The 259,290-nt window shown below is 48.4% G+C and overlaps 1 protein-coding gene across 1 annotated transcript; it reads right to left on the reverse strand.

Moving 5' to 3' along the window:
- Nucleotides 1-19,404: 19,404 nt before the first annotated feature.
- Nucleotides 19,405-223,458, reverse strand: LOC147710167 (E3 ubiquitin-protein ligase TRIM39-like). The gene is made up of 6 exons (XM_086920858.1): nt 222,998-223,458; nt 123,181-123,276; nt 70,961-71,191; nt 70,521-70,543; nt 54,255-54,307; nt 19,405-20,156 (listed from the first exon to the last, which is right to left on the reverse strand). Exons 1-6 carry the CDS (start codon nt 223,409-223,411, stop codon nt 19,645-19,647), a joined length of 1,329 nt encoding a protein of 442 aa, XP_086776984.1. The 5' UTR covers nt 223,412-223,458; the 3' UTR covers nt 19,405-19,644.
- Between the last annotated feature and the right edge of the window lie 35,832 nt (nt 223,459-259,290).

Here is a 259,290-nt window from a genome sequence, read left to right on the forward strand (position 1 = left end):
TCCCCTTTTTCAAGAGTCCTCCACTTCTTGCCCTTATCGTAGTATTGTTTTTGGATTCGTTGCGTTTTTTCCAAGTTCGAGTATGCCAAGTCCCTTAGCTTCCCCAGTCTAGAACGTAACTGTTGGGTGTATTCTAGGAGGTTTCTTTGTTCCGCTGCCTCCTCCCTCTCCCAGGCTTCTCTTGTGATCTCAAGAAGAGATCTTGGTTGCCCGCCGTAGAGGAGCTCAAACGGGGAAAACCCTAAACTGCTCTGTACTTGGGCTCTTACTACATATAGGGCTAGGGGTAACATCCTATCCCAATCTTTATTTTCCGCGCTCAACAGTTTTTTTAGGGTTGTTTTTAACGTCCGGTTGTACCTCTCTACGAGGCCGTCCGTTTGGGGATGGTATGCGGACGTTCGGATGTGGCGGAGGTCCAGCAACTTACATACCTCTACCATCATCCGAGAAACAAAGGGAGTTCCCTGATCCGTTAGGATCTCCCGTGGAAACCCCACCCTTGAAAACAGCTCCACCAGCTTTTCCGCTACATTCTTCGTAGTCGGGGCGCTGAGGGCGAAGGCCTCCGGGAACCTTGTGTTGTAGTCAACCACCACGAGGGCGTATGTATGTCCTCTTGAGGTCCGTGGTAGAGGACCGATGAGATCCATCCCCACCCTATCCCATGGGTTGCCTATGATTGGCAGAGGTTGTAGGGGAACTGCAGGGGGTCGTGTCAGGTTCTTTTTTTGGCACACTTTGCATTGTCGGCAATAAGTCTCTGCCTCCTTGTAAATACCAGGCCAGAAGAATAGCCTCAATATATTTTGAGTCGTTTTCTCGGCCCCACTGTGTCCAGCAGTGAGGTGGGTGTGGGCGTAGAAAAGAATCTGCTCCCTGAACTCTTTAGGTACCACTAGTTGGGATGGATCCCCGGCTTTCCCTTCTCTATACAGTAACTCGTTTACTATACTGAATCTGGGGTATCCCTGGGTAGGTGTGGTTTGCGCGAGGTGAGCCGCTTCCCAAGCATTCATGAGGGACGGGTCATTGGATTGGGCGAATTTAAAACCCCTATCAAACACCCAGGGTTCGACAGACAGGTATGCCCCTGCAGGGAGGTCCTTTAGTTCTCTTTTAAACAAGGACAGAAAATCAGGGTTATCCACTCCTATTATAAGCTCCTCTGGTAAGGACTCCACCACCCCCACTTTCACCAAACATGGCTCTCTACCTATTGGGTGTAAGGTTATGCTGGCTAGGGGGTAGGGTTTCACGTCACCGTGAACGCATCTAATGTGAACGGTGCCATCATGGCCTATCTGGGCTGGGTGCAACAGTCTCTCCTGTATGACCGACTGCCTACACGCAGAATCTAGAAGGGCTTTTACCGGCTTACTATTAACCCGTACCCTTACATAGAATGAAGGGCCCATTTCTGCGGTGTACATCACGGCTTTAGGGATGTAGCCAACCTCCATGGGTTCCTCGGTGGTTCTTCGGTGGGGGCACATTCTGGCTATGTGTCCCCACTCTCCGCATTCAAAGCATTGGGGCCCCTTCATAATGGGGGGTCCTTCCGGTCGGTAGGGTCGGGGTTTGTGTGGTTCGGGGACCGGTTTCTTTTTATCCAGTTTGGGAGGAGTCGGGATGGGCTTGCCATTCTTGTCTGTATCCCAAGGGAAAGTCCTGTGAGCTGCCCTGTTATAATTAGAGGCCATCTCAATGGCTTGTGCTGCCGTTAGTCCGGGATGTTGCCTCAACCATCTCTGAGTACCATAGGGTAAGACCTCCATGAACTGTTCCAAGATGATGCTGGACATGATGTCCTCTTTGTTGCGTATGTCCGGTCTTAGCCATTTCTCGGCAGCCATCTTGACTTTCAGGTACCTGGTTTTGGGGTTCTAACCCGTGATACCCTTCTCCTTTCGGAAACGGAGTCTCTATGCCTCCGCATCCATTCCCAGATGGTCCAGAATCACTGCTTTGATGTCTGAATAGGAGGATGTGCCAGAGTGGTTGGCCACCTGATAGGCAGCCTGGGCTTCTCCTGTCAATAAGGGAGCTAGGAAGAAGGGCCATTTGTCCTCGGGCCATCCACAAGCCCTAGCCGCCCGTTTAAAGTTCAACAGAAATGCGTCGGGATCTTCCCCTATCACATATTTCTGCAGGGCCACTCCCGAGGGGTGTGGTCCGACTAGTCTTGGGGTTGTTGCACTTGGGGCCTGCACGACTTTGTGGAGATTGTCCATCTGCTGAGTCATGGAGGTTCGGAATAGTTCTCTGTCGGCATCCGCAGTGTTGATCTGCTGGCTGATCGCCCATTCTAACTTTTGTTGCCCGTCTATGAGTGTTTGGATCACTTGTTCCATGGTCGTTTCTGAAGGGGTAGATCCCACTTCTGACACCAATGTGGGCGTGGGAGTAGGGACGACCGTGACACCAAGTAGTGGGGTTAAAGACGGTTTTATTTTTATCGCTCTAGCAGGTTTAGACATCAACGTCTTTCTATTTCGAAGGGTCAGTCTCTCTCGGGCGAACACGCTGGGGTCCGTGGCGGTGGTCTTCTCCTTCCTTAGTTGGGGGTAGATAGGACGTTCTTACAGCTGCCTCCGGCTCCGGTGCATGCAAGAGACCAACAGAGAGGAAAGCCGTTAGTGTCCAGTCCTCAATCGGGGTTGCACCAGGGGGGTCCGGGGGGTATGTGAGGGGAACCCAGTGAGTCGTGCCTTCTTATTTATACAGTGCTCGGTGTACAAGGGAGGTGGGGGAAAAAGGAGAGGAACTGGGAAGGAAGTAGGAGAGTGGAGGGGAAGGGAGAACAACACAGGGTAGGAACAAACAGGGGCTTTCTACACTATTCACACGCTATCGCTTCGCCTCCCAAACCAGGCTGCCCAACGCCGCCGTACCTGTGACAGCCACACTCCTCCCTCGGGAGCGTGGCACGGCGGTCCGCAGGGTCGTTGGCTTCCTGGCTTCCCTCCATCCTCCGACTCTCCGTCCCCTCTGGGATGTTCCTCCAGGCTGACTCTCTCCGCGTTCTCTCCGGTTTCGCCTCCGTCCTCCGTTCTGCTTGCTTCCGCCTGTCTCTCCTCCTCCTCCGGGGTGCTCGCACACCCAACGAACATCACTTCCCTGCTTTTCACCAATCCGGTCACTCTGACGTCCTTCGGGGGCGTGTCCTCCTCTTCAGTGGCAAACGCCCAGTTAAAGGAGCCGCTGTTGTTGTCCTCGTCATCCGGTTTGCAGCGTCCTTCCTTCCACCGGTCAGACTGTAAAGAAGGAGTCGGGGTATGGTCAGCAGGGTAAGGGTTCCACCAGTCACGCGAGGTAGGCATCCCCACCTCGTTACACTTATCCATCTACATTAAGCACTCGCTGAACCTCGAATTCATGGAAATAAAAAGCCTATCAAACATGTTCTTGGCGGGCATTTTGAAAGGCCCCCGCTCGACCAATGGGCCATTTTCAATATTGCTAATTAACGTTTACCACAATCTTCACGGCCCGGGGGTTAAGGATAATTTGATCCTGTTAACAAGTCAGCTAGAAGCTCTGCTACTGCAACATCCTTTATTGGACTGTATTATCCTTGGCGACCTCAATATACACAACATAGGGGTCATGACCACACAAAGCCACCACCCTGGGGCCAGCAACGCATGGAACGCTTTAATAAAAACCTACAATCTGGCAACAGCCCACTCTGTCTTTTTAAAGAACAACCCTGGGGCCTTTGTTGCCCCCACTTACAACAATCAAACAACGATTGATTACATCATATTAAGCGAAAAATTACAACTTTCGATGTCAAATTACACAGTGCATCCACGAAATGAAAGCGATCACGCCGCCGTAACACTTACACTGAACCTCACAGTAGAAACTCGTCACAGGATACACTGCATCGGGGCTCCAAATGGTGAAGAACTGTACAAACTACCTAGAAGAATCAAATGGGGGCCGGTACCGATCATTAAGTTCAACAAATGGATAAATACATGGGCAGACTGGCCATCGAGCGCCCATAACACGGGCGCAATAAAAGAATGGGACAGATTCGCCTGGAACTTAGCGTCCTTGCTTCGAGGAGACACAGCAAGCACAAACCGATGGCATCCACCATATACATTTGGATTTATTCCGGCAATCAAAGAAAGCGCCAGACAATTAAATGCTAAACGCAAAGCATATTGGAAAAACAGCACAGCATCGGACAAAACGCTACTAAAAGAAGTAGCAAAAAGCCATTCAAAGAAGTTTGGGCCGCGAAACGTGAATATTCCGAGGGACAATGGCTGAAAATCTTTGACTTGCTGAGACCCTGTAAATCCTAAGAGTTTTGGAGCTATTTCAACACCTTAACCCAAGGAAAAAATCACAGAGAGAACTTCCTCGACGCACATACCTGCGTCGCTCATGTTAAAACCTTATACAAAGATGATCGAAGCAGACCTTACTTAAACAAAGCCCTCATAGGGAGTGAAGAAATAGACCTTACTGCCCACACAACGGCCGCTCCAGAAAAACCTTTAGTCTCTAAGATTCTAAAAAAAATCAGACAAAACTGGGCACCCGGCCCCAACGGCCTTCCTTGCTCCCTGTTTAAGGCGAACATAGAATTCTGGTCTGAGAATCTGACCCAACTGTACACAGAATGTTGGTTCCTGGGGGACGTTCCAGACTCCTGGAGAGGGTCGCTTCTGCACCCAATATACAAGAAAGGGCCGAAATCCGACCCGACCAACTATCACATGATCGCCCTGTTGGATATCGAGGGCAAGGCCTACGCGAGTACCATTCTGGCGGAACTAGCAAGCTTGGCGAGCACAGAAGGACTCCTGCCCCTCTTCCAAACAGGGTTCAGACCCGGGGCATCAACCGTGGATAACATAACAGCCCTCTCATACCTAGTCCATCAAGTACTGTGCGAAAAAGCCTCCCTCTCTTCGCTTGCTTCATTGACTACTCTGCAGCGTTTGACGGGGTAGACCGCGTAATTCTTTGGAAGAAGCTAGCACTTTGGAACATCAACCCGGCCCTGTTGAAAGCAATTCAATCTCTGTACCAAAGAACGCGGGTCAGATTTAAACTTTGAAGTGACTCTGCTTCAGAGAAAATTGAAACGGACCGCGGCCTAAAGCAAGGGTGCATCCTAGCACCGCTGCTGTTTAATCTATACACATATGTACAACAAGGGGTGGTGAGGGACAGAGTCTCTGAATTAAGCAGAAAGCTCTCCCCCAGTCAAGAGATCAGGGCTAGATCCAACACCGTTTTTTAGCTCACTGCACCATCCCAGTTTCAGAACCTGGCTGTATGCAAATTAGTCTGTTCCTGTCCCAGTGCATGATGGGAACAGGGCAAACCAAACTACAAAAGCCAATTATTACACTGGGAAGGAAACAAGCTCCCGGGGACCGGTTTCTGGCATTACAGCCGTCTTCGGCCCGGTTTGCTTGAATCCTGATGGTGCAATGAGCAAGGGTCTCACATCTGAGAATACCCTTCCACGCTTAGGGTGGACAAAAATATTTACAACAAGGGGTGGTGAGGGACAGAGTCTCTGAATTAAGCAGAAAGCTCTCACCCAGTCAAGAGATCAGGGCTAGATCCAACACCGTTTTTTAGCTCACTGCACCATCCCAGTTTCAGAACCTGGCTGTATGCAAATTAGTCTGTTCCTGTCCCAGTGCATGATGGGAACAGGGCAAACCAAACTACAAAAGCCAATTCTTACACTGGGAAGGAAACAAGCTCCCGGGGACCGGTTTCTGGCATTACAGCCGTCTTCGGCCCGGTTTGCTTGAATCCTGATGGTGCAATGAGCAAGGGTCTCACATCTGAGAATACCCTTCCACGCTTAGGGTGGACAAAAATATTTACAACAAGGGGTGGTGAGGGACAGAGTCTCTGAATTAAGCAGAAAGCTCTCACCCAGTCAAGAGATCAGGGCTAGATCCAACACCGTTTTTTAGCTCACTGCACCATCCCAGTTTCAGAACCTGGCTGTATGCAAATTAGTCTGTTCCTGTCCCAGTGCATGATGGGAACAGGGCAAACCAAACTACAAAAGCCAATTCTTACACTGGGAAGGAAACAAGCTCCCGGGGACCGGTTTCTGGCATTACAGCCGTCTTCGGCCCGGTTTGCTTGAATCCTGATGGTGCAATGAGCAAGGGTCTCACATCTGAGAATACCCTTCCACGCTTAGGGTGGACAAAAATATTTACAACAAGGGGTGGTGAGGGACAGAGTCTCTGAATTAAGCAGAAAGCTCTCACCCAGTCAAGAGATCAGGGCTAGATCCAACACCGTTTTTGGCCACTATAGGTGTGGCAGGGTATACTCAGACATGAGTCCCTTTCTCACTGCTCCATCAGGATTCAAGCAAGCCTGGCCGAAGAAGGCTGAAATGCCAGAAACCGGTCCCCGGTAGCTTGTCTCCTTTCTGGTGAAGAATTGGCTTGGTAGTTTAGTCTGCCCTGTTCCCATGATGCACTGGGCCAGGGACAGACTGATTTGCATATAGCCAGGTTCTAAGCTGGGATGGGGCAGTGAGATAAATAACGGTGATGGATCAAGCCCTGATCTTTGGACTGGGTAAGAGTGGTCTGCTTAACTCAGACACTCTGTTCATCACCACCCCCTTTTCTAAATCGTTTTTGGCCACTATAGGTGTGGCAGGGTATACTCAGACATGAATCCCTTTCTCACTGCTCCATCAGGATTCAAGCAAGCCGGGCCGAAGAAGGCTGAAATGCCAGAAACCGGTCTCCGGTAGCTTGTCTCCTTTCTGGTGAAGAATTGGCTTGGTAGTTTAGTCTGCCCTGTTCCCATGATGCACTGGGCCAGGGACAGACTGATTTGCATATAGCCAGGTTCTGAGCTGGGGTGGGGCAGTGAGATAAATAACGGTGATGGATCAAGCCCTGATCTTTGGACTGGGTATAACTACTTGGGCGTCTGGTTTCACGAATCAGGGCGCCCTGGAGTTTATTTAAGGAAAATTCAAAGCAAAGGGAAAGCCATCATCTACGCCCTCTGCAAACTACAAGCCACCTTACACAGCCCCACAAAGATGGCCATCCAAAGAGTTTTAAGGGCAAAACTAATGCCAGCCCGTAACTGTGCCCAACAAGCGTTTCCTGGAAAACTAATTAAGGACCTGGAAAAAATCCATTGTAGGGCATATAAGAGAATATTCCACCTACCCGCGTGCACAAGAAATACTCTTGTGCAACTAGAATTTTCTTTGAATCAACAAAAGCTGGAAGAGATGGCTGCCCTGAGAAAATACTTTTACCTCACCACAGCGGCACAAGAGAAAATAATGAAGGCAGTTCTAAAAAACATCTTTCTGGAACCAGGGAACCCTTGGTCAGCGACCCTTGCCGCGGCCACTGATCTCCTGAATTTAGCCATAGAGAACTGGGACCCTGAGTTAATTAACTACTCTGGCATCAAAAGCACAATCAAAAAACAAGTCCGTATTTGCTCTCGTGCCTCGGACTTGGAATCGCTGGCAAAAAGAGGCCTCCACGAGTCCCAAAGTCTCCCACATACAGTGTATAACTACAAACACCATCTTACGCAGGCTGTGGGCCGCACAGCTTTACATAGGATCTTAGCATACAGATTACATCCCCTGCCACTCAAAGAATTATACACCACCGAGCCGACAGGAACAGCGATCAAGGAATGTCGGCTCTGCTAATACAAACGCGAGTCTTTGGCTCACCTCCTATTTTGCTGCCCGGCCCTGCGCGCAGCTCGCAGCCTCTATCTTAGGCCCATCATTCTACAACTGGGGACGCGCACTGCAAAGGAGGCAGTCCATCTACTCTACACACTGAACACAGTAAAACAGATGGTCAAGTTTGGTAAATTCATCCAACAGACTCGCATGAAGCTGATGGCCACCTTGGGCTAAAAGACCAGAGACTTAGACAACGCACGTTGGGCTGTAAGGCTACGGACATTACTCCTCTCAGCCCCCAAGCATTCTGATCTTAATCATACAGACTTTCTTTTAATATGACGATCTTTTTAACTTTTGTATTTTGTTTTTAATGTAATGGTTTTGAGTAACCAAGCAATAAAATTCATTCATTCGGTAAAGGGCGTTGCTGGACCCTTATGGAAATAGTTCGGTTTGCCCCTCTAAAGATGGGCGCCTCGGCCCAGCTCGCCCATGCCATGCCAAGAGCCAGCCCTGGGTCCAAATGTGAAGAATTGTACAGAAATTATTTCTGTGCCCATCTTTTCACTTTGTGTGCATTACAGGATGATTAGAAATAGCTTTCACTGATTGATGACTTTTACACACGCTTTTCACACTAGGTCCTACCTCTAGGGAATTGTGATGACAGCAGAGTGCTCTGGGAGAGGCAAAAAGCCTGTTTTTGTGCTTGGTTCACCGTTATCACTGAAGAACTACTGAGGGGCACTATTCCTTCCACTTCGAATATTTTCCCCATCAGCCATTAAATGCCAAGAGAACGTGAAGCCTGAATCTTCCTTGAACAAGTTTTGCATCAATCCCTGTCAGCCCAGCCCTCGATAATGATGTATTACTTTTAGAAACATGAAACATGGCAGTAGATAAAGGGCTTCTACTTCCATCATGGCCGCTCATTGTCTCCCTGTGCTTCCCAGAGGACCAGAGATTTACCTTTGCTTTCGTAATACTATTGGTGTCAAATGTATTAATAGAAACCTGTTGTGAAATAATTCAATTTACAGTTTTCTAAAGGATGCTCAAATAGGTATTTGTCGTAAGGTTTTTGGCAAGCGCTGTATTACCGGAAGGCATCATTGTCCTAAGAGGTAAAAAAATGTGTTTCTCTTAAAAAGGTAAAGCAAGGGCTTTTGTGCTTTAGGAAAGTTCAGAAACTTGGTCTCACGCCAGTGGGTGGTTGCCATCACAGAGAAGGCCCAGCCACCTAGCACGGCTAGCCTCACCTTTGAGATTTGAAGGATACAGGGATTTCATGACTTGAGAGCTTGAGGGTGCTGGTACCTGGTTACCCACAATCTGAGGGGAACGTGCAAACATTTAAGGTTTTATGTACCAAGAATAAGGGGTTTGAGAATCACTCATTGCTTAACAGGGAGCTAGTGGAGTGAAGATAAGGCAGGAGTCGCATGGTCCTGTCTGGCCGAACCTAACTCCATTCTGGCCCCAGAGGTTTGGACCAGCTGCACAGAATGAAGGCCACAATCTTTAAGACAGAGATACTGAGCCTCTGCCGGTGGCCCAGCTGCGAAGAGATAAAAGGGTTCATGATCTGAACTTAATGAAAGGAGAAGAGCAAAGAATAAAAACAAGAGCTGGCTATTACTTTCATTTGTGTACTGGCTGTTAAGGCGTTGCCCTTCTCAAGTGCCAATGTTCAGAGGTCTTTTCACAGAAAAAAGTTTACATGGAACGTAAAGAGCGAGCACGCATGACCAAAGACTCACTGAAGAAGTATTGTATGGTGTACTACATTAAGTGTGATTTGTAAAACTGCATTTTGACCTCATATACACAGTACATTCATTGTCTATATACCATGCACTATCCGTGCAGAAAGCCAGGAATAATAAAAACAAAACATTCCATAAACACTGGAAAAACACTGTTTCGGTTATTTTTAATGGTGCGACAATTGGTAACCACCGATAACCACTGTTTTTATGGTATTAAAATCACTGGAAACACTGAAAAAACCCCACCAGAATTTACCAAAAATAGAAACTGAAAACAGGAAAGCCTAGATATATAAGGCAATCTGAAAATGTAATGCAATAGCACTCACCCCCCCTCTGGGAAAAATGGGAGACTGAGCTTCAGAGGCCACTCCATGACCAGGAATGGGAACAGGTTTTAGAGCATCCCAAAAGAGTATCCCGAAATTACAGATTCAAAAATATACAATACTTTATTTTACACCGGGTGTATCTGGTGCCAGAAAATCTCCAGCTATATTTCCCGAACACACTATACTTATGCCAGAGATGCCAAGAACCTAGCGCAACCTTTCTCCACATGTTCTGGAGCTATGTGACACTAATCTTATCGGAACACAATACACACCACACTGCGCTCAGTGACAGGGCTCGTAGATGCTGTAACATGGGAAGCAAGTGCATTAGGCATATTCAATCACCGTAAACTACACAAAGTAGAAACGCGATTTGCGGCTCTGGCTATCCTGCTAGCCCTAACAGAGCGTCGCCATGCACTGGAGTCCTGGAGCGGGACCTTCTCTGGCTGCCTGGAGGGGAGCAGTTATAAAGTGGGGAGCATTGAAGGAAGATGCGTTACGATGTGAGGAAGTCCGAGGCATTCGGAAACGCCACATCTCCATGCAGTGGACGACACTGTACACACCTTCAAGCATACCGCACCACACTCTGAGTCCCCTCAGTTAACACCAAACTCCCTGCAAACCCCTTAGGAGGAATCTCATGCGGGGTGCGAGCAGGATGGCCATCTCATCACGCATAGCACGCAGGGCACGGATACAGGGCATATATGAGCATAAGGTCTAAAACCTTACCAATGCACACAATCTTGAGGCCTGTTTCATAGCAACAATAAACTAAAACTTTCAACAATGCTCGTCTACATCTAGAACCATACATTTCTTCATACACAGTGTATCCCCAGTTTTCTTCCACTCCCCAGTTTTGTTATACTCCCCATTGCAGAATTGAGTCTTACACTCATCAATGTCAAATACTGCTGGTGAAGCGACATCCTTTATCATAGACCAAAACAAGATCAACTTTTTGGACCAATAGGGAAGACTAGAACAATGTCCACAGCTGACATGATGTATCCAAATGCATGTACAAGCTTCTATGTAAATTTCAATTGGTAACAATGTTGTCCTATCACATGTATGCAATAAAAACCAAATATAAAGAATATAATAAAAAAAGAGCGTCAGTTTGTGTCACCTTTCCTGTGACACTTTATGATGGGCCCTCAGCATGGACTGTTGGAGATGGGCGGGAGAGGGACAGTATGAGAGATGGGAGGGAGAGGCAAGTTGTAAGAAAAAGTTGTTATTCCATTCAAAATAGCTGTGGTACAGGGTATATTGAAGTAATTCTAGAAGATTTTTAGCTCTTGCTTAATGTTATGGTTGATTAAAAAGGATTCTATTGCTTTTATACCTCTGTTGTGTGGAATTGATGTGTAAAGGGCACATACACGTCGATGGTACAATGCCGAACTATACATGAAAATACCTCAGGACCAAACAGGAGAGTTTGCTAAATCGTGTCAACAAAGGGATCCATTCATGAACCAACTGGAAAGTATATAGACGCTGTTGCTCTCTTTGTTTTGCGCGCTGTCTCTCTTTGTGTTCCTCTCGCTCTCTCTTTGTGCCGCTCTCTCTTTGTGTCGCTCTTGCTCTGGCACTCTCGCTCTCTCTTTGTGTCACTATCGCTCTCTCTTTGTGTTGATCTTGCTCTCTCTGTGTTGCTCTCGCTCTCTCTCTGTGTATCTCTCCTTGTCGCTCCAGCTCTTTGTGTTGCTTTCGCTCTCTCTTTGTGTTGCTCTCATTCTCTCTTTGTGTTGCTCTCTGTGTTGCTCTCCCTCTGTGTCGCTCTTGTTCTTTGTGTTGCTCTCGCTCTCTCTTTGTGTCGCTCTCGCTCTCTCTTTGTGTCGCTCTCGCTCTGTTGCTCTCGCTCTCTCTGTGTTGCTCTCGCTCTCTTTATTTTGCTCTCGCTCTCTCTTTCTGTTGCTCTCTCTCTCTCTTTGTATTGTTCTCTCTTTGTGTTTCTCCCTCTCTCTCTTTGTGTTGCTCTCGCTCTCTCTTCCTCTCCTCCACATTTCCAAATTTGATAGACAGCCGCGTCTGCACAGTTGGCTCCCCCTCCACCTCCGGGTGAGCGCCTGCACTTCTTTATCCCCATTTAAAGTGCTGAAACCTTTATTTGACAGATATAGGGACCCTCTTTACAATAAAAGTAAACGTGCTTGTGCAGGATGATTCCTAGTGTGTGCACCTGACACATGTCACAAAGATGCATTTTCATACTTCCCCTCAGTGTGAGGCGAGGGTACAAATCCTGTGAGTTTACATTTCCTCCTGAGGGCTGGGACCGTAGACAGGCGGTTGAGGGCCTCTGTCTGGAGGTTTGGCATCAGCTGTGCAGATGTTTAAGGCTGCATTTATTTTACCTTCATCCTGGGAATTTGTACACAGTTTAATGATGTCACTGACATCATGGGATGTGGATAATGGTGGCAAGACACATTTTTGCCCCTCCTCCTTCAGTTGTGACTGATATGTTCATATGACCCATGCCTTAAAAAACAGATAGCCCTACTCCCTCGTATGTACCTCTCACAACGCCTGGACCGTCATCTCTCAACCCTCTTTATGTACTCAGTCTGAAGTCCTAACCTCGTATGTACCTCTCACGACGCCTGGACCGTCGTCTCTCAATCCTCTTTATGTGCTCAGTCTGAAGTCCTAACCTCGTATGTACCTCTCACGACGCCTGGATCGTCATCTCTCAACCCTCTTTATGTCCTCAGTCTGAAGACCTAACCTCATATGTACCTCTCACGACGCCTGGACCGTCATCTCTTACTCCTCTTTATGTCCTCAGTCTGAAGTCCTAACCTCGTATGTACCTCTCACGACGCCTGGACCGTCATCTCTTACTCCTCTTTATGTCCTCAGTCTGAAGTCCTAACCTCGTATGTACCTCTCACGACGCCTGGACCGTCGTCTCTCAATCCTCTTTATGTGCTCAGTCTGAAGTCCAAACCTCGTATGTACCTCTCACGACGCCTGGACCGTCATCTCTCAACCCTCTTTATGTCCTCAGTCTGAAGTCCTAACCTCATATGTACCTCTCACTATGCCTGGACCGTCATCTCCCAATCCTCTTTGTGTGCTCAGTCTGAAGTTCTAACCTCATATGTACCTCTCACTATGCCTGGACCGTCATCTCTCAACCCTCTTTATGTCCTCAGTCTGAAGTCCTAACCTCATATGTACCTCTCACAACACCTGGACCGTCATCTCTCAACCCTCTTTATGTCCTCAGTTTGAAGTCCTAACCTCGTATGTACCTCTCACGACGCCTGGATCGTCCTCTCTCAACCCTCTTTATGTCCTCAGTCTGAAGTCCTAACCTCGTATGTACCTCTCACAACACCCGGACCGTCATCTCTCACCCCTCTTATGTCCTCAGTCTGAAGTCCTAACCTCGTATGTACCTCTCACGACGCCTGGACCATCATCTCTTACTCCTCTTCATGTCCTCAGTCTGAAGTCCTAACCTCGTATGTACCTCTCACGACGCCTGGACCATCATCTCTTACTCCTCTTCATGTCCCCAGTCTGAAGTCCTGACCTCATACGTACCTCTCACGACGCCCGGACCGTCATCTCTCAATCCTCTTTATGTCCTCAGTCTGAAGTCCTAACCTCGTATGTACCTCTCACAACACCCGGACCGTCATCTCTCACCCCTCTTATGTCCTCAGTCTGAAGTCCTAACCTCGTATGTACCTCTCACGACGCCTGGACCATCATCTCTTACTCCTCTTCATGTCCTCAGTCTGAAGTCCTGACCTCTTATGTACCTCTCACGACGCCTGGACCGTTATCTCTTACTCCTCTTCATGTCCTCAGTCTGAAGACCTTGCTGCCTCAGATGCAGCATCAGTCTGTAAACCGCCCACTCCAAAGTCCTTTGCGTTCAATCCCAAGTAAACCAATGATTTTCTCAATATTCCCAAAAGATTGGCGGCAGTCACCTTCTCACTGTGAGTAGGGTAAACAACCTCATCTCCTAAACACACCTGGGAACTGTACAATTTGTCAAGAGTCCACCTGCCTCTGTCGCAAGCCCAGTCTTCAACACACCCCATCTCCTGAGCCCTCTCTGATCTGTTTTGCAACGCCTCAGTCATATTTTCAGAAACTTATCTTCCACCCCCACCTCTTGTCTTTTTACACCTGGGCTGTTCCTTGAGCCCACAATTCAGACACCATAAAAACATCCATAACAGGTAAAGGCTAAAAGATTTCAACTTCAAAATTGTTATAACAGCAAAACCCCAACACCCAGAGTAACCTCGTCAACAAGTGAAATGGAATCGATTCCCATAGAATGGATTTCCTTCCATTCACTTTTGACCAACCCGCTAGTACTCGCCTCACCAGTTCCCCAGCCGCCGGGTCATATCCCTAAAATAACTTCACATATAATGACAAACCTCCCTGGTTCCCAGCAATGTTAAGAGCGGATACGCTCCTGTCAATAAAAAGATAATCAAAAATGCATGATGTCCCCGTTACTCAGTTCCAGACTTTATCACCCCCTTTCTTCCTACCTCAACCATATTTAAACTCCCACCAAGCCTTTCAGTGGGATCATCTAGTAGTTACTGATGCAGAATGTTCAGCAAGTACCAGCGTGCTCATTGCCCCAGTGACCAGATGTCCTGTGACAACTTGGTTGTCATCTCTTCCGTTTCTAGGGCAAACTTCGAAACCTCTTCCACCGCGAACAAGATGAAGTATCAGCAATGTCATTGCTCGTTCCAGGAATATGATTTGCTCTAAAAGCAATATTGAAATACAGACATCGCTACAACCATTCCACAAGAGCTGCGAAACCCTCAAGTCCTTGCCTTCTGTTAAACAACTCAACCCCTGATATGTTATCCACGTTGAACGTTACTCTTCTGTTCATCAGTTTCACACAACACACGACCAAAGCAACCGCCAGTGAAAAAGTCATTGTTCTGCCCCACCATCCACCCCAGAACAAGCCACAACCAAGGGCCTCTTGCTCAGACAAAATCTGCACATGTCAATGTGTCTCGTCCTCTACAGAAAACATACTTACTCTGTTTAAATTCTCAATAACATGCTAGCATACATGCAGATCTGCACGAGGAGCAACTGCCATTCACCCTCTCTGGTGCAGTAAATCCACCCCTGACATGGCAAAGCCCAACCTTGTACAACACATTCTGCCAGCCCGGACCACTCTGCATGCAAAACTGAGAGGCTCCAACAAACATTTAACCTTATGGAGCGCCAACTTCCGCTCTTTGCACACCTCATCTACCAATAAAACAATCTCTTGCACTTTGGCTCCTGGCAATCTCGCCTGCATCTTCTTAGTGACAGTTCTGGAAAAAATCAATATAGTACTCAGTCCCTCTGTCTTTCTGGGGCTAAGGGCACCCCAAAAACCTCTGTCAAGTACTGAAAAATGCCCAATACTTCTTGGTAAATAAATGAACCTCCTTCTCAACAAACAAGAAATCACCCATAAAAATTAGCCGATGACCAGTTCTTGTTGACAAACCACATTATAAGAAGGTGCTGAAAAATTCAAAAAGAGGACAAGAATTTGCACAACCCCTGGACAAAACTCAGTCTACATATATTGTCCCTTCAAATGACATCCCCAGCAAAGAAATCTCCACTATATGAACTGGCATTATGTAAAATGCCGACTTAAGGTAACATTTTACCTGTTTTGCCCAAAACTAATAGTATCAACTGATGCATCACACTGCTCTGTTGCATCTTCCTGAGTCTTGCATTCATTCACTTATGCCCCCTCCGGCCACGATAAATGGTGAATTAAACAATATTCCCATAGGGTTTTCTTTGAAACTACCCCCAAAAGGGCCACCATCAAATCTGCAAATGACCACTCAAACCTGGACCTGCAATCCTTTCTTCCTCCACTTCTTTCCTTGGTTTCTCCTTCATCACTGACTGAAGCTGACCAGCACTGTGGTCGCGGGCCTTGATATCTCAATGTAAAACCACCACTGAAACCCCCTTTGCGTCTGACGGCCACTTCCCTCTCTGGATAACATGCCAGTCAAGCCATCATTTAAGGCTCAGACTGCTGCCCCCGGCCCGGGACCACTCCCACTGTTCCCCCACAGTCAACAGTCCTAAACATTGTGTAAGCCGAAGTCTCCACACACAGCCACAACATTCATACCAAAAGCGGCAAAACTGGTGGAAGCACATTCCACAGTTAAATCCGTAACATGCCACTTTTGGGACCCGGGCTGTGCTCTTCCATAGCTTCCCACCCTCCACAGACGAGACAAGCCAGCAAGGGCTGGTATTGAATCGGCATACCACTTGATGCAAGTGCCGCTGGCACCGGTCGTGGTAAAGACCTGTAACATCCCATCGGCAGCTTTTGTGATGGAGTGATCACGTGTTTAAGGGCAGTACTTCATGTCAGGATTCTAATACACTGGTAGAGCGGCCAGGGCTGGTTTTACAGAGGTCTCTGCAAGGTGGAATTGAGGGGATTGGCAGAGTTTTGTGCAGATCCCTAGTTCATAAGGGCAAGAGTGTTACGGGTCAGTTGTGAAGGAAGTTGAGAGATGTGTGTACCTAATAATTTTAAAATGACAAGATGCTAGGACAGGAATGCCCCCCGATAGTCTCTGATGGTTTTTTGACTCACTGGCAGCCTCTCGGGCATGGACATGACACACAGATCGTTAAGGTCCGAGTGGGGAGGGGAGCACCCAAAGTGCAACCCTCCTGGATAAAACTATCACCATCCTCTCACTCTGCTGCAAGAGACTGGCCCTGGTGGCAGCATCTCTGCTTGTGCCCCTTGTTAAATTTTCATCACTGCAGTAGGGTGGGGGTGGGGTAGAGTTCCTACACCAGCCTCAGCTTTGCTGCTGTGTCCTTGGGGGGTGTGGGGTATGGGGGTGGGGGGTGTGGAAGGGACAGCTACTCTCATCTGGTGCATTTTAACTGGGCTACCATGATCCTCAGGCCGGGGAGCCTTGGCGCTAGATTACACACCTGTTCTTCCATAGGGTCTAGCTGGGCGGGTCAGAAGCATGGTGTCCTCTTAATGCAGATCCCAAGGGCCCGGGTCACTTCAGTCCATCACAGGCGGTGGGAGCCGGATAACCCTCAGACGTGCAGCTCCTTCATCTGAGCAGACATCATCTTGTAGACTGACTGCTGGCAGTCTCTCTCTGTTTCCCACCACCCACCCTCTTTCTCTATCCCATTCTTTCTCCACTCTCTACCTCCTCCTCCTGTCTCTCTTACACTTCTCGATCTCTTGCTTTCTCTCTCCACTTCCTTCCTATCTCCCCCTTTCTTTCTCTCCACATTAGTGTATCTCACTCCCTTCTCTCTCTTTTTCTCCCTCTCCTTTCACTTCTACCACTTTCTCTCTTCTCTCCTATTCCCCTCCAATGTCACCACCCTCTTGCTCCATCTCTACCCATCACTTCTGCCACTCTCTCTCTCTCTCGCCCCTCACCTGGACTGGAGACATGCGTCTGGGCGTCTGGGCACCAACGGGGATAGGTGCTCACGTTAGGGCCGAGGTAGAGTCAGCCTGGCTGCCCCAGGAGCTGTGTGTGAGCGCGTTCACTATTGGAGTGGCGCCCCCTCAGGAGTCCAGTGAGAACACCCTCTAGTGAACTAGAATTAACTAGAATTAGCTAGAAGCGCCCACCACAGACATTGGCACCATTACAGTCCATAACTGGCACAGCCCATTCCAGAAGGAAAGGGGGGGGTTAACTGCAGACCCAGAGAGAGCGGTGAGAGCCTGAGGACCAAGTCCTATTCAACCTTCTGTCATATTGTATAACTGTCCTACTGCATAACTGTCCTCATTCACAACTGTCCTACAGCACCTTCAATGCGCAAGCACAATACTGTTATATGCCTGGATGAGGCCTATGTAGCGAAGCTGCTCGTTTCTTACATTGTCCTTTTTTTCACAAACATTTCTGCCTGACCTTCTGCACATATTTGCGTGCGCGGCAATGTTGCACTAGTTTCTCTGAAACTGCTTTGTTTACACATCTAGCTTCACACAACATTAACACAATGCCTCGACCTTCATGTACAAGGCCCTCCTACGCACTAAGTACAAATGTTGTTCTATCTTCATCCACTGGGGGACAGGACTGTCTACATGAGGGTCCCTATGGACCACCCCCCAACCTCCAGAGTATCACTAGGTGCATCTGTCTGACCCCTCTATTTTTTGTGTACAGTCTGGAGTTGTGTGTTGGTGATTAAAGCACCTTTCATTTTTCGAGTAAAAGCACTGGCTGGACAATCATTTAACTGTATTCTGCTTTAGAGAGTTCTTGGTTTCTAACCTCGCACCTTCTCCTTGAGGAAGACTCAGACAGCTCGACTTCACTACTCTGAGAGTCAAGGGGTGAGGGGTTCACTGGGTGCTCAGTCTTGGACCCCACAGTAAGGTGAAGCCCCCAGACACCAGTGGTAACAGGTTCTCCTTGTTATAGTTTGAGTCCAGTTACCCCAGATTGACACAGAGCTCCTGGAAAAACTTTGACAATTGCGAATATCGAAAATTGATCTGTTTAGCATGTTTTTGTAAATGTTTTGCTGGTAATAATAATTTATCACCAGTAAAAATTATTTTTAATCTGATAATGTTAATATTTGTACTGAAGTAAACCAAAACTACAACCCCAGAATTCATAAGGATCTTAAATGAATGTCTAGGGCTTGGAGGACCATTTCTCAGTGACGTCAGCTGCAGCAATTGGTAACAGCAGGAAGGTTTATATAAATAGAATACCAGCGCTACAAAAAACGATTGCGTTTGAATTAATGGATCTAAAGAATCTGGCCAGAGCCGGCTTTAGAATTAGAGGCCTCAGGTGCGACAATATTTATTTGTGCCCCTCCGCCCATGACACCATTTCCAAATATTCCCTCACCCCCTCCTTACAACAGTGGCACCCATCTCTGTACAGTCCCTCTCTCATACGCATGTCTTTTGTTTTATAGCTCTACTCATGCCAACTCGTAGGTGTCGGAGTACTTTACAACAAACACACATTAACAGAGGCAATGAATCTTATATGTGTAAATCAGTCTATAGGAAATGTTACACAAACCAATGAGGATTAACGTTCTGTGATCTGCATGTACACGTTCTTTGCAGCCGGCATATTAACCCTCTGCGCTACTTAAGGATGAGTTTGAACTGTGACAAGACAAAACTTCGATCTCTCTCCAGCAGAAACATTATTCACCTGTGTCATCTCGACTTTTTTATTGTTGCCTGAAACCTGCTGGACACACAAGAAAGCAGCAGGTGCTTTTAAAACCCAAAGTTATTTTTGCACACATCACCGCTCCCAGATTAGCGCAGGTGCGGCTGCACCGGTCGCACTGTCCTAAAGCCGCCCTGAATCTGAGTTACATACAGGGTTCACGTGACAACTGTCTTGCGTCTGAGATATTTAATAATATCCTTGTTATTGGGCGGGGCAGGAATGGTTTCTAGGGTCATGTTTAAAAACAATCACTTTCAATAAGTACTTCACAGCGCTATAATGTGCATATTAATGTCAAAGCTCTGCATGCCAAAGTAATACACATTTTTGAAGTTTAAAGAGACTTTATCATATGTTACATGATGTCTGGTGCATGATTCACACAGCAAACATTTCCTGCCCTTGTTTTAAAAAATATACAAGGAAAAGAGATTTGTAGCAGTCAGTTTCACATGAGGCTTCTGGGTGTCATGGCAACATGTGGAAGATTCTTTGGAATGTTGGTGTTTGAAGATTCTTTGAACTGTAGATGACAGTTGGGGGGAGGGGGGGGGGGGGTGGGGTCGCTCTCACACCAGCCTCAGCTCCGCTCTGTTCCAGAGATAGAAGTACGGGAAGAGCCTCTGTGTGAAGGGGGCCTGCGGGAAGGAGAAGAGAAGCTCCATGGAGTCAGCATTGTACAGGGACAGCCGCCGCTCCTCGTAGTCCAGATACACCCCCAGCTTCCGGGGCTTCTCATGAGGGGACAGAGGGGCCCAATGGGAGGTGAGAGCCCAGTACTGCCCCCCACACCCCTGCACAGCCCAGACTCCCCCCTCAGCTGACCATGTGATCCCCCCCTTCCTGTTCACAGACTCTGCTGCGACCCCCACATGCCACAGCACCCCCTCCTGCAGCAGCTGCACCTCCCAGTAATGTCTGCCGGAGGTGAACCCCTCACTCCCCAGCACACAGCCCCAGTAGGTGAATCTCTTGGGGGTGTCCGGCAGGGTCTGTGCTGTGCCCGTCCATCTCACTCGTCCCCCCCCCTCAGACAGGAGGAGCTCAGGATGAGCCGTGTCAGGATCCAGAGTCACCATCACTGCAGAGAAGAGATTCAGAATTAGAGATTTAATGACGCAAATAAAGGCTGTAATTACTGCTTCTGTTTTACATATGATTAATTTACACCACATCTGGAAGGAGCACGCAGCGCTAGAGAGAAAAAATGAAACACACGCAAGCAGAGGCTACAACAAAACAAGAAGGGGGGTACCTTTTATAGTTTACTTTTGTGAAACCGAATAAAGTTTATTTGATTGATTGAACAAGAAGGGGATTTCCTTCAATTATAGCAGAGGTTCAAACTAACAGCCAAATAGTACAGAGGGAAATCGAGACAATTTTTTTTTTTTTTTTTAAAGAATCCAGTGACTGCTTTACTTACATATCACAACGAGGCAAGTGGATTACAAGCCTGCTACGTGCATTTTAACCTGGTTTTTCCGAAATAACACCCAAAACTCTAAAAATATCTTTAAAATCTGTTACCTCCGCAGAAATTAAAACTAAAAAATCTGCCTTCCAGTGTGAGTACTTGGCGAAAAGGAGCTTCCGAGCCATGGAGCGAAGCCAAACTCAGGTGTTTAGCTCATTGAAGTCATAATGACTTAGGGATTTTGAAGTCTGAGCTGGATACATTTCCTGAGGAACTGTATCTTAATTCCACTGGGCCACTGGCAGCTAAATGTGTAATAGAGCCAAACACTGTCCTGACAAAGGGCAAGGTTAGGCAAGTAATAGTTGAGGTGCACCAACCATTTAATTCCAACGATAACAGCTTTAAACCTCAACTTTCAGGCTTGGATAGCAAGGATCCTGTCCAGGGAACAAAACAGTAAAATACTAATGGTATTTCTCTAATAGGGCTGTCGAATTCCATTCGAGTTCTGGAGGAAGACTCAATTGGATGAGACCTTTCCACTCACAGGTGGAGCCACAGGCAAAGCCTGTGTTGATACAGAGAGAAGGAATACCTCTGGCTGCCCCCCCCTTATCACTGTCTCCAGACATCTCCCGACAAGCTGAAGTACTGGACCGCCACTTCCCTTGTTGGGGAGGAAACAACAACAATACGTGGGATATTTTGCTTAGTTCATTTCAGACTGTCATCGAAGCCTTACCGTACCAGTCTAGTAAGTCAGACATCTAGATGGACTTATTGAATACAAAAGCTCTCTATATTCCAGAGGGCACAAGTTGACACACAATATGTTCCTGCTTGTGTCTGCAGTCCAGTTTTAGATAAACTGGCATCCAGCAGCGGTGCGTCCATTGGGGCGTAGGGGCGTAGCCCCACCAGCCACCATGGACCCGCATTGCGGCCGCCGGCCGCAATCCTAGTAACTATCTTCTAAATAAAATACAGCCGCCGGCGGGAATTGCGCAGGGGGTGTGGCCTGCTGCAGCTTGAGTGACAGTCCACACTCCGCGGCGCTGGGGAACTTACAGCACGCATGCTTGGGAAGGTTGGTAACTTTCTCAAGCATGCGCACTGTAAGTTCCCCAGCGGGACCCAGGGGTGCTTGTTTACTGCCACAGCCCGGGCTTCCAAAGGGTGACAGGGCGAGCCGGAAATGTGCCCCCCTAGGCAATCCTGGCGCTGCATGCAGCGCCAGGATTGGCTGGTCCAACGCGCAGCATCCATCATTGGATGCCGCGTGTGGTGGGGGTGGGACATCCTGTCAAGTTAGAGGCTCAGAGCTCTGCCTCTCGCGAAAGATCCATGCCAAATCGAATGTATGGCCTGCGACGGACTCACAGTGCTATTATCACAACAGTAAGGGCAATGGCACACGCACACGTCCATCTCTGCACACACAAGGACAGACCCACACATCCACCAACGGACAGACAGCGCCTACCCGACGAAGTAGGCGATGATGAGGAGCTGCACGGCCCGGCTGATGACGCCGATGGTCCAGCTCTTCACCACCACGGACTTGGTGGTCTCGTAGGTGAAGAAATCCGCGATGCAGGTCATGGTGAGGAGGGGTGTCCGGGGGGGCTGGCAGCCTGGGGGTCTCTGTACCTCACCGGGGAGGGGTCCGGGGGAAGGAGGCAGCCTGGGGTCCTTGAACCTCACCGAGTGGGTGTCCCGGGGAACAGGCACACGGGGGTCTGTGTACCTCTCCGATGGGGTGTCCGGGGGGAGAACAGGCACACGGGGGTCTCTGTACCTCTCCGATGAAGTGTCCAGGGGCGCAGGCAGACTGGGATCTTTATACCTCACTGAGATGTGTCGGGAGATAGGAGGCACCTGGGGGTCTTTGTACCTCCCTGGGGTCCACCCGTGGTGAGGAGGAAGCCTGGGGTCTTTGTACCTCACCGAGGCGGGTATCCGGGGGGCGCAGGCAGCCTGGGGTTTCTGTACCTCACTGAGGTCCACCCGTGGTCAGGAGGCAGTCTGAACCTTCTGTTCTTCACCCGGGGGTGTCAGGGAGAGCAGACAACCCGGGGTCTTTCTACCTCTCTCAGATGCGTTCGGGTTGAAAGTGCAGCCTGAGTTTTCTACCTGACGGAGGTGCTGTCAGGGCCAAGGGGTTAAGAGGTTCTGTGGGAGCTATCCGTGGCGAGGCAGGAGGGGTCCGAGGTGAGGAGGCAGGAGGGGTCTGAAGAGAGAGGCAGGAGAGGTCCGGGAGAGGAGGCAGGTGGACCTCTCTACCTCACCGAAGATGAGTCCGGGCTTGTGATGCAAAAGATGTCCCCGGCGAGGAGGGAGGAGGTATCCTGGGAGAGGAGGCAGGTGGTGTCCGGGATGAGGAGGCAGATGGAGCTCTCTACCTCAGAGTGAGTGAGTTGGCAGGAGGTATCCCGGGTGAGGAGGCAGGAGTTATCCCGGGTGAGGAGGCAGGAGGTATCCTGGGAGAGGAGGCAGTACCTCTGTGAGGTGTTCGGGTGGGAGCACTTCTCTCTCACTCACTGTCTTTATTCTGCCCAGGCACTCTGTCTTCCCCTCCGCTCTCGGTACCTCCCCCTGTCTCTTCTTCTGCCCCGTCTCTGTCACTCTCCCCTTCTTGGTCTTTGCCCCGTTATGTCCTCCGCTCTCTCTTCATCTATATTAAAGAATGTCTCTGTGCACGTGCGCCCTGCTCCTCCTTGTGCCTCGCGCTCTCTTTCTCTCCTTGGTGCCAGCTGCCCTCTCTCTCTCTCTGTCTCTCCTCTGCCCTCTCTCTGTCTCTAGTCAGCCCCTCGTCCTTTGCTTCTGGCGGGGTCCGTGCTCAGCCTCCCTCCTCTTCACTCCCTCTCTCCGGGACGCGCTCACTCGGCTCTCCTCCCCTCTTCTCACACTCACCAGGGCTCCCCTGACTCCTCTCCCCCTCCCTTTTTCTCCTCCCTCCCCAGGATGTCCTACCGACCTTGGAGCTGGGGAATCAGGTTTGGGTCTCGGCTTCGGCTCTACAACCTGTGATTCTGGGCAAATTACTTAATCTCCCTGTGTTTATCGAAAATGATGTGTATTGTGGATTATTTCTTTCCTGTCTAGCCGTTCCCAAAGGGTTACGATGCACCCTTTTGAATCCAAAGACAAACCCCTCCTGTGTGGAGTGCCCCAGGGCTCTGCCTTGAGCCCTCTACTGTTTAATGCTTATGTGGCTCCTCTGGCCAAGGTAGTTGAATCCTGGGGCGTAAGGGTGGTCTCCTACGCTGACGATACTCAGCTTATCTTTTCCTTTCGAGACCATTCTGACTCCCTCTTCTCCAACTTTAGAAACTGCCTTGGTAACATATGCTCCTGGATGTCAGCCAATCACCTTGCCCTTAACACCGACAAAACCGAGGTTCTCTTTTTCAGTAAAAAATCCCCCCCCCCTGCAACCCTCTGGTGGCCTACCATTCTGAATCCCCCACCCTCTCCCGTGAAGGCAGCTCGTAACCTGGGCTTCATTTTTGACAACTCTTTGTCCGGAAATGCCCAAGTTAACAAAGTGGTAGGGGCCTGTTTCTCTAAACTTCGCATGATCAGAAAAATCTTCCCCTTCCTCCCTCTATCCTCACGCAAAACCGTAGTCCAGGCCCTTATCATCACCCATCTAGACTATGCTAATAGTCTATATGCAGGTGCCCCGCACTATCTTATTGACCGCCTGCAAATAGTCCAAAATGCGGCAGCCCGGCTCATCGGTAACATCCCTGCCCGTACTTCAGTCAGAGCCTACCGAGAAGAACTTCATTGGCTTCCCATTTCACGACGCATAGACTTTAAAATTCTGATCCTGACATTTCGGGCTATCCATGGTACTGGCCCACTTTATCTGAAAAAGCGTCTCAAGATCTCTGTTTCAGCCAGACATCTCAGATCCAATAACCTTCGTCTTCTGTTGGTTCCTAGATTCAGGCTTTCTCGGACTGGCGGCAGATCTTTCACCGTCACTGCCGCCAAGCTCTGGAATAGCCTCCCCCTTGACCTCAGGTTCTGCGAATCTGAGCCAGCCTTTCGCCGCAAACTCAAGACCTGGCTGTTCACTAGGCGGTAGGACTTGGAACTGTCAACTCCTTACCGTTTCCCATTTTCTCTGTGAGATATGATCTTGGTTACTCCTCATGGGGACAGTTATGTAATCTTAGCGCCGGGACACCTCCATCGGAGGTAGCTGCGCGCTCTATAAGCTCCATAAATAAATAAATAAATAAATAAATTGTGATTGGTGTTCATGTAAAGCGCTGCAATACCTTCTGGTCGAGTTCGCGCTATATAAAAACTGCAACAACAAAAAAAGCGGATGAAGGATGGGGTTACAAGTACAAACCGAGTGGTATGCGCATGGGGGAGTGTGACGCAGTGGTAGACGGTGCACAGGGCATGGGTGCCATAGAGTGCAGGAGGGCAGAGAGTCGATCATAGCTCAGTGAAAGTGGGAAACTTCGCAGAGTGGGCGTTTTGTTTTGTTCTGCTTTAAAATATGCTGTGGAACCTTGCATGGTCATTCTGTGGTTATACTGAATAAGCAGCTACCTATGTTATGCCATCTATTAATGTAATAACTGCACTTTCACAGTTGCTTTATTAACCTTCCTGCTTTCTCAAATTTGCTTGAAAATGCACGATTTTTCTCCTTTGTTTTCGCTACGGTGCTGTATGCAAATCACTTTGCGCCCCACCACTTTGCAATGTCACCCACCGCCCCTGCTGGCATCCCTTCCAAGATTTGTAGACTCTGTTTTGGACGACATTAAGCTGCAGTTAAAGACAACTTCAAAAATCAGTGGACATTACCAGACCAACCAATTCTGACAATTGTGCTTCAAATAATAAAGTTCCTTGCCAAAAAAAACCAACACAATTAGGAAAGGTTACAGTGGAGTCGAGTGAAGTAATTTCGGAACAGCAGCGAGGTAGAGCCGAAAGGTCTTTAACTAGCAGGTGCCACAGAAGAAGTGAAAGCTGTGGTGTCTCTCTGCTTTGTCCACCTCGCAAAACTAGTATAGATCTGGGAGAACCAGTAACCCATATTACCCATACTTTGTTAAGGTGCGACCCACTTGAAGACATCACACAACTGACTAAAAGACAGCGTCAGAGGCTTAGGAAAGCACATTACAAAAAGTCACATTTTGGGAAAGAGTGGATCGCATGCTAGTCAGTCTGGTCAAGTCTACCCAATTTTAAAAACAAGCATTGGAATAGCCAATAGGTCTCGCCTTTGGGACCTTATAAGTGTTTAGCGATCGCTATTGCCATTTCTGTTACCTTATATTTAATTAGTATTATTTTATGTATAATTGAACACCAGTATTAAAAAAGAAATGACATAAAAAATGCTGCAACACATGTCTACCATGAAGACGAACCTTGTGGGATGTTTCCGGGTTATGTGCACTTTTGTCAGTGCTGGGGCACCTTCAAATCAATCAGAGTACTTGTAGAGCGCGCTACTTACCAGTGAGGGTCTCAAGGCGCTGAGGGGGGGGGGGCTCCTCCTGCTCGAAGAGCCAGGTCTTGAGGAGTCTTCTGAAGGCGAGTAGGTCTTGGGTCTGCCGTATGTGGGTAGGGAGGGTGTTCCAGGTCTTGGCGGCGAGCTATGAGAAGAATCTGCCGCCGGAGGTCATTTGTTGGATGCGGGGGATAGCGGGAGGAGCGTGTCTGGCGGAACTAAGCTGGCGGGTGTGGGTGTAGAAGCTGAGTCTGCTGTTAAGGTAGGTTGGTCCGGCGTTGTGGAGTGCTTTGTGAGCGTGAAAGCAAATGGCAGTGATGATATACTCAAGCTTTAAGTCCCTTGCATGTGAATAACAAAGAAGCTCCCATTAGGAGAATATACCATGCGCTATCGAGAAACAGAAAAGGGCCTTGTGTGACATTGTGTCACTGCTGTTATATTATTTATATGAAATACTGATAGAGATATCAAAATAAAAAAGATTGTTGTTTGGGCCTTTAAATTCACGATGGGTAAACCCGCATTACAAGCCGTGCTGTCACCGAATTAGTAAATGTATTTAGGGATCCATCCCAAACTGAATTTGTTTTTGCATCGACCACAAAGGGGTTCATTTTTGCACAAATATTATGAGCATTAATGATCGAATAAAAACAAACCTGCTCTTCGTTATGTAGCTGTATATTCATTCATTCATCTTACAGGGAAAATCAAATACAAGCATTGGAAATGCAATAGGTCTCACATTTGTTTGGGTTAGAGCTAGTGGCATTGTAAATGGCAATGTGCTTTACCTGTGTAATCCGCAAACAGTGTGATCAATGGAACATTGATGACATCCCTTAGGCACTTAATCTGGTGTATTCCTCCAAATTAGTCACAAAATAGTAAATACGTTTCAACCATTATTTATTTTCACTTCAGAAAATGGTATTCATTTCATATCCATTTGCAAAGTTTTTCCAAAAACAATCCAAGTTCAAAGATATATGTTATTGGATCCCGCTCCAATGCATTTCGGGCAACCGCCCTTCATCGGGGAGCATCTAGAATAAAGACGATATCAGGTTGTAACCCTCATACAAAATGAAAGCAATATCAAAGACGAAGAAAAAGGGGAAAGGTAAGAAAAGTTCCTTAACCCGGTTGGGGCACCGAGGTGCTAGGTGGTGAAGTGTGGTATACTCAATAAGACTTAGCAGTAAAAATAATGACTAAACAGTGGTGTGTGGTAATTCAAGATATTACCGGGTTAAAAAAATGGCGTGTAAATAGAAAGTAAAAAAATAACAAGGATAAAAAAACGGATTATAACAAAGTGAGCTCGTATCTAGATAACGTGTAAACTAGACAAGGGGTGACAGCGCGCCAAATGCGGTGCTCAGAGTTAGCCATTACTTACGATATTGGAAGTGTCATAGGATTCCGGACGCCGAAAACGGCAAAGGTTTAACCGGAAGTGTAAATCCGGTCTTCATAAACAGAAGCCGGGGAAAGTATAGGTCATGTGATCAGGAAGTATGAAACTAGAAAGAGGACTAGAGTAAACGTGGAAACGAAAGAAAGGGACTAAAGTAAACGTGAAGAAGAAAAAAGAAGATCAAATCGGAAGGATGATGCATATGTAAAGCAACAATAAAATAACAAAATTGCACGAATTACATAAATTCAAAGTATGCGGTTAAAGATAATTATCCACATAAAGGAGTCAGATCAGAACCATGTGGCACAAAATGTGCTGTCATTCAAAATTACAAAGAGTCTATAAATAACATGAAAACTCAATACGTTCATTTAAGCCATATGGCTTAATTGAATTAAGTTTGTAAATCCAGTGATTCTCTTGTTGTAATAACATCCTGTTATTGTCTCTTCCCTCTGTCTTTTTAATGATTTCCAATGCCATAAACTTGAGTTGGGCTATGTTATGGTTCATTTCCAAAAAATGTGACGCTACTGATGATTTTAAATTCTTGGTTCGGATGTTAGATTTGTGTTCATTAAAACGGGTCTTTAACTTGCGTTCTGTCTTTCCGATGTAAACCTTCCCACATGGACATTTGAGAAGGTAAATAAGATTGTTAGAATCACATGTGGCCGTGACTTTTAGGTTGATGTTATAGCCTTTCATCGGATGCGTCAGTTTATTACCGGGAATTATGTTGTGACAGTTATTGCAGAGTCTGGTTCCTTTTGAAATCAAAAGCTGTTCCGTGGGTTGTTTTAAAATCTCGCCCAAGTTTTTCCCCCTGGTATGGGCAAATATAGGTCTAGCTTTAAACATGTCTTTAAAGTCTGTCTCCAACTCTAACATTGGCCAATGCTTGAGTATAATGTTTTTAGCAGAATCAATATGGAGGGAAAAAGGAATTTGTGATCCAACCAATTTCCTAAGGTTATATATTCTGATCAGGGGGAGGAAGGATCACTGGTCCTGCATAACTTTGGGTATGCCATAACTGTTCCGAGTAGTCCCAATAAAAAACCCTCATGCATGTGCTGGTAAATAATGCGGTGTTAGGCAGTATATCTTGTTTCTCCGCCGTCCCTCGCACGTGTGTGCATAATCATAGGGTTAGTTTTTTTTATGCAACCTCCACCCAGGAGGCATTACCCATTGTTAAAAACAGTAGTGATCAGTGATTGTGACGTGAAATAGTGATAGAATAAAATTGTCTCTCTTAATCAGAAAAATTATTTATTAGTTCTGTTTTGGAGGCAAAGGATTTAAAAATTAAATCGTTGAACGTGAGTATTTATGACTCGTTCACACTCAGTGAGTGATAAAGGTCGACATGTTTCAGCCCTACTTATGCCAGGTGGGTCATATCAGCTTTCTTCAGGACCGTAGTGCAAAACAAAGACCTCTCACGTCTCTATTTGTGAAAAGGAAAATATTAATGGAACATATCGTTATGTTGCTCCATGGGAGGTCAAATAGTACCTGCAAAGAAAAAAGACATACTAGACACAGGGTAAAGGGTAAAGGGAAACATTTAAGACTATCCAACTGGTTAAATTCACCAGGAACACATAAATCGCACTGTGGCGTAGCAACTAAAAAATAGCAATACTTTGCACTGACTACCCCACTCAAAGAATAGGGTCGACTATCTCATTATTGGCATAGGAATTCTAATGGTTCAATTTGTAGTATGGGGCTTATTGGTAGTATTCAATTTCAAACAATGATAGAGGGCAAGATGGGAAAATATTATTAATTTTGGAGCCTCTCTCTGTTGTATATAGGAGGCTGGTGGAATCCAATTGTAAAATAATATTCACTTTATTTTGGGTTTATTCATTATTATAAGATTGTAGATAGCTTTCAATTCAAGACAACGGTCAATCGGCCTATGCATATATCAACCTTTCCAATGAAAAGTGAAAGTGGTGCATTATGACCGGGTGCCGGTTTTCAAGATCACTCGTGTGTTTTATCAAATGACATAACTCCTTATCAAACATAAAGTGTCATTCGGCAGCGTATTCATGCAATAGTAATGTGTTGCACTCCTTGTCTAGTTTTTACCAGCATGCCGCGTTTTTACACTCCCCACACACACAATCATTTAACATACCTCCGTTTGTGGCTATATTAAGCCTCTTCGGGATCAGGGTGGGTCAGGGAGGCACTCGACAATGGTAAACATTTGTTCAGAATGGGGTACTTAGTTTGTTAATACTTTACGGTTCTGCCGCGTACTGGTCCTCGTGGTACCTCTGGCTCTCCATTAGTTGCTTGTGATGACTCTGCCACCTCTGTTCCCGGAAACAGAAAGCGTTTCCGGGCTATCGTTTATCTAGGTAGTGAAAGCAATGGAGGTAGAGAACAGACTATCGGGATTTCTAAATTCTCGAGTGATGTGTTGTAATTTCATCGTTGGAACGCTCATTTGATCAACATTAAGTTAGTGAGCCCCCGATTTTCGAAATTAAAGTCAATTTTTGGCTCGTATTATCGAATGGACGAAGTAAATACTCAGTTCATCCTCAGAGTTTTTTTGCTCAATCATAGACCAAATGTTAAGATATTGATCTGTGTGATGAATTGATATTGATAATCACAAATCAGGCTATTTCACAGTTGTAGTGTTTGGTATTGAGCCCAATGGTGAGAACCCTCTACTCATAGTAGTGTCTTGGAGGGCGATTATCTATATGATTCATCCACTGTAAATGGTACCCCAGGGTATGTTATCGTTCAAACCATTCAAATCAGTGCCAAGTCTGTGAACCCATCGTTGCTCTTTTTCAAAGAGGATTTTTTCAGCATTGTGATCTTTATTACGCAACGTTTCTAAGACAATCCAATGTAGATCTTTTACAGTATGGCCAGCTTCCAAATAGTGGTTTAAAGCGTATATCCTTAATACAAGACGATATATTACAATCTTCCACAAATAGGAACAAAGAACAGAACATAAAACAACTTTTATATTTGTCAAAACGCAAAATAAACCAAAAACTACACGCCAACACCTTGGTGAAATACCACAAAACTCAGCGCATACCCCGTGGCCTGCGAATTGCATTAAAACCTTCATTGTGTAAAAATTTGAAATCATTCCAGGACCGTTGGTACGCCATATTAAACAAGTGCAGTCTCGATTTGATCCTTCTCATCATAGAAGAATTATCAAACATACTGATCGACCTCGAAAAGGAGATATCTGAAACCACAGAAGAACTCAGTAAAATCATGACAGCAGAGGAATTGGATACCTTTATGAATGACATAAAACAACAACTGGAAAAACACACCCAACGATATTAATGACCGAAAATTGAGAACATTTTGTCGTGATACTTTGGACTATAAATTGGGGGAGGTTTCCACCTGAGCGGAGGTGTATGCCCAAAAGAGAAGAAATCGCCCCTATACCCAAAATACCGAACCTCATCCTCGGATAGCGACACCACAAACCACCAAAGAAAACCAGGACCTCCAACACGACCTGTTGCCACAATTGAACAAACACCAAGCACATCTACGAGCTCACTTAATACCGATTTTTTAGAACAGGTCGTAGAATCAGACGATCCAGGAGGAGCAAAACAAAAAACAGGACCACCACAAACAAGGAGTGTAACTCAACCGAAAAAAGACAACAAGAAGAAACCGAATGTCAGTTAGTCATAAACATATCCAAATACACTTTTACAGAACAGGAGATCAAACTACTCCAAAAAGGCACTTCCTTCGTACCAACGACCAGAACAGATTTACTAGAGCTTGCAGTTAGTACATTCAAATTGATTAGAAAGTTGAAACTACGCCATTTCTTTACGAATATAATGCCACCTTCGGGAGAAAAAGAACCAGATCCCTTAATGGGCCTTAAAACGTTCAGCTCTTTTCAAGCCCCTCAGAGTCATAAAACGATTGATCTATTTGAACAATTGGTCAAACAAGATTTGTTATCAATCAATTTCAAGAGAAGCACGTACAAAAACATCACACAAAAAGATTGCGATACATTGAAAAAAATTGCCAATAACCAGGATATAACTTGCACAAAGGCGGATAAGGGCGGCGCTTTAGTCGCTTTGAATTCGACAATGTATCACCTGAAACTTAGCGACCACCTATCAGATGGGACCACATATTTACAACTTCAAAGCAATCCTACCACAGAATACACGAGGATTCTAACAGAAATTGTTGATAAGGCATTAACACTGGGAGTGATTAACCAAAAAACTAAGAACTTTCTGTTCAAATCCAATCCTAGAAGCCCAAACATATATGCCGTACCTAAGATCCATAAAGATCTTATGGACCCACCAATTCGACCTATTGGATCAACCTGTGGTAGTATACATCAACCCATAGGCCAGTTTTTGGACCGCCATCTCCAACCCATTGTTCAATCTTTGACAAGTTATATTCGTGACACCACAGACTTTTTGAGAAAGCTTGAAGACATTCAAATAGATCCAAACGAAGAACTATGGCTATGTACCGCTGATGTTAGCTCTCTATATACTTCTATTCCGCACCAGGAAGGTATAGAATCTATGGAACAAGCTATTCTGAAACTAGAAGTGGATGAACCCATGAAAGTATTTTTGATGGAATTACTTATGTTTACTTACTTATTAGTTAGGTTTACCCTATATCATAGCTATTTCACATACAAAGACAATTGGTTTCTGCAACTAGTGGGGACTAGCATGGAAAACAGCGCTGCCCCAGTATACGCTAATATCTTTATGGGAGAATTTGAACAGGCCAACATCTGGTCGAATCCAATGTGTAAAAATCACCTCAAAATTTATGTTCGCTACATAGACGATCTATTTATACTTTGGAAAGACACACGGGAAAATCTTGAACTAACGTTGACGACCCTAAATTCAGCCAATCAACGAATCCAGTTCACTTGGACAATAGACTCCAAAATCATAACATTCTTGGATGTTCGAATAACTCTACAAAATGACCAAATTTTAACTGACATCTTTCGAAAATCAACTGACCGCAACAATATGTTACATTATACCAGTTTTCACCAGACATCGCTGAAAAACCACCTACCCAAATCCCAATTACTTAGAGTTAAACGCATCACCTCTGATCCTATTTTGGCAAAAACAAGAATGGATGAAATGATAGATCGTTTCAGAGAGAGAGACTATCCAGAGGAACTACTTGAACAAGCGAAAAAATGAGGTGGATAAACTGGATCGACACAATTTGTTACAACAATTTAACAAGAAAAAGGAGAGTGACCGGATGGTCATAGTATCAAAATATTCCAAAGTCAGCACGATGTTTAAAGACATTATACTCAAGCATTGGCCAATGTTAGAGTTGGAGACAGACTTTAAAGACATGTTTAAAGCTAGACCTATATTTGCCCATACCAGGGGGAAAAACTTGGGCGAGATTTTAAAACAACCCACGGAACAGCTTTCCATTTCAAAAGGAACCAGACCCTGCATTAACTGCAATAACTGTCACAACATAATTCCCGGTAATAAACTGACGCATCCGATGAAAGGCTATAACATCAGCCTAAAAGTCACGGCCACATGTGATTCTAACAATCTTATTTACCTTCTCAAATGTCCATGTGGGAAGGTTTACATCGGAAAGACAGAACGCAAGTTAAAGACCCGTCTTAATGAACACAAATCTAACATCTGAACCAAGAATTTAAAATCATAAGTAGCGTCACATTTTTTGGAAATTAACCATAACATAGCCCAACTCAAGTTTATGGCATTGGAAATCATTAAAAAGACAGAGGGAAGAGACAATAACAGGATGTTATTACAACGAGAGAATCACTGGATTTACAAACTTAATTCCATTAAGCCATATGGCTTAAATGAACGTATTGAGTTTTCATGTTATTTATAGACTCTTTGTAATTTTGAATGACAGCACATTTTGTGCCACATGGTTCTGATCTGACTCTTTTATGTGGATAATTATCTTTAACCGCATACTTTGAATTTATGTAATTCATGCAATTTTATGTTATTTTATTGTTGCTTTACATATGCATCATCCTTCCGATTTGATCTTCTTTTTTCTTCTTCACGTTTACTTTAGTCCCTTTCTTTCGTTTCCACGTTTACTCTAGTCCTCTTCTGAAGTGAAAATAAATAATGGTTGAAACGTATTTACTATTTTGTGACTAATTTGGAGGAATACACCAGATTAAGTGCCTAAGGGATGTCATCAATGTTCCATTGATCACACTGTTTGCGGATTGTTAACTAATCGCCCGAGGGTGATGGGCGACACCTAAGAGCACCTATAAAGTTCAAATTTTCTTTTGATACCATATCAACAGCCAGTGCACGGACCCATGTACTTTATCTTTACCTGTGTAAAACACATTTTATGTGTGTGTATGCATGTGTTGTGTAGTGGAATAATGTGGGTTGGATTGTAATTTTTAGCTGCGGAATTGTGTCGAGTGGATTTGTGTAGTGGAATTATGTGGCATGGTGTGCAGTGGAATTATGCAGATAGTAATTATGTGGTATTGAGTGTACTGGAACTATGTGGAGTGAGATTGTGTGTTATGAGTGTAATTATGTGGAATGGTATTTTGTGTTGAATGATGGGATATTTACTTTTATTTTAATATCTTTTCTTTCAAACACAAATACAGTGATGAACAGTAAAAACTGTACCTCAACAGAAAATGTTCCCTTCAGTGTTGTTAAACATGGGGCAGTAGTGTGAAAACACGATCAGTAGCAAGTCTTAGGCTGACTAGAAAATGCCCTGTTTAATCCCTTATTCAAGATCAGTGTTTAAGGCAGCATGGAAAACAATCAAAACAATGTATTGCTGCAGTCAACAATAAAACCTGAGCAAAAAAGTCTGTTTTGTACTCGTCAATAAAAGTCACTCATAACCAATATCTTGACTGATTAAAGATAATGCTTGATGTCTTTGAAACTCCACCAATACACATAATCAGACATTAAAATGAGCGAGAAGGTTGCACTACCACAACATGTAGATGTCACTCAATTAAACAGCAATATTCCCACTGTCAGCAAACATGATTTTAGTGAAATCATCAAAAATGTTGATAGTGATGTTGATGGAGCAAGGATTCGCACGTAACGCGACTTGCTCTCTTTCATGAACCTCGCCTAAATCGTAACCGTACTAACTCCGATTGTTTGTCATTTTATTTGTATTTCCCCAACACACGGGTGTCCCTAGGAGGCTTGCCTATGTGTTTTTCATCGTAATCACGCTTGCACATTAATAAAATGGCCGCTTTGCAGAAATCCAGTCTGCGCATGCGTCGGTCATACCCATGTGATGTGACGCACTCGCAATCTGGAGGGAAAAGTTCGCTCATGCGCATTGGTGTTAAAATGGCCGCTTGTCACTAATCATGCTTCATGCTATCTTAAGCCGCTTTTGTATATGCATCTTTTCTGCACTAACTCTTAAAGCTATAAGTATTATAAAATAAGGGATTAAGAGTAGTTGGTCATGGTGTACAGTGTATTCATTTTATTTTATGTTATTAATTTGTTTTCGCTTACTTTTCATGTACCGCGTAAATGAGGGCCTGGAATTAGGGACCAGAACCATTTTGAAGCTGACGTATCCCTCATCACGTGACCTAAGATCTGGGACGTGCAGCAATGGAACCTGGCCAGTTGGCTATTGAAAAGGGGACTGTCCTTTCCAGACACACCTTCACCCTTGAAGACTTGCTATTTTTACTCTGAATGTGCAACAATGTTGCAAACCTTTTCTTCACTATTGTACTTTCCCACACATATGCCTGGGAACCCAGATGCTAGGGGGAGGGAAAATGTCACGTGAATTACATAAAAGAAATATAGGTGGTACCTATGACCTAACCACCTCCCTTGACCAATCAGAAGATGGGACTTTGTCATTTTGCAACATTTATGGGTGGTCTTGGGGACTTAAAACTGTATAAATAGCCTAGCTTAGCTTAGAGAAATTGTCCGACTTGTCCGAGTAGCAGACCTGTCACTGACCCTACGAACTCTATAGGTGCCTGATACAGAGTGCTGCGGAGCATTCTGCCTGAAATTTTCCACAAACTCCAAGGGGTGGAAATTAGTCCTAAGTGCTAAGCGAAGCACTTTGCTGGGAGATTCGAAAACCCAATCGGGGTTGTTGGCGGATTCCGTGCAGAAGAGGGGGTAACGCTGGCGTTGCATCCAAAGCTGTGAGGGGTTGGTCGTGCCTTGGTGAACCCCGTCCTGACCCAGACCTGAGGGGTATCCTGTCCTGACTGTCCATGAGCTGTACCTGCTCACCTTCTGGTATTTCCTGAATCCTTGAGGGTCCTTGTCCCGTTCTTTCCCAACTGACCCGTGGCCAGGGTTAGTCCTCATTCTCACCTAGGTAAATATTGGCATAGGTGTCTGTCTATACTATACCCTTAACTTTTCCTTTTTCCAATTAAAGCAATCTTGCCGGTGATATTCTCCATATCTCCTTTGAATGTAATTTCATGCAATTGATTATTAGTAAATGTTCCACTTTTACCCTTCCTATAGGACATTGTTAAACCCAACTGTTTATCTAGATTGTTCCACTTATTCCCTTTTTCCCTTAGTATGGTTGCCGTGAAGTTAGTAAAGATAGCATAAGGTTTAGGGATTAGTATAAAGGTATTAGGCCACACATTAGGTCCTCCTCACGTCCTTGCCCTAGTTTAAACCATATTAGCTTAATATGTTTATTATGATTCATGCCCTATAGTGTTCCCTTTTACTCTATGATACTCACACTCATCCATAGTTACATCCTGGTTCTGATTCTAATCATTGATGTATTGCTTTGCATTTGCCTCCTTGTAATGGCATTTTCGTTTTAAACTTTTACTATATAAAATCCTTAAAACTATCAAGGTGTCTGTGGTCATTATACATTAAAGTGATATTAAAAGTATTAAATGTGTAAAGTAGAATTTTCTCCCTTTTAGGAAACCCTTATCACCTGTCCACTGCTAGCTCCTGATCCGTCAGGAGTAATGTGCCTGTGGTAAGTCAGGTACATGAATAGTAAGTGGTGTAAGAGTCACCCACTCGATTACTCATAGTAGCGTGGAGAGGTTTTCACCCGGTTCATGCAAAACACTGTCATCATATGCACGCCAGGGCCCAGTGCGTGGAAATTTGGTAATCTAGTGACCCGGGTGACCCGCGCGCTCTATCAGTAATTTCTGGTAAGCAGAGGATGGTTAGGACTAGTAAGATAGGTAGATAAGATAGTTAGAAAATAAACCGTGAAAAATAAATGTGCTGCTAAAATTTTTAATATTGATTGTGTTACTTAATATTTTATTGCGCAACTGTTTTTTAAAATATTTTAAATGTTTTGAGAAAATTTTATATATATGTATTGCTGCTAAATATTATATGTTTAATTAACCAATTGTGTGTGATTGTTGAGTGTTGTCTGAAATCCCCGGGGAATTGTATAACGGATGGTGAGTAGAATCCATCGCGTTCTGAGGTCATTTGTAGGGAGGAAAGGTTAGTGCATGGTTCGAGTGGAACTGGAAGCGCTAATTAGGTCTTTTTCGGAAAACTGTATGAATGATAGTGACGGGACTGCTGATAGAAACCTTGGTCTGATATCACCTAGTAAGGGTCACACTAAGGGAGTAACAGAGTCATCGGAGCTTGTATGATAGCAAAGGGAAACGCTGACGAACCCCAGGCTTAGTATATATCCCGGAAAGAAGTGGATGAGACTGGGTAATAGCAGGTTTTCTAATGCTTGCGTGAGGGTAGGCAAGAGAAGTCTATCCGAAGTGTATGAAAAGTAGACAGAAGTGGTTTACTTGTAGTAAAAGAAGAACTTTCTATCTCTTTAGAACACTCCTACACAATGGCGAATGTTACACGTTGTTGACTAAAATTAATATTAGCATCTTAGAGAAAATACAAAGTTTCCGTTACCTTGTAAAGGAGGGAGTCAGTCGAAGGGCTGCTCTGACGTCACTCCGTGCCGCGCTGGGATTGGTTAAACCAGCGGGTGTGTAGTGAAGCCGAAATTGTAAGGGAGGGGTGAGTGCCTGAGCGTGAGAACGAATCTCGCGAAAAGGCCGCACACCCATTGGTCAAGAACTTTTGCAACCTCTGCACTGATTGGTTGTTGAGAAATTGGAGTCGCGCTAGCATTGGAAGCACAAACTAAGTAAACATTTTTCGCACCGAGCTTATAGATTGTTACGAGCGGTGTATGTGGTACCCTGATTTTCTGCCTGATCCAAGGAATCTAGGGTGTCATAAAGAGTTGATGAGCAGAGGCAGACCTCACAACATGTACGGAGGAAAGAGAAAAATGTCATTTGTCAACAAAATAAAGAATTTCTTCAAAACTGACAAACCCGTACGAACTAGGGAAGGCGTGATCATTCCTCCGCCAAATACTCCAGCCTCTTTCATGATGTTAGAAAAAGGGTATCATACCTGTGTATGGTTAGAGAACTGGGTAAAGTACACTGCGGAGGATGGAGTTTTAGCCTTTCCCATTGATGGTACTTTTAACGGGAGAGTCCTATTTAACCTGAGGACCCGAATGAATGAATTACATCCCAGACCTAGATTAACTCAGTATGAAGCTTTAGAGGAATGGGAAATAGAGGCTCTAGAGCGAGACAGACCCCGAATGGACAAGGGAGTGACCCGATGGTATCCAAAAATGGTAAAGGAGACCAAGGAGCAGAAATTAAAACAGTGGAGACAAAATATGATGGTAGAAGGGTTATTCCCCATGTTCGGAGCTAATGAAATGATGGGAGGGAAGAAATGTACTGAGAAAACACGACACATGATGCCCCTGGGTGAATCAGAAGATGAATTTTTAGAGGACTTATTTATGAAAGGTCCCCCGCCTTATAATGAAGAAGCCAGATCTCAGAGCTCAACTACTCCATTGAGACCTTCAGGAAGAAGAAGTACTAGTGAAGCCGATTCTACAGGGATAGAACAGAGAAGAGCGGGAGGAGAGGGATTTGGTAGACCCGACCCCGTGGTCCCGAATTACAACCCTTTTGGTGAAGAAAGATCAGTTTTGTCAACTCCATCAGCTCCGAATATATATCCTTCTCTAGTACCCCAAATGATACAGGATCCCCCCATGAATCGAGTATTACACGAGCAGGAAAGAGATGCCCTGAGAGGACAGCGGAATGATCTCATACATGCTATAGCTCAGATTAATCCAAATCCTGAAGCCCTGACGATTCCAGTAACCATTGGTCCAGTTTTTCCTCTATATGGGGACAGAATGAATACTCCAAAAACTCCAGTCATAACCCCGATGATGCCCCCGCCCAGAAGGGAACCACTCATTATTGATGACCAAACAAGTGAATGTGAGTCCATGGTTTCCTTGATGGATCTACCTAATAGGGAACAGGGACCTAGTATGTCTCGAACTGGAACTCAGACTAGGAACAAAGACGTACTAATAGAGTCTTCATCAGGAACTCAAAGTGCGACCGTGGTAACTCCCGAGGAAATAGAAAGATGGACCCGAGAATTAGAAAAGGGAACCCCTCATCCGAAACCATTAGATATTTATAAGCTAAGAATAGAGCTAGAGGAACTGAGCGCAGGGAATGTGAGTTTAGATCGATTGAATGTCCGGGAGGAGGATGAGTTGTTGTTCATGTGCAAACACCTTACTCGGAACGCAAAAATGTACTATGACAAATTAATGGACACAGCAGTATGTATGGGAATAGATATCAGCAGATCTAAGGTACTACAGAAATCCTACAGGGTAGAATTTTCAGACAAAGATCTAGAAAACCTGAATACCGCAGGGAAGAAGACGCAGATTAAGGAACTGATAAACTTAGCACAGAAATGGGGAGATCTAGACAAGTGGAAAGCCAGATGGGCAAAGAAAAAGGAGGATAGCAAGGAGAGACCACGGACTGCTGAGTACGTCCTACAAGAGGTGGACAAACCAGAAAAATTATGTCCCATGAGAGAAGTCCCAGGGGGAAAATATGTCCATGTCCCTTGGTCCAGACAAGATATAGTGTCATTTACCAATGACTTCCCTAAATTGAGGGAGAAACCGGTTGAGTGGTACCGACAGGTTGAACGCTTCATAAAGGTTCAGAAATGTCTCCTGAAAGACCTGGATGGGTTTTTCGACATTGTAGTACCTGTCGACCTATGGACCGAATGTAAAATTGAAATAGATTGGCCCAATGAGGAGTACGAGAGAGACTCTGTAACTGGAGCTCCCTCACCTGATGTAATGAGAAAATATAACCAAGTCATACAATACCTAAAGAAAAAGGTACCTGCAAAAGAAACCGATTGGACCCGTATAGATAGAACTACCCAAGAGCGTGATGAATCAGTCCACTCCTTTTATGAAAGGTTACTACAGGTGTTCAAAACTTACAGTGGAATCGATAATGTGGACATGAAGGATATGACCCATTTCAGTTATCGATTCGTGTTAGGATTGAGACCTGAAATATCCCAGTGGATTAGAGATAACAAAATCAGTTGGCAAGGGAAACCCATTGATGATGTTCTCAAATATGCCAAGTACTGCGAAGATGAGATCGAGAACAAAAAGAAAGCCCTAAAGGAGAAGGTGATGTGGGCTCAGGTGAAATTAGCTGAACAACAAGAAAAACAGTTAAGTAAAATGACTAATAGTAATAATGCTCCAAATCCGAATGCTGGGGGTGGAGGCAGGCCCCGGGTAAAAATGAGTAGGGAAGAGGCTATGGAAAAATTCCCCTGTCACGGATGTGGTCAGATGGGGCATTGGAGAGATAAATGTCCGCACTTGCAGGCTGATAATGCCCCCGTAAATGGTTTAAATCCACAGGTGCAGAAAGAGGGGATCCGAAAGAACCCACAGCAGGTAAATCAGCCTCCGTTGCCTCGTGCTCCTAGACAAAATTATAGGAATCAGGGTCAACAGAATGAAAGGGTCGAAGTGTGGGAAAGAGAGAATGAAAGAAATGCACCCATACCACAGTACCTGTTAAATGATACTTTTCTCTGTGATGATCAATACTGACGGGGCCTGAGAGGGGAGGACAAGGAGTGCGTGCTTGGCGCCTCCTTACCGGTAGACCAGACTGGACCATACATTGAAGGAAAGGTTGAAGGGACAGATGTCACCTTTCTGTTGGACACTGGTGCTACCCGTTCCACTGTGAGAACAGCGGATGTTCCTAACCTACCCCTCTCGGGAGAAGCTATCCAAGTAGTGGGAGTTTCTAATCAAATAATCAGTACTCCGGTAACAGAACCTATGGAAATCTCCATAGGAAATTTCAAGGAAATGCACAGATTTGTGGTCTGTGATTCCAGTCCCGTGAACCTATTAGGACGAGATTTGTTGTGCAAAATGCGTTGCACCATCTTTTGCTCACCAAATGGTGTTGAAATTCAGACCCCAGATGAAGATGGCCTGTATAAATTGATGTTACTGAGGCCCGACACAGAAATTAAGCCCATGTCCATTGAAAGTCTACCTGAAGAACTCCAATCGAGCGTAATACCTGAAGTTTGGGATTTTACTGGAAAAGATGTAGGCTTAATGGCAAATGTAGACCCAGTTAAAATAGCTATAAAAGCAAATGCTGTATACCCAAATACCAAACAGTATAAAATGAGTGCAGAAGTGAAAGAAGGAGTCGCAAAGGAATTAAACAGATTGCTCAAAGCAAACATCATTCAGGAAGTGACGAGCAGTCCCTGTAATTCACCCATACTCGGAATTAAGAAGCCTAGCGGAAAATATAGGGTAGTGCAGGACCTGCGCAAGGTAAACCAAATTGTAGTACCTTGCTGTCCAATAGTGCCTAACCCCGCAGTGATACTGTATCAAATTCCTTGGGATGCGGAATGGTTCACTGTCATTGACCTGTGCCATGCATTCTTTTCCATCCCATTGCATCCAGAAAGCAAATTCCTTTTCAGTTTTGAATTCAACAGCCAGGTCTATGTTTGGAATCGTGTCCCCCAGGGGTACACCGAAAGTCCATCGATTTTCAACCAGATTCTAAAGAAATGCCTTGAATCTCTAGTTCTTCCAAAAGAGTCTGTCCTGGTGCAGTACATAGATGACCTCCTGGTAGCATCTAGAAGTCAAGACGACTGTGTCACTGATACCATTGCCTTGCTGAATCACCTAGGAAAGGGAGGACATAAGGTTTCACCAGACAAGCTACAGTTCTGCAAGAACTCAGTAAAATATCTGGGGCACCAGATAGAGAAAGGGATCCGAAAGGTCACTTCAGAAAGAATCAGGATAATTCGAGAGATGACACTACCAGTAACCCAGAAAGAAGTAAGAATGTTCCTAGGGGTTGTTGGGTACTGCAGACAGTGGATCGTGGGTTTCGCGGCCATAGCTAAACCCTTGATTAACATGACAAAGAAAGGAGCGGAAGACCCAGTTTGTTGGAATGATGAATGCATGTCTGCTTGGGTAAAATTGCGAAATTGTCTGTGCACAGCTCCAGCCTTAGGAATGCCTGACTACACTAAGAACTTTGAACTGTTCTGTGACACGAGAGACAATTGTGCGCTCTCGGTCTTAACCCAGGAACATGGTCTGATTAGACGTCCTGTGGCCTACTTTTCGGCCACACTAGATCCAGTGGCTGCTGGATTACCGGGATGCCTGAAAGCAGTAGCTGCTACCTGTACAAGTCTAGAGCAAAGTGAGAACATTGTGATGGGACATCCTGTCATTGTATTTGTTCCACATTCAGTTGTGATCTTGCTCACCCGAACCAAGACACAGTATCTCACCCCTAGTCGGCTGACTAAGTATGAGAGGATTCTCATTGGTGCAGAAAATGCAGTAATTTCCCGATGTAATATTCTAAACCCTGCAACTCTATTGCCCCTCCCCATTGATGTAGAGGCAGGAGATGAAATTGAGCATAACTGCATAGACTTGACTGAATTTAGCACAAAACCCCGTCCTGATATCAAAGAAGTGGCTTTGGTTGATGAAGACCTCAAAATGTTTGTGGATGGTTCATGCTTGAGACATGAGAATGGAGGTTTGAGTGCTGCCTATGCTGTAGTCACTTTGGAAAAGACCCTGGAAGCTTCCTATCTTTGCGAAGTTAAATCTGCTCAAGTAGCGGAGCTCATCGCTCTAACAAGAGCTTGTAAAATTGGGAAAAACAAAAGAGTAACTGTTTATACTGACAGTCAGTACTGCTATGGGGTTGTTCATGACTTCGGCCAGCTATGGTTGCAAAGAGAATTCATGACTTCCTCAGGTTCTCCCATCCGGAATGGGAAACCAGTACAAAACTTACTGGAAGCCATCCAATTGCCCAAAGAATTGGCTGTGGTCAAGTGTGCGGCTCACCGATCTGGAAATGACGAGGTGACAGCCGGAAACAGATATGCTGACCAAATTGCCCAGTACTGCGCCCGACACAAAATGTCCCTCCTAATTAAATTATGGGGAGGTGAAAGCAGCTGCCAACTGATGTTGTTTGAAAGATTGGGAACATGGGATGAATTAAGAGAACTACAACAGACAACAGACAGGGAAGAAAGGAACAGGTGGAGGCAGGATGAATGTCGACCAAGGGAAAGGGATGGTGTAGTGGTCCATGTAACTGGTATGCCTGTACTCCCCGAACGACTGATTACCGCAATGGCCCGGATAATACATGAACACACACATATTGGGAGGGATGCCATGTGCCGAATGTTTGAAAAGGTGTTCTACAGTCCAAAATTCAGGAGCACAGCAGACAAACTTTGTCAGAGGTGCTTAGTGTGTCAACAATTCAATGCAGGAAAAAAGACAGTAGTGGAGCAAAGTACCATTGGGAGAGCAGAAGGTCCCTTCATTAGGATGCAGGCAGACTTCATAACCATGCCCCTGTGCAAAGGATATAGATATGTCCTGGTCATAGTTTGCTTATTTTCCCGGTGGGTGGAGGCTCTCCCAGCAAAGAAGAATGATGCCCTGACTGTAGCTAAATTATTACTTAGGGAACTGATACCCCGCTTTGGAATTCCTGAGACAATTGAAACAGACCAAGGTGGACATTTTTCAAACGAGGTCCTAAAGGAACTCTGCAAAGCATTTAAAATGGAACAAAGGCTGCACTGTGCCTATCATCCAGAGGCTTCTGGGATAGTCGAGCAAATAAATGGCACTCTCAAGTCCAGGCTGGCGAAATTGTGTGACTCCACAAAAATGAACTGGATAGAAGCTTTGCCCATGGTGCTGATGAGCTTGAGAAGTATTCCAAACAGAAAGACAGGCCTGAGCCCCCATGAAGTTCTGATGGGAAGAGTGATGCGACAGGCATGGGTACCTGGACACAAACTGCTAAGTATTACTGATGATATGGTGCTAGAATACTGCAGGCAGTTGGGTGACCAAGTGCGTTCTATCTCTCACCAGATTGGAGAGACTGCTGTCGAATGGCCTACAACTCCAGCACACAAACTGAGACCAGGTGATTGGGTGGTGTTAAAGAAACATACCCGGAAGAGTTGCCTTGGACCGAAGTGGGGCAAGCCTCGACAAGTGATCCTTGTCACCACAACTGCTGTGAAGTGTGCTGGTGTACCAAAGTGGATCCATGCAAGCCACACGAAGCGGGTAACCGGAGAAAACGCGACTGAAGCTGAAGGTAGCCCAGCTGAGGAGACTCCAGAAGAGGGTCCGGATCTCGCTGATGGCGAACTACCGAGCACAAGTCAAGACGTTGAATGGTTTCCTGCCGACGACCAAGTTCTTGATCCAATAAGAACCAGAAAATACTCTTACCTAGGTAGTGAGTGGGACAGTGCAGGTGAGTCAGAACAAGAAGAAGAAGGTCAGATCATCAAAGCCATCATAAAATCTCATCAGGGAATAGGCCAAGTAGGGACAGAACAAGTCATTGACACTCCTTTCGAGACAGAGGAGACTGGAAAGGGACAGATAGTAGTCAAAGCAGAAGTTCATGCGGAAGAAAATCAAGAGATCGAAGAGCATGAACAGGATCAGTTAGTAATAGATGAACGTGTTCAGGAAGAAGAGCCCAGTGAATCACTCACAAACGAAGATCAAATACAGTCTAAACCTGAGCTAGGTCAGCTTAAGGACCAGGCAGAAGAAATAGATGAAAGACCTGGAACTAGTCAGACAGGAAGGGAAAAAGACACTGCTGAAGCAATAGTGCGACAAAGAAGAAAAAGCAAAAGAGTTCACGAGGAAGAGCAAGTTTCCTCGACTACAAAAAGGATCGAAAAGAAGGATGAACCCCGATATGTAAAAAGACTAAGAATAAGAATAAAAACAGTCGAAGAAAAACTGAAAGACCAAAAAAGGGCTGAAAGTGAAAGAAAAGAATCCCGAGGGAAGTCCATCCGAAAGGGCGACAGAATAAAGAAACAGAACAGACTGTATCGGAGCCCTGAGTGGACCTATCTGGTGTTGGAAGAAATTGATGAGCCCGAAGCCTGTGGCAAAAGTGACGAAGAGTCAATTGCTAATCGGAGCTCTGACGAAGACCCTCCTTGAGGTGAAGCGAAGTATAACCTCTGCTGAAAAAGAAACAAAGAGGGGTTGAAAAAGCCACCTGTAAGATATAATGTCTGATTCAAATGTCACTGGAAGATCCAGATTTAGCTGTTGTAAAACATGCTGTAAGATATGCATCTGTAGTGTAGTACTAGTGGTAATGATATGGATAGGATTAACAGTGTTTATACCTTTTATGATAAGCAAAGACCCTAACATATATCCTACAGACTTGACGACACAAGACGCAGAAGCTGTACATACTGAAGAAACACCACGAAGAGTAGAAAGACGTGACAATGCAATGAGTCTAAGACATACACGACCTGACTTAGAAGCATCAGATGAGGGTGAACTACATTATCACCAAATGAAGAACAGGACACACTTAAATGTTTTCGCTAATCTTTTAGTACACTATGTAGAAGCTATGGAAATAGAAGATTGCTATGTCTGCATGATGCTACCTACTTCAGTAGCTGAAGGCGTGACATACCACCATTTACCCCTGACCTATGGAATTTCCTGTAGTATTCTAGCTAGTTTGTTCTATAGAAGCACTTTACAGTACTATTACTCAAACACTGACGTTATCTTTTCAGAACTTCCTATTAGAGGGAATCTGAACCTTGTACATACACTTGGTGGAGTGACTCGCTACATGGGAGAATACTTCCTGACGATAGGTGACATAGATCTGAATGAAGCTCGTAGAGACAACTTGACTTGTTCTTTACATGCACAAGAGAAAATGTTCTTGAAGATGGCAGAGAAGAGAAGGGAAAAGTTTCAGAAAAAGGCAAATGACGAGAAGGACAGAACCCCTAGATGGGCAGAGAACATGGATAACACCTCACAAAGCGAAGTTACTCCTGCTCTGTTGCTGGATTTTGAACGGAAAGGGAAACTCTGTCTTCATAGAGAAAAGACTAGTTATTATAACAATGTATTCATTGGTTCCATCGAGTGTGAACATAATTACAAGGTAATTGGAGGTTGGGGTTTCAAAAATGGGTCAGAACCTGTGTTTCCAGGAATTTATTATATATGTGGAAACAAGGCTTATTTCAAATTACCGGATCACTGGTATGGAAGCTGCTACTTTGGCATTGTCTTTCCGAAAATATACCATGTGAACAATGCAGCTGGAAGCAATGAAATTACTAATGGCTTAGTGCGTAGCAAACGTGAAAGTGTAGGAGAAATTGTAGGTGATATTTTTAGTGCACTGATACCTGGAATGGGGGTAGTTCTGAATACTCATAGAATCTGCAAATTATCTACAGTAGTGGATCGGTTATCAACTGACACTGCTGCTGGATTTCTGATGATCAATACCGAAATGGTTGCGATCAGATCAATGGTTTTACAGAATCGCCTTGCTCTTGATACCTTATTGGCAAAAGAGGGCGGAGTCTGCAGGATGCTGAGGGCGCAACATTGTTGCACTTACATTCCTGATAAAAGTGTCGAAATTAAGAAATATATAAGAAACATTACTAATTTGGAAAAAGAACTCAAACCATTAGAGGTTGACAGTGCCTGGAAGAGACTGACTGATGGTCTCTCCTCTGTAGGTAGTTGGTTCTCTAATTTAGGTAAAAGTCTTATATGGAAAATACTGATGCCAATAGCTGGAATAGGTTTGATTGTTCTGATCATATTCATCTGTTGCAAATGCCAGAAATGCAGAAAATATATAGTGAATAAAAGAGGAAAGCGAAAGGCTGAAGAATTAGAATTAGAAGAATTAAGAAATCAGATATATAAGAAAATAAAGAACAATCATACACACAGAGAGGCGGAGAGAAAGCTCAACAATAAGTTTATTGAGATTGAGATGGATGAATTGGATGAATGAAGTTGGCATCTGTTTTCATGTGTAGTGATGATAGTAAATATCATCAAAGAGGGGATTGATGGAGCAAGGATTCGCACGTAACGCGACTTGCTCTCTTTCATGAACCTCGCCTAAATCGTAACCGTACTAACTCCGATTGTTTGTCATTTTATTTGTATTTCCCCAACACACGGGTGTCCCTAGGAGGCTTGCCTATGTGTTTTTCATCGTAATCACGCTTGCACATTAATAAAATGGCCGCTTTGCAGAAATCCAGTCTGCGCATGCGTCGGTCATACCCATGTGATGTGACGCACTCGCAATCTGGAGGGAAAAGTTCGCTCATGCGCATTGGTGTTAAAATGGCCGCTTGTCACTAATCATGCTTCATGCTATCTTAAGCCGCTTTTGTATATGCATCTTTTCTGCACTAACTCTTAAAGCTATAAGTATTATAAAATAAGGGATTAAGAGTAGTTGGTCATGGTGTACAGTGTATTCATTTTATTTTATGTTATTAATTTGTTTTCGCTTACTTTTCATGTACCGCGTAAATGAGGGCCTGGAATTAGGGACCAGAACCATTTTGAAGCTGACGTATCCCTCATCACGTGACCTAAGATCTGGGACGTGCAGCAATGGAACCTGGCCAGTTGGCTATTGAAAAGGGGACTGTCCTTTCCAGACACACCTTCGCCCTTGAAGACTTGCTATTTTTACTCTGAATGTGCAACAATGTTGCAAACCTTTTCTTCACTATTGTACTTTCCCACACATATGCCTGGGAACCCAGATGCTAGGGGGAGGGAAAATGTCACGTGAATTACATAAAAGAAATATAGGTGGTACCTATGACCTAACCACCTCCCTTGACCAATCAGAAGATGGGACTTTGTCATTTTGCAACATTTATGGGTGGTCTTGGGGACTTAAAACTGTATAAATAGCCTAGCTTAGCTTAAAAAAATTGTCCGACTTGTCCGAGTAGCAGACCTGTCACTGACCCTACGAACTCTATAGGTGCCTGATACAGAGTGCTGCGGAGCATTCTGCCTGAAATTTTCCACAAACTCCAAGGGGTGGAAATTAGTCCTAAGTGCTAAGCGAAGCACTTTGCTGGGAGATTCGAAAACCCAATCGGGGTTGTTGGCGGATTCCGTGCAGAAGAGGGGGTAACGCTGGCGTTGCATCCAAAGCTGTGAGGGGTTGGTCGTGCCTTGGTGAACCCCGTCCTGACCCAGACCTGAGGGGTATCCTGTCCTGACTGTCCATGAGCTGTACCTGCTCACCTTCTGGTATTTCCTGAATCCTTGAGGGTCCTTGTCCCGTTCTTTCCCAACTGACCCGTGGCCAGGGTTAGTCCTCATTCTCACCTAGGTAAATATTGGCATAGGTGTCTGTCTATACTATACCCTTAACTTTTCCTTTTTCCAATTAAAGCAATCTTGCCGGTGATATTCTCCATATCTCCTTTGAATGTAATTTCATGCAATTGATTATTAGTAAATGTTCCACTTTTACCCTTCCTATAGGACATTGTTAAACCCAACTGTTTATCTAGATTGTTCCACTTATTCCCTTTTTCCCTTAGTATGGTTGCCGTGAAGTTAGTAAAGATAGCATAAGGTTTAGGGATTAGTATAAAGGTATTAGGCCACACATTAGGTCCTCCTCACGTCCTTGCCCTAGTTTAAACCATATTAGCTTAATATGTTTATTATGATTCATGCCCTATAGTGTTCCCTTTTACTCTATGATACTCACACTCATCCATAGTTACATCCTGGTTCTGATTCTAATCATTGATGTATTGCTTTGCATTTGCCTCCTTGTAATGGCATTTTCGTTTTAAACTTTTACTATATAAAATCCTTAAAACTATCAAGGTGTCTGTGGTCATTATACATTAAAGTGATATTAAAAGTATTAAATGTGTAAAGTAGAATTTTCTCCCTTTTAGGAAACCCTTATCACCTGTCCACTGCTAGCTCCTGATCCGTCAGGAGTAATGTGCCTGTGGTAAGTCAGGTACATGAATAGTAAGTGGTGTAAGAGTCACCCACTCGATTACTCATAGTAGCGTGGAGAGGTTTTCACCCGGTTCATGCAAAACACTGTCATCATATGCACGCCAGGGCCCAGTGCGTGGAAATTTGGTAATCTAGTGACCCGGGTGACCCGCGCGCTCTATCAATGTAATATCACCATTAAGATCATCTGTGGCCATGCGCGAGGCCTTGAGCAGTGCTCTGGGCCCAGGGTCACCGCTCAGTAGATCCCTCATTCAAGTGACCGACTCCACGCGTTTTCTTGTGCAAGAGATCCGGGTAACAAGTCTCCTGATGGGTGCTGTACATGATTCGGAAGGAGGCTCACTGATGTGTGGTAGGGATACACTCAAAACGACGACCAGCCCCATGAATCGGCCAAGACAACGACTAGTAGCAGCTGATCAAACCATTTAGAGAACGATTACCAGCTTTTCCTGTGTAAATCTATGTCGCTTACATGGCTAGCCTAAATAGTTCCACATGTATGTGTGAGTAGATCTTAATTAAATGATGGGAGGAGCACACCCATGTTGGGAGGAGTCCTGTATTTATTTAGACCCTACAGTTATCAGCAGGGTTTACTAGTCGTCAGAACTGATATACTTCCTCTCCTTTTCCTACCCGTTTCTACTGCTCTCCGATCTCTCATTCTCCCTCCCTCCAGAAACCAATGGAACGCCAAGTGTATGCATCTTGTGTGAAATCACCTATACTTCCATGGAGCAGGAAGTCTGGAGTACACCTTCGTTTGACTAAGCCACTTCCTGAAGAATGAAGAATTGTGGACATTGGCATTATCAGAGTTGCACACCCACACAAAGAGATGGGTTGCATGTCAATTTCCTGCATTATGTACTGCATGAACAAAGGAACCAAGTTCCTTGAAAGAGTACTCTGTGTTTTTTTTGTCCTTTCACCATTTTCATGTTCTCAATTATCACAGCTGGAGACTGGCACATCACTGTTTCCCTTGACATGATGCTGAATTAGCATGGAGGACCATGAGCCGTGTCACTATTCTCCATGCCTTGGAGTCAGTAGTAGTCATATGCGTCCCCATACGTGATGTCATTAAGGTCAAAGGATGTGTGATGTTACTTCCGGTACACCTGCCATTTTGGTCTGTTGATGTCTATGATTCTGCCCATAGCCGAATCTGTGAACAGCAACAGGTCAGTATGAGCTTGCATAACTTGCAAAAGGTGCCAATGCATGGTAGTCAAATCGTTGCAATCAAAGCTATTGATCAACAGAATGGACTGCAGGGATTCGAACCTTTACCCCTTCTGAACAAGTCTTTCATTATGATCCCTAAACCAACATTCGCAGGCACTCAGGGGTCACTTGTGGGTGGTAAAATGAATCAGTCTATCTTGGCAACTAATAAAGCTGTGGAAAATGCTGCAAAGTGACTTCTGCACTTAAGGGAGTACCACGTCATCTGTCGATTCAGAACAACCATCTTGTCGAGAAGCTCCCGACTTTGATGCTAAAGTGTCCCAGAAACTGAGACAATAAACAAGAAGCTGTGCATCACCTACAGTGACTCTTTGTCTGGTACATGGATGTAATAATGGTTTAATTCCTTGCGCCATGACACAAGCAAAAAGAAAATCACATATATAAACATTGCCTGATGTCCACAGCACTACCGCTGCATATGCCAATCAGTCACAATTAGAGAATCCTAATCAAGTTAATGGACATCTCGTATCTTGGTCGATGCGTCTGCGGGGTATGAGGAACGTGTATATTGTATTCAACTTGAAAATGCCTCCCTGACCAAGCCCACACAGGTGCAGCAATAATGGAGCCAGCAACGGGAGGGGCTGCTTAGCAGATCCACTCTGGCCACAGGAGAGGGCAAGGTACGCTAATGGCAGAAGGGATGAACAACATAAGAGGAGCTACGGGCAGTCTCATGGCGGAGCAAAAAGATCGCAGTAATTAGACGAAGGGACACGTAGCAGAAAAGGAGGGAGGAAAGGTGCAGAAAAAGTGGGCGGGCGCACAGTAGTGGTTGTGAAAAGTGACTCGTAAATAAATTCGAAAATAGTCCCGAACTCAGCCAAAGTAGTACAACGCTATTGTATAATTGGTCAAGGTGCTGTGGGACAGCACCGCTACTCTCCGGATGCTCACACACAACACAAACAAGGGTGCAAATGTTTCACCTGGGAGTGCAGGCGGTGTACTCGGTTGCCCAGCAACACGCCATCAGAGGCTGGAGGTGATCAGGTATGCCGCCTCATGTTTCCAAGCCGCTCTCCGCTTGCTCACGCTGCCTTGTGGCAAATCTATATACACACTTCTCTCTGCTTAGAGAGAGCAACTAACAGAACAAGCCCGGGAGTGGTGCGTGCATGCGTGATCGCGAGGTCTTCACTTTTCAAGCACTGCACTTGTGCTTGTGGCACGCCACTGCTCGACCCTGCAAGGTGGATGACGCCACAGGCACGAGTGCAGCGCTTGAAAAGTGAAGACCGATGGCTAAAGGCCCTCCTAGTGCAGCGCATGCGCGCTGCCTAGGCGAGACCTAAAAAATAACTGCTAACAGAACAGACTCAGTTAACACACTGGGAGAGGAGCTGGACTGAATTCAGACGGCAGATACTCACAGTGAACAAAACGGACCCCAGTTGAATAAATAGTGACATGATAATCAAACCCTTGCTACAATTAGATCCAACCTTATTACTGGAAGTTTCCCCACTACTGGAAAATAAGAGTCTTAAAGCAGCAAAGTTAGAGCAGAAGCAAGAACTAGGAGGAAATAAAAGGCTTACAAGAGGTGAAGCTGATTCTCAAAAATAAACCAAGCTTCAACAGCTGTCCTTCAGGTAGAAAAGGATGAGAAATCTTGGGGCAAATGTTCTGCAACTGGGGTGCATCTCAGAGGTGCTAGAAGGTGATCTGTACTAGTCAGTACACTCTATTAAAAGTCACAGAGTGACAACGCTACTTCAAATACTTCAAAGGTATACAGTAGTAATCAGTACACCGCAATGGATGCTGCAGGGAAGGAGAGCTACTAGAGGTATACAGTACTAGTCAGTACTTCTTTACGTGGTACAGAGTGAGAGAGTTATTGGAAAGTATACAGTACTAGTCAGTACACTGCATTAGATGGTACAGAGCTACAGAGCTACTCCAAGCTATAATGTAATAGCCAGTACAGTGCATTAGATTGTACAGAAAACAGAATTGATCCAAGACATACTGTACTAGTTAGTAATCTATATTAGATGATACAGAGCGAGAGAGCTACGCGAAGGTATACAGTACCAGTCAGTACACTACATTTGATGGCACAGAATGACAGATCTACTCCAAGGTGTACAGTACCAGTCATATACTAACCTGCATTGTAGATGGATGCACTACATCAGTGTAGATATATGCGCTAGGTTAGTGTAGGTGCATGCGCTAGGCCAGCATGGGTGCATGTGCTACGTCACTATAGGTGCATACGTTAGATCAGAGTAGAAGTATGCACTAGGTCAGTGTAGGTGCATGGGGTAGCTCAGGGTAAGTGCACGAACTAGGACAGTGTAGGTACATGTGCTAGGTCAGTGTGGGTGCATGTGCTAGGTCAGTGTAGGTACATGTGCTAGGTCAGTGTAGATGCATGTGCTAGGTCAGTGTGGGTGCATGCGCTAGGTCAGTGTAGAACCATGTGCTAGGTCAGTGTGGGTGCATGCGCTAGGTCAGTGTAGATGCATGTGCTAGGTCAGTGTAGGTACATGTGCTAGGTCAGTGTAGATGCATGTGCTAGGTCAGTGTGGGTGCATGCGCTAGGTCAGTGTAGAACCATGTGCTAGGTCAGTATGGGTGCATGTGCTAGGTCAGTGTTGGCGCATGTGCTAGGTCAGTGTAGGTACATGTGCTAGGTCAGTGTAGATGCATGTGCTAGGTCAGTGTGGGTGCATGCGCTAGGTCAGTGTAGAACCATGTGCTAGGTCAGTATGGGTGCATGCGCTAGGTCAGTGTAGGTGCATGGGGTAGCTCAGGGTAAGTGCACGAACTAGGACAGTGTAGGTACATGTGCTAGGTCAGTGTGGGTGCATGTGCTAGGTCAGTGTAGGTACATGTGCTAGGTCAGTGTAGATGCATGTGCTAGGTCAGTGTGGGTGCATGCGCTAGGTCAGTGTAGAACCATGTGCTAGGTCAGTGTGGGTGCATGCGCTAGGTCAGTGTAGATGCATGTGCTAGGTCAGTGTAGGTACATGTGCTAGGTCAGTGTAGATGCATGTGCTAGGTCAGTGTGGGTGCATGCGCTAGGTCAGTGTAGAACCATGTGCTAGGTCAGTATGGGTGCATGTGCTAGGTCAGTGTTGGCGCATGTGCTAGGTCAGTGTAGGTACATGTGCTAGGTCAGTGTAGATGCATGTGCTAGGTCAGTGTGGGTGCATGCGCTAGGTCAGTGTAGAACCATGTGCTAGGTCAGTATGGGTGCATGCGCTAGGTCAGTGTAGAACCATGTGCTAGGTCAGTGTGGGTGCATGTGCTAGGTCAGTGTAGGTACATGTGCTAGGTCAGTGTAGATGCATGTGCTAGGTCAGTATGGGTGCATGTGCTAGGTCAGTGTAGGTGCATGTGCTAGGTCAGTGTAGGTACATGTGCTAGGTCAGTGTAGATGCATGTGCTAGGTCAGTGTGGGTGCATGTGCTAGGTCAGTGTAGGTGCATGTGCTAGGTCAGTGTGGGTGCATGCGCTGGGTCAGTGTAGGTGCATGTGCTAGGTCAGTGTGGGTGCATGTGCTAGGTCAGTGTAGGTGCATGCCATAGGTCAGTATGTGCTGGGTCTTTGCAGAAGCATGTGTTAGGTCACTGTTGGAGCTAGAACTCTGGAACACAGTTATGCAGTAAATGCCAAATTCTGAGGTGCAATTCCAAGCCATCCATATTATACTATGATCCCACCCCATATCAGATCACACCATACCATCATAACGTTCTATACCATACCGCCATAACATACCATTCCATAAAAATCCAATCCACACCATCCAATCGCATCTAATCCCTTCCTACTCCATACCATACCACCATAACATTCCATGCCATACCGTTCCATAGCACACCACACCAATCCACACCACACAATCTCACCACACCATCCCATCACACCATATTACACCATGATACCAACCCATAGCACACCACACCATCCCATCCAATCATAACGTTCCAAACCATACAATACCATACCATACACAATCTCATCCCTTCCTATCCCATACCATACGAACATAACATAACATTCCATACCATACCACACAAAACCATACCATACCACATCATTTTCATGAACCATAACATACAGAGCTAATCGTCACAATGATATTTACCTTTATAACTCTTCACCACCAACTCTGGGCACTGAATCTTCACATTATTACACCTGTAATAAATAACACACACATCATATTGGTATTAAAGAGCAATGACAGCTACAGGAACAAAGGACGAACATCACATAAGACCTGTATTTGAAATAAGATTCAGTATTAAGAGCAGCGCCTGCGGACTAGAGCTCAGTGTGAGTTACTGTTCATACACAACAGTCAAAGGTCTAACGATATCCAAAAGTACCTTTAACATCATATGACAGGATGTGGGTGTTCTATGGCAGATAGCTCAGTGAGACCAGCGTGCTTCATGTGAGTCCATGGAGTGTTTCAGATTGGGTTGTCTATGAGCGGTGGTCAGTTCAGTGAGAGGGGGGCTGACTAACAGGTTACATCTGCTTCTGGTGGATTCTTGTGTATATAAAGTACACACAGCCGGAGATTGGCCCCAATAATGCACATGGCTGGAGGGGTTACGTGTGCTCTGAAAACACCATATATTCAGATGCCACATTAGTTAGGAATATATAGCCAATCAGGTAATAAACAAGTGGTCCACGACTGCTTTAGAGAAGAGTAATTTATAATTTATCATGTGTGTGTTGCTTAATTAAGTCAAACACTGGTAAGACATACCAACAATGAACACAACAACATACCCTGCTATCTAAGATAGCATTTTTCAAAACGTACAGTCAATGTAAAACACGAAAGTGTCAAAGAATTGTTTAAGTCCAGTATATTTAATTTTATATACTTGAACCAGATCAAAAGTTAATTTAGACAAAAGGAAGGTACAAAGGTTGCTCAAGGGACAGATTAACTTGTGTCACGACCTATTACACCAAGAGCAATGACATTCGGAAAACTGTGAACAAACATTGCCACCTGGTTGCTGACGATCTGGGTATACCAAACCCCACCATGCATGCCTTTAGAAAAGGGAGAGTATCAGGGACTTTTTGGTGAAATCTTTACTTCCACCCAAACCCAACAGTGTCCAGTTACCACTATGGAACATCACCCCCATCAAGGGCCGTTTTAAGTGTCTTCACGTACACAAAGAGGGATCACACCAATCGTAACTCCTCAGGGGTCATATATGCCATCTCATGCCCCTGTAACTTTTTATATATCGGGCAAACAACGCAGAAAGTCAAAACCTGTGTCTTTCAACACTGTAGTAGAATACGATGTGGGGTACAAGGTGCCCCACAAGTAGAACACTGTATCACCTTTGGGCATTTGGCCGAGAGCCTAAAAGGGTGGGTGATGATCGAAAAAAGTCCAAAGGAACCCAAGGGGTGGGAATTTCTCCAACACCCTGAACTATTGTGAGTGTAAATGGATTCACACATTTGACACAGCACTTAGGGGGTTGAACGAATCCGAGGAGATAGCCAGACAGGCGGCAACTTTGAGTATTGGCTAAACACCCCCATCCAGAACCTTGGTCCTTAGACCTGCACATTCTGACACGGCATATATAGCTAATAGGATGTATATAGGAAGGCTATATGGCTACCCAGCACCGACTTTATAGTTTCTAAATGGGCAGAATACATTAGATTCTTTATCACTCTATGTATATACACCGCTTGTAAATATGATTAGTAATATGTATGCACTCCATGTATATACACCGCTTGTGAATATGATTAGTAATATGTACGCCCAGCTTTTCATTTCAGGTACATTTCTGAAACCACTGCCAAAACAACAAGCTTTACTTTGGCATCTTTTAACCCTTATTTAACTTCGTTCCATCTCCTTAACTTGCAGGTCTTGACAGATTAATTCAAATCTCAGATGACCTTGTTCTAATTAATTGACGGTTTTAAATACCGGTGAGGACTTCATAAGGTGGGCCCTCATGGGTGGATTTCAGCTCACTACTAATGGGTGAGTGCAGGATCAGAGTAACCTCATACCTTGCGTCACATTGCAGAATTGTATGCATACTAAGTTTAGTATTGGTTTTTCCACAGAAAGCCCTGACAGAACCATTAACTACTCAACCTCCAGTGGTTTACCTGAGATGCCTGTGCGGCACCAGGATTAGGTCAGTACTATACCGTCACTAAGCTCTCTCCCGGATTGGGTAATAGGCGCCAATTAACCGATAGTTGATCTTTCACCCCTAGGTTGCCCCCTGCCCCCCCCCTTTTGTCCTGAAGAAGACTCTCAGCGGAGGTATAAGTCACCCTCTATGCACAAGCAGAGTCGAAACGTCGACGCACCCCACCCATCAACGGCCTGTATCTCATCCCATCCCCTTTGCTTGATGTTGCATTTATGAATTTGCAAAAAAACAGTAATTCTTTTTATAAATAATTTGTTTGGGACAGGCCTTTCTGTACTGGTCTCTTTACCAGTCCATTGCCTAAGCATTAAAAATGTATAAACTTTGAATATTAGTGACTATTCACTTTTCCCGACCCATCACGAGCACACCCATTCGTCTACTGTCCCTTGAGCAGTCTTTGTACCTTCCTTTTGTCTAAATTACCTTTTGATCTGTTTCAAGTATATGAAATTAAATATACTGGACTTAAACAATTCTTTGGCGCTTTTGTGTTTTACATTGACTGTACGTTTTGAAAAATGCTGTCTTAGATAGCAGGGTATGTTGTTGTGTTCATTGTTGGTATGTCTTACCAGTGTTTGACGTAAGCAACACACACATGATAAATCATAAATGACTCTTCTCTAAAGCAGTCACGGACCACTTGTTCATTACCTCATTGTACCCATAATTTCTGGCAATTATTGGGTTACCCCATTATTTTGTAATGGGCTCATAGCCAATCAGAACACAGCAATCGGGCGATCCCCATGCCAAACATCTAGGCACGTTACCCACTGGCCGCATTGTGTCCATGCAAGGTCGAGGCTTACCTGGATTATCCATTAAAAATAATTTATGACTCCAGAGGCAGCAACTTATATTCCTCACCATACAAGGATCGCTAGAATAATTTTCCTGCCAATAATGAACTTTCTATAAGACTGCTACAGAGTGATTGAAATTTGACCCTGTGCCTGTAACTGTTCTCCCGGCCGCTATGTTTAATCGGACTAACGATTCCTGTTTTGCCAAACGCCTCTTGTCCCTTGTTTTTCAAAGATCTTTAATGTTCAAGCAACACCGTGATAGAGATGATCTCCTTTAAAGGTGGAAAAATCTGCCCCTCGGTATCTATGGGAGGGTGAACATCATTAAGATGCTGGTTCTTCCTAAGGTGATCGTCTTGTTTAACACTAAACCACTTCCTTTCCCCAAAACGCTTTTGCAGAAATTGCAAGGGAGGGACAGAAGCTTTATATGGGCATCCTGGGGAGCCAGGATCTCCTGAAAAAAGCTCTGGATGAGACTGTTATGCTTTCCAGTTCAAGAATTCCCGGCTCTTGGCTGGAGAACTAGATAATTCTTACATGAATCAATTGTATGAAGTTGTGTAGAAGCATTTAGGCCTAAATAAGTTTTTTGTTTAAGTTTGGAGACCCAAAGTTTTTAAACAAGTTACAGGGGAAGGTACTCTTAACAGCACAGAGGGTGTGGGTGTTCTTTAGGAAAATTCTCGGGATAGACTACAAAGCGGAACCGGCACCAATTCAATTTAGGGCTCTCCTGGAACCCCCAAGTAGCTGAAAGATAAACTTAGTTATCTTCCCTAGCATGGCAACTTTTCCACCTGAGGAAACTTCAGGGAGGGTGATGCCCTCATCACATAACAAGAGATATCCGACAAATTGGGGGCTGGGGGGCGCTTTCCAAGTTTAATTACCTGCAGCTAGGTTTTTGTCAGTCATCCAAAAAAGTTGTCGGAGGTGAGCAGTTCGGTGCAGGAGGACTTCCTCAAGCGGGTGAGAGTTAAGCAACAACCTAAGAAAGAGGTTTCCCTGTGGTATTGGATATTTATTTCTACAGCAGATGAAAAAATGGGAGTTCCATCCCTGCACTGGGAAAAGGATCTTCCAGAGCTGGTTACAGAGCAATTATGGTGAGTATCTTTAAATCTGTCATACACTCTGGTCAAACCAGCACCACTTAAAAAGAATTTAATTTGAGTTTAAAAACATTTATTAAGAGCACATATACTTGGCGGTTTCTTGGCGCTGAGGAACGTTAGGGCCTGAGTGAAGGCTGTGGGAAAACTTTAAACTGAGAAGGCTTGCAGAAAAAGATGGGTTTTTAGGGCCTTACGGAAGTCGGGGTAGGACAGAATGGATCTGAGGGTAAGGGGGAGAGAATTCCAAAAAAATAGGACAGAGGACAGCAAATTGAAGAATCATTTGTTGACTCTCCATAGAGCTTATTGGTCACCAGCAAAGTTAGCTAAGAAAGACCATGTTGGAACAATCAAAATCTAAGAAGTGCGGTGACACAGAAGCAGACGATATACAAATGGCATGTTTGTGGATTGACGTTATTGGCCTTCTTCCGGGTGAATGTAACTCAGGTGTTTCAAGAATTTATTGGCTGAAAAACTTAAGGGAAGCCCCTGACTTATCCTATTTGAAATGGACTTGTGCCTTTACTGGGACGAGTTAAACTTGGATATTTATATATACATGTATATTTTTTCTGATATTTTTAGCAAGAAAGGAAATCTGTAAGAAATGGATTACTCCCGACCTGCCAAAGGTATAAGAAAGGCTCAGATCTGGAAGAGATGTCAGTAAACTGGACTTGGACCGCAAGTTGGCCTTGGAAGAGAAAAGATGGTGTCCCTTTGTGATATGGCAAAGTAAATTGTAACATCCTATGATTATACTTCTATCTTGCTGAGAAATGGGCATTTCTCCTTCCTACAAAAGGGCAAAACTATAAGAAATATATAGCATGCATGTACACTGGACGCTCCGGATGGAGGCATCTTGGCTCACAGCTTACTTAGCTGGATGGTGATATGAGGACAAGAATATATAAGCCATTCCTCTACTACCTTGGAAGGATTAGCACACACCCTCTGTTATTGCAAACTCCATCATCGCTGATCTAGAACTTTAGAGCACAAACCCCTCTAAAAATATATCCTCAAGTTTAATAGATGGCTCAGTGAGGTAAGTGCTCACTGCTGGCATCTGTCTGACCTGTAAGACATAACTGTGAAATCCAGCAAGGCAAACTCACCCTTTCATCCTCAGGATGTTACGCTGCACACAGTGGGTAATGGAAATGTTGTTATCAGCAATGATGAATGCTCAAAAGCTGCAGTACTTTGGGAGATCTCTGCCCAGAGATCTCTGCCAACAGTTTTCTGCCCACATACCCTCAATACAGAGGGAGACGGGCACATAATCCCTGAAAGTGTAACCACCATCATCTCTGCTCTAGAACCTTGGTGGGGTTAGCACGCAATACCTACAACTTTAAACCCCTTCATCGCTGCTCTAGAACCTTAGATCAATAAACACACAATCCCGGCCACTGTAGACCCCGTCTTCCCTGTTCTAGATCTTTTAATGGGATTAGTGCCCCATACTACCTCTGGAGAGAGGAGAGTTCATGTCACTATACACTGCAACCTCGAGGCACTGTTTCTTCTTAGGATTCTTCCTTCATCTTTGGCTGAACTTGTCTGTGGCATCCATAGGATCTATCTGTGATTTATCCTATGGGGGATCCATAGAGTCGGAATGGGCATTCATTTTATTATTGATATATAATATTACCATCTTGACTCCTTCTTTGTGTACAGCTGTGTAGAACGAGATGTGTTAAATAAGAACCCACTGTGCTCTGGAAGCCCCCACGTGCACAAGGATGTGCATCCAAAGCCCTTTATTCAATCCCAGTCTGGGGTTATTTACACCTACAATGCACCCATCAGATGACCTTTAATGGGTCAAATGTGGGATGCAATGAATGCTGCAGTCAAAGCCTCCCAGCTCCGACTGATTCTCCCTTAAAAACATATTGGCGTTGGTTTACACCCTTCCAGACACTGAGCAAGGGATATAAGGGGGAAGGGTCTTCCTGATAGGATGGCTGGGGAGAAGCTAGACCACACCCTAATTACACTTCTAAAGATTCACACAAGGAAACTGACATCAGGCCTGGCCTTGCCTTTGTCACCCTGGACAGTTTAGAGAGAAGACCAGGGGACCAGGAAGATCTGACCATAACCAGTTTTGTGGTTGGTTGGGGAATTTCCCCACATAAAGCTGACACCAGTATGAAATTAGGACCTTCAGAACATTCCATCAGAACACTCCTGGACATGTGGAAGATTCAGAAGAAGGACTGCCCTCCTGCTGAAAGGACTGCCCTGCTGCTGGAAGGACCCCCTGCTGCTGGATGGACTGCCCTGCTGCTGGATGGACTGCCCTGCTGCTGGATGGACTGCCCTCCTGCTGAAAGGACTGGCCTGCTGCTGGAAGGACTGCCCTGCTGCTGGAAGGACTGCCCTGCTGCTGCAAGGACTGCCCTGCTGCTGCAAGGACTGCCCTGCTGCTGGAAGGCCTGCCCTGCTGCTGGAAGGACTGCCCTGCTGTTGGAAGGACTGCCCTGCTGTTGCAAGGACTGCCCTGCTGCTGGAAGGACTGCCCTGCTGCTGGAAGGACTGCCCTGCTGCTGCAAGGACTGCCCTGCTGCTGCAAGGACTGCCCTGCTGCTGGAAGGACTGCCCTGCTGTTGGAAGGACTGCCCTGCTGTTGCAAGGACTGCCCCGCTGCTGAAAGGACTGCGCTGCTGCTTGAAGTGCTGCCCTGCTGCTGGAAGGACTGCCCTGCTGCTGGAAGGAATGCCCTGCTGCTGCAAGGACTGCCCTGCTGCTGGAAGGACTGCCCTGCTGCTGAAAGGACTGCCCCGCTGCTGGAAGGACTGCCCTGCTGCTGGAAGGACTGCCCTGCTGTTGGAAGGACTGCCCTGCTGCTGCAAGGACTGCCCTGCTGCTTGAAGTGCTGCCCTGCTGCTGGAAGGACTGCCCTGCTGCTGGAAGGAATGCCCTGCTGCTGCAAGGACTGCCCTGCTGCTGCAAGGACTGCCCTGCTGCTGGAAGGAATGCCCTGCTGCTGCAAGGACTGCCCTGCTGCTGGAAGGACTGCCCTGCTGTTGGAAGGACTGCCCTGCTGTTGGAAGGACTGCCCTGCTGTTGGAAGGACTGCCCTGCTGCTGCAAGGACTGCCCTGCTGCTTGAAGTGCTGCCCTGCTGCTGGAAGGACTGCCCTGCTGCTGGAAGGAATGCCCTGCTGCTGCAAGGACTGCCCTGCTGCTGGAAGGAATGCCCTGCTGCTGCAAGGACTGCCCTGCTGCTGGAAGGACTGCCCTGCTGCTGGAAGGACTGCCCTGCTGCTGCAAGGACTGCCCTGCTGCTGGAAGGACTGCCCTGCTGCTGGAAGGACTGCCATGCTGCTGGAAGGACTGCCCTGCTGCAAGGACTGCCCTGCTGCTGGATGGACTGCCCTGCTGCTGGAAGGACTGGCCTGCTGCTGGAAGGACTGCCCTGCTGCCTGAAGTGCTGCCCTGCTGCTGGAAGGACTGCCCTGCTGCTGGAAGGACTGCCCTGCTGCTGGAAGGACTGCCCCGCTGCGGGAAGGACTGCCCTGCTGCTGGAAGGACTGCCCTGCTGCTGGAAGGACTGCCCCGCTGCGGGAAGGACTGCCCTGCTGCTGGAAGGACTGCCCTGCTGCTGGAAGGACTGCCCTCCTGCTCGAAGGACTGCATTGCTGTCTGAAGAGGAAGGGTTGGACCTGCTTGCCTAGGTCACAGGCTACCCAGAGTGACTCCAAGGGTTAGTCGACTGATCTCCTGTGTGAGAGACATTGACACCACACGCTTCTAGAGACCTCCCTGCAATTGTCCTGCTGACCAGTACCAACTTGACCTGCCTGGACCTGCCCGAGCCTGCTGTTGGCCTGTAGGCATTATAGACTGTGCGCTCTTGTGATACAACGCAGGGATCCGGATATGGATTAGCCTTACAGAGCGTTGACTCTTGTAATATGACGCCCAGCTGATGACATGATGTATCCTTACAAAGTATAGTGTCCTGTAATATGACACCTGGCTCCTGACATGGTGTAACCTTACAGAGCGTAGACTCTTGTAATATGACGCCTCGCTGATGACATGATGTATCCTTACAAAGTATAGTGTCCTGTAATATGACACCTGGCTCCTGACATGGTGTAACCTTACAGAGTGTACACCCCTGTAATACGATGCATAGATGCTTACATGGTAAAAGCGTACACAGTATAGACCCTTGTAATAGGATGCATTGATACTTACCTGGTACAGGCGAACACAGTGTAGACCCTTGTAATAGGATGCCTGGTTTCTGGCAAGTTACAGGCTTACAGATTGTAGACTCCTGTACGACAACGTCTGAACCACAACATGGTATAGGCGTACGCAGTGTAGGCCCCTGTAATACGATGCCGATTCCTGGCATGGCACAGGCAGTAGACTCTTGTAATATGTTGCCTGGCTCCTGACATGGGATAGGGGTACAAAGTGCAGACCAGTAATACAATGCCTGGATCCTGACATTTTTTAGGCTTACAGAGTGTAGACTCATGTGATAAGATGCATGGCTCCTGAGATGGTATAGCGTTACAGTGTGGACTCTTGCAACACGTCACCTGGACCATGACATGGTATAGGTGTACAGAGTGTAGACCCCCTCTAGCACGAGGCCTAGATCCGGACAGGGTACAGGCTTACAGAGTGTAGACTCTTGTAATAAGATGCCTGGCTCCTGAGATGGTATAGCGTTACAATGGAGACTCTTGTAATACGAAGCCTGGCTCCTGACATGGTATAGGTGTACAGAGTGTAGAGTTTTTTTATCACATTTTTATTGAATATAAGACGACAGGAAAATCCAATAAATATCATCAGGCTTTGTAGAGATACATAATAGAGACAGGATCCTCCGCTTCACACAAGTTGGAACTCGACGTTATCATAAGTCTACATCACTACATACATTTGTGACTACATTCCCGCCCATGGCCATTAAAGAGGACCTCATTCCTGAAGCAGAGCAGAATTTCATTCCAGTGACCCCCAACTCTTTTCCCACTTACAGGGTTAACCGCGACCCCCATAGATCACCTTCTCCGCCACCATCGCCAGTCCATATCACGCCTCCAATCCTTGAGCTGTGGTGGGGATTCTGCTCCCACAATCTTGCTATCTTCCTTTTGGGGACCATGAGGTCTAAAGTGACTCATATTTTCTCCATGCGGCCCAAATCAGTGGCCTCCCACACATTCAGGAGGCAGCACTTCGCCGAGGGAGACGAGCCCCCACCTCTGACACTGTTTATACAGGCCACCACTGAGGTCCAATAAGTCTGTATTGCTGGACAGTGCCAGAGTATATGGTAAGAGGTGCCTTCTCCCCCACACCCCCGCACACAAGCTGATTCAGGGCTCCTTCCCATTTTGACAAATGTATTGCAAAAGACATACGCCCTGTGTGGTATATTGAGTTGCACCAGACGAAATCGTGATCTGATCGCCATCTCTTTGGGAGAGGCTAGGGCTACCAGCCAGTCCTCATCTTCCATGTCTCCTCTGTCAATACCCAACGTTGCCGGAGCTGAAGCAATGTGTCGGATGCTCTGTTAATTCGTTTTTTATACGTTAAGGAGATTGCTTTGCATACCATGTAGTCATCTAATATTCTGTTTTCTAACAGGGATGCTTCAGGGAGGACCTCCCCTTTAGGGACCGCTGCCATTAAAGTTTAGGGTAAACAAGAACGGTCCAGAGATCCTGAATCTGGAAATGAATCCCTAGAGTTATTGAGGAATCAAAGCCCTGGACCTTTTCAGACTCAAAAGGACAAGTAGAGAAAGGGTTGTGAGCGTCAGCTGTTCTCTTTCTTTTACAACGTTTTCTATGAAAAAATTATAATTAGTGAAATGGACTCAAATCATGTGACAAAAAAAAAGAACTATTCTCACTCAAACCTACTCGTATTGTGTTGCATCCAAATAAGGAATTAGCCTACTGATGGGTATATATATGTGGCTGCCATAAAGTGTGATGGACAAGAAGGTATCAGAAGGTTTCTGGGTCGACGAGGTAATATTCATGCTGTAAATCAGGAAACGGCAACACTGTTCCACCCCTCCATAGATCTCCCTCCCTGGAGAAACCTATCAGGTCCCATTTATCAAAGCGGGCCTTCGGCCTAATGTGCCCAGTATTCCTGAGTCCCATAGTGGTGTTGTCTGGGTGATCCTACCCTCCCAGTCCAGTGTTTAAGAGTTGTGTGCCACAGTTGGACCGGAAGAGCTGTGGGTCCTGTGAGGATCATATAACATGGGGAGGTGTACAGTGATCGTGTGTATTCAAGTGGCCGTAACACATAACGATTCAGAAAAGGGGGTGGTGATGAACAGAGTGTCTGAATTAAGCAGACCACTCTTACCCAGTCCAAAGATCAGGGCTTGATCCATCACCGTTATTTATCTCACTGCACCATCCCAGCTCAGAACCTGGCTATATGCAAATCAGTCTGTCCCTGGCCCAGTGCATCATGGGAACAGGGCAGACTAAACTACCAAGCCAATTCTTCACCAGAAAGGAGACAAGCTACCGGGGACCGGTTTCTGGCATTTCAGCCGTCTTCGGCCCGGCTTGCTTGAATCCTGATGGAGCAGTGAGAAAGGGACTCATGTCTGAGTATACCCTGCCACACCTATAGTGGCCAAAAACGATTCAGAAAAGGGGGTCCATATGAAACGCCGTATTGGCTGCAGGCCGATGTACCCATTGGTTAACAGTGGTGAGCTGTGCTGCCTGGTAATATCTGTGGATGTCAGGCAACGTAATACCACCGTCATACGAGTCATGTGTCAGTTTTTTGAGGGCTATATGAGGGGCACCCCTTCCCACAACAAGGTCCTTAATTCAGTCTCTATAGTCCGGAAGTAGGTATCGGGGACTGAGAATGGTGCATTTTGCACAAGTAAAGAAACCGCTGCAGTGCCATCATCTTGGACAAAGCAGCTCGTTCAAGAAGGGACAAGGGCAGGGCCCTCCAGTGGCAAACGTCTCTCCTAAGATTCTGTAGGGGATCCTGGAGATTATTGTCATAGAATGAGTCGGGATCGGTGGTGACATAGATACCAAATATCGGAAGCCATCAGAAACTACCCTTGCTACACATCCCCTATCTTGTCACGAAGAGTATCCACAGAGATCAAATAGCGTCCATTTAGACCACTTAATGGTGTATCCCAAGTATCTACCGAGGTTGTGAATATTTCCAGTATACGACTCAGGGAGACGCGGGAGCTGCTATATACAATAATATATTGCCAGCGTACAGAGAAATTATGTATTCCCACTCCTCCATCCAGTGTAGGCCACGTATCAAAGGGTCAGACAATTCACAGGTAGTCAGTGGTTCTAGAGCTAGGGCAAACAAGAGAGGCGAAAGAGGGCAACCCTGTTGTGGTCTCTCACCTCAAGGGGAATTATCTAGAGGTTTTCGCATTAATGACTACCCAGGCCAGGGAATTGATGTATAATAACCGTACCCAGGACAAGAACTTGGGGTCGAAGCTCATCCGTTCCAGCACAGCAAAAAGGTATAGCCATTCCAGTGTCGAATGCCATACGAGCATTAAGGGACAAAATAGTTGCGTCTTCTTGTATAGAAAGGACGAGCCCCAACATTCCGTGGAGACATCGCAGATTGAAGGTCGGGTTTCTACCTGGCGTGAAACAGGACTGGTGTGGATGCACCAATTTGGTAACAATTTGTATTCATCTAAGGGCTAATAGTTTCACCAAAATTTTGATCTCAGCGTTGAGGAGGGAAATGGGTCTGCAGGAGGAGCAGTCCTCAGCTGGCCTACCCTCCTTATGAAGGACCACAATGGAAGCGAGCCTTTGGTCTCTGGAGAGCACCCCCTTTTCCCGACTCTCCAAGTACATTTAAAGTAATTGCGTGCAATAAGAGACATAGTAATCTTGTATAACTATATCGGGAGCACGTTCTGACACATTGCTTTGTCTGATGCGATATTGCGGATCGCTTGGGCAATTGTGTCCTCTGTAGGATCACTTTCCATGAAGGCTCTGTCTTCAGTAGGGAGTGTAGGAAGTCGTAAATACCAGAGAAAGTCGTGGGAATGTCACATATTCGTAGCCCCGACTGGGGAGTATAGGTGCTTGTAGTAATCTGAGAAGGCATTCGCAATATCTTGGGGATCTGTAAGAAACACCCTGGTGCCCTGAGAGATCCCGGTAACCCATCGAATCGCCTTTTCCCAGACGTGGGTCCCTTGCTCACTTTGCCACTGAATTCAAACTAGCCTGACTGATGAAGGGTGTTACCCAGAAACCGGTCCCAGGATGCTTGATTCCGGTTCAGGGAAGACCTGGCTTGGCAATTCGGGCTGGACTTTTCCCATAAGGCACAGAGTCAAGACTGATTTACATATAGCTGGGTCTGAACTGAGGTTGCGAAGCGAGCTAAAAAATTATGATGGATTCAACCCAGATCTGTGACTGAGGGTGAGTGTCTGAAACGTTTTGGCACTCCATGCATCATCTCCTTGTGTTTGCTTTGTTCGCCCTAAGTTGGCAGGGTATGCCCAGACGTGGGTCCCTTGCTTACTTTGCCACTGAATTCAAGCTAGCCTGTCTGATGAAGGTGTTATCCAGAAACCGGTCCCAGGATGCTTGTTTCTGGTTCAGGGAAGACCTGGCTTGGCAATTCGGGCTGGACTGTTCCCAGGAGGCACAGGGTCAAATTCAACACAACCTATTCCCTTCCCTCCCTTCAGCCCCAAATGTTGAAACCCTCCATCCCGTCTCCCTGCACAGCAAACTCAAAACTGCCTGCCACCAAACTCTGCAGAGTGCCCATCACCCCACCCCAACATGAAACAAGTACAGGAACTGTGGACTACCCAACTAACTGCACCCCCGGCCTCTCTCATAACTGGTACCAAAGAGCACAACTAAACCCCACAGTAGTGCAACACTTTTAAATAGAATTTTCGTCTTTCATCCCATTGCATCTATATATTTCAGCCATCTTCATAGCTTCCCTGCCTCCCCACTGGCTTCAAGCTAGCCTGGCTGATGACGGCTGATTAGCCAGAAACCGGTCCCAGGATGCTTGTTTCCGGTCCAGGGAAGACATGGCTTGGCAGTTCAGGCTGGACTGTTCCCATGAGGCACAGGGTCAGACTGATTTGCATATGGCCATGTCGAACTGGGGTGGCGGAGTGAGCTAAACAATGATGATGGATTAAACCCAGATCAGTTGACTGGGGGTGAGTGCTTGCAATGTTCAACACTCCGTCCATCATCCTTTTTGGTTTTCCCTTGTGGACTAAAGCATCCCCATCTTTTTGGAAAGAAGGGTAATTTACATTTTGGAAGCTTTTTTTTTTTATTACATGCAAACCCCAACTGCCTCAGCTCTTGATATCACTGCAACGCAGGTCACCACTCCTGGCTGCTGCAGATGTGTTCTCCCTGCAGTATCGCGGGCAGTGGCCGAGCAAAGCCCAGGCAAAGGGTGGGCCCGTCCATGCCCGTCAGAAACAGGAGGAGGCTGGGTCACTCCTCTTAGGCCCACAGTCTCAGTTACAGTGCTCTGTGGCTTTGTCCCCTGACACCGTGCCAGGTGCTCTCTCCTCAGCCCAACCTGCACCAGACTCCCAGTAGTTACTGTCCAGCTGCACCCCTCTTGACCCTGGCAGCCTGGGCCAACTGCACTTGAACGTCCAGACTAGCTTCTTCCCCTTCCCTTTCTCCCTGCCTGCCCGACCTATCCCTTGCCCGCCGGCTCTGCTGGAAACCTCCCTTCTGCTACCTGAAGCCCTGCCGCCCCCTACACCTTGCCTCACGCGTCGCTCCCCTTCGTGCTTGCTGTCTCCCCCTATGGGCACCATTGGCACCACAGCGCACCCACGTGGCAGACGTGCAGAGTGGGTATGCCGTGCATGGACCTCGCTCTGCACTAGGTCTCCACCCACAACAGACTGCCTGTGCTTCACATCAGACGAACTTAGAGCCCTGGACTCCGGATGGCAGAACAACTGCTGCGCCCAGGCCTCACCCAGGACCACAGATGGCCCTTTCCCCTGCTGGAGCTGCCGATTTACCTGCATCACAAGAGAAACAACCGACACCACGTTCATCAGCCACAACAAGTCACTCACACTCAACAGCAGGGCCGTGGCCAACCCCTTCAGAGACATCGACTGCCTGCTGAACAACGCACGCTCTCTTGGAAAAGACGCCACAGAAATCTGGAAAACCATCACCACCCCAGACACCGTCTTCATCACAGAGACCTGGCTGAACCCCGCATCAGCACCCAGTATTGCCACAGCCATACCAGACGGATGCAAGATCACTCAGCGAGACAGGACCAATAGAAACAGCAGCATCACAGCCATAATCCACGAAGAGACTCTCAAATGTGCAACCACAACAGACAACACCACCCCCTTCATGGAGCACCTCAACTTCCAACTCCAAACGAACAGCAAACCCACGATTGGAAAAACCCTCACCAAAGACCCCCGGGACTCCGCCCTCCCTTCTGCAACCCCTTCTCCAACTTCATTGCTCCTATCAATATTGAGGAGAAACTATCTTCCTAGGAGACCTCAACTTTCACCTTGAAAACATTGATGACACCAACACGGCTGACATCCCAGAAAGTATGGCCAACCTTAAACTTGAGCAATTAGTCACCAACCCCACTCACATCGCAGGAGACACGCTTGACCCTATCTTTACACCCACACTGAACAGCTCACCTGGACCGACCACCACTGCGTCCACTTCATCATCTCAGAGCCCCTCAAAACCCCCACCTCCACTGCCAGCGAAACATGTCGTAGCCGGTCCAAAGCATCAGAACAACGCTGGATCAACACCCTCAACTTTCACCTACCTACCTCCACAAGGACACGGAACAAGCAGTGGACAACTTCACTAAATGGATCACAGCAAGCGCCCTGAGGAATCCTACCAACCCCAACAAACAAACACAACACCCCCAGGAGCTGAACTAGTACACATGTTATGGAGCTGCCCCAGAATAGGAGTGTACTAGAATACGATAACCAGGATATTACACACATGCACAGGTCAAGCACTACCTTTTGTATACCTCCTGTATCAATTCAGGAGGACGCCTGCCACCAAAGTAGTGTCTAGGTTCCTAGACTTGGGGATAATAGTAGCTAAAAGGCACCTAACTAGACGGTGGAAAGTGGTGGACCCACCACATGTACGGGCATGGCGTCACTCATTGTTCGCAGGGGCCAAGTCCGAAAGCATCTACATCAAGCATGAAGAAACGTTAGAACTGCGTTGAGAACCCATAGCAGCATGTTGGGACAACCTCTTAAATGAGCTGCAACAGATAGAGGGCAGTGACCCTAAGGATTCGCCTGGTTGAGACGTGGGCGAATAGATGTAGCGAACCATACACTAACCATACACGCTAACGGGCGTACCATGATATTCCATGGGTGTACGCAGACCACTTAAGAATGTGAATAAGGGTGGACACTACGCAAAGGGGACGTTGAGTAACACAGCAGCAAGGAAACATTACGCAAACATGCCCGAAGATAGAGAGTTTGGAGGGAATTTACTAAAGAATGAGGCCTGAACATGGCTTTAATTACATTTCAACGCTGTTTGGAAGCAGAGAAGGGATGTTTTGAAGACTGGCATCGTAGTTCGGAAACTTTGAATTCGTTTTTCCACAACTCCTAATTGAAGAAACCGAAGGGGAAGTTTCCAGAATGTGCATTAGTTTTCTGTGTGTACAGGGAACTCTTCTGAGGATTTGAGGGAGGTTTTATCACCTTCACTGCTGCAGCAATTCCCCCTCTGTGCTGCAGATCCTTTACTCCCATTGTTCATGACGAGCTGAGCTCGTCATGAGCACACGAGCAGTGTACTGCATGACGAGCCGAGCTCGTCACGAGCATCGAAGGGGTTAAAGATACAAATAGGTTTTGTGAGGACAGCAGCTCATTTCTGTAGCAATTATTTCAAGACTCAAAGGAGTTTTCTGATGACTCGCAGGGATTTAGGAAGATTTAAGAGCATTTCCTGATGATACAAGGGAGTTTTCTGAGGAATCAAAGGTATTTTCTGAGTACTTAAGAGTTTTGTTGAGGAAACAAAGTGATTTTATGAGGATCTGAAAGTTTCCTAGCACTTTGAGTGAACTTAGTAGTGGCATTTACACACTGCAGCAGTAAGACTTGCACCTTACACACGGAGAGGAGAATAATAAACCAGCCTTACCTGCTTAGGGTGCTTCTGACATCCTGCAAAACAGAAAAACAAAGTGAAATCAGTTTCCAGAGAAGATGTTAAAGTTATGATAGTATTTGTAGGAGTGAATCACTCGATCTAGCAGGGAATTGCTTGGTGTGTTGCATTTTTCTTAATAGAAAAAATGCATAAATATTTTGTATATAGATGGGTTATTAACTTGTATATCACACTGTAACCGGTCCCTGTACATTTCTCTGTTTGTATATTGAGTTGGGCTCACAGCATCAAGTGGGACAATGTAAATTATCCATGTCTGTATATCATGTTCGGCTCTCGGAGTGCATGGGGTCACTGTGCATTGACCCAGCCAGGAGATCATACGTGCTCCGCTAATACATTTAATAATGCACACAAAATACAATTATTTCACTTCCTTCTTCTGTTTTATTTCCCAAACAGTATCTCACCTTCAGGAGTTCCCACGACGGCGCCTCAGACTTCTTTTCTATCTCCGTTATTAGGGCCTTGAGAGAGGTGATTTGATTGGACAGATTGGTGATATTTGCATTTTCTATTGTGGTCATTTTCTTCTCCATCTCCTCCAGTCTTCTGTGCAGTGTTTGCTCATTTTCTTTCAGAAGCTGCCGTAGCTTTTCAAACTCAGATTGAATTTTCTTTTTCTCAGTTCTTAGCTTGTTCTGTCAGAAGCAAAGAAAAGTTGTTTAGATATTAAAAAGCTTTCTACAAACCATCCTTAGAGTCGGAGTCCAGGAGGAGGGTGGAGGGGTTGACAGTTCCTTAAAAATCAGACCACTAATGTGCTTTTCCTAATTTCTGAACTGCAATCTCTTACTACCTTCCCTCTACCGTCTTCCATCCTTCTCACACTCCTGCCCTCCCCGTTCCCTCATACACCTCATGAACTGTAGAGAGGTCAGAATTTGTGAAGTTGGAGAGAAGCTCGATCCATGGAGAGAGTGCAAGGAAGGAAACCCACCGAAGGCAGAGACAGTCAAAGACCGAGAGACGGGCTGAGGGGAGACACAGGCTGAAGTCACATGATGATGTACATACAAAACCAATCTACCTGAAACTGAAATAGCACTTTTCAAATTCTTCATAACACTGAAATTACGATACTTCTTCAAAGACGTACCTTTAAACCAAAAAGTTCTTTTTGTGCACCATATTCGCATAAAACCATCGAAACCTTTGTAAGAGCAGTATTTTCAGATATTCAAAAAAAATTCCGTAAACACGAGAAAGGTAACTTATCAAAAGCAGAATTGAGCACCATCACAAATCTGATCAATGACAAAGAACTAACATTCCAAAGAGCCGATAAAGGAGGGGCTCTAATCATAATGGACACCAGTTTTTACAAAACCAGTGTAAACGAACATGTAAAGGACATCAACACCTACATTCCTTTAAACACTGACCCCACCGAAGAGTACCAAAAAATTCTTTCAGCCATCCTTGATCATGCGTTGAATTAACAATGGATTGATAAAAACACAAAAAAAAATTCTTGAAACTAAGTATCCACGTAGACCAAGACTGTACATGTTACCGAAAATCCATAAGAATGATCGAAAACCACCCTTCAGACCCATTGTCTCAGCTTGCGGGTCAATATCAGAAAGTATAGGCAAATACGTAGACTGGCACCTGCAACCTATCGTACAAAAATCACAAACGTACATTAAAGACACAACAGCATTTCTAAATCTGTTAAAAACAATTTCTCTGGAAGAAAATACTGAATATTGGCTATGCACAATTGATGTGGTATCACTCTATACCTCAATTCCTCACAACGAAGGTTTAGAAGCATTAGAATGGAACTTATTAAGAGAAGACAATTGTGAAGCCAACAAAATTTTTCTACTTGAAATGATGCATTTTGCACTATACCACAGCTACTTTGAATGGCAAAATACGTTCTATAACCAGTGCAACGGCCCTTCAATGGGTTTCGGGGGGGCCCCCTCATATGCAAACCTGTTTATGACAAAATTTGAACATGATCACATCCTGAATAACCACAATTGGATTGAAAAGTTGATAACACTCAAAAGGTATATTGATGACCTATTTTTAATCTGGAAAGGAGACAAAGAACAACTACTCACAAACATTGGTACCCTGAACCAACTGAACCCCAGAATCAAATTCACATATACTATCAACAAAAACACCATATCATTTCTTGATGTACAAATCACGATTATTAACCATCGGATTCAAACCCAGGTATATAAGAAAAGCACAGATCGTAATTCCTGTTTACTTTACCAAAGCTTTCATCCTGAAACCTTAAAAAACCACTTACCAACATCCCAATTCATTCGCTTGAAACGAATCACTTCTGATGCTCAGACACTTGAAAATGCACTTATGGAACAACAACAACAATATCTCACAAGAGGTTATCCGAAGGAGATTCTTAATGAATCCATCAAAAAAGTGGCCAAACTACCAAGAGAAAATTTACTGACAACAGTTCAAAAAAACGTTAACCAAAAAACAGTATGTGTGTTAAAATTCTCCACAGATACCAAAAAGATTAAAAAGATCATCAACCGACATTGGTCATTAATAAAATCTGAACCAGATTTACAAAATCTCTACAGCGATCGCATAACCTTTGCTCACAGAAGGTTACAAAACCTAAAGGAAATTTTGAACACCAAAAAACTAATTAATGTACAATACTAAGGAATTGCCAAATGCTTAAATTGCATACACTGCAATAATGTAATAACTGGCAAAACCTTCATGCATCCGACCCAAGGTTACAAAATCAATCTACAGTACACAGGTACCTGTGATTCAAGAAACGTCATCTATGCCATCAAGTGCCCATGTGGCAAAATATATGTTGGGCAGACTGAACGAAAAATAAAAATAAGGATATCAGAACACAAGAGTAATATTCGGACTAAGAATATGAAATCAGCAGTAGCCACTCATTGGCTTGACTGTAACCATCAAATTGCTCAAATGAAATTCACTATACTTGAGATACTCACGCAACGCTGTGATATGGACCCAAGTAAACAACGCCTGCAAGCTGAATTCTTCTGGATTAAAAAACGTAATGCCCTCCAACCAACGGGAATTAATGACAGAATTGAAATGTCTTGTTTTCTATAAAACTGTTGTTGCGTTCTAATCTAGGACCCTGATCAATACTGTGACCTTATGCCCCTATACGGCTATAATCCCCTTATACCCCTATATTGGCATAACCGATCAAATGCAATATTCAGAAACACGTCTCTGGCCACACACGAACAGAGCCACATTTCAGAATCGCTTCCTCTGCCACTTCCTTTGCAGCTAATTAGTGCAATGACATATCAGAAGTTACTATCTAAGATTCCTAGATTAACACTCCGAGTTCTTCAACAAGATAAAAACTCAGCAACCTGGGAAAGCCCCGCTTGCTATGTTTTGATTAGTAATGGAACTCTAATGAGCACTGATAGACGATCACTTCCTAGTGACATCTTTATTGACGTCTTATGTCCAAAAACTTACGTCAAACAAGGCACCTTTCAGGCATAAATATTACCAACGTTGCCTTAAGCAAACGCTGAAATTGCTGTCTCGTTGCTGATGATACCATCGCTGCTATCGCTACTGCTATCGCTGCTAATGAGCGAATGATGGTGTGGTGAACTTAGGCGCTGAACAGCCGTCCCCCTGCAAGAGCCCAGCAGATGCAAGCTGCCCGCGGACGCTGCCCCTCCTCTTCCTCGACGCGCTGAGAGAGACGCTGTCTTTTCTCCTGCAGAGAAATCCAGCTCTGGCGTTTTCAGCCTACCCTTGCGGGTGACTGGGATATCGAGCCCCTGAAGGAGATACCAGACCTCCATCATTCTATTCCAGAGGTATGGTGTTGACTAAACCCTTAAAAAGAATTCTTGAAGCAAACCTTGGCAAAACCAACTTAACTTAAAGCTACTTACTTACTCCCCTCCCAAGTATTAGGCTTAGGTCAGGTACACTGGGGTAGGCGTAGTTAGAAGCACCAGTTGAGTATTTTAGCCAAATGTATATATGAATGTATATATGCTTTATTCATTTTAAACCATTGTATGGCTAAGAAACCATATCAATGCTTTTACAGTATTATTTCGCAATACTCATCTTACTGTACGTACTTCTTATAATAACAAGTCTTGCAATTGTGGCAATTCATTTCTCTTGTACGAGAAGAAAGACTGTTCAATAAATGTTACCCTTTATTGAAAACGCCCGTCTCTCTATTCTCTACATATTGTGAAAGTAATCTGCACAACCACTGACTGAGTAAAATAACTGTCTATTGTTCACACGACTCTAGAGATTGACTCTTATCTGAGGAGCAAAGTTGTCATGTTGCACGGTTGTTGGAAAACTGAATCCCTTCTTGGCTGTGCCAGGGAAGCTGATCACTTCCTATTCAGTCAAGAAAGTTTCCAGTGACCTCTGAGCTAGTTGGTAACAAACCCAATTAAGTTTAGCATAGTCAGTGGAGGCCTGGAAGATCCGCACTTCTACGTCGATACTACTGTTTATGTTATTCCAATGCGCAGGGCCTATTGGGAAAATAGGAACTACACTACATGGCGCCCAACGTGGGGTAAGGCGATAAACTAATGCAAGACGTTAGAGTAACTCAGTCGTGCATATTTCACACAGACCCCTTTCTCCCGTAAATAGTCCAATAGACGTCTGGAGTGGGTGAAAGGTTAAAATCCGCCCGAACTCAGTAGGAAGAGATTCCTATGTAAAGCTCTGGTTTATTCAACGTTGAAGGATACAGTGTTCCATAATATTGTGCACCTAATCTTTGTCTCCTTGGAGACCTGCTCTGCAAAACCTGCATTTATAAAATGTCAGTGTTAAACAACGGAGCTGATGCCGCAGCAGATGCGACTCAGCAGGGTCCTGACGGGACTACTGAACCGGGTGCGATAATCATCCCGGCACATTTAAGGAAATCTATAACGTCAAAACCTATAGAAAATGGACTGACCACACAAGGTGGCACAGTCGTCTTCGTGATAGAGGCACACAAATATCGGCAGACAGAGGTATTCTATTCATGGATAAACTTTCCAGCGGCAAACGCTAGAACAAAAGAGTTTCACTATTACAAAATAGAGAAATCACCAGAAGAGTACGCTCCTTTCGAGGAGACTGAAATCCCATTAAAATACCAAGAACATTTACTTTTGTTTAAAGGCGCCCTTAAACATAATGATCATATTACCAGGCTCGGTCCACTAGGTAGACCAGGAGCAACGTGGCCGGTTCTAGCCAGCTACACACCACATCCGGACATTGCAAAAATGTCAAAAGAAGAGCTGTTAGTACAGCTAAAAACACTTATAAAAATACATAGGCAATTAGTCCAATATGTAATGCGGACTGCAACAGTCCAACCAGCTGTTAATGTACCACAGCTGACCCCTCATCAGGGGAACACAAATAAAATTACACCACAGAACATACAATCATGTCTTGGTAAAACACCCATAAAATGGGAACAAATTCCTTTCTGGTTAGCGCAGAAAATCACTCAAATAGAGGCAGTATTTCCGGATACTACCCCTATCGAGAAACACAGAATCTTGACCATCGGCCTTCCTATGGGAATCGCACCACACGTGGAGGACTGTGACACTTGGGGTACAGTCTTTGCTTCCATTCACACAAAAACACATGGTGTTCCGTCTATGGCGGTAATACCAGATGTACTAAGACAGATTCAAAATGAATACGGTCCAGAACCTGCTTTAACTCTTGGTATGAAATTACTGAAAGACTTCAAGCAGGTCTCAGCTATATTATTAGCCAACATAAAGGGAGAAGCAGCATCTGTGGCGATCCGCCAGAAGTTGAAGGAAACAGATATAACAGATCAACCGATCGAGCTTGCCAGAATCATAGAGAAATGCTATGAAGAATTAGGTAGAGACAGCTTGGGTGGGAAGCCAGTAAAGCCCCAACTGCTCGAAAATCCTGAAAAATTATTTATTAAAAATAATTCAAACACTCCTAAAATGGAAATAAACAATCCACTCCCAAGGAAAAAGTTTTCCAGTCCAGAGGAAGGTCTCCTCGACGGAGGGAAAGAACTCCGACTCGAGAACACCAGTCTCCACAGAGGGAGCCCTCTAAGAAAAGATATAACCTTAGAAATAGGGATAATTTGAAAAAACCTGATAGATATCAAAGTATTGATACACGTCCCTCTCGATCTTTTTCGCAGAAATCAGAAAGAAAAGGACGGTCAGACCCAGGAGAGCACACCAAGTCCAAAGACAAGGAACCTGCTCAGAGTAAAAAATCTCAATTTCCAAAAAAGAAGGTAGCCAGTATTAGAGTAATCGAACATGCCGAGAATGCTGAGGACACAGTTGAAAAACGGGGAGTGGGCACAGACAATGCTAGACAGTGCAGCAGAAATCACTATAGCCCGCAAGATCTTGATGAGTCATCTGGAGACAGTGGACACGAATGAATACATTCAGGTTGAAACTGCCGACACCAGACTTAGCGAGCCCCATAAGATATACGAAATAACATTGCGTATAGAGGGTGATAAGACTAGGAAAATAAGAGGTCTATTTTGGGATAAACTCTCAAAAGGCTATGATATTCTGTTAGCTTAAAAAGATTGGCCCCCAGAGTTTGTCAGGGAGTGCCCTCGTGGCGAAGAAATGATTATGCCTGCCTTCTCGAATCACATTCCGATTCACAAAAAATATACTTATGCAAGGAAATGGGCAGTAGCCCAGGCACCGGCATTATATAAAAATCATGTAGGATGGGATGAGGACTCACCTCCTCACAAAATCCAGTTAAAAAGTGAACCAACTGCCCAAAGGCAGTATCCCATTAAGCAAGAAGCTAAAAAACAAGTTAGGGAGATCTTAGATCAACTTGAATACCAGGGGGTGATTGAAACATGCACCTCTCAAATGAACAATCCTTTGTTTCCTGTCTCCAAGCCAGACAATTCAGATCGTCTAGTTTTGGACTACAGACACCTTAATGCATGTTGCAAAACATTTGCAGTACAAAATTCGCATAGTGCTGCACTAATGAACAACATAGTTAGGAAAAAATATAAAACGACATTAGACATATCTAATGGTTTCTTTTGTCAAAACATTGCACCAGAAAGCAGGTACTTGACCGCTTTCTCCGTAATGGGGTCTCAGAAAAATTTCTGTAGGCTCCCATAGGGGTTCAAGAACAGTCCAGGACTATTCTCAGCTAGAGTAACAGAGTGACTACAAATATATGATGATGAGGCATTATCTTACGTAGATGATATCTATCTCACAGATGACGACTTGGATACTCACTTGAAAAGAGTGAACACCATTATACTTGGGTTCGCAGCAGAGGGTTACAAATTCAACTTTAAAAAGTCTCGAATTGCCCATCTGACAGTATTATTTTTAGGATACGAATTATCAAGTGAAGGAAAAAGCCTAGCGGACAACTTCTTAGAAAAGTGCGCTGTACTCCAAGCTCCAAAAACGATGAAGAATTTACAATCCATACTCGGTTTTCTGAATTTCGGAAAAACTTACATTCTAAATTACGCAGAGAGGGTTAAACCTCTCTACGAACTAATTAAACCTGATTTTAAACAAATCAATTGGACTCAAAAACACACAGAAATTTTGAGATCACTGCAAACAGACATGTTATCAAAAACAAAATTAGATACACGTGACAACACACGCAATCTTGTAATCCGAGTCATCCCAGGAAGATGCGGATTCATGTACCAAACCTCTAATGAGGGAGAAAAGGTACCAATTTCAATTAAATCTCACTTATACACACAAGTAGAAAAGACATTCAGTCCCACAGAAAATACTGTGAAAGCAGTGCAAATTGCATTAGCCAATGAACGAAAACTAGCACACGGCAAAAGGATTACTATCCTCACAGCGGAATCCGCCTTCGAGGCGCTATTCAGCCCAGTAAACCTGCCTACAGTGTCACTGGATCCGAAATGGATACAGTATGTAGATTCTCTTGGAGCGGAAGTTGTGAAATACTATTTCGCCCCGCAATACGAAGAACTGAATGATTTAGAATATGAAGAAGAATATCCTCTGCCAATCGAACTTCTGCCTCTCCCACAATACGCCTGTATAATCTATACAGATAGATTTGTACCGCATTTCAACGTAGAGAGCAAATCCTACGATGCCGTATGTGCGATTGTTAAAGGTCGTTGGCTGTGCGGTAAATTCAGACCGAAAATAACAAAAACTGAATCAGTTAGAAACTGTTCGGCTCAGAGAGCTGAAATCAGATCTTTAAAGATGGCGCTTGAAAATGCAGAACGTGAATTCCCGACACTTATCGTGTGCGATTCTCATTTTTGCGTCAACTCTTACAATAATAAGTTGCAGAACTGGATTGAAAATGATTACAAAGATGACACAGGTGCCACAATAAAGCATAAATTGCTCTGGAACCAGGTAGCTCTTTTACAGAAAGAACTACAAAAGACTCACGTGATACACGCACAGAGTCTTCAACGTGATGGCGTTCACGTTGCAGGGAATTCATTGGCTAATACAGCCACAGCGGAAGCAACTAAACCGGCTTCCGTAGCCACAAAAAAGCGTACAGAAAAATACATAGACAGGGAAACCATGCTGGCAGTAAAAACGACCGTAAAAGGCGACTGTGCAGCACTACCCGTGAACTATCCACTCAATTATGCATACGTAATCGATGCAAACTCCGTTCCTTTTGCTCGAATCCCTGGAGTGGGGGATAGGGTAATTCCAAACAGGGACCGGAGGGGCTTCCTGTTACAGGAAGCACATATGGGGTTGGGTCTGAGACACCAAACAATCAGGGGCTCTCTGAGAGAATTGGAATCAGAGTACTGGTGGCCGGAAATGAGTGAAGGTATTCATGAGTTTGCAAAAAACTGTGAAGACTGCAACAGAGATCGCAGTGAAGAACCGGCCAGTATAGTGTCAGAAGCCCTAATAGAAAGCATTAGGCAATCTATCCGCGCTATCAAAAAAGAGAAACACGTCCCATTGTACATCATTAAGGCTAAACACACTTAAAAAATGTGGCCCCAGCGCTCGGCTGACGCCATAACGGTTATAAAAGATCTGTGAGTCTTTATCTGCACATACGCAATTGCCATGTTCCATTCTGACCAGGGTCCTGCTTTCAGCTCTCGAGCTTATAAGGAGGCCATGGCCAGCATGGGAGTTGGGTTGCGGTATTCTTGTCCGTCACACCCCGAAGGGAATAGTGTGGTAGAAAGAAAAAACCGGGACATAAAGCGATCTATAACAGCGAAGGTATTAGGTTCGGTGCTGGGTGGGTCAAACATCTAATAAGTGTCCAAATCAGTCTTAATAATTTGCCAAGAAATTCTCTAAAAGGTTTCAGCCCATACGAACTATTGTTCGGAACTAGAATGAGAGTTCAGGACTTAGATAGTCAAGTATCAGTGGTACAAGATAAGAAAACAGACTTTGACATCAAAGATCGTTTGGCTGTTTTACAGGACTTGAATGAAACAAGAAAATCCTTAAGCAACACAAAGTTAAAGCAACAGCCAGCTACCACTGACGAGGCACCACAAGCAACAGCCCCAGCAAGGCCTGTCTGGATTCCAAAGATTGGGGATCTAGTCAGAGAAAAAAAAACGGTGAAGAAGGAATTTGGGCCTTCTTACAGAAAAGCAGTACCTGTCTTAGCAATCAACGGAACAAGATCAGTAGTACTACCGCCCCTTGCTGGTAAAAAGGAGAACAGAGTTGTATCAATCGACCTGGTAAAACCACAAGCATGTGGCCTATAATCAACAGTAGGCCCAGTGGACTCCCAAGAAACAACAGAATACCCAAACTTGCAACAATCCAAGAGGTTCAAACTGAAAGACTAATCACATTCGATCAGCCTGCAGTGCACAGAGAAGGACTATGCAATAATGCCATGGAACTCGTGCCTCTTGAGACACAGATTGAAACAGTTCGTCAAGAAACACCAGTCTACAATAATGTGGCATCAGAAAGTGCTACCGAAGGGCAGATTGAAAGAATAATCCCAACAATTGACAGAACTGCCTCTAGTTATTTCATCGACTTCGACAACTTTTCTGAGGATCAAAGAAACCCCGAAGTGATGCCAGAAACAAAAAAGCAACGGAACTCTTTCATCAACTGAGGAAATCTACCTTATTTCCCCTTGGTTAGAGTTCTGGTTCGGTCTAGGTGTATTTTTCCTCCTGCTTTGGCTCATCATGGTACTTTGTTTGGGAAAATTCATTGAGGGAAAATATAGTACAATGGACACAGCAAGTCAGAACATCAACTTAGTCCTCAAACCACACAGATCATCCCACGTGAAGAAAAGAGAACTGTCAACAGTAAATGTCACAGCCATTCCAATACCCGGTGGGGTAGTATGGGAGAAAACTGACTATGAGATCTATGGTCCGGTCGAGATCCTGAAGTATCCTCATCAACTGAAGGTTTCCTTAAGTGACTTTGTAAAACCTAGTACATTCTCTGATGATTGGGACTTTAACAGTATTAATGACATGATGTCTGATTTAGTAATGTCAGCTAGATTCACAGAACATGATTATTTACAAGGTTCGTCTAGTTAGGAACAAATGTTCTGTTTTACACATTATGGCGATCATTATTTGCATAAATCTGCACAGCCTAGAAATGTTTTTAAGTATAATCAATGGGAACATTGTCCTACACCACCTACAGGCAGTTCTAAAACATTCTTTGAGAAATTCAAGTACTTCTCAGGGTTTACCATCAGTGATGCAGAAACGTTTTATTACAAACTGTTAGATGAAACAGGATTGAAAACAATGCTGACAAACACTAAATTGATATATTCAGAAGCATTTTATGAAAAAATTATGACATTTGGTTTTGATTATTGGAAAAATAACATTGAAACAAAAACCATTTGTGGTACGAAAGATTGGCAGGTACAAGGCCTAGAAGCATTATTCAGAACCTGCATGATACCAGAACAAATGATGTTTTTAAATGACACAATTCACCAAACATCCTGTCTTGGCCTAGCTAAGATCAAAGACCTAAACAAACCGTCTATTCCAAAACCAATACCTGAAAATACAACAACAGATATTGAGATAGACGTAACATAAATTTTACATTTTAACAGAACACAACCTGATTGGAAAAAGTGGTTAATCTGTCCTACTGACACAAACAACTGTCAAGATAGATTCCTGAATAAAACACAGGGGTTAAAAATGACCAGACAAGACCCTAGATACTCCCAGAGACAACATCCAGGGATAGTAACAACATACAGTGTAGGGAAACTGCCTCGAATGGCTAGGATCATCCACACTGGCTGAAATTAAGCAACACTTGTCTTTACTTAAAGAGGGTGCTGATTTGCGCGATTTTATTTTGGGACCACGCAAACAGCGTCAAAAGCGTTTCATAGCGGCCAGCATATATGCTGCATACAACGAGGCTTGGAAAGTCACACAAATTGAAACAGCTGAAAAAATACAAGAAATTAATCGTATTAATTTGGAAAAATCACTTTCTGTAGTGGACAATGGGTTAATGACTCTGTCCTCCAGAATATATTCGTTGGACAATATTGTATCCTCTGCCTTTGATATAATAGACAGAGACTTGCTAATGTTACAGCATGGCCAGTCGCAATTACGTTCTATTGTACAATTAGGCTGGACGCTGCAAAATCTTCGTTCAGGCTATGTGCCTTGGCGTTTAATCAACACAACGTCATTGTTTTCCATTTTTAACCTTACTGATAAACAAATCAGCTTGGCACAGAAAGGAGCAGACTATACAATCCTGAGCATCGAAAAACTTGAGAGATTACCATTGACAATGTCAGAAAGTCCTGTCATTGAATGGATAATACACGGAATTATCACAATTCCGATAACAACTTTCCGATTTAAAAAGTGCCTTGAATACATACCTACTGGCCAGTATGAACGATTGGGTAAAGGATATGTTAAGTCAGCATGGAAATTACCATACACACATTCATGCTATAGTGACAGCGACAAAAATGTATTTCTTAGTGGTGAAAACTGTAAACGTTCACTAAGCGGTATACTTTTGTGCCAGGGTATTAATTTACATGGAGCCTGTGAAGGTAATTCTAACAACCTTTCATGCCACCAGCTTGTCACACCTGCAACGCAGATAGAGCCTTTCTTTATGCAACTCGCGAATGGGAGTTACATTCTAAGAACGGATCACAGATGTTGTGGCTTTTGCCAGGGAAAGCGTATCTCGTAAGCGTAACTTCCATGGTCAAATGCTGTATGCAAGCATTGTTCCCGAGCAGCCCTGGAGACATAGAGACTCCCATCTGGCCTCGTCTGCATTTCTCTTCTATACGAATTGATACTTTAAGCAAAATGAAGTCTGTGCTTTTGCAGACAACAGTGCCCATCACGTCATCAAAAGAGACGTATGATCTCCTAGTTGCAAGGACAGCTACGGAGGTTCATGACCTTTTATCAACAAATTGCCCCGTGCATTTCGTAGAAATGTTGAGCCAACTCCTTAACATGTCTAGTGCCACAGGCATCCCAGGCATATTTAAGACGATTTTTACGGGACTGCTAACACCATTTCAAGCAATTCTGGGAATCGTTCCAAATTTTGTCCACTCTGTTTTTGGCGGCATACCCCTATTTATGGGACTTGTAGCAGGGATTTTATTTTTGACCCTCCTGCTCCGATATGGCAAGCCACAGCTCAGACATGACTCCTATGGGAATGGAAGAAACAATCCTAGCAGTGCGCTACCGGGACAGAATAACTAAAGTCCTTGGATTGGCCAGGCTGAGAGATCTGAACATGACCTGGTTCCTTTCATTCAGACCGATATGGCAAAATTGCATCTTACCTGTACTTCGATGTATGCTATGCGGAGATGAGTGCATGTTGGACACCTGTCTTTCACTTCCATCAGCAGTACCAATGGATATCGATACTTTGCTAAGTCCGATAACGGCTCACGCATTGTGTTGTCCCCAGCGGCTACCAATCCTGATGACGGCATTCGTTGAGACTCCTGTACTACAACTAGGTGGTAACAGTGGAGCGAGTGACAAAAGCAACATCGCCCAGGTACGACCTTCTGTGAACATTGCTGATCCAGCCTTTGATGACAGCAATCATTCTCACACCTGCCAAGTTACAGCACTATCGAATTTGGTCGAACTGTCACCTGATTTTGTAGACCAATTCTTTGAGAGCCGGTCTGATATGATGTTCTCACCCGAACAGAAACAATAACTTTAGAGAAGCATTCCGACACACAGCGTTCCCATGAACTCTGAATTCGGCCTTCAGTTTTGAACAACAAAAACGGCTAAAAGCATTGGAACTCTATTTTCCCCGTTCAAGCAATAATTCTTTTGAATTGAACACTTTTTAATATTCACCTTTTTTCTGGCACGAAAAATTCTTTGCTTAAAGTAGAACTATTCATAGAGAACAGAAGCTTCTACTTCTATTTTTAGATACATCTAGAGACATAATAATTTTACACCAGCCTCTAGCACATTTTACTGCAATGCATTTATATGTGATGAAATTATCTCGCCCTTCTTTTCTGTATTCAGAGATATTTCATGTGTAATTGTTTTTGCAAAATCGTTCATTTATTTCATATGCTATAATTTTGAATGATTTCTATGCTTCAAAAACGTACAGTACCTACATTTTCACGTATTACAAATGCACCTATTTCAAATGCATATATGTATTTTGGGGTGGGCAATGTTACACATGCATCTTATTGCTCTAGTTTTAGTAATTTGATGGACATGAATTCGTGGAGTGGGTGTTGCGTTCTAATCTAGGACCCTGATCGATACTGTGACCTTATGCCCCTATACGGCTATAATCCCCTTATACCCCTATATTGGCATAACCGATCAAATGCAATATTCAGAAACTCGTCTCTGGCCTCACACGAACAGAGCCACATTTCAGAATCGCTTCCTCTGCCACTTCCTTTGCAGCTAATTAGTGCAATGACATAGCAGAAGTTACTATCTAAGATTCCTACATTAACACTCCGAGTTCTTCAACAAGATAAAAACTCAGCAACCTGGGAAAGCCCCGCTTGCTATGTTTTGATTAGTAATAGAACTCTAATGAGCACTGATAGACGATCACTTCCTAGTGACATCTTTATTGAAGTCTTATGTCCAAAAACTTACGTCAAACAAGGCACCTTTCAGGTATAAATATTACCAACGTTGCCTTAAGCAAACGCTGAAGTTGCTGTCTCGTTGCTGATGATACCATCTCTGCTATCGCTACTGCTATCGCTGCTAATGAGCGAACGATGGTGTGGTGAACTTAGGAGCTGAACAGCCGTCCCGCTGCAAGAGCCCAGCAGATGCAAGCTGCCCGCGGACGCTGCCCCTCCTCTTCCTCGACGCGCTGAGAGAGACACTGTCTTTTCTCCTGCAGAGAAATCCAGCTCCGGCGTTTCCAGCCTACCCTTGCGGGTGACTGGGATATCGAGCCCCTGAAGGAGATACCAGACCTCCATCATTCTATTCCAGAGGTATGGTGTTGACTAAACCCTTAGAGAGAATTCTTGAAGCAAACCTTGGCAAAACCAACTTAACTTAAAGCTACTTACTTACTCCCCTCCCAAGTATTAGGCTTAGGTCAGGTACACTGGGGTAAGCGTAGTTAGAAGCACCAGTTGAGTATTTTAGCCAAATGTATATATGAATGTATATATGTTTTATTAATTTTAAACCATTGTATGGCTAAGAAACCATATCAATGCTTTTACAGTATTATTTCGCAATACTCATCTTACTGTACGTACTTCTTATAATAACAAGTCTTGCAATTGTGGCAATTCATTTCTCTTGTATGAGAAGAAAGACTGTTCAATAAATGTTACCCTTTATTGAAAATGCCTGTCTCTCTATTCTCTACATATTGTGAAAGTAATCTGCACAACCACTGACTGAGTAAAATAACTGTCTATTGTTCACACAACTCTAGAGATTGACTCTTATCTGAGGAGCAAAGTTGTCATGTTGCACGGTTGTTGGAAAACTGAATCCCTTCTTGGCTGTGCCAGGGAATCTGATCACTTCCTATTCAGTCAAGAAAGTTTCCAGTGACCTCTGAGCTAGCTGGTAACAAAACCAATTAAGTTTAGCATAGTCAGTGGAGGCCTGGAAGATCCGCACTTCTACGTCGATACTACTGTTTATGTTATTCCAATGCGCAGGGCCTATTGAGAAAATAGGAACTACACTACACTGTGATGTATATAACACAACACTAGACTCCTACAGCTGATTCTACCCCCTATGTAAATATTTGTCCCTTTAGAAATTCAATATTAATTTCATGGAGTTGTGATTTTTCACACCTTCACCAGACTCTTAATCTGTTATGATTTATTTAATTTAATTTCAACACTTTCATATCAGATGCATGTTTTAGCATTTATGCACATTGCACACCTTGCATGCAGTCTTTCTTTTGCACTCCTACGTAGCAAGTACACCTTCTATGTCTACCCATGGCTTTGGAACTTCGGACCTATCACTGTTCACCACTTCTTGCACGTGATCGGAACTATTCACCTATCCACATCACGCTTTTGTTCATCACGTGATCGGAACCTCCAGTTCTTCTTGTTCACTATAGTGCCTTTATTGACTTTTTTGTCAATCTGTTTAAACACGTCTTACCCCTTCGACAGCAACACGCTGCAGAATGTTTTCTTTAATTTAACTTTTCCAGTTCGCACGCATTTCACATTCACGTTCGATCACCTGATCATGTGACTCTGTCACATTGCTACAAACACGCACCAGATTGGTAGACCATCCATTCCTTCGCTTCCGCATTCGGATCGCATGCTGCATACCACATTTCTGTTACTAACAGTAAGTCTTCGTTGTGCACGATATTTTTTCTCAGTAATGCTAACACGTTTCGTTAAGTGTTGCGTTAGGTTAATTTTCGAGTCCCGAGAGTTGACTATTTATTTTACATCAGATTCGCTAAAACTATGAACACTGTTTGATTCAATGCTGATACCTACTTTAACATTATAGACAACACAAATGCCATATATTCATCTTGCCATAACGTGATGAATAGTCATATTTGAATGCTTAAGTTTTTCCTTTTGGATGCTAAGGTCTTGTATGTCTCCATTTTCCAACAGGCCCCTGACGAAGGGTTTTTCTGTTTATAACCCGAAATGCATTGGGCTTAATGTAACGGTTTGAAAGATTCATGAACACAATGAATTATTCACTGGAATCAAGTTCATTCCTTAAAGAAACTGTTGATGATTAAATACAACCACTATGAACTAATTGTTTTGTGAAAGCCTTTCTTCATGAATACAGTTTAAATTGCTTTACCCATGGAAAAAAACATCCTGGTTTTAAGTTGAAAGAGCGCGCCCTTTGTGATCAAGCAATCACACTTTCCACACATATCATTAAGGCACTGACAGACATAGTGTTACAAGGACTGCGCCAACACAAAGAACATTAGATATCCTAGAAATATAAGGAGCGCACGGCGATACAATCTTACTCACTGTTTGGAACCCCAGTCTAACCCATCTCCTGGTGCACCCAACAAGTAACAAGATGCAATTCGATGATATAGCTCAAATCACTTCCAAGCAAGCAGAACTATTAGCCTTCACACCGGAGGCAGCAGAAGAAATATATGGACTCATACAAGAGACCAGAGCATTCAGCCAGAATGTTTCAACCACTGCTCAACTAATTCGGCAATTCAAATTTCTTAGTAAAAAGGAAATAAACCAAAGACTCCACGCAACAACACTCATACACTATCATAAAAACAAAAGAATTCCCAGGGGACTTAGAATCGCCTTGAAGCCTATGTTGTGTAAAAATAACAAACAGTTCATTGAAAGATGGTACCAAATTCTGAACAAATGTTCACTAGATTTAATTCTCTTATTCATACAAGAACTCTCAAACGTCCTGAAAGAAATTGAAACTGATTTAAACAATATGAAAAAAGAATTGGAAAAACTACCTGATCTACAAACCATGCTGGAAGACGTGAATAATATACTTGATAAATATGCAAAAGAAGTTAATGATCGGAAAGTACGAAAATATAAAAGAGACACCATAGACTATAAGTATGACGGGGTGTACACGTGGGCTGAAATATATAATCAAAGAAAGTGTCAACAACCTAAATCAAAAACACCTGCCAATTCATCTCAAGAAAGTCTAATTTCAGATTCTGACATAGCGCAATTAAGACAACCAATCAACAAATCTCAACAACCAAGCACATCATCCAATAAACAGTCTTTTTTAGACATAAGCCCAGCATCCAATGCACCACCTACAGGCGCAACAGAAGGGGCAGAAGAAACCCAAGCAGAAATAGCAAAAAGGACAAGGAGCCAGACATCAAAAATAACTTAGTGATCAATATCTCTTCCAAACAATTAACTAAAGCACAACTGACAGTATTAAATAAAGGAACTTCCTTTGTTCCTACATACAAAACCAATCTACCTGAAACTGAAATAGCACTTTTCAAATTCTTCAGAACACTGAAATTACGATACTTCTTTAAAGACGTACCTTCCAATTCCACTGATCAAGGAAGAACCTTTAAACCAAAAAGTTATTTTTGTGCACCATATTCGCATAAAACCATCGAAACCTTTCAAAGAGCCGTATTTTCAGATATTCAAAAACTCAATTTCCGTAAACACGACAAAGGTAACTTATCAAAAGCAGAATGGAGCACCATCACAAATCTGATCAATGACAAAGAACTAACATTCCAAAGAGCCGATAAAGGAGGGGCTCTAATCATAATGGACAGCAGTTTTTACGAAACCAGTGTAAACAAACATGTAAAGGACATCAACACCTACATTCCTTTAAACACTGACCCCACCCAAGAGTACCAAAAAATTCTTTCAGCCATCCTTGATCATGCGTTGAATTTACAATGGATTGATGAAAACACAAAAAATGTTCTTGAAACTAAGTATCCACGTAGACCAAGACTGTACATGTTACCGAAAATCCATAAGAACGATCGAATACCACCCTTCAGACCCATTGTCTCAGCTTGCGGGTCAATATCAGAAAGTATAGGCAAATACGTAGACTGGCACCTGTAACCTATCGTACAAAAATCACAAACGTACATTAAAGACACAACAGCATTTCTAAATCTATTAAAAACAATTTCTCTGGAAGAAAATACTGAATATTGGCTATGCACAATTGATGTGGTATCACTCTATACCTCAATTCCTCACAACGAAGGTTTAGAAGCATTAGAATGGAACTTATTAAGAGAAGACAATTGTGAAGCCAACAAAAATTTTCTACTTGAAATGATGCATTTTGCACTATACCACAGCTACTTTGAATGGCAAAATACTTTCTATAACCAGTGCAACGGCACTTCAATGGGTTTTGGGGGGGCCCCCTCATATGCAAACCTGTTTATGACAAAATTTGAACATGATCACATCCTGAATAACCACAATTGGATTGAAAACTTGATAACACTCAAAAGGTATATTGATGACCTATTTTTAATCTGGAAAGGAGACAAAGAACAACTACTCACAAACATTGGTACCCTGAACCAACTGAACCCCAGAATCAAATTCACATATACTATCAACAAAAACACCATATCATTTCTTGATGTACAAATCACGATTATTAACCATCGGATTCAAACCCAGGTATATAAGAAAAGCACAGATCGTAATTCCTGTTTACTTTACCAAAGCTTTCATCCTGAAACCTTAAAAAAACACTTACCAACATCCCAATTCATTCGCTTGAAACGAATCACTTCTAAAGCTCAGACACTTGAAAATGCACTTATGGAACAACAACAACAATATCTCACAAGAGGTTATCCGAAGGAGATTCTTAATGAATCCATCAAAAAAGTGGCCAAACTACCAAGAGAAAATTTACTGACAACAGTTCAAAAAACTGTTAACCAAAAAACAGTATGTGTGTTAAAATTCTCCACAGATACCAAAAAGATTAAAAAGATCATCAACCGACATTGGTCATTAATAAAATCTGAACCAGATTTACAAAATCTCTACAGCGATCGCATAACCTTTGCTCACAGAAGGTCACAAAACCTAAAGGAAATTTTGAACACTAAAAAACGAATTAATGTACAATACAAAGGAATGGCCAAATGCTTAAATTGCATACACTGCAATAATGTAATAACTGGCAAAACCTTCATGCATCCGACCCAAGGATATAAAATCAATCTACAGTACACAGGTACCTGTGATTCAAAAAACGTCATCTATGCAATCAAGTGCCCATGTGGCAAAATATATGTTGGGCAGACTGAACGAAAAATAAAAATAAGGATACCAGAAAACAAGAGTAATATTCGGACTAAGAATATGAAATCAGCAGTAGCCACTCATTGGCTTTACTGTAACCATCAAATTGCTCAAATGAAATTCACTATACTTGAGATACTCCCGCAACGCTGTGATATGGACCCAACTAAACAACGCCTGCAAGCTGAATTCTTCTGGATTAAAAATATGAATGCCCTCCAACCAACGGGAATTAATGACAGAATTTAAATGTCTTGTTTTTTATAAAACTGTGATGCATATAACACAACACTAGACTTCTACAGCTGATTCTACCCCCTATGTAAATATTTGTCCCTTTAGAAATTCAATATTAATTTCATGGAGTTGTGATTTTTCACACCTTCACCAGACTCTTAATCTGTTATGATTTATTTAATTTAATTTCAACACTTTCATATCAGATGCATGTTTTAGCATTTATGCACATTGCACACCTTGCATGCAGTCTTTCTTTTGCACTCCTACGTTGCAAGTACACCTTCTATGTCTACCCATGTCTTAGGAACTTCGGACCTATCACTGTTCACCACTTCTTGCACGTGATCGGAACTATTCACCTATCCACATCACGCTTTTGTTCATCACGTGATCGGAACCTCCAGTTCTTCTTGTTCACCATAGTGCCTTTATTGACTTTTTTGTCAATCTGTTTAAACACGTCTCACCCCTTCGACAGCAACACGCTGCAGAATGTTTTCTTTAATTTAACTTTTCCAGTTCGCACACATTTCACATTCACGTTAGATCACCTGATCACGTGACTCTGTCACATTGCTACAAACACGCACCAGATTGGTAGACCATCCATTCCTTCGCTTCCGCGTTCGGATCGCATGCTGCATACCACATTTCTGTTACTAACAGTAAGTCTTCGTTGTGCACGATATTTTTTCTCAGTAATGCTAACACGTTTCGTTAAGTGTTGCGTTAGGTTAATTTTTGAGTCCCGAGAGTTGACTATTTATTTTACATCAGATTCGCTAAAACTATGAACACTGTTTGATTCAATGCTGATACCTACTTTAACATTATAGACAACACAAATGCCATATTTGTATCTTGCCATAACGTGATGAATAGTCATATTTGAATGCTTAAGTGTTTCCTTTTGGATGCTAAGGTCTTGTATGTCTCCATTTTCCAACAGGCACCTGACGAAGGGTTTTTCTGTTTATAACCCGAAATGCACTGGGCTTAATGTAACGGTTTGAAAGATTCATGAACACAATGAATTATTCACTGGAATCAAGTTCATTCCTTAAAGAAACTGTTCATGATTAAATACAACCACTATGAACTAATTGTTTTGTGAAAGCCTTTCTTCGTGAACAAAGTTTAAATTACTTTACCCATGGAAAAAACCATCCTGGTTTTAAGTTGAAAGAGCGCGCCCTTTGTGATCAAGCGATCACACTTTCCACACATATCATTAAGGCACTGACAGACACAGTGTTACAAGGACTGCGCCAACACAAAGAACATTAGATATCCTAGAAATATAAGGAGCGCACGGAGATACAATCTTACTCACTGTAAAAGAAGGGGGGCCAGGAAGTTTCCGCCCTTGGGATGGAAGACACAAGATTTGGGGAGTGCAGGCTGCCCCTGTCCTGCCAGCGCAATGGATGTGTTTGCCCAGAAGGAGACACTGAGGGGGTGTCCTACAATGGCGCTCATTCAAAGTGATGGGTAATCACTGGTTTTGGAATGTCACGTTCAAAATCATAAACAAAGTATGTGCATTCTGTCACAAAATTCAGAATTACCAGATAAATCAATTTTTCTGAAGGTAATTCAGCGATTTCTGTAAAAGATGAGTGAGGAGATTGGATAAACATCCTTTCCTATCCTAAGATAAGTGGCTGTGAGTTATCAGGTGAGGTATGTCACACTGTGGCTTAGAGCAGGAGCCTGTGTGTTATCAGGTGAGGTACGAAATGAACAATTGATGGACAAAATGCAGAACAATGTCACACATTCACCCCAGTACAGAAATCTGGGCCTAAATCTATAGTTTTTTTTTTGCTCACCATGCCATTTCAGTTTGGACCCAGCCAAATGCAAATCAGTCTTGACCCTGCGCCCAATGGGAACAGTCCAGCCCGAACTGCTAGTCCAGGTCCTCCCTGGACTGGAAACAAGAATCCTAGGACCGGTTTTGGGCTTTCAGCCCTCATCAGCCAGGACCTGCCTTAGCAGTTCGGGCTGGACTGTTCCCCTAACAAACAGGGTTAAGACTGATTTGCATATGGCTGGGTCCAAACTGGGATGGTGTGGTGAGCGAAAGAATGACATATTAAACCCAGATCCTTCTGATTGGGGGTGAATGTTTGCATTGTCCAGCATTCCGTCCATCAACTGTTTCTTTTGCGTAGGTTGCCCTAAGTGGGAAGGGTATGCCCAGACTTGGGTCCCGTGCTCACTACACCACTGGATTCAAGCTAGCCTGGCAGATGAAGGGTGATGCCCTGAAATTTGTCCCAGGATGTTTGTTTCCGGTAAAGGGATGACCTGGCTTAGCAGTTCGGGCTCGACTGTTCCCATAAGGGACAGGGTCAAGACTGATTTGCATATGGCTGAATCCAAACTCGGGTGGTGTGGTGAGTGAAAGAATGATGGATTAAACCCAGACCCTTGTGAAAGGGGGTGAATGTTTGCATTGTCCAGCATTCTGTCCATCAATTGTTTCTTTTTTTATCAGGTGAGGTACATCACACTGAGGCTTAGAGCAGGAGCCTGTCTGTTATCAGGTGAGGTATGTCACACTGTAGCTTAGAGGAGGAGCCTGTGTGTTATCAGGTGAGGTACGTCACACTGAGGCTTAGAGCAGGAGCCTGTCTGTTATCAGGTGAGGTACGTCACACTGTAGCTTAGAGCAGGGGCCTGTGTGTTATCAGGTGAGGTATGTCACACTGTGGCTTAGATCAGGAGCCTGTGTGTTATCAGGTGAGGTATGTCACACTGTGGCTTAGAGCAGGAGCCTGTGTGTTATTAGGTGAGGTATGTCACACTGTGGCTAAGAGCAGGAGCCTGTCTGTGTGTTATTAGGTGAGGTATGTCACACTGTGGCTTAGAGCAGGAGCCTGTGTGTTATCAGGTGCGGTACGTCACACTGTGGCTTAGAGCAGGAGCCTGTGTGTTATCAGGTGAGGTATGTCACACTGTGGCTTAGAGCAGGAGCCTGTGTGTTATCAGGTGAGGTATGTCACACTGTGGCTTAGAGCAGGAGCTTGTGTGTTATCAGGTGAGTTATGTCACACTGCAGCTTAGAGCAGGAGCCTGTGTGTTATCAGGTGAGGTATGTCACACTGCAGCTTGGAGCAGGAGCCTGTGTGTTATCAGGTGAGGTACGTCACACTGCGGCTTGGAGCAGGAGCCTGTGTGTTATCAGGTGAGGTACGTCACACTGTGGCTTAGAGCAGGAGCCTGTGTGTTATCAGGTGAGGTATGTCACACTGTGGCTTAGAGCAGGAGCCTGTGTGTTATCAGGTGAGGTATGTCACACTGTGGCTTAGAGCAGGAGCCTGTGTGTTATCAGGTGAGGTATGTCACACTGTGGCTTAGAGCAGGAGCCTGTGTGTTATCAGGTGAGGTACGTCACACTGTGGCTTAGAGCAGGAGCCTGTGTGTTATCAGGTCAGGTATGTCACACTGTGGCTTAGAGCAGGAGCCTGTGTGTTATCAGGTGAGGTATGTCACACTGTGGCTTAGAGCAGGAGCCTGTGTGTTATCAGGTGAGGTGTGTCACACTGTGGCTTAGAGCAGGAGCCTGTGTATTATCAGGTGAGGTATGTCGCACTGTGGCTTAGAGCAGGAGCCTGTGTGTTATCAGGTGAGGTATGTCACACTGTCGCTTTGAGCAGGAGCCTGTGTGTTATCAGGCGAGGTATGTCACACTGTCGCTTTGAGCAGGAGCCTGTGTGTTATCAGGTGAGGTATGACACACTGCGGCTTAGAGCAGGAGCTGGTGTGTTATCAGATGAGGTATGTCACACTGTGGCTTAGAGCAGGAGCCTGTGAGTTATCAGGTGAGGTATGTCACACTGTGGCTTAGAGCAGGAGCCTGTGTGTTATCAGGTGAGGTACGTCACACTGCAGCTTGGAGCAGGAGCCTGTGTGTTATCAGGTGAGGTATGTCACACTGAGGCTTAGATCAGGAGCCTGTGTGTTATCAGGTGAGGTATGTCACACTGTGGCTTAGAGCAGGAGCCTGTGTGTTATCAGGTGAGGTACGTCACACTGTGGCTTAGAGCAGGAGCCTGTGTGTTATCAGGTGAGGTATGTCACACTGTGGCTTAGAGCAGGAGCCTGTGTGTTATCAGGTGAGGTATGTCACACTGTGGCTTAGAGCAGGAGCCTGTGTGTTATCAGGTGAGGTATGTCACACTGCAGCTTGGAGCAGGAGCCTGTGTGTTATCAGGTGAGGTACGTCACACTGCAGCTTGGAGCAGGAGCCTGTGTGTTATCAGGTGAGGTATGTCACACTGTGGCTTAGAGCAGGAGCTGGTGTGTTATCAGATGAGGTATGTCACACTGTGGCTTAGAGCAGGAGCCTGTGAGTTATCAGGTGAGGTATGTCACACTGTAGCTTAGAGTAGGAGCCTGTGTGTTATCAGATGAGGTATGTCACACTGTGGCTTAGAGCCGGAGACTGTGAATTATCAGGTGAGGTACGACACAACGTAGCTTAGAGCAGGAGCCTGTGTGTTATCAGGTGAGGTACGACAACGTAGCTTAGAGCAGGAGCTTGTGTGTTATCAGGTGAGGTATGTCACACTGTGGCTTAGAGCACGAGCCTGTGTGTTATCAATGAGGTATGTCACACTGTGGCTTAGAGCAGGAGCCTGTGTGTTATAAGGTAAGGAATATCACACTGTGGCTTAGAGCTAGAGCCTGTGTGTTATCAGGTGAGGTATGTCACACTTTGGCTTAGAGCGGGAGCCTGTGTGTTGTCAGGTGAGGTATGTCACACTGTGGCTTAGAGCCGGAGCCTGCGTGTTATCAGGTGAGGTATGTCACACTGGCTTAGAGCAGGAGCCTGTGTGTTATCAGGTGAGGTATGTCACACTGTGACTTAGGGCAGGAGCCTGTGTGTTATCAGGTGAGGTATGTCACACTGTAGCTTAGAGCAGGAGCCTGTGTGTTATCAGATGAGGTATGTCACACTGCGGCTTAGAGCCGGAGACTGTGAATTATCAGGTAAGGTATGTCACACTGTGGCTTAGAGCCGGAGCCTGTGACTTATCAGATGAGGTATGTCACACTGTGGCTTAGAGCCAGAGCCTGTGAATTATCAGATGAGGTATGTCACACTGTAGCTAGGAGCCTGTGTGTTATCAGGTGAGGTATGTCACTCTGCGGCTTAGAGCCGGAGACTGTGAATTATCAGGTGAGGTACGTCACACTGTGGCTTAGAGCAGGAGCCTGTGTGTTATCAGGTCAGGTATGTCACACTGTGGCTTAGAGCAGGAGCCTGTGTGTTATCAGATGAGGTATGTGTTATGGCTGGATTTTCTGCTTAGATGAGATCAGCCCCTAGGGGCCCCTCCAACCCAGCCAGAACGTAATCACATCCCTCCTCAGGACCAACTATCCAGGCACCTGGGCACCCACCTGAAGATGGGGAACTCGCAATATACAAGCTCATATTATTAAAAACACCACTAAATCTATAGGGATACTAAGAATACTCACTGATTACTAGGGATATCCATACCCTACACCACACTTATATTCACATCAGTTGGTCTCGCGGCCACCCTGACCCAGACCGTTCTACCCTAGGGCAGATATGACACACAATCCGGTGCGTCTACACATGGGCCTGCAGAACCCAATGCTCCCTTTTCCATACTGTTTGCAATCCTGCAAAACTACACGCTAGTTCAACCCCCTAGCGCTCTCACTTATTCAAGCCACAATCCTGTGGGTATCGGCACTGGTAATCCTCCCCAGTGTTCTCACTAACGCCGTATATCAACGACGACCACATTCCTATGAATACCTATATATATATATATATATTGGGAAGTCTCTTCACTAAAGGTCTGCTACTACAATAATATTATGGGATGGTGTACTAACTTAGTCCCTTAGTTGCAAGTCTCCTCTCTCCCTCACTATTACTTACCTGATCAGGGGTAGCATCTGTTCAAACAGTAATACCTACCAGGAAAGATTACCCTCACTGTATGGGGACAAAGATATACACACTATGTGATTGAGTTATTTCTTGATTTAAGCGCTCCTACTCCCTTCTGATCCATCAGTGGCTCAACAGCAACTGGCTAGAAGCCAGGATAACTTTATCATAAAAGAACTCATGCACACTAATTCACTAATTAATGGGGTCATTTATTTTATCAATAATAAAACATACATATACAAAACTATGGGGGGTCTCTATAACTAGCAGTAACTTTAACACACCGCTGAAAGAGAAGGATTAAACATAACAGGAACACTCCGCTGAAAGGGAAAGGATTAGTTAGACATCCTAGGGAATAAGAACAAGATTAAGGTGTTGTAAGTGTAACTAATTCAGACTACCTCACCTATTAGAAGGAAGATTTCTCTCTCTGCCTCTGGTGGGATTAGGGCTCTCTCTCTGCCTCTGGTGGGATTAGGGCTCTCTCTGTCTCTCCCTCCTTCACCACATCACCACGCCTCTGGTTCAGTTGCTCCAGCTGACAGCCTTCTTTGATGCTCTCTGCACTGCTTTCTCTCTCCTCATCTTCAGCAATCGTCTGCCTTCTTTCTCCATTTAAGAACTGCACTCTATTCTGCAGCTCCAGCAGACATCCTCTCTCTCTCTGCAAGCTGTTCTGAGCTCCAAGCTGAACTGAGCTCCCAGCTGTTCTGTGCTCCAAGCTGTTCTGAGCACCACGCTGAACTGCACACCACGCTGGACTGAACTCCAAACTGAACTGACCACTCCTCTCCTGTAGCTCACTAATATGGATTCCTCTCCCCTCATGGAAATTTCCACCGTAGGGCTGTCTCCTACCGAATTCCTGTGCCAGCTCCCAGGCTTCCACGCAACCGCAGTGGCCATCTGCTTGTTACGTCTGGGCCCAAGAGAAAAACACATTTCTCGGATAAGAAGCAGTCCTAACTGGATTTTCCTCTAGCACACAACAGCCTTAACTATAAACTTTGCCTTTGCCCTGAAAAGCCTCTCAGCTTCATCAAGATGGAGTCCCTCTAGCTCTAGGCCTGTAGGCCTGAAAGGGGTGAAATACTCCTTAGCTCTGTCAGAATACCTACATAAACCATACCAATGTGTCTAATATGTCAAAGCCAATAGGCAATAGACAGGTTAAAGTCAAGAATAAAGGCATATTAAGCAGCTATCCTCTTCTAGGTCTGGAAAAAGGGCTTAAAAGGGCCAACACAGGCTAAGAATACCTATACTAGATGTGAGCAAGATTAATGATCTATATCACTGCTAAATAAAGCCAAAAACTCTGCCATAACAGTATGTCACACTGCGGCTTAGAGCAGGAGCCTGTGTGTTATCAGATGAGGTATGTCACACTGCGGCTTAGAGCCGGAGACTGTGAATTATCAGGTGAGGTATGTCACACTGTGGCTTAGAGCCGGAGCCTGTGAATTATCAGGTGAGGTATGTCACACTGCGGCTTAGAGCAGGAGCCTGTGTGTTATCAGATGAGGTATGTCACACTGCGGCTTAGAGCCGGAGACTGTGAATTATCAGGTGAGGTATGTCACACTGTGGCTTAGAGCAGGAGCCTGTGTGTTATCAGATGAGGTATGTCACACTGCGGCTTAGAGCCGGAGACTGTGAATTATCAGGTGAGGTATGTCACACTGTGGCTTAGAGCATGAGCCTGTGTGTTATCAGATGAGGTATGTCACACTGCGGCTTAGAGCCGAAGACTGAGTAAATTACTTTATTGTTTGATTATTTAAAATCTTACAATATACAGTTATAAAAATACTTTTAGTATAAAACCAATAAAACTTTCATCATAAAATTAATTAAAATATATCCTTAGTATACTTCATTTAGGACTTAGTCTACTAATTTTGTTTTTACCATTAATAAAAATTTTACAAAAGGTAGCATTCATGGCTATATCATTTGATTGAAGACAACATTTCAGGGCTTGCCTACATGATCGTATTCCGCGAACAATAAAAGGGACTTTGAGTAGTTTTGTCCTTTCATTTCGTAGTCCCGGACAAATACAGAGCAAGTGGACAATATTCTCCTTTCCGTTGTTACATAGTCTACATATTAAACTCCTTTCAGAGATTTTCCTAGGCGGGAGGTGACAGTTTCCCGGAAGGATTGCAAATCTTGCTTTTAGAAGGATTTGTTTGTTGTTTCCTGACCATGGTATTTCTAAATAGTCTTGAACCTTCTTTGTTTTATATCCATTTATTATTGTCCAGGCATGTTTTCTTTTTGTCAGACTATCTTTATCATTTAAAATTGATAGTTGATTTGACGTTCTATTAATTATTTTCTTAAAGGAAGCGTTAGTTATGGTATTATTCCAAATTGCGGTGAGTGCAAACTCTTCTATAGCCTCTTTAAGAAAAATCCATGGTAGTGCCTTTGTATTATTACTTATCTCCTTCCATAATAACTGAGAGATTAGGTTATCTTGATCATTTTTAATCCGATTCCAGGTTTTAATAAAATGTCCCTTCCTTGCATAATATTGGTTGGTTAAACCAAACTCAGATGAGGTATGTCACACTGCGGCTTAGAGCCGGAGACTGTGAATTATCAGGTGAGGTATGTCACACTGTGGCTTAGAGCCGGAGCCTGTAAATTATCAGGTGAGGTATGTCACACTGCGGCTTAGAGCAGGAGCCTGTGTGTTATCAGATGAGGTATGTCACACTGCGGCTTAGAGCTGGAGACTGTGAATTATCAGGTGAGGTATGTCACACTGTGGCTTAGAGCAGGAGCCTGTGTGTTATCAGGTGAGGTATGTCACACTGCGGCTTAGAGCCGAAGACTGTGAATTATCAGATGAGGTATGTCACACTGCGGCTTAGAGCCGGAGACTGTGAATTATCAGGTGAGGTATGTCACACTGTGGCTTAGAGCATGAGCCTGTGTGATATCAGATGAGGTATGTCACACTGCGGCTTAGAGCCGAAGACTGTGAATTATCAGGTGAGGTATGTCACACTGTGGCTTAGAGCTGGAGCCTGTGAATTATCAGGTGAGGTATGTCACACTGTGGCTTAGAGCAGGAGCCTGTGTGTTATCAGGTGAGGGATGTCACACTGTGGCTTAGAGCAGGAGCCTGTGTGTTATCAGGTGAGGTATGTCACACTGTAGCTTAGAGCAGGAGCCTGTGTGTTATCAGGTGAGGTATGTCACACTGTGGCTTAGAGCAGGAGCCTGTGTGTTATCAGGTGAGGTATGTCACACTGTCGCTTAGAGCAGGAGCCTGTGTGTTATCAGGTGAGGTATGTCACACTGTGGCTTAGAGCCGGAGCCTGTGAATTATCAGGTGAGGTATGTCACACTGTCGCTTAGAGCAGGAGCCTGTCTGTGTGTTATCAGATGAGGCACTTCTCGTCCCAGTGAATAGGAGGGTTTCAGCAGTGGAGAGAGGTGTGTTTCTCTTGCGTCACCAAAAATGACTGGTGTCAATTTTGTGGAGTTGGGTATGTCTCCACTACTGGTAGGGGGTTGTGCTACTGTACGTGTAACTAGTATGCAGGTAGATGGTTGTGCTCCTGTGATGTGACACCAGTCCTGGTAGTGTTGTGCTCTTGTATTGTGTCACCAGTCCTGGCCGAGGGTTGCACTTCTTAGCTCTCTCCTTGGTAGAGGGTTGTGTCCTTGTATCACCAGTGCTAATAAGGAATGTGTTCCTGAGTTCTGCGAAACTGTAATGTTATTGCTCCCTGAAGCCCAGAACAGTACCTGTTTGGTGACCTGCAAAGGCCAAGCATGCCCTCATAACAGAGATGACACTACTTCCCATGTCCTGAGTTAACAACCTAAAGTGGTGGTGGCAGCGTATTACATTTATTGGCTCATTAGTTATGACCAGACCTCTTTCCTGTGTCCGGTGAGAGTGCAGTCTACTGAACTGCTTTGGTATGAGCCCCAGACCCTTGCACTAACCTTCCGTGTGCATGTCCAGTGCATGTAGGTACGGTGGATGTGCAGCACATGGGTGGTAATGAGAATCTCCAGGCCCAACTCATGAGGTCACACACTGTGGCGCACACACTGCAGATTTAACCTAAACCTCATGTCGCTACGTACGCATACACACCTGATCATGATCAGACCTACGCACAAGATAGATAATCATCAAATATGAATGGTAAATTACAGATTGTTGTTTTTGTTAATGTTAACAATGCTCATGGTGATATATTTGCACAATTATTATGATCTTGAGGTCCTGTTGGGACATTGACATCGAACCACAATTCTATAGTATGTATAATGCTGTTATTATATCCTTGTACCCCATCAATGTTCTATATAAACCTGTATGAAAGATATTATGTACACTCACTATTGTCAAGGAACTATGTACAAACCTCTGAAAAATCAATAAATGATATTTTTTTAAAAATGGGCACTAGTTATCCAGGGACATTCCAATCCGCTATGACCTATCCCTGTGAGAGGTCTAATGAAGGCATAAAAAATGACACATCAACTTATTGACGATTAGTAAGACTGTTGCAGGAAATCCTTGCAGTGAGGATTAAGCAGACAGAGAATACCCAAGGTCAGTGGCTGATGCTGGGCTGTGCCCAAGTAATTTCTAGAATTAGAAATGCATATTTCCTGAAGAAGGGAATGTACATGTCCTGAAACGTGTTAGGATTAGAGGGCATTGGGCTTAGATGAACAATTTGTGGGCTAAAACTCATCAATGCTGGAGCTTCCATGCGTGATTTATCACTTAGACTAGCAGCCCGTCCCGACGTTGTCCAGGTATGAATTGCTGCCGGCCAGTAGTATATTGTTTTGTAGGATTTCGTTTTGATAGCATTTCTTATCTGTGACAGGCCTGTGAAACGCTCCGATTCACAGTGCACTGCTGATGCACTTAAGAGTGCGCGTTCAGTAGTGTGTGAATTCGAGTTTCCCTACTTTATTTTTCCTTGCAATATTATAGCCTTATAGCCCGCCATAGAGGGCTATACCGGCTATTAAAGGCCCTCTCCAGCGTTTAAGGCCCCGAGCCGTAGGCGAGGGCCTTTAACAAGGGAGAGGGACTTTAATAGCGGTATAGCCCATCTACGAAGGGCTATAAGGCTATTAGAACATTCTGTCACTAGAGGACAGAATGTTCTAACAAAAAAACCAAAGCCTTTTGGAAGCCTGACGGGATTGGAATCCCCTCAGGCTCCCTGAATCCTTTGTTCACAGTCAGAGCTGTGAACAAAGAAACATTGGAATGATGGAGCTCCAGGCTTATACCAGCCATTATATATTAGAACATTGGAATGTTGGGAGCTCCATTGAAACAATGGAGTGCTCTGGGCTTATAATGGCTAGTATCAGCCTGGAGCTCCAACATTCCAATCTTTCTATGTTCACAGCTCTGGAAGTTCAGGGCTAGGTTTGGGTTTTGGGGTATGGGGGTATTTTAGGGTTCAGGGGTAGGTTTGGGTTTTGGGGTACAGGGGTATTTTTAGGGTTCAGGGCTAGGTTTGGGTTTTGGGGTACATGGGTATTTTTAGAGTTCAGGGGTAGGTTTGGCTTTGAGGTACAGGGGTATTTATAGGGTTCAGGGCTAGGTTTGGGTTTTGGGGAACAGGGGTATTTTTAGGGTTTAGGGATAGGTTTAGGTTTTGGGGTACAGGGTATATTTATAGGGTTAAGATGGGTTAGTGTTTAAGGGTGTTGGGGTATTTTAAGGAGTAAGCGTGGGTTATGATTATGGGGTGCAGGTGTATTTAAAGGGAGCAGGGTGGACACCCGGAGCTGGAATGTACAGAACCTGGGAAGGAAAAACAATGAAATATTGGGCACAACGCTCGCTTTTTTTTCTGTAATCCCGCGCCCCGCACATGTTCACGCCCCCAGCACACACCCACAGCACACGATATGAGACATGGCATGAAGGGCGGAACATACCACATGCCCCCAGCGTTTGTCACGCCCCCAGCACACGCCCACAGCACAACGCAGACACGCCCACAAGGGACTAGTTTGCTGCCACGGTTCTTTTACCTTTTAAATGTATATGGTGGGCGTCTGCATAGCCTATGTCCTTCTGCTGGAACTGCCCTTTCCAACGCTGTATTGGGTGTTGTGATTGGTTCTGTGGTTCCTGAGATTACCCGCCTCAAATGTTTGGGCTCTCTCTTTATTATAAAAGTACTAGCAGCCCGTCCCGACGTAGTCCGGGTATGAATTGCTGCCGGCCAGTAGTATATTGCTTTGTAGGATTTCGTTTTGATAGCATTTCTTATCTGTGACAGGCCTGTGAAACGCTCCGATTCACAGTGCACTGCTGATGCACTTAAGAGTGCGCGTTCAGTAGTGTGTGAACTCTAGTTTCCCTACTTTATTTTTCCTTGCAATATTATATAGCGCGAACTCGACAACATGGCATTAGCATAATTTACATTACAGAAGAACACATTCATTTGTGGTAGGCACGGGGAGACAAAGCGATTTGCCTGGAATCACAGGATGTTGAGCTGATGCCAAGATTCGAACGTAGCTCCCCAGCTCTAAAGTTCGCAATTCTAGAACTTGTGGCGGGAGGTGTGTCTAAAAGTGTATGTCGGTGCTGGCCATCAATGAGAGAGACCTGTGCAGTTTTTTAAATGGGTGGTGAAAAAATATGAATATGTTGCTGGAGATGTGGGCCGCCGTGCCACCAATGTACTTACCGGAGGAGGGTAAACACCCATTATTCTGCAACTTTCTTTCGGCATACCATCACTCCTCATACTTTCATTACGAAAGTACCATGACTCGTAATGCCATTATAACGCATGGCATTACATTTAATATGCTTTTACCACGCATACATTTACAACGAAATTCGTTGTAAATGCATGAATGGTAAATGCATGTTTTTTTTAAATGTTTGGATAACGTAAGTATGGGTATAGAGGGGTATATGTTTTGGGGTACTGGGGTATATGTTTTGGGGTGTTTGGGTATTTTAAGGGTACAGTTTTGGGTTATGGGGTACAGGGGTAGTTTTAGGGTTTAGGGATAGGTATGGATTTTGGGGTACAGGGGTATTTTTAGGGTTCAGGGCTAGGTTTGGGTTTTGGGGTATAGGGGTATTTTTAGGGTTCAGGGGAAGGTTTGGGTTTTGGGGTACTGGGATATTTTAAGGGTTCAGGGATAGGTATGGATTTTGGGGTACAGGGGTATTTTTAGGGTTCAGGGCTAGGTTTGGGATTTGAGGTACAGGGGTATTTTAGGGTTCAGGGGTAGGTTTGGGTTTTGGGGTATAGGGTTATTTTTAGGGTTCATGGCTAGTTTTGCGGTACAGGGGTATTTTTAGAGTTCAGGGGTAGGTTTGGGTTTTGGGGTACAGGGGTATTTTAAGGGTTCAGGGCTAGGTTTGGGTTTTGGGGTACAGGGGTATTTTAGGGCTCAGGGGTAGTTTTGGGGTTTGGGGTACAGTGGTATTTTTAGGGCTCAGGGGTAGGTTTGGGTTTTGGGGTACAGGGGTATTTTTAGGGTTAAGGGGTAGGTTTGGGATTTGAGGTACAGGGGTATTTATTGGGTGCAGGGCTAGGTTTGGGTTTTGGGGTACATGGGTATTTTTAGGGTTTAGGAATAGGTTTGGGTTTTGGGTACAGGGTATATTTATAGGGTTAAGATGGGTTAGTGTTTAAGGGTGTTGGGGTATTTTAAGGAGTAAGGGTGGGTTATGATTATGGGGTGCAGGGGTATTTAAAGGGAGCAGGGTGGGATTAGCACACGATATGAGACATGGCATGAAGGGGGGAAGGTACCACACGACTCCAGCGTTTGTCACGGCCCCAGCACACGCCCACAGCACAACACAGACACGCCCACAAGGGACTACTTTGCTGGCACGGTTCTTTTACCTTTTAAATGTATATGGTGGGTGTCTGCATAGCCTATGTCCTTCTGCTGCAATTGCCCTTTCCAACGCTGTATTGGGTGTTGTGATTGGTGCTGTGGTTCCTGAGATTACCCGCCTCAAAGGTTTGGGCTCTCTCTTTATTATATTAGTATAGATATAGATAGATTAACTCTGTTGGAAGATCTGTGGTTTGATGATGTGGCTGCTTGTTGCCGTTGCCGAGCCTGGCTGTATCATTTGTGGTAAACGTCGAATACTATTTAGAAATAAACTCAATTATGGAAGCCGGAGTCCTTATTACCAGGACAAGATTCAGGGATGTAATAAATTATAAGATTGCCTATTCTACATGGTTCCCCAGTGTGGTGGCACCACTACAGACAACAGGTAATTTTGCCAACTTAGAAGCGCTGTCGTTCACTTACAAAGAAAATATCTTCGAAGAATAAGCAGAGAGGATTCTTCCTGTCTACGCAGGTTTAACAGAACTGAAAAGAAGACACAAAGCGGTAAGATGAGGAGCTCTTCTTTATTCGTCGTGGTGCATAGGTCTCCCGGCAGCAACTGCCGACATGTCAAAGGTATACATTCTAAGCCAGAACATGGAATCCAAAGAGATGTCCCGTGCGGGCTGGCACGCGGGACATTAACTAAAGATAACATCTTTACACAACCCCCTTCCTACATTGCAAACAAAGAGATTCAACATTCCCTAAAGAAAATACAAAATTCCCTAAAACATTCCCTTCCCCCCCACCAATAAAAAAAACAAAACAAAAACAAAACTCCAAAGCGGAATGTACAAATTAGATGACAATTCAAGATACAATAAAATCACGATACGTAGTAATCACAGATTTAATTCTTGACAACCTCCGCTGAAAGTCAGAGCTGCAACCAGTGGAAGCTGTAGAAGTAATTGAATTCCTGATACTAGAGGAATCAAAAGAATCCAAACCAAATTTGTTCCTCACAAACTCAACCTTAGATTTGGGTACAATTGAAATACAAGACTTATTCCAAATGTTACCATTGTCAAGCACTACAACCTGATCTTTCACCTCCCTGACCTGTACAGGAGGGGAGAATTTAGCTTGCCCTTTGCGTATAAGCACAGGTTTTTTAATTCTAACCCAATCACCCTGACATACTGGAGATGTTCTAATGCTTTTCTGTGCATATTTTGCCTGAGCAGCACTCCTAATATCTGCTACCCTCCCAATCTTGGTAACATCAATGTCTTTCTCAACATCCAATCTTTATTGAGCATGGAACCAGATACTCTTCCTCTGAGCAAGGTGAAAGGTGAAATACCCGTGCTGTCATGAGGAGTGACCCCCGTAGCCCACAACATGTCAGAAATCACATGTCTCCAATGAAGGCCATTTATAGCAGCCAGTTGTAATTGATCTTTAATAACACGATTCAGGCGTTCAACCAAACGATTGCTACATGGATGATATAAGGAAGTGAGCACATGTTTAATCCCATGCCTTTTAAAATAACTTTCCATCTCACCAGAAACAAATTGACTACCATTGTCAGATACCAACTCTTCTGGGGAACCCTCCCGCAGGAAGACTTCAGTAAAAAAATTGATAATAGTAGAAGAATTGATACCTTCCACAAACTTAACTTCAGGCCATTTCGACATGTAGTCAATCAAGACTAATGCATATTTAGGGGTATTGCCCAAATCATTAAACGGACCAGCCACATCAAATGCTAACTTGTTCCAAGGTATTTCCTTTACAGAAATGGGATTAATAGCAGAGGGATAAGTAACTTGAGTTTTGTCGCTAAGAACACATGCCCCACAATCCCGAAGACAGTGCTCGATGGCCCGATCAACACCAGGCCACCAAAAATCTTCACGTACTCTGTGTTTCAGGGCTCGAATACCTAAATGCCCCACATGAGCCAAGTCAAGAACAGATTTGCAAAGTGAAGTTGGCACAACTAGAAGACTACCTCTGCATAAAATTCCATCAACCAAGGACAGTTCATCACAAATTCTTCTAAACAGAACTAACTCAGGAGATAACGATTTGTCATTCGGCCATCCCCGAGTCAAAAAATCTATTACTTTACACAAATTCACATCCTCAGAAATAGCACGCTTCCAATCAGTTTTAGATAAGGCAGCACCAGTGTCAGACGGCTGGAATGCCAGAAACCGGTCCTCAGAAGCTTGTTTCCGGTCCAGGGAAGACATGGCTTGGCAGTTTGGGCTGGACTGTTCCCATGAGGCACAGGGTCCGACTGATTTGCATATAGCCATGTCTGAACTGGGGTGGCAGAGTGGGCTAAAGAACGGTGATGGATTAAACCCAGATCTTTTGACTGGGTGGGAGTGTTTGATTGATTCAGATGCTCCGTCTATCACCACCCCCTTTTGTACTGCTTTTGGCAGCCATAAGTGTGGCAGGGTATGCTCAGACGTGAGTCCCTTGCTCACTTTGCCACTGGATCCAAGCAAGCAGGACTGAAGACGGCTGGAATGCCAGAAACCGGTCCTCGGAAGCTTGTTTCCGGTCCAGGGAAGATATGGCTTGGCAGTTCAGGCTGGACTGTTCCCATGAGGCACAGGGTCAGACTGATTTGCATATAGCCATGTCTGAACTGGGTTGGCAGAGTGGGCTAAAGAACGGTGATGGATTAAACCCAGATCTTTTGACTGGGTGGGAGTGTTTGATTGATTCAGATGCTCCGTCCATCAGCACCCCCTTTTGTACTGCTTTTGGCCGCCATAAGTGTGGCAGGGTATGCTCAGACGTGAGTCCCTTGCTCACTTTGCCACTGGATTCAAGCAAGCCGGGCTGAAGACGGCTGGAATGCCAGAAACCGGTCCTCGGAAGCTTGTTTCCGGTCCAGGGAAGACATGGCTTGGCAGTTCGGGCTGGACTGTTCCCATGAGGCACAGGGTCAGACTGATTTGCATATAGCCATGTCTGAACTGGGGTGGCAGAGTGGGCTAAAGAACGGTGATGGATTAAACCCAGATCTTTTGACTGGGTGTGAGTGTTTGATTGATTCAGATGCTCCGTCCATCACCACCCCCTTTTGTACTGCTTTTGGCCGCCATAAGTGTGGCAGGGTATGCTCAAACGTGAGTCCCTTGCTCACTTTGCCACTGGATTCAAGCAAGCCGGGCTGAAGACGGCTGGAATGCCAGAAACCGGTCCTCGGAAGCTTGTTTCCGGTCCAGGGAAGACATGGCTTGGCAGTTCGGGCTGGACTGTTCCCATGAGGCACAGGGTCAGACTGATTTGCATATTGCCATGTCTGAACTGGAGTGGCAGAGTGGGCTAAAGAACGGTGATGGATTAAACCCAGATCTTTTGACTGGGTGTGAGTGTTTGATTGATTCAGATGCTCCGTCCATCACCACCCCCTTTTGTACCGATTTTGGCCGCGATAAGTGTGGCAGGGTATGCTCAGACGTGAGTCCCTTGCTCTCTTTGCCACTGGATTCAAGCAAGCCGGGCTGAAGACGGCTGGAATGCCAGAACCCGGTCCTCGGAAGCTTGTTTCCAGTCCAGGGAAGACATGGCTTGGCAGTTCGGGCTGGACTGTTCCCATGAGGCACAGGGTCAGACTGATTTGCATATAGCCATGTCTGAACTGGGGTGGCAGAGTGGGTTAAAGAACGGTGATGGATTAAACCCAGATCTTTTGACTGGGTGTGAGTGTTTGATAGATTCAGATGCTCCGCCCATCACCACCCCCTTTTGTACTGCTTTTGGCCACCATAAGTGTGGCAGGGTATGCTCAAACGTGAGTCCCTTGCTCACTTTGCCACTGGATTCAAGCAAGCCGGGCTGAAGACGGCTGGAATGCCAGAAACCGGTCCTCGGAAGCGTATTTCTGGTCCAGGGAAGACATGGCTTGGCAGTTCGGGCTGGACTGTTCCCATGTGGCACAGGGTCAGACTGATTTGCATATAGCCATGTCTGAACTGGGGTGGCAGAGTGGGCTAAAGAACGGTGATGGATTAAACCCAGATCTTTTGACTGGGTGTGAGTGTTTGATTGATTCAGATGCTCTGACCATCACCACCCCCTTTTGTACTGCTTTTGGCCGCCATAAGTGTGGCAGGGTATGCTCAGACGTGAGTTCCTTGCTCACTTTGCCACTGGATTCAAGCAAGCCGGGCTGAAGACGGCTGGAATGCCAGAAACCGGTCCTCGGAAGCTTGTTTCCGGTCCAGGGAAGACATGGCTTGGCAGTTCGGGCTGGACTGTTCCCATGAGGCACAGGGTCAGACTGATTTGCATATAGCCATGTCTGAACTGGGGTGGCAGAGTGGGCTAAAGAACGGTGATGGATTAAACCCAGATCTTTTGACTGGGTGTGAGTGTTTGATTGATTCAGATGCTCCGTCCATCACCACCCCCTTTTGTACCGCTTTTGGGCGCGATAAGTGTGGCAGGGTATGCTCAGACGTGAGTCCCTTGCTCTCTTTGCCACTGGATTCAAGCTAGCCGGGCTGAAGACGGCTGGAATGCCAGAAACCGGTCCTCGGAAGCTTGTTTCCAGTCCAGGGAAGACATGGCTTGGCAGTTCGGGCTGGACTGTTCCCATGAGGCACAGGGTCAGACCGATTTGCATATAGCCATGTCTGAACTGGGGTGGCAGAGTGGGTTAAAGAACGGTGATGGATTAAACCCAGATCTTTTGACTGGGTGTGAGTGTTTGATTGATTCAGATGCTCCGTCCATCCCCACCCCCTTTTGTACTGCTTTTGGCCGCCATAAGTGTGGCAGGGTATGCTCAGACGTGAGTACCTTGCTCACTCCACTGGATTCAAGCAAGCCGGGCTGAAGACGGCTGGAATGCCAGAAACCGATCCTTGGAAGCTTGTTTCCGGTCCAGGGAAGACATGGCTTGGCAGTTCGGGCTGGACTGTCCCCATGAGGCACAGGGTCCGACTGATTTGCATATAGCCATGTCTGAACTGGGGTGGATGAGTGGGCTAAAGAACGGTGATGGATTAAACCCAGATCTTTTGACTGGGTGTGAGTGTTTGATTGATTGAGATGCTCCGTCCATCACCACCCCCTTTTGTACTGCTTTTGGCTGCCATAAGTGTGGCAGGGTATGCTCAGAGGTGAGTCCCTTGCTCACTTTGCCACTGGATTCAAGCAAGCCGAGCTGAAGACGGCTGGAATGCCAGAAACCGGTCCTCGGAAGCTTGTTTCTGGTCCAGGGAAGACATGGCTTGGCAGTTCAGGCTGGACTGTTCCCATGAGGCACAGGGTCCGACTGATTTGCATATAGCCATGTCTGAACTGGGGTGGCAGAGTGGGCTAAAGAACGGTGATGAATTAAACCCAGATCTTTTGACTGGGTGTGAGTGTTTGATTGATTCAGATGCTCCGTCCATCACCACCCACTTTTGTACTGCTTTTAGCCGCCATAAGTGTGGCAGGGTATGCTCAGACGTGAGTCCCTTGCTCACTTTGCCACTGGATTCAAGCAAGCCGGGCTGAAGACGGCTGGAATGCCAGAAACCCGTCCTCGGAAGCTTGTTTCCGGTCCAGGGAAGACATGGCTTGGCAGTTCGGGCTGGACTGTTCCCATGAGGCACAGGGTCCGACTGATTTGCATATAGCCATGTCTGAACTGGGGTGGCAGAGTGGGCTAAAGAACGGTGATGGATTAAACCCAGATCTTTTGACTGGGTGTGAGTGTTTGATCGATTCAGATGCTCCGTCCATCACCACCCCCTTTTGTACAGATACAGAACTGACAGCACACACCATCTCAAATTGATCAGGTTCCTCCTCGTGATCGGTGTGAGCAAGAGGTAACCTTGATAAACAGTCAGCTAGATTGTTTTTTATACCAGGTACATATTCCAAGTGACAATTAAATTCAGCAAGTCTGTACTGCCATTTGGCAATGCGGGGTGTAGCCCTACCACCACCCTTGGTTGTGAAAAGGTCCACTATTGGCTTATGGTGAGTTTTAAGAGTTACATGATTGCCCCACAAAAAGTTCCTAAAATGTTGTACACCTCACCATAAAGCCAACGCCTCTTTCTCGATTGTGGAATAAGTACCCTCAGCACCTCCCAGGGTTCTGAAGGCAAAAGCAATTACTTCTTCTCTATTGTCAGCTCTCTTTTGCATAAGGACAGCTCCCAGTCCAACATTACTGGCATCTGTAACCACAATGCACTGATCATTCAAATCAAACAATTTGAGAGGGCGTGCCTGCACAATCACAGTTTTCAACAAGTTAAAATCATTTGCGCACTGTTCAGACCAGTCATACCTAGCATTTTTCTTTAAGAGATTGCGTAAACAAACGGTCTTGTCAGCAAAATTTGGGACAAATTTCGCATAGTATTCAACTAGTCCTAGAAACAAACGTAGTTGATCTTTATTTTGCGGTTCAGGTGCATAACAGATAGCATCTAAAAGTTTCATTTTAGGTGCTACACCTTTGGCTGAAATATGGTGACCTAGATAATCCACACCATCTCTGAAAAACATGCATTTGTCCTTCCGTAAAGTCAACCCATACAACTTTACAATATCTAAAACTTTCCACACTCTTTCGTTGTGTTCTTGCATGGTCTTACAATGTATGAGAATATCATCCTGAAAGAAGACGACCCCTGCAGAGTCCTTGAAGAGATTACCCATAAGGCGTTGAAACACTGCAGAAGCTGACGCCAAACCGAATGGCATCCTGAGATAACGGAACGCCCCTTCGGGAGTCACGAATGAAGTGATATGTCTGGAATCCTTGCTTAATTCAATCTGATGGTAAGCAGAGAATATGTGTGTATCTTATATGTGTGTATCTTATATAGCGCACAGCTACCCCAACACCCCCCCAGCGCTTGCATTGGGAACCCGTCCTGGCTTTTCCCTGTGAGATAGCCCCTACAGGGCATCCCCAAGGTGAAAGCCAGGCATCCCGCCGCGGGGGGCCGTTGTGGAGATTAAGCAAGCTTAATGCCCAGAGTTGCAGAGTGTGAACCCATGATTAGGTCAGGCACCGAAGCGAGAATTATCGAGTCCGTGGACATTTGAGCTCAAGACCCTGCCGCGTCGGGAATTGAACCCTGGTCCCGGGTCTGACCTCTGCTTCAGGGTCTGCCTGCTCTAACCAGTGAGCCACACTTCTCCATATGTCCAGAGTGGTAAAATATTTGGCACCTTCCATGGTAGACAACATCTCATTAATGTTAGGAAGTGGTTGGCGATCTATCCAAATACATGAATTTAAATCCCGTAAATCAACACACATCCTAAGAGATTTATCAGCCTTCCGTACCAAAACAATGGGGTTTAACCACTCTGACCCTTCAATTGGTTCGATGACACCCAAGGAACCTTTCTAATTCACTTTTCAACTCACAACGCATACTCAAAGGTACTTTGCGAACATTGTGTGTAATAGGTTTTACTCCTTCTTTTAAAACTATGCGATGTTGGAAACCCTTAAGCTTACCAAGATTATCGCTAAACACCTCGCACGAACCCACTCATTTTCACTCAATGTGGTCACAACATGCACTGACTCAGGTTGTGCAAGTGAAGCATAATATTGTTTGGCTTCATTCCTCAACAAAACCATGTCGGGATGATTGGGGTCAAGGATGATATTTAGCTCACCTTGTTCATGCCATCCCAACAAATTAGCACCATCTTTGACAACGTAAATTACACATGACGTGCACTCGCCCTTAAATTCTAGTTTGTTTTTAAACTTTCCCAAGACTTCAACCCTTTTCCCACTATATGCAAACATCTTAATTGATGATGACGCCAAAATGATCTCACCAAAACCTTCAAAATCCCTAACATTGATCAAGGTGAATGGGGAACCAGAATCCGCAAGGAATTTGACCGATTTGTCGTTCAAGTTTATAACGCAAGTAGGGGATTTCCTCCTCTGAGATTCATTAAGAGATGCAATCTCTACAATACCTTACGCTTCCATGGGGGAAGCCGATAACATTAATAATTCATAGCAAGTATCATCATCATCACCATCGGTATTCTCACACTCTATATTCTTCACACTTTGTGACGGTGCCCTTTGGGAAAAAGCAATTTTGCACATGCGTGCAAGATGACCCTTCCTTCCACATTTAAAACAAGACTGATTAATAGCAAAGCAAAACTTAAAATTTCCCAGATGCGACCTGCTACCACAGCGATGACATGACAAGGCTTGAGCATCATTCCTGGGTTTGTTAACAAACGCTCCCGGTAAGGTAGTGTTGGTAGTTCTGGATGATACCGGAACAGTAGCTTTATTAGTTTTTGGAGGAACCTTGGACGTTACTAAATAACCTCAGATGACGCAGGTGTAGGAGTGGTAGGTGTACTTAGTTCCTTCATGCAAAACTGGGAATGTTCAACAGATTTGGCAAGAGTCAACGCAGTCTCCAAATCAGGGTCATCTGAGGACAAAAGTTTCTCACGCACTTTCTTGTCACATGTGCGTTTAATTAATTGGTCTCAAATAATTTCATCCCTAAACTCCCTATAGTTGCAATTCACAGCCAAGATCCTTAAGGCAGCAACAAAATAGTCGATCGACTCTCCAGGCATCTGTGCACGTTGCAAAAATTTGTGACGTTCCAGAACAATATTGCGCTTTGGATTGAACCTTTTATTCAACGTTTTTATGAGTGAAGCATATTCGTCAATCACCAATGAGTCACCCTCTTCACGAGAACCATTGGATACTCTTGCTTCCTCTAGGGGTAGAGTCTCTGGAATAGATCTGCCTTCAGCTCCTAGCAACGCTCTCTTTTTTTTAGAGGTGAAGGTATCACCATTAATAGCATCAATGTAGTCTTCAAAAGTTGCTTTCCACTGTTTCTAAATCATAGGAGGCGGACCAGGAGACTGTAAAAAGGGAGGTGGAGTGGCCACTTTCTCCATTTGCGTGGGTGAGTTGCTGCCCCAGCCAACAAAGTGAAGATTAAACAAAAATGCAAGGTTTAATTCACAAGTCTGCTGTAATACAAGAAAATATAGGTTTCAGTTCTGAAAATCGTCACAAAGACCACATAAGGCGTTTAAAATTAGAACAACAACACACACATGAAGAATGCGGCAGAAAACAATGAAGTAATGCGCTTCAGAAGGAGTTTAGAATGGCACCATGGTAACCGTCAGAATGAGAGTTGAAACGCAAGCTGGAAAGCACACTGACGTGACGTTGACACACGCTGATGCAGCGTAGAGCTGGGAAGCAGTGTGAGCTGGCGCGTGCAAGATCGCACGGAAAGACGTGCAGAAACCACCAAACAGCAAAAATCGAACAAAATGAAATAATTCTCAGAGAGGCACTCACGGGGAGCAGATACAGAAAAGCAAACACGAAGACAGGAGGACTTGCGTGTAAAGCAGGCAGTCAGAAAACGCGATCAACCAATATCGCAGTAGCCTCATCGAGTAAGAAGCTTCCAGACGTCCAGCAACACTTGGGACAACCAGCAGCACTAGGTGGGTCCTCGTCGCCAATGAAAAGAAGACACAAAGCAGTAAGATGAGGAGCTCTTCTTTTTTCGTCCTGGTCCATAGGTCTCCCGGCAGCAACTGCCGACATGTCAAAGGTATACATTCTACGCCAGAACATGGAATCCAAAGAGATGTCCCGTGCGGGCTGGCATGCGGGACATTAACTAAAGATAACATCTTTACACAAACCCTAACTCAATAGGAGTCAAATCAAATCAAATAAACTTTATTTGGTTTTTTTTTATATTAAAAATCATAAAAGAAGCATGTTAAAAACTTACAGAAGGTAGTTAAAAAAATACACATAGTAATTACATCTTTACATACCACTTAAATCTTACAGTCTCCTCTTCAGTTAATTCTTTGACTTTTATGACAAGAGTTCTATACGTTATTCAGCCTCATGGTGGGTTTCCCATATTATACTTTTCCTTTTTATCAATATGGACTTCAGCAATCCGGTCGTAATACCCACACAATAAACATTTTCCAGCACTTGTAAATATAGAAAGGCGCGACCTCATTGCCTCCAGCACCCTCTTTGCAACAATGGCAAAATCCATCTACATCTTTCTAATCTATAAAATTTACAAAATAAAATCACATGTATTGTCGACTGGAAAGACATCTCATCGCGAGGACACCGACAAAGGTCTCTAGTCCAAACGTTTAATGTAGGGAAGCTGACTAATCGATGGAAACTATCAAATCTGAGTCTTGTAAGAACATACCCGTCATATCCTCCTATACACCAGTCCAGATATGGTTGAATAGTGGGGGATACAAGAATTAACAGGTGTGGGATAACAGTTATTTTCTTCATTTCTGAAACCGCTCTTAGGGACTCTAAGTGCGACTGACAAAAAACTTTAAAATCCTTCCTAGAAATCGTACTCAATGTTTAGGGGTTACTATAGAAATCAGGTTTACCCACGTCTATTAAAAATCTTCTGATATAATTCAGCCAAGTGATCTTGTTTGCGTGGAATAGACTCATGGCGTCTCCAATAATATCTCTGTTTAACTCTGTACTATTAGACGTCCAAACTCTATGCCATAGTAACAGAGGCTGCATCTTGATCAAATCTGAGATATAAGGAATCCCCAGCTCATTGTGGCAATTATAAATGGAAGAGCTCTGCGGTACTGCTAATATAAACCTTAAAAAAGCATTTTCCTCTTTTTGTATTATGGCTACATCCTGGTATCCCCAGACTCCTGCCCCGTACATAGCTATACTCAAGCATTTAGCTTGGTAAATTTTAAGAAGTATCCCCGGGGGCCTTTTACCCAATTTATTAGAAATATTCATCAATGCCCCGATTTACCTTTTGACGAGAAGAGTTCTGCTCTTAACCGCCGGGTTCCATGAACCAGAATGATCAGGTACGACACCCAAATAGGAGAATGTGTTAGTTGCATCTATCCTATCATTCCCTAGGGGAAGACTTTTACATTTATAATAGGAGTCATCTAGAACTGACCCAGCAGACTTACCAATAGTTTGTCAATTTGAAGGTGGCAACCATTTGAGATTTTTTCTTGCATCATTATTATCTGTACTCCTACCACTAGGTGAAAGATATATGATTTAAAGAAGGTCCTGCAGAAGGTGGTTAACATCAGATATATTCCACCGAAACGCGCGTCGACCTTACTGTATTCACCCAACCCACAACACGGTCATGGAGATTCACACTATCTATATCCCCTTCTGACCAGGATGTGTATGTGCTTTTGGGGTTGTTTGATAGTTTGATTGGCGTAATTGAGTGCAGGTGTGATGGAGTGTGAATGTGATTCTGTTTACGTGATTAGTGTATGATATTATTATAGGGGTCCAGTGAAGAGCACTAGATTGAATCTATACTACTATTATAAAGAGAGAACTGGAAACCTTTGAGGCGGGTAAACTCAAGAACTACAGCACCAATCACAACACCCAATACTCCATTGGAAAGGGTAGTTTAAGCAGATGGACATGGGCTATACATCTGGCCCAAATAGTGTTGCAAGGAGGAAAACCTTCTCGTAAATAGGTGCGCTTTTTAATACATGAACCACAATTGGATTCTTCACTTGTGTAATTACTTTTATTCGCTTTGTAATCCTTAATCATATATTTCCTTTTAATTCCAATTTTCATTGATTATTTCATCTCATAATCATGTCAATTAATCATCATATTTCCATTTTATCATCAGCTTATCCACACCCACGAAATGGAAAACAGGACCATTAGGCTCACCGACCTTTCCACATAAACAAAATATACTGTAATATAACCATGATAATCAAACGAATTAGCACGTAACCGTTAAAAAACGCTACCAGCTTCGTGAGTGACCTGGTTGCTCCTAGTGCTTAACGTACTAATAAAGTGCATAACCTGCTCCACACATTTAACGAATATGTCATATAACTATTCGACAAACATTTCAGGCGCTATGTGCTAAGAGTGATTCAACAGCATTTATCGGTGCACAGCTTAAGGGAAAACCCTTGCGCGCGGCAGTGTATCGGTAACAACACTTACGTCCGGACCAGCAGGTCTCCGTTCATGTCTTTCTAGACGCAGTAGCTAGTTTGTTTTACGCGACGAAATCCAGCTCCTTACCAGAAACGGGCTTTAAATCACGTGATCGGCACAAGTACGAAAACAGTAGCAAACCAATCTCGTGAAAAATTGATGGAAGAGAAAAGTAAAACTTCAGACACAAAAACTGTGTGCATAATGAGATACTCCAGTGATGCTTCCAGAATCAAGGCAATTATCAATAAACATTGGAAACGTATCCAGTTAGAACCTGATCTAGCTGGATTATACCATGAGAGAGTGACATACGCTTTTCAACGTTCAAGAAACATTAAAGAAATATTGAGTACTACCAAAGAAATTGTCATTAAACAGCGAGGGATGTTAAAATGCCATAACTGTATACATTGTGGAAACGTCATAGAGAGTCAAACAGTCACACATCCCACCAAGGGATTTCAAATTGAACTCAAACACACAAGTACCTGCGACACGATGAACTGTATTTATATGATTAAGTGTCCATGTGGCAAGGTCTACGTGGGCCAGACTGAAAGAAAAATGAAGAAACGCATAACGGAACACAAAAGTAACATCCGTTTAAAAAACACTAAATCTACAATTGCGACACATTGGATGGAAAACAACCATCAAATTTCTCAACTAAGATCCTTAGTTCTGGAAAAGCTCACAATACGCCGAGACCAGGATCCCATAAAACAAAGACTGAGGAATTAATTTTTCTGGATTAAGAAATTAAACTCCGCCCACCCGATGGGGCTTAATGATCGCATCGAACACTCATGCTTTTTATAAAAGACTGTACATATCACTGCATGAGTTTAAGGAAAACTGGGTCTCGTGTAAAATGTGGCCATAATGCAGTATTTGGGACTGATTTAAACTGATTGTGCAAATGGTGCTTTTGATTCATTCTGTTGCTACATTATTTTCATACTGTTGATTTTAGCAATAGCGTAACACCGTGATAATGTTACCACGCGTCATTAATATTGCCGCTTTGAAGAGCTTTATTGACAACATAATGTTCGCTTTACAAGGAAGCGTGTCTGTACCCCCGTCACATGACACTGGTGCGCGAAGCTAAATCACGCCGATTGGTACTTGTGCCGATCACGTGATTTAAAGCCCGGTTCTGGTAAGGAGCTGGATTTCGGCACGTAAAACAAACAAGCTACTGCATCTAGAGAGACACGAACGGAGACCTGCTGGTCCGGACGTAAGTGTTGTTACCGATACACTGCCGCGCGTAAGGGTTTTCCCTTAAGCTGTGCACCGATAAATGCTGTTGAATCACTCTTAGCACACAGCGCCTGAAATGTTTGTCGAATAATTATATGACATATTCGTTAAATGTGTGGAGCAGGTTATGCACTTTACTAGTACGTTAAGCACTAGGAGCAACCAGGTCACTCATGAAGCTGGTAGCGTTTATTAACGGTTACGTGCTAATTCGTTTGATTATCATGGTTATATTGCAGTATATTTTATTTATGTGAAAAGGTCGGTGAGCCTAATGGTCCTGTTTTCCATTTCGTGGGTGTGGATAAGCTGATGATAAAATGGAAATATGATGATTAATTGACATGATTATGAGATGAAATAATCAATGAAAATTGGAATTAAAAGGAAATATATGATTATGGATTACAAAGCGAATAAAAGTAATTACACAAGTGAAGAATCCAATTGTGGTTCATGTATTAAAAAGCGCACCTATTTACGAGAAGGTTTTCCTCCTTGCAACACTATTTAAGTTTCATAAAGACACGGAAGGACGCCGTGTGACATAGGTTGCGCCAACACGAAAGTGGGAAATCAAAGATTGAGTGTGTTACTCGTGTGCACGGGGATAACATTGAAATACTATGCATCTGGCCACCATATACATTACAAAGGTCAAAGAACATAGGGTGTAAAGTAGTTCCTTGTGGGTGTTGTCGTGGGTGTGTTAAATTCCAGTGGGTGTGTCGTGGACGTGATCGTGGGGCACGGGGGCGTGGCGTGTGGCGTCTCATCAACCTCAAAGTTAGCCACCTTTACTCCAGTGGGCGTGTCGTGGGCGTGGTTGTGAGGCGTGGCGTCGCTTGACCGCAGCGAGGCGTTCGTTATGGATGTCGGCATATCGTGGCCGTCAATCATATATGGCCGTGTAAATGGGCGCGAACTACAAACAAAATATGCGATACAAAAGGGGATGATGGACGGAGCGTTTGAACAAATCAAACACTCACCCCCAGTCAACTGATCTGGGTTTAATCCATCACCATTCTTTAGTTCACTCAGCCACCCCAGTTCCGACATGGCTATATGCAAATCAGTCTGACCCTGTGCCTCATGGAAACAGTGCAGCCCGAACTGCCAAGCCATGTCTTCCCTGGACCGGAAACAAGCATCCTAGGACCGGTTTCGGATTCATAATCCTCATCAGCCAGGCTGTCTTGAATCCAGAGGCCAAGTGAACAAGGGACTCACGTCTGAGCATACCCTGCCACACTTAGGGCGAACAAAGCATACCCTGCCACACTTAGGGCGAACAAAGCGATACAAAAGGGGATGATGGACGGAGCGTTTGAACAAATTAAAACACTCACCCCCAGTCAACTGATCTGGGTTTAATCCATCACCATTCTTTAGTTCACTCAGCCACCCCAGTTCAGACATGGCTATATGCAAATCAGTCTGACCCTGTGCCTCATGGTAACAGTGCGGCCCGAACTGCCAAGCCATGTCTTCCCTGGACCGGAAACAAGCATCCTGGGACCGGTTTCGGATTCATAATCCTCATCAGCCAGGCTGTCTTGAATCTAGTGGCCAAGTGAACAAGGGACTCGCGGTTGAGCATACCCTGCCACACTTAGGGCGAACAAAGCGATACAAAAGGGGATGATGGACGGAGCGTTTGAACAAATTAAAACACTCACCCCCAGTCAACTGATCTGGGTTTAATCCATCACCATTCTTTAGTTCACTCAGCCACCCCAGTTCAGACATGGCTATATGCAAATCAGTCTGACCCTGTGCCTCATGGGAACATTGCGGCACGAACTGCCAAGCCATGTCTTCCCTGGAGCGGAAACAAGCATCCTGGGACCAGTTTCGGATTCATAATCCTCATCAGCCAGGCTGTCTTGAATCCAGTGGCCAAGTGAACAAGGAACTCACGTCTGAGCATACCCTGCCACACTTAGGGTGAACAAAGCGATACAAAAGGGGATGATGGACGGAGCGTTTGAACAAATCAAACACTCACCCCCAGTCAACTGATCTGGGTTTAATCCATCACCATTCTTTAGTTCACTCAGCCACCCCATATGGCCGTATGCTATAGTAAATGCCCGCAGTGACGCGTTATGGTGTAGTATGCGTATCGTGGGCGTGGTTGTGGGGCGTGGCCTCGCTTGACCGCAGCGAGGCGTTATGGATGTTGGCCGTGTAAATGGGCCCGCAGCTTCATGTGCAGCTATCAAAATATGGCCGTATTCTATAGTAAATGCCCGCAGCGACGCGTTATGGTGTAGTAAATGTAAGCATGGGCGGAAAATCCGTTTCGCTCGCGGATTTTGCGGATTTTCGGTAAATTCGCAATCCGCGAGATTCGCGAATCTCCCGCAAAATCCGCAAATCCACTAGCAGCGGATTTTGCTCGCACTGCTCGCACTGTTCGCGTGAGTTCGCGGCTTCCCAGTACAACTTCGCACCCCGCGAATAAGTGCAAAATTGCAGAAATACGATCTTAGCAAAACTGAAACTACTTACCAGGTTCAAAAGTTCAGGCTCATCATTAGTAGCCATTTCCTGTAGTGCTTCCTGAGGGGCCCCTCCAGAGTTCAGTTGCCAGTTGCAACTATTATGTGACCCTGCTCTGAACCTCAGAATAGTTACACATATGCCACAAAGGTCCTGAATTACAGCTAAGGGAGACAAGCAGGAGCCAGGCTGGAAGTTCAAATCCATTAATCAGCCCCTAATTCATTATTGTCAGTTGGGGCAGGGCAGGTGTTGTAACTAATTTTGCAACAATGAAAGCACTTAGCAAGTGCAAAAGATCACTAATCAGGAAGCACTAAGGAAGCAGGTGCCAGCTAAAAAAATATTCTGTGACACATTAATCAGCCCCAAATTAATTCAGGTCACTTGAGGCAGGGAAGGTGTGCTTGCGTTGCCGCAATAATGTACACTGACTGGACAACCAGAGGGTGCTGTGATGAAACAGAGGGTGGCATGGGTGGGCCAGAGGGTGGCATGAGTAGTCAGAGAGTGGCAGTGGTGACAGAGAGTGGCAGTGATGAAGAAGAGTGTCCCAAACAGGCTGGACACGTAGAAATAACAAGTTCGCGAAACTTGCGACCCAACAGGTAAGTTCGCAATTTGCGAAAGTGTACAAAACCCTCGCAAACTGGCAGAAACCAGCGCAAACACAAAAAAAAATCCGCAAATTCGCGAGAATTCGCGGATTTTGCGGATTGCGAGTTCGCAAATCCGCAAAATTCGCGAACGCGAGATTCGCAAAATTTGCCCATGCTTAAGTAAATGGCCACATCAATGTGGCAGTATCGTGGCCGTGCAAATCCACAATATTAATTTGCATACAAAGGGGTACGGCTACCGACAGCAAGCACGGGCCAACATACCTTTGTCATGATTGGACGCATCAACGTTGTCAGAGGGAAGGAAGTAAACAAAAAATAAACTAGGCGGCTTCCGGGTACATTGACGAGCCGCATTGACGTTACACTTTAACTTGCTTTGGGCACTTACCGAAATACTCTAAACGGCTCCGTCACACGGCTACACAAAGCCAGGCAGACTACGGAGAAAAAAAGGAGACATCGCTAACACTCAAACAAGCACTGCAAACACACATTTAGGCAGGACAAATATTCTGAATCTTCACGCACGCACATTTGCACCGGTACAACATTCCAAATCTGCACGCAAAGACAACGAAGAAAGTAAAGATAACGCACATTCACGCCACACTAATTTGTGAAAGCATCAAGCACACACAAGGAAAGGACTAAATAACGCGCAGGCACTCAAACCACTAAATAAACGACCACGCACACCCAATCAAACAACTACATAGACGGACAACAAGCACAACGAAGAACATAAATAGAACGACAACACACAGGCACTGGAAACACCCCTATGAAACGCAAATTCATTCAAAATAATCATTAACACTCACCAGGACACAAAACAAAAGAGTTCAATATAGAAAAAAAAGGCAGGCACTCAAACCACCACTCAAAAAAAAGTAAGTTGATGACAGCAAATTACTTACAATCAAAACCAACACACAACCAAGGAAATTAAAATAATAAGAACGCGCTGCATCTGAAAACAGCACTCAAAAACGCACATTCATGCCAAGACATCATTAAAAGTAGCACTCTCTAGGTCCGACAATGTACTAAATCAATTTATTCTACGGCCACATTCCAATGAAACTAAAAATGTTGTATACCGTGAAATCTTAAAATAAATTATCCTTTAACATTACAAACATTACACACATACATTTTCTACCCCAGACAACGTCGGGACGGGCTGCTAGTGTGTATATAAAGATATGAAATTGTTGGTCTATGTAGAAAATGTATAAAACAGTAAAACTTGTGACAAAAAAGATATTTATTAATATGTATGTCTCTTTAGATTACATTTTTCCCTGTTTTGATACTATCAATGTAAATGAATACAAATACCAACTAAAATGAATAAATACAATTTTTGAATAAGATGATGATGTATCCATGATGTTTCACAAAATGTAGTTATAACCCATTAAGATTCATACTACAAGGTAAAGAAATAGAGGTCTAGAGGGAGGTATATTATTTATTGTGTTCGACGATGTATATACAATACCGTAGCATTATTACATTGCTAAAACCTTTGTTTAGGAAGGGCCTTAAACTATGCTTGCTCAGTTTGATGGATGGATAGATAACTTCAAATCCATACATACACACATCCACAGAGGTACACACTCATACAGACACACACATTGATTTGAAGACTCACACATAACATAACATGTGTATTTGTAAAGCGCACGTTCACCACTACGGGTATCTTGGCGCTGAATAACAGATGTTTGTTGTTACCCAACTCAATGGTACTCATTTTATCGACCTCAGTTGGATGAAAGGCTGAGTGGACCCGCCGGGATTTGAACCTGTGACCATGAGGTCGAACACAGGCCCCTGGAGTAGACGCATTAGTCCACTGAGCCACCAGACCCGGCCACACACAAACCTTGCACAAACTCACAGATGGATTTCTTCAGTCCATGCTTGCACAGAGTCATAGACACACATCCATACATATATACTCTCACACAGATGCATATACAATCTCACGGAAGTATGACTCCAGACTTATGCATACACGTCATAAACTCACAGATGCACACATGTATTTGCACACTCACAAATAACACCAAACCTTGTGATGTACAAGCCCACAGGCAGGCATTCACTTACGTAGGTACAAACTCACAGCCAATAAATCCAGACTAAAGCATACACAACCCTCAAACACACATGCATAAAGACATGTATTTGTGTACTCTGTGGCTCAAAATTTATATATGAATATGCAGATACACACAAGCAGTAGTCCATGCCCAAAAAACAGACAGATATAGAGACGCGCAGACATGCATGTACTCCCAAAGACTATCCATATATGAAAACATACTTAGACACGTACACCTAAGCGTGAACATGCACACACACACACATATGCACACACACATGCTGGTACATACTCACAGACAGATATTGCCACACCACTGCACACATACTCTAACACACACCATGCACATCTGAGGATGCAAGTTCTACCTTAAGGTCAGAAGAGTAATCCTTGATTTTATGTTTTTTAGGACGCGCCCTGGTCCGATTTCAGCCCCAATATCCAGGTGCAGTAACTCCAGTCAGTATATTTATATGGTGAGGAACATGACCAGTCTGTAGGGTGACTCATCCACCTCTGTGTGTCTTGAACTTTAAGAGGCCACACAAAGACATGGGCACAGACATATACAGAGACACAGCACTCACTGCAGCACTCACCCTCATGGTTTTATATTGTTCCTCCTCCTTGAGTTTAGACTCCAGAAAATATCCCTCCTGTTTCTTCAGGACAAGCAGCCACTCTTGAAGTTTCACCTGTAGGGATGAGAGAGCAATAAATAAGTGTAGATCTGTCGAGTGTGGTCTTAATTACAAAACAAGCATTGGAAATGCAATAGGGCTCGCATTAGGAAAGTTTGAGCTATTGGTCTTATAAATGAATTTTGTTTTATTTATGTGTTATTTTTTAAAATAGCGAAATTAATAGCTTTGTCATTTACAATGCCAATAGTTATAACTTTCGCAAATGTGACAACTATAGCATTTGTAATGCAACATGTTTTGTATTTACGTGACTTAGATGTATTGATATTACAAATAACAATGGTTTTTAATTTTTTTAAATAATTAATACTTAAATAATTTATTTAATTTGTAATGGCAATAGCTTAAACTTTTGTAAATAACTTTTGTGAAGATTATGTTCAGTGTTTTTTATTGTGACGAAAATCCAAGAACAGAAGTGAAATATTAATTTTTTGTGTGATTTGTAATAAACTGTGAAAGCTTGAAAACAGCTTGAAACATTGAAAGAACATATTTGAACCAGTGATGTTGTGGTAGCGCTGAGTGGTGTGTGCATCGGTGGAGCTTAGTGGGTGCATTGGTGGAGCTGTGTGGTGGGTGCATTGGTGGAGCTTAGTTGGAGCATTGGTGGAGCTGTGTGGTGGGTGCATCGGTGGAGCTGTGTGGTGGGTGCCTCGTCGGAGCTGTGTGGTGGGTGCATCAGCGGAGCTGTGTGGTGGGTGCATCTGTGGAGCTGTGTGGTGGGTGCATCTGTGGAGCTGTGTGGTGGGTGCATCTGTGGAGCTGTGTGGTGGGTGCATCGGTGGGCTGTGTGGTGGGTGCATCGGTGGAGCTGTATGGTGGGTGCCTTGGTGGAGCAGTGTGGTGGGTGCATCGGTGGAGCAGTGTGGTGGGTGCATCGGTGGAGCAGTGTGGTGGGTGCATCGGTGGAGCAGTGTGGTGGGTGCATCGGTGGAGCTGTGTCGGTGGAGCTGTGTGGTGGGTGCATCGGTGGAGCTGGGTGGTGGGTGGAGCTGTGTCGTGGGTGCATTGGTGGAGCTTAGTTGGAGCATTGGTGGAGCTGTGTGGTGGGTGCATCCGTGGAGCTGTGTGGTGGGTGCCTCGGCGGAGCTGTGTGGTGGGTGCATCGGTAAAGCTGCGTGGTGGGTGCATCGGTGGAGCTGTGTGGTGGGTGCTTCGGTGGAGCTGTGTGGTGGGTGCATCTGTGGAGCTGTGTGGTGGGTGCCTCTGTGGAGCTGTGTGGTGGGTGCCTCTGTGGAGCTGTGTGGTGGGTGCCTCTGTGGAGCTGTGTGGTGGGTGCCTCTGTGGAGCTGTGTGGTGGGTGCTTCGGTGGAGCTGTGTGGTGGGTGCATCTGTGGAGCTGTGTGGTGGGTGCCTCTGTGGAGCTGTGTGGTGGGTGCATCAGTAAAGCTGCGTGGTGGGTGCATCGGTGGAGCTGTGTGGTGGGTGCTTCGGTGGAGCTGTGTGGTGGGTGCTTCGGTGGAGCTGTGAGGTGGGTGCATATGTGGAGCTGTGTGGTGGGTGCCTCTGTGGAGCTGTGTGGTGGGTGCCTCTGTGGAGCTGTGTGGTGGGTGCCTCTGTGGAGCTGTGTGGTGGCTGTCTCTGTGGAGCTGTGTGGTGGGTGCCTCGGTGGAGCTGTGTGGTGGGTGCCTCGGTGGAGCTGTGTGGTGGTTGCATAGGTGGAGCTGTGTGGTGGGTGCACAGGTGGAGCTGTGTGGTGGGTGCACAGGTGGAGCTGTGTGGTGGGTGCACAGGTGGAGCTGTGTGGTGGGTGCACAGGTGGAGCTGTGTGGTGGGTGCATCTGTGGAGCTCTGTGGTGGAGGCATAGTCGGAGCTCTGTGGTGGGGCATCGGTGGAGCTCTGTGATGGGTGCATCGTTGGAGCTGTGTGGTGGGTGCATCGGTGGAGCTGTGTGGTGGGTGCATCGGTGGAGCTGTGTGGTGGGTGCATCGGTGGAGCTGTGTGGTGGGTGCATCGGTGGAGCTGTGTTGTGGGTGTATAGGTGGAGCTGTGTGGTGGGTGCCTCGGTGAAGCTCTGTGGTGGGTGCATCGTCGAAGCTGTGTGGTGGGTGCATCCGTGGAGCTGTGTGGGTGGAGCAGTGTGATGGGTGCATCGGTGGAGCTGGGTGGTGGGTGCATCGTTGGAGCTGGGTGGTGGGTGCATCGGTGGAGCTGGGTAGGTGGAGCTGTGTGGTGGGTGCATCGGTGTAGCTGGGTGGTGAGTGCATCAGTGGAGCTGGGTGGTGGGTGCATCGGTGGAGCTGTGTGGTGGGTGCATCGGTGGAGCTTAGTGGGTGCATTGGTGGAGCTGTGTGGTGGGTGCATCGGTGGAGCTTAGTTGGTGTATCGGTGGAGCTGTGTGGTGGGTGCATCGGTAGAGCTGTGTGGTGGGTGTATCGGTTGAGCTGTGTGGTGGGTGCCTCGGCGGAGCTGTGTGGTGGGTGCCTCGGCGGAGCTGTGTGGTGGGTGCATCCGTGGAGCTGTGTGGTGGGTGCCTGGGCGGAGCTGTGTGATGGATGCCTCGGCGGAGCGGTGTGGTGGGTGCATCGGTAAAGCTGCGTGGTGGGTGCATCGGTGGAGCTGTGTGGTGGGTGCTTCGGTGGAGCTGTGTTTTGGGTGCATCTGTGGAGCTGTGTGGTGGGTGCCTCTGTGGAGCTGTGTAGTGGGTGCCTCTGTGGAGCTGTGTGGTGGGTGCCTCCGTGGAGCTGTGTGGTGGGTTCATAGGTGAAGCTGTGTGGTGAGTGCACAGGTGGAGCTGTGTGGTGGGTGCCTCGGTGGAGCTGTGTGGTGGGTGCCTCTGTGGAGCTGTGTGGTGGGTGCCTCGGTGGAGCTGTGTGGTGGGTGCCTCGGTGGAGCTGTGTGGTGGGTGCATCGGTGGAGCTGCGTGTTGGGTGCATCGGAGGAGCTGCGTGGTGGGTGCCTTGGTGGAGCTGCGTGGTGGGTGTATCGGTGGAGATGTGTGGTGGGTGCATCAGTGGAGCTGTGTGGTGGGTGCATCGGTGGAGCTGTGTCGGTGGAGCTGTGTGGTGGGTGCATCGGTGGAGCTCTGTGGTGGGTGCATTGGTGGAGCTGTGTGTTGGGTGCATCGGTGGAGCTGTGTGGTGGGTGCCTCAGTGGAGCTGTGTGGTGGGTGCATCTGTGGAGCTGTGTGGTGGGTGCCTCGGTGGAGCTGTGTGGTGGGTGCCTCGGTGGAGCTGTGTGGTGGGTGCATCGGTGGAGCTGCGTGTTGGGTGCATCGGAGGAGCTGCGTGGTGGGTGCCTTGGTGGAGCTGCGTGGTGGGTGTATCGGTGGAGATGTGTGGTGGGTGCATCGGTGGAGCTGTGTGGTGGGTGCATCGGTGGAGCTGTGTGGTGGGTGCATCGGTGGAGCTGTGTCGGTGGAGATGTGTGGTGGGTGCATCAGTGGAGCTGTGTGGTGGGTGCATCGGTGGAGCTGTGTCGGTGAAGTTGTGTGGTGGGTGCATCGGTGGAGCTGGGTGGTGGGTGCATCGGTGGAGCTGGGTGTTGGGTGCATCGGTGGAGCTGTGTAGGTGGAGCTGTGTGGTGGGTGCATCGGTGGAGCTGGGTGGTGGGTGCATCAGTGGAGCTGTGTGGTGGGTGCATCGGTGGAGCTGTGTGGTGGGTGCATCGGTGGAGCTTAGTGGGTGCATTGGTGGAGCTTTGTGGTGGGTGCATCGGTGGAGCTTAGTTGGTGCATCGGTGGAGCTGTGTGGTGGGTGCATCGGTAGAGCTGTGTGGTGGGTGCATAGGTTGAGCTGTGTGGTGGGTGCATAGGTTGAGCTGTGTTGTGGGTGCCTCGGCGGAGCTGTGTGGTGGGTGCCTCGGCAGAGCTGTGTGGTGGGTGCTTCGGTGGAGCTGTGTGGTGGGTGCCTCGGCGGAGCTGTGTGGTGGGTGCCTCGGCGGAGCTGTGTGGTGGGTGCATCAGTAAAGCTGCGTGGTGGGTGCATCGGTGGAGCTGTGTGGTGTGTGCTTCGGTGGAGCTGTGTGGTGGGTGCATCTGTGGAGCTGTGTGGTGGGTGCATCTGTGGAGCTGTGTGGTGGGTGCCTCTGTGGAGCTGTGTGGTGGGTGCCTCTGTGGAGCTGTGTGGTTGGTGCCTCTGTGGAGCTGTGTGGTGGGTGCCTCTGTGGAGCTGTGTGGTGGCTGTCTCTGTGGAGCTGTGTGGTGGGTGCCTCGGTGGAGCTGTGTGGTGGGTGCCTCGGTGGAGCTGTGTGGTGGTTGCATAGGTGGAGCTGTGTGGTGGGTGCACAGGTGGAGCTGTGTGGTGGGTGTCTCGGTGGAGCTGTGTGGTGGGTGCATCTGTGGAGCTCTGGGGTGGAGGCATAGGTGGAGCTCTGTGGTGGGGCATCGGTGGAGCTCTGTGATGGGTGCATCGGTGGAGCTGTGTGGTGGGTGCATCGGTGGAGCTGTGTGGTGGGTGCATCGGTGGAGCTGTGTGGTGGGTGCATCGGTGGAGCTGTGTGGTGGGTGCATCGGTGGAGCTGTGTTGTGGGTGTATAGGTGGAGCTGTGTGGTGGGTGCCTCGGTGAAGCTCTGTGGTGGGTGCATCGTCGAAGCTGTGTGGTGGGTGCATCAGTGGAGCTTAGTGGGTCCAATGGTGGAGCTGTGTGGTGGGTGCATTGGTGAAGCTTAGTTGGAGCATCAGTGGAGCTTTGTGGTGGGTGCATCGGTGAAGCTGTGTGGTGGGTGCATCAGTGGAGCTGTGTGGTGGGTGCATCCGTGGAGCTGTGTGGGTGGAGCAGTGTGGTGGGTGCATCGTTGGAGCTGGGTGGTGGGTGCATCGGTGGAGCTGGGTAGGTGGAGCTGTGTGGTGGGTGCATCGGTGTAGCTGGGTGGTGAGTGCATCAGTGGAGCTGGGTGGTGGGTGCATCGGTGGAGCTGTGTGGTGGGTGCATCGGTGGAGCTTAGTGGGTGCATTGGTGGAGCTGTGTGGTGGGTGCATCGGTAGAGCTGTGTGGTGGGTGTATCGGTTGAGCTGTGTGGTGGGTGCCTCGGCGGAGCTGTGTGGTGGGTGCCTCGGCGGGGCTGTGTGGTGGGTGCATCCGTGGAGCTGTGTGGTGGGTGCCTGGGCGGAGCTGTGTGATGGATGCCTCGGCGGAGCTGTGTGGTGGGTGCATCGGTAAAGCTGCGTGGTGGGTGCATCGGTGGAGCTGTGTGGTGGGTGCTTCGGTGGAGCTTTGTTTTGGGTGCATCTGTGGAGCTGTGTGGTGGGTGCCTCTGTGGAGCTGTGTGGTGGGTGCCTCTGTGGAGCTGTGTGGTGGGTGCCTCCGTGGAGCTGTGTGGTGGGTTCATAGGTGGAGCTGTGTGGTGGGTGCACAGGTGGAGCTGTGTGGTGGGTGCCTCGGTGGAGCTGTGTGGTGGGTGCCTCGGTGGAGCTGTGTGGTGGGTGCCTCGGTGGAGCTGTGTGGTGGGTGCCTCGGTGGAGCTGTGTGGTGGGTGCATCGGTGGAGCTGTGTGGTGGGTGCATCGGTGGAGCTGTGTGGTGGGTGCATCGGTGGAGCTGTGTGGTGGGTGCACTGGTGGAGCTGTGTCGGTGGAGCTGTGTGGTGGCTGCATCGGTGGAGCTCTGTGGGTGCATCGGTGGAGCTCTGTGGTGGGTGCTTCGGTGGAGCTGGGTGGTGGGTGCATTGGTGGAACTGTGTGGTGGGTGCATCAGTGGAGCTGTGTGGTGGGTGCATCGGTGGAGCTGTGTCGGTGCAGCTGTGTGGTGGGTGCATCGGTGGAGCTGGGTGGTGGGTGCATCGGTGGAGCTGGGTGGTGGGTGCATCGGTGGAGCTGTGTAGGTGGAGCTGGGTGGTGGGTGCATCGGTGGAGCTCTGTGGTGGGGGCATAGGTGGAGCTCTGTGGTGGGGGCATCGGTGGAGCTCTGTGGTGGGTGCATCGGTGGAGCTGTGTGGTGGGTGCATCGGTGGAGCTCTGTGGTAGGTGCATCGGTGGAGCTCTGTGGTGGGTGCATCGGTGGAGCTCTGTGGGTGCATCGGTGGAGCTCTGTGGTGGGTGCATCGGTGGAGCTCTGTGGTGGGTGCATCGGTGGAGCTGGGTGGTGGGTGCATCGGTGGAGCTCTGTGGTGGGGGCATAGGTGGAGCTCTGTGTTGGGGGTATCGGTGGAGCTCTGTGGTGGGTGCATCGGTGGAGCTGTGTGGTGGGTGCATCGGTGGAGCTCTGTGGTGGGTGCATCGGTGGAGCTCTGTGGTGGGTGCATCGGTGGAGCTCTGTGGGTGCATCGGTGGAGCTCTGTGGTGGGTGCATCGGTGGAGCTCTGTGGTGGGTGCATCAGTGGAGCTGTGTGGTGGGTGCATCAGTGGAGCTGTGTCGGTGGAGCTATGTGGTGGTTGCATCAGTGGAGCTGGGTGGTTGGTGCATCGGTGGAGCTGTGTGGTGGGTGCATCGTGGAGCTCTGTGGGTGCATCTGTGGAGCTCTGTGGTGGGGGCATAGGTGGAGCTCTGTGGTGGGTGCATTGGTGAAGCTCTGTGGTGGGTGCATTGGTGGAGCTCTGTGGGTGCATCGGTGGAGCTCTGTGGTGGGTGCATCGGTGGAGCTCTGTGGTGGGTGCATCAGTGGAGCTGTGTGGTGGGTGCATCAGTGGAACTGTGTCGGTGGAGCTGTGTGGTGGTTGCATCAGTGGAGCTGGGTGGTGGGTGCATCAGTGGAGCGGTGTCGGTGGAGCTGTGTGGTGGGTGCATCAGTGGAGCTGTGTGGTGGGTGTCTCGGTGGAGCTGTGTGGTGGGTGCATCTGTGGAGCTCTGTGGTGGAGGCATAGGTGGAGCTCTGTGGTGGGGCATCGGTGGAGCTCTGTGATGGGTGCATCATTGGAGCTGTGTGGTGGGTGCATCGGTGGAGCTGTGTGGTGGGTGCATCGGTGGAGCTGTGTGGTGGGTGCATCGGTGGAGCTGTGTGGTGGGTGCATCGGTGGAGCTGTGTTGTGGATGTATAGGTGGAGCTGTGTGGTGGGTGCCTCGGTGAAGCTCTGTGGTGGGTGCATCGTCGAAGCTGTGTGGTGGGTGCATCAGTGGAGCTTAGTGGGTCCAATGGTGTAGCTGTGTGGTGGGTGCATTGGTGAAGCTTAGTTGGAGCATCAGTGGAGCTTTGTGGTGGGTGCATCGGTGAAGCTGTGTGGTGGGTGCATCAGTGGAGCTGTGTGGTGGGTGCATCTGTGAAGCTGTGTGGGTGGAGCAGTGTGGTGGGTGCATCGGTGGAGCTGGGTGGTGGGTGCATCGTTGGAGCTGGGTGGTTGGTGCATCGGTGGAGCTGGGTAGGTGGAGCTGTGTGGTGGGTGCATCGGTGTAGCTGGGTGGTGAGTGCATCAGTGGAGCTGGGTGGTGGGTGCATCGGTGGAGCTGTGTGGTGGGTGCATCGGTGGAGCTTAGTGGGTGCATTGGTGGAGCTGTGTGGTGGGTGCATCGGTGGAGCTTAGTTGGTGTATCGGTGGAGCTGTGTGGTGGGTGCATCGGTAGAGCTGTGTGGTGGGTGTATCGGTTGAGCTGTGTGGTGGGTGCCTCGGCGGAGCTGTGTGGTGGGTGCCTCGGCGGAGCTGTGTGGTGGGTGCATCCGTGGAGCTGTGTGGTGGGTGCCTGGGCGGAGCTGTGTGATGGATGCCTCGGCGGAGCGGTGTGGTGGGTGCATCGGTAAAGCTGCGTGGTGGGTGCATCGGGGAGCTGTGTGGTGGGTGCTTCGGTGGAGCTGTGTTTTGGGTGCATCTGTGGAGCTGTGTGGTGGGTGCCTCTGTGGAGCTGTGTGGTGGGTGCCTCTGTGGAGCTGTGTGGTGGGTGCCTCTGTGGAGCTGTGTGGTGGGTGCCTCCGTGGAGATGTGTGGTGGGTTCATAGGTGGAGCTGTGTGGTGAGTGCAGAGGTGGAGCTGTGTGGTGGGTGCCTCGGTGGAGCTGTGTGGTGGGTGCCTCGGTGGAGCTGTGTGGTGGGTGCCTCGGTGGAGCTGTGTGGTGGGTGCCTCGGTGGAGCTGTGTGGTGGGTGCATCGGTGGAGCTGTGTGGTGGGTGCATCGGTGGAGCTGTGTGGTGGGTGTATCGGTGGAGCTGTGTGGTGGGTGCACTGGTGGAGCTGTGTCGGTGGAGCTGTGTGGTGGCTGCATCGGTGGAGCTCTGTGGGTGCATCGGTGGAGCTCTGTGGTGGGTGCTTCAGTGGAGCTGGGTGGTGGGTGCTTCAGTGGAGCTGGGTGGTGGGTGCATTGGTGGAACTGTGTGGTGGGTGCATCAGTGGAGCTGTGTGGTGGGTGCATCGGTGGAGCTGGGTGGTGGGTGCATCGGTGGAGCTGTGTGGTGGGTGCATCGGTGGAGCTGGGTGGTGGGTGCATCGGTGGAGCTGGGTGGTGGGTGCATCAGTGGAGCTCTGTGGTGGGTGCATCAGTGGAGCTGTGTGGTGGGTGCATCAGTGGAACTGTGTCGGTGGAGCTGTGTGGTGGTTGCATCAGTGGAGCTGGGTGGTGGGTGCATCGGTGGAGCTGTGTCGGTGGAGCTGTGTGGTGGGTGCATCAGTGGAGCTGGGTGGTGTGTGCCTCAGTGGAGCTGGGTGGTGGGTGCATCTGTGGAGCTGTGTGGTGGGTGCATCGGTGGAGCTGTGTGGTGGGTGCATCGGTGGAGCTGTGTGGTGGGGGCATCGGTGGAGCTGTGTGGTGGGTGCATCGGTGGAGCTGTGTAGTGGGTGCATCGGTGGAGCTGTGTGGTGGGTGCCTCGGTGGAGCTGTGTGGTGGGTGCCTCGGTGGAGCTGTGTGGTGGGAGCATCTGTGGAGCTGTGTGGTCGGTGCATCTGTGGAGCTGTGTGGTGGGTGCATCTGTGGAGCTGTGTGGTGGGTGCATCTGTGGAGCTGTGTGGTGGGTGCCTCGGTGGAGCTGTGTGGTGGGTGCCTCGGTGGAGCTGTGTGGTGGGTGCATCGGTGGAGCTGGGTGTTGGGTGCATCGGAGGAGCTGCGTGGTGGGTGCCTTGGTGGAGCTGCGTGGTGGGTGTATCGGTGCAGATGTGTGGTGGGTGCATCAGTGGAGCTGTGTGGTGGGTGCATCGGTGGAGCTGTGTCGGTGGAGCTGTGTGGTGGGTGCATCGGTGGAGCTCTGTGGTGGGTGCATTGGTGGAGCTGTGTGTTGGGTGCATCGGTGGAGCTGTGTGGTGGGTGCATCGGTGGAGCTGTGTGGTGGGTGCCTCAGTGGAGCTGTGTGGTGGGTGCATCTGTGGAGCTGTGTGGTGGGTGCCTCGGTGGAGCTGTGTGGTGGGTGCATCGGTGGAGCTGTGTGGTGGGTGCATCGGTGGAGCTGCGTGTTGGGTGCATCGGAGGAGCTGCGTGGTGGGTGCCTTGGTGGAGCTGCGTGGTGGGTGTATCGGTGGAGATGTGTGGTGGGTGCATCGGTGGAGCTGTGTGGTGGGTGCATCGGTGGAGCTGTGTCGGTGGAGCTGTGTGGTGGGTGCATCAGTGGAGCTGTGTGGTGGGTGCATCGGTGGAGCTGTGTCGGTGGAGTTGTGTGGTGGGTGCATCGGTGGAGCTGGGTGGTGGGTGCATCGGTGGAGCTGGGTGGTGGGTGCTTCGGTGGAGCTGTGTGGTGGGTGCATCTGTGGAGCTGTGTGGTGGGTGCCTCTGTGGAGCTGTGTGGTGGGTGCCTCTGTGGAGCTGTGTGGTTGGTGCCTCTGTGGAGCTGTGTGGTGGGTGCCTCTGTGGAGCTGTGTGGTGGGTGCACTGGTGGAGCTGTGTCGGTGGAGCTGTGTGGTGGCTGCATCGGTGGAGCTCTGTGGGTGCATCGGTGGAGCTCTGTGGTGGGAGCCTCGGTGGAGCTGTGTGGTGGGTGCATAGGTGGAGCTGTGTGGTGGGTGCATAGGTGGAGCTGTGTGGTGGGTGCCTCGGTGGAGCTGTGTGGTGGGTACCTCGGTGGAGCTGTGTGGTGGGTGCCTCGGAGGAGCTGTGTGGTGGGTGCCTCGGTGGAGCTGTGTGGTGGGTGCATCGGTGGAGCTGTGTGGTGGGTGCATCGGTGGAGCTGTGTGGTGGGTGCATCGGTGGAGCTGTGTGGTGGGTGCATCGGTGGAGCTGTGTGGTGGGTGCACTGGTGGAGCTGTGTCGGTGGAGCTGTGTGGTGGCTGCATCGGTGGAGCTCTGTGGGTGCATCGGTGGAGCTCTGTGGTGGGTGCATTGGTGGAGCTGGGTGGTGGGTGCATTGGTGGAGCTGTGTGGTGGGTGCACCAGTGGAGCTGTGTGGTGGGTGCATCGGTGAGCTGGGTGGTGGGTGCATCGGTGGAGCTGGGTGGTGGGTGCATCGGTGGAGCTGTGTAGGTGGAGCTGGGTGGTGGGGTCATCGGTGGAGCTCTGTGGTGGAGGCATAGGTGGAGCTCTGTGGTGGGGGCATCGGTGGAGCTCTGTGGTGGGTGCATCGGTGGAGCTGTGTGGTGGGTGCATCGGTGGAGCTCTGTGGTGGGTGCATCGGTGGAGCTCTGTGGTGGGTGCATCGGTGGAGCTCTGTGGTGGGTGCATCGGTGGAGCTCTGTGGTGGGTGCATCTGTGGAGCTGTGTGGTGGGTGCATCGGTGGGCTGTGTGGAGGGTGCATCGGTGGAGCTGTATGGTGGGTGCCTTGGTGGAGCTGTGTGGTGGGTGCATCTGTGGAGCTGTGTGGTGGGTGCATCGGTGGAGCAGTGTGGTGGGTGCATCGGTGGAGCTGTGTCGGTGGAGCTATGTGGTGGGTGCATCGGTGGAGCTGGGTGGTGGGTGGAGCTGTGTCGGTGGAGCTTTGTGGTGGCTGCATCGGTGGAGCTGTGTGTTGGGTGCATTGGTGGAGCTGTGTGGTGGGTGCATCGGTGGAGCTGTGTGGTGGGTGCCTCGGTGGAGCTCTGTGGTGGGTGCATCGGTGAAGCTGTGTGGTGGGTGCATCGGTGGAGCTTAGTGGGTGCATTGGTGGAGCTGTGCGGTGGGTGCATTGGTGGAGCTTAGTTGGAGCATCGGTGGAGCTGTGTGGTGGGTGCATCGGTGGAGTTGTGTGGTGGGTGCATCAGTGGAGCTGTGTGGTGGGTGCATCGGTGGAGCTGTGTCGGTGGAGTTGTGTGGTGGGAGCATCGGTGGAGTTGTGTGGTGGGTGCATCAGTGGAGCTGTGTGGTGGGTGCATCGGTGGAGCTGTGTCGGTGGAGTTGTGTGGTGGGTGCATCGGTGGAGCTGGGTGGTGGGTGCATCGGTGGAGCTGGGTGGTGGGTGCATCGGTGGAGCTGTGTAGGTGGGTGCATCGGTGGAGCTTAGTGGGTGCATTGGTGGAGCTGTGTGGTGGGTGCATCGGTGGAGCTTAGTGGGTGCATTGGTGGAGCTGTGTGGTGGGTGCATCGGTGGAGCTTAGTTGGTGCATCGGTGGAGCTGTGTGGTGGGTGCATCGGTAGAGCTGTGTGGTGGGTGCATAGGTTGAGCTGTGTGGTGGGTGCATAGGTTGAGCTGTGTTGTGGGTGCCTCGGCAGAGTTGTGTGGTGGGTGCCTCGGCAGAGCTGTGTGGTGGGTGCTTCGGTGGAGCTGTGTGGTGGGTGCCTCGGCGGAGCTGTGTGGTGGGTGCCTCGGCGGAGCTGTGTGGTGGGTGCATCAGTAAAGCTGCATGGTGGGTGCATCGGTGGAGCTGTGTGGTGGGTGCTTCGGTGGAGCTGTGTGGTGGGTGCTTCGGTGGAGCTGTGAGGTGGGTGCATCTGTGGAGCTGTGTGGTGGGTGCCTCTGTGGAGCTGTGTGGTGGGTGCCTCTGTGGAGCTGTGTGGTGGGTGCCTCTGTGGAGCTGTGTGGTGGCTGTCTCTGTGGAGCTGTGTGGTGGGTGCCTCGGTGGAGCTGTGTGGTGGGTGCCTCGGTGGAGCTGTGTGGTGGTTGCATAGGTGGAGCTGTGTGGTGGGTGCACAGGTGGAGCTGTGTGGTGGGTGCACAGGTGGAGCTGTGTGGTGGGTGCACAGGTGGAGCTGTGTGGTGGGTGCATCTGTGGAGCTCTGTGGTGGAGGCATAGTCGGAGCTCTGTGGTGGGGCATCGGTGGAGCTCTGTGATGGGTGCATCGTTGGAGCTGTGTGGTGGGTGCATCGGTGGAGCTGTGTGGTGGGTGCATCGGTGGAGCTGTGTGGTGGGTGCATCGGTGGAGCTGTGTGGTGGGTGCATCGGTGGAGCTGTGTTGTGGGTGTATAGGTGGAGCTGTGTGGTGGGTGCCTCGGTGAAGCTCTGTGGTGGGTGCATCGTCGAAGCTGTGTGGTGGGTGCATCCGTGGAGCTGTGTGGGTGGAGCAGTGTGATGGGTGCATCGGTGGAGCTGGGTGGTGGGTGCATCGTTGGAGCTGGGTGGTGGGTGCATCGGTGGAGCTGGGTAGGTGGAGCTGTGTGGTGGGTGCATCGGTGTAGCTGGGTGGTGAGTGCATCAGTGGAGCTGGGTGGTGGGTGCATCGGTGGAGCTGTGTGGTGGGTGCATCGGTGGAGCTTAGTGGGTGCATTGGTGGAGCTGTGTGGTGGGTGCATCGGTGGAGCTTAGTTGGTGTATCGGTGGAGCTGTGTGGTGGGTGCATCGGTAGAGCTGTGTGGTGGGTGTATCGGTTGAGCTGTGTGGTGGGTGCCTCGGCGGAGCTGTGTGGTGGGTGCCTCGGCGGAGCTGTGTGGTGGGTGCATCCGTGGAGCTGTGTGGTGGGTGCCTGGGCGGAGCTGTGTGATGGATGCCTCGGCGGAGCGGTGTGGTGGGTGCATCGGTAAAGCTGCGTGGTGGGTGCATCGGTGGAGCTGTGTGGTGGGTGCTTCGGTGGAGCTGTGTTTTGGGTGCATCTGTGGAGCTGTGTGGTGGGTGCCTCTGTGGAGCTGTGTAGTGGGTGCCTCTGTGGAGCTGTGTGGTGGGTGCCTCCGTGGAGCTGTGTGGTGGGTTCATAGGTGAAGCTGTGTGGTGAGTGCACAGGTGGAGCTGTGTGGTGGGTGCCTCGGTGGAGCTGTGTGGTGGGTGCCTCTGTGGAGCTGTGTGGTGGGTGCCTCGGTGGAGCTGTGTGGTGGGTGCCTCGGTGGAGCTGCGTGGTGGGTGTATCGGTGGAGATGTGTGGTGGGTGCATCAGTGGAGCTGTGTGGTGGGTGCATCGGTGGAGCTGTGTCGGTGGAGCTGTGTGGTGGGTGCATCGGTGGAGCTCTGTGGTGGGTGCATTGGTGGAGCTGTGTGTTGGGTGCATCGGTGGAGCTGTGTGGTGGGTGCCTCAGTGGAGCTGTGTGGTGGGTGCATCTGTGGAGCTGTGTGGTGGGTGCCTCGGTGGAGCTGTGTGGTGGGTGCCTCGGTGGAGCTGTGTGGTGGGTGCATCGGTGGAGCTGCGTGTTGGGTGCATCGGAGGAGCTGCGTGGTGGGTGCCTTGGTGGAGCTGCGTGGTGGGTGTATCGGTGGAGATGTGTGGTGGGTGCATCGGTGGAGCTGTGTGGTGGGTGCATCGGTGGAGCTGTGTCGGTGGAGATGTGTGGTGGGTGCATCAGTGGAGCTGTGTGGTGGGTGCATCGGTGGAGCTGTGTCGGTGAAGTTGTGTGGTGGGTGCATCGGTGGAGCTGGGTGGTGGGTGCATCGGTGGAGCTGGGTGTTGGGTGCATCGGTGGAGCTGTGTAGGTGGAGCTGTGTGGTGGGTGCATCGGTGGAGCTGGGTGGTGGGTGCATCAGTGGAGCTGTGTGGTGGGTGCCTCTGTGGAGCTGTGTGGTGGGTGCCTCTGTGGAGCTGTGTGGTGGGTGCCTCTGTGGAGCTGTGTGGTGGGTGCCTCTGTGGAGCTGTGTGGTGGCTGTCTCTGTGGAGCTGTGTGGTGGGTGCCTCGGTGGAGCTGTGTGGTGGGTGCCTCGGTGGAGCTGTGTGGTGGTTGCATAGGTGGAGCTGTGTGGTGGGTGCACAGGTGGAGCTGTGTGGTGGGTGCACAGGTGGAGCTGTGTGGTGGGTGCACAGGTGGAGCTGTGTGGTGGGTGCATCTGTGGAGCTCTGTGGTGGAGGCATAGTCGGAGCTCTGTGGTGGGGCATCGGTGGAGCTCTGTGATGGGTGCATCGTTGGAGCTGTGTGGTGGGTGCATCGGTGGAGCTGTGTGGTGGGTGCATCGGTGGAGCTGTGTGGTGGGTGCATCGGTGGAGCTGTGTGGTGGGTGCATCGGTGGAGCTGTGTTGTGGGTGTATAGGTGGAGCTGTGTGGTGGGTGCCTCGGTGAAGCTCTGTGGTGGGTGCATCGTCGAAGCTGTGTGGTGGGTGCATCCGTGGAGCTGTGTGGGTGGAGCAGTGTGATGGGTGCATCGGTGGAGCTGGGTGGTGGGTGCATCGTTGGAGCTGGGTGGTGGGTGCATCGGTGGAGCTGGGTAGGTGGAGCTGTGTGGTGGGTGCATCGGTGTAGCTGGGTGGTGAGTGCATCAGTGGAGCTGGGTGGTGGGTGCATCGGTGGAGCTGTGTGGTGGGTGCATCGGTGGAGCTTAGTGGGTGCATTGGTGGAGCTGTGTGGTGGGTGCATCGGTGGAGCTTAGTTGGTGTATCGGTGGAGCTGTGTGGTGGGTGCATCGGTAGAGCTGTGTGGTGGGTGTATCGGTTGAGCTGTGTGGTGGGTGCCTCGGCGGAGCTGTGTGGTGGGTGCCTCGGCGGAGCTGTGTGGTGGGTGCATCCGTGGAGCTGTGTGGTGGGTGCCTGGGCGGAGCTGTGTGATGGATGCCTCGGCGGAGCGGTGTGGTGGGTGCATCGGTAAAGCTGCGTGGTGGGTGCATCCGTGGAGCTGTGTGGTGGGTGCTTCGGTGGAGCTGTGTTTTGGGTGCATCTGTGGAGCTGTGTGGTGGGTGCCTCTGTGGAGCTGTGTAGTGGGTGCCTCTGTGGAGCTGTGTGGTGGGTGCCTCCGTGGAGCTGTGTGGTGGGTTCATAGGTGAAGCTGTGTGGTGAGTGCACAGGTGGAGCTGTGTGGTGGGTGCCTCGGTGGAGCTGTGTGGTGGGTGCCTCTGTGGAGCTGTGTGGTGGGTGCCTCGGTGGAGCTGTGTGGTGGGTGCCTCGGTGGAGCTGTGTGGTGGGTGCATCGGTGGAGCTGCGTGTTGGGTGCATCGGAGGAGCTGCGTGGTGGGTGCCTTGGTGGAGCTGCGTGGTGGGTGTATCGGTGGAGATGTGTGGTGGGTGCATCAGTGGAGCTGTGTGGTGGGTGCATCAGTGGAGCTGTGTGGTGGGTGCATCGGTGGAGCTGTGTCGGTGGAGCTGTGTGGTGGGTGCATCGGTGGAGCTCTGTGGTGGGTGCATTGGTGGAGCTGTGTGTTGGGTGCATCGGTGGAGCTGTGTGGTGGGTGCCTCAGTGGAGCTGTGTGGTGGGTGCATCTGTGGAGCTGTGTGGTGGGTGCCTCGGTGGAGCTGTGTGGTGGGTGCCTCGGTGGAGCTGTGTGGTGGGTGCATCGGTGGAGCTGCGTGTTGGGTGCATCGGAGGAGCTGCGTGGTGGGTGCCTTGGTGGAGCTGCGTGGTGGGTGTATCGGTGGAGATGTGTGGTGGGTGCATCGGTGGAGCTGTGTGGTGGGTGCATCGGTGGAGCTGTGTGGTGGGTGCATCGGTGGAGCTGTGTCGGTGGAGATGTGTGGTGGGTGCATCAGTGGAGCTGTGTGGTGGGTGCATCGGTGGAGCTGTGTCGGTGAAGTTGTGTGGTGGGTGCATCGGTGGAGCTGGGTGGTGGGTGCATCGGTGGAGCTGGGTGTTGGGTGCATCGGTGGAGCTGTGCAGGTGGAGCTCTGTGGTGGGTGCATCGGTGGAGCTGGGTGGTGGGTGCATCAGTGGAGCTGTGTGGTGGGTGCATCGGTGGAGCTGTGTGGTGGGTGCATCGGTGGAGCTTAGTGGGTGCATTGGTGGAGCTTTGTGGTGGGTGCATCGGTGGAGCTTAGTTGGTGCATCGGTGGAGCTGTGTGGTGGGTGCATCGGTAGAGCTGTGTGGTGGGTGCATAGGTTGAGCTGTGTGGTGGGTGCATAGGTTGAGCTGTGTTGTGGGTGCCTCGGCGGAGCTGTGTGGTGGGTGCCTCGGCAGAGCTGTGTGGTGGGTGCTTCGGTGGAGCTGTGTGGTGGGTGCCTCGGCGGAGCTGTGTGGTGGGTGCCTCGGCGGAGCTGTGTGGTGGGTGCATCAGTAAAGCTGCGTGGTGGGTGCATCGGTGGAGCTGTGTGGTGGGTGCTTCGGTGGAGCTGTGTGGTGGGTGCATCTGTGGAGCTGTGTGGTGGGTGCATCTGTGGAGCTGTGTGGTGGGTGCCTCTGTGGAGCTGTGTGGTGGGTGCCTCTGTGGAGCTGTGTGGTTGGTGCCTCTGTGGAGCTGTGTGGTGGGTGCCTCTGTGGAGCTGTGTGGTGGCTGTCTCTGAGGAGCTGTGTGGTGGGTGCCTCGGTGGAGCTGTGTGGTGGGTGCCTCGGTGGAGCTGTGTGGTGGTTGCATAGGTGGAGCTGTGTGGTGGGTGCACAGGTGGAGCTGTGTGGTGGGTGTCTCGGTGGAGCTGTGTGGTGGGTGCATCTGTGGAGCTCTGGGGTGGAGGCATAGGTGGAGCTCTGTGGTGGGGCATCGGTGGAGCTCTGTGATGGGTGCATCGGTGGAGCTGTGTGGTGGGTGCATCGGTGGAGCTGTGTGGTGGGTGCATCGGTGGAGCTGTGTGGTGGGTGCATTGGTGGAGCTGTGTGGTGGGTGCATCGGTGGAGCTGTGTTGTGGGTGTATAGGTGGAGCTGTGTGGTGGGTGCCTCGGTGAAGCTCTGTGGTGGGTGCATCGTCGAAGCTGTGTGGTGGGTGCATCAGTGGAGCTTAGTGGGTCCAATGGTGGAGCTGTGTGGTGGGTGCATTGGTGAAGCTTAGTTGGAGCATCAGTGGAGCTTTGTGGTGGGTGCATCGGTGAAGCTGTGTGGTGGGTGCATCAGTGGAGCTGTGTGGTGGGTGCATCCGTGGAGCTGTGTGGGTGGAGCAGTGTGGTGGGTGCATCGTTGGAGCTGGGTGGTGGGTGCATCGGTGGAGCTGGGTAGCTGGAGCTGTGTGGTGGGTGCATCGGTGTAGCTGGGTGGTGAGTGCATCAGTGGAGCTGGGTGGTGGGTGCATCGGTGGAGCTGTGTGGTGGGTGCATCGGTGGAGCTTAGTGGGTGCATTGGTGGAGCTGTGTGGTGGGTGCATCGGTAGAGCTGTGTGGTGGGTGTATCGGTTGAGCTGTGTGGTGGGTGCCTCGGCGGAGCTGTGTGGTGGGTGCCTCGGCGGAGCTGTGTGGTGGGTGCATCCGTGGAGCTGTGTGGTGGGTGCCTGGGCGGAGCTGTGTGATGGATGCCTCGGCGGAGCTGTGTGGTGGGTGCATCGGTAAAGCTGCGTGGTGGGTGCATCGGTGGAGCTGTGTGGTGGGTGCTTCGGTGGAGCTGTGTTTTGGGTGCATCTGTGGAGCTGTGTGGTGGGTGCCTCTGTGGAGCTGTGTGGTGGGTGCCTCTGTGGAGCTGTGTGGTGGGTGCCTCCGTGGAGCTGTGTGGTGGGTTCATAGGTGGAGCTGTGTGGTGGGTGCACAGGTGGATCTGTGTGGTGGGTGCCTCGGTGGAGCTGTGTGGTGGGTGCCTCGGTGGAGCTGTGTGGTGGGTGCCTCGGTGGAGCTGTGTGGTGGGTGCATCGGTGGAGCTGTGTGGTGGGTGCATCGGTGGAGCTGTGTGGTGGGTGCGTCGGTGGAGCTGTGTGGTGGGTGCACTGGTGGAGCTGTGTCGGTGGAGCTGTGTGGTGGCTGCATCGGTGGAGCTCTGTGGGTGCATCTGTGGAGCTGTGTGGTGGGTGCATCGGTGGAGCTGTGTGGTGGGTGCATCGGTGGAGCTGTGTGGTGGGTGCATCGGTGGAGCTGTGTCGGTGGAGATGTGTGGTGGGTGCATCAGTGGAGCTGTGTGGTGGGTGCATTGGTGGAGCTGTGTCGGTGAAGTTGTGTGGTGGGTGCATCGGTGGAGCTGGGTGGTGGGTGCATCGGTGGAGCTGGGTGTTGGGTGCATCGGTGGAGCTGTGTAGGTGGAGCTGTGTGGTGGGTGCATCGGTGGAGCTGGGTGGTGGGTGCATCAGTGGAGCTGTGTGGTGGGTGCATCGGTGGAGCTGTGTGGTGGGTGCATCGGTGGAGCTTAGTGGGTGCATTGGTGGAGCTTTGTGGTGGGTGCATCGGTGGAGCTTAGTTGGTGCATCGGTGGAGCTGTGTGGTGGGTGCATCGGTAGAGCTGTGTGGTGGGTGCATAGGTTGAGCTGTGTGGTGGGTGCATAGGTTGAGCTGTGTTGTGGGTGCCTCGGCGGAGCTGTGTGGTGGGTGCCTCGGCAGAGCTGTGTGGTGGGTGCTTCGGTGGAGCTGTGTGGTGGGTGCCTCGGCGGAGCTGTGTGGTGGGTGCCTCGGCGGAGCTGTGTGGTGGGTGCATCAGTAAAGCTGCGTGGTGGGTGCATCGGTGGAGCTGTGTGGTGGGTGCTTCGGTGGAGCTGTGTGGTGGGTTCATAGGTGGAGCTGTGTGGTGGGTGCCTCTGTGGAGCTGTGTGGTGGGTGCCTCCGTGGAGCTGTGTGGTGGGTTCATAGGTGGAGCTGTGTGGTGGGTGCACAGGTGGAGCTGTGTGGTGGGTGCCTCGGTGGAGCTGTGTGGTGGGTGCCTCGGTGGAGCTGTGTGGTGGGTGCCTCGGTGGAGCTGTGTGGTGGGTGCCTCGGTGGAGCTGTGTGGTGGGTGCCTCGGTGGAGCTGTGTGGTGGGTGCATCGGTGGAGCTGTGTGGTGGGTGCATCGGTGGAGCTGTGTGGTGGGTGCATCGGTGGAGCTGTGTGGTGGGTGCACTGGTGGAGCTGTATCGGTGGAGCTGTGTGGTGGCTGCATCGGTGGAGCTCTGTGGGTGCATCGGTGGAGCTCTGTGGTGGGTGCTTCGGTGGAGCTGGGTGGTGGGTGCATTGGTGGAACTGTGTGGTGGGTGCATCAGTGGAGCTGTGTGGTGGGTGCATCGGTGGAGCTGTGTCGGTGCAGCTGTGTGGTGGGTGCATCGGTGGAGCTGGGTGGTGGGTGCATCGGTGGAGCTGGGTGGTGGGTGCATCGGTGGAGCTGTGTAGGTGGAGCTGGGTGGTGGGTGCATCGGTGGAGCTCTGTGGTGGGGGCATAGGTGGAGCTCTGTGTTGGGGGCATCGGTGGAGCTCTGTGGTGGGTGCATCGGTGGAGCTGTGTGGTGGGTGCATCGGTGGAGCTCTGTGGTGGGTGCATCGGTGGAGCTCTGTGGTGGGTGCATCGGTGGAGCTCTGTGGGTGCATCGGTGGAGCTCTGTGGTGGGTGCATCGGTGGAGCTCTGTGGTGGGTGCATCGGTGGAGCTGGGTGGTGGGTGCATCGGTGGAGCTCTGTGGTGGGGGCATAGGTGGAGCTCTGTGTTGGGGGTATCGGTGGAGCTCTGTGGTGGGTGCATCGGTGGAGCTGTGTGGTGGGTGCATCGGTGGAGCTCTGTGGTGGGTGCATCGGTGGAGCTCTGTGGTGGGTGCATCGGTGGAGCTCTGTGGGTGCATCGGTGGAGCTCTGTGGTGGGTGCATCGGTGGAGCTCTGTGGTGGGTGCATCAGTGGAGCTGTGTGGTGGGTGCATCAGTGGAGCTGTGTCGGTGGAGCTATGTGGTGGTTGCATCAGTGGAGCTGGGTGGTTGGTGCATCGGTGGAGCTGTGTGGTGGGTGCATCGTGGAGCTCTGTGGGTGCATCTGTGGAGCTCTGTGGTGGGGGCATAGGTGGAGCTCTGTGGTGGGTGCATTGGTGGAGCTCTGTGGTGGGTGCATTGGTGAAGCTCTGTGGGTGCATCGGTGGAGCTCTGTGGTGGGTGCATCAGTGGAGCTCTGTGGTGGGTGCATCAGTGGAGCTGTGTGGTGGGTGCATCAGTGGAACTGTGTCGGTGGAGCTGTGTGGTGGTTGCATCAGTGGAACTGGGTGGTGGGTGCATCAGTGGAGCGGTGTCGGTGGAGCTGTGTGGTGGGTGCATCAGTGGAGCTGTGTGGTGGGCGTCTCGGTGGAGCTGTGTGGTGGGTGCATCTGTGGAGCTCTGTGGTGGAGGCATAGGTGGAACTCTGTGGTGGGGCATCGGTGGAGCTCTGTGATGGGTGCATCGTTGGAGCTGTGTGGTGGGTGCATCGGTGGAGCTGTGTGGTGGGTGCATCGGTGGAGCTGTGTGGTGGGTGCATCGGTGGAGCTGTGTGGTGGGTGCATCGGTGGAGCTGTGTTGTGGATGTATAGGTGGAGCTGTGTGGTGGGTGCCTCGGTGAAGCTCTGTGGTGGGTGCATCGTCGAAGCTGTGTGGTGGGTGCATCAGTGGAGCTTAGTGGGTCCAATGGTGGAGCTGTGTGGTGGGTGCATTGGTGAAGCTTAGTTGGAGCATCAGTGGAGCTTTGTGGTGGGTGCATCGGTGAAGCTGTGTGGTGGGTGCATCAGTGGAGCTGTGTGGTGGGTGCATCTGTGAAGCTGTGTGGGTGGAGCAGTGTGGTGGGTGCATCGGTGGAGCTGGGTGGTGGGTGCATCGTTGGAGCTGGGTGGTGGGTGCATCGGTGGAGCTGGGTAGGTGGAGCTGTGTGGTGGGTGCATCGGTGTAGCTGGGTGGTGAGTGCATCAGTGGAGCTGGGTGGTGGGTGCATCGGTGGAGCTGTGTGGTGGGTGCATCGGTGGAGCTTAGTGGGTGCATTGGTGGAGCTGTGTGGTGGGTGCATCGGTGGAGCTTAGTTGGTGTATCGGTGGAGCTGTGTGGTGGGTGCATCGGTAGAGCTGTGTGGTGGGTGTATCGGTTGAGCTGTGTGGTGGGTGCCTCGGCGGAGCTGTGTGGTGGGTGCCTCGGCGGAGCTGTGTGGTGGGTGCATCCGTGGAGCTGTGTGGTGGGTGCCTGGGCGGAGCTGTGTGATGGATGCCTCGGCGGAGCGGTGTGGTGGGTGCATCGGTAAAGCTGCGTGGTGGGTGCATCGGTAAAGCTGCGTGGTGGGTGCATCGGGGAGCTGTGTGGTGGGTGCTTCGGTGGAGCTGTGTTTTGGGTGCATCTGTGGAGCTGTGTGGTGGGTGCCTCTGTGGAGCTGTGTGGTGGGTGCCTCTGTGGAGCTGTGTGGTGGGTGCCTCCGTGGAGATGTGTGGTGGGTTCATAGGTGGAGCTGTGTGGTGAGTGCAGAGGTGGAGCTGTGTGGTGGGTGCCTCGGTGGAGCTGTGTGGTGGGTGCCTCGGTGGAGCTGTGTGGTGGGTGCCTCGGTGGAGCTGTGTGGTGGGTGCCTCGGTGGAGCTGTGTGGTGGGTGCCTCGGTGGAGCTGTGTGGTGGGTGCATCGGTGGAGCTGTGTGGTGGGTGCATCGGTGGAGCTGTGTGGTGGGTGCATCGGTGGAGCTGTGTGGTGGGTGCACTGGTGGAGCTGTGTCGGTGGAGCTGTGTGGTGGCTGCATCGGTGGAGCTCTGTGGGTGCATCGGTGGAGCTCTGTGGTGGGTGCTTCAGTGGAGCTGGGTGGTGGGTGCATTGGTGGAACTGTGTGGTGGGTGCATCAGTGGAGCTGTGTGGTGGGTGCATCGGTGGAGCTGGGTGGTGGGTGCATCGGTGGAGCTGGGTGGTGGGTGCATCGGTGGAGCTGGGTGGTGGGTGCATCGGTGGAGCTGGGTGGTGGGTGCATCGGTGGAGCTGTGTAGGTGGAGCTGGGTGGTGAGTGCATCGGTGGAGCTCTGTGGTGGGGGCATAGGTGGAGCTCTGTGTTGGGGGCATCGGTGGAGCTGTGTGGTGGGTGCATCGGTGGAGCTCTGTGGTGGGTGCATCGGTGGAGCTCTGTGGTGGGTGCATCGGTGGAGCTCTGTGGGTGCATCGGTGGAGCTCTGTGGTGGGTGCATCGGTGGAGCTGGGTGGTGGGTGCATCGGTGGAGCTCTGTGGTGGGGGCATAGGTGGAGCTCTGTGTTGGGGGCATCGGTGGAGCTCTGTGTTGGGGGCATCGGTGGAGCTCTGTGGTGGGTGCATCGGTGGAGCTGTGTGGTGGGTGCATCAGTGGAGCTCTGTGGTGGGTGCATCGGTGGAGCTCTGTGGTGGGTGCATCGGTGGAGCTCTGTGGGTGCATCGGTGGAGCTCTGTGGTGGGTGCATCGGTGGAGCTCTGTGGTGGGTGCATCAGTGGAGCTGTGTGGTGGGTGCATCAGTGGAGCTGTGTCGGTGGAGCTATGTGGTGGTTGCATCAGTGGAGCTGGGTGGTTGGTGCATCGGTGGAGCTGTGTGGTGGGTGCATCGTGGAGCTCTGTGGGTGCATCTGTGGAGCTCTGTGGTGGGGGCAAAGGTGGAGCTCTGTGGTGGGTGCATTGGTGGAGCTCTGTGGGTGCATCGGTGGAGCTCTGTGGTAGGTGCATCAGTGGAGCTCTGTGGTGGGTGCATCAGTGGAGCTGTGTGGTGGGTGCATCAGTGGAACTGTGTCGGTGGAGCTGTGTGGTGGTTGCATCAGTGGAGCTGGGTGGTGGGTGCATCGGTGGAGCTGTGTCGGTGGAGCTGTGTGGTGGGTGCATCAGTGGAGCTGGGTGGTGTGTGCCTCAGTGGAGCTGGGTGGTGGGTGCATCTGTGGAGCTGTGTGGTGGGTGCATCGGTGGAGCTGTGTGGTGGGTGCATCGGTGGAGCTGTGTGGTGGGGGCATCGGTGGAGCTGTGTGGTGGGTGCATCGGTGGAGCTGTGTAGTGGGTGCATCGGTGGAGCTGTGTGGTGGGTGCCTCGGTGGAGCTGTGTGGTGGGTGCCTCGGTGGAGCTGTGTGGTGGGAGCATCTGTGGAGCTGTGTGGTCGGTGCATCTGTGGAGCTGTGTGGTGGGTGCATCTGTGGAGCTGTGTGGTGGGTGCATCTGTGGAGCTGTGTGGTGGGTGCCTCGGTGGAGCTGTGTGGTGGGTGCCTCGGTGGAGCTGTGTGGTGGGTGCATCGGTGGAGCTGGGTGTTGGGTGCATCGGAGGAGCTGCGTGGTGGGTGCCTTGGTGGAGCTGCGTGGTGGGTGTATCGGTGCAGATGTGTGGTGGGTGCATCAGTGGAGCTGTGTGGTGGGTGCATCGGTGGAGCTGTGTCGGTGGAGCTGTGTGGTGGGTGCATCGGTGGAGCTCTGTGGTGGGTGCATTGGTGGAGCTGTGTGTTGGGTGCATCGGTGGAGCTGTGTGGTGGGTGCATCGGTGGAGCTGTGTGGTGGGTGCCTCAGTGGAGCTGTGTGGTGGGTGCATCTGTGGAGCTGTGTGGTGGGTGCCTCGGTGGAGCTGTGTGGTGGGTGCATCGGTGGAGCTGTGTGGTGGGTGCATCGGTGGAGCTGCGTGTTGGGTGCATCGGAGGAGCTGCGTGGTGGGTGCCTTGGTGGAGCTGCGTGGTGGGTGTATCGGTGGAGATGTGTGGTGGGTGCCTTGGTGGAGCTGCGTGGTGGGTGTATCGGTGGAGATGTGTGGTGGGTGCATCGGTGGAGCTGTGTGGTGGGTGCATCGGTGGAGCTGTGTCGGTGGAGCTGTGTGGTGGGTGCATCAGTGGAGCTGTGTGGTGGGTGCATCGGTGGAGCTGTGTCGGTGGAGTTGTGTGGTGGGTGCATCGGTGGAGCTGGGTGGTGGGTGCATCGGTGGAGCTGGGTGGTGGGTGCATCGGTGGAGCTGTGTAGGTGGAGCTGTGTGGTGGGTGCATCGGTGGAGCTGGGTGGTGGGTGCATCAGTGGAGCTGTGTGGTGGGTGCATCGGTGGAGCTGAGTGGTGGGTGCATCGGTGGAGCTTAGTGGGTGCATTGGTGGAGCTTTGTGGTGGGTGCATCGGTGGAGCTTAGTTGGTGCATCGGTGGAGCTGTGTGGTGGGTGCATCGGTAGAGCTGTGTGGTGGGTGCATAGGTTGAGCTGTGTGGTGGGTGCATAGGTTGAGCTGTGTTGTGGGTGCCTCGGTGGAGCTGTGTGGTGGGTGCCTCAGCGGAGCTGTGTGGTGGGTGCCTCGGCGGAGCTGTGTGGTGGGTGCATCAGTAAAGCTGCGTGGTGGGTGCATCAGTAAAGCTGCGTGGTGGGTGCATCTGTGGAGCTGTGTGGTGGGTGCTTCGGTGGAGCTGTGTGGTGGGTGCATCTGTGGAGCTGTGTGGTGGGTGCCTCGGTGGAGCTGTGTGGTGGGTGCCTCTGTGGAGCTGTGTGGTGGGTGCCTCTGTGGAGCTGTGTGGTGGGTGCCTCGGTGGAGCTGTGTGGTGGGTGCCTCGGTGGAGCTGTGTGGTGGTTGCATAGGTGGAGCTGTGTGGTGGGTGCACAGGTGGAGCTGTGTGGTGGGTGTCTCGGTGGAGCTGTGTGGTGGGTGCATCTGTGGAGCTCTGGGGTGGAGGCATAGGTGGAGCTCTGTGGTGGGGCATCGGTGGAGCTCTGTGATGGGTGCATCGGTGGAGCTGTGTGGTGGGTGCATCGGTGGAGCTGTGTGGTGGGTGCATCGGTGGAGCTGTGTGGTGGGTGCATCGGTGGAGCTGTGTGGGGGGTGCATCGGTGGAGCTGTGTTGTGGGTGTATAGGTGGAGCTGTGTGGTGGGTGCCTCGGTGAAGCTCTGTGGTGGGTGCATCGTCGAAGCTGTGTGGTGGGTGCATCAGTGGAGCTTAGTGGGTCCAATGGTGGAGCTGTGTGGTGGGTGCATTGGTGAAGCTTAGTTGGAGCATCAGTGGAGCTTTGTGGTGGGTGCATCGGTGAAGCTGTGTGGTGGGTGCATCAGTGGAGCTGTGTGGTGGGTGCATCCGTGGAGCTGTGTGGGTGGAGCAGTGTGGTGGGTGCATCGTTGGAGCTGGGTGGTGGGTGCATCGGTGGAGCTGGGTAGGTGGAGCTGTGTGGTGGGTGCATCGGTGTAGCTGGGTGGTGAGTGCATCAGTGGAGCTGGGTGGTGGGTGCATCGGTGGAGCTGTGTGGTGGGTGCATCGGTGGAGCTTAGTGGGTGCATTGGTGGAGCTGTGTGGTGGGTGCATCGGTAGAGCTGTGTGGTGGGTGTATCGGTTGAGCTGTGTGGTGGGTGCCTCGGCGGAGCTGTGTGGTGGGTGCCTCGGCGGAGCTGTGTGGTGGGTGCATCCGTGGAGCTGTGTGGTGGGGGCCTGTGCGGAGCTGTGTGATGGATGCCTCGGCGGAGCTGTGTGGTGGGTGCATCGGTAAAGCTGCATGGTGGGTGCATCGGTGGAGCTGTGTGGTGGGTGCTTCGGTGGAGCTGTGTTTTGGGTGCATCTGTGGAGCTGTGTGGTGGGTGCCTCTGTGGAGCTGTGTGGTGGGTGCCTCTGTGGAGCTGTGTGGTGGGTGCCTCCGTGGAGCTGTGTGGTGGGTTCATAGGTGGAGCTGTGTGGTGGGTGCACAGGTGGAGCTGTGTGGTGGGTGCCTCGGTGGAGCTGTGTGGTGGGTGCCTCGGTGGAGCTGTGTGGTGGGTGCCTCGGTGGAGCTGTGTGGTGGGTGCATCGGTGGAGCTGTGTGGTGGGTGCATCGGTGGAGCTGTGTGGTGGGTGCATCGGTGGAGCTGTGTGGTGGGTGCATCGGTGGAGCTGTGTGGTGGGTGCATCGGTGGAGCTGTGTGGTGGGTGCACTGGTGGAGCTGTGTCGGTGGAGCTGTGTGGTGGCTGCATCGGTGGAGCTCTGTGGGTGCAACGGTGGAGCTCTGTGGTGGGTGCTTCGGTGGAGCTGGGTGGTGGGTGCATTGGTGGAACTGTGTGGTGGGTGCATCAGTGGAGCTGTGTGGTGGGTGCATCGGTGGAGCTGTGTCGGTGCAGCTGTGTGGTGGGTGCATCGGTGGAGCTGGGTGGTGGGTGCATCGGTGGAGCTGGGTGGTGGGTGCATCGGTGGAGCTGTGTAGGTGGAGCTGGGTGGTGGGTGCATCGGTGGAGCTCTGTGGTGGGGGCATAGGTGGAGCTCTGTGTTGGGGGCATCGGTGGAGCTCTGTGGTGGGTGCATCGGTGGAGCTGTGTGGTGGGTGCATCGGTGGAGCTCTGTGGTGGGTGCATCGGTGGAGCTCTGTGGTGGGTGCATCGGTGGAGCTCTGTGGGTGCATCGGTGGAGCTCTGTGGTGGGTGCATCGGTGGAGCTCTGTGGTGGGTGCATCGGTGGAGCTGGGTGGTGGGTGCATCGGTGGAGCTCTGTGGTGGGGGCATAGGTGGAGCTCTGTGTTGGGGGTATCGGTGGAGCTCTGTGGTGGGTGCATCGGTGGAGCTGTGTGGTGGGTGCATCGGTGGAGCTCTGTGGTGGGTGCATCGGTGGAGCTCTGTGGTGGGTGCATCGGTGGAGCTCTGTGGGTGCATCGGTGGAGCTCTGTGGTGGGTGCATCGGTGGAGCTCTGTGGTGGGTGCATCAGTGGAGCTGTGTGGTGGGTGCATCAGTGGAGCTGTGTCGGTGGAGCTATGTGGTGGTTGCATCAGTGGAGCTGGGTGGTTGGTGCATCGGTGGAGCTGTGTGGTGGGTGCATCGTGGAGCTCTGTGGGTGCATCTGTGGAGCTCTGTGGTGGGGGCCTAGGTGGAGCTCTGTGGTGGGTGCATCGGTGGAGCTCTGTGGTGGGTGCATTGGTGGAGCTCTGTGGGTGCATCGGTGGAGCTCTGTGGTGGGTGCATCAGTGGAGCTGTGTGGTGGGTGCATCGGTGGAGCTGTGTCGGTGGAGCTGTGTGGTGGGTGCATCAGGGGAGCTGTGTGGTGGGTGCATCGGTGGAGCTGTGTCGGTGGAGTTGTGTGGTGGGTGCATCGGTGGAGCTGGGTGGTGGGTGCATCGGTGGAGCTGGGTGGTGGGTGCATCGGTGGAGCTGTGTAGGTGGAGCTGTGTGGTGGGTGCATCGGTGGAGCTGGGTGGTGGGTGCATCAGTGGAGCTGTGTGGTGGGTGCATCGGTGGAGCTGTGTGGTGGGTGCATCAGTGGAGCTTAGTGGGTGCATTGGTGGAGCTTTGTGGTGGGTGCATCGGTGGAGCTTAGTTGGTGCATCGGTGGAGCTGTGTGGTGGGTGCATCGGTAGAGCTGTGTGGTGGGTGCATAGGTTGAGCTGTGTGGTGGGTGCATAGGTTGAGCTGTGTTGTGGGTGCCTCGGCAGAGCTGTGTGGTGGGTGCCTCGGCAGAGCTGTGTGGTGGGTGCTTCGGCGGAGCTGTGTGGTGGGTGCTTCGGTGGAGCTGTGTGGTGGGTGCCTCCCCGGAGCTGTGTGGTGGGTGCCTCGGCGGAGCTGTGTGGTGGGTGCATCAGTAAAGCTGCGTGGTGGGTGCATCGGTGGAGCTGTGTGGTGGGTGCTTCGGTGGAGCTGTGTGGTGGGTGCATCTGTGGAGCTGTGTGGTGGGTGCATCTGTGGAGCTGTGTGGTGGGTGCCTCTGTGGAGCTGTGTGGTGGGTGCCTCTGTGGAGCTGTGTGGTGGCTGTCTCTGTGGAGCTGTGTGGTGGGTGCCTCGGTGGAGCTGTGTGGTGGGTGCCTCGGTGGAGCTGTGTGGTGGTTGCATAGGTGGAGCTGTGTGGTGGGTGCACAGGTGGAGCTGTGTGGTGGGTGTCTCGGTGGAGCTGTGTGGTGGGTGCATCTGTGGAGCTCTGGGGTGGAGGCATAGGTGGAGCTCTGGGGTGGAGGCATAGGTGGAGCTCTGTGATGGGTGCATCGGTGGAGCTGTGTGGTGGGTGCATCGGTGGAGCTGTGTGGTGGGTGCATCGGTGGAGCTGTGTGGTGGGTGCATCGGTGGAGCTGTGTGGTGGGTGCATCGGTGGAGCTGTGTGGTGGATGCATCGGTGGAGCTGTGTTGTGGGTGTATAGGTGGAGCTGTGTGGTGGGTGCCTCGGTGAAGCTCTGTGGTGGGTGCATCGTCGAAGCTGTGTGGTGGGTGCATCAGTGGAGCTTAGTGGGTCCAATGGTGGAGCTGTGTGGTGGGTGCATTGGTGAAGCTTAGTTGGAGCATCAGTGGAGCTTTGTGGTGGGTGCATCGGTGAAGCTGTGTGGTGGGTGCATAGTGGAGCTGTGTGGTGGGTGCATCCGTGGAGCTGTGTGGGTGGAGCAGTGTGGTTGGTGCATCGTTGGAGCTGTGTGGTGGGTGCATCGGTGGAGCTGGGTAGGTGGAACTGTGTGGTGGGTGCATCGGTGTAGCTGGGTGGTGAGTGCATCAGTGGAGCTGGGTGGTGGGTGCATCGGTGGAGCTGTGTGGTGGGTGCATCGGTGGAGCTTAGTGGGTGCATTGGTGGAGCTGTGTGGTGGGTGCATCGGTAGAGCTGTTTGGTGGGTGTATCGGTTGAGCTGTGTGGTGGGTGCCTCGGCGGAGCTGTGTGGTGGGTGCCTCGGCGGAGCTGTGTGGTGGGTGCATCCGTGGAGCTGTGTGGTGGGTGCCTGGGCGGAGCTGTGTGGTGGGTGCCTCGGCGGAGCTGTGTGGTGGGTGCATCAGTAAAGCTGCGTGGTGGGTGCATCGGTGGAGCTGTGTGGTGGGTGCTTCGGTGGAGCTGTGTGGTGGGTGCATCTGTGGAGCTGTGTGGTGGGTGCATCTGTGGAGCTGTGTGGTGGGTGCCTCTGTGGAGCTGTGTGGTGGGTGCCTCTGTGGAGCTGTGTGGTGGCTGTCTCTGTGGAGCTGTGTGGTGGGTGCCTCGGTGGAGCTGTGTGGTGGGTGCCTCGGTGGAGCTGTGTGGTGGTTGCATAGGTGGAGCTGTGTGGTGGGTGCACAGGTGGAGCTGTGTGGTGGGTGTCTCGGTGGAGCTGTGTGGTGGGTGCATCTGTGGAGCTCTGGGGTGGAGGCATAGGTGGAGCTCTGGGGTGGAGGCATAGGTGGAGCTCTGTGATGGGTGCATCGGTGGAGCTGTGTGGTGGGTGCATCGGTGGAGCTGTGTGGTGGGTGCATCGGTGGAGCTGTGTGGTGGGTGCATCGGTGGAGCTGTGTGGTGGGTGCATCGGTGGAGCTGTGTGGTGGATGCATCGGTGGAGCTGTGTTGTGGGTGTATAGGTGGAGCTGTGTGGTGGGTGCCTCGGTGAAGCTCTGTGGTGGGTGCATCGTCGAAGCTGTGTGGTGGGTGCATCAGTGGAGCTTAGTGGGTCCAATGGTGGAGCTGTGTGGTGGGTGCATTGGTGAAGCTTAGTTGGAGCATCAGTGGAGCTTTGTGGTGGGTGCATCGGTGAAGCTGTGTGGTGGGTGCATAGTGGAGCTGTGTGGTGGGTGCATCCGTGGAGCTGTGTGGGTGGAGCAGTGTGGTTGGTGCATCGTTGGAGCTGGGTGGTGGGTGCATCGGTGGAGCTGGGTAGGTGGAGCTGTGTGGTGGGTGCATCGGTGTAGCTGGGTGGTGAGTGCATCAGTGGAGCTGGGTGGTGGGTGCATCGGTGGAGCTGTGTGGTGGGTGCATCGGTGGAGCTGTGTGGTGGGTGCATCGGTGGAGCTGTGTGGGGGGTGCATCGGTGGAGCTGTGTGGTGGGTGCATCGGTGGAGCTGTGTGGTGGGTGCATCGGTGGAGCTGTGTGGTGGGTGCATCGGTGGAGCTGTGTGGGGGGTGCATTGGTGGAGCTGTGTTGTGGGTGTATAGGTGGAGCTGTGTGGTGGGTGCCTCGGTGAAGCTCTGTGGTGGGTGCATCGTCGAAGCTGTGTGGTGGGTGCATCAGTGGAGCTTAGTGGGTCCAATGGTGGAGCTGTGTGGTGGGTGCATTGGTGAAGCTTAGTTGGAGCATCAGTGGAGCTTTGTGGTGGGTGCATCGGTGAAGCTGTGTGGTGGGTGCATCAGTGGAGCTGTGTGGTGGGTGCATCCGTGGAGCTGTGTGGGTGGAGCAGTGTGGTGGGTGCATCGTTGGAGCTGGGTGGTGGGTGCATCGGTGGAGCTGGGTAGGTGGAGCTGTGTGGTGGGTGCATCGGTGTAGCTGGGTGGTGAGTGCATCAGTGGAGCTGGGTGGTGGGTGCATCGGTGGAGCTGTGTGGTGGGTGCATCGGTGGAGCTTAGTGGGTGCATTGGTGGAGCTGTGTGGTGGGTGCATCGGTAGAGCTGTGTGGTGGGTGTATCGGTTGAGCTGTGTGGTGGGTGCCTCGGCGGAGCTGTGTGGTGGGTGCCTCGGCGGAGCTGTGTGGTGGGTGCATCCGTGGAGCTGTGTGGTGGGGCCTGTGCGGAGCTGTGTGATGGATGCCTCGGCGGAGCTGTGTGGTGGGTGCATCGGTAAAGCTGCGTGGTGGGTGCATCGGTGGAGCTGTGTGGTGGGTGCTTCGGTGGAGCTGTGTTTTGGGTGCATCTGTGGAGCTGTGTGGTGGGTGCCTCTGTGGAGCTGTGTGGTGGGTGCCTCTGTGGAGCTGTGTGGTGGGTGCCTCCGTGGAGCTGTGTGGTGGGTTCATAGGTGGAGCTGTGTGGTGGGTGCACAGGTGGAGCTGTGTGGTGGGTGCCTCGGTGGAGCTGTGTGGTGGGTGCCTCGGTGGAGCTGTGTGGTGGGTGCCTCGGTGGAGCTGTGTGGTGGGTGCCTCGGTGGAGCTGTGTGGTGGGTGCATCGGTGGAGCTGTGTGGTGGGTGCATCGGTGGAGCTGTTTGGTGGGTGCATCGGTGGAGCTGTGTGGTGGGTGCATCGGTGGAGCTGTGTGGTGGGTGCACTGGTGGAGCTGTGTCGGTGGAGCTGTGTGGTGGCTGCATCGGTGGAGCTCTGTGGGTGCAACGGTGGAGCTCTGTGGTGGGTGCTTCGGTGGAGCTGGGTGGTGGGTGCATTGGTGGAACTGTGTGGTGGGTGCATCAGTGGAGCTGTGTGGTGGGTGCATCGGTGGAGCTGTGTCGGTGCAGCTGTGTGGTGGGTGCATCGGTGGAGCTGGGTGGTGGGTGCATCGGTGGAGCTGGGTGGTGGGTGCATCGGTGGAGCTGTGTAGGTGGAGCTGGGTGGTGGGTGCATCGGTGGAGCTCTGTGGTGGGGGCATAGGTGGAGCTCTGTGTTGGGGGCATCGGTGGAGCTCTGTGGTGGGTGCATCGGTGGAGCTCTGTGGTGGGTGCATCGGTGGAGCTCTGTGGTGGGTGCATCGGTGGAGCTCTGTGGTGGGTGCATCGGTGGAGCTCTGTGGGTGCATCGGTGGAGCTCTGTGGTGGGTGCATCGGTGGAGCTCTGTGGTGGGTGCATCGGTGGAGCTGGGTGGTGGGTGCATCGGTGGAGCTCTGTGGTGGGGGCATAGGTGGAGCTCTGTGGTGGGGGTATCGGTGGAGCTCTGTGGTGGGTGCATCGGTGGAGCTGTGTGGTGGGTGCATCGGTGGAGCTCTGTGGTGGGTGCATCGGTGGAGCTCTGTGGTGGGTGCATCGGTGGAGCTCTGTGGGTGCATCGGTGGAGCTCTGTGGTGGGTGCATCGGTGGAGCTCTGTGGTGGGTGCATCAGTGGAGCTGTGTGGTGGGTGCATCAGTGGAGCTGTGTCGGTGGAGCTATGTGGTGGTTGCATCAGTGGAGCTGGGTGGTTGGTGCATCGGTGGAGCTGTGTGGTGGGTGCATCGTGGAGCTCTGTGGGTGCATCTGTGGAGCTCTGTGGTGGGGGCCTAGGTGGAGCTCTGTGGTGGGTGCATCGGTGGAGCTCTGTGGTGGGTGCATTGGTGGAGCTCTGTGGGTGCATCGGTGGAGCTCTGTGGTGGGTGCATCAGTGGAGCTGTGTGGTGGGTGCATCGGTGGAGCTGTGTCGGTGGAGCTGTGTGGTGGGTGCATCAGGGGAGCTGTGTGGTGGGTGCATCGGTGGAGCTGTGTCGGTGGAGTTGTGTGGTGGGTGCATCGGTGGAGCTGGGTGGTGGGTGCATCGGTGGAGCTGGGTGGTGGGTGCATCGGTGGAGCTGTGTAGGTGGAGCTGTGTGGTGGGTGCATCGGTGGAGCTGGGTGGTGGGTGCATCAGTGGAGCTGTGTGGTGGGTACATCGGTGGAGCTGTGTGGTGGGTGCATCAGTGGAGCTTAGTGGGTGCATTGGTGGAGCTTTGTGGTGGGTGCATCGGTGGAGCTTAGTTGGTGCATCGGTGGAGCTGTGTGGTGGGTGCATCGGTAGAGCTGTGTGGTGGGTGCATAGGTTGAGCTGTGTGGTGGGTGCATAGGTTGAGCTGTGTTGTGGGTGCCTCGGCAGAGCTGTGTGGTGGGTGCCTCGGCAGAGCTGTGTGGTGGGTGCTTCGGCGGAGCTGTGTGGTGGGTGCTTCGGTGGAGCTGTGTGGTGGGTGCCTCCCCGGAGCTGTGTGGTGGGTGCCTCGGCGGAGCTGTGTGGTGGGTGCATCAGTAAAGCTGCGTGGTGGGTGCATCGGTGGAGCTGTGTGGTGGGTGCTTCGGTGGAGCTGTGTGGTGGGTGCATCTGTGGAGCTGTGTGGTGGGTGCATCTGTGGAGCTGTGTGGTGGGTGCCTCTGTGGAGCTGTGTGGTGGGTGCCTCTGTGGAGCTGTGTGGTGGCTGTCTCTGTGGAGCTGTGTGGTGGGTGCCTCGGTGGAGCTGTGTGGTGGGTGCCTCGGTGGAGCTGTGTGGTGGTTGCATAGGTGGAGCTGTGTGGTGGGTGCACAGGTGGAGCTGTGTGGTGGGTGTCTCGGTGGAGCTGTGTGGTGGGTGCATCTGTGGAGCTCTGGGGTGGAGGCATAGGTGGAGCTCTGGGGTGGAGGCATAGGTGGAGCTCTGTGATGGGTGCATCGGTGGAGCTGTGTGGTGGGTGCATCGGTGGAGCTGTGTGGTGGGTGCATCGGTGGAGCTGTGTGGTGGGTGCATCGGTGGAGCTGTGTGGTGGGTGCATCGGTGGAGCTGTGTGGTGGATGCATCGGTGGAGCTGTGTTGTGGGTGTATAGGTGGAGCTGTGTGGTGGGTGCCTCGGTGAAGCTCTGTGGTGGGTGCATCGTCGAAGCTGTGTGGTGGGTGCATCAGTGGAGCTTAGTGGGTCCAATGGTGGAGCTGTGTGGTGGGTGCATTGGTGAAGCTTAGTTGGAGCATCAGTGGAGCTTTGTGGTGGGTGCATCGGTGAAGCTGTGTGGTGGGTGCATAGTGGAGCTGTGTGGTGGGTGCATCCGTGGAGCTGTGTGGGTGGAGCAGTGTGGTTGGTGCATCGTTGGAGCTGGGTGGTGGGTGCATCGGTGGAGCTGGGTAGGTGGAGCTGTGTGGTGGGTGCATCGGTGTAGCTGGGTGGTGAGTGCATCAGTGGAGCTGGGTGGTGGGTGCATCGGTGGAGCTGTGTGGTGGGTGCATCGGTGGAGCTTAGTGGGTGCATTGGTGGAGCTGTGTGGTGGGTGCATCGGTAGAGCTATGTGGTGGGTGTATCGGTTGAGCTGTGTGGTGGGTGCCTCGGCGGAGCTGTGTGGTGGGTGCCTCGGCGGAGCTGTGTGGTGGGTGCATCCGTGGAGCTGTGTGGTGGGTGCCTGGGCGGAGCTGTGTGGTGGGTGCCTCGGCGGAGCTGTGTGGTGGGTGCATCAGTAAAGCTGCGTGGTGGGTGCATCGGTGGAGCTGTGTGGTGGGTGCTTCGGTGGAGCTGTGTGGTGGGTGCATCTGTGGAGCTGTGTGGTGGGTGCATCTGTGGAGCTGTGTGGTGGGTGCCTCTGTGGAGCTGTGTGGTGGGTGCCTCTGTGGAGCTGTGTGGTGGCTGTCTCTGTGGAGCTGTGTGGTGGGTGCCTCGGTGGAGCTGTGTGGTGGGTGCCTCGGTGGAGCTGTGTGGTGGTTGCATAGGTGGAGCTGTGTGGTGGGTGCACAGGTGGAGCTGTGTGGTGGGTGTCTCGGTGGAGCTGTGTGGTGGGTGCATCTGTGGAGCTCTGGGGTGGAGGCATAGGTGGAGCTCTGGGGTGGAGGCATAGGTGGAGCTCTGTGATGGGTGCATCGGTGGAGCTGTGTGGTGGGTGCATCGGTGGAGCTGTGTGGTGGGTGCATCGGTGGAGCTGTGTGGTGGGTGCATCGGTGGAGCTGTGTGGTGGATGCATCGGTGGAGCTGTGTTGTGGGTGTATAGGTGGAGCTGTGTGGTGGGTGCCTCGGTGAAGCTCTGTGGTGGGTGCATCGTCGAAGCTGTGTGGTGGGTGCATCAGTGGAGCTTAGTGGGTCCAATGGTGGAGCTGTGTGGTGGGTGCATTGGTGAAGCTTAGTTGGAGCATCAGTGGAGCTTTGTGGTGGGTGCATCGGTGAAGCTGTGTGGTGGGTGCATAGTGGAGCTGTGTGGTGGGTGCATCCGTGGAGCTGTGTGGGTGGAGCAGTGTGGTTGGTGCATCGTTGGAGCTGGGTGGTGGGTGCATCGGTGGAGCTGGGTAGGTGGAGCTGTGTGGTGGGTGCATCGGTGTAGCTGGGTGGTGAGTGCATCAGTGGAGCTGGGTGGTGGGTGCATCGGTGGAGCTGTGTGGTGGGTGCATCGGTGGAGCTTAGTGGGTGCATTGGTGGAGCTGTGTGGTGGGTGCATCGGTAGAGCTGTGTGGTGGGTGTATCGGTTGAGCTGTGTGGTGGGTGCCTCGGCGGAGCTGTGTGGTGGGTGCCTCGGCGGAGCTGTGTGGTGGGTGCATCCGTGGAGCTGTGTGGTGGGTGCCTGGGCGGAGCTGTGTGATGGATGCCTCGGCGGAGCTGTGTGGTGGGTGCGTCGGTAAAGCTGCGTGGTGGGTGCATCGGTGGAGCTGTGTGGTGGGTGCTTCGGTGGAGCTGTGTTTTGGGTGCATCTGTGGAGCTGTGTGGTGGGTGCCTCTGTGGAGCTGTGTGGTGGGTGCCTCTGTGGAGCTGTGTGGTGGGTGCCTCCGTGGAGCTGTGTGGTGGGTTCATAGGTGGAGCTGTGTGGTGGGTGCACAGGTGGAGCTGTGTGGTGGGTGCCTCGGTGGAGCTGTGTGGTGGGTGCCTCGGTGGAGCTGTGTGGTGGGTGCCTCGGTGGAGCTGTGTGGTGGGTGCCTCCGTGGAGCTGTGTGGTGGGTGCATCGGTGGAGCTGTGTGGTGGGTGCATCGGTGGAGCTGTGTGGTGGGTGCATCGGTGGAGCTGTGTGGTGGGTGCACTGGTGGAGCTGTGTCAGTGGAGCTGTGTGGTGGCTGCATCGGTGAAGCTCTGTGGGTGCATCGGTGGAGCTCTGTGGTGGGTGCTTCGGTGGAGCTGAGTGGTGGGTGCATTGGTGGAACTGTGTGGTGGGTGCATCAGTGGAGCTGTGTGGTGGGTGCATCGGTGGAGCTGTGTCGGTGCAGCTGTGTGGTGGGTGCATCGGTGGAGCTGGGTGGTGGGTGCATAGGTGGAGCTGGGTGGTGGGTGCATCGGTGGAGCTGTGTAGGTGGAGCTGGGTGGTGGGTGCATCGGTGGAGCTCTGTGGTGGGGGCATAGGTGGAGCTCTGTGTTGGGGGCATCGGTGGAGCTCTGTGGTGGGTGCATCGGTGGAGCTGTGTGGTGGGTGCATCGGTGGAGCTCTGTGGTGGGTGCATCGGTGGAGCTCTGTGGTGGGTGCATCGGTGGAGCTCTGTGGGTGCATCGGTGGAGCTCTGTGGTGGGTGCATCGGTGGAGCTCTGTGGTGGGTGCATCGGTGGAGCTGGGTGGTGGGTGCATCGGTGGAGCTCTGTGGTGGGGGCATAGGTGGAGCTCTGTGTTGGGGGTATCGGTGGAGCTCTGTGGTGGGTGCATCGGTGGAGCTGTGTGGTGGGTGCATCGGTGGAGCTCTGTGGTGGGTGCATCGGTGGAGCTCTGTGGTGGGTGCATCGGTGGAGCTCTGTGGGTGCATCGGTGGAGCTCTGTGGTGGGTGCATCGGTGGAGCTCTGTGGTGGGTGCATCGGTGGAGCTCTGTGGTGGGTGCATCAGTGGAGCTGTGTGGTGGGTGCATCAGTGGAGCTGTGTCGGTGGAGCTATGTGGTGGTTGCATCAGTGGAGCTGGGTGGTTGGTGCATCGGTGGAGCTGTGTGGTGGGTGCATCGTGGAGCTCTGTGGGTGCATCTGTGGAGCTCTGTGGTGGGGGCCTAGGTGGAGCTCTGTGGTGGGTGCATCGGTGGAGCTCTGTGGTGGGTGCATTGGTGGAGCTCTGTGGGTGCATCGGTGGAGCTCTGTGGTGGGTGCATCAGTGGAGCTGTGTGGTGGGTGCATCGGTGGAGCTGTGTCGGTGGAGCTGTGTGGTGGGTGCATCAGGGGAGCTGTGTGGTGGGTGCATCGGTGGAGCTGTGTCGGTGGAGTTGTGTGGTGGGTGCATCGGTGGAGCTGGGTGGTGGGTGCATCGGTGGAGCTGGGTGGTGGGTGCATCGGTGGAGCTGTGTAGGTGGAGCTGTGTGGTGGGTGCATCGGTGGAGCTGGGTGGTGGGTGCATCAGTGGAGCTGTGTGGTGGGTGCATCGGTGGAGCTGTGTGGAGGGTGCATCAGTGGAGCTTAGTGGGTGCATTGGTGGAGCTTTGTGGTGGGTGCATCGGTGGAGCTTAGTTGGTGCATCGGTGGAGCTGTGTGGTGGGTGCATCGGTAGAGCTGTGTGGTGGGTGCATAGGTTGAGCTGTGTGGTGGGTGCATAGGTTGAGCTGTGTTGTGGGTGCCTCGGCAGAGCTGTGTGGTGGGTGCCTCGGCAGAGCTGTGTGGTGGGTGCTTCGGCGGAGCTGTGTGGTGGGTGCTTCGGTGGAGCTGTGTGGTGGGTGCCTCCCCGGAGCTGTGTGGTGGGTGCCTCGGCGGAGCTGTGTGGTGGGTGCATCAGTAAAGCTGCATGGTGGGTGCATCGGTGGAGCTGTGTGGTGGGTGCTTCGGTGGAGCTGTGTGGTGGGTGCATCTGTGGAGCTGTGTGGTGGGTGCATCTGTGGAGCTGTGTGGTGGGTGCCTCTGTGGAGCTGTGTGGTGGGTGCCTCTGTGGAGCTGTGTGGTGGCTGTCTCTGTGGAGCTGTGTGGTGGGTGCCTCGGTGGAGCTGTGTGGTGGGTGCCTCGGTGGAGCTGTGTGGTGGTTGCATAGGTGGAGCTGTGTGGTGGGTGCACAGGTGGAGCTGTGTGGTGGGTGTCTCGGTGGAGCTGTGTGGTGGGTGCATCTGTGGAGCTCTGGGGTGGAGGCATAGGTGGAGCTCTGGGGTGGAGGCATAGGTGGAGCTCTGTGATGGGTGCATCGGTGGAGCTGTGTGGTGGGTGCATCGGTGGAGCTGTGTGGTGGGTGCATCGGTGGAGCTGTGTGGTGGGTGCATCGGTGGAGCTGTGTGGTGGGTGCATCGGTGGAGCTGTGTGGTGGATGCATCGGTGGAGCTGTGTTGTGGGTGTATAGGTGGAGCTGTGTGGTGGGTGCCTCGGTGAAGCTCTGTGGTGGGTGCATCGTCGAAGCTGTGTGGTGGGTGCATCAGTGGAGCTTAGTGGGTCCAATGGTGGAGCTGTGTGGTGGGTGCATTGGTGAAGCTGTGTGGTGGGTGCATCGGTGGAGCTGTGTGGTGGATGCATCGGTGGAGCTGTGTTGTGGGTGTATAGGTGGAGCTGTGTGGTGGGTGCCTCGGTGAAGCTCTGTGGTGGGTGCATCGTCGAAGCTGTGTGGTGGGTGCATCAGTGGAGCTTAGTGGGTCCAATGGTGGAGCTGTGTGGTGGGTGCATTGGTGAAGCTTAGTTGGAGCATCAGTGGAGCTTTGTGGTGGGTGCATCGGTGAAGCTGTGTGGTGGGTGCATAGTGGAGCTGTGTGGTGGGTGCATCCGTGGAGCTGTGTGGGTGGAGCAGTGTGGTTGGTGCATCGTTGGAGCTGGGTGGTGGGTGCATCGGTGGAGCTGGGTAGGTGGAGCTGTGTGGTGGGTGCATCGGTGTAGCTGGGTGGTGAGTGCATCAGTGGAGCTGGGTGGTGGGTGCATCGGTGGAGCTGTGTGGTGGGTGCATCGGTGGAGCTTAGTGGGTGCATTGGTGGAGCTGTGTGGTGGGTGCATCGGTAGAGCTGTGTGGTGGGTGTATCGGTTGAGCTGTGTGGTGGGTGCCTCGGCGGAGCAGTGTGGTGGGTGCCTCGGCGGAGCTGTGTGGTGGGTGCATCCGTGGAGCTGTGTGGTGGGTGCCTGGGCGGAGCTGTGTGGTGGGTGCCTCGGCGGAGCTGTGTGGTGGGTGCATCAGTAAAGCTGCGTGGTGGGTGCATCGGTGGAGCTGTGTGGTGGGTGCTTCGGTGGAGCTGTGTGGTGGGTGCATCTGTGGAGCTGTGTGGTGGGTGCATCTGTGGAGCTGTGTGGTGGGTGCCTCTGTGGAGCTGTGTGGTGGGTGCCTCTGTGGAGCTGTGTGGTGGCTGTCTCTGTGGAGCTGTGTGGTGGGTGCCTCGGTGGAGCTGTGTGGTGGGTGCCTCGGTGGAGCTGTGTGGTGGTTGCATAGGTGGAGCTGTGTGGTGGGTGCACAGGTGGAGCTGTGTGGTGGGTGTCTCGGTGGAGCTGTGTGGTGGGTGCATCTGTGGAGCTCTGGGGTGGAGGCATAGGTGGAGCTCTGGGGTGGAGGCATAGGTGGAGCTCTGTGATGGGTGCATCGGTGGAGCTGTGTGGTGGGTGCATCGGTGGAGCTGTGTGGTGGGTGCATCGGTGGAGCTGTGTGGTGGGTGCATCGGTGGAGCTGTGTGGTGGGTGCATCGGTGGAGCTGTGTGGTGGATGCATCGGTGGAGCTGTGTTGTGGGTGTATAGGTGGAGCTGTGTGGTGGGTGCCTCGGTGAAGCTCTGTGGTGGGTGCATCGTCGAAGCTGTGTGGTGGGTGCATCAGTGGAGCTTAGTGGGTCCAATGGTGGAGCTGTGTGGTGGGTGCATTGGTGAAGCTTAGTTGGAGCATCAGTGGAGCTTTGTGGTGGGTGCATCGGTGAAGCTGTGTGGTGGGTGCATAGTGGAGCTGTGTGGTGGGTGCATCCGTGGAGCTGTGTGGGTGGAGCAGTGTGGTTGGTGCATCGTTGGAGCTGGGTGGTGGGTGCATCGGTGGAGCTGGGTAGGTGGAGCTGTGTGGTGGGTGCATCGGTGTAGCTGGGTGGTGAGTGCATCAGTGGAGCTGGGTGGTGGGTGCATCGGTGGAGCTGTGTGGTGGGTGCATCGGTGGAGCTTAGTGGGTGCATCGGTAAAGCTGCGTGGTGGGTGCATCGGTGGAGCTGTGTGGTGGGTGCTTCGGTGGAGCTGTGTTTTGGGTGCATCTGTGGAGCTGTGTGGTGGGTGCCTCTGTGGAGCTGTGTGGTGGGTGCCTCTGTGGAGCTGTGTGGTGGGTGCCTCCGTGGAGCTGTGTGGTGGGTTCATAGGTGGAGCTGTGTGGTGGGTGCACAGGTGGAGCTGTGTGGTGGGTGCACAGGTGGAGCTGTGTGGTGGGTGCCTCGGTGGAGCTGTGTGGTGGGTGCCTCGGTGGAGCTGTGTGGTGGGTGCCTCGGTGGAGCTGTGTGGTGGGTGCCTCCGTGGAGCTGTGTGGTGGGTGCATCGGTGGAGCTGTGTGGTGGGTGCATCGGTGGAGCTGTGTGGTGGGTGCATCGGTGGAGCTGTGTGGTGGGTGCATCGGTGGAGCTGTGTGGTGGGTGCACTGGTGGAGCTGTGTCAGTGGAGCTGTGTGGTGGCTGCATCGGTGAAGCTCTGTGGGTGCATCGGTGGAGCTCTGTGGTGGGTGCTTCGGTGGAGCTGAGTGGTGGGTGCATTGGTGGAACTGTGTGGTGGGTGCATCAGTGGAGCTGTGTGGTGGGTGCATCGGTGGAGCTGTGCCGGTGCAGCTGTGTGGTGGGTGCATCGGTGGAGCTGTGTGGTGGGTGCATCGGTGGAGCTGGGTGGTGGGTGCATCGGTGGAGCTGTGTAGGTGGAGCTGGGTGGTGGGTGCATCGGTGGAGCTCTGTGGTGGGGGCATAGGTGGAGCTCTGTGTTGGGGGCATCGGTGGAGCTCTGTGGTGGGTGCATCGGTGGAGCTGTGTGGTGGGTGCATCGGTGGAGCTGTGTGGTGGGTGCATCGGTGGAGCTGTGTGGTGGGTGCATCGGTGGAGCTGTGTGGTGGGTGCACTGGTGGAGCTGTGTCAGTGGAGCTGTGTGGTGGCTGCATCGGTGAAGCTCTGTGGGTGCATCGGTGGAGCTCTGTGGTGGGTGCTTCGGTGGAGCTGAGTGGTGGGTGCATTGGTGGAACTGTGTGGTGGGTGCATCAGTGGAGCTGTGTGGTGGGTGCATCGGTGGAGCTGTGTCGGTGCAGCTGTGTGGTGGGTGCATCGGTGGAGCTGGGTGGTGGGTGCATCGGTGGAGCTGGGTGGTGGGTGCATCGGTGGAGCTGTGTAGGTGGAGCTGGGTGGTGGGTGCATCGGTGGAGCTCTGTGGTGGGGCATAGGTGGAGCTCTGTGTTGGGGGCATCGGTGGAGCTCTGTGGTGGGTGCATCGGTGGAGCTGTGTGGTAGGTGCATCGGTGGAGCTCTGTGGTGGGTGCATCGGTGGAGCTCTGTGGTGGGTGCATCGGTGGAGCTCTGTGGTGGGTGCATCGGTGGAGCTCTGTGGGTGCATCGGTGGAGCTCTGTGGTGGGTGCATCGGTGGAGCTCTGTGGTGGGTGCATCAGTGGAGCTGGGTGGTGGGTGCATCGGTGGAGCTCTGTGGTGGGGGCATAGGTGGAGCTCTGTGTTGGGGGTATCGGTGGAGCTCTGTGGTGGGTGCATCGGTGGAGCTGTGTGGTGGGTGCATCGGTGGAGCTCTGTGGTGGGTGCATCGGTGGAGCTCTGTGGTGGGTGCATCGGTGGAGCTCTGTGGGTGCATCGGTGGAGCTCTGTGGTGGGTGCATCGGTGGAGCTCTGTGGTGGGTGCATCAGTGGAGCTGTGTGGTGGGTGCATCAGTGGAGCTGTGTCGGTGGAGCTATGTGGTGGTTGCATCAGTGGAGCTGGGTGGTTGGTGCATCGGTGGAGCTGTGTGGTGGGTGCATCGTGGAGCTCTGTGGGTGCATCTGTGGAGCTCTGTGGTGGGGGCCTAGGTGGAGCTCTGTGGTGGGTGCATCGGTGGAGCTCTGTGGTGGGTGCATTGGTGGAGCTCTGTGGGTGCATCGGTGGAGCTCTGTGGTGGGTGCATCAGTGGAGCTCTGTGGTGGGTGCATCAGTGGAGCTGTGTGGTGGGTGCATCAGTGGAACTGTGTCGGTGGAGCTGTGTGGTGGTTGCATCAGTGGAGCTGGGTGGTGGGTGCATCAGTGGAGCTGTGTCGGTGGAGCTGTGTGGTGGGTGCATCAGTGGAGCTGGGTGGTGTGTGCCTCAGTGGAGCTGTGTGGTGGGTGCATCTGTGGAGCTGTGTGGTGGGTGCATCGGTGGAGCTGTGTGGTGGGTGCATCGGTGGAGCTGTGTGGTGGGTGCATCGGTGGAGCTGTGTGGTGGGTGCATCGGTGGAGCAGTGTGGTGGGTGCATCGGTGGAGCTGTGTGGTGGGTGCATCTGTGGAGCTGTGTGGTGGGTGCATCTGTGGAGCTGTGTGGTGGGTGCATCAGTGGAGCTGTGTGGTGTGTGCATCGGTGGAGCTGTGTGGTGTGTGCCTCGGTGGAGCTGTGTGGTGGGTGCCTCGGTGGAGCTGTGTGGTGGGTGCATCGGTGGAGCTGTGTGGTGGGTGCATTGGTGGAGCTGTATGGTGGGTGCCTCGGTGGAGCTGTGTGGTGGGTGCATCGGTGGAGCTGTGTGGTGTGATTAAAAAATAAGTGCACTAACACCTTCCACGTTGTCAGAAGAAGAACTGTTAATCAAATCTTACAGGAGTTAATAGCCCAAAATGTGAATTAGAGTCTTTTATTTTTTACCAGCGGCTGAGCAGGTCACAAGTCGCTTCAGGAATGGACGGCCTTTAATTATTGTAGCTGATTTACCTTGAATTCTCTTTTCAGCCTTGCGAGCTTGTCCCATGCATGGTGTTCTCTGTTTGTTTTTGAATGCCCATCTACAGAGCTATTCACTGTGACAAATCAAATAGATAACGTTCGGGCTGTTCATCGTATTCATCTGACCACCCATCGCTAACCTGGTCTGCCTGGAGAGTCTGTGAGGCCTGTGAGCAGGCTTGCCTGATCTGAAGAGTTGAGCCCTGGCTTTAATTACTGTTAAAACAAAAAAACACACACAGAGGACATGTCTGGCTTAATGAGAAACAATTTATGAGAGGCTCTGGGCAGCAGCAGCAGTGCCGCAGGCACTTCTGACAGAGCAAGGCAATTAATTAATGCAGAGCGCACGCTGAGAATCTTGTGGGAGGGAGGCTAGACTGCCTTTGATGTGGTAATGCGAGGCTGGCAGGCAGGCGGCTGGTGGCATTGTGCACATGCTTTTTAGGGCTTGCGCTTGCGCAATGACCTAAAAAGCACATGCACTGCATGGAATCGCCAGTGTTTAAACTCTGGATAAGCCACTATAGAGCTTCGCCAGCTATGCGAATGCGCATCAGCAGGCGAGCCCTAAAAAGAGTCACTACAGTACCTGCCACACTTGCCCAGACTGTACGTACCAGTCATACATTAGTATTGCTAGTACCAGCCACACATATCAGGATTGTGAGCACCAGCCCCAAGTATCACAGACAATGACACAGACAATGGTGTTCCATTGTGGGTCCGGTTATTGCCAAGAAGGACCTAGCAGCAGTATCCCTGCTCCAAGGAGACAAGCTTCATCACTGGCACTTACTGCTACTTGACATTGTGCACACTTTATGCCTAAAGCATGGAAACAGATAGACTTGACACTAAAGAAGAAACGTTGTCCTAGAGACATTATCAAACATTCCAAAACAACACACAACCAAGTGAAAATATCTAAGCAAACACGTCTTATAAGTGCAATAACTGTGTATGCAGCCCTGACACAGCCACACTACAAGTAGTTAACAAAACCCTCCTCCTCAACAACAAGAACGGCCCCTGGCCCCCAGGACCTCTCTGCAGCCTTCGACAAAAACACGATGGATTTCGAAGACACTGTCTTGAAATGGTTCACATCCAACCTCACTAACTGTCACCAGTTCTTACAAATAGGTTCCACAAGATTACAGAAATGCCCTGTCTACAGCAGAGTACTTCAGGGCTCCATCCTTTCTCTCATCATCTTTAACCTCTCCATGGGATCTCTCCGAACCATCCTTACAGACAGCAGCATCAAGATCCATCAATATAGAGATTATTCCCAACTCTACCTAAAATATCCTCACCCAATGACATCCTCATATTCTACCCTGATCTCATTGGATGTCAACTAATGTATTAAAGTTAAACCCCATGAAGATTGAATTCTTCCTTTATGCCACCAGCTCAGAACAGCCACAGACTTAAACCTGGGTCTCCAACGTAAACCTATCGGTCTTTACGCCCACCCCCACCCTCGACAAAGCCTTCTCATTCAAGCAGATCGTGTTGGCCACTCCCGAAAGATATTATTGGGATATGCATAAGGTACAGGCGTTCCTGCCCCAAGTAATGCTTCATTTCAATTGCAAACCCAGGATGTTCTCAACAAACCAATCACGAGTAGCCTTCGTGATCTCATACTTAGCAGGGGACGCTGCACAGTGGGCAGTCCCTATAGTCAGATGAGACGACCCCCTCCTCCATGATTGGGACACTTCAAGGAGGAGTTCGAAAAGACATTTGACCGCAGAGTGCGCCAGAACTGTAGGCCATGCCCCTCCGTGCGCTCCCGAGCACCCCAGAGCCCATCACTATCGGGCCCCCTCACAGATGCACTGGGACCGGCGAACTTCCACAGGAGGTGCATTGTTCCAAGCTTTGGACTGGTGGCGGTGCCTCCGGTTATTGTGCCCTGCCGGACGGTGCCTTGCTCCCAAACGCCCCCAGAGAGGAATGTGGAGTGCGGCATATACCCACTGCCCCTGCTGAGGTGAACCATACTGCTGTGCAATAGACTGCCAGGCGCACTTAAGAATACTTAAGAGTATTGGGCCCTTCCTCTCGGCGCCGTCGAGCTCTACATACTTCGCCACTAAAAGTCACCACTACTACGCTAGAGCGGACGGATTCGATCAGGAGGGCACAATACTTCCCTCCTACCAGACCATTGCACGAAGACAGACAAGGCCTTCCCCCTGTGCTCCCTGGGAGGAGAGTGTTGATGACGGTGAAGAGCTAGACACCAAGAGACCAGTCTCGACACAGTATATGCCGCACGCTGACAGGCTGCCTAGCACTGCAACACCTTAGAGATAAGGATAAGGGGGGGCCCCTACACCAGCAAGTGTCACGTGGGGTGTGGGGTCCTAGAGGTGACGGCGATGTGCGATTCGAGCCCTCTTACCCCTGTAGGTCTGAGGTCCTCTCATTTTCACAGTTCTAGGAGGTGGGCCGCAGCTGGGGAGCACGTCCAGGGATTGGTGGCCCTGACATTGGGTATTCCTTCACTATCCCTGGGCACCATCACGGGGGAGAGCCTTCGCTATCCACTAGACATTGCCAGTGAGCACCGACCGAGAGGTGTCCCCAGTTGCGTGACACACCTCCGGCCAGAGATGAAGAGGTGTCCCAGCTCCAACAGGAGGTACTCAGGCTGCGCAATCAACTTCTGGATCTTCAATCTCATGTGGAGGATCTGGAGAACCTCTCTCGTTGAAATAATATTCGGATCCAGGCGGTACCTCAGGGGACAGAAGGGCAAGACATTGAGGCCTTCGTCATGGACTTGTTCCATCACATCCTGGAAGGTCCCCCGGGCCAGGAGATCCGACTGGACAGGACACATCGAGTGGGTCTCAAGAGATCACTGATGACCCCTCCTCCCGATATCCTGACGTGTGTCCACGACTTCAAGCTTAAGGAGCGCATTCTCCATGAGGCACGGTCCAACCGTCCTATTGAATTTCGCTCCTGAAGGCCTCTTCTCTTCCAAGACTTAGCGGCCTCCACTCTACAGAAACGACGTGACTACCCCCCATCACCGCATTTCTCTGATCCAAAGACATCGCTTACTCTTGGGGGCATCCATTTAGGCTAATTTTCAAATGGGAGGGCTGACTCCGCCAAATATGTTCTCTGGATGAAGCAACATCTCTTCTGCAACTGCCGGAGTCTGACCACGCCAGGCCGGTGAAACCCACAGCGTCCGCCCGACGGGGGGACAACAGCCGATGGCAGAGAGTCGTCAGCTCGCCGTCTGGCTCTCGTCCGGAACCAGACGTGATTGCCAAAGAACTCTCCGCAGTCCTTCAGACCCTGTCAGAGGACTCCAACAACGCAGATTGACCTATAAAATTTTGAGGTGCGGATTTCTGTCACTTTGTAGGGTCACACCGGCTATTATGGCCAGGTCCGGGCAGGTGGGGGCGGCGGGGGCTCCTGCTATCCATCCCACGTCTCACCACAGGCTAAATGCCTGGGACATTTGTGAACTATTCATTGGAATGTTTCTTCCTTTACGTTTGTGGTTTTTCATTTAGGTTGTCTCCTCCTCCTCCGATGTATATCAAGGGTGGTATTATATTATTGCACCTCATTTTCCATTCCTATAATCAATCAATCAATCATAGCATTTGTAAAGCGCACTACATACCCGTGAGGGTCTCAAGGCACTGGGGGGGGGGGGGGTTCAAGTTCATTAATTTGTATAGCGCACTACTCACCCAGAGGGTCTCAAGGCGCTTGAGGGAGGGTGGGTGAGTTACTTATCGAATAGCCAGGTTTTTAGCTGCTTTCTGAAAGAGAGGTGGTTCTGTGAGAGGCGGAGGTGAGTGGGGAGAGAATTCCAGGTTTTGGCCGCTAAGTAGGAGAAAGATCTTCCTCCCATGGTGGATCTATTAATGCGTGGAATTGCGGCGAGGGCTTGATTGGATGAACGTAGTTGGCGGGTGGGTGTGTAGAAGGACAGTTGTTTGTTGAGGCATTCGGGTCCTAGTTCGTAGAGGGCCTTGTGTGCGTGGGTGAGGAGACGGAACGTTATTCTCTTGTTGACGGGAAGCCAGTGGAGATCTTTCAGGTGACCGGAAATGTGAGCTTGACGGGGGATGTCCAGTATGAGTCTGGCTGAGGTGTTTTGGATGCGTTGGAGTTTTTTCTGTAGTTTGGCTGTGGTTCCGGCGTAAGGGGTGTTTCCATAATCTAGTCGGCTAGTGACTAGTGCGTGGGTGACTCTTTCTTGTTTCGGTGGGGATCCAGCGGAAGATTTTTTTTGAGCATGCGCAGGATGTTGAAGCATGATGATTAGACGGCGTTGACTTTTCTGGTCATCGATAGGGAGGAGTCAAGGATGAAGCCCAGGTTACGTGCGTGGTCCGTGGGTATGGGTGCGGATCCCAGCGCCGGTGGCCACCATGAGTCGTCCCAGGCAGTGGGGGATGAGCCTAAGATGAGGACTTCCGTTTTGTCCGAGTTTAGTTTTAAACAGCTGTTTTTCATCCATTCGGCTACTTCTTTCATTCCTTCGTGTAGATTGGTTTTGGCGGTGTTAGGGTCTTTGGTGAGGGAGAGGATCAGCTGGGTGTGGTCAGCGTAGGAGATGATGTTGAGGTTGTGTTGTCGCGGGATGTATGCGAGGGGACTCATGTACACTTTGAAGAGGGTGGGATTGAGTGGTGATCCTTGTGGTACGCCGCATATGACTTCGGTGGCCTCTGATTTGAATGGGGGGAGGCGGACTCTCTGGGTTCTTCCGGCGAGGAACAAGATGATCCAGTCCAACGCTTTTCCTTGTACTCCGACGTTGTTGAGGCGTTGTATGAGTGTGTTATGACAGACTGTGTCGAAGGCGGCGGAGAGGTCAAGTAGGATGAGGGCAACTGTTTCTCCGTTGTCCAGTAGCGTTCGGATGCCGTCTGTAGCAGCGATGAGGGCGGGTTTCGGTGCTGTGTTTGGCTCGGAAGCCGGACTGTGAGGGGTCAAGTGAATTGTTGGATTCAAGGAAGGCGGCGAGCTGACTATTGACGGCTTTCTCGATGACTTTGGCCGGGAAGGGGAGGAGTGAGATGGGGTGATAGTTCTTAAGTTCAGAGGGGTCCGCTGTGGGTTTCTTCAGAAGGGCGCTGAGTTCGGCATGTTTCCAGCTTTCTGGGAAGGTAGCGGAGATGAAGGAGCAGTTGATGACATCGCGGAGATGGGGTGCGATGATGGAGTCTGCTTTGTTGAAAATGTGGTGGGGACATGGGTCAGTTGGCGATCCCGAGTGGATGGAGTTCATCAGGCGGATGGTGTCTTCAGTCGTGATTGGGTTCCAGGCGCAAAGGTTGTGAGAGTGCTATTTTGGTTCGGAGTTGGGTGGAGTGGGTTGTTCTTCGGACAGGTTTTCAAAGCTGTTATGAATGTCGGCGATTTTGTTGTGGAAGAAAGAGGATAGAGAGTCGTAGAGGTCCTGGGAGGGGGTGATGTCATTGGTGCCGGCGGTGGGGTTGGTAAATTCTTTGACGATGTTGAATAGTTCCTTGCTGTTGTGGGCGTTGTTGTCGAGTCGATCCTTGAATGCTGATTTCTTGGTGGATCGGATCAATTGGTGGTGTTTGCGGGTGGCGTCCTTGAAGGTGGTCAGGTTGTTAGTGGTTGGGTTTTTTCTCCAGGTTTTCTCAAGGGTACGACATAACTTCTTGGATTTCTTAAGGTCATCGTTGAAACAAGGGGCCTTTTTGCTTCCTTGTTTGATCTGGTGGTTTTTAAAGGGTGCTAATTCGTCAGCGCTGTGGGTGATCCATTGTGTGAGATTAGTGGCAGCTTGGTTTGGGTCCGATGATATGGCGGCGGAGTTTTGGTTAAGCGATGTGAAGAGTTGGTCGGTGGTGATTTTGTTCCAGTTTCTTCGAGGAATAGGTTCTGGTGGGATGTGGGTCGTGGTCTTTTTGTAGCTGAAGTGAACGCAGCTGTGGTCCGTCCAGTGGAGAGCTGTGGTGTGATCGAAGGAGATGTGTTTGCTGGAGGTGAAGATAAGGTCGAGCGTGTGTCCGGCTAAGTGGCTGGGGGTGTCAACAAGTTGTTTGAGTCCGAGATTGGCCAGGTTGTCCAGAAGGGTGGTGGTGTTGCTGTCGTTTTTCTTTTCCAGGTGGAAGTTGAGGTCTCCCAGTAGAATGTAATTCTCAGAGGTGAGGGCATGTGGGCTGATGAAGTCAGTGATGTCTTCGTTGAATTGTGTGCGGGTTCCTGGTGGTCTGTAGATGAGGGTGCCTCTAAGTGTGGTTCTGGGGTCGGTGTGGATCTGGAAGTGAAGGTGTTCGGCGGTCGCGAGGTTATCGTCAGAGCTGGTCGTGATTCGGATGGTGTTCTTATGGGCGATGGCGATGCCTCCTCCTGTTTGGTTGGTGCGGTCTTTTCGGATGATCTTCTAGGCGTCCGGGATGGCTATGGCGATGTCGGGCGCTGATGAGGTGTTCATCCAGGTTTCTGTAAGGAAGGCGACGTCCGGCGATGTAGTGTCGAGTAGGTCCCAGAGTTCAGTGGCATGTTTGTGGACCGAGCGGGTGTTCAGCAGGATGCATTTCAGGTGGTTAGATTCGGAGCTGTGTTTGGAGCAGGAGGATTTGGTATGGGTCTTGATGCAGGCGAACTTGCAGGAGTGGCAGGAGAAAGGACCGTGGGTGTGTCCTGGGGTAGCTACGCAGCATTGTGGGGTGCGACCGGGGTTAAGGGCAAGGAGAGTAGCGGCGGCATACGTTATGCGGGTGGAGTGGATTTTGCAGGGACCAGGGGGTCTGGCGCTGGGCGCGGTCCAGGCGTAGACGGGCTTACCTTTGGCGCACCTTCGGCGCGCATGGGGCGCGACCGCTGCGCGCAAAGGCATCTGTCATAGGTGGATAGTGGAGGGGCGAGGGAGGAGCAGCTGGGAGGCGGGAGCGGGGTGGATAGCCGGGCTGTGAGGCAGAACAACAAACAAACAAACAAAATGGCAGCGAGCCAAAAAGCGCAACAGGACGAGATGGGGCACGACCTTAAAGAAGCGCTAATAGACTGGTCAGCACAGTCAGACAACAATAAACAAAGCAGGCAAAGCGGGTGACACAGACAAAAATAATGGTACAGTAAATATCAATGCACGGTTTCAATAGAACAGCGCTACAATCTCTAATGAATCTGCAGTGCAAGCAAGTCTGGTAATAGGCGCTACGATGCCTAGCAGCTTCTAGCAGTGCGAGCAATGCGTGCAGAGCGTGGAGATCCGATCGTAACGATACCTGCTTAATGTGCAGGGAGCAGCGAGGGGAGCGACCGGGGTGAAAGAGGGGGGGAGGAGCTGCTACTGTTCGAAGAGCAAGGTTTTGAGGAGTCTCCTGAATGTTAGAATGTCTTTGGTTTGTCGGAGGCGAATGGGGAGGGTGTTTCATGTCTTGGCGGCGAGGTGGGAGAATGATCTACTGCAGGTGGTCACTCTTCGGATGCGGGGGACGATGGCGAGGGCGTGGTCTGCAGAGCGGAGCTGGCGGGGGGCGTGGAGGCCGAGTCGTCTGTTGAGGTACGCTGGTCCGGTGTTGTGGAGTGCTTTGTGTGCGTGGGTGAGGAGCTTGAAGGTTATCCTCTTGTTGATGGGGAGAAAGTGCAAGTCTTTCAAGTGGGGTGTGATGTGGCTGTGGCGAGAGTTGTCGAGGATAAGACGTGCAGAGGCGTTCTGGATGGGTTGGAGTCGTGTCAGAAGTTTGACCAGGGCTCCTGAGTGCGTAGCCGTAGTCCAGTCTACTGCTGACAAGGGCTTGGGTGACCGTCCTTTTAGTTTCGGTGGGGATCCACTTGAAGTTCCTGCGAAGCATGTGGAGGGTGTTGAAGCAGGAGAAGGAGACGGCTTGTCATGGAGAGTGTGGGGTCGAGAATGAGCCCTAAGTTTCTTGCGTGGTTGGTGGGTGAGGGGGTTGTTCATAGTGCCGTTGGCCACCAGGAGTCGTCCCAGGCCGAGGGGGTGGAGCGCTGTCTTGTCTGAGTTCAGCTTCAGTCGACTGTCCCTCATCCAGTCAGTGACAGCCTTCATTCCTTCGTGTAGGTTGGTTTTGGCAGTGTGGGGGTCCTTGGTGAGCAAGAGGATCAGCTGGCTGTCGTCGGCATAGGAGATGATGTTTAGGTCGTGCTGTCGGGCGACGTGGGCAAGTGGTGCATTGTGGACGTTGAACAATGTTGGGCTGAGAGATGAACCTTGGGGTACGCCGCAGATGATCTCGTGGTTTTGGAGCGGAAGGGGGGGAGGCGGACGGTCTGGGTTCTGCGGGAGAGGAAGGAGGTGGTCCAGTCCAGGACCTTTCCTTGGATTCCGGCATCGTGGAGGCGTGCTCTTAGTGTGCGGTGGCAGACTGTGTCGAAAACGGCTGACAGGTCCAGGAGGATGAGGGCAGCGGTTTCGCCATTGTCGAGCATGATCCTGATGTTGTCGGTGGCGGCGATGAGGGCAGTTTCGGTGCTGTGGTTGCTGCGGAACCCGGTCTGGGATGGGTCCAGGATGGTGACCTCCCTTACGCTGTAAGAGGCGGACGCTCACTCGCTCTCTGGAGATTCCTTCAGCGCTACCCTCATCCTCTGAGTGATTCCCTATTCGAAAACGGACGGCTGGTATTGTAGCGCTTCGCATTAGTACTGCTATTCTCTACTTGCATCGCAGCGCTTGTCCTCATTGTACCGCCCGCATTTGCCTGCTACATTTGCATATTGGATTTCGCACTGCGCTCGCTTTGTTAGGCTTATTACGTATTTATTGCTGTTCGTTTACCTGTGCCTTTCTCCTTTGATTATTTCACTTTTTGGCCCCAAGCTCGCCCAGCTCGTATTTCCCTCTTCTACCATTTTGTTTGTTGTGCTTTCGAGCAAGCCCCTCCTCTCCGCCCCGCACCCGCCTCCCCAGCTGCTCCTCCCTTCCTCCGCCCCCTCCACTATCCATTAAATGCCATATGTCCCAACGCGCAGCGTCCACGCGCTGCGGCCGCGCCGAAGGTGTGCCCGTCCGCGCCTGGACCGCGCCCAGCGCCAGACCCCCTGTTTCCCGCAATTCCCAACCCACTCGCATCACTTACGATGCCACCACCCTCCTAGCCCTTAACCCCGGCCGCTCCCCCAACTGCGTCCAAGCCGCTCCCGGGCACACCCATGGACCCTTCTCTTGCTACTCCTGCAAGTTCGACGGCACCAAGAACAACTCCTCATCCACTAACACCAACCAGATATCTAACACCAACCACCTTAAATGCATCCTACTCAACACCCGCTCGGTCCACAGGCACGCCATCGACCTCTGGAATCTACTAGACACCATTTCACCGGACGTTGCCTTCCTAACAGAAACATGGATGAATGCTTCTTCAGCCCCAGACATCACCATTGCCATCCCGGAAGGCTACAAGATCATCCGAAAGGACCGCATCAAGCATACAGGAGGAGGCATCGCTATCGTTCATAAGAACACCATCCGCATCTCAACCAGCTCAGACGTCAACCTCGCTAGCGCCGAACACCTTCACTTCCAGATCCACACCGACCCCAAGACCACACTCAGAGGCACCCTCCTCTACCGGCCTCCAGGACCCCGTGCACAATTCAGTGACGACATCACTGACTTTATCACCCCACACGCCCTCCCCTCCGAGGACTACATTCTATTGGGAGACCTCAATTTTCACCTGGAAAAGAACAACGACAGCTGCACCACCACCCTTCTGGACAATCTCGCCGACCTCGGACTCAAACAACTTGTCTCTACGCCCACCCACATCGCAGGTCACACGCTCGACCCTATCTTCACCTCCAGCAAACATATCTCATTCAGTCACACCACAGCTCTTCACTGGACGGACCTCAGCTGCGTTCACTTTACCTACAATAAGACCACAATCCACAACCATCCTCAACCCACCCTGCGAAGAAAATCACCAGCGACCAGATCTCCTTTTCGCTCCTACTAAACCCCCCCGCCCACTCCTCAAACCCCGACCAAGCAGCCATCAACCTCACCCAATGGCTATCCAACAGCGCCGACATTCTAGCACCGTTGAAAAAAACGCCAAATCAAGCTAAGCAGCAAAAACGCATCCTGGTTCAACGATGATCTTAAGAAATCGAAGAAACACTGTCGCTCCCTCGAAAAGGCCTGGAAAAAAGATCCTAACACCAGCACCAGGGATGCCTTCAAAAACGCTACCCGCATACACCACCAACTAATCCGATCTGCCAAGAAAACCGCACTCAAAGACCGTCTAGATAACAACGCCCACAACAGCAAGGAATTATTCAACATCGTCAAAGAATTTACCAACCCATCAGCCAACTCCAACGACATTACCCCCTCCCAAGCCCTCTGCGATTCCCTAGCTTCCTTCTTCCACAACAAAATCGCAGACATCCACAACAGCTTCGACAACCGTCCCGAAGACCAACCTACCCAATCTTCTGCAGGACCTTCACCCCCCTTGAACATCCTTAACGACTGGAACCCAATCACCACTGAGGACACCATCCGCCTGATGAACTCCATCCACTCAGGATCCCCAACTGACCCATGCCCTCACCACATCTTCAACAAAGCAGACTCCATCATAGCACCACTCCTCCGAGATGTCATTAACTGCTCCCTCAACTCCACCAACTTCCCGGAAAGCTGGAAACACGCAGAACTCAGCGCCCTTCTGAAAAAACCCACAGCTGACCCCACCGAACTCAAAAACTACCGCCCCATCTCGCTTCTTCCATTTCCGGCCAAAGTCATTGAGAAAGCTGTCAACAACCAGCTCGCCGCCTTCCTCGAAACCAACAAATCCCTCGACTCCTCACAGTCCGGCTTCCGAGCCAAACACAGCACTGAAACCGCCCTCATCGCAGCAACAGACGACATTCGAACTCTACTGGACAATGGAGACACAGTCGCCCTCATCCTCCTCGACCTCTCCGCTGCCTTCGACACAGTCTGTCACAGCACCCTTCTTCAGCGCCTCAGAGACGCAGGAATCCAAGGAAAAGCACTGGAATGGATCACCTCGTTCCTCACCGGAAGAACACAGAGAGTCCGCCTCCCACCATTCAAGTCAAAGGCCTCTGAAGTCATCTGCGGCGTGCCACAAAGATCGTCACTCAGCCCCACCCTCTTCAACGTATACATGAGCCCCCTCGCGGCCATCACTCGCCAACACAATCTCAACATCATCTCCTACGCGGATGACACTCAACTGATCCTATCACTCACCAAAGACCCTAACACAGCCAAAACCAACCTACACGAAGGAATGAAAGAAGTAGCCGAGTGGATGAAGCACAGCCGTCTGAAACTGAACTCAGACAAAACAGAAGTCCTCATCTTAGGCATCTCCCCGTCCGCCTGGGATGACTCCTGGTGGCCAGAAGCCCTTGGAAAAGCCCCCATCCCGACGGACCACGCACGGAACCTGGGCGTAATCCTGGACTCCTCACTCTCGATGACCAGACAAGTCAACGCCGTTTCATCATCTTGCTTCAACATTCTTCGCATGCTCAAAAAAACATTTCGCTGGATCCCCACCGAAACTAGAAAAACAGTCACCCACGCACTGGTCACGAGCCGCCTGGACTACGGAAACACACTATACGCCGGTACCACCGCAAAACTCCAGAAAAAACTCCAACGCATCCAGAACGCTTCAGCCAGGCTCATACTAGACATCCCGCGTAAAGAACACATCTCTGGTCACCTGAAAAACCTCCACTGGCTCCCCGTAAATAAGAGGATTACTTTCCGCCTCCTAACCCACGCACACAAAGCACTTTACGAACTTGGACCCGAATGCCTCAACACACGATTGTCCTTCTACACCCCCTCCCGTCAGCTGCGATCCTCCAACCAAGCCCTTGCCACTGTAGCTCACATCAACAAAACCACCATGGGAGGTAGATCCTTCTCCTACCTGGCAGCTAAAACCTGGAACTCACTTCCCACTCACCTTCGCCTTACTCAGAACCACCTAGCATTCAGAAAGCAACTTAAAACTTGGATATTCGACAAGTAATTCCCCACCCTCCCTCTAGCGCCTTGAGAACCTATGGGTATGTAGCGCGCTATATAAATCTCTTGACTTGACTTGACTTGACTTGTTCTCTTCGAGTTAGCTGGTTAGTTGTTTGTTGACGGCCTTTTCGATGACCTTCGCAGGGAACGGGAGCAGGGAGATGGGTTGGAAATTCTTGAGGTCCTTGGGGGCCGCCTTGGATTTCTTTAGTAGGGTGTTGATCTCTGCGTGCTTCCAGCTCTCTGAGAAGGTCGCTGTCTCGAAGGAGATGTTGATGGTTTTGCGGAGGTGGGGTGCGATGGTGCTGCTGGCTTTGGTGAAGATGTGGTGTGGGCAGGGGTCTTCCGGGGATCCGGAGTGGACGGTGTTCATGATCTTGGTCGTTGATGTTGGTCCAGGCGAGCAGGCGAGTGGTGCGGGTGGTGGTCGTGGATGTTGGATGTTGCCAAGGTGATGACGGTGTCAAAGCTGTTGTGGATGTCTGCGATCTTGCGATGGAAGACGGTGGCCAGCGATTTGCACAGGTCCTGTGATGGTGGGATGTTGTTGCTGTTGGAGCTGGGGTTGGAGAGTTCCTTCACGATGCTGAAGAGCTCTTTGCTGTTCTGTACATTGCTGTCTAGGTTGTCTCTGAAGGCGGTCCTTTTGGCAGATCTGATGAGTTGGTGGTGTTGGCCGGTGGCGTTCCTGTGGGCTGTGTAGCTTTCCGGTGTTTTTTTGCGGGTCCAGTTTTTTTCTAGTTTACGGCAGGCTCGCTTGGAGACCTGGAGGCCTTTGGTGAACCAGCTGGCTCTCTTGCTGGTGTGGGTGTTGGTGGGCTTCCTGAGCGAGGCAAGGATGTTGGGGCAGTATTTGATCCATTGTCTGAGGCTGTGGGCTGCGGTGTTGGGGGTCGGTCGGGTCTGCGGGAGGGCTCTGGGTGAGGGCGGCAGTTAACTGTTCCTCGGTGATCTTGCCCCAGCTGCGGCGAGGAATCTGCTGGGTGCGGTGGTGTATGGAGGGTTTCCGGAATTTGAAGTGGATGCAGCGGTGGTCGGTCCAGTGAAGTTCGGCGGTGCGGTCGAAGAAGACGCGGGTGCTCGCAGAGAAGATGGGGTCAAGCGTGTGGCCAGTGGAGTGTGTTGGTGCTGTGACGAGTTGTCCGAGTCCAAGGTTGCTGCGGTTGTCGATCAGGGTGGAGGAGTTGGTGTCGTAGTTGTTCTCGAGGTGGAAGTTCAGGTCCCCGAGGAAGATGTAGTCCGTAGAGGCGAGGGCGTGTGTGCTGACGAGGTTGGTGATGGAGTCGCTGAACTGCGGTTGGGATCTGGGGGGTCTGTAGATGAGGGTTCCTTTGAGGGTGGTTTTGGGGTCGGTGTGGATCTGCAGGTGTTCGGCGGTGCTGAGGGTGTCGTTGGTGTTGGTCGAGACTCAGAGTGTTCCTGTGGACAATGGCGATTCCTCCTCCTGTCCCGTTGGTGCGGTCCTTGCGGGTGATCTTGTAGCCTTCCAGGATGGCTAAGGTGATGTCAGGTGCCGAGGAGGGGGTCAGCCAGGTCTCCGTCAGGAAGGCGACGTCCGGGGTGTTGGTGTTGAGTAGGTCCCAGAGTTCGACGGCGTGTTTGTGGCAGAGCGGGTGTTGAGCAGGATGCATCTGAGGAAGTTGGGTTCTTCTGTGGGTGGGTTGGCGGGCCGTATGCTGGTGAAGTTGCAGGGACAGTGTTGTTGGCTATAGCAAATCCGCATCCACATTCTTATGACTCCTGACCTCCAAGTTGTGTCCCTCAATGTGAAGGGGCTAAACCACCCCACCAAACGCCGAGCCCTTCTGTCCTATTTGGAGCATTCAAATGCCCATATATGCCTACTCCAGGAGACGCACCTGCCCCCTGCTGATACCCATCGACTGAGATCAAAGGCATTTCCTCATCAGATGTTCTCGTCAGCCACTTCCAAAACCGCTGGGGTTGCTATATTGGTGTCTTCCAGGTTCCAGGGGCAGGTTGGTAAAAAGTGGGCGGAAATTAAAGGGAGGTTCTTGGCTTACACCCTCACCTTAGATATACACACGTTCTCTGTAGCCTCGGTATACGTCCCCAACAGTGGGCAAGAGGGTTTCATTAAGACAGTAATTCAGGAACTCCCGGGCCTACCAGACAAAACAGTCCTGCTAGGAAGGGACTTATAGTGATGGATGGTGACTTGGATCGTTCTGGGCATAGGTGGGGTCAAACGGGGACTTTGTCCAACGCAGGGAAGCGATTGCTGGTGGAAGCTGGACTGACCGACATATGGAGACTTCGACACCCCAACACTAGGGCCTATACTTTCTACTCCCACCCCCATAAAACATACAACAGAATGGACTATCTCTTTACCTCTGACCTCCTAACGCGGCAGGTCCGAGAGGTGGAGATTCTTCCATGTCCCCTGTCTGACCACTCCGCACTGCGGCTCTCGCTGACCATGCCCCAGCAGCGCCCTACTCACCGTTTTTGGCGTATTTGTGAAAATATGCTTCAACGCCCTTCCATGGTGCAACAGATTGAAGCAAGCATGGCCGACTATTTATCCTCTAATGAAAACCCAGACAGATCTTTGACGACCCTATGGGAGGCGATGAACGCCGTGATTCGAGGGGTCTTCATCAGCATAGCGGCCGCTGACAATAGAGATAGGCGGGAAAAATGAGACCGCTTGATGAGCGAGGTCACTGAGTTGGAGCGTATCCACCAGCGGACTGGTGCTCCTAGAGTCTGGAAACTCCTAAAGGCGGCCCAGGCACAGCTAGTGGGGTTGGATGTTGACCGAGCTGAATATACGGCTCTACACCTCAAGCATACGTTTTATGTGGGTGGGGACCATTGTGGGCGACTTCACACAAACCGCCTTGGAGGGCAAAGACAAGCTCACATAGGGGCAGCGGTACTAGATCCCGGAGGGCGGGGGGAGAGAAAGTATTGATGACGCTGAAATTGTGGAGGCCTTGAGACACTTCTACGGAACGCTGTACTCGGCCCAAGCTCTAACCGTAATTGAACCGACCCAATACCTCCATGACATGGCTACAGCCAAACTGCTGCCATCTCAGGCGGCCGAACTAGAGGCCCCCATCCAATTGGAGGAGGTCATATCGGCAATTGCTTGCTTGAAGCTCAACAAATCACCCGGCCCTGATGGGTTCACTTTGGGTTTTTATAAAAAGTTTTGTGGGACGTTGGCCCGGCACTTGGTGCGTGTTTTTAACTCTGTCGGGTCGTCCCCCACCTCTTCCTTCCCGTCTTCTATGTTAGAGACCTTAATAACCCTGATTCCTAAACCAGGGAAGGATACCCATCTATACAGCTCCTACCGCCCCATATCTCTACTCAATGTGGACCTAAAAATCTTTACCGGTATTTTTGCGGCCAGACTCTCTCGTCACCTCCCCGGTCTGGACCAATCAGGCTTTGTTCCCAGGCGACAGTGCTCCAATAATACCAAACTACTCTTCCACCTGATGGACCGCTCTGAGCTTTTTCCGGCGGAACGCATGAGCCTCTCGGTCGATGCTGAAAAAGCGTTTGATAGGGTCCACTAGCCGTACCTCCGTGTGACACTCGTCCACTTTGGCGTCACAGACCGCTTTATCGATTGGATCTTTCAGAGTTATGTCAACCCTACAGCTACGGTATGGGGGAACAGTGTGGCATCAGCGGCCTTCCCTATTCATAGGGGAACCAGGCAAGGGTGCCCACCGTCACCACTCCTTTTCACCCTCAATATGGAGCCTCTATCTCAAAGAGTCCGTGATGATCCGGCCATTAAAGGAGCGCCCTTCGGGAAGTCGGAGCACAAGCTCTGCCTATAAGCCGATGATGCGGTGGCAACCCTGGAACATCCTCGGGAGTCCCTGCCGGCATTTCTAGATGAATTCGGTCAGTTTGCGATTACCTCAGGCTTCCAGATTAATATGCATAAGTCGTAAGCCCTGAACTTATCGCTAGAGCCGAGACATTAGAATATCTCCAGCGTACTTTTTAGATTCAATGGGTTCATGACGCAATTACCTACCAGGGTCTTCGGGTGGCTTCCACCATCTAGGCAGTTGAATTACACAATACTATTGAAACAAATTTGAGATTACCTCCGCAAATGGAGACCACATTCCCTCTTGTAGCTAGGCCAGATTGCGGCAGTGAAGATGGTGCTGCTTCCCCAGATTCGTTACCTATTTCACACTCTTCCGCTAATGCCCCCCTCTGGTGTGCTACGTGCTTTGCAGGGAGATATAGAGCGCTTTATCTGGCGGGATCAGAGGGCTCGGATGCATCGTGACCTTACATATAGAGACCTGATAGATGGAGGGCTGGATGTTTCCGATTTTTTGGCGTACTGGCGGGCGGCTCAGCTGAGGGCCCTGGTGGAGTGGTCACGCCCTGTATCTGAGAAACACTGGCTATTTATGGATAGGTCCCGGGCAGCCCAACCGCTATGGGGGGGGTTCCATTCCTCTCCCGCAATGGGCGGTCTCGCAATTTGTACCTCTCAGAAGTAACAAGACCCATAATGTTAGCCTGGGATAGAACTGCGATCGCCAGGGGACTCACATCTTTCCTATCTCCCGTTATGCCCATCGTACAGAACCCAGATTTTTCACCTGACCTTGACTATGGGGAATTTCACCACTGGACGATAGAAGCTACCCGCTCCATAGGACAGTTCTTTGATCTTTCCGAACCGCGACGTTTCGTCGAGTTCCGCACTGACCACGGTGTTCCCGAAACAGAGAGCTTCTGATATCTACAGATTCGACACTGGGTGCTACATGGGGAGGTGCGGGAGGGTGCGGGGAGACTGCTCACACCGTTTGAGAAAGGGTTAATTACAAAACACATCGATGCACACTTAACGTCCGACCTGTATAAATTCAATCGAACCATCCCCGACACCGGGAAATCCCACGGTCAACTGCGTTGGGAAAGCGAGCTGGGTAGAGGCCTCTCGCCGAAAGAATGGAAGGATATTTTCTACCGAGACAGACGCATGGCCCGCAATGTTTCATCTATTGAAACAGCCACTAAGCTGGCCACCTATTGGTATTTAACCCCAGTAAGGCTCCATAGCGGTAACCCTTCACGTAGTCCGCTATGCTGGCGAGCCTGCGTTTCCCCAGGCACTCTCACACACTTACTTTGGGACTACCCTATTCCGGGAACACACTGGCAACAGATCCTAGATGAGGTCGACCCCCACTTCGATACCCAGGTCCAGAGATTCCCAGTGTATACCCTCCTTGGCCTTCCAAATGCCATAATTTTCCCGCTTACTTCTAGGAGAGGCAAACAAATAGAGCTCACCCTAGGCACGGCAGTCCAGAATGTTCTAACACATTGGGGTTCCACAACAGTCCCTTCTAGCGATGAAAAAGATCTCTCTCTCGTTAACCAACCACGGAGCTTCCTTTCACGATTTGTGGGCACATCTTCTTGTGCTCTTGACATCCGAATTTATGGAGCTCACCTGTCCCAAATATCTCAGATTGTTAAGACTGACGGATCCGCCACCAACATCTGTCTCTGCTACGCCCACTACTTACTAGCCTACGGGGATTGCTCCATAGACCCTTCTTTTCTATAAGGTCATCCTTTTGTTTTTTCTTTTGAGGAGGAGGAGGAGGGAGGGGGTTCTGATTTCCATTTTGTTGTTGTTCATGCCTGCCATATACAATAGTGACTTGCCAGGTTGCAACCCAATGATTGTGGAGCATCATGTCTCTTTCGTTCTTCTTGTGGATAAAACCAATAAAAGATTTTTTTTTTTTTTTTTAAAGATGGATTCCAGGTTCTGCACCACTCACTGCATATATCCCCCTACAGTTCCATCCAAGGCTTTATCGTTGCATCACCACATCGCCATAGCCACAGAGAAAGAAGTGGAACTGCCCGGCTGCTATCAGAAGTATGCTAATGTGTTTTGTGACAGCATGGCTGAAGAATTACCTCCACACAGGATGTACCAGATTGATCTTATACCGAGTGCAGTGGTTCCTTGCAGCAGGATGTACACATTGACTGAACCTGAGAACCTACATCTCAGGCAGTACATAGAGAAATACCTTTCTTTGGGATTTATTCGTCACTCCAGGTCACCTGCAGCTTCCCCTCTTTTTTCTTTATACCTAAGGCCAATTGGGAGCTCCGAACATGCATGGACTTCAGAACGCTGAACGCTATCACAGTGAAGAACCAGTACCCTCTTCCCCTTGTATCGGTTTGGCTGGACCAAGTGAAGTGGGCTGAGATATACAGGAAGCTCGACCTCTGAGGAGCCTACCATCTGGTTCGGATGCGAGAGGGGGACGAGGGGAAGACCGCCTTTAAGACTTGTTACGGGCTTTGTGAGTATCTCGTTATGCCTTTTGGCCTTTGAAATTCCCCAGCTGCCTTCTAGTTTTTCCTGAACAATGTTCTCCGGGAGTATCTGGACCAATTCGTGGTATATAGATGACATTCTTGTCTTTTCCACAGACATTGAAGAGCATAAGGAAAACATGAGGATTGTATTACAGACCTTGCAAAGGAATCACCTTTTCTGCAAGATCAGTAAATATGGATTTCATGTGACCACCGTGGAGTTCTTGGGGGTCATGCTCACTCCTACAGGCCAAATCATGACTGAGAGGAAGCTGACAGTCATTACTGAGTGGCCCAGCCCAAAGGACATATGTGACAGACAAAGCTTTTTGGGCTTAGCCAATTTTTATAGGAGTTTTATCCATAATTTTTCTGCCCTGGTGGCCCCAGTCACACAATTGTTAAGGAAGAATGTTTCCTTCGAGTGGGATGAAGAAGCTCAAACCATCTTTGAAGCACTTAAGGCAGCCTTTTCCTCCGCTCCTATCTTGGCCCACGCTGATCCAGAACTACCATTCATTGCAGATGCTGATGCCTCCGATGTAGCAGTAGGATCCATCACAAAGACATCCATCCACCGGGCATTTACATCCTGTCACTTTCATGTCCCGTAAGCTGAACAGTGCGGAGAGAAATTACACTATCACCGAAAAGGAGCTATTGGCCATCAAGGATGCCTTTTTGGAATGGAGGCACTGGATTAAAGGAGCGAAAAACCAAGTAACTGTTTACACAGATCACCACAATCTGCAGTTCATGAAATCCACCAGGCAGCTTACTCCTCGTCAGCTAAGGTGGATGATGTTCTTTTCTGAATATCACTGTGTCATCACCTTTAGGCCCAGCAAGGACAACAAGAAAGCAGATGCTCTGAGCAGACAAACTACTCAATTGGAAGGTACAACGAACCCCGTACAAGCAATCATCACACCTAACCAAGTAATTTGTGTAACCCATACTAACGAATTCCTACACAAGGTAAAGAGAAGAGTACAGACTGCCACTTGGAGAGACTGGTTCAGACATCATCCCGAATCGAGAATGCATCAAGGCATTCCCATGAAAGGAAAGCAAGTCCTATTACCCACCAAGGAAGGTAGACAGCAAGCCTTTCACTGGTGCCATATTCTCCTGTGTGCTGGACATTGTGGTTTTCTGAAGACCCTTGAAAACACCCTACGACGATTCTGGTGGCCCTCTCTCCGCAGAGACATCTCTCTTTGGGTCAAGGGTGTGGTGAATTCTAAGGTCAACCAGAACAAACTATGGTACTTGGTGTCTTGGAAAGGATATGGTTTTGAGGAGGACTCCTGGGAACTGCCTTCCTCTGTACATGCTCCCCGGCTGGTGGCTCTTCATGGGAGATTCCCGGATGAGCCCTGCGCCTGTCAGTGCTCTCCGAAGGGATGATGTACAGTCAGGGCGCACAGAGGGTGAGCGCACTGCCAGTGGACGCGGAGATGCAACGGGACATCCTGTCATCCGCCTGCGCTGTCAACGCACGTGCTGACATAGCACGCTGTTAGAAGTCAGGATATCAGGAGATGGCGCCGTTACGAAGACGCCAATTATACTGTGATTCCCGAAGTACCAGAAAGTACGGTCGGGTAAGGGTGTGAACTCGTACCAGCTTTATTCCTTTTTGTTTCATTTGTTATTGTGCTATGAAAGCTCCCAGAGCACGTTTCCTTGTTGCTCCCATTGGCGAGACGCGTTACTTCTTACGGTCTCATGCGGGAGGAAATGTGTTGTCATTTGCCTGAGACAAGTGTTCTGGAACTATTGCCACTCTCTCTTTGAGACAAAAGGGGGAGCGCGGGAGTGCTACATTTTGCCTTCTAGTATTGCTTTTATTGGCTGAAGTTTAACACTGTTCTCCAAAAACACTACTATGCGCTGAGGGAATCCCTATTCTGGAGATTGTCTTCTCTTAAACCTGGGTAATGGATGTGAACTTTTAATGACCTTTTGGAATTACTAATGGACTATCCAGGAACGCAATTCTGATTCTTACATGCAGTTAATATTGGCTTCTGTGTTATCCTTTAAATTGTAGGTGAGATCAGTTGGGGGTGTCCAGGACTGAACTGACATAGTCTGGTGGGGATAAGCACATTTAATGAGAAGGATAGGAAAGTGCTGATACCATGTGTTCATCATCACATCTCGCCCGGTTTAAGGCCATCATTGTTTCCTTTACTGGTCTCCCTCCCCCGTTGTGCCTACCCTTTGCTTCCCTTGCTTGACCATCCCACTAGTCCGAGAGGATTTATTCTATCCGGACTTGGGGCTGTCGAGAGGTGGACCTCTTTAAGCTTCAACCCGATCTTGAGGATAACATGGTGACCGTGACATAAAGGCTATGCAACAGGCAAATGAAAATGAAGGATCGGCTAACAAAGAACAGAGGATAGAGCAGCGCTCGACAACGGCGGAACAGGCTGATGCAGACTCTGGCAATAGATTCTTTTCGCTGTCAGATCACTCTAGTCTCTCTGGAGAAGAGGAAATAGACCCAACCAGACACCGCACGAGGGAGAAATCATTGGACAGTATGTTAAGTGACGGGGCAGCCTGGATGAAAATCAAACATCACAACCAAATGGAACAGGCATGGGATTAGAGGGCACGGCTAAGAAAGTAAAAAAGACCAGGGCATATCAATCTTGACCTAAAATATTGTACTTTTCAGGACAATGCCAGTGGAGCTTTGTAAACTCTGGTTGCGGAAACTAGACTCTATATGTGTGAGTTTCCTGTGGGGGTATAAAAGCCTAGGAGGGCTCTTAAATATATGACCATGCCAAGATTACGAGGTTGGTGGTAATTTCCCCATTTTACCTCTTATTACTGGGCATGTTGATTCAATATAAGGGGATTTTATTAACTGGAGAAACAAGGGGGAGTTGTGTCATAGAATATCCAATTATATATAAGACTAGCAGCCCGTCCCGACCTTGTCCGGGAGCAACAGGCTTCCCCGACCGCCCCGACATTGTCCAGCAGCCCAGGCCCCCGCCCGGCCCGACCCCCGCCTGCCCTGACACGGGTCCCCTTACCTCAGCCGCCGCTCCTCCCACCTGTCCGCAGCTCGCACCGCCGCTAACCTGTCCGCTGCTCCTCACGTCATCGCTTCTGCTCCGCGCCATGTCCGTCGCTCCCTTACCTCAGCCACTGCTCCTCCAGCCTGTCCGCTGCTCGCACCGCCGCTGGCCTGTCCGCTGCTCCTCACGTCACCGCTCCTCCCCCGCGCCATGTCCGCCGCTCCTCGTCGCGCTCCTGGACGCCGCTCCTCCCCGCGCTCCTGACGTGAGCACGCACGTCGCGGCCGGCGCTACTTCGGAGGGACTAATTTTTTTTTTACTGGAAATTTTTTTAATAACTTTTTTTTTTTATATATATAGCCTATAACCATCAACACACCCTGACGATTCCAACGGTGTATCGGGCGTGTGGATTGGCGCTGTGGTTCCCGAGTTTACCCGCCTCAAAGGCTGAAAGTTCTTCCTTTATTATAGGAGTATAGATGGAGCTTGGAATTGAAGCAAAAGGATGCTTTATGAAAACATTGGAGCCACGTAATTACAATAAAACTAGATTTAAGCTATTCAGAGCCCCCTACAAAATTTGGCCTCAGCTTAAGCGACAACTGGTGATTCCTAAAATAAACTTTTACACTCTGGTCTCTGAAGCCACCCTACTGCCTACTATTTTTGAAGACTCTGTGATGGAAAGGTGGAAACAGAAGGGTATTGATTCAATAGGAGATCTATTTAATGACAATTTGCTATGATCATCTGCAGAAGATATTTGACTAGCTCAAGAGGTTTTTTTTTTAATTCCTACAGATTAGGGATTTTCTATTAAAAACGAAAAATGAATTAAATGATATAGAGAAGATCCCTATCATTGAGGCAGCCAGACTTAGCTACAGTATAGGGTCTATATATGATCTATTGGTTGAGATACAGAGAGATGATTTAGATGCTCAAGTTTCTACGTGGAGTACAAGGCTAAATAGCCCAACAATATGTCTTAAGGAGTCTTTAGAAATGTGCCAAAAAAATCTATTAACAGCAAATTCAAAGAGCCAGTTTTTAAAGACTGCTTTTAATTTGTACTACACTCTAAATGGGGACCTGAATTTTATGGAAAATGCAAACTATGCGGAGCTGATCAAGCAGAGGTTGTGCATATGTTTTACTCATGTCCTCAGCTACTACCTTTTATTAAAGGAATAGAGGCTTTTTTAAATCCTATTACCAAATATTCTATAAGCTTCACTTCGGTAACGATGCTTTTAGGACTGGTAGATCGAGCATGATCTAATATCATTGGTCGGGAAGAAATGTACCTGATTTTCGTTGCCACTGCAGTAGCACGATTATGTATCGCCTCGGATTGGCTGAAACCAGACCCCCCAACGATTGTATTGTGGCTGAATAGATTCATGTCTATTAATAATATAGAGGTCAGCTTATACAAACTTAAAGGCCATAAGAAGGAAAGACTGGTCGAGAGATATGGTCCCCAGTGACAAACTGGGTCGGAGGGCTCTGAGTTGAGCTAGAACCAGTAGCATTAGCTGCGGACGGACTAAGGTTATATATTACTCGACCTAGATGACATTTTACAGGCCCAGCTCTTTATAGGGGATGACATGTCTTTGTGGAAGGGGAACGCCACTCACCTCAACCGGGCGGCGCCCGAGTGGGGATACCATGACCACTAACCCTCCTGCGTCTCTGACGACCAGGAGTCCTTCTCTCTTTTCCCCCCTACAGGAACCCGACCAGGTGACTGGACAAAGACCCTACCCGTAGGCGGAGAATCCAGAGCACCAAGAACCCGGAAGTGCCGAACCGGAAGCAGCCTGTCGGGAAACCGGAAGTCCCGTCCCCTACCCCGGACCGAGAAGTATAAAAGCCGGCGACGAAGAGAGGAGAGTGTTCCAGATAGCCGACTCGTGGCAGGAGACAGCGCGCAGTGAACCAGTGAAGGAGAGCGGACGGAGTGAGCGCACGGAGTTAGAGGATCGAAGACGGAGAGTTGGAGGACGTCTGGACCGAGGAGTGGTGGAGTCCTCTGGAGGTGGCTGGAGAGCGGCCGTAACTCGCTGGAGAGTTACGGCGGGGCACGTGAGTACCTTGTTACCGTCTCCGTGTCCCCTTGTAAATAACTGTAAATACTTGTATAGAGATAGAACACACTGATAGATCACCCTTGCACTGTATATAGACTAATTAGAGAGACACTGCACCTATAACTTGTACCATAGTCCTTACACCCCGGCCAATCACGAGAGCACGTCTCTTCTACCCTTCCCACATCTCTTCCCCCTCCGTCTAACCCATCCCGTCCATTCCCCTCCTCACGGTCTTCTCTGTCCCCTCACTACCCTGGTGCTGGTACTAGTACTCCAGAAGTCCGAGCTGGAAAGGACTAAACCCCTGACTCTCTGTTTCCCTCCGAGGTTACTCCGACGCCTCCCCGGAAGTCCTGAAGACGTCCGGAAGATTCCGCGGCCGGCGGATACCTGGGAACAGACTACAGCTTCACCCCCTGAACTCTGTACTTACTTCGTTTTTGTCACTCAGAACAATAAAAACAGCTACCATAGCCAAGTATATACGGCCTCCACGCCTGTTATTCCGGTCCGCACCAACCCCCAGTCCACACCTGGTGTCAGAAGTGGGATCCGGAAGCATGGAGGCCGCCGTGAAACAACTCGCAGAAAGCCAGGAACTCCTCGGGGAGATGATGGAGCGCTTTCTCAAAACGGCCGAGGACGATCGAGGCCAACTGCATGATGTCCTGAAAGACCAGGGCTCCGCACAAGACCGAGCCCTTGGAAAACTAGTCGACGTCATGGGTCAATCGAGGCCAGCGACTGCATTACCCTCTGTGGTCTTACAGAAATATGTTCCGGGAGAAGACCCGGACTTCTTTTTTACGAACTTCGAGCGCCTGGCTCAGGCGGCTGCTTGGCCGGTTGATCGCTGGAGCCACTACCTGGGGCCTCTGCTGACGGGTGAACTCCAGGCGGCATTTCAACAGGCCAATATACAAGGGCAGACCCCGTATCAGGACATCAAAACCTGTATCCTCGAGAGGCTCGGGATTGACGACGAGACCTACAGAGTACGGCTGCGACAGGCCCCTGAAGACCTCAAGAAACACCCCGGGCATTGTCATTCCGCATCCAAGACCTAACCAACCGCTGGTTGAAGCCTGCCACGTCCACCTAAGAGGAGATCCTGTCCAAGATCTACTTGGAACAATTCCTAGCCTCCCTACACCCCGCCACACAGAAATGGGTCCGTCAGCACTCCCGACTCACTCTAGACATTGCTGTCGAGATCGCAAGTGCCTTCAGCCGTGCTCAAGACTTCCAGAAGAAGGACGAACATCCTACACGGATAACCCATGGAAGTCATCCTACACGAACCCCGAGGCCGGTGGTTCCTCGAAAACCTGAACCTGTCCCTTTGGTTCCGTTTCCAGTGACCCCAAGACCAAGTCTTCCAGGTCCTCAGTGTTACCACTGTGGAGGATATGGACATATTGCACGGTTCTGTCCCCAGAAGGAGGAACCTATGGAGGTCAGACTGGCTAGGAACTATGTGTGTCTCACCACGGATGCCAGTCCTCCTCCCTTCCGGTGTCCGGTGAAGATCGATGGACATCCTATGATGGCCCTAGCCGATTCCGGTTGCCGACAAAGCGTATTAAGGCCGCAGGAAATGCCCAGACCGATGGGGCCTATGACTGGCACCGTGGATATCCAATGTGTACACGGTGATACCGAGAGATATCCCACCACACGTGTACTGGTACAACACACCTCAGGAGAAAGAAGCCCCCTTACTGTCGGCCTAGTACCCAACCTGCCGGAACAGGTTATCCTGGGTAGCGATTATAATGGGCTGCCCCGTTTGTTACATGACGCTACAAACTCCTTGGAAAGATGTTGGTCCGAGGCTCCCTTTTCCCGAAACCCTCCTCCCGTGGAACCAACAAAGTCCAGAAGACAAGAGGGCAAAAGAAGAAAGAAAAAAGGACACATACCACAGCCTATCCTGTTCAGGTGGACCCACATCCATGGGAAACTGATCGGGAGTTCCGTGCGGTCCAACAAGAGGACCCAGTACTACAAGATGCCTGGGGGCGGGCCCTGGAAAACGAGGATCCCTTGCACGTATGTCCTTATTTCTTTAAACGGAACGGTCTGTTGTATAAGAAAGGCGGACCCCAACAAGATCCCCAGTTACTCGTTCCCGGTCCCTTTCGCGAGAAAGTACTGTTCCTGGCCCATAGCCATTTGTTAGGGGGTCATTTCGGGGACGACAAAACAGGACAAACTATACTGGACAAGTTCTATTGGCCTGGTGTATACAAACAAGTGAGCCAATACTACAAAGAGTGTCCTATATGTCAGAAGAACAGTCGATACCGACCCCCAAGGGCACCCCTTCAGCCGCTTCCTCTTATTGATGTCCCTTTCAGTAGGGTTGGGATGGACCTGATAGGCCTCATGTTACCCTCAAAGAGTGGATGCCGGTATGCTCTCGTTCTGGTGGATTACGCCACCCGGTTTCCTGAGGCCGTTCCGTTAAAACACCCAACCACGCAGAACATAGCGAGAGCCCTTGTAACCATCTTCACCCGGGTGGGTTTTCCCCGGGAGATATTGACGGACCAGGGCACCCCATTTGTTTCTTCTCTTATGCGTCAGGTGTGTTCCCAACTGGGCATTAAACAAATTAGGACCTCTGCCTACCACCCCCAGACCGATGGACTTGTGGAGCGTTATAACGCTACCCTGAAGACCACCCTCAAGAAGTTGTTGGGTCTAGAAAGCCGTCGCTGGGAGGAAATGCTTCCTTTGGCTCTGTTTGCTATCCGTTGTAAAGTCCAGAGCAGTACCGGGTATTCTCCCTACGAACTCCTCTATGGAAGGGCCCCTAGAACACTCCTGGATATGGCCCGCGAGGCTTGGGAAGCTGAGCCGGATCGTACCTGACCTCTGCCTGAATATGTTGCCAACCTCAAGACTCACCTGGGTCAAATCAGAGAAATAGTGAGGCAAAATCTGTTGACCGCCCAGGCTACGCAAAAACGCCAATACGACCGAGGAGCCAAGGCCAGAACCTTCGTTCCCGGAGACCTAGTACTGCTTCTCCTACCCTCTTCAGACCACAAACTTTTAGGACAATGGCAAGGGCCGTATCCAGTAACAAGACAGGTGACCCCTGTCACATATGAAATCGAATTGGACCACACCCGTAACCAGAGACAAATCTACCACGTCAATCTTCTAAAGAAAAGGAAGGGCCCCCAACCAGTATTATCCGGCGTGACAGACCCAAAGACCCCCCTCTTTGAAGATTGTGTGGACCCAGAACTACCCTCGAATAAACGAGAAGACCTTAGGACTGTCTTGTCACCTTTGCAGATGGTGTTTTCCACTCTACCTGGGCACACCACGGTCATCGAACATGCAATACATACAGATCCTGGAAAGATTGTGAGACAACGCCCCTATCGGATCCCAGAAGCACGCCGGAAAGTCATTTAAGAGGAAACCAAACAAATGTTGCAAATGGGCATCATCGAGCCATCGATCAGTTGCTGGAACTCGCCCATCGTTCTTGTCCCCAAACCCGATGGCTCCACAAGGTTTTGTATCGACTTTCGCGAAGTCAATAAAGTCTCGAGTTTTGACACTTATCCGTTGCCAAGAGTTGACGAGATGATAGAACGCATCGGACGAGCCCGCTACATTAGCACGCTGGATCTCTGCAAGGGATACTGGCAGATCCCCCTGAAAAGCGAAGATAAAAAGAAAACAGCATTTTCCACACCCGAGGGATTGTTCCAATTTAGAGTCATGCCCTTCGGGCTCCATGGGGCCCCAGCGACCTTTCAACGGGCCATGAACATAGTCCTGCAACCTCATGCCCAATACGCAGGAGCATACCTTGACGATATAGTCATTTATAGCAATGACTGGCCAGAGCACCTGTCCCACCTAAAACGAGTGATCACCTCTCTGGGAGAATACGGGTTTACTATTACCCCGCTAAAACCACTCTAGCTGCACAGTCAGTAAAATACCTAGGTTACCTCCTTGGGAAGGGTGTCATCCGACCTCAAGACAACAAAATAACGGCCATCCAGTCGATTCCATTCCCCCAAACCAAAAAGGACCTCCGTGCCTTCCTTGGGCTCTTAGGATATTATCGGAGGTTCATCCCCAATTTTTCTCAAATTGCAGTACCCTTGACAGATCTCCTAAAGAAAAACACTCGAACAGAGTCCTTGTTGCAACATCCCCCTCCGCAGATGTGGAAGGCCTTTCAGGACCTCAAACAAGCACTAGTGTCAGAGCCAGTTCTGATCAGCCCCTATTATAGGCAGCCCTTTATCCTCCAAACTGACGCCTCAGAACAGGGATTGGGAGCAGTCCTCTCCCAAAAAGACCAGGCAGGAATTGAGAGGCCTATCCTATATCTCAGCAGGAAACTCTTCCCTCGTGAAATGAATTACGCGGTAGTCGAGAAGGAAGCCCTAGCCATAAAATGGGCCGTAGAGAGCCTGCGTTATTATCTAGAGGGGCGGGAATTTCTTCTATACACGGATCACGCTCCCCTAGAATGGATAGCACGCAATAGGGGTCATAATGATAGGGTACTTCGGTGGTTTCTCTCCCTGCAGCCCTACAGATTCCAAACCTTACATAGGAAGGGGGTTGAGCAGGGCAACGCAGACTAGCTGTCTAGATATCCCCCACCGGCCTCCCCCACAAGAAAGACAGCTAGGGAAAGGGGATGTGGAAGGGGAACGCCACTCACCTCAACCGGGCGGCGCCCGAGTGGGGATACCAGGACCACTAACCCTCCTGCGTCTCTGACGACCAGGAGTCCTTCTCTCTTTTTCCCCCTACAGGAACCCGACCAGGTGACTGGACAAAGACCCTACCCGGAGGCGGAGAATCCAGAGCACCAAGAACCCGGAAGTGCCGGACCGGAAGCAGCCTGAAGGGAAACCGGAAGTCCTACCCCCTAACCTGGCCCGAGAAGTATAAAAGCCGGCGACGAAGAGAGGAGAGCGTTCCAGATAGCCGACTCGTGGCAGGAGACAGCGCACAGTGAACCAGTGAAGGAGAGCGGACGGAGTGAGAGGATCGAAGACGGAGAGTTGGAGGACGTCTGGACCGAGGAGTGGTGGAGAGCGGCCGTAACTCGCTGGAGAGTTACGGCGGGGCACGTGAGTACCTTGTTACCGTCTCCGTGTCCCCTTGTAAATAACTGTACATCTATACTACTATTATAAAGAGAGAACTTGCACCTTTTGGCCAGGTAAACTCGGGAACCACAGTGCCAATCCACACACCCAATACATCATTGGAATTGGCAGGGTCTGCAGAGTGACATAGGCTATATATCCCCCCCAAAAATACGTTCTTTAAAAAATATACCTTAGAAAAAAAAGTAGTCCCTTGGAAGTAGCGCCGGCCGTTGGGTGCGCTAACGTGCTGACATCATGCGAGGAGGAGCGGCGGACAGCAGTGGGGAGGGAAAAGTAACACTGCGTTCAGCGGGAGGAGCGGAACCTACAACCGGTTCACTGAAGTGAGGAGCCGTGGGGAGGAAAACGAATTCTGCGGGAGGAGCGCGGAAGACAGAGGCCCCCGAGGATGACGCAAGGTAAGGGACCTGGAAGCGTCATTGCCCCCGGGAGGTCTGTAACTGTGGGGTTTTAAAGGACGGACAAAATGTGTAGTAGGGAGGTCTCTAACTGGTCTAAAACCAAGCCTGCGTCTTTTACTAACTACGATGCCAGTAATATAACTAATACCACAAGGTGGCGCCTGGTGATCATTCTGTAATGTCTTCGCTGTCCCAGAAGTACACATTTTGTTTGACTTTGAAGGTCCTCTCCGATATGGGGCTGGCGTTTATTGCCTCGGCCATGCAACATCTTCTTAATTCCCTGATTAGTTACGGCTCTGTTAATCGCTGTCTGTTCACAACGCTGTGGTTCGAGCCTGCTTACGTTCTTTTTTAAATTTTTTATATTTGTATTTATAGAGCGAACTTGACCCGAAGGTATCAGAGCGAACTCGAGCCGAAGGCATCATGAGCACCAGTTGCGTTACAACTTGACACAATTCATTAAAACATTTTTTTTTTAAGAAACGGGTAGATTAAGTGATTGATTTGCCCAGAATCACAGGATGTTTGAGCCTCCCGCCAAGCTCGAATTGGTTTCCCAGCTTCAAAGTCGGCCACACTTGCCGGGTCAAAGTCTTCTAGGCACCCACGCAGGTCAACTCAACCCTCTCCAGCCAAGGGTTATTGCGGGAACCTTTTCAATTCAGTAAAGCTCCCTCATGCTCAAAAGTTAAGTTCAAGAAGTCAAATGTCAGACCAAAGATAGAAAGGCAACGTGTTGTACTATTGTAGAGCCTTTTGTGTCAGAAATGTGAACTTATCTTCCAAAATCGCAGGGGAGCCGCTGTAGCTGCCAACGGACAGAGAACCGTGAGAACAAGATGACCCAAGCTGCCCTTTCTTGAATTAAATGCGCCACAAGGCGTAAGCAGGCCCGTCATATGGAAGAGAAAGCTGTGCCTGGAAATAGGTATCTGTCACAGTATGCAAAGCGTCAAACACATCTCTGCAATTATTTGCTGCAAAAACAACATTTTTGAGAACGTGCCATGTATCATTGCCGTTCACCGTGAGTGACTCACACCCGTAAATATGCCGCTTTCGTTAAACAGTGGCCGCTTGAAGCTTCCAGAATCACATGTGGAAGAGAAACGAGGTCAGGGCTGCTGCTGGTGAGAAAGATCTGTCATGAGTCCGAAAGCTCGAAATTCTTTTAGCTGACAAATGCCCTGAGACACCAGTGTCAAAAACTGGAGGGCTCAGTGAGTGTTATGTGCTGGGATATGAACTTGTGAACCACAAATCACAAAGGGAAGAAACATCTCTCGGAAAAATGTTCTGGAATTTATGAGTATATTCTGTGTAAATACACAATATAGAAATTATGTAAGCAAATGGCCATTAGAACTATCTCCCCCGCCCTGCCCCACACCATGTCGAAAATGGCAGTGGTACTGGAACAATTGTCAGAGTGGGGTACGGTCATCAATGTTACGATACAATACAAAAAGCGGTCGAGTAGCACAAATAGCTTAAAACATAAACAATTGCACTTGCATTCACCATTAAGATTCTAGAAGTCACTGTTGCAATTGTATGCAGTTTATTTGCATTACATTAAATTTATAAGTAATAGCAACACAGTTGCTCCTTCAAATTGAATGTATTAAAAACATTTGCAAAAAAGAGAACGGTGCTCATGTTGAAATGGAGGATGGGATGGTGATGGTGAATAAGAAGTGGGGGTAATGGACAAGGACAGGGTAGTGTGGCATATATACTTCAATATCACGTAATAGTAGTGGTCCGGCCTTGGTGCAAGGTCAATTGTTCCGAAGGAAAAACATAGCAGTGTATGGACACTATCACATTAGTTTGAAGTTGTCCTGGCTTGTGAGTTGGTTGAAAGTCGACGTTTCGACCCCTATTGGGTACGCTAGGTGAGTCGAACCTTAGGGCGGGGTCTTCATCAGGACAAGCAATGTGAAGAGCACCGAATTTTAAGTCTTCCAACGTGTTTCCTATAAACTGGGAATATTTATCGAGATGGGGCTCAGCCGGGCTGTCAGTCAACGGGTGGGTGTGCGGCCATCTGTGCGCGTATAGGCGTAATGTCAGTGCAGGTCAATGAATCCCTGTCGCATTCCAGATAAATCTATTAACAACCGCTCTGCTCCGTCAATGTGGCATCAGTCACCTAGCGTATCCAATAGGGGTCAAAATGTCGACTTTCAACCAACTCACAAGCCAGGATACCTTTAAACTAATGTGATAGTGTCCATACACTGCTATGTGTTACCTTCAGAACAATTAACCTTGCACCAAGGCCGGACCAGTACTATTACGTGAGATCTATACTACTATTAGAAAGTAAGAAGTGGGAACCTTTGAGGCGGGTAAACTCGGGAACCAGAGCACCAATCCAGACACCCAATACATCATTGGAATTGGCAGGGTCTGCAGAGTGACATAGGCTATATACCCCCCCAAAAAATACGTTCTTTAAAAAATATATCTTAGAAAAAAAAGTAGTCCCTTGGAAGTAGCGCCGGCCGTCGGGTGCGCTAACGTGCTGACATCATGCAAGGAGGAGCGGCGGACAGCAGTGGGGAGGGAAAAGTAACACGGCGTTCAGCGGGAGGAGCGGAACCTACACCCGGTTCACTGAAGTGGGGAGCCGTGGGGAGGAAAATGAATGCGGCGTTAAGCGGGAGGAGCGCGGAAGACAGCGGCGCCGACAGAGGGGGCTGAGACGGCCCCCGAGGATGACGTGAGGTAAGGGAGTTCCTGCTACCTGGAAGCGTCATTGCCCCCGGGAGGTCTGTAACTGTGGGGTTTTAAAGGACGGACAAAATGTGTAGTAGGGATGTCTCTAACTGTGGGGTTTTATAGGGTATGCATGTAAACAAAGAACCTCCATAGACCCTAAGATATTTCTGTTGGACAGCCCGTCCCGACGTTGTCCGGGGGCAATTGACGCGAGGTAAGGGAGTTCCTGCTCCCTGAAAGCCTCATTGCCCCGGACAACGTCGGGACGGGCTGCTAGTACTTGTATAGAGATAGAACGCACTGATAGATCACCCTTGCACTGTATACAGACTAATTAGAGACACTGCACCTATAACTTGTACCATAGTCCTTACACCCCGGCCAATCACGAGAGCACATCTCTTCTACCCTTCCCACATCTCTTCCCCCTCCGTCTAACCCATCCCGTCCATTCCCCTCCTCACGGTCTTCTCTGTCCCCTCACGACCCTGGTGCTGGTACTGGTACTCCAGAAGTCCGAGCTGGAAAGGACTAAACCCCTGCTTCTCTGTTTCCCTCCGAGGTTACTCCGACGCCTCCCCGGAAGACCTGAAGACGTCCGGAAGATTCCTCGGCAGGCGGATACCTGGGAACAGACTACAGCTTCACCCCCTGAACTCTGTACTTACTTTGTTTTTGTCACTCAGAACAATAAAAACAGCTACCATAGCCAAGTATATACGGCCTCCACGCCTGTTATTCCGGTCCGCACCAACCCCCAGTCCACACCCTTCCATTGGTTCAACCTGTTAAAGGTTATTAAATATGTATTTATAGCCACATAGCACTTTACCGCACTATATATGAAATCTAAATAATTTATTTAATGATGTATTCAGATGGAAGTTACTAGTTGAATTTGGATCAGGATATTCTGTGTAATTTATTGACATTCAGCACGTTATCTATTATGTACAATTCTGCAGCTTCGTCCAGCTTAATATTGCTGCATGAAACCTAATGTTTTATTTTTATTTTTATTTCAATTGAATGTTTAGAAGAAACTCACTGGTCAAGTCTGTCTTAAAATAGAAGGTGTGTATTTATTGTCACATATCACTTTATTTACTATGTACAGCTATGCTGCTCTTGCTTACTAAATATCGCTGTATTTGAATCCTCACGTTGGTTAAAATAGAAAAAGACCTATACTAGCTCTTGCTTCCAGCCCACATCATCATCATGGCCAGCTGCATCGCATAAAGCACTCGATAACACGACCCCAGCTTACCTGGCACACAAACTACACACGTTCAAGGAACGACATCTGACCAGGAGCGTGGATATCACCAGACTCAAGACATGAAATTGTAAGAAAAAAAACCCAGAAGGCAAGCCTTCTCCGTTCATGCTCCCAGGATCTGGCACAGCATCCTTTTCAACGTGGCATCAGCTCCGACCCTCCCCAAGTTAGGAAAATGCTGAAGACCCATCTCTTTAAGGAACACTATCCCTGATCCGACAGCCCACCCTAGACCTTCCGCCAACAATTGCATCTTTTCAGGGCCAGCCCCTCGGTTTGCGCTCTATATCCAGGCTGTAAGTACTGCCCATATAAATTCAGACTGTCAGTACCAGTAACAGACATCCAGATTGGAAATTCTGGCCACACATATCCAAATTGTTCTTAAATATGTTACATCCAGATCCCCGCATCTGATTAACCATATCTGGTCCTTGTCCTATACAGGTGCCAGCTACATGCAGGGTCTGTGAGAGAACAGACAACCAAAGAAATGATCACAGTCTGTGACAGAAAACAGACACAGGAAGAGTGCAGGCCCCAACCCCAGGCAGGGTCTGTGATAGAAAACAAACACAGGAAGAGTGCAGGCCCCATCCCAGGCAGGGTCTGTGACAGAAAACAGACACAGGAAGAGTGCAGGCCCCAACCCCAGGCAGGGTCTGTGATAGAAAACAGACACAGGAAGAGTGCAGGCCCCAACCCCAGGCAGGGTCTGTGATAGAAAACAAACACAGGAAGAGTGCAGGCCCCATCCCCAGGCAGGGTCTGTGACAGAAAACAGACACAGGAAGAGTGCAGGCCCCATCCCCAGGCAGGGTCTGTGATAGAAAACAAACACAGGAAGAGTGCAGGCCCCATCCCCAGGCAGGGTCTGTGACAAAAAACAGACACAGGAAGAGTGCAGGCCCCAACCCTAGGCACGGTATGTGACAGAAAACAGACACAGGAAGAGTGCAGGCCACAACCCCAGGCAGGGTCTGTGACAGAAAACAGACACAGGCAGAATGCAGGCCACAACCCCCAGGCAGGGGCTGTGATAGAAAACAGACACATTAAGAGTGCAGGGCCCAACCGCTGGCAGAGTCTTTGACAGAGAACAGACACAGGAAGAGTGCAGGCCACAACCCCAGGCAGGGTCCGTGACAGAATACAGACACAGGAAGAATGCAGATCCCAACCCCAGGCAGGGTCTGTGACAGAAAACAGACACAGGAAGAGTGCAAGTCACAACCCCAGGCAGGGTCTGTGACAGAATACAGACAAAGGAAGAATGCAGGCCCCAACCCCAGGCAGGGTCTGTGACAGAAAACAGACACAGGCACAGGCACAGGAAGAGTGCAGGTCACAAACCCAGGCAGGGTCTGTGACAGAAAACAGACATAGGAATAGTGCAGACCCCAACCCCATGCAGGGTCTGTGACAGAAAACAGTCACAGGCAGAATGCAGGCCACAACCCCCAGGCAGGGGCTGTGATAGAAAACAGACACAGGAAGAGTGCAGCCCCCAACCGCTGGCAGAGTCTTTGACAGAGAACAGACACAGGAAGAGTGCAGGCCCCAGCCCCAGACAGGGTCTGCAACAGAGAGCACACAACCAAAACGAGAGTGCGGGCACCACATTTTGACACCGTCTGTGACAGAGAACAGTCACAGTAAGGGAGCAGGTACTAGCCTCATACAGGGTCAGTGACAGAGAACAGACACAGGAAGAATGCAGGCCCCAACCCCAGCCAGGGTCTGTGACAGAACAGGCAGTTGCCTGCAGACAAGAGTCTGCAACAGAGCCAGTTCCAGCCCTTTACAAGGTCTGAAGCAGGGATCGACACCAGCCTTACAGGGTCTGCAACAGAAAAGAGGCAACAGACTCATAAAAGGGTCTGAGAAAATAAACCTGCTAGAACGAGAGAGCATATACCAGCCCTTAACCGGGTCTGCAACAGAGAACAGGCACCAACCTCATACAGGGCCACAGCTGGGAACAGGCAGGATTAGCGAGAGAGCAGGCAACATTCTGATGCAGAGTCTGCAACAAGGAACAGGCAGCCAGGAGAGCAGGACCGACCCCAAGCATGGAGCATGGAGCATAGCAGGATGGCAGATTGAGAGCGTGAACAGTAGGGTGAAAGGTTTCGGCGCAGTGTCCATGTGACAAACTGCTTCCGTTTTACTATCCTGGCCCGGGATATCGTCTTGTGCAAGAGACCAGCACCGGAGGTCCCCTGACGAGGGCTTTACATCTGGAGTGCTGCTCTCCATCAGAGTGCGAGATTGAGATCTACCCAGGGAGGTCCTGCTTTTACCCGAGTGGATCCCCCTCACATGACCAGCCCATGACGCTACTAACGGCTTGTGGCAGACGAGTATAGAAGTGGGGTGGATGTCGCCTCAAACTCAGATCGGAGAGTGACTGACACTACCTTCTGTGTAGTATGTCTTCTCTGGGCTCCATCTGAGTGCAGCATACATGTTGTGAGACAGATGTGTATAGCACTGTATTACCATGAGCAGGGCCTCACAGTGCTGTCAGGCTCAGGTGCCTTCAGGCCTAGGTCCATAGGATGCAGTGCCTGTGGACATGTGAGGCGAGGTTCCCATGTGCGGTGATGGGGGTCACAGTGGATCATCTCTTTCCTCGCCGGAAGAACCCTGAGAGTCCGCCTCCCCCCGTTTCGATAGGCACCTACCGAAGTCATCTGCGGCGTCCCGCAAGGATCCTCCCTCATCCCCACCCTCTTCAACGTCTACATGAGCCCTCTCGCAGACATCGCTCGCCAACCCAACCTCAACATCATCTCCTACGCTGACGACACCCAGCTGATCCTCTCCCTCACCAACGACCCCGCCACCGCCAAAGCCAACCTCCAGGAAGGAATGAACGACGTCACAGAATGGATGAAGATCAGCCGTCTGAAACTGAACTCCGACAAGACGGAAGTCCTCATCCTCGGACCATCTCGCTCTGCCTGGGACGACTCCTGGTGGCCCCCTGCCCTGGGCATCGCACCCAAACCAACAGACCACGCCCGCAACCTAGGCTTCATCCTGGACTCCTCTCTCACGATGACCATTCAAGTGAACGCCGTCTCGTCATCATGCTTCAACACCCTGCGCATGCTCCGTAAGATCTTCCGATGGATCCCCACCGAAACCAGGAAGACGGTCACCCAGGCCCTCGTCACCAGCCGTCTGGACTACGGGAACACCCTCTATGCTGGAACCACAGCCAAACTCCAGAAAAGACTCCAGCGGATTCAGAACGCCTCAGCACGACTCATCCTGGACATCCCTCCTGCAACCACATCTCTGCCCACCTGAAAGAACTGCACTGGCTCCCCGTCAACAAGAGGATCACGTTCAGACTCCTCACCCACGCACACAAGGCTCTCCACGACACGGGCCCGAAGTACCTCAACAGCCGCCTCACATTCTACACACCCACCCACCAGCTCCGATCCGCCAGCCTCGCCATCGCCTCCATCCCACGCTTTCGGAAGTCCACCGTCGGAGGAAGATCCTTCTCCTACCTGGCAGCCAAGACATGGAACTCCCTCCCCACTCACCTACGGCTGACCCTGGACCATCTCTCCTTCAGGAAACAACTAAAGACCTGGCTGTTCGAGCAGTAGCACCCCCCACCCCGCCCCCAGGACCGAGGAAGGACCTCTACTGAAGAGAACGCTGAGAACCAGAGATGGGAATGATGGCCGTCTCCCTTCTACAGGAGGTGCTAGACCCCAGGACCAAGGAAGGACCTCATCTGAAGGGAACGCGGAAGACCAGAGACAGGAATGATGGCTGTCTCCCTTCTACAGGAGCTGAGGTAATAGAAATTTTCAGGTAGCTAATGTGTCCCCCACTCGCACCCTATCCATGCACCCATGTTCCTTGTATGTCGTGTAACTTCCGTTCCGTGCATACTAGAAAGACGCAAATACATTTGCGTCCATCCTTAACATGTCAGCTATCTAGTCATGCAAAGAAATCCCGTTAATTAGGCTTCTAGGCCTATGGTGCCAAAGTCTTTACATGGTGCACCTTCTGAATTTCGCACACGTTTTCTCCATGTTTCCTGGCCCAGTCGAGCTAGGCCCTTAAACGAGGCCCGAGCCTCATCTCTCCTGTCTCCGAAAGCTGTACGCATCCCTGACCCCTGCCTTACTTCCTGCCAGCGAAGCGGTGCCCGGCTCGGCCTGGACTGCCTGCCAAAATCATATTTTGCCTACAGTTATCTGCTCAGCCTCCTCGAAAACACATTCCAGTCTAGTGAAATAGGTAAACATATTCCCGGCTGCAGAGCAAAGGGCCCGGCCTTCCTGTCCTCCTTGCAAGTGATTTACTGAACCCGTTACCATGGTAGGCCCATGGCTCCGCACATTGCACCAAGACACGTAAGCATGCACTAGCATTCAGTATTGAACGGCCTCTGCCCGAGAGACCTTTTACTTCAGACACTACATCCTCCAAACATGAGATACCAGATATGCTATAGGTACAGGTTGCCCTGACATCCCAGACACCAGTCTCCTCCACTAGTGCTAAAGTCAAAGCCCCCAGTTCTCCCCAGTTCCACGTCATGCTAGTTGCGCGCGCAATTCAGGTCATAGGTTTCTGCTGATCCTGCAACTTTCTCTATGTATCCACCCACATGTGACGTTTCTTGTGACGTTTCTCTGACATGTCCAGTGCACCCCCATGTGTACGCCCTTTTACACGCCTCCTGTTACGCACATGTGTTCTTATCTCTCTCTTTTCACCTGTTACGCCTACTGTATTGGTTTCAATTGTATCATTTTACTATATATAATGTGTAATGCTAATAAAACGTTGAATGTCCCTTCCTGAACCTTAGAGGTGATGGAACATGATATCCAATCCTCGAGGCTTTTCCATTAAAGCCCGTATGACTCAGATTCCACGGACTCTGCCTCTCATTTGAATGAGCTGTCTTTTATTGATAATTATATGGAAAAAAGATTCGGTAAAATTAATTTACCACATAATTTGGCGCCCGAATAGGAACCCCCCCCTTCCCCACTCGCCGGTGAAGTCACGCAGGCTTTGACCCCTTCTACAGCCGTGACGGAAACCGTGCACGTTTGCGGGTTTTCCTGCTATCTTCCCTCGGGCCCACGGGGGAGACGGAGACTGCGGTCCGACGTCCAGACGAGGCGGTGAGGAATGCGGAGGATCCCGACCAGAGCCCTAGTCGAGAGAGCAAGGTCCGAGGTGTCCGGAGGCCCACCTGTTCCGAAGCACATGCGTGGTAGCGTGATGCGTGGCAGTCAGATGTCGTAGCAGTCCAGTCCAGTCCAGTTTCCGAGGCCTTCAGTTTCTTGCTTCCAGGTGAGTACCGTTGTTGGGAACGCATCTAGACGGGTTCATTAATTTGTGCCCGGTCAAGACAGGTTTGGGTACACAGACCTGGTCCTGACGTGTTCACTTAGGTGAATACGGTCCGATGTGTCTCTTTATGGGACCGGTATGGTCTGTACTGTTTTAGCAGTGCATCTAGTTATTCAGTATTTTCTCAAGATTTTCAGAATATGTGTTCTCTGTGTACTAGGTAATTCAGTCTGAAAGGTTTTAATGTGTTTTTAATGTCGTGGGGTGAATGATTGTTTTCTGTTCATTACTGTGTTTATTGTGTTCACGTCCGAATCACTCTAATCATGCCACTGTTCTCGAAATTACGTCAGATAGGAACTAGGAAAGGGATACTCGAAGAAGCACTCCAGGATATTTTATGTACCACAAGCATGGCTTAGATGCCGTGCTGTATTTAGATTTATGGGTGAACTACACTAAGGATCTGGAAGAGAAGTATAGATGGCCTGTCTCAGGGACATGGGATGCTGAATGCATCATGAGAGTAGAAGAAGCATTGTGGAAAAAGAAAGCCAGACAATCTCAGAAAGATGCCATAGAATTGTGGCGTAAAGAATCGCATAGAAGAACAGAAAAAGCAATTAGAAGAACAGAAAAAAGTAGAGAAGAATCCGAAAAAGCCAGAGAAAAAGAGTTACTAGAAGAAGGAGAACAAGTCAGATTAGAACAATTAGACCGTCAAAGAAATGCACTTATTACAGGCATGTATCCAGTTCTTGCCGAGGGCCTGCCCAAGGCGACCCCGGAAGTACCCCTTAACTTGCCACCACCATTGGTTCCGACTAAACTCCGTCACAAACAGACCGCAGCAGACATTTTCCTTTCTTCCTATTTAGATGGCGTAGCTCCAGCATATACCAATGTACCCGTAGCACCCGTTAATAATGTACAGCAGCCTGCTCCGTCTGTTCAAGCCACGACCCCTCCACGTCTCCAAGACTCGCTTCCCGCACCTGTTGTCACTTCCCCTACTGCTGCTGCTACCGCTACTGGCCCCCCTACTACTTTTCCCCATGCTATTGGTCCTCTCAATCCTTTTTCGACAGATGCAACCCAGAGTACACCCCCGTTACATATACCTCTTATACCCGCCATGACGTCAGCAGCTACAACCCAGTCAGTTCATACTCTCGCTTCTGCCTCAGGAGGTGCCGTAGGAGGCCACCTCCGCACCCCGCCACAAGTAAAACGAATGACAATCAGAGATTTAGCAATGCAACGTACGCCGAAAGCGATCACATATGAAAACCTTAGACAGTATATTACAGATTGTAGATATGATCCGGTACCTGGCAAGGAAGGAGACATGATGTTAGCCTCGTTACGTCTACGACGTGTTACAGATTATTTGATGTTATTACCAGAAATGACAAACCATCTAGACAATATATATCATTTTATTAGAACGGGGGAGAGACCAGAATGTATTTGCGAGGCCATGGCATATCAGAAAGCTGAGACAAGGTTTAATATTACGATTCTTGATAAATTGTTTGATAAGGGAACGAGATCGGCCAGGTGTTGTAAAAGAAGAGATGGATGCACTGATAAAATGGAGTCAGAATATTGCAGATTGTAAACATGATAAACAGAATTGCATAGATGCCATGTACAGAAAGATCCGTAAAGAAATTGTAACAATGCATGAAAGACAGAAGGCTGAAAAGGAAGCCGAGTCAGACAAGAATGAATCCTCAGAGGAGGAAGAAATAGAGAATCCAGTAGAAAATCAGGATAAATAGCGTACGTAGGTAGAGTGAAAGTCCCTAAACAGTATTCTTTTGATAGACCTTTTGACAGACCCATTCGTCTAGAAAACAAGAAGCGTTTCCTTTCCCCGATACCAGAGCAATGTTCTCTTGAACATGTATTCCAAGACACTGATAAAATATTGAAAGAAAGAATAGGTTATCATGAACTTAATACCTTGCGTGATCAGGAACTAGCCCGGTCAGCAGTCCAATGGGCTGGGAATGACAGTATATATAAAGATGATTCGGTAGCGCAAACATTTTTGAGCCTTACTCCAGAAGAACAGCGACTAGCTGGTATATACATGATCCAACATCTCATTACACTATATGAAAATCAGCAATCCGATCCAGGTCCATTGTATAATATATTGCAAGACTTACTCCTGAGAAGATGGAGAGGCCTAGGTACCGATTTAATAAATACCATTCTAGAACAACGTCACAAATACAGAACTTTCCTGACTCCACATTTTGTTTCCGTTCCACCCCCAGTAAGACAGCCCTATCATCTAGACAGACAGAATCCCTTACGAGAAGTTCATCCCGTCCAGACTACAGGGGGTACGCTTCAATGCGTATTCGTATACACTCCTTTGACCAAAATGGAATTATTGGAAATGAAGAAAATAGTACCTTGTCACTATAAAGATCCTGCAGGGTTCCACCGTGAATTAAAAGACATGTTACTGATGGGAGACTACACGTATTCCGACATTCTTAAAATGTTAAAAGTATTGTTGCCAGCAGGGATTTACGAAAAACTGAAAGAGAAAGAATGGGAGGTGGGAGATAAAAAGATTATCTGGACTGAATTAGAAGACGAGGAAAAGGGACGTACCCCAGGTTTAGGTCTTGGGGACAAAACTAAAGCATTACCTGGATTATTAGTACAAGTTTTGCCTAGATTATTGACAGTTAAAAAGGAAGACTGGGATGCAATCTCAGCCTGCAAACAGAAACAAGACAAAGACACTAGTGATTTCTATTCCAGATTCGAGAAATGTTTTATTATTAATAGTGGCCTGAAAACAAGTAGCGAGTCATATACACATCTCTTTGTAACCAAATTAGTCGAGAATTCCTTACCCCAGGTTAAGAACAGAGTATTGAAAGTCGAAAGCACATGGAAAGCAAATACGCCTTCCCAAATGTTACAAATGTTACAGTACCACCAGAGCAGAATTAGAGAGGAACACGATCATGAACAGAGACGTATGAAAGACACGAAAATGAAAGTACTAGTTGCCCAGTCCGTTCCAGCAGATGGTCAGAAGAGGGGTAACACCCAGAACACACAGACTAGTCATTCTGCAGCTCCTGTTAAAGGGAATTGCAAATATTGCAAACAGCCAGGTCACTTTATAAGTGAATGTGCCGTTCTCAGACACAATATTGCTACAGGTAAAACGAAAGAAAGACCACGCCCACCTAGACAAGAACACGTCCCACAGAATATTCCACAGAATCCGCAACCTCCACAGAATACACAGCAACAGACAGTAGCTGTAACCCAACCCCAACCCATTGCCGCAACACAACATGTCACACAGCAAATGTACCAGTATGCACAGTCCGATTATCCCGATTATCAGCAGTACACATGAAACAGCCTAGAGAGGGAGGTTGGCTTGCCCCTTATCGAGGTTCCTGTAGATCAAGATGGTCCCTATGTACATAGTCAGGTATTAGGGAAAGACAGAAAATTTTTGATTGACACAGGGGCAAGCAGAACTACCATTAGTCATGACGAGGTTCCAGGGGCACCCCTCTCAGGCTCACAGAATGTTTCCCTTGGATTTTCAGGAAAACCTATTGTTAACGAAGTATCAAAGCCAGTTCCCTTTGCAGTTGGTCCATTGTCCCGTACTACAGACTTGTTACTTACGAAATCATGTCCCGAAAACTTGCTTGGTATTAAAACACTGAAAGCTCTAGGAGCAGTTATATGTTGTTCTCCGGAAGGAGTGAGATTATTTCTGCGTGACTTTAAGGGTCATTATGTGTTGAGAGATTTTGATGCAAGATTGAAAAATGTTCCACAGCATTTATGGGCGCAAGGTCCAACTGATGTAGGTTGTATGCACATTACTCCCTATCGTGTCACACTCAAGCAAGGTGTTGTACTGCCCTGAATCCGACAATACAAATTGCCCCCCGAGGCTGTAGCAGCCTTACTGAAAATTATTGACAAACTCATTGCCCAAGGAGTAGTTGTAGAAACTGACTCCAATGTATGTAATTCCCCGATCATTCCGATTCTTAAACGAACTGATCCAAATGCACCTCCAGTCTACCGACTGGTGATCGATCTTCGAGAACTCAATAAATGCATAGTACCACAATACCCAGTGGTCCCAGACATTTCATCACTATTAACTGTCATTGATTCCGAAGCTGCGTTCTTTACTGTAATTGACCTCAAGAACGCCTTCTTTAATGTCCCCATTCATCCCGATAGTCAATACCTTTTCGGGTTCTGTTTAAATGGCCGAAGCTTCAAATTTGCACGCGCACCTCAAGGGTTCACGGAAAGTCCTAGTATTTACAGCCAAGCCCTGAAACGACAACTAGACAGTATTCACATGCCTACTGACACTGCTCTACTGCAATATGTTGATGATCTATTGATCACAGCACGGACCGAACGTGACTGCGAGCGCGCGTCACTGGCAGTCTTGTATTTTCTGGCCGAAAAGGGGCATAAAGTGTCCCCTTCGAAGCTCCAATTCTGTGCCCAGCAAGTGGTATACCTTGGACACTTGCTGTCCAAGAGGGGTAGACAGTTGACACCAGATCGTATCCAGTTAATTGCACATCTGCCACAACCCAAGACTCAAAAGGAAGTACGGGCCTTTATTGGCCTCACTTCGTATTGCAGACAATGGATTCCCCAGTATGCATTTCTAGCCAAACCACTCATACAGTTGACAACACAGGAGGCAGCGATTTTGACTGTCCTCCCTTGGACTCAGGAACATACGCAAGCTTTTAATGACCTGAAGAAAGCTTTATGTCAAGCACCAGTTTTAGCGACACCATGTTACAGTAAACCTTTTACACTGTTCGTCACAGAACGCGATGGCACAGCGTTATCCGTTCTCACACAAGATCAAGCAGGACACCATAAGCCTTGTGCTTATTTTTCTAGTACATTGGATCCAGTAGCCCAGGCTTTGCCTGCGTGCCTAAAATCAGTTGCAGCGACAGCTCTAGCTATCAGACAAAGCGATTCAATATTGTTAGGACATCCCTTGACAGTACAGGTTCCACACTCCGTGGAAGTTCTTCTGAACCGTACCCAGACTCAACACTTGACCATAGCACGACTGACAGGCTATGAACTGACACTTTTCCAGCCACACATAGAAATCAGACGCTGCAACATACTCAATCCTGCCACATTGTTACCTTCGAGTACAACAGATCCAGCACCACATGACTGTGTAGAAGTCATCAATACAGTGACAAAGCCCCGACAAGACTTGACAGATATTGCATTGCCAGACCCAGACCTGACACTTTACGTGGATGGTTCATGTATGAGAACAAGCACAGGAGAGTTAGTGGCCGCATATGCAGTGACCACTGAAACTGAAGTTATAGAAACACACCGTATTGACACACTATCTGCTCAAGCTGCAGAGCTCATCGCTCTGAACCAAGCCTGTATACTAGCCAAGAACAAGAAAGTAAACATATACACAGATTCACAGTATGCATTCGGAGTCGTACACGACTTCGGAGTTCTTTGGGAAGAGAGAGGTTTTTTAACTTCTCACGGTACCAAGATCCAGCATGGTCCCCTCATTCAAGCTCTGTTAGGAGCAATACACTTGCCTACAGCCATAGCCATCATGAAGTGCAAAGCACATACTAAAGTCACCGACACTATTTCTCAGGGTAACGACCTGGCAGATCGAACAGCTAAACTCACAGCTCAGACAGACATTCCGACTGACATGACAAAGACTGATGTACCGTCACTGACACATTGCCTGACAGTTAAGGATCCCACTCTAGACGTACTCGACATACAGACACATGCAACGCCAGACGAAATTAAGAAATGGACTGAACAAGGAGGGATCCAAACAGATCAGGGGTGGATGACGAAGGGAAGAGCCACATGGTTCCTCCCCGACTCTATGGTTCAAATCATCATTAATACAGCACATAGTCCAGCACACTTAGGAGAGAAAGCCATGTTAGACAGTTTACAGAATCTCTGGTTCAACAAACATTTACGAGCAGCAGCAAAACAGAAAGTGCGTACTTGCATGATCTGTTGTCAGTTCAATCCAGGAAAAGGTGTTCCCGTGGAACAAGGTGGATTTCATCCTCCTGACCATCCTTTCGAAGTCCTCCAGATGGATTATATCCAGATGGACAGATGCCGAGGATTCAAGTATGTCCTCGTAGTCGTATGTGCTCTTTCCCGATGGACAGAAGCATATCCAGTCCCCGATTACACTGCTGTAACCACTGCCAAACAGCTGGTACGTGAGTTTTTCCCACGATATGGTTTGCCCCGTGTCGTGTACTCTGATAATGGACAGCCATTCTCGTCCGAGCTTATGAAACAGGTATCACTCCTGTTAGGTTACCAGTGGAAGTTCCACTGCGTCCGACATCCCGAAGCCGCAGGTCTCGTAGAGAGACATAATCAGACCCTGAAAACACGCCTAGCACAAATCTGTGCAGAAAAAGGTGTAGATTGGATAGTAGCTCTGCCAGTTGCACTCTTTTACATGCGAATGGTAGCCCATTCTAGAACAGGATTGTCTCCGTACGAAGTTATTTTTGGTCGTCCCCCGAATATGTGGGGTACGCCTATGCCCAAACGCATAACTGATGTTGATAGTACTATGCTGACAGATTACTTGGCTTCCTTGATGTCTGCACTACAATCTTGTCGTTCACAGGTCGCGGCTGCTTTTCCAGACAACACCCAAGTGAAACCGCATGAAGTCATCCCTGGTGATCATGTCTACGTGAGGAACTTTGATAGGAAAAGTCCGCTGGAACCCAGATGGAAGCAGCCAAAATTGGTATTGATGTCAACGAGGACTGCAGTCAAGCTGGAAGGAAGAAAAGGCTGCCTGCACTCAAGCCACGTTAAAAAAGTTCACGGACTGTGTCCAGAAATCCCGATTAAGGACTGCCCACTTTCAGAGACTGACTCTAAACTCCCCCTGCTAGAGAAAACTCCCCAAGAGGAGTACCATTTAAAGTTGAGGTCTAGTAAGTCAGACAGCGTTTAATTGTTTAAGTCCCCCCCTGGGTGAAGCGGTTAGACAGGTTTCTGACATGAATAAGATAGACCCAAGTAGTCAGAGAGATAGGCGTAACGAGAAAAGAATAAAGTACTGTAAAATTTTGCACAGCAGATGCATAATCGCATTAATTTCCATGTTTCTTCTGAGTCTTACGATTATATGCATAAGTTTAATGTTACATGTTTTTTTCCCTCTTGATTCACATGTACATGCTTCCTCTAATGACACTGTGGAGCACACTTTTAGTGACCGGCCCCCCCATGAATTATCCTATCGTTTAGCAATGCGCAACAATACATTCATCCGTATGTTACACCATTCTCACCAGGCCAGCAATGCCACCAATTGCTGGGTATGTGGCCGACTCCCTCCCTATCAGAAGTACAAGGGAGCTCTGCCCCTCTTTCCTTATCCGTTCACACATAATGGTTCGTGTGGTGCATGGTTTACTTTAATGTCCTCCCTAGATAGTAAGTCCAAGGTTTCCCAAGGCAATTGGATATGGGGGAACCTGAATACAGTCATGAATAAAATATGTTTCCCAGACCAAGAAGGTCTTCCCCAAAGGACAGGTACCGATCTAGAAAATGAAGTGTATGGATTAGGTAATTTTACACTTAACCTCATGACCCTGAATGTGCAGTCTGAGACTAATTCGGACTTGCCGTTTATTACAGTTTTGCCAGTGAAAGGTGAATTATGCGTCAGAAAGAATGGTTCAGTACATCTAGGACACAGTGATTGTAATACTGTTGTCGAATTCAGTGATAAAGTAAAGTCTACTTTCAAAGCTTCCCGCCATTCTTATTTTATATGTGGTCAGACAGCCTATGTACGTCTGCCATTGGATTGGGATGGGACGTGTTATATTGCGTTCCTATTGCAACCTGTTTTTCTAGCCCCGCCTGATTATCATAGAAATCCACATCTTGTACATATAAGACATAGAAGGGAGATCAAGACCCCGATTGTCGACCAGACTGAAACAACATGGGAGCAATATACAGATTTCAATAAAGGATTCTTTTTCTTTGTAGGTCCTGTCCAGAATAGTAAATTGATACGAAAATTAACTAGAACTTTAGAAGCAGTAGTGAACGAGACTACTTCTGCCTTAGGTAATGTAATGGCAGAGTTTTTGGCTTTATTTAGCAGTGATATAGATCATTAGTCTTGCTCACATCTAGTATAGGTATTCTTAGCCTGTGTTGGCCCTTTTAAGCCCTTTTTTCCAGACCTAGAAGAGGATAGCTGCTTAATATGATAATAGATCCTTTATTCTTGACTTTAACCTGTCTATTGCCTATTGGCTTTGACATATTAGACACATTGGTATGGTTTATGTAGGTATTCTGGCAGAGCTAAGGGGCATTTCATCCCTCTCAGGCCTACAGGCCTAGAGCTAGAGGGACTCCATCTTGATGAAGCTGAGAGGCTTTTCAGGGCAAAGGCAAAGTTTATAGTTATAACTGTTGTTCGCCCTAAGCGGACCGGAGAGAACCGGCCAGAGCTGAATCTAATCAGGAATTGTTCCCGGGCTCAGGTCTCTAGACGAAACAAGCAGACTGGTCACTGTGGGAGCGTCTAGCGCAAGGAGCCTGGTGCATGGGATTGGTGGGAGGAAGCTTCTGGCTGGAACTTTCCATGAGGAAACAGCATTCTATATCAGTGAAGTGCAGAGGCGGAGTCAGGGAGTCGAGTAGAGTTGCAGTCGAGTGAAGGTGGCGGTGCCAGAGAGTCGTGTTAAGGTGGAGGAGTGGAAAGCAGTGGAGTGGAGTTGGCAGAGAGAGAGGGTTCAAGCTGGAGAGAGCTGAGTTGAATAGTGAGCTGGAACTGAAGGAAGCAGTCAGAAACAGTTACTTATCAGGAGGAGGTGTGAATAGCTGGAGTCTGAAGTAATGCCTTTTAGAAGAGACGGAGGAGAGATCGTGGACTAACCTATGGGAGCAGATGGAGTTAATTGGACATTGGCGCAGAGACAGAGTGAATAAGCTAGTGGAATGAACGGTGATCAGAGCGGCAGGAACCATTAAGATTGAAGCTGGAAGGTGGAGACAGTTCGTGGGGGAGAGGAGTCCAGTGCAAAGTGATCAGCGCAGAGGTGTACCCAAGAGTGCAGGAGAGAGAGGGAGTCTGAGATGAGCCAAGGCACAGACGAGAGAGGAACCCAGATGACAGCTAGAACAAGACTACACACTAATCAGGTGAATTCTAACCATAATTTGCCCTTATTCCCTAAGCCATTGTATGTTTTAATCCTTTCTCTTTCAGCGGAGTGTTCCTGTTATGTTTAATCTTTTCTCTTTCAGCGGTGTGTTCTACCTATAGTCTTTGTCAGTTCTGTGTAAAGGTTTATATTGTACTAATAAAATAACCCCCAGTTTGTAGAAAACTGGCCTGTGTCTCCTACTTTTGTTCAAACTAGGTAAATAAAGCTCCTAGGTATTTACTAGGTACATGAATGGATGAGTAATCCCAATCAGGTAAGTGGTGATCACATAAATAGGGAGTGAGTGGACCTATGATGCCAAGAATACGAGATGCATGATATTAATTGGCTAACTCCTAATATTGTAGTAGCAGACCCTTAGTGAAGAGACTTCCCAATATATATATATATATAGGTGTTCATAGGAATGTGGTCGTCGTTGATATACGGCGTTAGTGAGAACGCTGGGGGGGATTACCAGCGCGGATACCCACAGGATTGTGGCTTGAATAAGTGAGAGCGCCAGGAAGGAGACTGGCGTGTAGTTTTGCAGGATTGCGAACAGTTTGGAAAAGGGAGCATTGGGTTCTGCAGGCCCATGTGTAGACGCACCGGATTGTGTGTCATATCTGCCCTAGGGTAGACCGGTCTGGGTCTGAGTGGCCGCGAGACCAACTGATGTGAATATAAGTGTGGTGTAGGGTATGGATATCCTTAGTAATCAGTGAGTATTCTTAGTATCCCTATAGATTTAGTGGTGTTTTTAATAATATGAGCTTGTATATTGCGAGTTCCCCATCCTCAGGTAGGTACCCAGGTGCCTGGATAGTTGGTCCTGAGGAGGGATGTGATTACGTTCTGGCTGGGTTGGAGGGGCCCCTAGGGGCTGATCCCATCTAACCAGAAAATCCAGCCATAACATCTGGCGTCTACGAACAGTTTACGAAACCTGTGTGATCTGGCCATGTGCTTAGAGAGTTTCCCATGTGTTCTGAGGGAGTGCCCTGAGCGCCGGTTCCATCTGGCGTAATGTTGCAGTTTGTGTAGCATGTGTGACCTATGGGCTTGAACAGTTGCAGCGGGAGGAGATTGCATTACATCATGGCATTTGGCTTATTCAGGGTGGAAGGAATGGTTTTCATCTTGGTGTTTAAACTGTCAGGGTTGAAGGATGGCATTACATGAGGGAGCCAGTTACATCTTTGTGATGGTCCAATTGTATAAATGTGTGTAAAAAATGCTTTTAAATTGCCCATTAAATTGCTTGCTGCATCTGCTTATGCTGTGCAATGTGAAATGTGTTCATTGTAATATGTTCTGTGGAGTTCTTTGAATATAGCTCCTTGTAAATATGACTTGTGAATAGCGCCATGTTAATGTGGCTTGTGAGGTGCAGGTTCTCATATTGATCTACTGTGTTCCTTGTGCATTGCGCCTTGGATATATTGTTTGTGAAAAGCTTGTCTTGTAAATATGGCTTGTGAATAGCGCCATATTATTGTGGCTTGTGAGGTGCATGTTCTCATGTTGATCTGCTGTGTTCCTTGTGCATTGCGCCTTGGAAATATTGTTTGTGAAGAGTTTGTCTTGTAAATATGGCTTGTGAATAGCGCCATGTGGTCATGGTTTGGACAGGGCATGCTATCATTACGTTAGGCAGGAGAGAGCTGGATCTCTCTCGGGTGCTTGGGGATAACGTTTTGAAAATATGTGTACGTGTTATCTGTAAACGTGAAGAAATGTGCTCATGATTTTCCCATGTATCTGCAGACGTTGGGGAATGATTGTGCTTGAGCTGCCAAAGGGTTAATATCTTGAGTTGAGATGGCAGTCTTTATTTTTAACATGCTGTCAACACGCATGGTTATCTGACCAGACTATAAAAGTCAGTGGATTATTTGATGGTTTGATTTTGACTTTTTTTGATTCCTTGGTCTGCCTATGTGCTTTGTCAGCTTCTTGACGGAAAGGTACCATCTTGTGCTTTGCGAAGGGTTCTGTTCATTTCACATTCTTTTTGGAATGCGTCTACGAATTTGTGTGGGTTTGCCTTGGAACTGTAAGTTATAAATCACCCAGTCGGATTGATAAGGGTTTGCACGGAGAGAGAGCTGTTTTCTTTTAAATACGCTTCTTAATATGCATCCATAGACGTGTGGAGTATTATTTTTGAATGCATGATTTAAAATGAGTGAAATGTTAAGGAGGTGGCCCGTTAGAATGCATGCTACGGGCTGTTTTCATTAATTATTTCTTTGAGGGTTTTCCATCTAGAAAGGAATGTGCTGGTTGCAATGATCACAGGTTGAGAATAATCAATCTTGCCCGACAGTGCATGGTAACATGTGCTTTTAATTAGTGAAAGGCAACCGTGTGCCTTTGAAAAAATATAAAATGTAACATTATTATTTTCCCATATGTAAAATACAACCTTTTTTATAAATGTGTCAGCAAAACCTTCCTTGGTAAGTTCACCAACTCAGTTAGAAAATAATAGGCTGTTTATTAGTGTATGAATGTGGCCCTTTTATTAGGTTGGATTAAATAGCTTGCATGTTAAATTACACTGTAATGCACAATTATATGATGTCTCTGATTGAACTAAGTACAATGTTGAAATGTATCTGCATTTTATGTTGTTTTAAAATTATTTCTCTTTCAACAGCTGACAATGGTCCATGTTAATTCGTTTTTTTTTTCAAATGCAGAATGTATAATTTTGTGTGCAAAACTGAGTTGCCCCTTTCTAAATAAGTGCCCATATTTTAAATGTCTTGCCTTTAGCTGAATTAGTTAGACAAAAGTTTTTTTAGAAACTGGAGCTTTTAAGTAGCAGTACATTGTAATAGAATTGTTTTTTTTTAAAAATGCTACCTTTCGTTAGTTAGCACAATCAGGCCTGGGAACAAACTTGCAAGGAATTTGTTTGTCGACCTTGGCAGACCAGCTGGTTTGTGCAGACGAGTTTTTTTTTTCTTCCCTCTGCAGGCTCCGAACACGGCCCTGTCTCGTTATGATTGGCTATAATCCAATTTTCTTCCGCGGACGGCTTGTTTATGTAAGGGCGGGGGAACTGGCTCTTCCTGGCTGTTGATGCAGGCGGCTTCATTGCCTGCTGATAAGGGACTCTTGCAGACTCTTGCCCTTGGAGTTAGTTAGTTGCAGTGGGCCTGGGCGGGCTTCTCTGATCAGGGAAATGGGAGGCTTGCAGTGCCCTGCTCCTGCTGTGAGATCATCATTTGGCAGTGATTCAAATTACTTCATACTGTAGCCTGGCTCCTACTCTGAAGGGAGAAGGCTGGCTTAGTAAGGATTAGGGTATGTTAGGCCCTACTAAAATGTCATTAAAAGTTAAATTTTGAATGTTTTTAATTAATTAGGATATTTTCTTTTCAATAATGAAAGGCACCCGGGGTGCTTTTTAAATTAAAATTTTATTTTGCAAGAATAATGATACTTGTTTTCTTGTCCCTAGGATTGCTGGGTTGTGGTTGTGCGTGGGCCCCTCCCCCTTCCACTTCCTTTATTGTTTTAGTTTTTTACTTTCATGTTTTTATGTTAGTTTATTATTTTTGGATGATGGAACCTGACCAGACCAGACCGGAAGGGTGATGGATGGCCGCATCGGAGGAAGTGTCCGGATACCGAAGATGCAGGGTGGTGGCCTACACTGAAGCAACAAAATTGACTTTGAACTTTTTTAAAGAACACAATTTCTTCCATAATTCCTTGGCCTGCATTGTTCCCATGTTTTTTTTTTGTTTGTTGACATCACTACGAGCAGGCCCCACTTTAAAAAAAAAAAAAAAACACAAACATGTCACCTATTATAGTTTTTCTGTTTTCTTCAAAACAGTTTTTGCCAATGAAGGACTTTTTTGTTGAATGGTGGTGCACACATGTGTTCCACAGTGTGATGTAAAATGGCTGTTTTAGGCTTGGTGTTACACCAGCTATCTTGTAGAAATGGGGTTGTTTTTTACTGTTCTTACATTTTCACCTTGATTGATCAAAGGGTGGTTACCTTAGACTTTGGATTGTCCTGGGAGGTGTGTCTTTTAGTATGATTATGTATTAATGTTTGCCCAGACCTTGAAAACAGTTTGTCATGTTTACTTCTCAGATTTCACCAAAAAGTTTCTTTAAATTCACAAATGTTGGTAGGCCTCATTTAGGCCCATTGTTATTTTCATCCCACAAACAAGCCCCTACACCAATATATTTCATGAGTCATCATTAGCTTAAGTTGCCTATAGTAGGTAGGGCTCATTTAGGCCCTTTGTTGTTTTCTCATTAGGAGTTGAAACACATTTAGTTCTTAAGTTGACAATAGTAGGTAGACCTCATTTAGGCTTAAGTTGTCCGAAGTAGGTAGGCCCCTTGCTGTTTTCATTCAACACATAAGTCCCTACATCACTAGATTTCACCAGTTATCACTAGAAGTTGAGGCACATTTAGTTTGAGGATGCTTTGGTTAGTTTCTGTTGTTATCAGATCCAATCTCAGATATGTTTCAGCATTCAAGTCAAGGGTGCTTTGATTTGTTTTCAGTTGGTTGTTAGGTTTGTATTCCCTACAATTGAGTTTCAGGTGGAATTTCCTTAAGTTGTCATTCTTTTTAGGGAGTTTTTTTAGTTTTTGATTTGTTGATAGATTGTGTTGATGTTTGTTTATCTGGATGTTATTGTTTATAAGATGTTCGCAAGATAAGGATCTAAGGGTGGATGGCAGAGTTTTTGGGCTCTATTTAGCAGTGATATAGATCTTAGTCTTGCTCACATCTAGGATAGGTATTCTTAGCCTGTGTTGGATAGATTGTGTTGATGTTTGTTTATATGGATGTTGTTGTTTATTGATGTTCGCAAGATAAGGATCTAAGGGTGGAGTGTAATGGCAGAGTTTTTGGCTTTATTTAGCAGTGATATAGATCACTAGTCTTGCTCACATCTAGTATAGGTATTCTTAGCCTGTGTTGGCCCTTTTAAGCCCTTTTTTCCAGACCTAGAAGAGGATAGCTGCTTAACATGATAATAGATCCTTTATTCTTGACTTTAACCTGTCTATTGCCTATTGGCTTTGACATATTAGACACATTGGTATGGTTTATGTAGGTATTCTGGCAGAGCTAAGGGGCATTTCATCCCTTTCAGGCCTACAGGCCTAGAGCTAGAGGGACTCCATCTTGATGAAGCTGAGAGGCTTTTCAGGGCAAAGGCAAAGTTTATAGTTATAACTGTTGTTCGCCCTAAGCGGACCGGAGAGAACCGGCCAGAGCTGAATCTAATCAGGAATTGTTCCCGGGCTCAGGTCTCTAGACGAAACAAGCAGACTGGTCACTGTGGGAGCGTCTAGCGCAAGGAGCCTGGTGCATGGGATTGGTGGGAGGAAGCTGCTGGCTGGAACTTTCCATGAGGAAACAGCATTCTATATCAGTGAAGTGCAGAGGCGGAGTCAGGGAGTCGAGTAGAGTTGCAGTCGAGTGAAGGTGGCGGTGCCAGAGAGTCGTGTTAAGGTGGAGGAGTGGAAAGCAGTGGAGTGGAGTTGGCAGAGAGAGAGGGTTCAAGCTGGAGAGAGCTGAGTTGAATAGTGAGCTGGAACTGAAGGAAGCAGTCAGAAACAGTTACTTATCAGGAGGAGGTGTGAATAGCTGGAGTCTGAAGTAATGCCTTTTAGAAGAGACGGAGGAGAGATCGTGGACTAACCTATGGGAGCAGATGGAGTTAATTGGACATTGGCGCAGAGACAGAGTGAATAAGCTAGTGGAATAAACGGTGATCAGAGCGGCAGGAACCATTAAGATTGAAGCTGGAAGGTGGAGACAGTTCGTGGGGGAGAGGAGTCCAGTGCAAAGTGATCAGCACAGAGGTGTACCCAAGAGTGCAGGAGAGAGAGGGAGTCTGAGATGAGCCAAGGCACAGACGAGAGAGGAACCCAGATGACAGCTAGAACAAGACTACACACTAATCAGGTGAATTCTAACCATAATTTGCCCTTATTCCCTAAGCCATTGTATGTTTTAATCCTTTCTCTTTCAGCGGAGTGTTCCTGTTATGTTTAATCTTTTCTCTTTCAGCGGTGTGTTCTACCTATAGTCTTTGTCAGTTCTGTGTAAAGGTTTATATTGTACTAATAAAATAACTCCCAGTTTGTAGAAAACTGGCCTGTGTCTCCTACTTTTGTTCAATCTAGGTAAATAAAGCTCCTAGGTATTTACTAGGTACATGAATGGATGAGTAATCCCAATCAGGTAAGTGGTGATCACATAAATAGGGAGTGAGTGGACCTATGATGCCAAGAATACGAGATGCATGATATTAATTGGCTAACTCCTAATATTGTAGTAGCAGACCCTTAGTGAAGAGACTTCCCAATATATATATATATATAGGTGTTCATAGGAATGTGGTCGTCGTTGATATACGGCGTTAGTGAGAACGCTGGGGGGGATTACCAGCGCGGATACCCACAGGATTGTGGCTTGAATAAGTGAGAGCGCCAGGAAGGAGACTGGCGTGTAGTTTTGCAGGATTGCGAACAGTTTGGAAAAGGGAGCATTGGGTTCTGCAGGCCCATGTGTAGACGCACCGGATTGTGTGTCATATCTGCCCTAGGGTATACCGGTCTGGGTCTGAGTGGCCGCGAGACCAACTGATGTGAATATAAGTGTGGTGTAGGGTATGGATATCCTTAGTAATCAGTGAGTATTCTTAGTATCCCTATAGATTTAGTGGTGTTTTTAATAATATGAGCTTGTATATTGCGAGTTCCCCATCCTCAGGTAGGTACCCAGGTGCCTGGATAGTTGGTCCTGAGGAGGGATGTGATTACGTTCTGGCTGGGTTGGAGGGGCCCCTAGGGGCTGATCCCATCTAACCAGAAAATCCAGCCATAACAGGTAACCTGACCGAGGAACAGTCCGCTATGAGACTTGTTGTTCTTCAAAATGGCCTTGTCCTTGACGTCACCCTGGCAGATAGGGGCGGGGCTTGTAGAGTCATCGGATCCAGTTGTTGCGTGTTTATTCCTAATAACGCGCCATCCGTGTATAAAGCCATAACTCGGCTTCATGAAATAGCTCACCTGATACACCAGAATCCAGGCTCCTGGACTTGGTCCGGTTGGCTCTGGAGTGTAATATCTGCCTGGGGATGGAAATTGTTATCATTCCTAGGATTAATATTGGTCATAGTATTCAGTTGTTGTCTCTGTCTGCAATGTGGGCCAGCGATTTGCGGCTTGTGCGCCACAGCTTGTATTCCCCGTCCAAGTACACGTTCCCGTTCCCGAATAAAGAAAGATGAACAAATGATGCTTTATGAACAGATAGATGGTCTCATGAACATAGATATATCCTGAAGGGTGTAGTAGGGTCCAAGGAGGGAATGAGGTAATAGAAATTTTCAGGTAGCTAATGTGTCCCCCACTTGCACCCTATCCATGCACCCATGTTCCTTGTATGTCGTGTAACTTCCGTTCCGTGCATACTAGAAAGACGCAAATACATTTGCGTCCATCCTTAACATGTCAGCTATCTAGTCATGCAAAGAAATCCTGTTAATTAGGCTTCTAGGCCTATGGTGCCAACGTCTTTACATGGTGCACCTTCTGAATTTCGCACACGTTTTCTCCATGTTTCCTGGCCCAGTCGAGCTAGGCCCTTAAACGAGGCCCGAGCCTCATCTCTCCTGTCTCCGAAAGCTGTACGCATCCCTGACCCCTGCCTTACTTCCTGCCAGCGACGCGGTGCCCGGCTCGGCCTGGACTGCCTGCCAAAATCATATTTTGCCTACAGTTATCTGCTCAGCCTCCTCGAAAACACATTCCAGTCTAGTGAAATAGGTAAACATATTCCCGGCTGCAGAGCAAAGGGCCCGGCCTTCCTGTACTCCTTGCAAGTGATTTACTGAACCCGTTACCATGGTAGGCCCATGGCTCCGCACATTGCACCAAGACACGTAAGCATGCACTAGCATTCAGTATTGAACGGCCTCTGCCCGAGAGACCTTTTACTTCAGACACTACATCCTCCAAACATGAGATACCAGATATGCTATAGGTACAGGTTGCCCTGACATCCCAGACACCAGGCTCCTCCACTAGTGCTAAAGTCAAAGCCCCCAGTTCTCCCCAGTTCCACGTCATGCTAGTTGCGCGCGCAATTCAGGTCATAGGTTTCTGCTGATCCTGCAACTTTCTCTATGTATCCACCCACATGTGACGTTTCTTGTGACGTTTCTCTGACATGTCCAGTGCACGCCCATGTGTACGCCCTTTTACACGCCTCCTGTTACGCACATGTGTTCTTATCTCTCTCTTTTCACCTGTTACGCCTACTGTATTGGTTTCAATTGTATCATTTTACTATATATAATGTGTAATGCTAATAAAACGTTGAATGTCCCTTCCTGAACCTTAGAGGTGATGGAACATGATATCCAATCCTCGAGGATTTTCCATTAAAGCCCGTATGACGCAGATTCCACGGACTCTGCCTCTCATTTGAATGAGCTGTCTTTTATTGATAATTATATGGAAAAATGATTCGGTAAAATTAATTTCCCCGTCAACAAGAGGATCACGTTCAGACTCCTCACCCACGCACAAAAGGCTCTCCACGACACGGGCCCGAAGTACCTCAACAGCCGCCTCACATTCTACACACCCACCCACCAGCTCCGATCCGCCAGCCTCGCCATCGCCTCCATCCCACGCTTTCCGAAGTCCACCGTCGGAGGAAGATCCTTCTCCTACCTGGCAGCCAAGACATGGAACTCCCTCCCCACTCACCTACGGCTGACCCTGGACCATCTCTCCTTCAGGAAACAACTAAAGACCTGGCTGTTCGAGCAGTAGCACCCCCCCCCCACCCCCACCCCCACGACCGAGGAAGGACCTCTACTGAAGAGAGCGCTGAAGACCAGAGATGGGAATGATGGCCGTCTCCCTTCTACAGGAGGTGCTAGACCCCCAGGACCGAGGAAGGACCTCTACTGAAGAGAACGCTCAAGACCAGAGTCAGGAATGATTGCCGTCTCCCTTCTACAGGAGGCGCTAGAACTCCAGGACCGAGGAAGGACTTCTACTGAAGAGAACGCTGAAGACCAGAGACGGGAATGATGGCTGCCTCCCTTCTACAGGAGGCGTTGGACCCCCAGGACTGAGGAAGGACCTCTACTGAAGAGAACGCTGAAGACCAGAGACGGGAATGATGGCCGTCTCCCTTCTACAGGAGGCGCTAGACCCCAGGACTGAGGAAGGACCTCTCTTGCCGCTGAATGGAGGGGTTTGTCCTCATCACCCCGAGCCCAGTCCACTGCTCTGCACCTTGAGGTGAGGAGGTCGGACACTCCAAGTTTCCTCAGACCGGGAGCCTGTGATCGCAGCCCAGCCTGACGGTCATTCATCCTGTGAGGGGTCCCCAAAGCCAGCGAGCTTCATGCAACCAAAGCTACAGGGGATCTTCACTCTGTGTTCAATGACGATTCAAGTCTAGCGCCTGGACCCTGCACCTCTCTTTGTGTCTGGTGAACCCTGCACTGTTCGGGAGTCATCTGCACCAATGCCCTTGAGACCCTGTGTGCGTCACAATGCATTGCTGCAGCTCTTCTGCTGTGTCTCTGCTCCTGTGAGCTCGTGTGCTACACCCTGCATTGTCGTGTCAAGTCTTCTGACACCGACAACTCACACTGCAGTGTTACACGGAATGAGTATAATGCAAGATCCTAAAACACCCACACACATCCCTTCTGATCCTCTGCAGCCGCCTCTGTGGCTCACAGTATACGGCCCATGATCCCAGCGCTCTGACAGACACACTTTGTGCTCTTTTGCAGGTTCGTATAAGCCCTCATGGAGTGGATTCACTTACAGTCCCTAAACACAAAGAAACATACCTGGTATTTTTCAGCAGCCTTCTCGAAGAACACTTAACACTCCCAAAATATACATTGTATCCTCTTAAAGACTTAACAAGTTTATTCAATTGTGAATCGTGATCGTCCACAGACTGCCTTGTGCTCCTCTGCAGAATGTACATACTGCCTTCACTTGTGAATCGTGAACACCCACACATATACCTTGTGCTCCTGCAGCTTCTTCCTCTGTGGAACTTACACTGTCTTCACTTGTGAATCGTGAACACCCACATACACTCCTTGCACAGACCTCTCTTTGGGCCCCGCGGGTGCATTATGATCCATACACATCCACAGACACACCCTGTTCTCTTCTGCAGCCTCCTCTATGGCATAAACAGGGAGGGAGACCAGATGACTCCATGCAACCGGGACACAACTTTTGCATTTCTAGGATTTTGATTTAACATATCAGTGCATTCTGGGATTTGTAGTTTTGATTCACTTTACTGGACCCTATTGCTTGAACACACCAGGTCAAAATATGTAAAAAGCAAAATTCAGAAATGTAAAAGTGTTGTCCCAGTGACATGGCGCCTTCTGGAACACACAGCGTGTGCTCTCCGGCTGCCGCTTGGTGCGGCTCACCAAGCGACTTTGTGTTCCCTGAATGCCCACAGACGTACCTTGTGCTCCTCTGCAGCCTCCTCTATTGGACTTGCTGAGTGAGTTTTATGCTCGTTGGACTCCCGGCAGACCCAGCATATCATCCTCTGATCCTCTGCACAATACAGCCTCAGCTTCTCATCATGTTTCTCGCACAGATTCTCCTCTGGGGGCTTCACGGGGGGCAGGTGAAGCTGTTTTAGCATTCCCACTATGTTTCCCAGTTGCCTGTTGGGTCGGAGGTTTTTCCTAGAAGATATCACCCTGCACTGTGGACAGGGGAAGTTTCCTTCTCTTCCCTCCCAGCTCTGGGTGATGCAGGAGCGGCAGAAGTTGTGTCCACAATCGATCATCACCGGATCCTTAAAATATTCCAAACAGATGGAACAAGTGGCCTCTTCCTGGAGGTTCCCGAGCTGAGCTGCTGCCGCCATGATGCAGAAATGCAGGAAGTGAAGGTCAGTTTCAGTTTCTCTCTTTGTGCAGTGGGTGTGTCTGTGCGTCTGTCCCTCTCTGTGTGCAGTGGGTGTGTCTGTGCGTCTGCCTCTCTCTGGCTGCGCCGGGACTTCCTGGTTCATGTTGCAGTCACAGAGCAGAGAACTGACTCCTTTGCTCTGACTCGAGTTCCCTCCTTTCTCAGCAAAAATAACAGTAATTTGGTTTTCTTCTCAGGTTCTGAAAGTGCCAGGAGCGGTCTCCTAAATATGAATTTGTATAAAATCCTCCAAGTTATTTTTAACTTGTCAATTCTGCGTTCTCATTTCCACCGCCAATATCTTTTACTTTCACCAATGCAAGACCCATTGCATTGCAAATGCTTGTTTATCTGTTTGAGGTAGGCACAGTTGTATGCGGTACATGTGGCATATCCATAATTATGGGCACAATTCAACTTGTGCAAAATCCCTTAATTCCATTGGCTTTGATCAAAAAACATTTGTGCAAAAACAATTCTATATTCATTCGAAAAATTATTTGCAAACATTTTACTGGTTATAACTACACATATTAGTTTACTTTGAACACCATAGAATGTCCCTTCTATTTACTATTTACACTGCTCATATTAGTTACTTTTGTACTAATAAAGGAGCTGTTCATTGAAGGTCAGAGGTCAGAACCTAATGGTGACTACAATAAAAAGCTGAGTTTGCTTTCTCGTGGTAGACCTACTGAAAAAGTGAATAAAACAGAAAAGACACTTTTACTCTCCTCATCTTGCATAGTTAGTGGTCACTATTAACTATTTCCAAATCAAATGTAAACATAAGAAATATAAACACTTTGCAGATATTAGGCGTGCACCTTTAATTGTTTGTATGTGTTTATTTAGCAGACGTCCTGGTGCTGGAAGTGCATTGTTTACTCATTTCTTTACTCCTGGTCTCTCCTCAGCTGTTCGTGGTTTACTGCCGGTTATGACGTTTCAGTCAGATGCTGAAAGAAGAGAGAGGGCCTTCCCCAGGGTTCTGTGAATAGTGTAAGGATGGAAAGTCCTTCAGGGTCAGTGTAAGGCATGAGAGTGAAATGTCTCCACAGCATGTCTGCAGCTCGCACCCCTCCTGTGTGTGATTAGAACAATTCACTCTCTGTAACAGGGCTCCCCTGAGAATCTGTCATTATTTACCATACTATGCAGCAGGGTCGGATTGGCAAGGCGGGCATTCGGGAATGGGCCGAAGGGCCGGTGCCTCAGTGCCCTCTGTGGGCTGTTTTTTTTCTCCCCTGTCCCAGTCCACAGAGAGTGGACTAGGAAAGGGGAGAAAAAAAACGGCCCACAGAGTGCACGGAGACAGAGACTGAGAACATGAAAGCAGCCTCGCTGTGCGGCCAGACAGCGATTGTCAGCTGTGGCCTCTCCTTCACCCCTACCCTGCAATCAAGCTGAGGCTGGGCTGGGGAGGGGTGATTGTTTGCAATAATCAGCCTCCCTGGGGGCCAGGTGTTTCTCAGGCCTTTGAGCCATTTTCACCTCGGCCCCCTGGCGCCCATGCAGCCCAGAAACGGTGTTAGTCTTAGCACCTCGCCCACAGTCCTTCACATTCAGGGCATAGTGGGCGAGGAAGAATGGGTCTTGCTGTGGGGGCCTGGTGATGTTTGGAATTTTTTTGTTTTATTTATTTATTTATGCGATTTTATATAGCGCTGACTTTACCCGAAGGTGTCAGAGCGCTTCACACTAGGAACAGCAATAATACATGAGGAGAAAATTATAAGTGGACAAATTACAAAAGCAAACGTTAAGTTACATGAATCAAAAGTGACAATAGTGAGCAACCAAAATACAAGAGGAGCAAACAATACATGACAGGAGGAAAAAGAGATATGTGTGCAGGTTACAAAAGCGTACAAAGTACAAGTAGAGGTATAATACTGCAATTAATGGCAGACACTCCAGCACAAGAACAAACGTTACGTAGGCAATGGTGGCACTTGTGCCAGTATCTAAAGCAAACAAAAGTGAGAGGTAGCAAACCGTGTGTTACAAGAGAAAAGTGACTTGTGTAAGTTACAAAAGGGTACCATCCACAGGTACAAGGGTAATACTACAGTAAATGGTAAATACTCAAACTGCCAGAACACACTGGGAAGGCACTTCCCATGCACCAGCTTCACTTCAGCCGCCCCCCTGTCTACCTGGCTACCTTGGATGACCCAGAAAGCTGTGTTTTTTGCTCCCCTGCCAGGACATTTTCCCAAGGCCTGGAGGGTTGATTAATTTACTAATTGCAGGGGCCTTACCTCTGTTCATGTGCTACTGAGCTGAAGGTCTGGGGAGGGCTGAGTAGGTTATTAATAGCAGGGGCTTTGCTGCTTTTCAGGTGCTCCTGTGCTGGAGGGCTGGAATAATTTTGTGACAAAAAGGGGCCTTGCTATTTTTTTTAGTTGCTGAGCATGTAGGCCATTTTCACCTTGGCCCTGTGTCGTGTGCAAGAACAATATTCTCCCACTTTCATTCCTTGTCTGTGCAAATTGTGTTTCATGAAAGGGCACGCCCCTTGAATGTGGGCCACGCCCCTTAAATATGGGCCACGCCTCTTGAATGTGGGCCACTTTTTTCGTCAGTGCCCGGGCCGAATTGTGATCCCAATCCGACCCTGCTATGCAGTAACCACAGACGTGGACGTTATATCGCCGAGAGTACATACAGATCCCGCTGTTCTTATGCCGTTTTAAACTTTGTCCAAACAGGCTGCACCAAGAAGAGCCAATCCCCGTGTGTACATTTACTGACACCTACATGAATAATTTATTTATGTAAAAATATGCATGCAGGTTTTTATCCATACATTTCAGTCATTCATTAAAAATATCATGATGTGAGGTTTCTTTTGTATTTTTAGGTCTGGCGTTAGCCAAAACCTTTTGATGTTACTAAAATATGCATAATATATTACATATAGGGGCTTTCAGCCACCCCTTTTCATCCATTGGTCTGTTGTTGTGTCACTCATATTTTGCCTCCACCCACTGCAGCTTGTAGTGTGGGGCAGAGGGTCAGCCCACTAAAGCCACTGGTTAACTTCACTTTGAGAGACTGCATTCTGCTCACTCTCACGGAGCACGTCCACACAAGCTCGTTCCCTTCGGTGCCAGTGTTTTAGTTTTTGTTTATAATTAGTTTGTAGTTGCCTTTGTGGTTAGAGCTGGATGTGATAGCAGGACGCTTCTAGCGCACATCCCATCTTTATCAGATCCCATCTCTGTTGTAAACCTCTTTTGGAGTGTTTTGATTTTTTGGCTTCTGCTATTTCACTGCGTACAAGATTGTGTCAATTTGAAACGATTCTGTATTCATTTCGCCTCTTTTGACTTCATTTATTTTTCTTCTTTCTTTTTTCTCCTTCTATTCCTGTCTTCTTTCATTCTGTGTCTTTCTCTCTTTCCTTCTATCTTTTTATCTTTTCTTCTAGTCATTTCTTTCTTTCCGTCTCCCTCTTTCTCTCTCTTTCATCCATCTGAGTTCGATAAAATGAGTACCGTTGAGTTGGGTAACAATAATCATCTGTTATTCAGCTCCAAGATACGTCCGGGTGAAAGTGCGCTTTACAAATACACGTTATGTTATGTTATGTTTCTTTTACTTTTTATTTCTTTCACCTTTTTCTTTCCATTTTTCAGTCTTTTTTTCTCTCATTCTTTCTTTCTTTCTTTCCCTTTCCTTCGTTCTTTCTTTCTCTTGCCTTTTATCTTTGCCTTCTTTCATCTCTTCTTTCATTGCTTCCATCTCTCTTTCTTTATCTCTCCTTCTCTCTTTCTTTATCTTTCCTTCTCTTTCTCTTTCTCTTTCTAGTAATTCTATCTTTCTTTCTTTCTTTCTTCTCACCTTCCTTCTCTTTCTTTCATTCTCTCTTTCTTTCCTTCTTTCTTTCCTTTTTTCTTGCCTTCTGCCAGAACCCCTTTCAGAGGGCCATTGGGCCCGTAGGGGGCACTGTGCTCAACCGTGGTGGTCGAGGCCTTCTACTTCTGGTGTCCCGGGGCCGGACCTACTATGGGTCCTGAGCAACTGGGCCAGGGACCTCTTCTGCACTTGACTCCCGGGGGTAGCTGCGGTTGAGTCCTCTCGGCTCCCTTGGGGGGATGTAGATACAGGTCAGTGAACACGACTCATAATTCAAGGTGCAAACAGTATGAGCAATAAATCAATCTCCAGTCCAATACTCACTTTTATAGAAAAATTAAGTATTTTATTTCTAACGCTACACATGCAAAGGTATATGACAATCGGAAGCAATGACTAAAGCCCACTTGAGGTCCGGGCTCGAGTAGTTGTCAGGCAGATCCCTGTCCCACCCGCATTCTTGTAAACTGTTTGGGGTTATTCCCCATTTACTCATGCCTGCATCCGGGTAATGTAAGCTATTAGGTTGCGCTCAACAGTTTTACCTTTGATTCTTGAGGAATTAGTCAAAAGTGTCCATGGTGCCGCAGGACCATTAGCAGCAAGTCCCCCGGGGCCACAAGGGCCCAGTTCCAGTCTTACCCGCTCTGGCGTTATGGCAATGCTCAATGGTGCAGCGAGTGTCCTCTCCTGGGGAGCTCAAGAGTCTGCATCATGTATGACGAAAACGCGCTGCTCGCGGTGTACGTAGCAACCCCTAGCAACGCAGTCTCTCTCTGTCACGCAGCGCTGCCAGTTCTTTCCAGTGATCGGATCTGCTCCCGCTTGGCAGACACTGCACTGCCCCCTAGCGGGGAGAGGGGGCTGGTGTGGTCCTCTGGCTCCTAACCGGGGCTTCAATGAGGGTATGAAGTCCTCAGCAGTGGCTTGATGATCCTCGGGGAATCCGTCAGGTTAGATCAATGTGTGTCGGCTAGACCCACTGGTCACAGCAGTATTGATTAGGTCGAGACAATGACTCGAACCCTTGGCCAGAATGATACCAACAGCACTGCGTTACTCACTATCTGGGCGCAGACTCTCCTTATGAAAGTGAAAGTGAATTTTCTTTATTGTTTAGTTAATTAAAACCAGAACAATGTTCTAAAACAAAAATGCATTGTGCCGTTAAAGCAAACGGACATATAGACTTGTTAAAACTTATATTTTCCTCCTTTTCTTTAAACATTCTATTTGAAAGGTTAAAATTGATATGAACGGGTGATACACCACCTTTTTTGTTCAATACATTAAAACTAATTGGTAATTTCTATTTACCTTATTATTGTTGTTAAAAGGCACACAGTGACCTCTGAGCGACTATGTGACCAATTTCATTGTGTCATTACTTTCTTATAACAGATTAAAAATTTTATTAAGTGGCAAATGAGTTGCGGATCATTTGAGTCAAGGCATTTTAATATGGCAGTTCTACCGGGGCGGATGCCTCCATCATTGAACTGTCTCCTCAATAGATGACGGCGATGAGAAAGTAAGGCTGAGCAAATGCATATTAGATGTATAGAATCCGGTGTTGGTGAGCCACAGAGAATGCATGCTTTTGAACCCTGATACTCCCAGCTGGGCTGGTCTGCGTTGGAGGCAACTTTCCCATATGTAACTCTAAAAACTTGTTTTTTAAGTAAGGGGAAAAGGGAAGACCCAGATATGCCGCTGGCACAGGTTTTGTATAGGAATGCAATACCATCCAAGGGTGGACTCGTCGACTTAACATTGCTTTATCTTCTAGTAGCAAGTGCATATCTACCGCATTTTGCATGATACGCTGAAATGAGGCTAGAGGTAATTTCTGGTGTTTGATTGCTTTGCATTATATAATAATTTTGAAGTTATTATGTTGTGTTTTTTTGTCTTCCCAAATTTATTTTTTCTTTAATTGACATACTTACTTCCATGTAGTGGAGGATGGCCTATGTTGGCGTGTCAACCTATTGTGTTTTTATCTAGGAACCTAAATCGATATTTCTATTTTATGCCCTTGTACGGTTATAATAAATAATATCCCTATAATGGCATAGGAATCATATCCATATTTAGTTGTAGCCCATGCAGTCACATTAAGCAAAGCTACTTCCCCGGACTCCTAGAAAGCACAACGAGTTCTCTAAACAAACCAAACCTCCAGCAACCTGGGAAATCCCCATTTGCTTTTGTTTTGATTCCGTCCTAGAACTCCTGTGAAGCACTGTAAGAACGGCCAGTTCTCAGTGACATCTGTATTGACGTCTTATGTCCAACCTTACGTCAAACCCGGCACCTTTCAGGTATAAATATACCAACGTTGCCTTAAGCAAACATACGGTGGTGATTTTGGAGCAGAGCGGCCATCTACTTGCCCGAGAGCCCAGCTGATGAGAGTGCCCACGGAAGCCGCCCCTCCTGTTTGACGTGCTGAGAAAGACGCTGTCTTTTTCTCCAGCCGAGAAACTCCAGCTCCGGCGTTTCCAGCCTACCCTTGCGGGTTGCTGGAATATCGAGTCCTGACAGAGAGATACCAGATCTCCTGCTTTCTATTACCCAGGTACGGAGCTGACTAAACCCTTAAAGAGAATTCTTGAGTCAGATTCTTGGCAAAACCAACTTAACTTAAACTGCTACTTACTTACTCCTTCCCACGTATTAGGCTTAGGTCAGGTACACCGAGGTAGGCGTATTTAGAAGCACCAGTTGAGTACGTTAGTCAATGTATATATGTATGTATATATTTTATCCATTTTAAAATATCTTATGGCTAAGAAACCATATCAATGCTTTTCCAGTATTATTTCATAATACTCCTTTTACTGTACGCACTTTACTTTAATTAAGTATTGCAATTATGGCAATTCATTTCTCTTGCATGAGAAAGAAGACTGCTCAATAAATTACACCTTTTATTGAAAACGCCCGTCTCTCTTTTCTCTGCACTTTGGTGAAACTAAGTACGCACAATTGACTGAGTGAAATAGCTGTCTATTGTTTTCACACGACTCTAGATATACACTCTTATTCTGAGGGAGCAAAGTTGTCATGTTATATGGTTGTCAGAAGCTAATCCCTTCTTGTTTATCCAGGGAGGTTAAACTCCTCCTCGTTTATTCGAGAAAGTTTCGAGAAACTCTCTTCCTGGAATGTGTCCGGGCCCCTTCCTTCTGATCTCTCACGGAATCAAAGAGCATCTTTTGGAGTGTAAAGGGAGTCGCCTCCTTTCCCTTCCAGTGTGTGTCTCACCCACCTCACAGGAATGCAGCAATACACACATCTGTGTGGGGGGATTCCTCTCCTCATGTCTTCTCCAGACAGGCCCGCGCTTACATAATGGAACCCAAGGTCCTTCATATAATGTACCACTTCAGGCACACTTAAGTAGTGTACATTCACAGCACACTTGCTGCCCAGCATTAGTACCTCCATGCATTGTACCACTACACATACACATACATTCAGTACACACATTCAGTCTACGAGCACCTGTTCAATACTGCAGCTTTTCTATATTTAACAAGGGTGTGCTATTTACAAACACACACACACCGGCAGCACACGTACTTATCGCAAGGATGGGGAGTGGAAAGGAAGCTCTCTACGGGTTTAACACTGAGGTAAAAAAAATATTTACAGGATAACTCCCTGCAGGCAAGTATAAGAAATAAACTGAGCACAGACCGTATTTGAGGTCAAACTAATAGCTCAATACTAACCTTAATAATCAAGAAATCTTGAGAAGTGAAAACAAAGTTTTTGTTTTTTAATTTCTGAGAAATGTATTTCATAGGCCAACATGTGTTTCACGACACCTGTCACTTCTTCAGGGCCAAAATATTAACATTACAAAATGCAATATAGAATTCTCTAGTTGTGGAAAAGATATTTTAGGTGCAGTGATGATCAGAATGAAGATTCCCCTGAGAATTGAACAGTATATTCATGTATATCGAAAACTCATATACGGAGCGCAGAGGGATTTCACTTCACTCACGGTACGACGGCCATATGTAATGGTAAGGGGGGTCTGTGAACCAGCCCCTCGTTACCATTGCATATGGTCATCGTACCATGAGTGAAGTGAAATTCCTCAGTGCTCCTTATGTGAGTTTTTGTGAAACACGTGTTGACCTATGAAATAAAATTCTCAAAAATTAAAAAACAAAACTTTTTCTTTTTGCTTTCTCTGCTCAAGATTTCTTGAATATTAAGATTTGTATTGAACAATTAGATTGAGCTCAAATACAGTCTGTGTTCAGTTTGCTGCCAGCACACACACTTACCACATGTGCACGCTGCACAGCACTTCATGTATTGCACTTCCTGCACGCACCCATACAACCAGTACAAGCTTTCACACCGCGCACACTGCGCAGCATTACATCTTTCTTGTCATGTCATGTATTCCTCACAGGCATGCATACACTCAAGACATGCACTAATCTCACGTGTCCTGCACAGTACTGCTCTATGCCTGTAAAGTACCCATACCAGGCACACATACAACAAATGCAGTCACACTCCTGCACCATGCAGAACTCCATATCTACCTGATTTAGGAAAAGGATGAGTTAAGAACACAGCAGCAGTACTTTTAAACAGGTGATTGAGCCTGTAGGCCTCACTCCAGACACACAGGGTAAAAGGTCCTGTTCGCTACTACTGATCACTACACTGTATGCTGCCAGCACTGCACTTGTGCTGCTTCACTCCTGGTGAAGGCGGTAACCTTCCACCACTATGCAGGTAGCACTTGGCTGCCGCGGGCACAGGGCATTTCCCTGGTGGGCAGCCAGGGCCGGGGCCGGGGCCGTTTTGGGCCCCTGGGGGGGGCGATTTTCTTACACAGCTGTTTTTGCCACATAGCTGCAATATCGGCTGCTGTAACGAAATCCGCCGAAACCATACCTGGCAAACTGCTCAGCCGCACCCAAACCCCCCCAGGGGCCGGCCAAGCACTTTGCCAGGGCCAGTTTTGGTTCCCAGTCCGGCCCTGCCATCCCGGGTTGATGTGATGTGTTTTATGGCACCCAGTCGGCGCTGTAGCAGTAGCCCCACCTCCCAGCAGACAGGAGTCCAAAGCGGGCATCTAAAATGTGAAGGCAATACAATCTCCTACCTTGTCCTTTTGACCAGTTCAATGATATTTCATCCAGGGATAATGCTGGAAAATCCACCTACATGTTTCTTCCTCATCGCAGGACTTCAGCAGGTGCTTTCATCCAATAACACATTTAAATCAGATTACTAAATCTTCATTAGAAGTCTTCCCGGCGGTCACGGTTGTCTTTAAGACCACCACTGCTGCGAACCAGCAGGGCTTGTTTTAACATGGCCACTGGCCACAAAGGCTCACATTTTGATCAAACAGTGTGGATGATGTTCAGACTTTCAGTAGCAATCATTTTTTCTTTATTTTCGTATTTTAACACATATTAGTATGATATCAGCATAGATTTTATCGTTTTAGTAATTGCTTAATTCTGTAAAACAGCAAGCAGTGACTGAAAAGTGCACACCCAAGTGACCTGTGCAAAGGATCTACCACTACCGGGCACCACTTTTGAAGAGTTTAAAAAAAGTAAAATGAAAATAAAAAGATGGAAAATGTGTTAAAAACTGCAAATTATAATGCAGCAGATGCGAATTTATCTGACAAATGCCGTTTGTTAATTAGGTGAAAACCGGCGCAGCAGCAGGGTCACATATTTACAGGGTCCCCCACACTCAAGTCCGATTTCTGACATGGGGCTTTTATTTGCATCATCTGAAAGGCACTAAGGGCCTCATTTAAGAAGTGCACACAGGGGCGGCCCTTGCTCCAATCGCCCCCTTGGCGGGAGGAAACACGCTGCCCTTGCTGATGAAAATGCGGCAGCACGTCCTAATCACCGGTCAGCTGCGGCAGAGGGTGAGGGGTTACTGGGAATAGTGCCAACATCTGCCCATACCCCAGCCCGCTCACAACAATTTCCCCAATAACCGACACCACACAATGTTTTGTTGGAGAAAGTTGTTGTAGCTTTATTTGCATAAATATTTTGCCAACATATTGGGTTATCTTACGGGCGATCCAGGGTCAGGCCGCCCCTCGCAACCTGCCCACCTGATGAGCCATAAACCCCCTGTGGTGTTAACCGCGGGGATGTTGTCAATATTCGGGGAAGGGCTATCCCCTCCCCCCGGCGGACCTCCAGTCCACCCCTTACTCACGCCCCTCCCCGCTACCGGGGGGGGGGGGGGGGGGCGGAGCATTGCAGGCAACCCCCGGTTGCTCGGGCCCACAACTGCCCGAAGGACTAACAGGGCGCCGTCGCTCCTCCAGGATCCCACCGAGGATCTCCCTGGGGATAATTGGCTCTCGCACCCTTACTGTGCTCCTGTAGAGGGTACCCTTCTGTACCTTCCATCGTTGGATCGCCCTGTAACTCTGCCATGGCTCTGGATTTGGCCCCCGCAGCCCCAGAGCCCCCCACCTTCTATATTTCTTTTATTTACCCCCTGCCGCTACCAACACTTCCGCTAAATCCAGCAGGAAGAGGTTCAACTCCCCTTAGGATAGGTGTACGCCATCTTCTTCAAAGCACCCTGTGCATTTTGCATGTAGCAACCCATGCCTGACAAAACCAAATCCTCTTTGCCCCATGAATCTGCGCATTGCGCTGTTCACACGCCTGCACGAGGTCTCCATGGCATCCCCTGAACGTGTGCCCCGCCAAAACAGACTTGGCGTAATTTCAGACCACCATATCTCACAGGCCCCCAGCATGCTGCTCAATTCGCACAATTTGCGAATCATCATGTGCAACAGGTCCCTGCGCCCTAGGTGAACCAAATCTTCACCACCTAAGTGTATTACTAAAGAATCGGGAGGTGAAACCCCCCCGCCCAGTCTCTGAAGGATCTTTTCTTCAAGCTATTCCAATGCATGTCGGTTGTTCACAACCAAATTATCCTGTTGCTGTGAACTCCTGCTTCCATTTTCCGCATCAGCCCACTGAGTTACCCTCAGGATTCCCGAATCTCCCGTCACCCAGACCATTTTACCTGGTAAATACAGATGCAGAAAGGAAAATTCCGCTATCAGTTCTGTCGCTCCACAGGACTGTGAACTGTATCAGTAATGTCCCTGAACCTCTCAACATTACTGCAAACTATGCTTAGGAGATGTCCCTATTAGTGCTCCATCCCCTCAATTTCAGCACTGTCAAGGCCAATCGCACCCTCCTGGGAATGGCTCACTCGCGCCCCCTGCACCCAGAAAGGCCTAATTTATGCGTAACCCACACACGCCTTAATCGTAGGAGCTCTACCCAACGCAGCATACGTCCCAACAGAAATGACACATTTGTATCCCACAGCAGTGTTTCAAACAAAGCGAACCAGGCCTCCTTACGGCTAAAAGGATGCCCTGGACCGAAGGCAATTGTCCCTCATGATCCTGGCGGGCCCTAGCCGCGCTTACGAAAGTCCAGACTTGACAATACCATTGCCCCTGACCACTTGGACAGGCCCTCTCCCCTGCTGTGTGCAAACCCTATGGTGTGACACAAGTACTGACCTTCAAAAAAGTTCTGGAGAAGACCCCTGGGCACCCCCCTACTGAAAACCATACCAGTCTTCTGCCCATCTACCCTTGTGGTTACCCCTCCTGTCACCTATGAGCTGTAGCCAGTAGTTGCATAAGGTACTTGAGCACAACTGGGGCTGATGTGTAAGGAAAGGGCCGAAATCCGACCCGACCAACTATCACATGATCGCCCTGTTGGATATCGAGGGCAAGGCCTACGCGAGTACCATTCTGGCGGAACTAGCAAGCTGGGCGAGCACAGAAGGACTCCTGCCCCTCTTCCAAACAGGGTTCAGACCCGGGGCATCAACCGTGGATAACATAACAGCCCTCTCATACCTAGTCCATCAAGTACTGTCGCGAAAAAGCCTCCCTCTCTTCGCTTGCTTCATTGACTACTCTACAGCGTTTGACGGGGTAGACCGCGCAATTCTTTGGAAGAAGCTGGCACTTTGGAACATCAACCCAGCCCTGTTGAAAGCAATTCAATCTCTGTACCAAAGAACGTGGGTCAGAATTAAACTTTCAAGTGACTCTGCTTCAGAGAAAATTGAAACGGACCGCGGCCTAAAGCAAGGGTGCATCCTAGCACCGCTGCTGTTTAATCTATACGCAGCAGATATGGACCTAGCCCTGATGGGAGCCGCTCTAGCTACACCAAGGATTGGGGGCACAAAAATACACTTCATGCAATACGCCGACGACTTGGTACTTTTGGATCACACCAAAATAGGCCTACAAAAGGCACTGTCGGCCCTGGCAATCTATAATGATAAAAACAGGTTGGTGGCCAATCCGTCTAAATCTAAAATTGTAATCTTTGGGCATTATCATTAAAAAAAATAGCAAAATGGCGTCTCGGCCGGTTGACTCTGGTATGTACGCAGCAATATAACTACTTGGGCGTCTGGTTCCACGAATCAGGGCGCCCTGGAGTTTATTTAAGGAAAATTCAAAGCAAAGGGAAAGCCATCATCTACGCCCTCTGCAAACTACAAGCCACCTTACACAGCCCCACAACGATGGCCATCCAAAGAGTTTTAAGGGCAAAACTAATGCCAGCCCGTAACTGCGCCCAACAAGGGTTTCCTGGAAAACTAATCAAGGACCTGGAAAAAATCCATTGTAGCGCATATAAGAGATTATTCCACCTACCCGCGTGCACCAGAAATACTCTTGTGCGACTAGAATTTTCTTTGAATCAACAAAAGCTGGAAGAGATGGCTGCCCTGAGTAAATACTTTTACCTCACCACAGCGGCACAAGAGAAAACAATGAAGGCAGTTCTAAAAAAACATCTTTCTGGAACCAGGGAACCCTTGGTCAGCGACCCTTGCCGCGGCCACTGATCTCCTTAATTTAGCCATAGAGAACTGGGACCCTGAGTTAATTAACTACTCTGGCATCAAAAGCACAATCAAAAAACAAGTCCGTATTTGCTCTCGTGCCTCGGACTTGGAATCGCTGGCAAAAAGAGGCCTCCACGACTCCCGAAGTCTCCCACATACAGTGTATAACTCCAAACACCATCTTACGCAGGCTGTGGGCCGCACAGCTTTACATATGATCTTAGCATACAGATTACACCCCCTGCCACTCAAAGAATTATACACCACCGAGCCGACAGGAACAGCGATCAAGGAATGTCGGCTCTGCTAATACAAACGCGAGTCTTTGGCTCACCTCCTATTTTGCTGCCCGGCCCTGCGCGCTCGCAGCCTCTATCTTAGGCCCATCATTATACAACTGGGGACGCGCACTGCAAAGGAGGCAGTCCATCTACTCTACACACTGAACACAGTAAAACAGATGGCCAAGTTTGGTAAATTCATCCAACAGACTCGCATGAAGCTGATGGCCACCTTGGGCTAAAAGACCAGAGACTTAGAGAACGCACGTTGGGCTGTAAGGCTACGGACATTACTCCTCTCGGCCCCCAAGCATTCTGATCTTAATCATACAGACTTTCTTTTAATATGACGATCTTTTTAACTTTTGTATTTTGTTTTTAATGGAATGGTTTTGAGTAACCAAGCAATAAAATTCATTCATTCGGTAAAGGGCGTTGCAAATAGTTCTGTTTGCCCCTCTAAAGATGGGCGCCTCGGCCCAGCTCGCCCATGCCACGCCAAGAGCCAGCCCTGGGTCCAAATGTGAAGAACTGTACAGAGATGATTTCTGTGCCCATCTTTTCACTTTGTGCGCATTACAGGATGATTAGAAATAGCTTTCACTGATTGATGACTTTTGCACACGCTTTTCACACTAGGTCCTACCTCTAGGGAATTGTGATGACAGGAGAGTGCTCTGGGAGAGGCAAAAAGCCTGTTTTGTGCTTGGTTAACCGTTATCACTGAAGAACTACTGAGAGGCGAAAAGTGACCTGCTATGGTGTGCAGACGGTATTACAGCCATCAGTACCTCCAAACTGGGATCAGACCTGTAGACTGGGTTCACTTTGTGACGGCACCGGAATAATACGCTTGATAAACGTGGTTTACAAAAAAGGAAATCCCAGGAATGGATCCATGTTTAGGGAATGAGGAGTGATCTGGATACCTTCAATGTGAAATATGTTTGTGGCAGTGATGCAGTTTCTGAATGGTACTGCTACATGACTATTATTACAGCAAAGATGTCAAAGATGGCATGGGCATTCAGAATACACGCTACTGAAAGAGGTCAATACTTGAATGGGCATGCAGGGCACTTTGCATTGTTACCTAGGGTAATCATTCAAACGTGAGCAAGGGCTGGATAGGCAAGGAACAATTAATTATTACTCATGCAGTGGAAGTGATTTCTCTTTTGAGAGGCCAAGGAATGTATCAGTCTTGCTTCCGCATTATTCCTTCCTCTTCGAATATTTTCCCATCAGCCATTAAATACCAAGAGACCGTGAAGCCTGAATCAGTCCCCGTCAGCCCAGCCCTCTATGATGATGTGTTACTGTTAGAAACATGAAATATGGCAGTAGATAAAGGGCTCCTACTCCCATCGTGGCCGCTCATTGTCTCCTGTACTTCTCAGAGGCCCAGAGATGTACCTTTGCTTTCATAATACTATTGGTGTCAAATGTATTCATAGAAACCTGTTTTGAAATAATTCAATTTACAGTTTTCTAAGACTTCTATAGGATGCTCAAATAGGTATTTGTCGTTAGGTTTTTGGCAAGCGCTGTATTACCGGAAGGCATCATTGTCCTAAGAGGAAAAAAATGTGCTTCTCTTAAAAAGGTAAAGCAAGGCCTTTTGTGCTTTAGGAAAGTTCAGAAACTTGGTCTCACACCAGTGGATGGTTGCCATCACCGAGAAGGCCCAGCCACCTAGCACGGCTAGCCTCACCTTTGAGATTTGAAGGATACAGTGATTTTATGACTTGAGAGCTTGAGGGTGCTGGTACCTGGTTACCCGCAATCTGAGGGGAGCATGAAAATAAACATTTAAGGTTTTATGTACCAAGTATAAGGGGTTTGAAAATCATTCATTGCTTAACAGGGAGCTAGTGGAGTGAAGATAAGGCAGGAGTCGCATATTCCTGTCTGGCCGAACATAACTCCATTCTGGCCCCAGAGGTTTGGACCAGCTGCACAGAACGAAGGCAACAATCTTTAAGACAGAGATACCGAGCCCCTGCAGTGGCCCAGCTGCGAAGAGATAAAAGGGTTCATGATCTGAACTTTATGAAAGGAGAAGAGCAAAGAATAAAAACAAGAGCTGGCTATTACTTTCATTTGTGTACTGGCTGTTAAGGCGTTGCCCTTCTCAAGTGCCAATGTCCAGAGGGCCTTTTCACACATAAAAGTTTACACGGGAAGGAAAGAGCGAGCACGCATGACCAAAGACTCACTGAAGAAGTATTGTATGGTGTACTACATTAAGTGTGATTTGTAAAACTGCATTTTGACCTCATATACACAGTACATTCATTGTCTATATACCATGCACTATCAGTGCAGGAAGCCAGGAATAATAAAAACAAAACATCCCATAAACACTGGAAAAACACTGTTTCGGTTATTTTTAATGGTGCGACAATTGGCAACCACCGATAACCACTGTTTTTTATGGTATTAAAATCACTGGAAACACTGAAAACCCCCCACCAGAATTTACCAAAAATAGAAACTGAAAACAGGAAAGCCTAGATATATAAGGCAATCTGAAAATGTAATGCAATAACACTCACCCCACTCTGGGTAAAATGGGAGACTGAGCTTCAGAGGCCACTCCATGACCAAGAATGGGAGCAGGTTTTAGAGCATCCCAAAAGAGTATCCCGAAATTACAGATTCAAAAATAAATATACAATACTTTATTTTACACCGGGTGTATCTGACGCCAGAAAATCTCCAGCTATATTTCCCGAACACACTATACTTATGCCCGAGATGCCAAGAACCTAGCGCAACCTTTCTCCACATGTTCTGGAGCTATCTGACACTAATCTTATCGGAACACAATACACACCACACTGCGCTCAGTGACAGGGCTCGTAGATGCTGTAACATGGGAAGCCAGTGCGTTAGGCATATTCAATCACCGTAAACTACACAAAGTAGAAAGGCGATTTGCGGCTCTGGCTATCCTGCTAGCCTTAACAGAGCGTCGCCATGCACTGGAGAACTGGAGCGGGACCTTCTCTGGCTGCCAGGAGGGGAGCAGTTATAAAGTGGGGAGCATCGGAGGAAGATGCGTTACGATGTGAGGAAGTCCGAGGCATTCGGAAACGCCACATCTCCATGTAGTGGACAACACTGTTACACACCTTAAAGCATACCGCACCACACTCTTGAGTCCCTTCAGTTAACACCAAACTCCCCGCAAACCCCTTGGGAGAATCTCATTCAGGGTGCGAGCAGGATGGCCATCTCATCACGCATAGCACGCAGGGCGCGATACAGGGCATATATGAGCACCAGGGCTAAAACCTTACCAATGCACACACTCTTGAGGCCTGTTTCATAGTAACATTAAACTAAAACTCTCAGCAATGCTCGTCTACATCTAGCACCATACATTTCTTCATACACAGTGTAACCCCAGTGTTTTCCACTCCCCAGTTTAGTTATACTCCCCATTGCAGAATTGAGTCTTACACTCATCAATGCCAAGGACAGACATCAAATACTGCTGTAATATTCACGGTGAAGCGACATCCTTTATCAACTAAAACAAGAGCCACATATTAGAGCAATATGGAAGACTGTACAATATCCACTGCTGACATGATAATGTATCGAAATGCATTTACAGGCTCTTAAGTAAAATTAAATTCCTAACAATGTTGTCCTATCACATGTATGCAATTAAAACCAAATAAAAATATAAAAAACAAAAGAGCGTCAGTTTGTGTCACCATCCCTGTGACACTTCATGATGGGCCCTCAGCATGGATCTTAGGAATTGTCTGGTCTGTCCGCTCCTTGTCTGGTGTGTTGTGCAGCTCCTCTGGGGACATATGATCATCAATTTCAGGTACCTTCGTCTCAGGCATTGTTGATGCAGCTCTGCATGTTGTTTTATTGATACATCCAGGTCATCCGGTCACAGTCTGTGGTCCAGTCCACTTAAAAGTACGTGAAACATCTTTTATTTTTTCTCACCATGACCATGTATCCAGAGTTTCTTTTGCAGTTCTTCCTCTCCCCCAGGCCTGAACCTTGGGGGTGGCGTGGGGCATGCAGGTTCCACTCTGTTCCCAAACAGTCACACATCTTTTGCATAACTTCAGCCAGAAAGTCACCCCCTCTATTGCTATTAATGCCCTAGTGGACCCCAAACCTCGGAGTGATGGCTTTCATGAAGTGTTGCACGATCGTGGCTGGTTCTCTTCCTTGTGGGAACTCCTCCACCTACTTTGGAAACACATCCGCACACAACAGCAATATTTAAAGTCATTCACTGGGAAGCAATATGTATCTGCACCTTCACCCCACTCCCCCTTGTGCAATAATCAGTGGGTCTATGCTCAAGTCTTGTAAAAGAAGGGAACATACTGCGTGGGGCCACAGGCCTCTCATCCCGGTATACCCACAATCTCTCATCATTCTGCTTGCATCCAGCATCAATCCACGCTCTCTGCTCTCTGCTGTAGCAGACCATTGTGCTTCCTTCACATCAGCTAGCAACAATTGTCTCTCAATGAGCTGAATTTTTGGAATGTTTTTATTCATTAAAAGCACCATCTGTACTGTTTGTAACATGCCCTCTCCTGCTGCAGTGTCAGCCCTGGCGCTACCTCTGGCTATCATGGTATTAACTCCTGTGTGGGCTTCATATTTTCATTACTGCTATCCCGTCGGGTAGTAGTATCGCTTATAACAAGTGCTTTATTAAAGGGCCATTTTGAATGAAACGCCCGACTGCTGTTATGAAACTCCGATACTGCTACAGCTGGCCAAATTCATCGACAATTCCAAAGGCCTAGCGTGGGTCAGTGTACATGTTAACAGTTTCCCCTCAGCTAGTATGCACGCTCTTGTTACCGCATACAGCTCAGCTTACTGGGCAGATGTGCCAGATGGCAGAGCTGGACTTTCAACTATGGTGTCAACTGTTGTAATAAACACTAATTACGGAGCAGGGTTTGCTATCAGTCTGCTGGAGAAACCATCAGTGTACGTCTCGTCGTCTGCCTTTTCTAATGCTGTCTGCTGTAAATCTGGTCTTAGTGTGATGCAGTTTTCTACAATCTCAACAGAGACATGATTAGGGGTCTCATCAGAATAACCTATTGCAGGTAGCACTGGTGCCAAATTAACAGGTGTGCATCTTTTAATGATGATCTTAGCTTTAAAAAACAAGGTGATCTCATAACGTGTGTGCCTGCCAGCGGATAAATGTTGTGTCGCTCCAGATGACAACCACAGTACCTAATATGGCACCTACACAATACAAATAAAGACCAACACAAAGGGAGCCGTTCTCTCCACCATCACAGCTGCCGACGCCCAGTCACTGCTGAAGGCAAAGTCACATAGTAGTATCCCGCAGGTCTTATCCAGCTGTGCCGCACACCACTTGCAATGCCATTTTGCTGTGACACAGAGATGGAAGGGCAGTTTGTAGCCCGGCAGCCCCAAAGCTGGTGCAGCACACAGACTCTTTCAGTTTCTTGATACAGTTTTCAAGTTCATTAGTCCATACAATGTTGTTGGGTGCATCTTTTAGCATACTCTGTCTCAAGATGGCATCATAGCTTCTGCATTCAGGGATCCACTGGCGGCAGTAGTTCATCATCCTCATGAAGGACATCAGTCCTTTCTTGGTGGACGGGGCTGCATGCCCTGAATCAATGTTATTCTGTCAGGTGCCCTGCTGCTTGAACCTTGGGATATCACATCACTCTGGTAAGTCACCAGATTTTTGGCAGCTCTGGAATTCTGACCATGAGTCTTTTGTGTTCTCTCTGCCGGAGGTTGCTCAGGAGGGCTACAATGTCTTTTTCACAGGCCGCAAGGGCTGGAGATGTCACAACAGCGTACTGCAAGACGATGCTACCTCCCTCCAGGTATAGGTGGTCCAAGTCTCTCTTTAGTGCCTGGGCATTGACCTTGGGACACTCAGTGAAGTGTACTGGGTATCTTTTAGGGTGAAGGCAAAGAGGTCCTCACTTGTGGATGGACTTTAATGCTGAAAAAGCCCTGAGAAGAGAAAAATACTCTGCCTCTACAGGTATAAATCAGGGTTCTCCAGTATCTGTCCTGGAGGGCCGGATCCATGCCAGATTTTCAGCATATCCACATTTATCTAAATATGGGTATCTTCTAAATCTGGCTTGGATCTGGCCTCCAGGACCGACCTTGGAGAACCCTGGCATAGATGGTAATATTGCATTGGTGTCAGGCACAACAGGCTCTAAGAGATCCACAAGTTCATACAGTAACTCTGCATTCTTCTTAGATTTTATTGGGACAGCATGTTTTCAACAATCCTCTCATTTTCTAAGTATCACTTTATGGAGAGGGCATTTTTTTGACAATCCTGCCTCATTTTTGTATTTTTCCCAAACCTCTCAGTTTGCTAGTTTTAAGAACCTTGTTTTTAGTCATCTGTACAGTCATATTCCCCTCACACTTTAAAAATCTGCACTTTAGCACCATAATACATCAACTGTCCGCACATACACGAGTCTCAATGGGAATATATTATCCTTAGTTCTTTGTTAGTCCTGAAGGCGTTTGTCCATGAGGCCCACATGTTTAGGGTGTTGAAGATATTCTTCGGATTCACAAAACTATGCTAGGGATCGTAGAACCTTAGTAGGCAGAAACTGAGTCATCTCACCATCGGAGTACCCATGAGCCCGGGACGGACTAGCTATAGTGTCTCTCGCCCTCCTACTCACGGAGGAACAAGTGATTAGACACCCCAGATCACAACACTCCTGACCCTCTCAGGAATCGCTGTTACAAGACACACCCTTTCGCTCTCACACTTGTACCAGTCCACAATAAGATCTGACAGACACAAGAAAAGTTCAAAATGTTTATTTTAACTATTTTTATGCAGAATACGTGCCACAGTGAGTAAGAAGATGCCCAACACAAATAAGGTAATTGTCTAGTACATATGTTTGTCTACCATGTAGGCAGGTAGTGCCTGCTCTCTCCTCTGGTTATAGCCTCAATGCCTGCTCCCTCCTCCCGTTTACGGCCTCAGTTCCGGCTCCCTCCTCTAGTTATGACCTAAGTGCATGCTCCCTCCTCCAATTATGGCCTCAGTTCCTGCTCCCTCCTCTAGTTATGGCCTAAGTGCCTGCTCCCTCCTCCAGTTACGGCCTCAGTGCCTGCTCCCTCCTCCGTTTACGGCCTCAGTGTCTGCTCCCTCCTCCGGTTACGAGCTAAGTGCCTGCTCCCTCCTCCGTTTACGGCCTCAGTGCCTGCTCCCTCCTCCGTTTACGGCCTCAGTGCCTGCTCCCTCCTCCAGCTATGGCCTCAGTTCCTGCTCCCTCCTCCGTTTACAATCTCAGTGCCTGCTCCCTCCTCCGTTTACGGCCTCAGTGCCTGCTCCCTCCTCCAGCTATGGCCTCAGTTCCTGCTCCCTCCTCCGTTTTCAATCTCAGTGTCTGCTCCCTCCTCCGTTTACGGCCTCAGTGCCTGCTCCCTCCTCCAGCTATGGCCTCAGTTCCTGCTCCCTCCTCCGTTTACAATCTCAGTGTCTGCTCCCTCCTCCGTTTACGACCTCAGTGTCTGTTGTTTTGTAAATGACTAGTGTGGATATTGGATTTTTACGGTGCGAAGAAATGGTGTGGGGGACCCATCAACATACCTTGTACCTTAAGCTTTGTTATGCCACTGGCTGGTAGGAACTCCCTCCCTACTTTAAATATCAGCTACTGTGAGCAGCATACAAGGCCCACACTCCTCCAGGGATGTGGAGAATCATGAGAGTGACGGGAGTCAAGGAGGGTGGTTCACAACCCCCAGATCTCCCCCTTACTGACACTGTGCCCGTTTGCAGAACCTGTATATACCGCTGTACCTTTGTATTATTTTTAATGTGTTGCATTGAGCTGTTCGCAGAGAAAAATACCCCACCTTAACCAGCTCCAACTCACCCAAACTTCTACTGCAGTCCCTCAGCTGTGCTCCCCCCTTAGGGGTGGATACACCTGCTTGTGATTCACCATCCCCCCAAATACAGCCAACCAGTAAAACCATGGGAAGGAGTTTTCCTTCCCCACCGCCCAACGCCCTTTAGTACAAAAACAGACTTTAAGCTTGTTCCTGTAATGCTCTATACTGTACCCTTTCGCTCAACAGCTTTGCAACCAATACCAGTAAATCCCAAAAATAATATTAATTTCCCACAATAGACATGTGCGCTCCATCTGAGCAATATAACATGGTGTCTACTTCTTTAATATTCACACACGATAAAACTTTGATCCCCATGCTTGCACAAAAAAACCTCTCATTGCTCTGTTCAGTTTGCGTCTGGCTTCGTCCATGGCGCTATGTTCCACGTCATCCCACCAAACCGTTTTTAGAATAAATACAGTCCATACGATGCAAGTGCAGTCCCAAAGGTCCTTCGGCCTCACCAAGTCCTCTTTCATGCTCTTCAGCAAAGAGAGACCAAATAGCTGCACAGACCATTTTCTCTTAAATGGATTATTTGTAAATCTGGACAACTTATGCCTGTAAATAGCTCAGCCAGTCACACAATCAGGTGCCCCAATAACTAAAACCCATCATGCCTTAAAAAACAGATAACCCTTCTCCCATGTATGTACCTCTCACGACGCCGGGACTGTCGTCTCTCAACCCTCTATGTCCTCAGTCTGAAGTCCTAACTTCATATGTAGCTCTCACGATGCCTAAACCGTCATCTCTCAATCCTCTCTATGTCCTCAGACTGAAGTCCTAACCTCGTATGTACCTCTAACGACGCCTGGACCGTCATCTCTCAATCCTCTCTATGTCCTCAGTCTGAAGTCCTAACTTCATATGTAGCTCTCACGATGCCTAAACCGTCATCTCTCAATCCTCTCTATGTCCTCAGACTGAAGTCCTAACCTCGTATGTACCTCTAACGACGCCTGGACCATCATCTCTTACTCCTCTTCATGTCCTCAGTCTGAAGTCCTGATCTTGCTGCCTCAGACGCAGCATCAGTCTGAAAACAGCAAATGCCAAAGCCGTTTGTGTTCAATCCCAAGTAAACCAATGATTAACCCAAAGTTCAAAAAGACTTTATTCGAATTGAATTCACAATTCATAAAAGTATACTAAAATCACAATTAAAATGTCATATTCCATTTTAAATTAGACATTACTAAGGTTGAATTCATTACAGTTAAAAAGAAGCTTTAAAAGGAATAAACCAATACAATCAGTTAAAAAACATAGTAGTTAAAAACACTTAATTAACTCTTATAATCCCATAACGATGGACTTTCTCACTCGTAAAATTGTGCTCAGAAAGAGGCTCACTGTACTGATAGTGAGGCAGTCATCTAAGGACCTGAGTTTATTGTAGGCATCTCTTGCTTTCCTTAGGCCCCAAGTTAACAGGAGAGGTTTTAAAATTTGTCGTCTGGAGTGGCTGTATAAAGTGCAAAAAAAGAGTACAGTGTATACTTGATTGAAATGATTTGTCATCGCAAGGACAACGCCTTTTTACTCTCGCCCAGTCATTACAGGTCGGAAAAGATACAAGTCTATAAAAGGATTCCAGACGAAAGTATGTCAGGAGCCTACGGTGCTGTAGGGGGTGATCTATTACAAGGTACAACTAGGGACCCCTCTGAGATGTCACTTCATCATGGCTCAAGACAGTTTTTTTAGACCTTTCACCCTTCCACATTTGCAGTTCCAACAACATCTTTTTGAGCATAGATCGCGAGAGCAATTCCAATGAGGCCGGGTCAGTATAATATTCAGGATGACCAATCTCACTGCCAAAGTTCCTAATGTAAGTAAACCATTTGATGTTTTTCGACCCATCACAGTTTAAGCAGTCCTTAATGATAGATCTATTCAGTTCTGCGGCAGGGTTCGTCCAGACGTTATGCCATAGTAGAACTGGGGCAAGTTTTATAATGTCCGTGATATAAACAAGAGCAACTTCGGCATGTAATATGTATATAGGGGTACTCCTCGGAGTAGCAGTTATAAATCGGAGGAACCTGTTCTCGATTCGCTGAATCGCCTCCACTTGCTGCCAGCCCCAAATGCCAGCCCCATAGGTCCCAATAGCCACACATTTCGATTTGAATATTTGGAGGAGCTCCCTGACTGGCCTGTTTCCTATTTTTTTAGCAAAGCTCATAAGAGCACCAACTGCTCTGTTAAATGCCACAGCCCTTGCATTCACAGCAGACTTCCAGGTGCCTTGCCTGTCGAAGTGAACTCCCAGATAACAAAAAATGTCGGCTAACTCCACCTTCCTTTCGTTTAAAACGATTGGGCATGGCGATCTATATTTGTTTGAGCCGCACGACATAGTGAATGTCTTCGAGACATTAACGCGTAGCCCTCTAGTGTTCATGAAGTTAGTGTAGGTCTGTACGGCTTTCTGAAAGCCTACCTTGGTCTGTGAAAGGATAGCCGCATCATCAGCATAGAGTAATATGGGGATGGGTTTGCCATTGATTACGGGGTAATCAAAATACTGTTGTGTTAGGCAAGTACCCACTCCATTGATGTATAAGTTAAATAGCAGGGGGGCCAGGATGCAGCCCTGCCTTACCCCTCTATTAATCTTAAAAAACACTGTGCATTCCCCCTTCTGACCATATCTAACTCGTGCACCTGCCTCCACGTAGAGTTCTCTGATATAGTCTATTATTTTGTTGTCCAGCCCAATGTCCCTCAGAATCTGCCAGAGATTATCGAGCAAGACGCAATCAAATGCAGAACTGAGGTCTACATATGTCACGTACAAATTAGATTTCCTTGCGTGTATGTATTTCGAGATGATTAGGGACAGGTTTAACCCCTGCTCAATTGTCCCTCGCCCACCCCTGAACCCATACTGGAAAGGTGATAGCACTTCCTGTCCCTCCAACCAATCCTGAATGCGAGCAAGAATGACCCTGCCTGCCATCTTCATAAAGCCATCTAGCAGGGAGATGGGCCGATAGCTGGCAGGATCATTCCTGTCCCCCTTTTTGTATATCGGGACCAAAATTGCCTCCTTCCATGTTGGAATAAAACCTCTTTTGGCCATGCAATTCAGGACTCTGGTGAGTAGAGGAGCCCACAAGTCTGGGTACGTTTTAAACACATCAATAGGGACAGAGTCAGGTCCTGGTCCTTTGCAGCTGAACTTTCATTAGGGAAAACAACCTCATTTACTAAACACATCTGGAAATTGTACAATTTGTCAAAAGTCTACCTGCCTCTGTCACAAACCCAGTCTTCAAGACACCCCATCTCCTTAGCCCTCTCTGATCTGTTTTGCAACGCCTAATCCATATTTTCAAAAACATATCTTCCATCCCCACCTCTTGTCTTTTTACACTGGGCCTGTTCCTTGAGCCCAACAATTCAGACACCATAAAAACATCCATAACAAGTTAAGACAAGATTTCAACTTCAAAACTGTCATAACAGCAAAACCCCAACACCCAGAGTAACCTCGTCAACAAGTGAAATGGAATTGGCTCCCATAGCTTAGATTTTCTTCCATTCACTTTTGACCAACCCGCTAGTACTCGCCTCACCAGTTCCCCAGCTGCCGGGTCATATTCCTAAAATAACTTCACATGAATGACAAGCCTCCCTGGTTCCCAGCGATGATAACAGCTGATAAGCCCCTGTCAATCAAAGATAATCGAAAAAGCATGAAGTCCTCGTTACTCCGTTCCAAACCAACTTTATCACCCCCTTTCTTCTGGCATGACAATTTTGAAACTCCCATCAAGCCTGTTAGTAGGTTCATCCAGTAGTTACTCTTACAGATTGTTCGACAAGTTCCAGCGTGCTCGTTGCCCCAGTGACCAGATGACCTGTGGCAACTTGGTCTTCTTTTCTTCAAATCCTAGGGCCAAACTTCGAAACCTCCTTCACTGCAAACAAGATAAAGTGTCAGCAAAGTCATAGCTCATTTCAGGGTCATGCATTGCTCTAAAAGCAATATTGAAATGCACACAACTCTATCTAACCTTCCACAAGAGCAGCAGACCCCTCAAATCTTTCTCCTTCTGTTAACCAATTTCACCCCTGATATGTTATCCACGTCGAATGTTACTCTTCTGTTTGTCAGTTCCACACAACACACCACCAAAGCAACCGCCAGTAAAAAAAAGTCACTGTTCTGCACACCACCATCCATCCCAGAACAGGCCACAACCAAAGGCCTCTTGCTCAGAAAAAATCTGTACATGTCACTTTGTCTCGTCCTTTGCAAAAACATGCTTACTCTGTTTAAATTCTCAAGAACACGCTGGCATACATGCAGATCTGCCCGCAGAGCAACTGTCATTCCCTCTCTATGGTGCGGTAAAACCACCCCTGACATAAGCGCTTTATTAATCCAGACCCAAAGCTCGATCGACCAGACACTCTCAAAATTGAGCATCAACTACCAGACAATAATAAACTCAGGTTAGGCAATGTTACTATTAGAAGTGATTCAAATGAAATAGTTACGCCCGAGGCAATTACCTCAGAACCAATAAAGCAAGGACTAACCAAGCGACAAAGGAAACGTGAACGGAAGGCTAGGAATAAGAAATGCGATGCAGACTCTCAGCCAGGCATTGGGTTATTTCCCATTTTTCTAAAATCAAAAGCAAGATTAATAAAAGAAGACTGCATTACGGAAATTCAGTTAGATGCAACCGAAAAAGACACCATCTCCGTTAATAAAAAGCCTACTAGTAAAAGGGAACCCAAGAGCTCCCAACCATCTGGAAGCATGACAATCCCTTCAAATGCAGCAATAAATCAGCAAGACGCGCTGCTGAGAACATATCATTCGCCCACTGGCCCCAGTAATAAGCCCAGCAAAACTTCAAACTGGAATAGAAATAGCGATCCTCACTCTAAAGAGAACATGCAGTCGAAATCAACCCGGACAAATTCTCCTAAGCCAGGTATCGAGTGTCATCAAATTATCTGGACACCTGAGTACAAGACACAGGGCTGCCATGATATACTGAATAGGTGTAATATCCCGAAATTAATGGGTAAGTTAAGAGATATAAAATCCATAGATCTTGAACGAGTTCAATTTCTAACGGGGTCAAAGGACTCAACAAGTGAACAGACATTGACCACCTGGAAAACCCCGGGGATTGTACAAACAATATTCGGAAGATCAGACCTATTTCAAACATGGGGTATTCATCTATCACAGCCCGTCACCCCTCGCTATCCATTCCCGTTAAAGAAAACTTGCAGTTTGCAACCCATTGGGATACCGGCTGGATTGGCTCCTCAAAAGCCTGTCTACTTGATTCTATACAATGTCAAAGGGAGAAGTAATGCAGTCCTCACCCAGGAAGGAGTGGAAGCAGAAAGAGGGGGGGAAGCCAGATCTCCAACGGAGCACTGGAAATGGCTTCCCAGTATGTTAAATGACAAGCAGAAGAACTGACCGTATAGAGATAATGCTAAGCAAGAGGAAAAAAGCGGTATACACGTTCTATCATAGAACATTGCTGGAGCTAAAAGATTGCTGGAGGATGGATTACCTTTGGATGAATGGGCAAATTTCGATATAATCGCTCTCCAAGAGACATGGCTGCAAGAAGAAATTGCGTTGGCCGGCTTCACACACTATTCGGTACTCGCTGAAAAATGTAAAATCTATGGCAGAGCCATCGCTGGTCTTTCAGTCTACGTTTCAACAGCTTTAAATATTAAGTCAGAACAACTCAACTCTCCCGATCCAAGTATTCAATTGATCAAACTATCAGGCCCAATTGCAAGTAATAATATGACAACTATCCTGATTAATTATTACACGCAACCCAAAAATCGGGTGAAAAAGATAAAAAATGCCCTATTGCGTGATGTAATAATGTATCTACGCAGTACAGAGCCATTGTGGAACATAATAATAACCGGTGACTTCAATTCCAACTTGATATACTCCATGGATGAAGATGAAATATTAACCTCAGATAACATGCACTGGAGTGTTCCGCAACAGATACAAGGCGGGTCAAGGACCCGTATGGATCGACTAGGCACTCAATTGGTGATTGAACTGGAGTATTTAGGCATGCGCATCTTGAATGGAAGGACTGATGAAGATCGACCACCTAAAAAAACCTTCTATGGTCTGCATGCCCAATCAATATTGGATTATACAATCGCAAGTCTTTCATTGTTTCCCCTATTAGATCGCTTTTACATAGAATATACACCCATGAGTGATCATGCAATGCAACATACTATATTCAACTTGTGTGTGGAAAGATTCCAATCTTCATACATACTTGAGGGCAAATTATGCACTATCAACCAAAAACGAATATCCTGGTCTAATTTGAATAAAATCGAGTGGTTCTCGATAATTGAGGAAACAATGAATAATTTAGGTGACATGCCAACGAATAGTATACAAGCATGGTCTCTCTTCCTAGAGAAATTAAAGCTCAAAATGAAATCGCCTAATGTGAAGGGCAATAGTCGCGGTTCAAATAGCAAATTGCCAAAGGAACTGAAAGATCTTAGAAGGGATCTGCGAAAAACACATAAGAAGTTGTAATTGAATGGCAAAGACATAAGTCAATTGGACATTTTTCTTGCTCTAAGAAAATTGTACAAAAAGAAGGCCTGGGAGTATAAAAGAGGGATAAATGAGAGTTTTCGGACTAAATTGCTCTTCAGCTCCAAACTTCCTAACTCAATTACCTTCTGGAAAATTATAAATCAACTAACAAGACCCCGGAATGTATTAACATCAAATGTGCAGGAAAGCGAATAGGCTATTTTTCTTTCATCAAAATTCAAAGAAAATACAATAAAACCTTTAGGGGATCAACTTATTCCGCAACATCATCATAAAAGGATAAATGAGGTGGAATGCTGCAGCAGGCCGGTATTAATATATCCAAGCAAAGGTTTCTCATCAGCTGCAACGCTCAGAGCTTATACTGCGGAGGACATAATAAAATTAATTAAAAAGGGAATAAGCAACGGGGCCCCGGGTCCAAATGGTATCCCGCAAGCTGCTTACAAACACGCACCCGAATATTGGAGCATACCTCTTGAGAACCTCTTTTCGGATGTACAAACCTACAATCAAGTGCCAGAAAGCTGGAAAGGCTCCATATTAATGCCTATATATAAAGGTGGCGAAAGATCTAATCCACTTAACTACCGACTAATAGCACTGCAGGACGTGGAAGCAAAATATTTTGCATCATTGCTCTTAAAAGATCTGGTAACTTGGTCTGGAGAAAGAGAACTGATCCCAATCAACCAAACAGGGTTTAGAGAGGGGATCGGAACTATTTCAAATATTTTATCCATCACCATGATAGCTGAAAAATGTCAGCGCACCAAACAGGAGCTGAACTTATGTTTTATAGATTTGCAAGCCGCATTTGATAGTGTGGATCGGGACCGATTATGGGCAAAACCGAGAGCATGGGCTATACCGGAGAGCATATTGCGGGCCTGCTACTTTTTTACTCAGACACATGGACACAGGTCAAATTTGGAGATGGTTCCCGTTTATCAAGGAAAGTGTTCATAAGAACTGGTTTAAAACAAGGTTGTCTTGGCTCCACATCTATTCAACTTATTTCTCTCAGATCTATCCGGCAAATTAAACACCTGTAACGCACACTCACCAAAATGAGACAATTTGCAGCTTAGTCATCTTGCATATGCCGATGACATCGTGCTCATGAGCTTAACAAAAGTTGGAATGTCCAGGTTGTTAACTGCACTCTCTGCTTTCCTGTCCGTAAACAAGATGTCTCTGAACTTATCTAAGTCTAAAACAATGCTAATTACCAATCGACGCTCAATCGATTGCAACATCTGTTTTGAAGGAAAAAGGCTGTAAAGGGTATCAAATTATAAATATCTGGGATACTACATTGATGATAAATTAGCGTTAAAAGACCAGAAAAATTACCTGACACAAAGAGCCGGAGCCTTAATTTTTGCATTGAGTACCCTGTCAAAAAAATTGGATGGCCCATCTTTTAAACCACAACTATCTGTAATTGCCAGCAAAGCACTTCCCACCTTAGCTTATGCAAGTGTAGCAATGCATGGTAAGGATTCCGCTCTTTTAAACAATTTAATCACCAAAATCTACAAGAGGGTTTTTCAACTTCCCAGCTCCACTTCACCAGCGCAAATGCGCTTAGAATTTGGTCTTATGAATGAGACAGTGGGAAGACTGTATACATGTATTAAGGTATGGTACCGGATTAAGATGAATGCCATCGATAATAATCTAAACAAATTTCTATGCCAGGAATTTGAAACACAAAAAAAATCTGAAGCAAACAAATTTGTGTCCAGCGCATTGGAATTAACATGTATTGCAGAGCTTTGGGATAAAATTTTGCCATTTACCTCATTCAAACAGGCAATAAATAAAGCTGCCAAGTTCCATTCATTGATAACTGATAAGGAAATCTTTTCCCATCGCTCTCACGCTTGGGCCGTGATCAACAGTTACAAATCACTTACTCCGTCGTCTTACTTGGCTTCTACTTATTCAGTCTTTATTAAAAAAAATGTTGATGGCCCTAAGATTTGGTAAATATCCAATGTTGGCAGACAAGCCTGCCTGGAAACAACTACCATCCGTTGCCTGCCGGCTCTGCGGTCACATCAAGAAAGACTTAATTCACATTACATGTCATTGTAAGAAGCTGAATCAAGAGCGAATGCACTTTTTAAAGAACTGCTTTCTAGTTAAGAGACTGCGCACTTGCAGGACAGCGATCATTGGTTGCTTGGATTCAATGGACCCACAAATTAATTGCAAAATTATAAAGTTCCTGCTTGCTTTTGAAAAATGCCTGAAAGCAATTTAATATTTTAAAATGTATTATGTTTCAGGTTTCCTTATTCTTTTACATTTAAAGTTTTATATTTTTCTGTTTTTTGGATTTTATTTTGTTGTAATTTAATTTTTCATCATTTCTCTTTTATGCAATTTTATCTTTAAACAGTGGTTTGTGAACGGAACAGGAAACTTTTTATGGTTTTAATTAACTAAACAATAAAGATTAAATTCAAAATTCAAATTCACCCCTCACATGGCAAAGCCCAACCTTGTACAAAACATTCTGCCAGCCTGACCACTCTGCATGCAAAACTGAGAGGCACCAACAAACATTTAACCTAATGGAGCACCAACTTCCGCCCTTAGCACGCCTCTTCTACCAATAAAACAATCTCTTGCACTTTGTCTCCTGGCAACCTCAACTGCATCTTCTTTGTGACAATTCTGAAAAAATGAATACAGTACTCGGGCCCTTTGTCTTGTCTGGGGCTAGGGGCACACCAAAACCTTCATTCATTCACTTGTCTGTAATTACCTGAACCTCCCTTCCCAACAAACAAGAAATCATCCAGATATTGTGAAATCAGCCTGTGACCAGCTCTTCTTGACAAACCCATTATAAGAAGGCGCTGAAAATTCAAAAAGAGAACAAGAAATTGGACAACCATTGAACAAAACTCTGTTTACATATATTATCCCTTCAAATGACATCCCTAGAAAATAAATCTCCACTCTATGGACTTGTATTATGTGAAATGCCGACTATATGTCACATTTTACCTGTTCTGCCCAAAACTAATAGTATCAACCGATGCAGGATACTGCTATGTTGCATCTTCCAGAGTCATGCAGCCATTCACTGACGCCCTCTCTGGCGATGATAAATGGTGAATTAAACAATATTCCCCTGGAGTTTTCTTTGGAACTACCCCCAAAGAGGCAGCATCAAATCTGGCAATGACCACTCAAACCTGGACCTGCAATCCTTTCTTCCTCCACTTCTTTCCTTGGTTTCTCCTTCATCACTGACTGAAGCTGACCAGCACTGTTGTCGCGGGCCTTGATATCTCAATGTAAAACCACCACTGAAACCCCCTTTGAGTCTGACGGCCACTTCCCTCTCTGGATCATTTAAGGCTCAGACTGCTGCCCCCGGCCCGGGACCACCCCTACTGTTCCACCACAGTCAACAGTCCTAAATATTGTGTAAGCGGGTGTCTCCACACACAGCCACAACATTCATACCAACAGCGGCAAAACTGGTGGAAGCACATTCCACTGTTAAATGCGCAACATGCCACTTCATACCACTTGATGTATGTGCCACTGGCACCGGTCGTGGTAATGTCGTCCAACACCCCATCAGCAGCTTTTGTGCTGGAGTGATCACCTGTTTAGGGGCATTACTTCATGTCAGGATTCTAATACACTGGTAGAGCTGCCAGGGCTGGTTTTATGGATGTCTCTGCAAGTTGGGATTGGCAGAGTTATGTGCGGACCCCTAGTTCATAAGGGCAAGAGTGTTACGGGTCAGTTGTGAAGGAAGTTGATAGATGTGTGTACCTAATAATTGTAGAACAATAAGGTCCAGGGGGCACCCAAAGTGCAACCCTCCTGGATACAACTATCACTGTCCCCTCACTCTGCTGCAAGGGACTGGTACTGGTGGCAGCATCTGTGCGTGTGACCCTTCTTACATTTTTATTACTGCAGAAATGGGGGGCAGCTCCTACACCAGCCTCGGGTTTGCTGCTGTGTCCTTGGGGGTGAGGGGGTTGGAGGAGGCAGTCCATGCACCAGCCTCTGCTCTGGTGCAGTTTCACTGGGCTGCCATGATCCTCAGGCCGGGGCACCTTGGCGCTAGATTAGACACCTGTTCTTCCATAGGGTCGAGCTGGGCGGGTCAGATGCATGGTGTCCTCTTAATGCAGATCCCAAGGGCCCAGGTCACTTCAGTCCATCACAGGTGGTGGGAGCCGGACAACCCTCAGACGAGCAGCTCCTTCATCTGAGCAGACACTCCTCCTGTAGACTGACTGCTGGCAGTCTCTCTCTTTCTCACTCTGTTTCACATCACCCACCCTCTTTCTCTATCCCATTCTTTCTCCACTCTCTACCTCCTCCCTCTGTCTCTCTTACACTCACACTCTCCCCAACATCCCTCTCCTCGACCTCTCGCTTTTTTTCTACATTTCCTTCCTATCTCCCCTTTCTTTCTCTCCACATCAGTGTATCTCACTTCCTTTTCTCTTTCTCCCTCTCCTTTCACTTCTACCACTTTCTCTCTACTCGCCTATTCCCCTCCATTGTCACCACTCTCTCGCTCTCACTCTCGCCCCTCACCTGGCCTGGAGGTATGCGTCTGGGCACCAACGGAGGTAAGTGCTCACGGTAGGGCCGAGGCAGAGTCAGCCTGGCTGCCCCCAGGAGCTCTGTGTGAGCGCGTGCACTATTGGAGTGGCAACCCCTGACGAGTCCAGTGAGAACAAATGTCGTTCTATCTGTAACCACAGGGTAACAGGCTAGCTACATGAGGGTCCCTATGGACCACCCCCCAACCTCCAGAGTATCACTAGGTGCATCTTTCTGTCCCCTCTATTTTTTGTGTACAGTCCTGAGTTCTGTGTTTGTGATTAAAAAACACATTTCATTTTTCGAGTAAAAGCACTGGCTGGAAAATCATTTATCTGTTTGATGCTTTAGAGAGTTTCGTTTCAAAAACTTTATTCGATACATAAAATGAATCATAAAAGTATTGAACATACACTTCATCATGCCTCATAGAAAAAGGTTCTAATTTAAAAAGCATGATTTTTCCAAAATTTTAAAAAAGGACATTAGAAAGACATAATAATAACCATAAGAATATACAAAACATAAATTTCAACAGAAAAAATTCTATACATGTAATACTAACCATAAGTCTTCCTAATCTTTAGTGAAATTCTGATAAAATTTAACATGGAACAGCAGATTTCTATGGAGGATAATGATGACAGATATTCGTACCCTTCCTCATAAGTGCAAGGTTGCCTCCCCTTCAGGATTGGTTTGATAAACCGGAGTCTTGGCTCCTTATATAGGGAGCAAAAAAGAACCAGATGTAAAGTGCTTTGTCTATCCCTATTGTTACAAGGGCAAGGGGGCAGCCTCTCACACCAACCCCCTTGTTTCGGGAATGCAAGCAAAAAATGCAGAATCTCCTGCCTAAACCTTGTTAGAAGGAATCGCCATTGCACATTAACGGTAAATGTTAAATAAAACTGAGGTTGGGGTTTACAGGCATAGGCAATAGCATTGTCAGTAACATTGACTATGGGCGGTGGGTTCAGTGTTTTCCAATACCTTGCTTTTATCTCCGCCTTATAGTTTCCCTCAATTCTTTCCGGATTGTCATAATATGACCCCAGTCCAATCTTTTTCAACATGTTATAGACATAAGACAACCAGAGAATCTGTTTTGAGGTTTCTAAAGCCATGCAATCGGTAATAATGCCTTTGGTAAGTTGCAGGTCTTCAGATTTCCAAATTTTACCCCATAACAGTAGAGGGGACAAGCAAATTATATCAGAAACACAGGCCATACCGATTTCTTTGTGGCAGAAAATATTTGAGGAACCTTTAGTAACTGATAGGACCCTTTTTATAAAGTTGTTTTCCACCACCTGGATTACGGATGGTGTTTCGGTCCCCCACACCCCTGCCCCATAAGTGGCTACTGATAAACATTTTGAGGTGTAAAGGGTTCTGAGGTGCATAATATGTTTTTGCCCTAGTTTACTACAGAAGCGAAAAATACCCTCTATCGCCCTTGTCATGTTCTGGGCTCGAACCGTCATAACCGGTGTCCAACTTAGTTTGCTGTCAAACAGATTACCAAGGTAGTTAAAGTTTCCCACTTTTCCAATTATGCGATTGTTGACCACAAATTTCCTAATATTTGACCCTTTAGGGCCACAAGACATCACAAAAGATTTCTCAAAATTCACCTTCAGGTCAAGATCAAGCATGAATGTATTGAAAGCATCTAGACACACTTGCATGCTATTTCCTGTCATTGTCATGAGGACAGTATCATCTGCATAAGAAAGCATGGGAATACTTTTACCATTGATTTTTGGGAAGTCACAACCCTGGTTTAATAGGTACTGTTCTAATCCATTTGTGTAAACCAGAAAAAGAAAAGGCGCCAGGATGCACCCTTGACGCACACCTTCGGTTGAAGGTATTGGTTTTGTTATTTCCCCTCCAGAACCAAATCTAATAGATACAGTTGTTACTTCATGTAACCTGCGAAGCAACGTGACTAAAGGTTCTTCAAAGCCCATATCATCCATCATCCGCCACAACTTATGTCTGCAAACAGTGTCAAAAGCACTCGTCAAGTCCATGAAGGCAAGATGGACAGATGATTTTTTTGCCTTCATGTACTTGCCTAAAATTAGTGCCAAATTAAGGCACTGCTCGTTTGTCCCCTTTCCACGTCTAAAACCATACTGAGAGTTAACTATGAAAACTGTAGAATCTGCCCAACTTTCTAATCTCGCCAAGATTACCCTACCCAGAATCTTACATGAGGCATCTATTAAGGAAATCAGGCGGTAGCAGCGCGGGTCAGACCTACTGCCCTTCTTAAAAATCGGCACTACAGTTGCCTCCTTCCATGTACCAGGGATGCGCCCAACCACAACAGCCTTGAACACATTCAGTAAGATGGGTGCCCACAGGCTGACATTGGACTTAAAAAGGTCCAGGGGGACAGCATCTGGGCCTGGGGCTTTTAGTGATGCTCCTTTCCCTAAGGCTTCCTCAATCTCAATCAGTGTAAGTGAAGAGCTGAGGGTCAAAGCCGAGGGGGGTGCCACCCAATCCCCTGTCCCTTCGGTGCTTGCCATTAATGAGATTGAATTGGGGTTAAAAATCTTAGTAAAATGTTGAACCCATTGATCAGCTTTCTTTTTGAAATAGCATCCCTGTAAGCCTTTCTGCTAGTCCTTACAAGCTCTTTGTTTCTTGGCTTTTGGCTCAGGGCTAGTTTTAACGATCGGTGTGTAGCAGAACACACAGAGTCAAACCATCTAAAGGCCTTTTGGCCTCCCTTCCCCTTGGGTTTTCTAAGGTGCTTTGCTGCATGACCACACAACTTCTCGAAGCTTTCAATAACCTGATGGGGGTCAGATCCTGGGGCTAGACATAATTCTATTTCCGTTTCACAATTAACAACAATGTCTTCCTCCAGTTTTGTCACATTTACCTTCCCCCATTTCAATGTGACACCCTGGTTCTTATTATACTTAATTGGCTGTTCCCAAATCCTTGGTAATTCTTTTGTTGGCACACACAATGACAGCATTAAGGGGTTATGATCACTTGCAGGATTTGCCACCACCTCCAACTTATCAACATACTTGAAAAAGGTACTAGATACCAAAACAAAATCAATTGTGCTTATCTCCCCCCTCAAACCCTGAAAGGTTGGTATATGCTGGGTATCTGGGGCAGACCAGGGGTCTACTACACGCAAATCATTTGTGATAATAATATTATTGAAAGCATCCCCCTGAGGTGTATGTCTAAAGTGGGTCAGAGGCTGGGCATTCAAGTCCTCCAGTCCACACACATTTGATCCTCCAAAATTGCACAAAGTACAGTTGAAGTCACCGACCCAGATGAGAGACGATGTAGGGTGCCTGTTGCGTGCTTTACCCAATGCATCCTTCAAACTTTGGATTATTGTGATGTCATGGTCGTTGAAAATGTTATAATACCAATTAATTAATAGAACGGGATCTGGGTAGAGATGTTCTAATAACAGCACTTGGTACCAGTTTGTCTCCACCAATTTCGAGGTTTTCAATTCCTGTAGTTTTGTGGACAATGCTGTCATTATTCCACCTTTTGCCCTCCCCGATGTGGATGGAACAGCCGGAACAGAAAAAG

Source organism: Lissotriton vulgaris, chromosome 5 (genome assembly GCF_964263255.1).
Source record: "Lissotriton vulgaris chromosome 5, aLisVul1.2, whole genome shotgun sequence".
In the NCBI taxonomy this organism is placed as follows: domain Eukaryota; kingdom Metazoa; phylum Chordata; class Amphibia; order Caudata; family Salamandridae; genus Lissotriton; species Lissotriton vulgaris.

What these genes read in the sequence shown, in the direction of transcription:
- LOC147710167 (XM_086920858.1), bottom strand. Translation starts at nt 223,411, where the DNA reads ATGGCGGCAGCAGCTCAGCTCGGGAACCTCCAGGAAGAGGCCACTTGT. An exon ending in AGGCTGCAGAGGAGCACAAG is followed by an intron (nt 123,277 to 222,997) that starts GTACGTCTGTGG and finishes TCATCCCTACAG; the next exon opens with GTGAAACTTCAAGAGTGGCT. An exon ending in AACAATATAAAACCATGAGG is followed by an intron (nt 71,192 to 123,180) that starts GTGAGTGCTGCA and finishes TGCTTCTGACAG; the next exon opens with AACAAGCTAAGAACTGAGAA.